Below are 288,358 nucleotides of genomic sequence, written 5' to 3' on the forward strand. Positions count from 1 at the left end.
TAAGGAAAATGGAAGTCAGTATTACCACAGGTACAGTTTTGACAAAGCAAAAATGTACACCAAATTTTGAGAAGAAATTAAGTTTTAAAAAAATGTTTCGCCAGTCACATTTGTTTAGATCTCCAGACAAATGTAGATGGAGGAATCGTCGTTTCTCAAGAAAGGGACAGGTAAAATAAACACAATTTCATCTAGTTTTGACGCATTTTTGCTAATTAATAAACTGGATTAAAAATTGTAAAGAAAAAATCTGATTTCGATTTAGAATACAATCACCAACTATACTGATAAATCATTTTATTTTGGATCGTATGAACTGGAAAAAAGTCTAAGCTTTTGAGTGTTTATCACCACGACTGAACCTCAAGCAGATGACACATGCGTTACCAGGCTAAATATTCTGAAAGCTGTTGACTGTAACCGTAAAAACTTAATGCCCCAGTCAAATATTTCTCACGCTATTTTCAGTCATATTTTTTGCAATATTATTTTGTAAATGAAGGAAAATAGTGAAACAAGCGGTAGTTGGAATAATTATCAAGAAGCCATTGTGACCTCCCCCCCCCTTTTTTAACATAACGTGTTATAATAATGGCTTCAAATAGACAAGTGTCCCATTTGACAACATACATTCAAATTACCAGATTCTGACTGGAACATTGCACACCTGTAATTATCCGGTTTATGTTTTCTTTTCAGCATATGTTAATAATTTAAAAATCCAGGTAAATGGAGGGAAGTAACAATATTGGAAATACCATGCTGGGGGGCAACATGTATCGAAAATTGCAGTATCGAGTTATAAATGTACTGGTTTAACCAGTTTGTACTCCGTTTTTCGCCCAATTGAACTATTAATTTTCTATGCATGAAATTTTGGAAGCCAAATATGTATAATATAAAGTCTACTGTAAGCAGTTACACTACTATGTGAGTTACGGATATCGTAATAGGTATAATTCCAAATATTAAATATAACATAACCATTAATGGATAATTTCAAAGAGAAAAAAACTTAGTCTCAACATATAAAATACGGGATCATACAACAAATGATGTTGAAATCAACCACTGATTAACGCTATAGAACAAAATGCGAATTAAACTCGTTCAGATTCTGTGCTATGCAAATCTTCAGGCATGATTATCGATGAAATTAAGTTTAGTTACTTTAAATGACAAATCTTTTGCTTTACACAAATTAGATGCATATGTTGTTTAAAGTTTCATTTAATCTCCTAGCAACGGTCTCGGGAAAACAATACCATATATTTCTATCATTGTTGAGGAACTTTACTCCAAAGTGCCATCGCACTAAATAAACCGTTTCTTGATGTGACGTAACACACCGTATCTCCGTCTATTTCTGTCAACTCTTTCCTCCTCAGCATGTATCAATCCTTATTATACACAAATATAAACAAATTAACAATCAAATGTCGTGCCCAGGTTGACAACGGAGCAATAAAGTGACATCGAATATGGCCAGAACGTGCAAGCATTTACATGATAAAACCCAGTCGGCTCTAATCAATTTGGAAATCATACAGTGTAGATGGAAAGCAATAAACATAAGCTCATATGTACGTCATCGAACTCCATCTCAACGTAGCTATAAAGACACAAGCAGTCATTTATCTATTTAAAAATAAGGTCGTGACCCAATTGAACAAATATTTGAAGGGTCAACCATTGGTTCAGTGTGAGTTATTGATATGGCAATTGCCGACAGATGAGAAATTGCATAATACCCAGGTACAAGAAGACAAAATAAGGTCCATCTATTTGCTTCTAAGATAATATATAAATTATCAAGTGCAAGGTTATCTTGGCTACAAGGTAAAGGTAAACGTGTTCTTTAGCAGTTCCGTCTACGTAGTAATGAAAATTGAGTAACGAAAATCACAGCTGTACAAATTTGTTTTAAAAAAAATACAAAAGTTAAAGTTCTTTTGCACAAATTCTTCATCCACATCAGTATTATATATATATATATATATATATATATATATATATATATATATATATATATATATATATATATATATATATAAAGAGAGAGAGAGAGAGAGAGAGAGAGAGAGAGAGAGAGAGAGAATGTGTTGGATGCCGTAACTCGGTGACCAGCGTTAAATTCTCAGTATGTGATGAATTTTATTTCCTTAACCCATATGATAATATTCTTTTTCCATCTATAAGTGGGTGCGTCTATAATTCTCGATGATTAATCCACCCAAACTTCCTCCTTTCAAGTCATCGGCAAATTTATCCATCCATCAAAACTTTGTTTTTTTTTTCTCACCCTAATACAGTAGTAGAAAAATAAAAAATTGCCTTCCAGCACGACACGTATGCACGTCTAAATGTAACCTCTTTTACAGTGTCATGACATCTGTGTCGAGCATTTGTGTGGGAAACGGTCAAGCGATGTAACATTAACTTTCGCATTCCAAAAGTGGTGTGTCAGACGTGGTAGTCAGCGGTTGCAAATTATTTTCCCCACCCTTGTTACTGATAATACTTGAGTTGCACTTAGTTATTTTCAATGTAACGGAATCACTGATTTCGATTTTATTTCATAATAGCCAAAATATGTGAAATGAAGATACAAATCTAGCAGCATATTAATTGTATACATTAAAGCACGCATTTCTTTTCATTGTATTTTTTGGGGGACTCCCAATCATGATACCATAAATTCTAATTTAGAATGCGCGTCAAACTGAGACAAATCTGCACACAAATGTACATGGTCACATGTCCTTCTTTGTAAGAACAAGATGTTTCTGTTTCTCTCTCTCTCTCTCTCTCTCTCTCTCTCTCTCTCACACACACACACACACACGCACACGCACACACACAGAGCCAATAATAATAATAATAAATATTATTATTATTATTATTATTATTATTATTATTATTATTATTATTATTATTATTATTAACATGGTCAGAAGTCCTTTTTCGCAAAGGATAGGATACTTTTGATAAAAGCATATAAATCTGCAACGACCAAAAGAAACTTCAGTGGTATTGTTATGAATATATTAGTGTACAAATGTAATACAAGTAATATTACGGCAGAAGTACATTTTCTCATCGCTGATTACAGTGTCTGAAACGAGGTTTGAAATAATGTAGCATTAATTTTGCCTTGTTTGTATATCCTTATTGCATAGACCAATACGTCGAATGTCAAATAGCTCGAGTCCGTCAATCAGAATTTTTTTCCTATCAATCCGCTTACGCGCGCTCATGATATATACGTTTTAATTGCAAATTTGAATTGGTCTCTATTTTCTTGCCATTTTCTTTATTTCTTTCTCTTCGTTTCGAGGTGAAACTCCAATACCATTTGAACACGTCTCCCATTTTTGGCCTACTCTGTCTGAAAGCTACAGGATATAAGGATTATCAATCAAATGATGTTTTGATTATTCAGTGATACTCCATCGGTACTTAAAATCTGTCTGTAGTGCAGGATGTTTCAGTACTGATTAACCTGTACTGTATCAAACCACGATAAGTAGAAAGGGGAGTGAGGGAGTTTCCACAACCCCCACCCCCTACTTCCCGCCTACAATCCAATTTGCTCATTGACTTCTTGACCTTGCCTTCAATATCCAGTCACTACTCCATGTTGCTGTACTGCTGTTGTTAACTGTGCCAGCCGCACACTTAGGCTAATATCGTACTACTATTACTCGCTTTGCAAAACAGAGAAGTCGGAGGCAATATATAAGTCGTAGTAATGTCAGAGCGTCATTCATAAACGTGTTGTAGCCTATAAGTACATTGAACGGTGGGGATTGTCGAACTGAGGAATCAACAACAATTTGAGTCATCTCTTGTAACCGTATATCCCTGGAAAACCACTCACAGGCAGGCATAGGCAGCTATATGGTGGTCCCCCGCTACACAGCATTGCTCCCTTACTGGGGCGTTGGGCTTCTCTTCATAGGGCATGTGTGTACATACGCCTATGAAATGAAGGTATGTTAGTGTTAATATATTTCGTTTCTTTTATTGTCTGTTATCTTCCTCAAAATACTATCTGACTCTAAATTTATTTCACCCTTATCAATATCACACAATTATAATGCTGTTTACGATAAAGGCAACATCGTTCACGATAATACAAATACGACGATATATGTGATAATGATGAGAATGAATGTTATATTGAGACGAGAGTGAAAATGATGAAAATAATAACAATAATGATAATAATAATAATAATAATAATAATAATAATGGCGATAGTTTCATCGTCCTTCAAGTATCTTCATGTTTTTATTACAATCTTTGCTTGTTAAAAATTATCATCATTTTTAATTTTTTCTTATCATATTATCAAGCCATTATTTCCCACTTTTTATCCCCTTAAATTTTTTATCTTTAATATTGTCTACAGTTTTTATCTTCTGCAAATTTTTAATTTTGTCATTGCAAGGGTAAGAGCACAACTAACACAATAAAAAAATTGTTTGATTCTGAAAAACCTTATCAGTTAGACAGAAATATGAATTTATTCGAACTCCGCCAAAATAAAGGAATTATTTTTGACATTTTAGTTCTGATTTATCTCCACGATACTATTATTTAAGTGTTCAGGAAGGGGTTGATAATTCTCAACAGGAAGAATTTAAAGTGATTCCTTTATACAAGCAGTTTTCTTTTAGTTAGAAAACATGTTTGACGTCAGATCTTTGGAACGAGTCTAGTATACATTTGCCTGAGAACAAATGATGACATCTACCCTGAGACCGTTTGGTTATTATCATTAGCGCTTTCATTCGAGCTACTTACATATTTCTTCCGCGTCACATGTTGGTTGCGCTTTCAAATCATCGTAAGCGATAATTTACGGTGTAAAATCACTAATTATTCTCTAGGCGGAGTGGCAGTCTTGTGATAAATTTGTTTAAAGGCTTTTTTTATAACAATAAAAATACAGAGTATTATTTATATACTTGGACTACAAACATTCGACAAACATTCTTTTAATTACATTTATCGACACTAATCAATATTTTAATCGATCAAAAAAAAAAAAAAAAAACCACCCCCTCATGTCGTTCTGAAGAAAATGACCAGTGTCCTAGCAAAATTAATACGTAGCTCCTTTATTCACTGCACGATGTGTGTGTGTGTGTGTGTGTGTGAGAGAGAGAGAGAGAGAGAGATTTTTTTAATAACGTTGTTATCGTTTAGTGTACCACAAGAATCCCGAAATAAAGAATAAGAAACGAGACCTCCCGATATGTCAGCAGTATTATAAAAATCACTCACATTCCCTCGCAAGAATTTAGGCAACGGTAATAACCAGAGATGTAGTGACAAATAAAGAAACGGTAGAACGCAAGCAATCAAGAAAACGCGCAAGACAATAAGGGAGCGTCAGCACTACACCCCTGATTATACTTCATATATATATATATATATATATATATATATATATATATATATATATATATATATATATGGCTTATCTTTAATAACAATTTTCTCAGCAAATGTAACATACTTGACCCCAACTCAGACGTGTCCACTAAGTTGAACACAATGGCAGTGAGTTTCAGTTTGGAAATAATAGATGTATTTCCATGTAATCGCGGGATAAATTACAATATAGTAATGTAAGTTCGTGATACGGAAATATATCACATGTCTTCTCTTAAGCTGTGTCAGGACAATCCACAACGACTTGACTTAAATATCTAAACTCTGAATAAAAAGATACGCCAATATACACTGTGTAGTGGAAATACATACCGAAAGCCAATGTCTGCTTTTCTAATTAGGGACTCTTCTTCTGGCAGGGTCGTACGTGGAAACTCCGTCTACCCTAGAGCATATTGTTGAACTCGGGTACTACACTGGCTACGAACCTAAATTACGCTAAGTAGTAACGACGTGCAAGCTGCTATTAGACAACTCTTCATAAAGATACATCCAAAAGACTAAAAAAATTATATCATTGTTGCAAAATATAAATATCGTGAAAATCGGTACCAGCATATTAAATCACAGATCATAAGATAGAGTGAAATTTGTATGGTAAGGACAAACCCCTTGTATACCGATTTTTCACATTCTTTCATCAACAGAGATTACTTCATAGTGATAGATGCTCAAACCCCTCAAAGCAGAATCCCTGGTCTCCCCAGTGAACAGAATGCCCTCTACTCTGAAAACTGAAACAAATTTTTGGTCATAAGTTTTAAATTTGTACTTCAGAAGAACCCTACAAGACGGAAGCGCATATCAAAACTTGGATTCTAGCTGCTAAATTTCATAACATGTTGATATTTCTGGTCCAGAAATAGCTAGTAGCCATGCATTCAGTAAAACACACTTGCCGCACGCAGTACCGTGTTATTTGCGGTTTGCACATACTGTATTAGTTTCTCGGTGAGTCAATGACCCGTCAATATAACAAGGGCACGCGGGGTAAAAACAAATACTCAACGCGTGCGGCAACACATAAAGGCAAATGATGCGCCAATCTGAGGTCTGTAACCATTTAAAAGTAAAGTGTAAATGCTTCTAAATAATGCAACTGAGAAAGTTTTTGTGTTTATGCTTATTACTGTATAGTGATAGATGCTCATACCCCCATTGAATCCCTTGTATACCGAAATCCCTTTAGTATCGAAATTTTTGTCCGCCTCAGATATGATACTTTTTATTATGTTTTGTCTCCAGTAAACCGAAAACCATCTACTTTGAAAGCCGAAACAAAATTTAGGTTCCAAATTTCCATTTGAAGCTGCTGCTTATCTCCCGAAAGTCACTTCAAAAAACATTCTAGCTGATCTGTTCCATAACACGTTGATATTGATACTGATGGTCCAAAATATCTCGTGGTCATACTTTCGGTAAAATACACACAGGCTGTACCATATTACACACAGACTGTACCATATTGCACACAGGCTGTACCATATTACACACAGGTTGTACCATATTACACACAGACTGTACCATTACACACAGGCTGTACCATATTACACACAGACTGTACCATATTACACACAGACTGTACCAGATTACACACAGACTGTACCATATTACTTACGTTGGCGTATATTGTAGTAGGCTATTCGCAACTTGAGGTAATTTCTTAGGATCCATTTCAAATCTCCAATTTTTGCCAATAGCTGCATTCGCTGCCATTCAAATCACCCCGGTTATTTAATAAGATAGGACTGACCGAGAGGTTGCGAATTCATCGAACTACTTTTTAATTCGCAACTTTCCTGTCAATCATATAGTAATTCAATAAAGAGAAATTTCGAAAAAATTACTTGTAAAAACTAAAATTTTAATGTAAATTACTGCACTTTTATGCATGAAGGCATTCGCAACTACGAGCTCAATCCTACGGATGAAACCTTGACTTACAAGATAAGCATACATACTCTCTCTCTCTCATTATCATCATCATCATCATGATCATCGGATGATAGGGTAACTGAATATCTCGGTACCGGTGTGCAACACTTTGGATGCACACATATGTCCAGTGGTAATAGCAGAATCGGGTACAGGTTCATGGACAACCAGTCTTTTCTTTTATCGAAAAATAATATGCATAAATGTCAGTTGATATTCCGACCATATCAAGTGATTTGTTGTTGTGTCTACTCGTATTCTCGAATCCAACTTTATTATTTTATATTGAATGGGGCCGCAAAGTGAATGTTTCATCATCTGTGACAAACTAATTCGAGCATCTCTGGTCACGCTTTTGATTAGGAGTTTAATGTTTTTCTTCTTCTGAGTTTTTCGTGGTATAAACTGCCAGTTGCCGAATCACATAGCAAATAACGCGCGAATACCTGTCTTTCTTATTCTCCTTCTCGTTCCAAAATCTAATAATATATCAACGAATGACCTTTTTAATAGAAACGAACCTGGGTTAGAATAAACAAAATACGTGGGAAATAGTCTTTACTCCTTCTTCCTAACTTCGCTGCTATATCATTCCCCCACCCCCATCAATCACACCAACTAATTATTGAGGTAAACAAATCGGAGAAAGTCCTAATTAGGATTTATAAAGAATTGTCCCCGTTACATACCATTGCTCTCTTCACAGCAGCAACTTACCGCTCAACAATATGTCAGTCGGAGAATACTCTTGATAGCACTCGGAGAGTACTCCTATGTCAGTCAGAGAGTAGTCTTGATATCACTCGGAGAGTATTCTTGATATCAGTCGGAGAGTACTCTTGATATCAGTCAGAGAGTACTCTTGATATCAGTTGGAGATTGCTCTTAAAGTGCCCGGATTTTGAAGTCTGCTATTTGCTAAGTAGCAGAATTGTTTCCTTCGACATTTTTACGTTACCCACATTTACCTATATTATGTCATTCTCGTATCTGCAGGTGTTCGGGCTGCTATAAAACGTTACTTTGTCTATCAATCGGCATTAAATTTACTGACAGATTCAAAGAAACAATATTTTTTAGGCTTGTATTAAATTATATTAGAGATATATCCGTTCTTTCATTTGCTTTTAGTGTGTAAGCTATTTTCGCTGGTATCAAATCAATATTGATAGATTTTATCAATTCAATTTTATTTAGACCCCTACAGCTGCTACTACTGTTTCCATTATTATTTTTTGTGGATAAGTGGTTTTATCCAGAATAATATTTTCTGAGTGAATTTCAGCATTTCATGTAGATGGCATTGTAACTGATATAAAGCGTTGTTCTGGGTGTGTGGATGACCTTTGCTATGAAGAATAAATACGGATTCATGTCTGGAATCGAGTTTAACCAAAGTCACCACAAGATCGTTTAGGTGATTTCGCTTGAACTATATTTCTTGTCGCAGCCATAAAAACACATCCCAGGATAACGTGTCTTTTTTTAAGTTGGTTCTGAAGTAGTGATATCAGTGGATTCTCTGTATGTTTAATCCAAATTGTTTATTTGTTTTATTTTATTTCTTTTTCATTAGATTTATTCTCATAAAATTGATCATTGTACCGTTAGATTTATTCTCCTAGACTTGATCACTAAACCATAATATTAATTCTCATAGACTTGATCATTGCACTATCAGATTTATTCTCACAGACATGATCACTGTACCATTAGATTTATTCTCACAGACATGATCACTGTACCATTAAATTATTTCTCATAGCCCTGATCCCTGTACCATTAGATTTATTCTCATAGACTTGATCACTGTACCGTTAGAGTTATTCTCAAGGACTTGATCACTGTACCATGAGAATTATTCACATAGACTTGATCATTGTACCATTAGAGTTTGCAGATTAGTGGCACTGTGTATGGCGGCCCAGCTAAAGAGCTTGTTGTTCAGAAATGCATGTAAAAATAATGAGATGTACCAATGAAAACATACAAGAGAATATAAATAATTACATAGCTGATGTATATAGTTTATTTTTAAAGAAACACAGAAACAGCAGGACACAGCTGTCTCATTTCGTACACAATCGACGCAAATAGAATTCCGTTCCATAAAATTTGCAAGATAACAGAATTTGTGTGAGAAAAGGCGGATGAACATCTATCGAGTAAACAGTTTCATTCAGTGAATTCTCGGAGAATCGACACATGGTATATTATTTTTTATTTATATTTCCACAGCTTGAAAATCGTTACCCGTTTAAAAGAATTCGCCTTTAGAAAAAGAATGGTTGGCCATTTATTTAAAAGAACAATATAATTTTTCGGTAGTCGGCGTTCCTAATTATGTCAACTTATATATTGATAACTGTTGGTTGCAGTAGCACTAACCAAATTCGTGTGATTGGCCGTGGGATGAATATTCAATACAAGAGGAATGGATAAGCTGTCCCACGGTATCTTCGTCTTTGTTAGCATTGTATTATGAATATACTTATGGTAGGGCATGTGGATCATCAGTTTATGCAGACAACGTTGCGCCACTTGGTTTTAAGATTAAATTCAAGGTCACAGTTGTAATGGATTTCTGCTTTGATTGGGCTAACTCTGCACGAGTACTTGTTTGAAAATTCGCGATTTCTCAGAGTTAGTAATTTTACTGATTTTCACTCAGTGTTGGAGGATGGGTGGGTTTGAAATTAATCAATGAAGTAACCTCAATAAATGTTTATCTTGTAAATATTTTATTTACAGTTTCTGCATCCTCTTACAAGCATATAATATACGCATATTAATGACTGCATTTGATCACATGACTATTGTGTTAGTAACATTCACATTCCTTTTTAAAAAACATATTTGCTAATGATATATTGAAAAATATCAGTGTGATGAAATTAATATTGCCACAGTGGCGATACCATATTTATTGCCATAGAGCTACGTTCTTTTCCCCATTTAAGAAGTAGATCATCCCTTGTATGTTATTCACACTTTTATTTCCATATTTTAGGTCTGCTTCATTTTTTCTTCTTGCTTTTCTCCTTTCTGTCCCCGTCCCCTCCCTTCTCACTTCTCTCCTCCAAGATGAATATATCTCACGATGTGCAAAGTATGTAGACCCTCTAGTGTACATACGGAGTGTGATCAGACAGGTGCAAAAACTGTTGGCCCTCTGGTGTACATTTATGTATTCAGTGACGAAATGTGAACAGACAGGTGCAAAAAGTGTTGGCCCTCTAGTGTATATTTATGTAATCAGTGACGAAGTGTGATCAAGCAGGTGCAAAAACTGTTGGCCCTCTAGTGTACATTCATGTAATCAGTGACGGAGTGTGATCAGACAGGTGCAAATACTGTTGGCCCTCTAGTGTACATTTATGTAATCAGTGACGAAGTGTGAACAGACAGGTGCGAAAACTGTTGGCCCTATTGTGTACATTTACATAATCAGTGACGGAGTGTGATCAAACAGGTGCAAATAATGTAGGGCCTCTGGTGTACATTCATGTAATCAACGAGGACGTGTAAAAACATACCAGAGAAGGAACTCAAAAGATAAAAAATTTATGTTTCATTTATTAACTTTCTATGTTACACTTCCACAGGAATCATGTAACTTACATGACCTGTCGCTAGTCGATATTTTGTCACCCAATACAGTACCTTATACCAGTTACACTCTTTGACAAACGGACACATTTTTATAAACCAAAACAACAACCCCAACAAACTCTTGAATAAACATAGTAATGCAATTGTTTATGTAGCGATTTCAGTTCTCAACACAATCATAATATTGTTTGAAAACGACGGAGAAATCGGGCATTGATGAAGATTGACTGCAAACGGAAATCAAGTGACAATTGAGGTTTGCGTGCAAGGCCTGTTACAAAGACTGACAAAGCCAAAAACGCACGTTAAAATGCAGAAATAAACAAAATAAAGAAGAAAAGACCATGCAGACTAACTCAGGATCCTTAATTTGATTCGTTTAAAGATGCTATACTCTGAATCTGTCGGACGCGACCGCTCTGTGATGATTCTACAATACCCCAGTCACAATAACGTTCCTTGTGCCAATTCTCGCACGAAAATTGAAAACGCCAAAATGACTCTCTTAATTTTCGGATGAAAACAGTCATTTTTTTAAACAAAATACACAAGTCGAAGCATTATTTGTACTAGCTAACTTTGTTAATCGTCGCTGTCCTAAGTTATTGCAAAGTTTCAGAACTTTCTTTAATCGCTGTAGTAAGGAAGCAGTTCATGGCCTTGACACAAAATGGAGTAAATATCCCAGATAAGACAGTGTTTATCTTAAATATATATACATAAAGAAAATATGTGCATTTGTTGATTTGTTTTTAGTAGATATAAAGAAATATTTACCTCGTGATGTAAAAACATTTTTTATTATAATTAGTGGCTTTGCCACTTGTGCCAATACAATTTTTCCACTTCATTCGATAAATATTTCCTTAAATCTAGAGATCTACTCAAAAACATAGATTCCGTAGATATCATCGATATCGTAATTTTCAGATTGGTAGTAGGTGTAATATTTATAGGTTACTGCATTTGTATGGAAAATAGGAACGAGTTTTCGGAATGAATACTGCACGAACTTGTGAGTGCAGTATATCCTTCCGACAAAACGAGTTCATATTTTCCCATACAAATGCAGTAACCTTTTTATTATATGCTCATTTTTTTATTCTACCTAAGGTTTAATTATATAAACAAAATACACTACAAGAAACATCGTAAATGAATGAATGCCGTATTCCAAACTAAATACACAAGCGCAGATTTGACATTACAAAATGACATCATTATTAATGCGCTCATAGTTTCGCCCAGATAAATTTGAACTTAGTCGCGCGCTCGACATAACCTTCGAAAGAAAATGGCGTGTCTAAGTAGTGAATGGGGGCACTTTACCGTCAAGGGGAATCAGCATTACAAGACCCCTTGGGCAAGATTACCGTCAAGGGAAATTTAACATGGAGAAAAATCGTGGGTTAGATTACCGTCAAGGGAAATTAACATGGAGAAAGAAAAAATCGTGGGGCACTTTAGCGTCAAAGGAAATTAAACAGGGTGGGTCTTTATAGTGTCAAGGGTTTTCACTAAAGTGGGCCTTTATAGCGTCAAGGGGAATGGAACATGGGATTTTTTTTTAAAAAAGGGGTAGGCAATTCAAAGACTATCTCTTTTCGAGAAATATGGCTGGCCCTGAAAAGGGCCTTTGGGTTTATGTTAATGTATTCATAAACATAAATGGCACCGCATTGGTCTTCTTCTTGTCCTTAGGCTGCGTCTTACTGTTGGTCCGTACATCAGCACTCTTTTCAGGCATCCTTGTCTTTCGACGTAGATCCTACGTATCCACAGGCTGGTGTTTGTCCTGTGGACAACGGTCCACTTCGATCGGACATACATAAGCAAGTCTGTCCGAAACATCATGGAAGACACAAGGGTGGATGACTCAACTGTAGTCCACATCTTGAAGCGACGAGAATAGGTGAATCAATGCAGTGAACGGCGCTTATTTATAGGGACAGGAGGGATTGAAACGGATTGAGTTCATTCACCAATCCGAACACGCGTTACAGAATTCAGTCAGCCCGCATCCAATCCGAAGAGAGCAGTCTGTGACGTCACGTAGTCAATATAGATTCGCTAACGCTTGTGTGCAGTCAATCTATGCGACAGTGATTCAACATGACGGAAACTCAGAAAACGATCCATTGGGGTGCACCAGCAGGGGAGACTGCCCAAGGGAACCCGGACTTACTTTCAGAAGAAGTGAACTGGGATTTTGTGGATTTTCTCTCCTCGCAAGAATTTGTTCCGGAACCTTCGTTACCTTCTTCATTACCGCAAGTGGAGAATTTTAGACAGAGACAGAAAGAAGAATTGGAGAAATTTATGCAACGACAAAAGGAAGCGGAACAAGCTTTTCTCCTACAGCAACAGCAACAAGAAGAAGAGGTAAGAAAAAAACAACAGCAGCAACAGCAAGAAGAAGTAGCAGCAAAGAAACAAGAGGGTGAAAATCAAACGGCCACGGTACTGTTGGACATTTTAGCGGAGTTAAGAAGTCTGAAACAAATGTATCAGACTTCTTTATCACGACCTAAGAGAATACGACCTTCCCGAGCTAAACACGTCAACTCTGTGACTAAGCCTACCGTACCACCCTTAGTGATTTCAACCCAATCATCATCAACATTACGCAGTCCAGAAGTAGGCCTTGGCCATGGCAAAGGCATAAGGCAGTTAAAGTTGATTGCTTAAACTCACTCCTACACCATAAAGAAAAAAGGCCCTTTTCAGGGCCACCCACATTTCTCGAAAAGAAATACAATTTCAATTTGCCAATAACTCAAAAAAAAATAAACCCCACCCATTTTACCCTTATACTACGTGTCTGTGTATAAGTGCGTGAGTGTAGCTTCTTATTTTAAAATCATAACTCAAAGACACTTACCTTTTATCATTCATTTATTCTTTTCTCCATTTTTACAATCCAATTCACAATTCACAACACAACACTTTAATATAAAGTTCATTGACTTTTTCTTTCTCCTTGTTTACTCTCTCTGTTTTTTAAATTTCTTCACCGTCTTTTCCTCATTTTCTTCCCTTCTTCTTTTCTTCTTCTCCTGTTTCTTTGCCTCTTGTAAATAGAATTGTCTTTTTTCTTCCTCTTCTTCCAAAGAATCCCTCTCTTCTTCCAAAGAATCCCTCTCTTCTTCTGAAGAATCCATCTTTTCTTCTGACTCCTCTTGTTTCTTTTTTGGGCAATCTGGAGACCAATGTCCTTTTTCTTTACAATAATAACAGGTATCTTGACTTTTGTCTCTTTTAGTCCCTGTTTTTGTTCTTTTTTCACGGTCTGGACACTCTGAAGACCAATGCCCTTTCTTCTGACAGATATAGCAAGTATCTTGACTTTTATCTCTAAAGGAAGGAGAGTAGTCCGTAGGCTGGTCTGAAGAGAATTTTCTAATGACCCCTCGCAAAGCTCTGACGAAACGTTCCATCTGGTTAGTCTCTTCCATTGTTGTACTCGGCTTGAGAGTGAAATGAATAGTGAAAGGACAAGACACGCACCCTTTTATATACGCTGGTCTGCTATGACTATAAAGAAGCTCATGGTGTTTGAACTTGAGTCATTTGACTTTTTGCTTTCAAGATGAAACGATCTAATTCATTCGAGAAGAAAGAAGAAAAAGAAAGTAAGAGGCAGAAACGTGATCTATCGCCTCGTACCAAGGCTGAAATCTTGGCACAAATTCATGCCAGTGATTTTGAAGAGGACATGAGTGAACCAGAATTTGAAACCTCTAAACTAAGTTCACCACCCTTACTCAATCCTGAAAAATACTATTCCATTCGAGAGACGGAAAAGCGCTCCTCTAGAAAATTTAGAACCACGGCTTACAAATACACGGTGAAGTTTAAAGATTTCAAGTCCGACGTACCGTTGGAGAAAGCAGAAGTGTTCATCACTGGGGTGTGGGATTCTTTGCTCACTTCACTCAAGCAACAATGTCAACCCAAAGAAGACGATCGCTTGAGACTTTCCATACAACACGACGGTTTGAAATCCCCTGTTTGGATCGAGTTTAGCACCCCGGCAGAATTGACTGCTTCCAAAGTCATGGACAAGATTCAACACGTGCAACAATCTAATGACCAGTTTGACATCACCGATGGTAAAGCCACACTGGATATGACCCACGTCTCTCCTCCTCAAGGGACTGGACGCAAAAAGATGTTATTGGTGGACGACCTTCGCAACACCAAAAAGAGTCTCGTCCGAATTCGCAACCCTCATGACCAGATGTGTTTAGCCCGTGCCATCGTGGTGGGACGAACCTATGCCAACAAGAACGACACGGTAGAATGGAAAAGAACCTGGAAAACTCTTCAACAATCCGACCGAGCCAAACAACGAAACGAAGCAGAACTCCTGTTGCAACAAGCCGGACTGTCCAAAGACACACCCTGTGGCATTCCTGAAATGCAAAAATTGCAAGATGTCCTAGCTCCACGATACACCTTGAAAGTGCACCCTCAAGAAGTGCGCGGACCTCTATTGTTTCGAGGGCAAGACTTTAAGGACGGAAAATACATTCACGTCTATTATCACGATGACCATTTCGATACGATTACCACCATCACTGGATTCCTGGGATACAGTTATTACTGTGAGAAATGTGACCATGGTTATAACAATCGAGAGCAACACAAGCATTGCGGATCGAAATGCACAGGATGTTTGGCCTCTCAACCCTGTCTGAGCGAAGAACCAGTGCCTTGTTCAACTTGTCTGCGCACGTTTGTCAGCCCTACCTGTTACCAACAACATTTGAAGACGCAAGGTTCACAGAAGAAATGTGCTTGTCAACTCCTGAGATTGTGCCCTACGTGTGGACAAGGCATACGTACCAATAGTACCAAGGCACACGTATGTTCAGGAAAAAAGAAATGTCACATTTGTCATCACATCGTGGACTTGAAACACCAATGCTACGTGCAAAAATACCAACTCCCACCAGAGAAAGAGGATGGTCACAAGAAGAAAAGCAATTTCATCTTTTTCGATTTCGAATGCATGCAAGAGACTGGCATTCACATTCCTAATTTCTGCGTGGCTCATCGAGCGTGCGAGAAGTGCATTCAAGAACCTATCTTCAGTCATTGCCCTCACTGCAGCAAGATTCCTGGAGGACGTGAAAAAATCTTTCGGGGACCGAACACGTTAGCCGATTTCGCTCGATGGGTCTTAGACCCCATCGACAAGACGTGGAGCCAAGAGGACATCGAACGTTACGGAGATTGTCATCGTCATGCCACGGTGATGGCTCACAATTTCTCCGGATACGATGGACAGTTTCTTCTCAGATACTATACGGAATATGGCACCGAACGTCCTAAAGTGACTTTGAACGGAGCCAAAATCATTTTCATGCAAGTGGGACAAGTGCAGTTTAAAGATTCGATGAGCTATTTGGCCATGCCTTTGAGTCGAATGCCTAAAACGTTTGGAATGACAGAAATGGCTAAAGGGTACTTTCCACACTTTTTCAATACGGAAGCCAATCAATACGCCGTTCTACCCCATTTGCCTGAGGCTCACTATTACGACCCCGACAACATGCGTACCGAACAACGAGAAGCTTTCTACGCTTGGTACCAGGCTCACGCCTCGGACCCTTTCGACTTTCAGGAAGAAATGCTAAAGTATTGTCGTTCCGACGTGGACATTTTACGACGTTGCTGTGGAAAATTTCGAGAACTGTTCATGGAACACGGAGGGGTCGATCCTTTGAAAGAAGCTTGCACCATTGCCAAAGCGTGTTCCTTAGTGTATCGACAACGATTCATGCCTGAAAACACCGTGGCTGTCATCAGCCCTCAAACGACCCACTATGTCAAACGTCAATACTCGGTGAAAGCCCTACGCTGGTTACATTACTTGTGCGACAAGGAAGACAAGTGGATTCAGCATGCCCGCAACGGAGGGGGCGAAAAGACCATCGGAACGTATTCGGTCGATGGCTGGGACTTAGAAAACCCCAAGATCGTGTACGAGTTTAACGGTTGCTTATTTCACGGATGTCCCGTCTGTTACCCTGACCGTGGCACTAAAAATCAGTTTTTACAACGAACCATGGAAGACTTGTACCAGGACACTTGTCAGCGACGCCTAAAGTTAGAACAGCAAGGATACCAAGTGGTGGAAATGTGGGAACACGAGTACGATCACCGTATGAAAACCGATCCCGAGTTTAAACGCCTCGTGGAAAGTTACCAGTTCATGGACCCGCTGAACCCGAGGGATAGTTTGTACGGAGGAAGGACCAATGCCACCTGTTTGCTGTACCAAGCCGACGAAGAGAAAGGAGAAGAAATCAAATACTTGGACGTGTGTTCGCTGTATCCCTACGTGTGCAAATATTGTCGCTTTCCTGTAGGGCACCCGCAATTGCTGACGGAACACATCGACCTGAAAAACATTCGACAATACGAAGGCTTGATCAAGTGTAAAGTTTTGCCTCCCACGAACCTATACCATCCCGTCTTACCTCACCATTGTCAAGGCAAACTGATGTTTCCCTTGTGCCGTACTTGTGCCGAAACGTGCAACCAAGACCAACCTTGTCAGCACAGCCAGGAAGAACGGGCCTTGACGGGAACCTGGGTCAGCGTAGAATTGTTCAAAGCTATGGACATGGGATACCAACTGTTAGAAGTGTACGAAATTTGCCACTTTCCCAAGACACAACAATACCACAAGGGTGACCCTACTCAGAAAGGCATTTTCGCAGACTACGTGGATGCCTTTCTGAAACTGAAGCAAGAAGCCAGCGGCTATCCTTCCTGGTGTCACACTCCCGAAGACCAAATAAAATTCAAAGAGAAATACCGGGAACAAGAAGGCATCACTTTAGACCACATCGAGAAAAACGAAGGCAGGCGATCGTTTGCCAAAGTGATGTTAAATTGCTTGTGGGGTAAAATGGCACAACGGCCGTGTTTACCCAAGACGGAATATTTGACAGAACCTTCCCGCTACTTCCAGATGATTCACGACAAAACCAAATACATGAAACACGTGGACGTCGTTCGAGAGAATTTAATCTTGGTCAATTACGAAGAAGATCTGGACTTTGTACAAGACGACCCTTTTGGAAATGTCATCATTGCGGCTTACGTGACAGCCCATGCTCGCTTAAAATTGTACGAAGCTTTAGAACTGTTAGAAGAACGCGTCCTGTACTTTGACACGGACAGTTGCATTTACATCCATCACCCGATTCAACATCACCCTAACATCGAAGGAGACCGTTTAGGAGCCTGGACAGACGAGCATCCCGACGACAAGATTCTAAATTTCGTCAGTGGCGGTCCCAAAAATTACGGCTACGAATACCGTGACAAACAAGGAGAAGTGCACACGACGTGCAAAGTGAAAGGACTGACTCTGAATTATCGTACCAGTCGAGTGGTCAACTTTGGGGTATTGAAAGAAGCCTTGCAATCGGGAGAGGATGAACACTTTAAAGTGACCACCTATCAACCGAACAAGATTGTACGTTTACCCACTCACCACATCGTCAGTCGACCCTTGGAAAAAGTCTATCAAATCGTGTACCAGAAGCGAGTTCGACTTCCCAATCATTTCACCTTACCGTACGGTCACGTCGGTATTGGCCTGTATATAAAAAAGGAACCCTAGGCAAGATCGATAGTTCATCGTGACTACCAAGACCGAGCGAACAAGATGAATACTTTGAAAGAGGCATCGTTCCAGTTTGGGGATTGTAAAAAAGTTGTATCTTCCTCTAGTGTGACTAATATTGGATGGATAAGACCCAGGCATTGCGACGGAAAATGTCCGGAAGGAAACTGCGATTGTCCATGTGGTTACCATTGTAATTGCGTAACGGAGTTTGCAGACGAGTGCGATTGTGAGCCTTGCGATGGATACGATGCTGTACCTTGTGACCTGAGCGATGCCGTAAAGCATCATGGGAACTTTGTTCTCACTGCCCCTATCATGGAAAGTGATGCTGTGCGTGTCAAACCTGAGGGATGCGAAAGCGATGCCGCTCGTCCTCTTAGACATTTTACCGGGTTTAAAGGGGAATGTCGACCTTCACGTTTGCCTCCCTACGGATGTCATCCAGCCCTGAGCAAACTCCTACCCATGTCACTCAACCCTCATCGAAACGAACCTGTGAAAGACGAATATTCGTTTCCTGTGCGTTTGTCGGAATACTGCGACTTTGAAAATCGTCTTCAATCGTTCAAAGGAAAATGGCCTAAGTATCTGGGAGGACCGACCCCCGAAGAATTAGCCAGAGCCGGATTTTTCTACTTGGGCGAAGGAGATAAAGTCAGGTGCTTCAGTTGCGATGTGACACTTCACCACTGGGAACCGCAAGATTCGGCCTACGTAGAACATGCTCGATGGTCACCGAATTGTCATTACTTACCTTTAGTGGGACCGAGACATTGAAGTAACTTCTTACCATAATAATCTGTTCATGGATACTTTACAAGAGAACATTTGTGCTTTGCCTGTGGAGTTGAGAGAACGCATTTATCGAGAACTGGTCAAAATACAAGTGAAACGTAAAGAACAATTGCATCCGTTACGTCACCGGTGTTTGAACCACTGGTACCTGAAAGCTATACAAGGATTGATTCAATTGAAAGTGTTCCATCGGACAGACATTGATCAACGATCCTCTAGTTTTAAAAAGGATTGGTTTGGTATGGACGATTGCAGTTACATCATTGTAAACGTACTGCATCGAATTCCAGAGGAAGAGTTAACAAATTACCAACATCTTGAACACAATGTCAACTTAGTGAAAGAGGAAACTTCTGAACGAATTGTAATGTGTAGATTAGTGACTCAACGATTTAAATTCGACACTGAAGTAAAACCATGTTTGTGCAAAGAGTACATTTCTTGTGTCAGACCAAAGAGAATTTAGTATGACCTATTCATGGATACTTTGCTAGAGAACATTCGTGCTTTGCCTGTGGAGTTGAGAGAACGCATTTATCGAGAACTGGTCAAAATACAAGTGAAACGTAAAGAACAATTGCATCCGTTACGTCACCAGATCTTTAACCACTGGTACCTGAAGGGTATAAGAGAACTGATTCGTCAGAAATTGTTTCAGTGGTCAGACCTTGTTCAATACTTCCAGGCCCCCGATGATTCACGTGTTGATCATTTTGGTTACTTCGAGATTCACCTAGAGCAACCCATTGAGGAAGACGAGGTAAAGGATTACCAACATATTTTACGTGGAATCTACTTAGCGGAAGAGGAAACTTCTAATCGAACTCTGACGTTTCGGTTACAGTATGCAAGATTTACATTACCCACTGGAAAACGAAGATCACTGGCTAGAAAGTACGTGTATTCTTTTCGAAACAAAGAGACTATAAAAACAGGCAGCTATGCCACGACTTATGTCGTATGTCATCCAACAGATTCCGTGGAAGGAACTCAATGACCATATTCAAACCGTGGATCATTACCATCGATTATTGCAAGAACTGTATCCATTCAATTTGGGACGACAAGTGGTGTGTGTCTTAGTGACTTGTTTTCTGGGATTTCGTTTACCAGCCGATTCTTTGTGGACTCTTTACGATCAGTACTTACCACCTCCATGGCCTTAAATGGTCACGAAAAACTCCTTTTGCTCAAAGCCTTGCGGTTTCATCTGGATACTTCTCGACCTCAACAGGAAAAAAAGATTCGTCAACTTTTAGCTACCCAAGACGTGTATGACGATGTGTGTGTAGCTTGTGACTTACACCCTCATTGGACAGATGTTCGTGACTGGAAAAAGGTGGGTTTTGAGGCTTGGACCCAAGAAGTGGCCCAGTATGCACAAGAGTTGTTCAAGGAAAAAAGTTACTTTTCAACCTGTGTTAGTGACGGTGCCAGAAGAACCCGTCACCGAGAACAACCACTCGCTTCAGGACAGGACTGTCATGGACATTCCTGAAAGGTCATTCCGGGAGGACACTTGTGTGACAATACCTCATGTAGAGACTGTAAGAACATTACACACTGTCCCTAGGACATCTTGGTTAACCAAAACATGTTGTACAGACACTTGTTTATATTCCACTTTGATCGCTTTGCTGTGTTTTATATTCCTGTACATCACTATTTGGGTTGTATGTATTTTTGTCTTTCGTGTTCATATTTGAAACATTCAATAAACGTGTTCTGAAAAAAGTATATAAACTCTTGTCTTGTTTGTTTTTCGTGTCACAAGTGACATTTCTCACACCATGGCTACCTCTGCTGTCTCTGCTCCCTCTTCCTCTACTGTCAAAGTCATCGACGAACACTTAGATCGTGCCAGTTGGGAGGCTTTGTATCTTCGCCATCCCTTTAACATGCTCATTGCTGGACCTAGCGGTTCTGGCAAAACCGAATTCGTCAAACGTTTGATCGAACATAAACATCATTTGATCGATCGGCCCCCTCAACGGATCGTGTGGTGTTACAAAGAGTGGCAATCGGCGTACAGCCTCTTGCGAGAAAGTCAAGGCGATTCCATCGTGTTTGTGGAAGGCATTCCTAAAGAAGACGACGGCATCGTCTCTGACTCCCGTCAAACCCATTTGGTCATTTTCGACGACATGTTAGGAGAAGACGAAGAAGAAATTAAATTGTGGTTCACGCGCAAAGGCATCACCGTAATGCCAGTGTCATTTACATCACCCAAAATTTGTTTCAACAAAGTAAAGCCCATCGCACCATCAGTCCCAATGCACATTACGTGGTCTTGTTTAAAAGCCCTCGAGATAAATCGCAAGTGCAAGTCTTAGCCAAACAGTTAGGAACGCCTTGGCTGACTCAGGCGTACGACGATGCCACTCAAACACCACACGCCTATTTACTCGTCGATTTGAAACCTACGACTCCTGAGGATTTGCGATTTCGTACCCACTTGTTTCACCACTGGTGCCAAGACGGAGGGCCTGTCCTGTACACGTCTCCGTCCTCGACTTCATTTCACTCCCCATCAAAAAATCTATAAAAACCTCAGACCCTTTTTCGTCTGTCTCACACTCAGTGCGAACATGACGTCCCTTCAGTCGCATCTTCCCGTCAAATTGATTCGTGCCTTGTATGGCATCAGTCGAGAAAAAGATCCACAAACACGAGCCCGTGTCTTAGAAGCTAGTCTCAAAGAAGTCTTACGATGGTTTACGGTGACGGCACGTCAATTACTCCAAGGAATCATTCAGATTCCTCATCAAACCCAACGCTTTTTCGATCGAAACAAAGTCGCTTTGGTCCAACTGGCCGATCCCCGCATCGACACTCAAACCAAAAAACAAATCATTTTGAAACCTGGAGGGAGCGGTACTCTAGGAGGGGTCATCATTCGCTCACTCTTAAGATGGGATCCTAATGCCCCCAAAGTTATCCCCAAGACAAAAGTCCAACGAAGCCCCAAGAAGAAAAAGACCAGGTCCCCAAAGAGAAGAACTTCTCCAGTGGCGGGACCCTCCTCTTACCAGACACCACCCCGAAAAAAGAAAAGAAGCCCCCAGAAAAAGAAACAGAGAAAAAGTCCCCAGAAAAAGAAAAGTCCACAGAAGAAAACTAGTCGCAAGAGAGGCACTGCGGCCAGGACGCAACCTTACACTCGCAAACCACGACCTGCCACAGCAGTGACTGCGTCTCCGGCATCCTCACGTTCATCCACTTCTCCGTTAATGTCACCCAGAACTGAAGAGTACTTGGAGACGTTGATCACACCAAGAACATCTCCGTTGATGACCCCCAAAAGAACTTCCCCAGTGGCAGGACCCTCCAATTTAGTGGCAGTGGCTGCTGCTCACAAAGTACCTTCTCCCAAAATCAAAGTCCAAGAAAGATCGGGCATGTTACAAAGTTTACTGGATTTGTCCAAGCAAGAACTGACTCGATTTAGTCCGTTGCGTACCCCTGCACGACGTGTCATGCCTGTCCTCAAACTGATAAAACGTAAAGACAATCAGTGGCGACGCGTTCCAGTATAAAAAAGGCCTGTGACCAAGTAGGGTATCAGTGTTCTTTTGGTGCTCCTAAAGACTCAAAGATGTCACCCTCCAGAAAACCCCAAGGAAAGAAAAGGAAAGGACTGCCACCACGTTTAGCCAAACATGGGGACCTGTTATCTGTTCTGTCCAAAGCTTCTCCACCCCTACGAAAAAAACTCATTCAAACGGCCTCCAAAGAGGTCATCGATACCGTGTGCGAATGTTGTTTGAACGTTTTGAAAGGCACGATCCCTTTGTCCAAACACCAGAAACAATGCTTAGGCAAACATCGTCACGTTCTTCGCCAAATGGTTCAAAAGAAAATTCCCATTCGTCAAAAAAAGAAGATGTTGGTTCAACGTGGAGGTATTTTGCCTCTCTTGTTAGGCCCCATACTGAAAGGAGTCTTGGGAACCATGTTGGGAGGACTGATGGGAGCAAGATAAAAAGGCCTTCGAAAGTCCCAAGATCTCAGAATCGACCCCTGACAACCCCATGGAAGGACGAAAACTAGCTTTAGTGCCTTACAAACGATGGATGGAATACCATCGGTGGCAAGAACAACGCACCCCGCATTTACCTCCCAATCCCAATTTGAGCGAGATGTCCCAGTTACAACACGAATTGCAGTCCTTGATGGATCGCCAAGATTTGTCCGAAACAGAAAAATCGCAAAAGTGCAGTCAACTCTTGCAACGACTGCAACTCTTTCACCAGAAAGCTTTAGACGAAACAGCTTTACCCACTCTAAAAGATTTTAAGACCTTGATGAAAAGTCCAGCACCATCATCATCATTACCACCACTACCATCCCCAAGGGTCACCAGAGATGCTACCCCACAAAGACCTGAGGAAGAAGAGATGCGCGAAGTATTTCAAACACCGTCAGCAGCTCCCATTTCGAGTAAGATTGCAGCATCCTTGTTGACCCCGTCCCCTACACCCCAACGAGAAGAAATGAAAGCTTGGGTTAAAAAGATGATGTCCACGCCTCCTTCGACAGAAGTGAAAAAGAAAGAAGGGAAACCAGAAGCGAAAAAAGAAAAGAAGACCAAAGCCATTCCATTGCCACCACCACCACCACTACCTTCGACTTCTACTCCCGTAGCCCATCGGACACGTAAATCCGTTTCCAAACCACCCTTTCGACCCACCCAAAGTAGCATCACCGAAGAGTGGGTGACTTATTAACACGCCAACACAAAATAAAAAATGGAAAAAGTCTTAGCCAGCATTTACTACGATCCCTCACATCCTGCAGGTTACGCAGGAGTTCAAAAATTGTATCGTGCTGCCAAAACTCGACTGAAAAGTCTCCGTTTACCTCAAGTGCAACGATGGTTACAAGAACAAGCTACCTACACTTTACACAAACCCATTCGACGCAAGTTTGCCAGAAGTCGCACCCGAGTGGAAGGCATCGATCATTAATGGCAAGCCGATTTAGCCGATGTCTCTCATTTGGCCAGCTACAATCGCGGCTACAAATATTTGTTTTGTGTCATCGACGTCTTTTCCAAATTTGCCTGGGTCGTGCCTTTGACTTCCAAATCGAGCAGCGAGTTAGTGCGAGCCCTGCAACGGGTGTTGAAACAAAGCGGTCGTCGCCCTCTTCGATGGCAAACGGACAAAGGCACCGAATTTCTGAACCAAGCTTTCCAAAAAGAATTAAAGAAACGTGACATTCATTTTTTACCACCGAGAATCCCGAAACCAAAGCCAGCATCGTGGAACGTTTTCAACGTACTTTGAAAGAACGCATGTGGAAATATTTTACGCATCACCACACTCTGAAGTACATCGACATCTTACCGCACCTGGTGCAAGCGTACAACCAATCTTACCATCGAAGCATCGGACGTGCCCCGCAAGACGTGACTCCCGACAACGAAGTGCTGGTGTTCGAGCGCCTGTTCGGTACGTCCCCGACGAGGGCTGTCCCCGAGAAAAGTGGAGAGTTGACCGTAGGAGATTGGGTGCGCATTGGCAAAACCAAACGCACTTTCGACAAAGGTTACTTACCTAACTGGACGACCGAATTGTTTCGCGTCACTGGACGAGTGCATGGCCGTCATCCTGCCGTCTATAAATTGGAAGACATGAACGGAGAAGTACTCAAAGGAACGTTTTATTTGCCCGAGTTACAACGTGTCACCAAAAAAGAAGACGACGTGTACGACATCGAAAGCATTCTCGAACGCAGAACCCGTAAAGTGGGCAAACGACGTGTCAAAGAAGTCAAAGTACGTTGGAAAGGATATCCACCCAGTTTCGATTCTTGGATCGACGCTTCGCAAGTCATCGACTATAAAAAGAAGAAGTGACCATCATGCCCTTTCACACATCAGACGCAGCTACGTCGACCACTCCTTCTTCCCCTAGTTCTTCTGTGCAAGATTTACAAAAACAACCCTTGTGGGTGTGGTGTGGAGAACGTGTGCCTAAAACGCAAATCGTCTTTTTCTGCCAAATCTTCGTGGTGTATTGTGTCATCGGGGCAGCCATCGCCAATTTGAGTTTGCAACAAGGAGACAAACAATTGTGGACCATTTTATTGAGCAGTTGCATCGGTTACCTGCTTCCTAATCCCTCCCTGAAATTCTCCTCGAACGGGAACGTTGTGTCCAGTGCCAGTGCCAGTCACCACTCCAACCACAATCAGAACCCCATTTTGGGCGGAGACACGCCTCTGACATCCATTAATAACCCCTCGGACAGCCACAGAACTCTAGAATTATGAGTCACCAAAACCAATTTTACTTAACCTTACCCAGTGACAGTTCCATGGAGGTGTTTCCCCACAACACGTTGTGCTGTTACACGGCCAAATTACCTCAGGCCATCCCCTTAGATCACGAAGCCCATTGGGAAGTGGCTTTAGTCGAAATGATTCACCCGACCCAAGTCCTCAATGTCCTTCCCAATGAAAATAAATTTGATGTGGAAGTTCATGACGAGCAAATGCAACAGTGGATGGATACCCATAGCAAATATGACAAGAAAACCCGTACACCAAATCTAAAGTGGACCACCTATCACTTGTTCATTCCCCCAGGCTATTATTTTAGTGGTCAACATTTGGTCAACACCATAGCCACCAGGTTTAATAGTGTGTTTCTGAAAGCTTTGGAAAGTGTCAAAAAAAGTGTCACCCTGGAGTACCACAAAACAGCTCGTCGCTTCCTGATGAAATTTCCTGAGGGGCCCAAAATGATGTCTTTCTTATTTTGTCATGAATTGTTTGACATGTTGGGCGGTGACATGGAGCTAAGGAAGAAAGTAGAAAAAGAAAAAGGTGAATTACCAGTCATTTCTGACAACGATTCTTTTGCCAAGTATTTTCGTACCCCGGTAGAACTGAACCAAGGACTGAATTTGATCTTCGTGTACTCCGATGTGGTGGAGTACAACGTGGTGGGACACACCTCCGTACCGTTACTGCGTGTCATTCCTTTCAAAGTGGATTCTGCCACGCTCGCTGACGAGGAAGGTGGAAACACTTACCACGTCCACCGCGAATTTGTCCATCCTCACTATTTGCCTGTCAGCAAGTCGTATTTGGACACGGTCAACATTACTATAAAAGGAGATTTAGGACAAAATATTCCATTCACCAAAGGAAAAGTCACGGTGAAACTCCATTTTCGAAAACGGTTTTCTCACGACTCGTAAGTAAGTCATGTATCCAGTGTACCGAGGGGTTGCTCGACAGCGAGGACACGGTTTAGGAGACATGTTAAAATCGGCCTTTCGTTCGGTGGCCCCAGTGTTGAAACCGATGGTGACACGCGGATTGCACGCTTTGAAAGATGCGGCACTGACGCAAGGCAAAGAATTTCTCCAAAATGTCATCATCGACAAACAAAACCCTAAAGAAGCCTTCATGAGGGCAGGCAAAAATGTCTTGCTGCAAACGGGTAAAGACATTTTGGGCCGACGAGACACACCTATAAATGCCCTGCACGCTACTGAGTCAGGCATTCAGCAAGGACAAGGCAGAAAGAGACGACGCAGAAAACACCCTTTCACCAGACTTCAAGCGAGAAAGGCCAAGAAAAGAAGAACCGTTCGAGACTTAGACGTTTTCGATTATTGAAACATAGAAAAAATGATGCACCGAGAGTCTTGCGCCTGTTCCAAGACGGAACTGGATCTGTTTGCCATGCCCCCCACCATGATGACGATGCAAGAATCCCAGTGGGTGGAATTTCACCCCGTCTCCTCATTGACTACCTCAGCTCCCATCGAGTTTGAAATCAAAGGACAGCCCGAAGATTACATCGATCTGAATAGCAGTTACTTGTACTTGAAAGTCAAAGTTGTCGATGAGGACAATTCGACCCTAGATGGCGATGAGGTAATAGCTCCCGTCAACAATTTCATGCATTCCTTGTTTAGCGGAGTGGACTTGTACTTGAACAACAAACTGGTCAGCAGCAGCATGGATACTTACCCTTATCGAGCGTACCTGGAAAATCTCTTGACGTACGGAATAGACGCCAAGAACACTCATCTCAATGCCTGTGTGGTATGGGAAGCTGACGAAGCAGGCCAGTTTGAAACATTCGAAACTGATGCAACCAAAACACCAAACAATGACGGATTTGTAGAACGAAGAGACAAAATCAAAAACGGACAAAGTTTAGAACTAATGGATCGTTTACATTTGGACATGTGGTTGCAAGAGAAATATTTGCTAAACGGGGTGAATGTCCGCCTGAGACTGAATCGTAGCAGTGCCGCTTTCCATTTGATAGGTAATACTGCTTGCAAAACTGTCATCGAGGAAGCCAGGCTCTACGTACGACGCGTAGAAGTGTTACCTAAAGTGGGTAACGACATCAGTCAGACGTTGAGCAGAACGACCGCCAAGTATCCCATACGACGCGTGGAAGTGAAAACGTTCACCATTCCCAAGGGACAGCGATCCATGATCGAAGATCATCTGTTCCAAGGACAGCTACCCAAACGTTTAATCGTTGGTATCGTCGAGAATACAGCCTTCAACGGAGCTGTCGAAAAAAATCCTTTCTACTTTCAACACTTTGGTGTGTCAAAGATCGAAGTCAGTCGCGATGGCAAGACCTTGTGTACCCGACCCTTTGAGCCTGACTTTCAGAAGAAGAATTACTTGAGATCGTACTTGTCCCTGTACGAAGCCACCGGCCAGTTAGGAACCAATACCAGTCACGGCATTACGTACGACGATTATGCAGGAGGCTATGCTTTGTGGGCTTTCGATTTCACTCCAGACCAAGGCAGCGACGAAGGACATTTCCACCCTATAAAATCAGGCCAGATTCGTGTGGAAATTCAGTTTGCAAACCGAGACCCTGATGTAACGGTGAACGTCCTCCTGTATGCAGAATTTGATAATACCATAGAAATCAATAGTTTGAGAGAAGTCATTCTAGATTACTAGAAGCCATGGAAGACTGTTATCCCTCTTTACCTAGTGGAGAAACTTTGGACATGGAATGTGAGGAGACTGTGGAAGAAGAAGTGATCATGATGAAATCAAGATGGCCAGAACAAGAAGCCCATTTAGTCTCCTGTTTTGCCAAACACTTGGTCGATAAAATGACGGAATTGATCAAGAAAAATTGTTATGGATGTCAAAACGATCATCCCAGTCAAATTCAACACGATAAATGCCTGATGTTAAGTCAAGAAGAAAAATTGGACGAGTATCTGGACGATGCTTGGAGTCTCATCTCGAACAAAGACGTGTTGCACCAGTGGTATAAAGACTTGCGTGAACATTCTTGTCCACCATTAACCAGTCAAGAGATCCATCGTATCGAAGCTCTCGTGAATCAGAGTGAGGAAACAGAACGAATAACCGTTTATTCGTCAGACATTTTTAAGCAAAAAGTCAGGATCGAATTGACAACTTATTATTACCTGTGAAGAAGAAAACACAAAACAATGGATACCTGGGAACTTTATTACCTTTTGAACCACAGTTCGTATACGGCTTCTTGGAATCCTGTCGTCTGTGCTAAAGATGAACTCCCTCATCGCAAACCTAAAGACCATCAAGCTTACGTGATCAACACGGACGACAGTCATCTCCCAGGAACCCACTGGGTAGCCGTCTACTTTCCTCAAGAAGGATGTGTGGAATATTTCGATTCGTACGGATTGCCCCCTTTGGAAGACGATATCATTGACTTTATGAGAAGAAATGCTCAAACCACCCGATTCAATAATGTGAAATTACAAGGCACAGATTCCTTGGTGTGTGGACAATATTGTGTGTATTTTCTGCATCATCGCAGCCTGGGCTATTCCTTAGAACATTTAGTGACTCATTTCGATCCTCGTTCTTCTGCTAGAAACGATGTGAAAGTAGATCGATGGTTTTGTGACCATTATGCTTATCTTTTGTCTCAAGCTAGGAAACGTAGTGTCCATCAATGGCCTAATGATTTCCAACAGTGGAAATCACAATTTCATTCACAACGTTGTCAGCCCTGTTTAAAGTAGATTGTCCATTGAGAAAAAAATGTTTGTGATTAGAAGAAAATTGTTTGATGTTATAGTGTTGGATTATTGTTAAAAATGTTGTTGTTTAGTGTTAAGTGATTTTTGAATAAAAAATGTTGTGTTTTGAAAAAAATGCCTTTGTCTTTTGTTTAGCTATAAGAATGTTGGATTGATGCTCTTTCATTTCTTACTATCCCTCTCATGAACGTTGCGGCTCGAAAACCGTGTGGGGGATGTTTTCCTTCACGTCCGCGCTTTCACTTTAAGAACCGGTTTGTTCCCAGTCTAACCATCCATTGTCGACTCATCCTCCTAAGAAGATGTGCTCCAAACTAGCTAAGCTCAACGAAGCCTACGTGAATTTGCATAGGGTCAGACACAGTCTGATACCGAAGCCAGAAGAAATAGAAAATGTGAGAATGTTAAAAATCACTGAAGACCTAATAGAAGAGCTCTTCAGAGAAGAAGTGAACAGGGAAAAAGAAGAATGGACAGAGAAGTACAGACTTCAGAGACAGCAGCAACAGCAGCAACAACAGCAACAAGAACAACAACAGCAGCAGCAACCTGAAGCTGACAGAGGCTTTGTCGATTGTCGTATCGACACCAAAGAGTTCTTCTTCTCTTTCCGAAGAAGCAGACCTATTGCCAGAAAGTCTATAATCAGAGGACATCGCATTCTTAGAAACTAAAGAAAGAATGCCATAGCAAACAAAAAAAACAGCCCTTTTCAGGGCTACCCAATACTCTAGAAAAGAAATAACGATTGATTTGCCAATGCGTATAGGTAGAGTAGTGTGAAAATAAACACTAACTCTTTATTACTAGTGGAAGTGTATGTGTTTGTGTGATTGTGTTAGTAAATGTTGAAGTAAGTTTGTGTGTTTGTGTTTGTGTTTGTAAGAGCTCAAGTAAGTTGGTGGAGATAGTAGATTAAAATGATATCTTTTCTTAGTGTTTGAGGTGTATATTAGGGGTTAGATTGGATTGATTTGAGTATGTGGATAGTCTATTGAAGTGATTTATAAAAAAATTTTACAATAGTGATGGGTAGCATAAAAAGTGAGTGAGTGTTTCTTTTAGGTCCGCGCGTTGTTGTTGATTTCGGTCATGATCTAGGTAAGATGAATTTTATGTTATTAGGGGGATGTTTTCCTTCACGTCCGCGCTTTCAGTATAAATTGAAACTCGCTCGGCAGTCCAGCTACCCTTGTTGATTGATCAACACCAAAAAAATGAACACGAGACTTGAGAAACTGTTGGAGCTTCATGTGCATCTGGAATATGCCAGGCGCATATTAAATGAACTGGCCGCGGAAGCCATTGTCGAGGAGGGAAGGATAAGAGAGGAGGAAAGAAGAAACAAAGAAGAGGAGGAGAGAAGATATAAAGAAGAAGAAGAAAGAAGATATAAAGAGGAAAGAAGAAACAAAGAAGAGGAGGAAAAGGAGAGAAGAAATTTCAAAATCCCAGAGAGCGAAAATTGGGATTCTGAAGCGACATATCCTGCCTCTGCTCTCTCCCCCAAAAAGGTAAAAAGTAACTGGGGGATAAGATGCGTATGTGGCGCCAGGCCTGGAAGGTGCCACCATTAACCAGGTGCCCATGAAGTTCCAAACAAAACAGCCCTTTTCAGGGCTACCCAATACTCTAGAAAAGAAATAACGATCGATTTGCCAATGCGTATAGGTAGAGTAGTGTGAAAATAAACACTAACTCTTTATTACTAGTGGAAGTGTATGTGTTTGTGTGATTGTGTTAGTAAATGTTGAAGTAAGTTTGTGTGTTTGTGTTTGTGTTTGTAAGAGCTCAGGTATGTTTGTGTGAATAGTAGATTATGGGTTTCTTTATTGTTTCTTAGCGTATGTGGAGAGTATAGTTTGGGTTATATTATATGAAATGAAAAAGTAGGGGATGTTTTCCTTCACGTCCGCGCGTTGTTGGGTCATGATCTAGGTAAGATCAATTTTATGTTTTTAGGGGGATGTTTTCCATCACGTCCGCACTTTCAGTATAAAACTAACAGTGTTGGCCATTGGAGCTCATTCTACGGAATAAGCAAACAAGAAGATGCCAGCAGCTTCAGCTTTATACAACGATCTTATGGGAAGTTGGTATTGGATGGTAGATGGATTGAGTGTAGCAGAAAGGGTTGAACAGGAATGGAGGTATGAAGTGACAAAAGACTTCGTCACAAGACAAGTAAAGAGCCTGCACTTAGCCGTAAACATCGTGAAAGAAATGATAGAGGATGAGGAGAAGAGAATCAGAGGTTTAATTAACCCACCGTATGTCAAAGTGGGTAAGTTAAAAGAAGCAATAGATCATGTGACAAGTGCAAGGTGCTTTTTAGAAGACGTTGTAGAATGGACAGATTGGTGTTTCGCAAAGTGGGGGTTAGAAAAACTTAAGAAGGCTGAAGAACTAATGAGGAATGTGCTGACCAAAGAGGTCAAGAAGATAAAAGAAAAGTGGTCCAATGAAAGAAAAGACGAAGAAAATAGAAGAAAAAAGGATGAATTCGAAAAACTGAACACAAACTGGATGAAAATCCAAGAGAAGTTCCGGGCCATGGGCCACCCGGACTGGCTGCCGGAAACAGAAAAGAAGAAGAAGAAAGGAATGATGGACAAATTAAGAAGATGTTGGAAAAAGTTAAGAAGATAAAAGAAGAAGAAAAACCCAAAGGCCCTTTTCAGGGCCAGCCATATTTCTCGAAAAGAGATAGTCTTTGAATTGCCTACCCCTTTTTTAAAAAAAAAATCCCATGTTCCATTCCCCTTGACGCTATAAAGGCCCACTTTAGTGAAAACCCTTGACACTATAAAGACCCACCCTGTTTAATTTCCTTTGACGCTAAAGTGCCCCACGATTTTTTCTTTCTCCATGTTAATTTCCCTTGACGGTAATCTAACCCACGATTTTTCTCCATGTTAAATTTCCCTTGACGGTAATCTTGCCCAAGGGGTCTTGTAATGCTAATTCCCCTTGACGGTAAAGTGCCCCCATTCACTACTTGTCTAGTTAAAATTGAAATTTGCAGTCATACTGTAAATGAATGCGCATTGCAACGACTTTTCCATTTGATCTGGAGTGAATATATTTTGGTATTTTGTTTCGATTCGACGAAGGTTTGTGATTTTGGACTGGATTCATCTGTGCAAATTATACATGAAATACATCGGGTTGAAGTGGCGCGGGAGAAGCGTGTTTACGTCTGCAAATGTGTTTCTGTTTCTGTCATTGAATGTTTGAAATCATAACGTGGTAAAATATGAAGTCTTTCAATTGCAATTTTCAAAAAGACGCTATGGAATTTAATGTGCATTTCATTTTGAGTGCAGTATGGAGGATGCAATTGCACTTATCATCGAAATTACAGCACACTTTCGAAATGTGTAATCCAGATTGAAAACTTATGACATGGCTCATGTAATTCGGATTTGCAGAATTAAGAAAAAACATTTTGAGGAAATTCATGATGTAAAACTGTAAGTATATTTTATTTTGCCATTCTTATCATCAGATAAAGAATACAGTATATTCCTTGTCACTTGTATGTTATTTGTAAGGACATAATCGTCCGTCTTTTATATAATGTAGCTAGCCTAAATCCGTAACATTGTATCAACGCGGAATGTGGCAAAACATTTGTTTTGTTTTTTTTTTTGTTTTTTTTTGCAGTCCACGAAACATGTTTTAGTTCATTCAGAAACAAATTTAAATAACCACAACGTAAAGATCCTCTTACGCGAGTGTGTTTGATTTTTCATTTTTTGTTTACAATAGAAAGTAGTTCCTTTATTCACATGAATGCTAATATGTGTATTGTCGCGCGCGTTCAGTATCGGGGAATACTGAACGATTCCGACAATGTAAAGTTAACGGGGAAAAAATGAGCATATAATAACATGTTTCATTATATGCTCATTTTTTTTCTCCTTTAACTTTACATTGTCAGAATCGTTCAGTATTATACGATATTGCACACCTTCATATTACATTCACGTGCATAAAGGAACTACTTTCTATTGTAAACAAACAATGGACGCGACTAAGTTCAAATTTATCTTGGCGGAGTTATGTGCGCAGTAATAATGTTGCTGCAGTGTAATGATGAATCTGCGCTTGTGTATTTAGTTTGGAATACGGCATATATTCAGTTACTTTATTTCTTGTAGTGTATTTTGTTAATATAATTAAGCATTAGGTAGAATAAGAAAATGAGCATATAATAAAAAGTGTACTGCATTTGTATGGGAAAATATGAACTCGTTTTGTCGGATGGATATACTGCAATCCCAAGGTCGTCCATTATTTACATCCGAAAAACGAGTTCATATTTTCCCATACAAATGCAGTAACCTATAATTATTTTATATTTCATGATGAGATATATAAATATATAAGTGGGAGAAGAAAGATATCGCCATAGAGGCGACACCACCTTTATTCGTCGTAAAGACGATATCACTTTTAGAACTACTTTCCTTTTCAATTTAGGAAACATCTGCAATTATGTATACCACTCACCTCTGTATTTCCATATTGAAGACTTTCAATTTTCTTCTTATTTTGTTCCTTCTCCCACCCACCGAATTAGCATGAACAGACCTTGTATGCCAAGACCCTTTATTATGCATATATTTAATAAGTATGGATGCTCCTTAAAAAACCCCGCTTGGTTAAATATAATAATTAGATCGGTTAAATAGCTAATCTAACTCAAGACACAGTCATAATCATGTTTGAAATGGAGTGAACAAATCTGATAAGTGTTGATTGCAAACCAAATTTAAGTGACACTTGATATTTGGGTGCAGCGTTCTGCTACCGAACTAGACTGCAAACTTGCCAGGGCCAAAAATTGAAGTTTGTCTGAAAACTCCTCAGTCAAAATAATTAAACAACATCCATACACAAGTAAACCAACAACCATCAAAATCTTTTGCATAAAGATGTTACACTCTGAAATATATCTTATGCTTTCCTTCTGCAATGTTTCCACAGTACCTAACAATGTTCACTGTACAAAAATACACAATCGGAAGAATTATACAGTCATTAATTTGACAAAGTAGACAATCTGCAACATTACAGAGTCACAAATCTCACATAACACGCAATCAGAAGCATGATACAGCCTTTACGTTAAAAATGTACGCAATCTTAAGTATTATACAAGCATTAATTTGATAAAGTACACACTCTGCGATATTACACAGTTATTAATTTCACAGAACATACGATCGAAAGCATTATGCAGTCACTACTTTGACAAAATACACAGTGTGAAGCATTATACTGTCATTAAATTGACAAAATACACAGTGTGAAGCATTATATTGTCATTAAATTGACAAAATACACAGTGTGAAGCATTATACTGTCATTAAATTGACAAAATACACAGTGTGAAGCATTATGCTGTCATTAAATTGACAAAATACACAGTGTGAAGCATTATACTGTCATTAAATTGACAAAATACACAGTGTGAAGCATTATATAGTCATTTCTTCGACAATTAAAGGCTGAAGCATTACACAGTCATTACTTCGACAATTACGCAGTCTGAAGCAATATACTATCATTAATTTGACACAAATACACAGTCTGAAACATTATACAGTCATTAAATTGGTAAAATACACAATCAAAAGCATTATACAGTCATAACTTTGACAAAGTACACAGTCTGAAGCATTTTTTGTACAAGTCAAATTTGTAGATGATTGCTGTCGAAATAAGAAAATATTTCACTCGTGAAGTGGACACATTTTTTATTGACACTAGTGGCTCGACACTGGTGATAAGATAATGTTACCCAATTCATTTGTTAAATGTTTCCTTAGATCTACCCCCAAAATGTCAATATTCTGTATATGACGTTCCAGTCGACGCTATAACGTTATGCAAAAGAAAGATCGAAGCAACCGGATGTATTTTCAAATTCATTTCACTGCATTATTATTCCTTTGGTCAACGCGAACAGTAATTTTGATTATGCGAGAAACAGAATGTTACATTTGTGCGGGTTACAAATTAAATTTATGCAACTCGTGGAAAAATGTAATCTTTTGTGTTTGCCAAGACTTTCAAAACTAGAAATTATTCGAGTTTCATAGATATAATTTGAATTGCGTACTCATGTAATGTCATCTATGTAGTGCACGACAGTGGGTGGATTTTCATTCTTCATGTTGCACGTAGGTTTTGCCTTATGCTATTGAATGCTACCTTCAACTGTTTGATACGATCGTAACGTCTTCACATAGGATACTCATTACAGATTTGGGTGTTCCATTCATCATTTGAACTAAGCATTATCTATATGTTCTATCTGTTTTTTTTAAAGCCACGTTATTTGCTGAGCAGACGTAAATTCTCTCAGTTAGACAATTATGTTTCTATGCGTCCTTGCGCTTTATAGTTACGTATTGTGCCGCCATAGTTGCCATATTAAACATCGTATGCCATTCTCCCCATTTGTTATAGATTTGTGCATTCCAGCGTTATATTTGCTAATATCCATCTTGTATTTGTGCTGTTAAAGTTGACTTAATAATAATATTGATTTGTGATTAGACCACTTTGATCATTCGGTTATCCCAAAGATAAAGGTATTTATTGATCCAGAAATTGTTATTTCCTTATCATTATGGTACAACTTCCAAAGCATTGCTCATTTAATTATATTTATTACATTATTAGTTTATAATTTTAAATTTTCTAATAGTATTTGTTTTGAATTGAAATGAAGACGCAATGTTTAACGCCATCATCTAGTTTATTAATGCCTCGGGGCGGCTTATCTGTTCATTTTCCTAGCAGCTGCAGAGTACTTAACCCGTGACTGAGCATCCTGAAATCCCCGATATAATAATCTAAGAGGGCTTTAGTTGTAGATAAAAATCCTAGAAATTAACTTGTGGTCAAAAGTCAACCACATGACACTCTTGATTAATTATTAGAAATGTGGATTGTAAGCTGTCATCCAGTCACTTTTAGATATTGTCGTGGCGGGAGAAGGTGCGCTAGATTACATTTCGCGTCAATGAAATTTCTAACACCACAAGCAATATATTGCCAAAAAAAGCTAACCTGACAAACTTTGCACGTTTACTTGCAGTTCCTGGAGGTGAAAGCATAATTTTGGGGTTTTGTATGAAGGGAATGAATTACAAATTTTGATTCAACCCTGTTCGCGGAGTTGGGGTATAATTTTCATGCTATCCTAAAACAGTGTAGAAATTATTGTGTCATCACTTGAGCTATTAATTAATCAAATTCCTTCGATTATTTCCCATTGTCATATTCCCAGGTAGAGATATTTTGTTCCTGTCGTTTTACTTAGATACTTCAACCCTGTCGCATGTGTGATAATGCATGCGTAAATGTTACTTCAATTAATATTTTGCACCCCACTGATCTTGTCTTCGGTTCCACCCTGGCGTTCACATGTCTTAACACTCTTCGTTCCCACCTTGGCGTTCACATGTCTTAACACTCTTCGTTCCCACCTTGGCTTTCAGATGTCTTAACACTCTTCGTTCCCACCTTGGCTTTCAGGTGTCTTAACACTACTTAAATCGCTACGTTGTGACTATGTGTACCTTAAAATGTTTTCACGAGATAAATACAGAGAAAACAAGATGTCTCCGGGATTACCGCATCCCCACCTTACAACTGTAAATGCATATAATTTTCATCAGTAAATAAACATGGGTACACAAAAAAAGGTATGTGCCTTATTAACTTAATGGTTCCTTGTTGTGGCTGTGAAAAAATGTAAATACTTACAATTTGCGTTAGTCAGTATTTAGATGGCTACACAATACATCAGTAGTTGTATGTACATTATGAGTCACTCTGCCACTTACCCCACCCCACTAAAGCTTAGTGTTACCCGGTTACATTAACGTCGACTTAGCGCTATCTGGATACACTATACATTAGTGACTGCGATTATAACACTAAGTGGCACCTGTGAACATTAGGCATTGCAGTCGTAATTGCTAGTGTAGCCTCTAGAATAGGTAACAGTAAGCTGTGATAATGTTCATTCTATGTGCATGTATGTCTCAAATTAGACATTCTAAATATGTTTTCAAAGATGTACTTAATTGTTTCTAACAATATACACACTTCTGTTTTCTGTTTATGTAAAGTAAATTCCCATTATATTTACTTTAAAGTAAAACATTGAAGGGGTGTTAAGTCAAAGAGAAATCCAACGTAGCCCACTCTGTATAATAGTGTCGTAAGCATACTATTATTCAATCAGGTTTGTGCTTTGTTTAACAAATTAGATCTATTGACGATCTTTGGTCAGCTGAAATCTTAACATAAATGTATTCATTAAATCCAGGATAGCCATCACAATCGAACAACAATATAGACATGAACCAAAGTTCTAGTAAATGCTCACTAACACACCGCATTCTATTCGTCTGTGTGTCATGTTCGTGTTATTCATGTCTGACAACCTATATCTGAAGCTGTATTTGTTCTCATAAAAATACAAAGAAGAGTTGCTTCATACAGGAATCTTTATTATGAGTGTTTGTGTTTATTGGATTTTTAACGGAGCTTTAACACTTTTAGTCATATCGCTACGATGTCTGCAGTGTGACATCATGTGGCAGACATGTAGCATGACGTCTCACCCAGTCATATTATCCTGACACCAGGCCAACCAGTCCTAACACTAACCTCTTAATGCTGAGCGTTGAGCGAAGCAACGGCTTGTACCATTTTTATAAGTCTTTGGTGTACTTCGGCTGTGGTGCGAACCTTCTAGATCCGAACTGGACGATCTGACCACTTATGCAACGGGAGCGGTTGTTTAGTATGATGAATCCTCGTCTGGTTGACGTGCATGAAAGCCAGGTCTCCTTCTGTCTGTTTTTCATCAGTGCGCTTGCCTTTAGTCAGCTTGTGCATTATCACAGATAATGGCTTGCTAAATTCGCTAAATAGAAGGCCACATGCAAATACAATCGGAACAAGTCGTGGCTTTTGTACAAAAGTCCATCACAGACATAACCAAACCTCTCTCCAGGCGACAATCTATTTATCTCGAAATTCTGCTTCCACCACACGTCGAAATTAGACACTTTATTTTGCAGAAACGCCTGCAATAGTTTAAAAAAATGCCTGAAAATAATAGAACTTTTACAAACTTTAGTCATAAAATCAAACACTGTGTTTGTTAACTTTTCATTTTGCTTTTGTTGCCAAAATTCAAAGCAAACAAGAGTAGAATAGCAGCTCAAAATGACTGAGACACACCTTCTGCTATGTTAATGGCATTCAACCATATCCCTTAAAAATTTTCATGTTATATTCAACCATATCCCTTAAAAATTTTCATGTTATATTGGTTTGAATGACTGCGGGCAATATGTCTAGGAAAATATGAGATTCTGAGGTATTTCATTAGCTGAATTCCCAGACATTGGTGGAAAAGTCTGAGCTTGTTCTGATTGTCCCAGTTAGCGACAAGAAACGCGGAATGCGTACATTGTCAAAGTCTAGTGTTAGTTGGGTTTTAAAACTAGTGAACAGTAATCACAATAGTTACTGTTACCCAATCTTGCGTTCCTAGGTGACATCGCAGCGGTTGCTATATACTAAGCGATGTTAGAAGTCTTACTATAGAAGTTTATAACTAACCAGAAGTCTTGATTCGCTTTATTTAATATATATATATATATATATATATATATATATATATATATATATATATATATATATATATATATATATATATACCGCCATGTCGGCCAATTCTGCGCGTCGGGAAATTCTGCGCAACGATACGTTATTTTTGTAAACATTGGATCACGTGCTATTTTGGGTCAAAAATCCATTTTGTACCCAGAAAGAACAATCGTATATTAATTAAGAAAAGTGATATTCATAAAGTGTACAAAAATATCCCACATTTAGACTCGAAATGCACATAAAAATGTGATTTCTAAATGGCAACGTGAAGATCCACTCCATGACTTTCTTGAACCTGTAACCCAGAAAATTCGATTTACTATGCATCTTTTAGAATAATACAAATAAATACATTATATAAAAAATGGAAATGTGTACCTTAAAACAAAACTGTATTTTAATCCAAGTTTCCAATTTTGCAAGAAGTTGTCCCACACGTACAAAATCGTCTGCTACCCAACGTGTCTACTTGTCGCTAGAACATAAATTATAACAAATTCCTCGGCGTATAGTCTGTTTCTAAATTCTGTAGTAATTTTTCCCCATCAACAAGACGTTGTAATCACATTACATCATATTAATTGTTGTTTCTCTTCCACGTAAAAGCTTATTTTTCATAAAATGTTGAACTTTACTAACTTTTTTACACGATCGGGTTAGTTTGCTTAATGCCTCTTCCCATTTATTGGCATTTTTACGTTGAATTTTGTAAAACTAGCTATAAACCTGACCTAATTACTCGACTCGTCCAAAGAAATATATTTCATTTCTGTAGCCCAAATGGATAAACATGACATCTTTTCAATACTATGCGCAGAATAGGCCGACATATCGCGAGTCAGGAAAACAGAGGTGTGGTATCCTCTGTGTCCAAAATTAATATTATTTTGAACAGAATATTCTGGTGACCATTGCATCTTTTCAAATAGTAAGCATTGCTGTATTTTATTTTTGTCAATCGCTCGAATTCCGTATGCGTTTTGCTTCAATATTTGAAAAGAAAACCTTAGGTGCGCAGAAATGCCCGACATCAGTGTGTATATATATATATATATATATATATATATATATATATATATATATATATATATATATATATATATATAATTCTTATAACTCCTTTAAATCCAGATGATCAATATAATATCTATACATGGTCGTATGCCAATTAATTATTTTTTAAAGGTACAAGTTATGATAAAACACCAAAAAATTTATTCCTATTGTAAAGATTTATTGGACTAAATTTGCAAATGGTTGAATACAGTTTACTACTGGACTATGAATAAGGTCTGTGTAAATTAAATGTGGTCACCAAACGCACATAGGGCTCTAACTAATATCAGGTCTGTGTAAATTAAATATGGTCGCCAAACGCACATAGGGCTGAAACTCATATCAGGTCTGTGTACATTAAATATGGTCACCAAACGCACATTAGGCTCTAACTCATATCAGGTCTGTGTAAATTAAATGTGGTCACAAACGCACATTAGGCTTTAACTCATATCAGGTCTGTGTACATTAAATGTGGTCACGAAACGCACATAAGGCTCTAATTCATATCAGGTCTGTGTAAATTAAATGTGGTCACCAAACGCACATAGGGCTCAAACTTAAATCAGGTCTGTGTAAATCAAATGTAGTCACCAAACGCACATAAGGCTCTAATTCATATCAAGTCTGTGTAAATTAAATGTGTTCACCAAACCCACATAGGGCTCTAACTCATATCAGGTCTTTGTAAATTAAATGTGATCATCAAACTCACATAGGGTTCAAACTCAAATCAGGTCTGTGTAAATTAAATGTGTTCACCAAACCCACATAGGGCTCTAATTCATATCAGGTCTGTGTAAATTAAATGTGGTCACCAAAGGCACATAGGGCTCTAATTCATATCATGTCTGTGTAAATTAAATGTGGTCACGAAACGCACATAGGGCTCTAATTCATATCAAGTCTGTCTAAATTAAGCGTGGTCACCAAACGCACATAGGGCTCTAATTCATATCAAGTCTATGTAAATTAAGTGTGGTCACCAAAACGCACATAAGGCTCTAATTCATATCAGGTCTGTGTAAATTAAATGTGGTCACCAAACGCACATAGGGCTCAAACTTAAATCAGGTCTGTGTAAATCAAATGTAGTCACCAAACGCACATAAGGCTCTAATTCATATAAAGTCTGTGTAAATTAAATGTGGTCACGAAACGCACATAAGGCTCTAATTCATATCAGGTCTGTGTAAATTAAATGTGGTCACCAAACGCACATAGGGCTCTAACTCATATCAGGTCTGTGTAAACGAAATGTGTCACGAAACGCACATAAGGCTGTAATTCATATCAGGTCTGTGTAAATTAAATGCGGTCACAAAACGCACATAGGGCTCTAATTCATATCAGGTCTGTGTAGATTAAATGTAGTCACCAAACGCACATAGGGCTCTAATTCATATCAAGTATGTGTAGATTAAATGTAGCCACCAAACGCACATAAGGCTCAAATTAATATCAGGTCTGTGTAAATTAAATGTGCTCACGAACGCACGTTAGGCTCTAATTCATATCAGGTCTGTGTAAATTAAATGTGGTCACAAAACGCACATAGGGCTCTAACTCAAATCGGGTCTGTGTAAATTAAATGTGGTCACAAAACGCACATAGGGCTCTAATTCATATCAGGTCTGTGGAAATTAAATGTGGTCACAAAATGCACATAGGGCTCTAATTAATATCAGGTCTGTGTAAATTAAATGTGCTCACGAACGCACGTTAGGCTCTAATTCATATCAGGTCTGTGTAAATTAAATGTGGTCACAAAACGCACATAGGGCTCTAACTCATATCAAGTCTGTGTAAATTAAATGTGGTCACAAAACCCACATAGGGCTCTAACTCATATCAGGTCTTTGTAAATTAAATGTGGTCACCAAACGCACATAAGGCTCTAATTCATATCAAGTCTGTGTAAATTAAATGTGTTCACCAAACCCACATAGGGCTCTAACTCATATCAGGTCTGTGTAAATTAAATGTGTTCACCAAACCCACATAGGGCTCTAATTCATATCAGGTCTGTGTAAATTAAATGTGGTCACCAAACGCACATAGGGCTCTAATTCATATCAGGTCTGTGTGCATTAAATGTGGTCACGAAACGCACATAGGGCTCTAATTCATATCAAGTCTGTCTAAATTAAGCGTGGTCACCAAACGCACATAGGGCTCTAATTCATATCAAGTCTGTGTAAATTAAGTGTGGTCACCAAAACGCACATAAGGCTCTAATTCATATCAGGTCTGTGTAAATTAAATGTGGTCACCAAACGCACATAGGGCTCAAACTTAAATCAGGTCTGTGTAAATCAAATGTAGTCACCAAACGCACATAAGGCTCTAATTCATATCAAGTCTGTGTAAATTAAATGTGTTCACCAAACCCACATAGGGCTCTAACTCATATCAGGTCTTTGTAAATTAAATGTGATCATCAAACTCACATAGGGTTCAAACTCAAATCAGGTCTGTGTAAATTAAATGTGTTCACCAAACCCACATAGGGCTCTAATTCATATCAGGTCTGTGTAAATTAAATGTGGTGACCAAACGCACATAGGGCTCTAATTCATATCAGGTCTGTGTAAATTAAATGTGGTCACGAAACGCACATAGGGCTCTAATTCATATCAAGTCTGTCTAAAATAAGCGTGGTCACCAAACGCACATAGGGCTCTAATTCATATCAGGTCTGTGTAAATTAAATGTGGTCACCAAACGCACATAGGGCTCAAACTTAAATCAGGTCTGTGTAAATCAAATGTAGTCACCAAACGCACATAAGGCTCTAATTCATATCAAGTCTGTGTAAATTAAATGTGGTCACGAAACGCACATAAGGCTCTAATTCATATCAGGTCTGTGTAAATTAAATGTGGTCACCAAACGCACATAGGGCTCTAACTCATATCAGGTCTGTGTAAATTAAGTGTGGTCACCAAACGCACATAAGGCTCTAATTCATATCAGGTCTGTGTAAATTAAATGTGGTCACCAAACGCACATAGGGCTCAAACTTAAATCAGGTCTGTGTAAATCAAATGTAGTCACCAAACGCACATAAGGCTCTAATTCATATCAAGTCTGTGTAAATTAAATGTGTTCACCAAACCCACATAGGGCTCTAACTCATATCAGGTCTTTGTAAATTAAATGTGATCATCAAACTCACATAGGGTTCAAACTCAAATCAGGTCTGTGTAAATTAAATGTGTTCACCAAACCCACATAGGGCTCTAATTCATATCAGGTCTGTGTAAATTAAATGTGGTGACCAAACGCACATAGGGCTCTAATTCATATCAGGTCTGTGTAAATTAAATGTGATCACGAAACGCACATAGGGCTCTAATTCATATCAAGTCTGTCTAAATTAAGCGTGGTCACCAAACGCACATAGGGCTCTAATTCATATCAGGTCTGTGTAAATTAAATGTGGTCACCAAACGCACATAGGGCTCAAACTTAAATCAGGTCTGTGTAAATCAAATGTAGTCACCAAACGCACATAAGGCTCTAATTCATATCAAGTCTGTGTAAATTAAATGTGGTCACGAAACGCACATAAGGCTCTAATTCATATCAGGTCTGTGTAAATTAAATGTGGTCACCAAACGCACATAGGGCTCTAACTCATATCAGGTCTGTGTAAACTAAATGTGTCACGAAACGCACATAAGGCTGTAATTCATATCAGGTCTGTGTAAATTAAATGCGGTCACAAAACGCACATAGGGCTCTAATTCATATCAGGTCTGTGTAGATTAAATGTAGTCACCAAACGCACATAGGGCTCCAATTCATATCAAGTATGTGTAGATTAAATGTAGTCACCAAACGCACATAAGGCTCTAATTAATATCAGGTCTGTGTAAATTAAATGTGGTCACGAACGCACGTTAGGCTCTAATTCATATCAGGTCTGTGTAGGCTCTATTTCATATCAGGTCTATATAAATTAAATGTGGTCATCAAACGCACATAGGGCTCTAACTCAAATCGGGTCTGTGTAAATTAAATGTGGTCACAAAACGCACATAGGGCTCTAATTCATATCAGGTCTGTGGAAATTAAATGTGGTCACAAAATGCACTTAGGGCTCTAATTAATATCAGGTCTGTGTAAATTAAATGTGCTCACGAACGCACGTTAGGCTCTAATTCATATCAGGTCTGTGTAAATTAAATGTGGTCACAAAACGCACATAGGGCTCTAACTCAAATCGGGTCTGTGTAAATTAAATGTGGTCACAAAACGCACATAGGGCTCTAATTCATATCAGGTCTGTGGAAATTAAATGTGGTCACAAAATGCACTTAGGGCTCTAATTAATATCAGGTCTGTGTAAATTAAATGTGCTCACGAACGCACGTTAGGCTCTAATTCATATCAGGTCTGTGTAAATTAAATGTGGTCACAAAACGCACATAGGGCTCTAACTCATATCAAGTCTGTGTAAATTAAATGTGGTCACAAAACCCACATAGGGCTCTAACTCATATCAGGTCTTTGTAAATTAAATGTGGTCACCAAACGCACATAAGGCTCTAATTCATATCAAGTCTGTGTAAATTAAATGTGTTCACCAAACCCACATAGGGCTCTAACTCATATCAGGTCTGTGTAAATTAAATGTGGTCACCAAACCCACATAGGGCTCTAATTCATATCAGGTCTGTGTAAATTAAATGTGGTCACTAAACGCACATAGGGCTCTAATTCATATCAGGTCTGTGTACATTAAATGTGGTCACGAAACGCACATAGGGCTCTAATTCATATCAAGTCTGTCTAAATTAAGCGTGGTCACCAAACGCACATAGGGCTCTAATTCATATCAAGTCTGTGTAAATTAAGTGTGGTCACCAAAACGCACATAAGGCTCTAATTCATATCAGGTCTGTGTAAATTAAATGTGGTCACCAAACGCACATAGGGCTCAAACTTAAATCAGGTCTGTGTAAATCAAATGTAGTCACCAAACGCACATAAGGCTCTAATTCATATCAAGTCTGTGTAAATTAAATGTGTTCACCAAACCCACATAGGGCTCTAACTCATATCAGGTCTTTGTAAATTAAATGTGATCATCAAACTCACATAGGGTTCAAACTCAAATCAGGTCTGTGTAAATTAAATGTGTTCACCAAACCCACATAGGGCTCTAATTCATATCAGGTCTGTGTAAATTAAATGTGGTGACCAAACGCACATAGGGCTCTAATTCATATCAGGTCTGTGTAAATTAAATGTGGTCACGAAACGCACATAGGGCTCTAATTCATATCAAGTCTGTCTAAATTAAGCGTGGTCACCAAACGCACATAGGGCTCTAATTCATATCAGGTCTGTGTAAATTAAATGTGGTCACCAAACGCACATAGGGCTCAAACTTAAATCAGGTCTGTGTAAATCAAATGTAGTCACCAAACGCACATAAGGCTCTAATTCATATCAAGTCTGTGTAAATTAAATGTGGTCACGAAACGCACATAAGGCTCTAATTCATATCAGGTCTGTGTAAATTAAATGTGGTCACCAAACTCACATAGGGCTCTAACTCATATCAGGTCTGTGTAAATTAAGTGTGGTCACCAAAACGCACATAAGGCTCTAATTCATATCAGGTCTGTGTAAATTAAATGTGGTCACCAAACGCACATAGGGCTCAAACTTAAATCAGGTCTGTGTAAATCAAATGTAGTCACCAAACGCACATAAGGCTCTAATTCATATCAAGTCTGTGTAAATTAAATGTGTTCACCAAACCCACATAGGGCTCTAACTCATATCAGGTCTTTGTAAATTAAATGTGATCATCAAACTCACATAGGGTTCAAACTCAAATCAGGTCTGTGTAAATTAAATGTGTTCACCAAACCCACATAGGGCTCTAATTCATATCAGGTCTGTGTAAATTAAATGTGGTCACCAAACGCACATAGGGCTCTAATTCATATCAGGTCTGTGTAAATTAAATGTGGTCACGAAACGCACATAGGGCTCTAATTCATATCAAGTCTGTCTAAATTAAGCGTGGTCACCAAACGCACATAGGGCTCTAATTCATATCAGGTCTGTGTAAATTAAATGTGGTCACCAAACGCACATAGGGCTCAAACTTAAATCAGGTCTGTGTAAATCAAATGTAGTCACCAAACGCACATAAGGCTCTAATTCATATCAAGTCTGTGTAAATTAAATGTGGTCACGAAACGCACATAAGGCTCTAATTCATATCAGGTCTGTGTAAATTAAATGTGGTCACCAAACGCACATAGGGCTCTAACTCATATCAGGTCTGTGTAAACTAAATGTGTCACGAAACGCACATAAGGCTGTAATTCATATCAGGTCTGTGTAAATTAAATGCGGTCACAAAATGCACATAGGGCTCTAATTCATATCAGGTCTGTGTAGATTAAATGTAGTCACCAAACGCACATAGGGCTCCAATTCATATCAAGTATGTGTAGATTAAATGTAGTCACCAAACGCACATAAGGCTCTAATTAATATCAGGTCTGTGTAAATTAAATGTGGTCACGAACGCACGTTAGGCTCTAATTCATATCAGGTCTGTGTAGGCTCTATTTCATATCAGGTCTGTATAAATTAAATGTGGTCATCAAACGCACATAGGGCTCTAACTCAAATCGGGTCTGTGTAAATTAAATGTGGTCACAAAACGCACATAGGGCTCTAATTCATATCAGGTCTGTGGAAATTAAATGTGGTCACAAAATGCACTTAGGGCTCTAATTAATATCAGGTCTGTGTAAATTAAATGTGCTCACGAACGCACGTTAGGCTCTAATTCATATCAGGTCTGTGTAAATTAAATGTGGTCACAAAACGCACATAGGGCTCTAACTCAAATCGGGTCTGTGTAAATTAAATGTGGTCACAAAACGCACATAGGGCTCTAATTCATATCAGGTCTGTGGAAATTAAATGTGGTCACAAAATGCACTTAGGGCTCTAATTAATATCAGGTCTGTGTAAATTAAATGTGCTCACGAACGCACGTTAGGCTCTAATTCATATCAGGTCTGTGTAAATTAAATGTGGTCACAAAACGCACATAGGGCTCTAACTCATATCAAGTCTGTGTAAATTAAATGTGGTCACAAAACCCACATAGGGCTCTAACTCATATCAGGTCTTTGTAAATTAAATGTGGTCACCAAACGCACATAAGGCTCTAATTCATATCAAGTCTGTGTAAATTAAATGTGTTCACCAAACCCACATAGGGCTCTAACTCATATCAGGTCTGTGTAAATTAAATGTGTTCACCAAACCCACATAGGGCTCTAATTCATATCAGGTCTGTGTAAATTAAATGTGGTCACCAAACGCACATAGGGCTCTAATTCATATCAGGTCTGTGTACATTAAATGTGGTCACGAAACGCACATAGGGCTCTAATTCATATCAAGTCTGTCTAAATTAAGCGTGGTCACCAAACGCACATAGGGCTCTAATTCATATCAAGTCTGTGTAAATTAAGTGTGGTCACCAAAACGCACATAAGGCTCTAATTCATATCAGGTCTGTGTAAATTAAATGTGGTCACCAAACGCACATAGGGCTCAAACTTAAATCAGGTCTGTGTAAATCAAATGTAGTCACCAAACGCAGATAAGGCTCTAATTCATATCAAGTATGTGTAAATTAAATGTGTTCACCAAACCCACATAGGGCTCTAACTCATATCAGGTCTTTGTAAATTAAATGTGATCACCAAACTCACATAGGGTTCAAACTCAAATCAGGTCTGTGTAAATTAAATGTGTTCACCAAACCCACATAGGGCTCTAATTCATATCAGGTCTGTGTAAATTAAATGTGGTCAGCAAACGCACATAGGGCTCTAATTCATATCAGGTCTGTGTACATTAAATGTGGTCACGAAACGCACATAGGGCTCAAACTTAAATCAGGTCTGTGTAAATCAAATGTAGTCACCAAACGCACATAAGGCTCTAATTCATATCAAGTCTGTGTAAATAAAATGTGTTCACCAAACCCACATAGGGCTCTAACTCATATCAGGTCTTTGTAAATTAAATGTGATCACCAAACTCACATAGGGTTCAAACTCAAATCAGGTCTGTGTAAATTAATTGTGTTCACCAAACCCACATAGGGCTCTAATTCATATCAGGTCTGTGTAAATTAAATGTGGTCACCAAACGCACATAGCGCTCTAATTCATATCAGGTCTGTGTACATTAAATGTGGTCACGAAACGCACATAAGGCTCTAATTCATAACAGGTCTGTGTAAATTAAATGTGGTCACCAAACGCACATAGGGCTCAAACTTAAATCAGGTCTGTGTAAATCAAATGTAGTCACCAAACGCACATAAGGCTCTGATTCATATCAAGTCTGTGTAAATTAAATGTGTTCACCAAACCCACATAGGGCTCTAACTCATATCATGTCTTTGTAAACTAAATGTGATCACCAAACTCACATAGGGTTCAAACTCAAATCAGGTCTGTGTAAATTAAATGTGTTCACCAAACCCACATAGGGCTCTAATTCATATCAGGTCTGTGTACATTAAATGTGGTCACGAAACGCACATAAGGCTCTAATTCATATCAGGTCTGTGTATATTAAATGTGGTCACCAAACGCACATAGGGCTCTAACTCATATCAGGTCTGTGTAAACTAAATGTGTCACGAAACGCACATAAGGCTGTAATTCATATTAGGTCTGTGTAAATTAAATGCGGTCACAAAACGCACATAGGGCTCTAATTCATATCAGGTCTGTGTAGATTAAATGTAGTCACCAAACGCACATAGGGCTCTAATTCATATCAAGTATGTGTAGATTAAATGTAGTCACCAAACGCACATAAGGGTCTAATTAATATCAGGTCTGTGTAAATTAAATGTGGTCACGAACGCACGTTAGGCTCTAATTCATATCAGGTCTGTGTAGGCTCTATTTCATATCAGGTCTGTGTAAATTAAATGTGGTCATCAAATGCACATAGGGCTCTAACTCAAATCGGGTCTGTGTAAATTAAATGTGGTCACGAACGCACGTTAGGCTCTAGTTCATATCAGGTCTGTGTAGGCTCTAATTCATATCAGGTCTGTGTAGGCTCATTTTCATATCAGGTCTGTGTAAATTAAATGTGGACATCAAACGCACATAGGGCTCTAACTCAAATCGGGTCTGTGTAAATTAAATGTGGTCACAAAACGCACATAGGGCTCTAATTCATATCAGGTCTGTGGAAATTAAATGTGGTCACAAGACGCACATAGGGCTCTAATTAATATCAGGTCTGTGTAAATTAAATGTGGTCACGAACGCACGTTAGGCTCTAATTCATATCAGGTCTGTGTAGGCTCTAATTCATATCAGGTCTGTGTAGGCTCTATTTCATATCAGGTCTGTGTAAATTAAATGTGGTCATCAAACGCACATAGGGCTCAAACTCAAATCAGGTCTGTGTAAATTAAATGTGGTCACAAAACGCATATAGGGCTCTAATTCATATCAGGTCTGTGTAAATTAAATGTGGTCACAAAACACACATAGGGCTCTAACTCATATCAGGTCTGTGTACATTAAATGTGGTCACCAAACGCACATTAGGCTCTAATTCATATCAAGTCTGTGTAAATTAAATGTAGTCACCAAACGCACATAGGGCTCTAACTCATATCAAGTCTGTGTACATTAAATGTAGTCACCAAACGCACATAGGGCTCTAATTCATATCAGGTCTGTGTAAATTAAATGTAGTCACCAAACGCACATAGGGCTCTAATTCATATCAGGTCTTTGTAAATTAAATGTGATCACCAAACTCACATAGGGCTCAAACTCAAATCAGGTCTGTGTACATGAAATGTGGTCACCAAACGCACATAAGGCTCTAATTCATATAAGGTCTGTGTAAATTAAATGTGGTCACAAAACGCACATAGGGCTCTAATTCATATCAGGTCTGTGTAAATTAAATGTGGTCACCAAACGCACATTAGGCTCTAATTCATATCAAGTCTGTGTAAATTAAATGTAGTCACCAAACGCACATAAGGCTCTAATTCATATAAGGTCTGTGTAAATTAAATGTGGTCACAAAACGCACATCGGGCTCTAATTCATATCAGGTCTGTGTACATTAAATGTGGACACCAAACGCACGTTAGGCTCTAATTCATATCAAGTCTGTGTAAATTAAATGTGGTCACCAAACGCACGTTAGGCTCTAATTCATATCAGGTCTGTGTAAATTAAATGTGGTCACCAAACGGACATTATACTCTAATTCATATCAAGTCTGTGTAAATTAAATGTAGTCACCAAACGCACATAAGGCTCTAATTCATATAAGGTCTGTGTAAATTAAATGTGGTCACAAAACGCACATCGGGCTCTAATTCATATCAGGTCTGTGTACATTAGATGTGGACACCAAACGCACGTTAGGCTCTAATTCATATCAAGTCTGTGTAAATTAAATGTGGTCACCAAACGCACGTTAGGCTCTAATTCATATCAGGTCTGTGTAAATTAAATGTGGTCACCAAACGGACATTATACTCTAATTCATATCAAGTCTGTGTAAATTAAATGTAGTCACCAAACGCACATAAGGCTCTAATTCATATAAGGTCTGTGTAAATTAAATGTGGTCACAAAACGCACATAAGGCTCCAATGCATATCACGTCTGTGTAAAATTAAATGTGGACACCAAACGCACATAGGGCTCTTACTCATATCAGGTCTGTGTAAATTAAATGTGGTCACCAAACGCACATTAGGCTCTAATTCACATCAAGTCTGTGTAAATTAAATGTGGACACCAAGCGCACATAGGGCTCTTACTCATATCAGGTCTGTGTAAATTAAATGTGGTCACCAAACGCACATTAGGCTCTAATTCATATCAAGTCTGTGTAAATTAAATGTAGTCACCAAACGCACAATAGGCTCTAATTCATATCAGGTCTATGTAAATTAAATGTGGTCACCAAACGCACAGTAGGCTCTAATTCATATCAAATCTGTGTAAATTAAATGTGGACACCAAACGCACATAGGGCTCTTACTCATATCAGGTCTGTGTAAATTAAATGTGGTCACCAAAGGCACATTAGGCTCTAATTCATATCAGGTCTGTGTAAATTAAATGTGGTCACAAAACGCACATTAGGCTCTAATTCATATCAGGTCTGTGTAAATTAAATGTAGTAACCAAACGCACATAGGGCTCTAACTCATATCAGGTCTCTGTTAATTAAATGTGGCCACCAATCTCATATAGGGCTCTTACTCATATCTGGTATGTGTAAATTGAACGCACAAAGGGCTCTAATTCATATCAGCATTAATCCGATTTTAATTCATTGCGTGTCACGAATGGATCAGGTAGCATCAATATTCCCAATGTTATGTTATGACTTAGATCAATGCATTTCAGCATTACATATATCAATACAATAATAGTAACACAATAGGATTTTACGTACTCAAATCTACACCAATATAACTAACTGGATACTGGAAACTTTTCCTGATTTCAGTATATTGTTACTACTCTATGGTCTTAAACTAAGTAACAGGAAAGAGTGAAAACCAACAAGAAATGTAAAATTCAAGAAATAATTTATTTCCCAGGAAACGTATAAAAGCAAAAAATGAACTTTCAGTATTGTGAATTAAATCCCAAATAGTCCTAACATTTTTATCATTGTATTGTGTCTTAAGTGTTTTGTAAGTTTGTTGTCAAAAAAATTACTTCAATCATGTTTTGAGTTCAGTTTCTGGAATTATTTTCTTTTGTGTTCAGATATAATTTGAGAGGAATCATTTATTTTATAACTGTTAATTGGAATATTGATATTGTTGACAACGTTTACTATTAAAGGGTTCATATGAAATGGTTCAAAGGCATGCTTAATTATATTATCTTAATTTTATTATTGTGATACACTGAGACTATCAGCACACCACCTAATTCAAGACTGCTGGTATTGAAATTCATTTGAAACACTATACTTTTAGACTTGTGATATGACTTTTAGGATTATTTGGGTTTTAATTCATAATACTGTAGGTTTATCTTAAAGTTTTACTTTGTAACTTGGAGAAATAAATTTATTTGTTGATTTTACTAAGCTTGTTGTTTTCGCTTCTTTCTGTTACTTAGTTCAGACCATAAAATGATTATACCGGATGGCATGGAACGCACCATATAATTTCATTTATTTTTAACCTCTCTTCATGGCTGTCTGGGTAATGATATGACTACTTTTGGAATAAACAGATGATGGACATTTCCAGACATTTCTTATAAAATGTTGAAAATTTCAATTTGGATAATTTTGGATTATTCATTGCCTAGGATGCTTCAAATATCTGAAACTGTTTTTCATTAGCCGGGCTGCCCTTAGTTAAACTGCAACTGCCATTGGTGTTTTGTTAACCACATATCTCGAGAGACGAGCAAGCACGAGAATCCCGACTATCTGGGTCACGTAATAATGCCAATAGAAACATCTGGTGTATTATTTATAAACGCCAAAAAATATGGGTCATACTACATTCAGTGCCACTTGAATCCGGAAAAAGGCTGTAATGCGTAAAGACGATATTATCTGCAGTGGCACGTAATCCTGCCCAATTAAACATTTTTGTCGGTGGTAATTCAAAAACTCATGTTTGAATACATGCGTTGAAAAGAGCCATGTGTACGGATGTGTACAGTAAAGTCCTAAATACATTTACATAACGTCACACTGGGATGAGGTAAGGATGACTTAGTTTCAATTCGACTTTATTTAAATTCGTTAAAATCTATGCTTAGGGGAGGAAAATTTATTGCATATGAAATTATACGGGAAACTGTCGCGTAATCTGTTCGGAATTACCCAAAGGTGGATTGTACAGGCGATCGAAAGCATAATTTGTGCATTTTTTTCCAGATAGTTTCCAGAAGACGGCAGAACGGCTATCATGCCATTTTGATTTTTTTTACAAAATTTGAAGTGCTTGGATGCATTGAAATCCGATATGTATTTGTATTCCCGCAAATTGCCGGTACACAACTGACCAAATTACTCTTGCTTGTACCTCCACGATCTCCTCTTTACACGATTATGACTATACAAGTAACTAATATGAAACCGTAAGACGTGTTTTGTTTATGCTTCGATAGAAATGAAAGTTAGGCTTGTGTTCAAAATATGACGTCAGGCGAGCTATACCCTCCGGAAAATAACGACTGATAAAATTATTATCGAAAACTCATCTGAGTATGTTTTTCAATTATTATATCGAATTTTCTATCTTTTTTAAATATAACGCTTCCAAATTTTATTTTCTGTTCAAATTATATTGAATTTCATTTACTATGTGTACCTTGGTATGGCATTTAAACAGTGTTCTCAGAAGAAAACGAATGTTGTAAATCCTGCCGAAGAATCTTTCCAAAGAAATCTGACGGAATAATCATGCTACTTGAAGGTCTTCAAGGTGCATTTGCTGTCTGTTATATTTTATTTCAGATGGAAGTAGAGGGAGACATTTGATTAATTCAGTGCTAGATATGATACAATTGAAGTACTTTATGGACAATTTGCAGACGCTAATAAAATTTCGAAAGTAAAAGCTCTTTTCGTGAACGTCAATTTACTAGGGGGGATCTAGTAGCAGTGAAAAATCGTTTAATTTGCACGAGTTCTACAATATTTAGAATATAGCATCAAGACGTTTGAATAACACTATAGCACTTTAACACTGTATGAAGTCTATTGAAAAGGCTTAAGAAATTAGCATATGGATAAAATCAAATTGCGTCATATTACATAATTATAATAGATGTTTACTATTTTTGTAAGAATTGCCATTTCCTCCGTCGTGTGTAATGTATTTATAAAAGTATACGTTAATCTTGTGCTTTTGTCGTCATGATGACGCTTTTTTTCATCTTTTCTCCAGGTTTAGCGAATGTCTTTTTCATAACAGTACCCGCGGTGTACACCACTGGATCATTCTCAGACTGTGCAACATAGTCTCTCATATCGTGAATTCATCACAGATCATAGAACATATTTTTAGTTTTTAATTTCATTCTAGTTTAAAATCTTATGGTCTGATCGGATGATTCATTTTCAGATCTATTAAATTTTTATGTTTCTTTGAACAATATGTATTTGTATACGTCATCTCGGAAAGTACATAAAAAATCGAACAATATATATATATATATATATATATATATATATATATATATATATATATATATATATATATATATATATATATATATATATATAGGATTTAGCGATAATCCATAAGATCATTTTGAGCTCCCTCCTCATTAACAATAGTAACCGCTATTATAATGTGACTACGATTATTGAAGGCATGCTATGATAGATCATAAACGAAAATTGTATTTGCACCATGTAATAATAGCTGACAGTAAATTGTAAGCATTTACAGCAGAAGCACTTTACTTCATACTTGCAAATCAACAAGTGGAAAAAGAGAAACAAAGAAAATAATAAAAACGATGGCAATAATGGAGTTGGAAGAGGGATGGCCCAGGGATTAGATATAGTAACAAAATACATACCGGAGATATAGAAGTTAAGAATGAAGACATTAGTAGTGATTAATCAAGCAGTTCTTTTAGTTGTAATTATGTATTGAAAGACCGCCTCGAAACTTTTCTCGTTGACCTCAGTCCGTTGCACGGGGTTACTATTAATAAAGAAATTATACGTGTAATATTGGGCAAAATTCCTATTGTTCGGTTTTGAAGGCTCACATATGTTGTACAGTCTGAGAGAATTACTTTGCGGTGTCTGGTTCACCACATATGTTGTACAGTCTGAGAGAAATACTTTGCGGTGTCTGGTTCACCACATATGTTGTACAGCCTGAAAGAATTACTTTGCGGTGTCTGGTTCACCACATATGTTGTACAGCCTGAAAGAATTACTTTGCGGTGTCTGGTTCACCACATATGTTGTACAGCCTGAGAGAAAATACTTTGCTGTGTCTGATTCACCACATGAACCTCTATAGCAAGGTGACAAATGGTTCTTGAAAAGATCTTCTTTCAGTAGATAACAATCAAGTCAAAATGTTGAGCGCATAATTTGTGTTGGTCTTTTTCCAGGATGGTAATAGATTGAGACTTTTCCTGGATTCATATTTAGGGTTGATTTTAAAGAGTAACACAAAAGGATTGTTTTAATTTTCAAAGAAACAAGATTTCATTATGCAACAGACAGTAGTAAAAAAGAACTTTGGAATAGATTTGTGTTGGTGAAGGGTGTTTAGAGGTTTGTTCCATCTGGAAGCTGCTTAATACTTACTTGCTAGACACTTGTCAGAATCATAGCCCGAATGTATCCTGGAGCCATGCCATGACACATATTGTTTATAAAGTTATCATTTTATGTTTGTATCGCCCTAAAATTGTATTATATAATGTAGATTTTTTTTGCAGAAAGAACGATTCTGCCTGCTTAAGTTTGTGTTATTTTATATAAATTTTTCTAATACTGGGTGCACTTGTCCCGTATAATATCCCCCAACTTCTAAAATAGGTCTTCTAAAGGTAAAATAAAGAGGTTCTAATAATTTTCTATCAGTTTAAATTTCAAACTTATTTGTATGTCTAACTTTTTCCATGTTTTTATAGTTATTTCTTGTATATACCAAGACAAGGATTCATTTCAATATAGGCCTACATTGTAATGAGAAGTGACATTTCTAATCACAGTGTATTTCATTAAATTTGTGGATTTGTGGGTGTTGTTTACTTTACTTTTTCTGGATATGGTCATTGATTATGTTTACTTTGGATTAAAATCAGCTAACAATTGATTAATCAACAAACTAATTTAAAGTATGTCTTCGCTCAGAGTACCAGCAGTCTCTCGTAGTATTATTATCGTCCCGTGTTGTATGTGATCCACTTTCAGATCTAGTCCATTTGCATATTTCTTGGTAATTGTCATACTGTTTGATTGAAATATGAGGTTTCTTTATCTTCAAAAACTTCAAAGCACGATAATTAAAATTAATGTCCCACATATCAGTTTTATAACGTTACAACACTTATTTATAGTTAAGGAAGCGAATGATTTAATTGTACAAATGTCTCAATTTTGTTTCACAGATGCCACAAATTCGTTATTTTTAATACATGAAACCTAGGCGGATGACTGCAAAAAAAAGGCGAAATTAAAATAAATGCAGAAATGTATCGATGGTAACTCTTGACTTCATGAATAGTACAAGAAAAGGCAGATACCTCATAATTGTATTAAAAGGCAAATAAATCACACATGTAAAATAAAGGGGACTCACAACAAGATCTTTGAATATATTTTATCTTTGTCCATTCACAAGCGAAGCCCGCACTAAGATGATGGAACGTCTGGTGGCCCAATGATCTAAGGCCCCAAGTAGCCCAGTGGTCTATGGCCCCAAGTAGCCCAGTGGTCTAAGGCCCCAAGTAGCCCAGTGGTCTAAGGCCCCATGTAGTCCAGTGGTCTAAGGCCCCACGTAGCCCAGTGGTCCATGGCGAATGGCTTCATAGATCACTGACATCTCACTCCTGTCTGCGTCGGTATGAGTCCAGGCTCAAAGTGGGTATATGAGAAAGCTTTCAAGTAGCTTTCCATAGGTCGATTGTTCTTCCCAGGGTCTACCTGTGTTCTTTCTTAACCAGATATACAGGCCTCTTTTATGGCCTTTCGTGTATCGAAAAAATGCATGAAACCCAAACCACAAGCATCACCAGGTTGATTGTTCATGGCAACCAGCAGATTATGGATGACCTTCACTTCATTAAGTTATAGCTCAGGTAATAACAAGAATATAAATAGGTTAATGATTTTCTGCTCGACTCAGAGAAGGTAAAATTGAATCTTGATATTGGATCTGCCAATTTGCCATTTGCCAATTTGCTCATCATTTCCTGCTTAGTTCTGGTGACACGAGTCTTTAATAACCCAATTACGACTTCATTACAAAACCGCGATACTACCCAACGGTCTGTTTTGAACAAGGATTCCCGATGGTCAACTTAAAGTTCACCCTATCATTCTCCGTTAAGGTTTAATTGTCTGCCAACGTAACTCTGCCAGATGAAACTGATTGTAGAAAGGTTTTTGCCGATATTGTAATCTTCAATACAAACAACCCGCAAGACGACTCAGTATTGGATAGGAGCTGTAATGCCACTACAGTTAACCTCAGATCTATAAGCAACTTGCAAGCAAACAAAGCAAGGACTAAGCATTTAAATAATTTCAAGTAATCTATATCCTCTTCATATTTTGCATAGTAACATCTGAAAAATGCCGAATATTTAGAGCCATTTATTTAAAGTCTAAAAAATCTTCTATACCGGGCTTGCGTTTCGGGTCTGAACTTAGTCTTCCTCTCGTCAGAGCAAAATTAATTTGGTCCAAGTAGGATACTACAGACAGGTTGAGTTTTGCGAAAATCAGGATACATTTGCCTAAAGCTTTGGCCAGGAGACAGAAATTACCGATCATAGAATTCCATTTTTCACCACTGTGCGTATGTCATATGTAAAAAGAACCTATACCAAAAGTAAACAACTTCTTTTAGACATGTAAGCAACTTCCTTTAGACATGTAAGCAACTAACATTACGAACTTAATGCACAATTATATCTTTTTTATGTACCCAGGAGAAAGGAATGATCGTTTCCGTGTAATCTCATCTCTGGTGCTAACTCATAAAATGTCTCTTAATGATTCAGTGAAGAAAGACATATCTCTTTGATGAATATTATAATTTCTGTGTCGTTCAAATATACAATTATATGTAGCAGAGCTATGTTATAAAATAACTCATATTTAGTGAACCATGTATATCTTAAATGAGTGCTGATTTTAATATTTATCCGTACATTACTTCTTGAAAAGCATTAAAATTTGAAATTTGTTATATACTTCATGACTCTAAAAGCTAAAAATTTATAAAAAGAGGGTAAAATATTTTACGAACTAATTTTTTATACCTAACTTTATATATATCATGACGTGAAGTGGACTCATTACTGCTTCTCTTAGAAATTTCTACACCATTTTTGTTATTGCATCCTATTTTGTAGCCGTTAAGAAAATTAACTATATTGTTCAGTGATTTTTTCCTGGAGAATTTTCAACCATTAAAGTATGTTCCTTGCATTCAGCTTTAGATAGCATTGAATTCGTAACATAAATTAAACTGATTACCGAGTTCAGCTCCGTGTCTCAATAGGGATATTCTCTGCCTAGTGAGTCAAGTCGAGAATGAAACATATAAAGTAATTCTCTACTATTAGAAACTACATTCTGAATTACTTTTGTTCACATGGCACAATGAAGGAGACAACATCTCCATCTAAACATTGTCGGCCTTTCCGTCGTAATATATGTCGTGTTTTCCGCAGGAGGAGAAGCACCAAACTCCTACAACCATATAAGAGGTTAATTGTAAACTTCCCCGAAACGGTTGAGGGATGTTCCGAATGCTCCGTGGCGTTTGCGTAATATAACAAAACTAAACAGACCACATACACTATAATATAGAATCAATCTATTCCAATCAATCTGCGTCAAAAGCATGCGATACAAACTATGCAGATTTTGTATATGTTATGTTCCAGTGAGTGCCTAACAAGAGTACAATAGGCATACATAGATTTAGCACACTATAGCTGCTTGACGACCTTGAGTTTTGGTGCGGAGGAGTCAGTGAGAAGCCACATCGTACGATAATGCCGGAACCTTGCAAGAATAATTTGAAATGTACAGCGGTGCAATAAAAGATGAAAGTCCCATATGTTATTTATGCGGACTTCAAAATTGAAACAAGTATTGGACGCTGAAAAATTGCCATAGCCGGCATCTTGGGAAAAAACACATGAAATTTCGACTGGAACAGCAGCAGTTTATTATCTCGCTGAAGTTCTTTAATTCTAGCCCGAGAACATTTGTGAACAACCTTGCAGCACACGGCGACAGCGGATTTACCGTTACTCATCGATACGATGGAGCTGAGGTATAGCCACTGTGCAGTATTTCTCCTCGCCAGGAATGACTTGGGTTGGGGGGCGGGGCGTTCTAAAGATATTAATGAATTTCTGAGACAGTGGCAGTGTAAGTTGTTTACATTTGCAACATGCACAGTGGAGAGAATGTAGGTACCTCTATGTTACTTTCATATACTGTGGCTGAAATTTCTTTGGATATTGTACTTGTGAAAAATGAACATGATCTAAGCACGCTGTTAACTCAGCCTGAATTGGTCTAGAGTACAATTTCTTTAGCCGTTATCAACAGGGAAAATAGGGAAAATGAATTTTGCCAGACTCGACAATACCAGCTTTTGAAAGTGCAATGAAGGAATTACCAAATATGTAAAATGTAAACAAGTTATCGGCTATTTATTTTTAAATTTTCCTCTGAAGTCCAGGAAGTAAAAATGGCCAAGAAGAGCTAGTATTTTTTCGAAAGGTGCATATCTGAAGCACGGCCAAGCTGTATACTCTATAACCCATATTTTACGAACATCTATCATAGACCAAAATAAAGGGAATTAAAAGTTGTTTGAACAATATAGATGATATACAAGGCCTCTTTAGATAGTTGGCGTAAGGAAAACCGGGCAAATCCCTTATCTTTAAAAATCAAACCCTATGCAAAATGCGATTGTAGAGTGCCACCTTGGAAAGCGTTGCTGTCTAAAATCAAAATCGAGTTGAAACTATTCACTGACATTGACCAACATTTGTGTATTGAACGTGATATCTGCGGCTAGATTTTCATGGCGATCCACCTTTTGCTCGTGAAAACAATCCATGTTTTGACGGATACGACCTCGCTCTTCAAAACAGTCCGATTGATTTGGGCGGTATGTGTCTTGCGGACATACACAAACATATATATACACGGGTACGATAAAAAGTGACCATTTATATTTCTTCGAAGTCTACGTGGAATAAACCGACGAGCTTCATAACACCCACAGCAAGTATCCTCTTGCCCGGAAGCGCTGTCAGGGCCCCGCGAGAGGATGTCACGGTGCTAGTATACGCTTGTATACGAGTTTGGGCAAGTTCGTTGAATGCACCAACCCGGTTGATGCGACCAAGCTAGGCTGAACCAAATTACTGATGTGCAAGTTCTACTACGACTCAATGGCTCCTCGGTAGGTGACAGTATCAATATGATGTATACAGGTACTGATTCATTTGTGAACGAGTGTCAAACCAGTGATTACCCGAAGTGACATCCTCTATTTAGTATTAACAACATAACAGTCGTGAGGAAATTTAAAGATGAATTCGCGGACAAGTCCATCGACGAATACCTTGGAATGCACTCCAAAAGTTACTCGATTGTGATAGGAATATACAGTTTATAGGTTTTTCAAGGTAAAATAGTATGTGTCCTTAGCAACGACGTGAATCTTTTTAGGCCAATGAAACATTGCTTGGGTGTTTATCGTTGCAACAAACTCATTCTGTCTCTGCTGGATACCAAGCGATGGCTTTTCTTTGATGGAATAACTATCTATGAGTACGGGTACGCGTAGTTTCCAAAATAACTTTTGGCGGTAATTTCATATTGGTGGCTTCCCCATTTTGATTGGGTCACCAAATGTTAGCACGTTGACTGTCCCGATTATCGATTCGGTCTGAGATCGTCAATGCATCCTCGGCCCATACCCTGTTAGGAGCACAAAGTTGTCCGCCTTATAGCGTCCCCGGGGGATGCAGATATCAAAACAAATTGTCACTGACTAACTCTAAAGCAGACTGACGCGAATCCGCTTTGTGGTTGGTGGTTAACGTTTTCAAACAAAATGCATTAGTGGTTTTAAACTCGATCGTGCGTGTAGTCTCATTATTAGATACTGCTATTACCGACCGACACCACGTCACTAATCGTCAACAATTCCTGCGCGTACTGATGCCAGAATAATATTCTGCACGTGGACGGTCAAGTCGTCCTACAGTAGATGTACTTTATTGCGACGAATGCTGACATGTCTGCGACGCACTGGCACACGTTGTTTCGTCAACAATGCAGCAACTCCTGCGAGAATTTCTTTTTCTGGATCGTCCTACTGAAACCGAGGCAATGATCGCGGTCCACTTGCGAAAATACGTTTAGGCACTTAATAAATCATTTGACATCAACATCTGGGCTTCCGTGTATCTGATGACAATATCTACGTCGGTTAATACATATTTTTATGTACGCTCACGTACCTGCAAATGTGGGATAAACAAAAATCAGTCTGTTGAACTTTGTTGGAGATCCATCCAAGGGAAATTTCCTTGTGGACCTTTTGCCGCGCTTGCTAAATTTTCAACGACTGCTTCAGCCTTTCAATAACTTAGTGGACTGTGGCATGATAACCGGTTTCTCACACATTATATCATATCCATGTGCTTTACCGCTAATGATAATGCGTGGACTTTTGTTCGTCTCCAAGATCAGTTTTGTCTTATATACTTCCTTTGATAACCCATCCGGCTAGTCTTTCTCTCAGTGGAGGATTAATTGCATATAAATTATTGATGCGATCCACGGCAACACGTTCACTTGCGCTGATATACACGAGATCATTTCGGTAACATATGCAGCATCGGTTTATAAGGTTCTTCTCCGGGCTTCGTTAGGTTATAATGCAGTCGTATAATTGTGTTAATTGAATATAAGAAGATGCTCTTTGCCATCAAAGATATTTACTCCATGTTACCCCAACTTACTTTAAGTAACGCTGCAGTTATATCATCACCATGGACTTTTTTTTACACCTGCGTGTCTTAGGTAGATATAACTGGTAATTATCATAAACGTAAACTTCATTGCACCAAATTTGATGCAAGGTTTAGCGATTGGTGTTCTGTCATTGTGCATTACAACCCAAGTCAGATTTATGGTACGAGTTTTCATGGGGCATCGCACCCAACATGAAAGCATGAAGATAAGTCATACAGCAAGTGACGTTTACCATGGCATCACAAAGAGAAAAATGTTCCGTCATTAACTTCTTTCCTTCGGTAAAGCATCGACCGCCAAAGCAGGGCTTACATGGATCCGGTTCCGTATTTCCGTACTCGGTTCGCGCGCTAATCAATTGCCAGACCTGTTTAGAGAAACCCAATTGTTGCTGAATCTCATCTTGCGACGGTACAGAGGTATCGTTTGTACGTGATTCCATCATCTGTGGACGATCAAGCCTGATATTATGTACTGAAAGACTGAACGGAACCACTTATTTCGTCTACCATTGAGTTCTATTCCTAATATGATGAAGCGACTGCGATTGATGATCTTCACCAGTAGCACAGTAATCTTGTTATATGATGGTTCGATTCTAGACCGGAAAGACCATACCGCGAGACTATTTTCTTGGGGCCGGCACAAAACACTGACATGATCTATGTAACACATCAACACACACATGCCAAAGTTGATACGGTATAAATCCGACATGTTGATGATATTGCGTGGGATTCATGCGCAGTGCCAGTGTTGATATAAGTTTCGAAATATGTTCGCGAAGGTCACCAGGAACCTGTATAATTTTCTCACAATAGACTTAATGTGTATGTGTTTGGGGAAGGGGAAATATCGCGCACGTATGTGCGCTAGTGTCGTGAACGAATATGTAACACAATTTAACAATCACAATAATATATTCAAAGGCACCAATGCATCGGCCAAGGCGTTAGAGAAGCAAATGAGAAAGATTTCACAACTACCACCAGAATACAAGCTGGATATGAAAACACCGGCTCAAATTTTCAATTCATTACTGAAGAAGCTCGCCTGGAGATCGTTAATACTCAGGTTTATAACGCACTTAATAGACCCTTGAAATGGAGAGAATGAACGTTGAACCTACCGTCGAAGACATGTGATGTTTATATGAATCGTGAATGGCATAAAAGAGCATTCAGGAAGTTTACAGTTAAGAAAGCTGCCCCGATGATCAGGAGAAGCATTTTGCAATAGCGGTTAATGCACATATAATGTGGAACATTGGATAGGGTAACGAATTTTTTGCAGAACATATCCGAACGTACATGCATCGAGATCCCAGGTTGTAAACATATACTCCTTAACCCCAACCCGAAACCCTTTCCAGACCTGAATCCAGACTCTCGTATGGATCCGGACCCGAACCTGAATATGTTCGCTTGCAAACAGCACGCATGCCACAACTTAATGAAACTCTGGAAAAGATTATTAAATAAAATGCAGTCTTTTAGCGATGTATTTCAGAAAAAGTTTTGCCCAAATCTGAATATGAAAGCTCACTTGAATAGTCATAAGAACAAACTCGGGATATATCACCATAATTCGAACCCAGGCAGCAAACAAGACTTTAAAATACCCATTTTTGAAAAACTTCACTGAAAGAAAGAAGGAGAAGGCTTTGTTGGACCGTGTGACTATTAACACGGCCTTGTGGATCAGCCGGAAGCACTCGTACCGCCTTCGACAAATTGCCAGAAGTCATCAATGGAAACATCGTCGATATTTAAGCCGTTTGGTACGTTAACGCACGAATGCACTGAAGACATTATTGATGTATGTAACGTACTTTGTTCATACAACTCCTAGGACGAGTTCTGAGATGCCAGAATAAGCCATCGCTGATTTGATGATTGAAAATGCGGCAATGGGAAGCGGATTACGGTTATTGACAGGCCGCAAAAGGTATTAAACAAAGCCGAAAATTGTACAAGTTAAACGTATGGCAAAATTAAAAAAGTACCGTATAGCGCATTTGACATGGACGTGCCAATGATGATAGCTCGAAACAAAAGAGATTTTCAGTATTACTCGTACGATTACAACTCTATGGTCTTAAAAACGTAATAGAAAAGAGTGAGATGTATAAAGCTTTGTAAAATTCAATAAATACTTTATTTCCCTAGAATACAAAGTGAACATGTGCAAATAGCGAACACTATTACGAATTGAATCCCAAATAATCCAAGCATTACTAGCACAAGTCCTAATGAATAAAGTTTTAGTGGTATTCCAAATAATTTCCAGTGCTGAAGGTGTTGTTATGCTTCTAATGTACTAATGTACCAATGACCTCAGTTCTAACGATGTGCTAACAGTTATTTTTTTGAATCACAGTAATATAATCCAAGGTTTCCGTGCTTGAATCCACTATAATTCCTAGTTAATGTCTCTTTCCAAGAATGTTATTGAACACTTTGTATTTCCAGAGAAGAATAATTTAAATAAATAAATTCCAGCCCAAACGAAAAACTGGACACAATAAATGATTCTGCCTGAAGATCTTATAGCACGAGTTTCTAGATAAACAAGATTATACATTTAAAAAACCTAAGGCCCAAACGAAGAGCTTGTATGTTGAACAAACTTTCATTTCCAGAAAAATCTAAGCAATATTTAGACAAGTCTGTAATTAAACTTATAATATAGAATGTAGTAAATATCAGGTAGACCCAGCATTTGATGGGAAATTTCCAAAATTGTTCTGGACTCAGACTGAGATAAACATGTTTACAAAACCAAAATAAGTCATTACGGTCAGGTAGAAAATTAACTTGATTTTTTGACAGGGTCAGCTAAAAGTACACTTTTACATAACACAGTGCACAAAATGAATTAAAAAAATCTTAACAAACAATGCACATTAAATATACATAACAGTACCCAGACAAGAGCCCTAATAAAATTGACCAAAAAGAATCACAAGTGCATACTACAAATTCATATTTTCTTCCGAGTGAGATCTTCATGGAAATTGATCGATAATTTGTACAAAAATAATGCTAATTAACCCTACATTGTCCGAGTTGGATTGTCATGACGTTGTTCAGCAGCAAGCGTTTTCTCAACAATGAAAGGAAAATCGACGCATGTTTGAGCACCATTAACATTGTAACGACGATTATTGGACTCGTCAGATACAGTGGTGATTATTCAAGATCCGCGTACCCGTCTATGATTTTTCACAAAGATGGATCCGATCATGCAGATCCTTTCCCGTATACCATTACAAAAGTCAGAAACGCGGCAAGAGATGATGTAACGCATGCTGTTATTAGTAGCAATTCAAATTACAGCCTTGGATTTTCATAGCTTCGTGAACAACTTCGTGGAGACCCATTATCATTTACGTGTGCAATTCCTCTCATTCATATATTCAGGTTTTGCCGAGTTATCCGCAAGACTGTTTTTTGGAGCCGAACACAGTCACGTTATACCAAAACGGCAACAGCAATGATGCAAATTGGCTTAATGGAGATGTTGATGGCAACGTTGTGTTGCAGAAATTGATAGTATCCATGCCTGTGATAATCCATTTTATAGCTCCAGAAACACTTTTTTGTCATTTGTGAGTTATGGAGGCAATTTCCGCTCTCATTTCTCAAGTTCATCACAAATAACTACTCAACAAGGTGCCAGACACGTGTTAGCAGTGTTTCAGACAGGATAGTAGTGAAAAAAGTAGTAAAGTTCAACATTTTATAAAAAAATAAGCTATTATGCGGAAGAGAAACAACAATGAATATGATGTAATGTGTTTACAACGTCTTGTTTATGGGGAATTATTACTGAAGAATTTAGAAACAGACTACACGCTGGTGAATTTCTTGAGAATCCCGTTCTAGCGGCGAGTTGACACGTTGGGTAGCAGACGATTGCATGTGTGGGACAACTTCTTGTAAAATTGGAAACTTAGATTAAGACGCAGAATTCTTTTAAGGTATACATTTTCATTTTTTAAGTAATGTATTTATTCGCATGATTCTAAAAGATACATATAATAGAAATTCCTGAGTTACAGGACCAAGAAGGTCATGGATTGGGTCTTTATGTTGGCATTTAGAAATCACATTTTCGTATGCATTTTTTTGTCGAAATGTGGTATATTTGTGTACACTTTATGAATATAACTTTTCTTAAAGTACGACTGTTCTTTCTTGATACAAATCGGATTTTTGACCCCAAAATAACACGACAGCCAATGTTTACAGAAATGACGTATCATTGCGCAGAATTAGCCGACGCGCAGAATTGACTGACATGGTGGTATATATATATATATATATATATATATATATATATATATATATATATATATATATATATATTGTTATGTATATTAGTAGTAAATGGGGCCACATTAGGGACAATGGGACTTAGCATTAAAAACACCCCGGGGCCACTTTAGGGACAATGGAAATTTAACATGGAGAAAAACGCTGGGCCACTTTAGGGACAATGGGAATTTAACATAGAGTTTGGGTCTGTCTAGGGACAAGGGAAATTAACATGGGAATAGAGTTTGGGTTTGTCTAGGGACAAGGGGAATTGAATATGGGATTTTTTTTTTTAAAAAGTTTTTTTTAAATTTAAATTTAAATTTAAATCTAAAAAAGGGGTAGGCAATGGAAAGGCTATCTCTTTTCGAGAAATATGGCTGGCCCTGAAAAGGGCCTTTGGGTTTATGTTAATATTAATATCAACATAGATGGCATCTGTCACATCTTCTTCTTCTTCTTAAACTCCTTCTAACTGCCGGTCCATACACAAGTACCCTCTTGAGACATCCTTGTCTTTCTATGTAAACTCTCCTCATCCATTGACTAGTATCTGTCCTATCAACAACAGTCCACTTGGACCTGACATACATGAGCATGTCCGTCCTAAACATCATGGAAGACACAAGGGTGGATGACTCAACTGTGGTCCACATCTTGAAGCGACGAGAATAGGTGAATCAATGCAGCGAACTGCGCTTATTTATAGGTACAGGAAGGATTGAAACGGATTGAATTCATTCACCAATCTGAACACGCGTTACAAAATTCAGTCAGCTCGCATCCAATCCGAAGAGAGCAGTCTGTGACGTCACGTGGTCTATATAGATTCGTTAGCGCTTGTGTGCAGTCAATCTATGCGACAGTGATTCAACATGACGGAAACTCAGAAAACGATCCATTGGGGTGCACCAGCAGGGGAGACTGCCCAAGGGAACCCGGACTTACTTTCAGAAGAGGTACATTGGGATTTTGTGGATTTTCTTACCTCGCAAGAATTTGTTCCGGAACCTTCGTTACCTTCTTCATTACCGCAAGTGGAGAATTTTAGACAGAGACAGAAAGAAGAATTGGAGAAATTTATGCAACGACAAAAGGAAGCGGAACAAGCTTTTCTCCTACAGCAACAGCAACAGCAACAAGAAGAGGTAAGAAAAAAACAACAGCAACAACAGCAAGAAGAAGTAGCAGCAAAGAAACAAGAGGGTGAAAATCAAACGGCTACGGTACTGTTGGACATTTTAGCGGAGTTAAGAAGTCTGAAACAAATGTATCAGACTTCTTTATCACGACCGAAGAGAATACGACCTTCCCGAGCTAAACACGCCAACCCTGTGACTAAGCCTATCGTACCACCCTTAGTGATTTCAACCCAATCATCAGAAGTAGGCCTCGGCCGTGGCAAAGGCTTAAGGCAGTTACAGTTGATTGGTTAAACTCACCCCTACACCAAAATAAAAAGGCCCTTTTCAGGGCCACCCACTTCTCTCGAAAAGAGATAGCCTTTCAATTTGCCAATAACTCAAAAATCAACAAAAAAACAAACCATTTTACCCTTATAGTACATGTCTGTGTATGAGTGCGTGAGTGTAGCTTCTTATTTTAAAATCAAAACTCAAAGACACTTACCTTATATCATTCATGTATTCTTTTCTCCATAGTTACAATCCAATTCACAATTCACCACAGAACACTTTAATTAAAAGTTCAATGAATTCTTCTTTCTCCTTGTTTAGTCTCTCTGTTTTTTGAATTTCTTCACCGTTTTTTCCTCATTTTCTTCCCTTCTTCTTTTCTTCTCCTGTTTCTTTGCTTCTTTTAAATAGAATTGTCTTCTTTCTTCCTCTTCTTCCTCTGAAGAATCCCTCTCTTCTTGCGAAGAATCCCTCTCTTCTTCTGAAGAATCCTTCTTTTCTTCTGACTCCTCTTGTTCCTTTTTTGGGCAATCTGGAGACCAATGTCCCTTTTCTTGACAATAATAACAGGTATCTTGACTTTTGTCTTTTTTAGCCCCTGTTTTTTTTTCTTTTTTGACGGTCTGGACACTCTGAAGACCAATGCCCTTTCTTCTGACAGATATAGCAAGTATCCTGACTTTTATCTCGAAAGGAAGGAGAGTAGTCCGTAGGCTGGTCTGAAGAGAATTTTCTAATGACCCCTCGCAAAGCTCTGACGAAACGTTCCATCTGGGTAGTCTCTTCCATCGTTGTGCTCGGTTTGAGAGTGAAATAGTGAAAGGACAAGACACACACCCTTTTATATACGCTGGTTTGCCATGACTATAAATTAGTCTATGGTGTTTAAACTTGAGTCATTTGACGTTTTGCACTCAAGATGAAACGATCCTATTCATTCGAGAAGAAAGAAGAAGAAGAAGAAAGTAAGAGGCAGAAACGTGATCTATCGCCTCGTACCAGGGCTGAAATCTTGGCACAAATTCATGCCAGTGATTTTGAAGAGGACATGAGTGAACCAGAATCCGAACCCCCTAAACCAAGTTCACCACCCTTAGTCAACCCTGAAAAGTACTATTCCATTCGAGAGACGGAAAAGCGCTCCTCTAGAAAATTTAGAACCACGGCTTACACCTACACGGTGAAGTTTAAAGATTTCAAGGCCGACGTACCCTTGGAGAAAGCAGAAGGGTTTATCACCGAGATGTGGGATTCTTTGCTCACCTCACTCAAGCGACAATGTCAACCCAAAGAAGACGATCGCTTGACACTATCCATAGATCACGACGGTTTGAAATCCCTTGTTTGGATCGAGTTTAGCAGACCCGCAGAACTAACCCCTTCCAAAGTCATGGACAAGATTCAACACGTACAACAATCTAATGACCAGTTTGACATCACCGATGGTAAAGCCACACTGAAAATGGCTCACGTCTCTCTTCCTCAAGGGACAGGACGCAAAAAGATGTTATTGGTGGACGACCTTCGCAACACCAAAAAGAGTCTCGTCTGAATTAACAACCCTCAAGACCAGATGTGCTTAGCCCGTGCCATCGTGGTGGGACGAACCTATGCCAACAAGAACGACACGGTAGAATGGAAAAGAACCTGGGAGAACATTCGAAAATCGAACCGAACCAAACAACGAAACGAAGCAGAACTCCTGTTGCAACAAGCTGGCCTGTCCGAAGACACACCCTGTGGCATTCCTGAGATGCAAAAATTGCAAGATGCCCTAGCTCCACGCTACACCTTGAAAGTACACCCTCAAGAAATGCGCTTACCTCTGTTGTTTCGAGGCCAAGACTTTAAGGAAGGAAAATACATTCATGTTTATTATCACGATGACCATTTCGATACCATTACCACTACCACTGGATTCCTGGGATACAGATATTACTGTGAGAAATGTGATTATGGTTATAACAATCGAGAGCAACACAAGCATTGTGGATGGAAATGCCCAGGATGTTTGGCCTCTCCACCCTGTCTGAGCGAAGAACCAGTGCCTTGTTCGACTTGTCTGCGCACGTTTGTCAGCCCTACCTGTTACCAACAACATTTGAAAACACAAGGTTCACAGAAGAAATGTGCTTGTCAACTCCTGAGATTGTGCCCTACGTGTAGACAAGGCATACGTACCAACAGTACCAAGGCACACGTATGTCGAGGAAAGAAAAAATGTCACATTTGTCACCACATCGTCGACTTGGAACACCAATGCTACGTGCAAAAATACCAGCCCCCACCAGAGAAAGAGGACGGTCACAAGAAGAAAAGCAATTTCATCTTTTTCGATTTCGAATGCATGCAAGAGACCGGCATTCACATTCCTAATTTCTGCGTGGCTCATCGAGCGTGCGAGAAGTGCATTCAAGAACCTATCTTCAGTCATTGCCCTCACTGCAGCAAGATTCCTGGAGGACGTGAAAAAATCTTTCGGGGACCGAACACGTTAGCCGATTTCGCTCGATGGGTCTTAGAACCCATCGACAAGACGTGGAGCCAAGAGGACATCGAACGTTACGGAGATTGTCATCGTCATGCCACGGTGACGGCTCACAATTTCTCCGGATACGATGGGCAGTTTCTTTTGAGGTACTATACGGAACATGGCACCGAACGTCCTAAAGTCACTTTGAACGGAGCCAAAATCATTTTCATGCAATTGGGACAAGTGCAGTTTAAAGATTCGATGAGTTACTTGGCCATGCCTTTGAGTCGAATGCCTAAAACGTTTGGAATGACAGAAATGGCTAAAGGGTACTTTCCACACTTTTTCAATACCGAAGCCAATCAACATGCCGTTCTACCCCATTTACCTGAGGCTCACTATTACGACCCCGACAACATGCGTACCGAACAACGAGAAGATTTCTACGCTTGGTACCAGACTCACGCCTCGGACCCTTTCGACTTTCAGGAAGAAATGTTAAAGTATTGTCGTTCCGACGTGGACATTTTACGACGTTGCTGTGGAAAATTTCGAGAACTGTTCATGGAACACGGAGGGGTCGATCCTTTGAAAGAAGCTTGCACCATTGCCAAAGCGTGTTCCTTAGTGTATCGACAACGATTCATGCCTGAAAATACCGTAGCTGTCATTAGCCCTCAAACGACCCACTTTGTCAAACGTCAATACTCGGTCAAAGCCCTACGTTGGTTACATTACTTGTGCGACAAGGAAGACAAGTGGATTCAGCATGCCCGCAACGGAGGGGGCGAAAAGACCATCGGAACGTATTCGGTCGATGGCTGGGACTTAGAAAACCCAAAGATCGTGTACGAGTTTAACGGTTGCTTATTTCACGGATGTCCCGTCTGCTACCCTGACCGAGACACTAAAAATCAGTTTTTACAACGGACCATGGAAGACCTGTACCAGGACACTTGTCAGCGGCGCCTAAAGTTAGAACAGCAAGGATACCAAGTGGTGGAAATGTGGGAACACGAATACGATCACCGTTTGAAAACCGATCCCGAGTTTAAACGCCTCGTGGAAAGTTACCAGTTCATGGACCCGCTGAACCCGAGGGATAGTTTGTATGGAGGAAGGACCAATGCCACCTGTTTGCTGTACCAAGCCGACGAAGAGAAAGGAGAAGAAATCAAATACTTGGACGTGTGTTCGCTGTATCCCTACGTGTGCAAATATTGTCGCTTTCCTGTAGGGCACCCGCAATTGTTAACGGAACACATCGACCTGAAAAACATTCGACAATACGAAGGCTTGATCAAGTGCAAAGTTTTGCCTCCCACGAACCTATACCATCCCGTCTTACCTCACCATTGTCAAGGCAAACTGATGTTTCCCTTGTGCCGTACTTGTGCCGAAACGTGCAACCAAGATCAGCCTTGTCATCACACCCAGGAACAACGGGCCTTGACGGGAACCTGGGTCAGCGTAGAATTGTTCAAAGCTCTGGACATGGGATACCAACTGTTAGAAGTGTACGAAATTTGCCACTTTCCCAAGACACAACAGTACCACAAGGGTGACCCTACTCAGAAAGGCATTTTCGCCGACTACGTGGATGCCTTTTTGAAACTGAAGCAAGAAGCCAGCGGCTATCCTTCCTGGTGTCACACTCCCGAAGACCAAATAAAATTCAAAGAGAAATACTATGAACAAGAAGGCATCACTTTAGACCACATCGAGAAAAACGAAGGCAGGCGATCGTTTGCCAAAGTGATGTTAAATTGCTTGTGGGGTAAAATGGCACAACGACCGTGTTTACCCAAAACGGAATATTTGACAGAACCTTCCCGCTACTTCCAGAAGATTCACGACAAAACCAAATACATGAAACACGTGGACGTCGTTCGAGAGGATTTGATCTTGGTCAATTACGAAGAAGATCTGGACTTTGTACAAGACGACCCTTTTGGAAATGTCATCATTGCGGCTTACGTGACAGACCATGCTCGCTTAAAATTGTACGAAGCTTTAGAACTGTTAGGGGAACGCGTCCTGTACTTTGACACGGACAGTTGCATTTACATCCATCACCCGATTCAACATCACCCTGACATCGAAGGAGACCGTTTAGGAGCCTGGACAGACGAGCATCCCGACGACAAGATTCTAAGTTTCGTCAGTGGCGGCCCCAAAAATTACGGCTACGAATACCGGGACAAACAAGGAGAAGTGCAAACGACGTGCAAAGTGAAAGGACTGACTCTGAATCATCGTACCAGTCGAGTGGTCAACTTTGGGGTATTGAAAGAAGCCTTGCAATCGGGAGAGGATGGAAACTTTAAAGTGACCACCTATCAACCGAACAAGATTGTACGTTTACCCACTCACCACATCGTCAGTCGACCCTTGGAAAAAGTCTATCAAATTGTATACCAGAAGCGAGTGCGACTTCCCAATCACTTTACGTTGCCGTACGGTCACGTCGGTATTGGTCTGTATATAAAAAGGAACCCTAGGCAAGATCGATAGTTCATTGTTCATTGAAGTAACTTACCATGTCGTTGACGAAGAAGAAACCAGATTGGTTTGGCTTGGACCCAAGAGGTGGCCCAGTATGCACGAGAGTTGTTCAAGGAAAAAAGTTACTTTTCAACCCGTGTTAGTGACAGTGCCAGAAGAACCCGTCACCCAGGACGGGACTGTCATGGACAGGCCTGAAAGACCCTTTCGGGAGGACACTTGTGTGACCTTACCCCCTACTATAGAACTGGTTAGAACTTTACCCAAAACATGTTGTACAGACACTTGTATTTATTCCACGTTCATGGTTATCATGTTCCGTTTATTCTTGTACTTAAGCCTTTGGCTTTTATGTATTTTTGTCTTTCGTATTCATGTTTGAAAAAAAAACATTCAATAAACGTGTTCTGAAGAAAAGTATATAAACTCTTGTCTTGTTTGTTTTCGTGTCACAAGTGACATTTCTCACACTATGGCTACCTCTGCTGTCTCTGCTCCCTCTTCCTCTACTGTCAAAGTCATCGACGAACACTTAGATCGTGCCAGTTGGGAGGCTTTGTATCTTCGCCATCCCTTTAACATGCTCATTGCTGGACCTAGCGGTTCAGGCAAAACCGAATTCGTCAAACGTTTGATCGAACATAAACATCATTTGATCGATCGACCCCCTCAACGAATCGTGTGGTGCTACAAAGAGTGGCAATCGGCGTACAGCCTCTTGCGAGAAAGTCAAGGCGATTCCATCGTGTTTGTGGAAGGCATTCCTAAAGAAGACGACGGCATCGTCTCTGACTCCCGTCAAACCCATTTGGTCATTTTTGACGACATGTTAGGAGAAGACGAAGAAGAAATTAAACTGTGGTTCACGCGCAAAGGGCATCACCGTAATGCCAGTGTCGTTTACATCACCCAAAATTTGTTTCAACAAAGTAAAGCCCATCGCACCATCAGTCTCAATGCGCATTACGTGGTCTTGTTTAAAAGCCCTCGAGATAAATCGCAAGTGCAAGTCTTAGCCAAACAGTTAGGAACGCCTTGGCTGACTCAGGCGTACGACGATGCCACTCAAACTCCACACGCCTATTTACTCGTCGATTTGAAACCTACGACTCCCGAGGATTTGCGATTTCGTACCCACTTGTTTCACCACTGGTGCCAAGACGGAGGGCCTGTCCTGTACACGTCTCCGTCCTCGACTTCATTTCACTCCACATAAAAAAAATCTATAAAAACCTCAGACCCTTTTTCGTCTGTCTCACTCTCAGTGCGAACATGACGTCCCTTCAGTCGCATCTTCCCGTCAAATTGATTCGTGCCTTGTATGGCATCAGTCGAGAAAAAGATCCACAAACACGAGCTCGTGTCTTAGAACCTAGTCTCAAAGAAGTCTTACGATGGTTCACGGTGACGGCACGTCAATTACTCCAAGGAATCATTCAGATTCCTCATTAAACCAAACGCTTTTTTGATCGAAACAAAGTCGCTTTGGTCCAACTGGCCGATCCCCGCATCGACACTCAAACCAAAAAACAAATCATTTTGAAACCTGGAGGGAGCGGTACTCTAGGAGGGGTCATCATTCGCTCACTCTTAATATGGGATCCTAATGCCCCCAAAGTTATACCCAAGACAGAAGTCCAACGAAGCCCCAAGAAGAAAAAGACCAGGTCCCCAAGGAGAACTTCTCCAGTGGCAGGACCCTCCTCTGACCAGACACCACCACCCCGGAAAAAGAAAAGAAGCCCCCAGAAAAAGAAACAGAGAAAAAGTCCCCAGAAAAAGACAAGTCCACAGAAAACTAGTCGCAAGAGAGGCACTTCGGCCATGACGCAACCTTACACTCGCAAACCACGACCTGCCACGGCGGTGACTGCGTCTCCGGCAGCCTCACGTTTGTCCACTTCTCCGTTAATGACACCCAGAACTGAAGAGTACTTGGAGACGTTGATGACACCAAGAACTTCTCCGTTGATGACCCCCAAAAGAACTTCCCCAGTGGCAGGACCTTCCAATTTAGTGGCAGTGGCTGCTGCTCACAAAGTACCTTCTCCCAAATTCAAAATTCAAGAAAGATCGGGCATGTTACAAAGTTTACTGGATTTGTCCAAGCAAGAACTGGCTCGATTTAGTCCATTACGTACCCCTGCACGACGTGTCATGCCTGTCCTCAAACTAATACGACGTCAAGACAATCAGTGGCGACGCGTTCCAGTATAAAAAAGGCCTGTGACCAAGTCGGGGTATCAGTGTTTTTTGGTGCTCCTGAAGACTCAAAGATGTCACCCTCCAGAAAACCCCAAGGAAAGAAAAGGAAAGGACTGCCACCACGTTTAGCCAAACATGGGGACATGTTATCTGTCCTGTCCAAAGCTTCTCCACCTCTACGAAAAAAACTCATTCAAACGGCGTCCAAAGAGGTCATCGATACCGTGTGCGAATGTTGTTTGAACGTTTTGAAAGGCACGATCCCTTTGTCCAAACACCAGAAACAATGCTTAGGCAAACATCGTCACGTTCTTCGCCAAATGGTTCAAAAGAAAATTCCCATTCGTCAAAAAAAGAAGATGTTAGTGCAACGTGGAGGTATTTTACCTCTCTTGTTAGGCCCCATACTGAAAGGAGTCTTGGGAACCATGTTGGGAGGACTGGTGGGAGCAAGATAAAAAGGCCTCGGAAGTTCCAAGATCTCAGAATCGACCCCTGACAACCCCATGGAAGGACGAAAACTAGCTTTAGTGCCTTACAAACGATGGATGGAATACCATCGGTGGCAAGAACAACACACCCCGCATTTACCTCCCAATCCCAATTTGAGCGAGATGTCCCAGTTACAACACGAATTTCAGTCGTTGATGGATCGCCAAGATTTGTCCGAAACAGAAAAATCGCAAAAGTACGGTCAACTCTTGCAACGACTGCAACTCTTTCACCAGAAAGCTTTAGACGAAACAGCTCTACCCACTCTGAAAGATTTTAAGACCTTGATGAAAAGTCCAGCACCATCACCAGTACCAGTACCAGTACTAGTGACCAAGACAGAAAAAGGAAAAGAAGAAGAAGAAGAAGAAGGGTTTCAAACTCCACCAGAAAAAGTACGCAAGTTAACAACACCACCTACCTCCAGAATTGGATGGATTAAAAAGATGATGGCCACCCCTTCTTCATCACAAGAGAAAAAGAAAGTGAAGACAGAAGTGAAGACAGAAGTGAAACAAGAACCGATATCCCCCGCTCAGACATCCTCCTCCTCTTCAACACCTATTGCCGGTCGCACACGCAAAGCATTGCAATCCAAGAAAATACCCCAAGAGAAAAAGAGTAGCATCCTCCAAGAGTGGGTGCCTTATTAACACACCAACCAACACAAAAAAAAAAAAAAAAAAAATGCAAAAAGTCTTAGCCAGCATTTACTACGATCCCTCCCATCCTGCAGGTTACGCGGGAGTTCAAAAATTGTATCGTGCTGCCAAAACGCGACTGAAAAGTCTCCGTTTACCTCAAATGCAACGATGGTTACAAGAACAAGCTACCTACACTTTACACAAACCCATTCGACGCAAGTTTGCCAGAAGTCGCACCCGAGTGGAAGGCATCGATCATCAATGGCAAGCCGATTTAGCCGATGTCTCTCATTTGGCCAGCTACAATCGTGGCTACAAATATTTGTTTTGTGTCATCGACGTCTTTTCCAAATTTGCCTGGGTCGTGCCTTTGACTTCCAAATCGAGCAGCGAGTTAGTGCGAGCCCTGCAACGAGTGTTGAAACAAAGCGGTCGTCACCCTCTTCGATGGCAAACGGACAAAGGCACCGAATTTCTGAACCAAGCTTTCCAAAAAGAATTAAAGAAACGTGACATTCATTTTTTTACCACCGAGAATCCCGAAACCAAAGCCAGCATCGTGGAACGTTTTCAACGCACTTTGAAAGAACGCATGTGGAAATATTTTACGCATCACCACACTCTGAAGTACATCGACATCTTACCGCACCTGGTGCAAGCGTACAACCAATCTTACCATCGAAGCATCGGACGTGCCCCGCAAGACGTGACTCCCGACAACGAAGTGTTGGTGTTTGAGCGCCTGTTTGGTACATCCCCGACGAGGGCTGTCCCCAAGAAAAGTGGAATGTTGGCCGTAGGAGATTGGGTGCGCATTGGCAAAACTAAACGCACTTTCGACAAAGGTTACTTACCTAACTGGACGACCGAATTGTTTCGCGTCACTGGACGAGTGCATGGCCGTCATCCTGCCGTCTATAAATTGGAAGACATGAACGGAGAAGTGCTCAAAGGAACGTTTTATTTGCCCGAGTTACAACGTGTCACCAAAAAAGAAGACGACGTGTACGACATCGAAAGCATTCTCGAACGCAGAACCCGTAAAGTGGGCAAACGACGTGTCAAAGAAGTCAAAGTACGTTGGAAAGGATATCCACCCAGTTTTGATTCTTGGATCGACGCTTCGCAAGACATCGACTATAAAAAGAAGTGACCATCAAGCCCTTTCACACAGCAGACGCAGCTACGTCGACCACTCCTCCTTCACCTAGTTCTTCTGTGCAAGATTTACAAAAACAACCCTTGTGGGTGTGGTGTGGAGAACGTGTGCCTAAAACGCAAATCGTCTTTTTCTGCCAAATCTTCGTGGTGAATCGTGTCATCGGGGCAGCCATCGCCAATTTGAGTTTGCAACAAGGAGACAAACAATTGTGGACCTTTTTATTGAGCAGTTGCATCGGTTACCTGCTTCCTAATCCCTCCCTGAAATTCACCTCGAACGGGAACCCCGGGAACCTTGTGTCCAGTGCCAGTGCCAGTCACCACTTCAACCACATCCAGAACCCCATTTTAGACGGAGACACGCCTCTGACGTCCACTAACCCCTCGGACAGCCACAGAACTCTGGAATTATGAGTCACCAAAGCCAATTTTACTTAACTTTACCCAGTGACAGTTCCATGGAGGTGTTTCCCAAGAACACGTTGTGCTGTTACACGGCCAAATTACCTCAGGCCATCCAGTTAGATCACGAAGCCCATTGGGAAGTGGCTTTAGTAGAAATCATTCACCCGACCCAAGTCCTCAATGTCCTTCCCAATCAAAATTTTTTTGATGTGGAAGATCATGACGAGGAAATGCAACAGTGGATGGATAGCAATGTAAAATATGACAAGAAAACCCGTACACAAAAGTACACCACCTATCACTTGTTCATTCCCCCAGGCTATTATTTTAGTGGTCAACATTTGGTCAGCACCATAGCCTCCAGGTTTAATGTCGTGTTTCTGAAAGCTTTTGAGCATGTCAACAAAAGTGTCACCATGGAGTACCACAAAACAGCTCGTCGCTTCTTGATGAAATTTGAACGAAGTAAAATCATGTCCATTTTATTTTGTCCTGAATTGTTTGACATGTTGGGCGGAGACATGGACATGAGAAAGGCCATGCTCAAGAAAAACGAATTACCCATCGTTTACGACAACGAGTCTTTTAGCAAGTTATTTCGTGCCCCGGTGTATTCCGATGTGGTGGAGTACAACGTGGTGGGACACACCTCCGTACCGTTACTGCGTGTCATTCCTTTCAAAGTGGATTCTGCCACGAACACTGACGAGGAAGGTGTAAACACTTACCACGTCCACCGCGAATTTGTCATTCCTCACTATTTGCCTGTCAGTAAGTCGTATTTGGACACGGTCAACATTGCTATAAAAGGAGATCTGGGACAAAATATTCCATTCACCAAAGGAAAAGTCACGGTGAAACTCCATTTTCGAAAACGGTTCTCTCACGACTCGTAAGTAAGTCATGTATCCAGTGTACCGAGGGGTTGCTCGACAGCGAGGAGACGGCTTAGGAGACATGTTAAAATCGGCCTTTCGTTCGGTGGCCCCAGTGTTGAAACCGATGGTGACACGCGGATTGCACGCCTTGAAAGATGCGGCACTGACGCAAGGCAAAGAATTTCTCCAAAATGTCATCATCGACAAACAAAACCCTAAAGAAGCCTTCATGAGGGCAGGCAAAAATGTCTTGCTGCAAACGGGCAAAGACATTTTAGGCCAACGAGAGACACCTATAAATGCCCTGCACGCTACCGAGTCAGGCATTCAGCAAGGACAAGGCAGAAAGAGACGACGAAGAAAACACCCTTTCACCAGACTTCAAGCGAGAAAGGCCAAGAAAAGAAGAACCGTTCGAGACTTAGACGTTTTCGATTTTTGAGAAAAGAGACAAAAAAAATGATGCACCGAGAATCTTGCGCTTGTTCCAAGACGGAACTGGACCTGTTTGCCATGCCCCCCACGATGATGACGATGCAAGAATCCCAGTGGGTGGAATTTCACCCCGTCTCCTCACTGACCAATTCCGCTCCCATCGAGTTTGAAATCAAAGGACAGCCCGAAGATTACATCGATCTGAATAGCAGTTACTTGTACCTGAAAGTCAAAATTCTAGATAAGACTGGAGGTGCTATAGACGATGAAGCAGTAGCTCCCGTCAACAATTTCATGCATTCCTTGTTCAGTGGAGTGGACTTGTACTTGAATAACAAACTGGTCAGTAGCAGCATGGATACTTACCTTATCGTGCCTACCTGGAAAATCTCTTGACGTACGGAATAGATGACAAGAACACTCATCTCAATGCCTGTGTGGTATGGGAAGCTGACGAACCTACCAAGTTTGAAATATTGGAAACTGATGAAAAGAAAGACAACAATGATGGATTTCTAGAACGAAGAAAGAGAATCACGGGAGCCGACACAAGTTTAGAACTGATGGATCGTTTGCATTTGGACATGTGGTTGCAAGAAAAGTATTTGTTGAACGGGGTGGATGTCCGCCTGAGACTGAATCGTAGCAGTACCGCTTTCCATTTATTGGCTGATAGTGACGGTTACAAAACCAAAATCCAAGAAGCCAGACTCTACGTACGCCGTGTGGAAGTGTTACCTAAAGTGGGAAACGACATCAGTCAGACGTTGAGCAGAACGACCGCCAAGTATCCCATACGACGCGTGGAAGTGAAAACCTTCACCATTCCCAAGGGACAGCGATCCATGATCGAAGATCATCTGTTCCAAGGACAGTTACCCAAACGTTTGATCGTTGGTATCGTCGAGAATACAGCCTTCAACGGAGCTGCCGAAAAAAATCCTTTCTACTTTCAACACTTTGGCGTGTCCAAAATTGAAGTCAGTCGCGATGGCAAGACCTTGTGTACCCGACCTTTCGAACCTGACTTTACCAAGAAGAATTACTTGAGATCGTACTTGTCCCTGTACGAAGCCACCGGACAGTTAGGAACCAATACCAGTCACGGTATTACGTACGAGGATTATGCAGGAGGCTACGCTTTGTGGGCTTTCGATTTCACTCCAGACCAAGGCAGCGACGAGGGACATTTCCACCCTATAAAATCCGGCCAGATTCGTGTGGAAATTCAGTTTAAAGACCGAGACCCTGATGAAACGGTGAACGTCATCCTGTATGCAGAATTCGATAATACCATAGAAATCAACAGTTTGAGAGAAGTCATCCTAGATTACTAGAAACCATGGAAGACTGTTATCCCTCTTTACCTAGTGGAGAAACTTTTAGTGTTGGATTATTGTTAAAAAATGTTAGAGTTGTTGTTGTTTAGTGTTAAGTGATTTTTGAATAAAAAATGTTGTGTTTTGAAAAAATTGTTTGATGTTATAGTGTTGGATTATTGTTAAAAATGTTAGAGTTGTTGTTTAGTGTTAAGTGATTTTTGAATAAAAAATGTTGTGTTTTGAAAAAAATGCCTTTGTCTTTTGTTTAGCTATAAGAATGTTGGATTGATGCTCTTTCATTTCTTACTATCCATCTCATGACACTCACTAAACGTTGTGACTCAAAAACCGTGTGGGGGATGTTTTCCTTCACGTCCGCGCTTTGACTTTAAGAACCGGGGTTGTTTCCAGTCTAACCATCCATTGTCGACTCATCCTCCTACGAAGATGTGCTCCAAACTAGCTAAGCTCAACGAAGCCTACGTGAATTTGCATAGGGTCAGACACAGTCTGATACCGAAGCCAGAAGAAATAGAGAATGTGAGAATGTTAAAAATCACTGAAGACCTGATAGAAGAGCTCTTCAGAGAAGAAATGAACAGGGAAAAAGAAGAATGGACAGAGAAGTACAGACTTCAGAGACAGCAGCAACAACAACAACAGCAGCAGCAACCTGAAGCTGACAGAGGTTTTGTCGATTGTCGTATCGACACCAAAGAGTTCTTCTTCTCTTTTCGAAGAAGCAGACCTATCGCCAGAAAGTCTATCCTCAGAGGACATCGCATTCTTAGAAACTAAAAAGGAATGCCATAGCAAACAAAAAAAACCCCAGCCCTTTTCAGGGCTACCCCAATACTCTAGAAAAGAAATAACGATCGATTTGCCAATGTGTGTAGGTAGAGTAGTGTGAAAATAAACACTAACTCTTTTTTGTAAAAAATGTGAGGGTATGTGTTTGTGTGTTTGTGTTTGTAAGTCCTTAAGTAAGTTGGTATGGATAGTAGATTAAAATGATGTCTTTTTTTTTTGGTGTTTGAGGTGTATATTTGGAGTTAGATTGGATTGCTTTGCGTATGTGGATAGTCTATTGAAGTGATTTATAAAAATTTTTAAAATAGTGATGGGTAGCATAAAAAAGTGAGTGAGTGTTTCTTTTAGGTCCGCGCGTTGTTTCTTTTGGTCATGATCTAGGTAAGATCAATTTTATATTTTTTAGGGGGATGTTTTCCTTCACGTCCGCGCTTTCACTATAAATTGAAACTCGCTGGGCAGTCTAGCTACCCTTGTTGATTGATCAACACCAAAAATGAACACGAGACTGTCTAAACTGTTGGAACTTCATGTGCATCTGGAATATGCCAGGCGCCTGTTGAATGAACTGGCCGCGGAAGCCATTGTGGAAGACGGAAGGATGAGAGAGGAGGAGGAAAGAAGAAATAAAGAAGAGGAGGAGAGAAGATATAAAGAAGAAGAGGAAAGAAGATACAAAGAGGAGGAGAGAAGATACAAAGAAGAGGAGGAGGAAAAGGAGAGAAGAAGAAAAAATTTCAGAATTCCAGAAACCGAAAATTGGGATTCTGAAGCCACATATCCTGCCTCTGCTCTCTCCCCCAAAAAGGTAAAAAGTAACTGGGGGACAAGATGTGTATGTGGCGCCAGGCCAGGAAGGTGTCACCATTAACCAGGTGTCCATGAAGTTCCAAAAAAAACAGCCCTTTTCAGGGCTACCCAATACTCTAGAAAAGAAATAACGATCGATTTGCCAATGTGTGTAGGTAGAGTAGTGTGAATATAAACACTAACTCTTTTTGAAAAAAATGTGAGGGTATGTGTTTGTGTGACGGTGTTTGTAAGAGCTAAGGTATGGTTGTGTGAATAGTAGATTATGGGTTTCTTTATTGTTTATTTTGTGTGTTTGTGTTTGTGTTTGTGTTTGTAACTGCTCACGTAAGTTTGTGTAAATAGTAGATTATGGGTTTGTTTATTGTTTCTTAGCGTATGTGGAGAGTATAGTTTTGGTTTTATTATATGAAATGAGAAAGTAGGGGATGTTTTCCTTCACGTCCGCGCGTTCTTTGGTCATGATCTAGGTAAGATCAATTTTATGTTTTTTAGGGGATGTTTTCCATCACGTCCGCGCTTTCACTATAAGAACCCACAAAGTTTGATGTTGGAACCATTCTAAGGAATAACTGAGACAAAAATGACTCAAGTATGAGTTCTATTTAATTTATTGAGAGACATCTATTTCTGGATAATGGATGTAGAATATGTTTTAGGAAGAATAGAAGAGGAATGGAGGCATGGAGATATGAAAGACTTTGTAACGAGTCAAGTTCAAGGCCTAAAGACAGCAAGAGATATCATAGCAGGGATGATTGAAGAAGAAGTCAGTAAGTCAAGAGGCTTCATTAACCCACCTTACTTCAGAGTGGGAAGTTTGAAGGAAGCACTGGATCATGTCATCCAAGTCCGGTGCTTCCTAGAAAAAATATTGTACTGGACAGAGTGGAGAAATGTAAAATGGGGATTGGAAAATGTGAAGAAAGGGGAAGATCTGATGAGAAAAGTAATGGAGGAAGAAGTAGAGAAGATTAAAGTGAAATGGAGGGAAGAAAGAAAAGATGTGGAAAGCAAAAAGAAACAGACAGAGTTTGAGAGGATGAATGAGAATTGGATCAAAGTCCAGGAAAAGTTTAGAGCCTTGGGCCATCCAGACTGGATGCCAGAGGAGAAAAAGAAGAAGAAAGGAATAATGGAAAAAGTGAGGACTTGGTGGAAGAAGTTAAGGAGTTAGAAGAAGAAGAAGAAGATGTGACAGATGCCATCTATGTTAATATTAATATTAACATAAACCCAAAGGTCCTTTTCAGGGCCAGCCATATTTCTCGAAAAGAGATAGCCTTTCCATTGCCTACCCCTTTTTTAAACTTAAATTTAAATTTAAATTTAAAAAAAACTTTTTTAAAAAAAAAAAAAAATCCCATATTCAATTCCCCTTGTCCCTAGACAAACCCAAACTCTATTTCCATGTTAATTTCCCTTGTCCCTAGACAGACCCAAACTCTATGTTAAATTCCCATTGTCCCTAAAGTGGCCCAGCGTTTTTCTCCATGTTAAATTTCCATTGTCCCTAAAGTGGCCCAGGGGTGTTTTTAATGCTAAGTCCCATTGTCCCTAATGTGGCCCCATTTACTACTTATATTTAATTAGCATTTTTTGTTATTTTTTATATTTCATTATATGCTTAATGCAACGTAATATTTTATGTAGTAAATTGACCTTGTCAAAAATCAATGACAATTTTGTAACCTTTTTTCTTTGGGCAAGGATCATTATCTTAAGCTAACTCAAGAAAATTGTATTTGTATAGCTAGACTACGTGATGATTATCATTTTTCATTATGGTGTTGATGACGGACTTTCTAATTAAAACTAAGCTTCTTCAAGAACAATGTACGATGGACCTTTATCCGGGGTCTCATTTACGTCTTAATTTAAAATATAAATCTTCTTTTATTCGAAAATTAGTCGTCCTTTAAGTTCTTAGCAGAGTCAATTGTATTAGTTTGTGTTCAGAAGTTCTTTGGGATGGAGTTTATGTATTCAAATTATTTAATTAAAGGTATTCGTCTCTGGAAAAACAAAGTACTATTCAAAAATAACATTCTTGGAAATAAGATACGTGAATTTATAGTGAAATTCAAATATAAAAAAATTCTTGGATTCTATTGTTGTGGTCCAACAAAAAAATTGTTTGCGCATTAGCATTATACGGACAACCGCATGCACATCAACTCCAACAGCGTTGGATTTAATGTGAATTTCTACTAAAGGTTATTCAGAACTTTAATTATAATGACTTATGTCTGCATTTCTAGGATTATTTGGGATTTAATTCGCAATGCTGTAAGAACATTTTTTTTACATTTTCACTTTGTATTCTAGATAAATATTTTTGTTGTTGAATTTTACAAAGCTTCTTGTTCTAACTCTTTTCTATTATTTATTTTAAGACCATAAAGTCGTTATACATTGCTGTGATTCTCACTGATAGGATGCTATCGTTGTGGGGCATATGTGAATGTATGAGATCATTAACGTGCTTGTGAAAAACCCATACTTGTTTTCAAAAACTTGTATTTGTTGAACATTATAATTAAAACTATTGTCATTCCAGTTTGATTATATGAGTGCAATAAAAAATAATTGCTGGCTCGAATTGATACTTTCTCTAATGAAATTAACAGAAAATGTCCACGTGCTGCAATCCTAAAGCTGCTTGATCAGCTCAGTGAGACAAAAAATAAAAAAAATAATAAAAATAATAATAATTAAAAAAAATTAAAAAAATAAATAAATAAATAATGGAAATGATAATAACAAATACCCACCACGGTAACATTAAAGCTATTGATGCCAGAGGTGACGTACATGCAAACATATAAATGACCGATGGAATATATTTCCTTTTCTCTCGGCGATGCCAGCGCTGTTGGCATCTACCGGTTCTGCTGTGGCAAAAGTAGATGCGTTAGGGGCGTTGGAAACCGCATCCGAGATAACTCTGAGTAAGACAGTCGCTCGAAAAACCTAAAATTTTTCTAAGAGGCCGCATAGCATCCCGTAGGCAAATAATACAAGGAGAAGGCCTTCGACTAACCGGGACGACTCTCAAAATACTCTCAGGCAAAGGTCTTCGAATTCCCGGGACACTTCTCAGAATGTCTTCTGACCAAGTTCTTCTGTGTATTTATGTGGGATGAACTTGCGGTAGATGATTTACCGGATGTGGGAAACCGGAATCATCAAACTGAATTCATCAGCAGGACCTGGGACTCACTGGGGCGCATACTTAGTAACTCCGCGACATCATCTATATTCTGACTCGTATGGGCTTGCACCCCAACCTCAAATTGTTGTTTATTTACATTGTGGCTTTGCTGCTTGACACCAGCCATCTTCTACTGTTTTGTTCAAAGAATGGGATGGCCTACCAACTATGTGGACATCCTGTTGTCCAAGCACTGTATGCACATGCAAGAAGCAAAGCTTCCATAAGCTTGACCCCGCAAGTAATTGTAGATTTTGTTATAATGACGTCGCGAGGCATTGTCACGAAAAACCTGGCCGAAATAACCAAGAACCAGAGAATCAGAGGCGCTGGTGGTTATCAAAGACTGCGTTGATGTTGCCGATGCTGGGATGAAACAATACTTGGATGTAAAGACCGCCAAGGAACCGTCACCGCCACTCGTAGTCAATACATTTAAAGAATACGTCGGACTGCTGAGAGTTCGGGTAGTATTTCTTATGTCCGGTTGTAATAGTTATCATATCAGATTATTACAACCTTAATAACAATCACCCTGGTACATAAATAATAATACGCAACAATCCTGACGAAATTCCAGTATCGTCTTATTCATATTACATACAATATCGATATAATTTGTCGTCAGAGATTAAATTCAATTTGAAGCATTCCACATCTGTCCATACAGATGCTTGGTCGTCTTTGGTGTTTGTATTTAAGATTTATCATTACATATACGTGATTAATTCTGACCGTTGAAGACACAAAGCTAGGGCGTAATCTATGTAGTTTTTGCTGAACATGATGGAGAGCGCGCAGACTGCACAATCGCCGGAGATGTAAATATTATCCCGAAATGCATTGTCTATGGTTACTTGGCAGTTGTATCATTGAAGACAAATGCTTGGATGTAAGTGCGGGTGTGTGTGCGTGTTGCAGCCGAACAAGGCCATCCGGTCCGTCAATATTGCGGTAACAATATTAATAGAACTATGATAGACCCTCAAAGTTATCGACGCGAGAAAATCATCAAAGTGGAATAATAGCTGAGAGATAAAATCTCCAAGAAAACCATTTTTAATTGAGAAATGCAGACGCACGAATGTTGTTTATGTGCCATCTGCAACATCACCACTGTAGGCCTTGCTGTTGCTGAAAAAATGACAACAACAACCACCAAAGGTAAACAAGTCGGATTTTGCGGAGCCATGTTGATAGTAACCGGTGTTGCGGATGGACCTCGAAAAATAATTTCGTTACGGTTGCGAAATACGCGTCTATTCAGAACTTAGGAAATACGCGTCTATTTAGAAATTCTAGATTCGGAACAAAGTACTCCAAGCAAAGGTTTAAGTATATATTGGTGGCAATCAAAGATAAAATGATTACCATGGTGGAGTTTGAGTTAAAATGGAAAACCACCCAAAACTCCGCGCGCAATACGAAACCAAAAACAAGTAATTAATTTAAAGGCAGTAAAAATCGAGTAAACACCTTGAGTTGTGCTGCATCGATCTGTTGGTATATACAACTATCTGAATACAAACTCACAGAACTACATTGATCTGCAGTAAAAAAAAAAATCTGGGGTATCTTGTGGAAACTTCGCTTGGGGCCCATGCTGGTTAAAATCGTGGATGCACATGTGTGTACAAAATCCCAGTGGGAAACGTCATAGGGAATCTCTGTCTCAAAACGCTGTTATAGTACTACAGCTTGAAAGGTTTCCAAAACCTTTCATTGTTTACTGCGTCATGATTTAAGTCCATATGTCGCAATGCGTTTGACACGAAACACGTGTTAAAAATATGTCACCATGGAATGAATACCCAAACAAAGAACGATGTATCCGACATGCCTGAACCTAGACTTAACATGTACAAATCACTGTTAGGGAATAAACGTTATTTAGCGAGATGTAAAAATGCAAAGTGGAATGGTAATTGAAATCCTTCATTTTGTAATGATCAGCCGATAAATGCAGCGTTTGTTGCAACGTGTACACGTAAAATAATTTTACGGTAGGGCATTACCTGCAAAGTTTGCATCATATTCTTTTCCTACCATGTTAAAAGCGGTGATTTATTTTCTCTTTGTTTCTTTCGGTGATTATACTGCATGTTTTTTAAGACTAAAATTCAGCTTGATAGGACGTTCGATGTTGTATTGAAGTGCCCGATTGCCAAATACACACCAGTCCTAAAGTGTATAACAAACCAAAAGAGATTTGACGCGTCTTGTTGATTTCCTACTGGCTGATGTTTTACAATGCCCGTTCGAGAAGTATTACATATACGTGACTTGTTCATATAGAATATAGAAAATGTCTGAATTATATAATTGATGTGACTATTCAATATATTTAACGTAACTCTCCGACAAAACCTGACGCGACTCTCCAATATACCTTATTAGACTATCCAATATACCTTATTTGATTATCTAGTTTATTGTTGGACTATCCAATACACCTTTTTGGATACTTTAGTTGAATATCCAATATACCTTATTTGACTATCCAATATACTTTATTTGATTATCCAATATTCCTTAGTCAAATAACCAATATACTATATTTGACTATCATTATACTTTATTTGACTGTCCAATATCCAAACGAAACTGAATAACTTGACTCGTGAATTCATGCTAACTATGCTGATTTGGTCCATTGTTGTTTGGGCTAAAATTATTAAAATTATCTCATTTCCTGTTATTTATATGAGGCCAAACCATATTTTACGGTGCTTGCTGAGAATACGTAACTATCCAAACAAACTAAATAACCTGTCTTAGATTGCAGATTCGAATTCCGGTATGTCAACAGAGATCCAAGTATTCGTCCAAAGTACCCCATCTGAAGTGGAAGCGTCGCAAAACGACTGTTTACATTCTTAGTATTGTTCATGATGATAGGAGTAACACCGTTTTGCCAAGAACGAAACAATGTTACTGACACATTCTACATTCAGTGGTTTAAGATTCTTTTCACCGAGGAATAAAAAAAAAAACTTGACAAAGTTACTTTTTAATGAGAGAAACCAGTATACGCTAGTAATCCGATAATTGTGTTTTATGTTTTCTTGTTTTAAAAATGGCCCTGAATCATCCGTATATAGTTAATCAAAATGAATATCATTTCAGTGGAACTATCTGATGTTAGGATTTGTGAATAACCCATATTACCGACATTTACAAGATATATATATATATATATATATATATATATATATATATATATATATATATATATATATATATATATATATATATATATATAGAGAGAGAGAGAGAGAGAGAGACAGAGAGACAGAGACAGACAGACAGGTATTTTTTCTGTTCGTACGTAACTCGGCACTTTGTTACTAGTACGTCGATAGTTTCCATCAGTAAGGACTTTACGGAAATTCCCTAGGAATCTTGTTACGATTTTAATGATATTAACAGCGTGTTGTCATTATTCATGGCAAAATAGTTCAATGGATTATCTTTATTTACAAAACGGTTGTATCTGTCACACATTAATGGTGAATGTTGCAAAATATAACCTACTCCTGATCCTTTAATCACATGTTTGACACGTGTCACGCATGCCAACGCGGTGTCCAAACGGAATGTTCTGAATCATATTTGGCCCAAATCCAACATTTCGGATCAACCGATTACACGCTAAATACATTTTTTTTTTAATGGTTTGTTCCAGTGACTTGCATATACTATCATTCATTTCAATGCTTTGGAAAACAGTGAAGTGACCAGGACGGAATCCTGTTTTATAATTATTAAAGTATCAATTTGCCCTCAATCATGTTAGGACAAGCGACTGGAATAATTTAAATGAATCAGGAAAAAAGTAAAGAACATGAAAAAGTGTGATAACAAGCAAGATATGGATAATATTAATGTACATCTTTTAGATTCTGAGAAAAACGTTCCAAAAACAAGATGCAAAAGTACAAAATCAGTTATAAAATAGATAAATAACTCAAATTACATTCTACCACTTAAAGTTGCAAGAAATAATTCATTTATAATGAAAAGATATCATAAATCTTATTTCCGTCGATAATGCCACAAGCCCGGTGGGATTAGTTGCTGCATGCTTAAAGGTGTCAATAGGAACACCACTAACAATTCTTTGTAATCGATCGTTGAAGGAAAACAAATTTCTAGACAAATGGAAAACATTCGTCTCTTTCCACCCGAGGTTGCCAATTATAAACTAATCTCTCTACTTAACAGTGTAGCGTGTCGCACAAATTTTGCAAGACACATTTTCACTTTAACAAGAACTGTCTCCCTGTGTCTGAACCAACAACGTCTAATCTTCGGCGTTTAAATAATATAGATCATTCTCATATACTGTTTTTAGCTGGCCTAACCTATCTCATAGCCGCATCCGTTACGGTCATGCGCATTTGACTGCAACTCGAGTGACTTACACTTCGTACACGAATAGAACATTTGTCATTATAGATCGCCGCAGATAGTAGTATACAATAATATGCCGGCCCACAAGTATAAGAGTTGAACTGTACGTTTTCATCAAGTATCTTTAACAATAAATGAGTATCTATTGCTTTATATTACTGCATCGTGACTCTCATCTTAACTCCCCCTCCTTTATGACTACATGACAATGAATAATCCGAAAATAAGTTAACTTGTCTAATTGGCAACAAAGAATGAACACCAGAGTGCGAGACATCACATATTAAGCAGATTCCTCGAAGATTTGCCATTTAGTTAATAAATTAAATGGGAATGAATGTAAATCCCAAAACTGCTTATAATGCATTGGATTGGCTACCTGGAATTTCTCTCTCTCTCTCTCTCTCTCTCTCCTTAGTTTGCTAACTCCTTGAACAAATATGGATAAGAATGATGAGTTAACTCATCCTGCGATACATTTGCAACGGCCAGTTGCAACAGTACTATCAGCTATGTGTAACTCGTGTGGCTTCTTGGATTGGATTTGGGATCTGATTACGCTGTCATTGATAATGCTGTGTTCACCTGTATGCATCCATGCACTATGAAATTAATTATATGCAACAAAGAGATTTATAAGTCCTCATTTTTTCGCGAGTATATAGTCTTGAAGAGTCATCTAAATACACATAGATTTGTACAAATTGTAATTCTGGTCACATAGGAAAATCGTCCACCCACCCATTTCCTTTCAGAAATGGATCATCCAACTTTGTAAGTCCTATCCAGGGCCGCGGCTATGATAGGACAAATTAGGGGTAACCACAACGGCCAGGGGGTCCACCGTTGTTTCAATTTGTGATTCATCGGGGCCTACTGGATAATTGTCCTTAGGGCCCACAAATCCTGTCCGCTGTTCTGGTCCTCTCTGATGCTTTTTGTGCTCATATCTACTTTTCTCTTTTAGGCAGATTACTGAACTATTCACTCATGATTTTTAAACACACTATTTCTGTGAAGGGTGTACAGATGTCAAACCTTTACAAATTTGTTTGAAACTTTCTTCACGAAAATACACTATGTTAATGACAATCGCTTTAAAGTTGCCCTACGTTGATTGCGCGTGCGTTAAATATTAGAGTGTAAAAACCCCTAATTCGACTTCCTGAAAAAGGTCTATAGTCATATGCAATGTAAAGTTAAATTCTACCAAGTCATCTTTTATACAGTGGCCGTGTGGAACTACCTTGTACAGGATACTCAATGTAGCATGTCTTATAGTGCTTTGGAAACGTGTTTATTTCCAAATATCTTATTTAGTATAATGCCTAGCTTTATTAAACGAATCCTAGAATATTATTCATACTGGACTACAACATATGTAAGATCGTATTTGACACTCCTTTTTCTTTCTGCAATGGAATCGAAACCACAATGCATTTCTCCATGTTCTGTCGCTAGGACAGTAGACGACGAATTGAATTGATTAGAATATTGCTCTCAGTGCCATATCAAATTGTAACTTAGATTTACTGCTCTGGGGAAAGGGCGATGTAAATAAAAAATATAGAATTGTACAACATGTATTACTGATACCAAACGATTTCAATAGCTAACTAAATTGGTGAAATCTGTCATAGTGCCCCCTCCCCCACCCTTTCCATTCATTTTGCATTTTTAGTCACTATTGTCATGCTGAATATGACTATTGTCATGCTGAATATGACTATTGTCATGCTGAATATGTTATAATACTTGTATTATATAGGGAGATAGCTAGTTATTTAAGTTATTAGAACTTATGCACAAACCCACTGTATCATATTGCAACAATAAAATATGTTTAAATAGATCATCCCACATTAGTTTTAGCTTTGAGATCAGAACAATTAACATACATATAGCAAATTCATTTAATAAAAGGTACTGGTCATATAAATTTCATGGTAGGGGTATTTGTGTTTTTCTTTTGGGCTGAAATATTTTCTTTTCTTTCATCTCAAAATAATTCATATTCCCCTCCCCCAATAATAACAAGTATATAAGATGGTGTTATTTGGCAATAATGAGACTACGATATTTATCCAGCTATTAGCAGGCGGAAATTAAACAAAACGTGTCCAGCCCCTGCCTCAGAACGTCGAATTTGTTGGTCCTGAATGCATTTTCGGTATACCGTGTTACTTATTGTGGTAATTTCAGAAATAACGTGGTACAAATATTTTCGTGGTACCCACCTCTACCGAATTATAATTGTGAAACCAAAATCAGGAAATCGCTCTCACCAATAAAAGTACAATACCATATATTCTGAACTCTTTACAGTGTGGAAAATAAAGAATGTCCATTTCGTCCAAAGACTATTTTGTGTTCAGCTTGTCCTGAAGTGATCCATTTAAGTGCCTGAAATAAAGGATACGAATCATACTGTGGCAATGTCGTCTGTGTATTGCTACCCATACTTCTGTCCTGCATAACCTTTATGATCCCAAACATTTTACGTGCTTCCAAATTTTTTTTTAAAGCTACGTTAACCACCCCCACCCCCCAACACACACACCAATATGCCTTTGCTCTTCACGTTTCGAGGTTCCACTTTTGATTTAAAAAAAAAAACCAGTAAAAATAATATAATTGAAATGGTGGTCACGGGAAGAAAAATGTTCTATAATAGGGCTTTTGACAAATGTTTGGGTTTGCCAGACTCATCCTAATGTTTAGGTTTTCAGCTTTCCTCACGTACTGACTCGAACAAACTTGGGATGTGCTTTACATGTGTACATGCTAATTCCTTGCACAGACCGTGTTAAACGTACACATGTCTTTATCTCAGTTGTAGTTTCATCATCTTTGTGGATCGTTTACGGTATTTCTTCAACATCTGGTGGAAATGTCAGCAGAATATTAACGACATTAGTGCTCAGAAAATAACCCTTGTGTGGGGTGGGCTGGGGTGGGGTGGTGGGGTGTAGGTGCAAATTAGTAACACATTTTTCTTAACAAGAAATACGAAGAAATGTAACTTTAGGAATTGCCATCGATGGCAGCAAGACAAGTCCAATATATAGTGGATATTTTCTAATAACGGGTGAATAACGGATATATTCCATCGAGTGTATGAATAACGGATATATTCCATCAAGTGTATGAATAACGGATATATTCCATCGAGTGTGTGAATGACCGGTATATTTCATCGAGTGTGTGAATAACGGATATATTTCATGGAGTGGGTGAAAATGATTGAGTTTCTCACCCTCTGAATGAAATATATTCGTTATCCACTTGCAGCAAGCAAATATTTTTCTATAAAAAATGTATGCTGAAAAGCAATACGTACAGCAGATTTAAGCAGGAGATTTCGCACGATAGTGTCAAGTGCGGAGCGTTTATGTTTCGCTGTGTTTTATGTTTATTCGCACGGAAAATATCAGTATTAACACTAATCTCTTTCCTAATTCTAGACAAAAAAAAAACATAAACCAAAAATAAATTGAACAAATAAAACTTTAAGCCTGTTATGTTGTGGGATTTGAACTTGATACTCTTGCATGAGGGGTACCATATTTACCACTTTTCTTAGCATTTGTCATAATGTCAGTCAAACTTTCCAGTGTAATCGATATCTATTGAGCTTAGTGAAACAATAATTATCATATTTCACTTTAGTGAATTATCAAAATTATTTCAACTGGAAATTCCAGTAACTCACGGTCTAGGATAAAATAAAATTCGACTGTGAACGCTCTCTCAAAAGGAATGATGTTATAGCTATAGGAAAGTTCATATTTCCTGATGCACGATGTTCATCGAGGTATTGTGTTGCGTGTGATACCGACCTATATAATTTGCGATACTAACCTAGAATGCTTACTTGCACAAGTCCTCTATCTGATGCGATTGCAAGCAGATTTCCGACATGTCAGACACCATTAAGAATGCATTAGACGTCGTCCTTCGTTGTCAGACAGGATATAAATAATGACAGCAACTTGGCTGCCTCGTGTTGTTACCACAGTAACTACCATTAAATTTAAACCTATTATATAACACCTATTATTGGGGAAGATCAGTGTCCGATATAAAATAAAAGCGCAATAACTCGACAGCAATCACTCAGATACTTGGCACCACACGAATCGTGTGTTCAGACCAAGTACTATATTGTTTACGACTTCCATCATGCGAACGACCGAAATATTTGGTACAATGAAAAATAAAACACTTTGGAGAAATTTACATTTTCCAAGTTACGCTTTGTGTGCGCATACACAGACATATACATAGTGAATAAACAACGTACACATACAGTGAATAAACAACGTACACATACATACTGAATAAACAACGTACACATACATACTGAATAAACAACGTACACATACATACTGAATAAACAACGTACACATACATACTGAATAAACAACGTACACATACATACTGAATAAACAACGTACACATACATACTGAATAAACAACGTACATATACATACTGAATAAACAACGTACACATACATACTGAATAAACAACGTACATATACATACTGAATAAACAACGTACACATACATACTGAATAAACAACGTACACATACATACTGAATAAACAACGTACACATACATACTGAATAAACAACGTACATATACATACTGAATAAACAACGTACACATACATACTGAATAAACAACGTACACATACATACTGAATAAACAACGTACACATACGGCCGTAAGAATGATAGTAATCCTGCATGCAGTTATTTTGTCCGGCTTAAAATATAAACCCTTAAGCCAATTAGGTCAACGATCAACAGTCAAAATAGGGTAATAAACTATCACAATGGCAATACTTCTTCCTTACCAACCAGTTCGCCACGGGTTGGAATGTCTGTCAAATAACTACATCCGAAAATATGTATGCCACAACTTAACAATTCCTGTCGAGTGTAATACACGAACGTCATGAAATGCCACTGTATACTATAGAGGAAAGGACGTGTCATGTGAAAAAAAAAAGAAAAGAAAAAAGTGTCAAAGCGTAACAAGAGGGCCAAAAGTTTCACATTGCAAAGAAGTCCTTAATTCTCTCTCTCTCTCTCTCTCTCTCTCTCTCTCTCTCTCTCTCTCTCTCTCTCTCTCTCTCTCTCTATATATATATATATATATATATATATATATATATATATATATATATATATATATATATATATATATATATATATATATATATATAACACGGCAAATAAGTCCTTTGAAATCATCTGATCTAAAAAGGTAGTGTTAGTCAAGGAAATGATTGATAACATTTGTTTGTGTGTATGTGTGTGTTTGTTTGGATTTTTATCGTAGATTTAACAATTTGAGTGATGTCGCTACGATGTTTGCAGTGCGGCTGTTTATGGTGATGTCTAGCATTGGGGCATCATGCCGCAGACATGTGGCGTCATGTCCCACCCAGTAATATTATCCTAACACCAGGACGACCAGTCTTAACAACAACCTCTTAATTTTGAGCGCCAATCGAGGCAGCAGCTTGTACCTTTTCATAAGTCGTTGGTATGGCTGGGCCTTGGTTCGAACCCAAACGACAACATATCAAAACAGAAAGCACAAAATGCAAGTAATATACAAAGTCAACATTGTGTTTGCTGTAAATAGGTACAATTAATTAGAAAATCAAGTTTGAATGATGCAATTAGCAACTTTTATCATTTAACCAGTTCAGCAAAATACTACATACAGGATCAAATATTACATCCAGGATGTAAACTTTTGTAGACGGCGCAAACAATTAATTGCTGACCCACTAACGCCTTAGACTGGAATCATTTGTGTAGCTTCTCTTGCCTTTCTAAAACAAAAAGTAACAACACTCAACATCATTCAGTCTCTATTTTGCATTTGATTGTGCCGCTTTGCAACAAACGCAATGCAGCCTTTGTATAGTGCTCGTGTTGTTGTGTTTTTTTTTTGTTGTTGTTTGGTTGTAGTTTGTGTGATTGTTCTTTCTGTGTCTTTGTGCACTTGATAAAGATATCTGAAGATTCTTAAAGCGCATGAGATGGTTTCGCACCAGTTTTGCACTGTTGTTTGTCAAAACAATATGAAGTTTGGAAAGAGTTATCAAAAGTCAATATGGCAAGCGAATGGTGTAGCGTTACAATAATAATAATAATAATAATAATAATAATAATAAAGTGTTTCGGAAAATTTACTTCGCTAAATATTGTCGCAAAAACTGCGTGCATCTGTTTAACTGACGCTTGGCAGTAAGTCTGATCACATACTGCATTGAGAAGGTTGCATTTTTTTCATGATGAATAGCAGTTCTTGCATGTCGGAAGAAAAATTACATGTTTGGTCATTCTGATTTAGAGTGTGTTTAATTCCTGTAAGGAAACCTTGGACGATTTGGTCTCGGGCATATGCTTGCAGCAGTATGTATCTGAATATGTGGTGTTGTTTGAAGTTACCTTGACACGTACCAGATGGTCCTCCAGACTGCTGGGTTTACGGTACGCAACCATATGAACTTCTTGAAATAATCTTCAGACGTCCGGAGGATTCGATCTGATGTCAATGCTTCCAAATGATCTGCTGTTAGTTAGGGATATCCGTGTGGAAAGTAATCACGAAGAGGACGCGATTGTTGGTCCTCTTGGTTGTGCATGTATTTTAGGTGAGCTCGTCTTATCGAAGAGTATTTTCGTTAACAGCTTCCTCAATGTAATTCCTTCAAGATCCTCTTCTTCTAAGGGGCACCTTAAACTGAACAAGTCTCTTTTCAGAGGTAGCTCCATTAGACCAATACCTTTGGCCTGAACGTACATGCGATATGGAATAAAATTTTTTGTACGTGGTTTGGGGTGGCAGCTCTGACGCTTAATTTCTGTGGAGGACTGTTTCTGAATATAGCAGAAATAGTCTCGCTAAAATAATCCGCAATGCAGTAATATATATATATATATATATATATATATATATATATATATATATATATATATATATATATATATATATATATATATATATATATATATATATATATATAATCATGCCTTTAGAAAATGTGTCCCATCCACGCCTACACCAATAACAATTACTTACATAAATAATAATTCACTATCCGTTTCGAATATATAAAATGAAGGCAAATAAATAAATGATATAACATCTGATTGGCCCATATTGTCACAACTCTGTATTCTTACGTTACGTGTTTAGGCTCGAATAAACAGTACCACAAGAAAGAGTGAAAACAACAATCTTTGACAAATACAATAATTTATTTCCCTGGAAAAATCCTGTAAAAAAGAAAAAATATGAACTTACGTTTTTAAGAATCACATCCAAAACTAATCCAAGAATAATCCACGAATAAAATGTTTGAAGTCCTAATATTAAATGTTCTAATGATTTCAAGTTCGAGTCCCGACGAAGAATCCAACATGGAAGACGATGACGTATGCTGTAATCTGTAGTGTTGAAGTCTACAGTTCCTTGTAGAAACAAGAAATATCACTCCGGTTTTTTGGAAATCTGAATACATTTTTTATAAGATCTGTCTTTGTTCAAGAATTTCACATGAGCACGTATTTTCTAGGAAGAAAAAGAATTAATCCTTTTGAATCCAAGTAATTTGAAATAACTCCAAACAGCACACCATACACCTTCCAGTGTAAAGGAAAAGCCCAACTACTGAGAATATCTCTCCAAACAAAGGTTTTATCGTATTCTAAAACGCAAGAGTGGGTCACGTGATCATGTTCTAGAACCTCGTCGATATTATTTACTTGTTAAAGATCAAGTACACCCAGTTTGCCCCTGACGAAAACCAAGCATTTTACTCGAAATCTTTTTTTTTACAAAAATTGTTTACATCTTAAATCAGTAGTCCAATCATGACCTCGACAGCAACCAATCATTTCAAAATACTAATAGAACTTATTTACGAGGCTTCTTCTAATTTCGAATCAAGGTCAGGTTCTAGGTCAACACCTGGTGTTTACTAAAACGAACAGTCAAGGTCAAAATATTTTCTGGAAAAAGTATCATCTCCAGTGAATAAATTTACATTACAATAGCATGTAATGGAAAATAATTTTTTTTTTAAAAAATTGACAAACAAACAATTAAATTGAAATAAAGATATATTAGATCAGATATTATTAAATCAAGTATACATAACAGTATGCTTTTGTTAGCATATTCTAATGGAGAATAGAACTGATATCTTAGATAAGTATTACAATGACCAACATCCATTTTATGAACAATGTAACAACATATGATTGGTGGAGCTGCAAGCCCTCTTACATTTTTACGTGATTTTGGAGTCCGATTTACCAAAATTGCTGCTTTGTTTTCACTCTAACGGATATGTTTTCGAAGAATGGTTGCGTGAAAAGGTACCCCTGAGAATATACTTAGTATATATTATGTTGCATAAGCCTTCCATGGTAACCTCGATTATTTCAATTGCGAAATTAAAATATTTATCTTGGTCCATTTATATCTTTCTTACATGTTATCGTTTATGACGGATTTGAGGTAAGTTGAACGCTATAATTATTCTCTCCATTGTTACATAGTCGTATAAAAAGGAGTTCAGTGTATATATATATATATATATATATATATATATATATATATATATATATATATATATATATATATATATATATATATATATATATATATATATATATATATCGTATAATTCGACTCAGATTAAAAACAAGAAAGATCATGATCTTCCGTAGCATAATGCTCCTGCAAATTAAAGTCTGTGTGCTTGTTCTATTGATTACTCCTAACAAACTGCACAGACGCAGATCTGTCGCTCATTACGTGACGGCAGATCTGAGACAGTGTAGTTGTCCTTTAAACGAGTATATACGGTACATATCACTGATTGATTGCTCTATTAATTCAGAATATTCATATTGTAATCTTGGTTAGAACCCTCTTTTTTCTAGTGTATAGCTTAGTACCATACGAAAAACATAAAGTAAAACAAATCTAGGTATTATTTTAGTTTTTTCCATCAAAATCATCATTTATTGTATCAAGCCTGTTTTAATTTAATAACTTCTATCGACAGACACAATAATCTTTATACCCATTTCAGTGTTCGATTAAGATTTAAGTGTCAGAATCTTTTTGCAGTTTTTAGTTTAACTGTATCAATTCTTCCTTTGGACGCTAAAGTAGTTTATGTGCTTTTAGCTTGAAATGAATATTTCAATGATAAAGGTTTGTTCCATGCAGGGCCGGAGGTGGGGGGGGGGGGTCCACGGTGTCTCAACCACCCCACTCCACCCCGGCTAGAAAGAAAACACACACGCAAAAGGTGCAGTCACTTGTCATTTGAATTTTGACCATCGTTTTATTATTGCGCACGTGGTTATTATGCACACTTTGAGTAAATAGACACAGACTTTTACTTTGGTGCCCTTTTAATGAAAGTCAGGGGGCTTTTGAAAATTTGGAACCAACCCCCAAAACAAAATTTGACCTTTTTGTCTAATTCGCTTTTGGATCCTTGTATCACACCTTTTTGGCTCATTCGTCAATAAACCCTTGTATCACACCTTTTTGGTTCATTCGTCAATAAATCCTTGTATCACACCTTTTTGGCTCATTCGTCAATAAACCATTGTATCGCACCGATATTTTGTAAGTTTTGTAGCTACATATTCTTTGGCATCTGTTTTAGTTTTTCTATCCCCGCAGTTCTATCATTTCTGATAGTTATACTTTAAGACTTGGTCATTCTTGTCATTTAAGTCAGTGACTGGTAAATCCTAAGACATTCTCAAATACTTGAGTATACTTTAACCACATTTATTCTATTTCTTTTATTATCAATATTTTAATTCATTCGTCTTTTGTAAGTCTGATAACAATACGTATTGCAATAACTTGATAGCGTTAGACGGGTTTTCAAATCACTGCTTAAACTAGTATTTTTGTGTCTTTAATCTTTTCCTGTTTTAATCAGTCCAGTTTTATGACTCTTAATTTAAGTAGCTCTTATGTGGTTCTTTGATCCGTAATTGTTCATGCATTATTAACTTGTTCTCTCCGTGTTTTTGTATCTTGAAATTATTATCCTCTAAAGTCAAAATATTTTTTTAATTTATCATGAATACGTGTTTCGAGAAGTTGCTTAGTAAATGCGTGAGATAATTGTACTTGATGACCTAGACATCTAAGGCTGTAATTCAGGTTTAAGTCATTGGTTATTGATTGATTTAGTCCATTTTCCCTCGCATTCATATCAACCGTGTATAGTTAATACAACTCCAGACCGCGTATAGTCTTATTGCTGCAGTTTTAGAAAGTGTATATGCGTGTTCCTATTCCTACAGTTTTTGACAGTGTATTTGCGTATTCCTATTGCTACAACTTTAGACAGTGTATATGCATGTTCCTTTTGCTGTAACTTTTGACAGTGTAGATGCATGTTCCCATTGCTACAACTTTAGACAGTGTATAAATATGTTCCCATTGATACAGCTTTAGAGAGTGTTCCTTTTGCTATAACTTTAGACAGTGTATGTGCATGTTCCTTTTGCTATAACTTTTGCCAGAGTAGATGAATGTCCCACTGCTACAACTTTAGACAATGTATATGCATGTTCCTATTGCTAGAACTTTAGAGAGTGTATATGCGTGTTCCTATTGCTACAACTTTAGACTTTTAATTATATCACCAATACAGCTATTATCTGTGTAAGTTTCTCCACAACCAATGCACTTGTACTAGTAACAACGAAGGTTCATCTCACATTTTTCAGATCTCTGTGGAATAACAATAGCAATATACCAGTGAAAATGAATGTATAACGAAGACATTATATGACTGAATTTCAAAATTCGGTCATTAAATTGGACTGTTTGTTTGTTTGGATGTTTTTGTCTCTGTGTTATTCTTTGGTAATCGTTTGCAGATGTGTGTCTAGGGCTAGATGCCATAAATTATCTTTCACAGTGGGTGCATATTTCTTCCATCATCATTTAGCAATTTCATTTCCTCTGAAGTCATCCCTGTGCGCTGAGCAAACTCGGGAAAGGTAGATAAGGATCACCAAAACTGATTCTTGAATTATCACCCCACAATAGAATAACAAGGTTTCGCAAAAATATAGCTGGATATCAATATCACACATTTAATTGAATAAAGATCACATATCTAATGGAACACAATGGCTAAATAAATACCTAAAATTTAGAGAAACATGCAAGAGATGAAAACAAATTAGATGACTTTAAAGAGAGAGAGAGAGGTGACATAGTAGCATATCGCTTTGCTGTATATTCTCAAGGTGCCGCTTCCGTGTAAATTTGGAGCCAGATGAAAACTCGACGATTAATTAAATTAAGAAACACGTGTGGACACTTTTCAAAGTCCTCGCATAACAAATAAAGGTCGTGTACTATGCAGCTTGAAATTGACATTCATGAGAAATTCATTCCGAGTCGAGAACAAGTTTCATTTTGATTTTTGTCGGTTGTTAGGTCTGATGTTATTGGTTTAACCAATATACCAACGGGAAACTGATGATTATCGTCGGTTCGACAGAAGCGATATGATGGGCATTGGGTCGTCATATTTATTGCCGTGTTCCTCAGAAGACGCATTAGCCATCATTAACTAGATAATATATACCTCATTCGAGTAAACGCATCGAAACTGTAAAATTAGATTCCCTTCTTTAAATTCGATATGCTAGTTTTTTTATATTATAAGTAATACCCTTTTAGCAAAATGGACCTTCATGGGTACTCTTGTTATAAAACTGAAATGCCTTTTTGATATATAGCAGATTTCTATTAACATTTTTGTTTTATTGCTGTGAAAGAATTATTTTTCTCTTTACTAAACTTTGAAATGATTTAATCCAATTTCTGTAACTTTAATTAAACTTCGGCTCTTGTTACCATGCTGCTGTCTATTGCTAATCAGTTTTCTCTATTTAAAGTTCGGTGTAAGACATATGGGTTAAATTTATGACGTCACAAATGCAATGTTTTGGCGCGTATCCAATCAGAGCAACGCTTTCATATGTACATAACGGATGTACCGACCTGCACAGTAATCCGTACAGACGCTAATCACTAGCAACCAGGATAATTTACCTCCGTACTGCTTGGACGATAGGCTTGACACAATAAAATACTTTCCCTGGTTTAGAAATTTTCATGCAGTGTCGTAGAGTGTAGTGTAAGTACTGCTGTTGCAATGTCTAACATGGCCGATTGGTTGGAAAGCTAACGTCGAAGATCACTTGGAACACGCAGATTGGTCAAAGATCACTTGGAACACGCAGACTGTGGCTGAAATAAGGGTGGATAGCTCACCGGTTTCAATGCCTCCTGATCATTTTGTCCAAGAGGTTGTGAGCTATGCCTCAACGTGATTACCAACATGAGCTTTTACACCAAAGCTAACCGTTTTGCAGTTACACTAGCCAGGTGCCAATAAGTATGTACCTACTGATTTATAATTAATTGATCGTTCTAAGCTTTTTTTTTTCTTTCCGCTATGCGACAGTTAGGCAAAGAACACGTCTTGCCATGGTGACAGTGCAAGAAATATTAAGCGAGCTAGCTTAAGAGCTAGCTAAGCTTTATGTTACATTCCTCACGATTGAGTTTGTCGTACGGCTTCAGATATCTGGGAGCAGCGTAAAATGCATTACACATCCCGCATTCGTAGACTTTGCAATTATTAGCTTTGATCTTGTTTTAAATATTCAAGTGATAAATAAACAGTTGAGAATGCTGTCTCATTTGCTCTCCATCAAACAGTCTTTGCGTCAACTCGGTAGCATATTATTCGGTAGCATATTAAAAATGCTGGAGTCCTGGCAACACATGATAAAACTTAATTAAAAATTGTATAAAGATTCTCCACAATACTTTCTCAGTAACACATAGGGCATTACACCATACATTAATGAGTTTGAAGTTTGAATCCAGTAACCAACTGGTTCAGTTAAAATACAACAAGTTCTTCGAAAATCCATGACCTGGTAATTTTATATGAACCAAAGTAAGATAGCAGAAAGAAGATCGTATTCATTGTACGAACAAATAAATCTGTTTAGAGAAGTTGGATTGGCCCGTCAATCACATGTATGCCCTCAACAAATAGTATTGGTGGTGTTCGTAAACATTGTATGACGTCAACTCATTATAATCTGTCCTAACTGGGCAGAGAGTCTACATCACATGACCAGATGTAACCTTTGTCTTGTCCAATGTTCGCCAATTTTTTCCTAAAATAATTGTCCATTATTCTAAACATTTAGATGGCTTAAAAAGCCAACTCAGGTAGCTTTTAGCAGTAAATCCTCCGAAATTGAATTTCACATTCGCGTTACTGTAATCTGAATTAGATATTTCCGGAGGCTAAACAATGTAAATGATACATATTTTTCTTGTCTTCATCAGTAGTGTAACTTGTATGCTGTTTTCCTCCATAGTTCATCTTGTTATTTTATTTCCAGATTGTAAACCCTGACAAAGCAGACGAGACTGAGTTGTTGGGTTTTGAAGCAGATGACGGTTTGAATGGCACAAACTCTAGTTCACTCCAACTTTCCAGTACATTCCTGTCGGAATTCTACAATGAATGGACATCGTGGTCTAATTGTTCTAGACACTGTGAAGAATCACGCATCCGCCGTTGCAGAATGCATGAAAAATGTGGCCACAGTTGGCTGAAAGAGAAACGAAGGTGTAAAGCAAAAACAAAAGGATGTTCAAATAGATCATTTAAAGTTCTAGGTTTTCGCAGTAAAGACCGTATCATGGAGAAAATTCTATACAAAGTCTTGTATGGTCCCTGGTCGGCATGGGGACCGTGTACGAGAAGTTGTAAGAAAAGAAGGCTTAGAAAGTGCGATGTCGCCAGTATTTGTGGAATAAGTTATATACAGGAGGAGAAACCGTGTCGACCAAAAGGAAATACATGCCAGAAAAAGTACACCTTAAACACGTTAGTTCCTCTTAAAGACGAAATACCTGACGAGGACAAAGATAATATGCACCGAAAGGTTTCTTCAGGTAAGACGTAGCTTCAGCATGGCATGTGTTACGGTCCTCTTATGAGTAGATTATTTGCAATGACAACAATTGCTATTATATGATATTGTCAAATTATATATGAAATTCGAACCAACTGATTAAGCAACCTTACATAAGCAACAAAACATCCGCTACGTTTAAAAAATTAAAGGTTACAAGTTAAACATTTAAAATACTGATTGTCTGGTTCCTGGTTTAATGTATTGATCTGCACACATTTTAAAGGAGAACTGAACTGATCAAGACAGAAAATAAGTCACGTAAACGTATTAAGCTATGGTACTAATGTGTTCATTGTGAACTATCAGTGGCTTATGTCATGACAAAGAGAAACTAAAGGCGATAAAGGCAATTGAAATCAACGGTTCTAGATCCATAAGAAACAAATGTTTCCAGTCACTACTTAATATAACGAGGACAATTTTATGACTCCTACTCTGTGCCAGAAAATGTACTGTTCTTTAAAGTTTGCAATTTCAGACAATCGTCAGCCAACTCATGGATCGGATTTTATTCACGCATGTACAAACTCTTTCTTCTCGAGCGATCCCTACATGTTGTATTTGGGTTATTTGTACAGTTGTAATTAAACCTACGCGAAAATAATATCACAGAGGTGTAGGTCTGGTTTTAATCGATCAGGCAACATGATCGTAAATCACGATAGCCGAAGGTCAATAAGTTGACACACCCTGGCCAGTTTACTATCCCTAGTGTAGCATGCATGTAGCTATCTGAGTCGGGTAACACCTTCTGCATATTTTTGTTTTCTTTTTGAATCAACATTATAATGAATGCATTATAACGAGGCCAACTGGTGGAAACGTTACAATTAAAATGTAAAACAAAATACCAGTTAAACACGCTTGAAATTGACCCTAAAATTTAATGCACGTAAGCTTTAAAACAGTTCAGCTATTTTCTGTAATTGTTAGGTAATTTGGTGGGGGTGGGGGCGAGAGGGCGCGACCAGGGTGCAAAAATGTGATTACACGTCTGTGCAATATTTGGGGTAAGACCTTCTAACATTCGGATACAGGCGACATTTTAAAATAACATGATATTAAAAGTTCCTTAGTAGAAGATCATTGGCGGAATAATATTAGATCTTTGGCCTGGTTTTGAGTTCATGTGCGAAATTAGAGTGTGTCCTTGAGTATACCATAGAGTGATTTGGTGTGGAAATGGCCGGTTGCTAAAGGTATGATATTGCTGGTATTATATTATTCTTCTAGCGGATGGGGTTAGGCCACAGTTCTACAAAAAGATGGACACTCCCACCCTACATGAAGACTTTATCAGATCGTCAAGCATATATTCGAACAAGCTATGAATTTAACTGTATTTGCGCGTATATTGCAGATAAAGAAATATTGGAATTGGTGGAGGCCTGACATCGAGTGTTTATGAGCTTTGTTCATTTGGGTATATACCTACACGTTTTGACCTAGATCAATCCTACAGTGTTAGATGAATTTTAGGAGAGATTTAAAAAAAAAATTAAATAAAAAGGGGTTGAAATTTCATTACCACTATCATATAGTAAACATTATCAGAAAAAAAACCTCACCAACCTATAGTTACCTCTTGCAGCAAAACACATTGATTCACCCATCAATCTAGCACAGTCTCTTAGACAAAACTGGTTGATAATTGACTCATTTAGTATTCCGTGTAGTTCTCAAATAAAAGTGGATTTAAGTGAATTTTAGTTTGAAATTCTTCACGAATTCTCGAATGTCGCTTGAAATCTTGCACCGCATACACAATTTAATTTGCCTTTTTAATGCAATGTGCTCATATTTGTCCTGTCTCCTCACAAGTTTTATGAGAGAGAGAGAGAGAGAGAGAGAGAGAGACTGGATATTACATCTAATGATTTGAAATTGCATGGCTTGATTTAACTTCGACCGCTTTCCAATGCATACACAAGCTGTTTTACATGAGATTGATAAATACATTTCTATAAATACTCTTACAGTCTGTTGTAAACAAGTGCTCTTTGGGCGCTCTTCCAGCTGTCGACCATCGTCTGCTCGTTTCTAGCGCATGATATACCTTTCGCTGATGTCTACAGCATCCAAGTTTCAGGTTAAGACCCATTTAGCGTCGTTTAATGACCCAGTATCCAACAGTTAAAATAGATCACCCCTTTGAAACTAGAAATCAATTTTGGATCGTACGGTGGTACTGTGATTGATAAAACAGAAAACTAGATTAAACCCATGAACAAGTGGAAAGAAATCATGGTCATAAGCTCACAGCTGCAATGAGTATAGAACGGGTCATTAGAAATATTTAGATTTTCATTTTTAATTTTTTTTTGTGGCTAGCCACTATTGTTCAGCGATATGAAGAAAATATTAGCAAAAATATTAATATTAGGAACAAAGCAAAGTTGAATAGATTTGACCAGTGTAAATCACGAAGAGATGCTTCATGACATTATAATGAAATTATTCATTAATTGTGGTTCTCTTGTGGGCGGAACTAAGGTGCGATCTTGGTGGATATATATATATATATATATATATATATATATAAGAATATATATATATATATATATATATATATATATATATATATATATATATATATATATATATATATATATATATATATATATATATATATATATATATATATATATTCTTTTACTTTCTATGGCAGTCAACATTCGTTGCAACAAGCATGAATTAAACTTCGTAGAAAAGACCTGAAGTTATTGAAGGGCGATTCTAGGTAGATGAGTGTTTATTTCTGTAAGCCATGCCTTGTGTAGCGTTACTTTTTTGTTGTTACGGACACGACAGCAGCACGGACGACCGTTCTGGTAGTTTCTTCCCTTGTCATTGCCGTAACACACATTAGACCCTCCCCCCCCCCCCCTTATACTTACTGCAAATCTCTCCCGTTATGCCCAAATCGGTATGGTAGAATGCTGGAAATACTTGCTGCGAGTTTAAAACTGAAAGAAAAATTATAATACGATGTCGTTCCTATGTATGACGGTATTAAGTACCTTGGGGATTTTGTTTAAATTATTCAAGGAGTATGAAGAAACAAAACCCCAACAAAATGTAAATACGCCAAGATTTAGACGAATGGAATTTCCACCCAGATGTTTTAATCAGCGCATTCCACCCGCTGAGGTATCTACCCATATCTCTCGATCTCGACGGATGGATTGATGGATCTATCGAGAGCGGCAGCCTCATTTCATGTAGTTGGACACACTGAGCAGGAAACGAAGTATTTTTGTTCTGATCTACCAAAATATATGCAGAACATTTAATATGTTTTACTTCTTAACCGATAACATTATTAATTCCAAAAATGAACAATCTGATAACTTTCAGAGACAACCAAATACTGCAAGTCAAAATTTTAGCTTCTTAAGGCTAAAATATCGCTTGTGCCTCCTTAATAATTCGTACTACTGAAACATTGTATGTTCGTGTCAACGTGAAAGACTCCTTTGAAATAGCATATTTCGCATTAAATATTAATTCAATCACTGAATCATCGCATGTGTAATCTTGATTAAATGATTTATTGCTACTTTCTTTGCTATCGGTTTGGAGCAGATAACTCCCTCAATTCCTGGTATTTTCTTTACCAGACATTGGATTCTGTTTGAGCAGTCGGCTTCAGCATTACACCATTCATAACCAAATCTTTAAAAGGTTTGTCAGCGTAAAATGTGATATGAGTGATTCCGCTGTTAATAAAGGAGAAATTGCTCTGTTCACGTGTATACGCTAGTTGCCTTATTGCCGAGTGCCAAAGTCTTGAACTTTTGACCTTTCCCATGTTCACCGAAAGTGTGTCTACTTAACATGCACTAGTATAAAAGTCTAATATTATACTACTGTAAAGATTGACTTGCTCAGCATAAACATTCCTTGACGTAAACACTTGGCACTTCTCTTATTATTATTTACTGAGCAGTTACTACTACTTTCGCCTACTGAAAACGCTACAAATGCGTGCATCCATAGTCGACATGATACATAAACATTTGTTTACAGCTCACTGTTGCACCACATTTAAAATTGGTAACTAATTAAAATAAATGACAACAACACCCAAAGACAACTACAACAAAACTATGCAATCACTTACACATCCATCAAAGGTTACTTAGTTTGCAATATTAGGTACTTGAAAAACAATTTAAAAACACCTGTATTTGTCAAGCATGAATTACTTCGGTTAAATAGGGAAATACATACGGGTTGAACAAAAAAAGCGATTTGTTTGTAAATAGAATTTTGGGAAATGAATTGTTAATGTATTTAAAGAATCAAATATTTTCTAATCCAAGTATTTTGAAGGATAATCTGTACAATGTTTTCTTTGCCTTATTATAAAATATCGGTTTTAATTTGTTTTGATAATCAGACAAAAATAACTACGTTTAATATTACATGTATCTTTACGATTTGCTTTGTTGCCGTAGACCAAATTTGTGAATTTTAACTTTTCCCATTTTCAACAGAATCGCACCATCTTTGCATGATTTCCAAATATTGTTCGACATTTCGTCAGAAGAATCTGAAGAATCACCCATGATAATTGTTGACCTTGTCTATGCCTCTATTGCTGAGGCCGGAGGCTAGATTCTAAAATTTACTATTTACCTGATTCTAATTACAAGCTGACCGTAAGTAAATTCTAAAGATTCCCGTAAGATCACTATCAGAAGACGTTAACTTCGAGGATCATATATTTATCACTGTTGAGGACCAGCTGGCAGCTGCAGTAACAAAAGTCGATTGAATTTTGACGTTTCTATGCATCATATTGAGACGAATTCAGCAGAAGTATAAACACTGACAATAATGTACTCGCAGCATTTTTGCTCGCAGAAAATTTTCAAGAGATTAAACTATTTGATTTCACTTATCAAATGCCGTATTATATAACTATTATTATACTCTAACATATGTCCTCCAGTATAGTTTACATCTAAAAAATGATAATTGTATCGGTTAACTTCCTGTCGTACCTAAAACCTTTGGAACTAAAAACTTGAATTTAAACCTTTAGCGTTTTCTTTTATGTCATGAAATATGTTTTGCACCCGAATTTCACCAAAAGTTCATAATATCTAATTTTATTGAATGTCATATTTATGAACTGACTTGCAACTTCAATACCAGTTGTATTTTAATAATTTGTTAATTCATTCGTCGTTTTTTTTTTACAATTGTAAAAAAACATTGAGAGAAAAAGACACGTTCACAGTCACTTAATTAAAATAAAATTAAACTTAATTTTAAAAAAACAAATAAACTTCAAAACTAACCCTAATGTTACATTTCATATGATACAATCCTATTATACAAAACTGGCACTGCAATAATTCGTGAGCATACATTATTTTTTATTTACAGTGCTCTATATCTTAGGTTTTTTCGTTTGCAAATAGTCGCAGGCAGCTAATTAGTTTATCAGCTACGGAACCAGTCTATCTGTGATGGTGTATTAAATGACTGTATTGAAAAGAATGAAGGTCGCTCATTAGCTGAAAATAATTACCGCAAAAATATTAACGCAATTTTTCGTAAGAATCAAGCATATGGGTAAGTACAAGCATATTAGGATTGAATTTAAGACCATTTTTATTTTATTTCTGTCGCTGCAGAGGTACTACGTGATGTAAAAGGGGAAATATCGCCGGCCTGGATTTTTATTTTGCTCACGTACAAGGGAATATTTTTTTAACCAAAAAACCAGTCACGCAGCAGATCATTTTTATCGTTCTAAAATAATTTTATCTCGGGTACATCGTTTGTATAGTGGAAGCATGAGTTGTCGATCTTACCACAAAAGAACAGTAATTTAGTGAAATAATCGCGCTACGGTCCCAAGGGATTTAAATTTGTTGCCTGTGTCCAAAGAATGCCATGATGAAAAGAAATAATGCAGCACAGAAAACTGTCTTATTCAAGTCTTTGGTTGTTGTATGGATGCAGTATGCTTCCGGAGATTCCCCGAATTATTATTTAAAAAATAATACAAATTTGTGCTACGACTTTGATCGATAAAATGCAATCTCCAATGTCCACTTTGTTTGCATAATGAATGGTAATAGGGTATGTTTTAATAAACCATTTTTTTTTATTCCGGTATTTGTAAGAGGGTTTGCATGCGCAAACGCCATTTATTTCAAGCAAGGAAAAAGTAAAATTTATGACAAACAGTATAGGTAAAGGCCACTTTTTTTTTTCCAAGCTGAATGTTGATGAAAGCGATTGTCTCCCATGTCAGCATCGCTAACAGATTTGATGTGTGGTTCATGAACATTTATTTCGTTGACTTAGAATGCCGTGCTTCGCTGTTACCAACCGTACTGACATGTTTTTTGATTTTGCTTTGAATGATGATGCACGTGTGATACATTTTCGCAATATTGTTTTCTCTTTGAATGATGTTCCATGTGTAATAAATCTTCGCAATATTATTTTCATCTTGAATGATGTTGCATGTGTGATACATTTTCGCATTATTGTTTTCATCTTAAATGATGTTGCATGTGCGTGAAACATTTTCGCGATATCCATGGATTCAAAAGTCTGTTGAACACCAAGCAATAGAAAAGCTGTAATCTGTCTGAATTGCTGTTGTTAATTGTAAACGATAAAATACAAAATTTGCAGGTGGCTATGTAAAAACAGGCCTTTGGAAAGTGTACGTGTACTGGTATCTTCGCACCATCTGCACATGAAGTTTGCCAAAACATCTGGCTTCATAAACCGAGTGTATTGTTCCCCCGAACAACGTCCGTTTTATGGAAAATACAGTAGTTTTTCATCACACGAATTATCTTTGCGTTGAATTCCTTGCGCATACATCATTAAAACAATGTACACAGTTGTACGGTAAATCTATAATAACACCGGTGACCTCTAAGATATCTGATATTGATGTAAGAAATAAAATAGGCCAGGATGGGTGTTACTTTAAATTTCAATGTTAAATGTTTGATTTTTTGTTTGAATTTTGATTCATCCGAATTTTAGTAGACCACACCAATTTTAGAACAAAATATCCAGAGTTGAACCTATTGTTTATTCAGACCTCTCGGTATCTAATATTTTTGGATCCTATACTCGTCTGAAAGATGCAAGGAAAATATGAATTATAACAGAATATGAAAAAAGTAGAAAACACTCTTCCAGAGGCGGGGTTAGGAGTACGCGGGGCTTTGTGCCGACCTTGACCGTGCGGGGCCAGAGTGTCGGTATCTCGATTGGTATGCTATTGGAAACACTGACTATGTCTGGACTAGATCAACCTTCGCGATTTGACGCACAAATTTAGTTTTTTCATTATTCATAAAAAAATTCCTATTTGTGAACAACGGGTTTTTTAATCGAAATAATAACATGACGACAATGCCTTTGGCCTAATAAAGTGACTATTATTGTCATTTTTCGAATAACATGGACACGAATTAAGAACAATAATTTGCGTGCATTACGTGCGGCCTGTATCAGCGTTTCCAATTTACCAGAGAATATAGCTTGACAAACTCATAAGGACGACCTTAGGCCTGAAGCGCGATGTCCCCTCAAGAGCGGGGCCTGGGGCGATTGCCCCACTTGCCACCCCCAAACGCCGTTCATGCACTCTTCAATTATCGCATATGATGGAATCCGTACGCCTATGTTTATACGTGCAAGTTTTGTTTCATATTTATTATCGGCATCACGGAGGTTAATGCTTAGCAGCCATTCTTTCTTTCTTTAGCATAATAATTAATTAAATGATTTTCTATTTTCGGACTAACTGTGATTGTGCAGCGTCATAAACTTGCCTTCTATAATTAACATTAATTCCCGTTTATGTTTGACATCCCTGCCACTATGGTATGGATTACGACACTAATTAATACGCATTAGTTATTGCAAAGATGTCAGACGTGCACTTCTTGATATCTCAGTTTTATGGACATATACCATAGCAAGTTTCACTGGTAACAAGAAAGAATGAACGCAAATACTGTTCCGTCTAAAACACATTCAAATCGTTTTCTTATGTGCTTTGCAATGTAATCTTCTCTGAGCTATACGTCAGTTGTGCACTGCAGTATAATGTTTTATGTTTTTGAAAAGCTTATGATGGAATATAAAAAAAAACAATTTTATATTTACATGGTATTCTTGCAAAGGAAGTTTCATTGAACTAACAATAAAAATGCATCTAATGCTATTACAGTTTTCGGGATGGAGTTTTTAAAATACACGTGCTCGTTGCTAGGTGAAGAAAGCTTTACAGCAGTATCAGGTGTTTACCTGACAAGTGCTTCCATCCAAAGGCTAACACTTTCGCCAGACGAATAGTCTGCTAACCGCACAATTTATTGCCAGTACGTCACTAAATCTAAAAGTAGTTTCTAGTAAAGAAAAGATCAAATAATTTAGTTTGCTTGTCTTCTTCACATTAAGTAGATTAGCGCATCATGGTCTTTTCGGAAAACATAAAATTCAGTCCGATGGGTAATAACGTGAAACAATTACTTCTTGAGGACTCTTAAGAAACACCAAACGGTTAACTGTATCAATTTATTTTGATTGATATCGATTAACATCAATAACCCGCTGAATATTTTAAATTTTCCACCGTAAGTATCACAACCGGTATTTTTGTTGGCAACTAGGTACGCATTTGTAACCTAAGGAACACTGTTTAATCGAAGTAATTTGGGGGTATTTGCTAAGGATTGTTTAAATATTTACTTGAATCAAGGAAATAATTATCAAATACGTTTTTAAAATATTTTTCCTAAAGTTAATATTTTAATCATTGACGGCACATCGTTTTCATCCGAGAACAATACTTATTTTTGGGATAACTCGCAATGCTTTTCAAACCATATGAACAGTAAAATAAGCGAAATCTTGTTATGATTTATTCTAATCGGATAAAAATCAGATCTAGGCTGTCCTGTGTGATGATCTGATAGTAACCGCTTAGGGGTAATGTTGCGGTAACCTATGTTATTATTATAATCGCTAATTTTATCAGCTAATCAGATGAAGTCTTTTTTCTTCACTTTTGGAAGACTAAGCAGTATGGCTGAAGAACATCAATGTGTACCGAACGATCTGATTCACTTTTAGAGTTTAGAAAGCTGCATTTGCACTAGCTCAATTATCACCAGAACATGACCTCAAAGCGCTCGCTGTCAGATCCTCACGTGAGACAGTGGAGATGTAATTTTAATCTAATTGGAATTTACTCTTATATTGTATTAAGTAACAGCATTTATCATAATCCTATTGCATATTTCTCAAAATATATAAATGAAAATAAAATGTTAAGATGCCCTTTAGGTTATAAAAATGGAAGGGAAAATTTGACTTCAAAGGCAAGTTTCTTTCATATGGATTTAATTTTTTTTTATTCATACCTGAACAGTATTTCCTGACCACTTGTCGCGAATATGCGAAGTTAAGAAAACGAAATGTTTCAGAAATATTAAAACCTGAAAATGAGTTCAAAATTTCAAATAGATTTTAAAAATTATGCAAAATAAAGATAGAACGATGAGAATTTCAGCATTGGATTCTCACTTCATATAAAATGATGCTTAAAAAATTACTAAATTCATCTGAGTCACATAATAAATACTTGCGACACACGATGGGAATAATTGATGAATATATTATTGTTTGAAAAAGAGAATTTTTAATTGAAATCAATGTGATATTCCTATTTGTTGATATTGACATCAATAAGCTAATTATTTATGTTATATCGGACTAATTTTATTATGCCTCTCAATGGATTAGACAGGGAGATGGTATGTTAAGAATCGGTCGTGGTACATCCATATAAACTGTCATAGTCAACTGATGTATGCATTAAAATTAATTTGTGTTAACCATGGTAAAACAGGATTTGTAGGCATGCGCAACCACCGACAACAGGTTTTCATAATAAATGCATACGTAATATTAATACCTCTGACCAATAGTACTGTGTAATATTTTCGATCTACATTTCATTATGTAAATATCAATTTAACCATAGGAGCGCCAATGCGCAGGATGAAATACACGATTCATTATCTTTATGTCATCGAAAATTATACGGTAATTTCCATACTTGATGAGGTCTAGTGGTATTTATTAAGTCTAATCAATGCGATGCAAATATATATTTTTGTGAGCCAGAGAATTAAGGCTCGTTTATCTTAAAATCAAGTCACCTTGGTTTTTGTGGGATATTAGTGACTATCACTCAAAGCTATTTTGCTCTAGACGGCCTCTGTATCGGCAGTCTTGGACGTGAGCCCCCAACAGAAGCATTACTAGGAAGCATTGCTGCACTTACGTACATTTACATAGTAGTTCCAGCTGATCCCTTAAGAGGCTTTGCTATTTGCAAAATGTATTTCCAGGAATCCATATCAAGTTTGCAACGACCAGAAGGGTAACTTCAGTTAAGTTGTTTAACGTTTCATAAACGCTGCGAGAAACCCATCTGTCTAAACGTTACAATAATGGCCTTTGCTTCATTTCAGCTAAAATGGACCACAAATATGTTTTTTATTTCCTGCTAGCCACAGGTCGTCGATCCACTTCGTTCCACATCAAGTGCATGTGAAATTGGAAAGCAGTATCTCATTTGTCTTTTACAGTTCTTGTTTCTCTTATTTAATGATACCTAAAAAAATATAGTTTGTTCGACGATGTGACTTTCGAAAACTTGAAATTCTCTGCCAAAATCGGATATTAAGACACAATAGTTACGATCGTTTTGTCAATAAAATTAAAGTTAAATCGTAGTGTGATCGATTCTGGATTTATAGCAGCTAAAAAAAATTTAAAACAAATATATTATCCCAGTAAACATTTTCTTACTGTTAGATGTAGATTTTACTTAATGTTGAAGCTAAAATTTTCAGCAAGCCTTAGCAACTTGCACCGAGAACTCTTTAAAATACTGTGGTCCATAATTGTGTACTTGAATACTCGTAGGTATCTACATACTTTGGTTAAAAAGTAAGACCTGCAACGGGCGCGGAAAATAGTCGTTGTGTTGTTTTTTTTTACACATCTGCATTACTGAAATCCATTTCAGTGTGATGTTTTTGTAAAGTGATGTCTCAAGTGTCTGGTACTAAACTATTAATTAGGTCTTCTATGGCATTCTGATGAATCAAGGAAAGGAAACCAAATCGTCCCACGGGAGTTGCACAGACATATCTATCATGATTAGCCCATGGCTTCACGTAGGAAATTGATTTCTGCCATTTTGCTTGGACATAATGCATATAAAGTCCAAAGGTTCTTCGGCAGTTTCATAACGCCATATAAAAAACCTAAATTTTGAACTCGAACAGCATGAGGAAACTAAACTCTTGTAAAATATCAATGCATCTATTATGAGATGTGACAGTTTACTCCAAATGTGTAAGTTCACTGAATATAAGTAAGATACTCATAATAGTAAATTATTATGAACATGTTTGCCTGATAGGTCATCTACCCGAGAAAATAAACAAATCGGGCCTTTGCCCCATATTATTGAAACCTTTGAGTATCAAAACCAAACTCAAAATCAGGGCTAGTTCCATATTCCTGAAATCTTTGAACAACGAGCTCAGCGAAACAAAAAACACAATCACATTTATACTATGTATCCATGTAAATGAGATTTAGCATGCGAGAAGAGGAGATATAATCTTCTGTGACATTTGCTTAAGGTTCTTTAGTTGAGAGATCCAGTGAAGTTTGCTTTAAGTTCGTTAGTTGTGAGTTCCAGTGATGTTTGCATTAGCTACGTTAGTTGGGAGTGCCAAACAAGCAGACGATCAGAATTACAAAGGCATGAATCATACAATCTTTCACAGTTTTCCCATGTCCTATATATTTTTCAGGGAAAGAAAGTTTACCTCAGTCTAAGGTTCTTCAGGAATCGTCAGATATATGCGGGTTCAGACCTCGTGGAAAGAGCGGCAAGTATCGTATTGTAGGTGGCCAGGAAGTGCAGAAAAATAGCTGGCCTTGGCAGGTATGTCCAACTGAAAAGTTCATTAGGTACAAAAGACAAAATCAATACGTTTGAGCTTCTTGACCGATACTTAAAACTGTGATTGATGTTCTCCGTAATGCGAGCTATGAAACCTTGCCGTTTTTTCTCCATGGTTATATGTTTTTGTAGTCATATTTATCACTTGACCTTGTCCAAAATCAAGTTCATTATGAACCTGACAGTAACATTTTGAGTTTGTAAACAACAGATTACATAGCTATATATTTCGCTATGACTTGGGGTTAAATATTCAGATCATTATTAATGTACACATGATTATCTTAATCTGATTCTAGGACATTGGAATTCCCCCACGAAAAACATAATCTCTTCGATGTTTACCGAGTTGTTTCTAAAATTATACTTTTAATAAAAAATTTTTGTCTTCTTGACAACCTATAATTTTTCTAGCATATCCTGCTTCTATAACGTGCCTTACTTTCTTTATATACTTATATTTACTTGAGAAATAACTTATTCTTGCATCAACATCATCATCAGAATCAGACTTATTGTTGTCCTTAATATTTCATTTGGGTTGAATTATTTATTCAAACAATTCGTCACTGGAAATACAACGTGCTCATCTATAACATCTTGGACTGGAACATTAATTTGGAATTATAGTGAATTCACATCAGAAAATTTCTTGATTATACTATTGTGATACATCATAAGAATGTTAGTAAATCATCACAATTCAGGCCATTGGCACATGGCCACATTCGAGAATAGAGGCACATCAGTACATACAATATTGGAATTTAGTTGGAATACCATTAAAATTCAGTTGGACCGTTATACATTTGGACAAATGATAAAACATTTACGACCATATGGGAATGAATTAACAATATTGTAAGTTCTTTTCAAATTTTAAATTTGTACTCTTGGAATTTTTTTTATTGTTATAATTTTACCTAACGTTTTGGTTTTCACTCTTTTCTGATATTTAGTTTAGGAGTTTAAGATGATAAAGTCACTTTTGTTTGTGTTCAAAAGGGGAATTATATATGCATTGTTTTCAAGAGTACAGATGACAACTACACCATGTCAGAAGGATTGCAGAAGTTCATCTATGTGCTCATTCACAACTTCACGTTCCATTGGATATGGGCATATCTTGAATTATTTCAATTAAATAACTGCTACGTTCGAAGACCTAACTGTTTGGGAGTAGCTATTACCGATGCTAACTATCAAGAGTGCACCAAACGAAACTTTTTTCTCTTGGAATTGGCACGTACGCCAACCTTTGATGAAATACTTCTTTTAACCCATTTAACGTTTCTTGCATCATCATTATTTGTTCCTTCATATTCGAGATCACTGATAGTATAACGACATTAACAAAAAATGGACTTAGATGATACTAAGATTGTTACTGTCTTAAATTAAGTAAAAGAGCTGAAAATGAACTCAACAATTCTAACAAATCCGATTCGAATGTTTAGACGGGAATAAATAATTCCCAGGTAAACAAGATCATATGCCCATCTAGTTGACCTAGGTTGCAGTTACCATATTCGGAAAATGCACTCTCACTTAAATGAATTTTCTATTCTAGAAGTTTCTTAAGGTCAGAGTCAAGACTATAAACAAGTTTGCCATAATAATGATCTGAATATTTAATCCACAATTATAGCTAAAATTTTAGCCATGTACTTTGTAGTTTACAAAATAAATTTCATTGGTTAGGTACACAATGAACCTGATTTTTGGACAAGATCATGCATAGATATGGATATACATAAAATACAGTCATTAGGAAAAGCCAACAAATAATGCTAATGCATATACAAAACACCTCCCCTCATAAAGGTAAAGAAAACATTCTACGACAAATATATCATTAGCTATTAGTCAAATGAACAGTTGAATGGTATATTTTATTTGTTTGTATTAGTACACACGGAACCAAGTACTCATAATTAAAATAACAGCTGTTTTAGTGCACTCGTTTCTTTCAGCAGCAGGTATAGACTTACTAATCAAACCCAAAGAACATTTATCCAAAAAGATTATTTTCCACGAAATATTGGACCAAAATATTTGTTATGTCTTGCTTCGTTAAAAAAGCCTTTGCCTGAAAAAAGATAATCTTGTCTGGCAAACTGGAGTAATTAATGCTGTTTCAAGGACTCAACCCCTTCCTACGTAGGATTTAAAATAAAGTGATCCACCTTAGATGACATTTTGAATGCTTGCTTGTTTCACTTTATATTTCTGAAATATGTAAAAATTAAAATAATGGGACTTAGAAAAGTAAAAAACAAAGTGAATTTATTTTTTCAAAAACCCATAGTTTTCTGAAATATTTGTTAGAAATTCGTATCCTAGGACAAGCTTCCAATTTTCTGTTACGACTCTATGGATCTAAACTAAGTAACCGAAAAAAGCGAAAATCCACAAGTTTTGTAAATTCAACAAATAATTTATTTCACTGGAATACCAAATGAATATTTTAAATAAACTTACAGTATTGCGAACTAAGTTACAAATAGTCATAAGAGTTATATCATAAATCCAGACTGATAAAGTTCCAATTGAATTCCAGTAATATTCTAAATAATTAAATAATTTCTGATATTGAAAGTGTTGATATGCATGTAGTCTCGAAAGTGCTAATGTGTCCGTGGCCTAGAGTATGGCTATGTGCAGAGAGACTTCTGATGTATGAAAATAATATAATCCTAAATGTTCTTGTCTGAATTCATTATAATTCAAAATCAACGTTCCAGTCGAATAATATTATTGAGCACTTCGTAAATTCAGTGAATAATATTATGAATAATTGAATGCACTCAAATGAAAAACTGAACACAACAGTAAGGATTATTCTGCTTCCGATGTTAAGCCAATAATGAGAGATTAATCGGTAAATAAAATTACATACCACTCTACTTGACCTCATTTGTCCTTGCCATATTCTGAAAATACCCAGCTTTATAATGGAATTTTCCATGCGAGAAGTTCCTGACGTCAGAATCAAGACTATACACATGTTTATCATTAATAATGATCTGAGCATATAATCCACACTCTTTTAACTGTGTTCTGTTTTTTTAATATAAAATAAACGTCACTGGTCAGGTACACGATTTTTGGATAAGGTCAAGTACGAAATACAGATATACATAACATACATTTATTAAGAAAAGCCAACAATTTATACTATTTAAATATACATCATAATATATTTAAGGCATAATGGCTCCATGAGAGCGTTTCTTTTGTCATCATTATTTGTTCGTTCATGTTAAAGGATACTGACATGATGATAAATGAATAATGACACTCAAGAATACTAAGGTGATTATAACTTTAATGGAAAAGTGATCATATTTTTACCTTCCTCATGAGGATGCTGACATGTTATCATCATCATCATCATTAGCATTTTCATTCTTCGTCTTCAATTAATTAATTACTGAATTACTTAAATAAATAGATTATTTAAATCAATAAATTAATTGACACTTATTAATTATGATATCTGAAACGCTTTCGCCCTGAACGTACTGTCATCTCCTAATTTCAGGTGGCCATCTTAACTCGTTGGAAGGAACAATTTTGTGGTGGGACCCTTATAGCCCCTCAGTGGGTCCTTACGGCGGCACACTGTGTCAGAAAGAAAAAGCACAAGAAGAAAGTGGTTGTCAGGGTGGGTGAACACGACATTGACGCAACGGACGGGGAGATCGATCTACATCTTGAACAAGATTTCCCAAACCCAAAGTTTGACTACTCTACAATCACGCACGACATCGCTTTGCTAAAACTACAGAAACCCGTGGGGCCATCAAATAGAATCGGGTATGCATGTTTACCGGATGAAAATTATGTAGTACCCACAGGAACATTGTGTTATACTATTGGGTGGGGTAAAGAAAAAACAACTCATGTGTTTGGATCAAATGTTCTTCAAGAAGCCGAGGTTCCAATAGTAAATAGACACAAATGCCAGAATGTTTTTAATTATAAAATTCTTGATACTCAGGTATGTGCAGGTTACAGGAAAGGAGGCACAGATTCATGTGCAGGTGATAGTGGTGGACCCCTATTGTGCCCTGTGAGCAGCAATAACACAGTAACCAGGTGGATTGTGTATGGAGTAACTAGTTACGGAGAAGGGTGTGGACAAAGAGGGAAGTACGGAATTTATACAAAGGTTACAAAATATTTGAAATGGATAAAAAGAACTATTGAATCCCACTAAAATAGATTATAATCACAATGGGTCCATACTTTCATTTACCTGGATTTTGCTAATTGAATATTAATAGAAATCCTGTCTTCATAATATGGTTGAAATGATACATAACGGCGTCCATCAAAGTTTCAACCAGCTACTAAAATGGCAATTTACATAACGAAGTGCAATCAGGTCAAAGGAAATCCTACAGTTACCAATTATCAAAATATAGCTGTGCAACGAACATTAGAAAGTGTTGTAAGACTGTTCCTCTTGCAACGGGTTGGATATGAGTGATATTTACAGAAACTCAGGTGCAAATATTTCCTGCTACAGAAAAGCGATGAAATATGAGTGCTAAACCTTACTGAAATGATATTGGTGCCAATGTTAGCCAGTTCTGATTAACATTAGTTACTTTCTATGTATATTTTGTTTTAGACAGACTGGTCCCAGCAGCTAAATATAAACATTTCTAAGGATAGCACTTGACTGACTGGGTCGATCAATTGTTATTGGGTCGTATTGCAAACCCTAATGAAATCTTTCATATTTTCTTTGAATTTTGCTTGATATTTGATGACCAATAAAAATGCTACTTGTTTTCAGTTAAAAGCAGTAATAAAGCCCAAAGCAAAAATAAAATGATTTTTTTCTAGTTCAAGTTCTTTACTTCTTCTTACCAAGACAAGTCATATGGGTGTGGTTGGGCCTATTCCTGCAACAAAAATTCCATTCATTTAACTCAAGTGCAACAATTCAAGAAAATGACACATAATCTTTTTTAAAATCTTGTCTTTAACTCAAAGCGTAACATCAGCAAGATAACGTTGTTACCTTCGAACTTAAACCAATGAACTAAAAACGTCATGGAAAATATAGAAAAAAGGGAAAAAAATAAATGCGGAACATAATTAGTCCAATAATACATGAAGGTGCTTTCGTGTGTCCTCAGATAGGATATCTACTGAGGGTCAACACTGGCAGATCATCGCAAGGTGGGTTTTAGGTATATGGCGTTGGGGGCATTGCCAGACCATTCTTCAATTGCCGACGTAGGAAAACCACTAGTTCGGTCAACGTTATTCAGTGGATGTAATGCAGACGTTGGGTTATATGCGTTGGTGGAAAGTTAGAACATGCTCCCCCCCCCCCCCCATATTAAATATCTTCTGTCTATAAAACAAGTCATATGACTCCCCTTGACGCTCTATTTGTAGATCCCGTACATAAAGCAGATTACTAGCTTGAATAGTTGAGTACTTGATCGTGTTTTATGGGCGCGAAACGTCCGATTCAGTACATTTGTCTTTTTTGGCATCTGGGCGTTTTGGGACTGTTTTATTTCTCGCAGTGGTGGAACACTTACTTATTGAATTGTTTTCTCACGCGTACCCAATAATGTTGATTGTAATAACCGAATACTCTACCCATCATACACCCTGTGAATTGAACAATGGACTACCTATATAAATCGTTTATCTCCCACGGTGTAAAACAACCGTATTCCCTTCAGCTTTCACGCGCAGCACTGCATTTAGTGAACTGAGGTGTTCCGTTGATATTGAGAATAAAACTGTACACGTCAACGGAAGAGATATATGTGGCTACAAGTGCTTATTATTTATTGGATCCCCGGATAAAAAGGCTTGCTTTATATCAGCTGTTTTCCTATTCCTTTCAAGCCATATGGAAAGTTTCTGTTAAGAAATCTCTATAACCGATGTTTCCGTTTATAAGATAAGATATGATGAGATTTATGTATAGTCGACACGATCTAAAACAACAAATCAACATAGCACATACATATAATGGGACACATAGTGCATACATATAATGGGACAAACCACATAACACACCACTTTAAATAGGAACAAGAAACTCCGTTTAGAAGGCAGTAATTAAAAGTGGAATTGGCTTTCAGGTGTAAAATTTAAAAGAAAGTTTTAAAAGAAAATTTTAAATCTTAAAAACAAAAAAGCAGAGGTTATGACGTAAAGGAGGCTAGGAAAGAGTCTAGGAATCTTATCATTAAGGGTTAAAATCGAAACTGAATTAGTTTTTAAAAAAAGCACTAATTTATGACTAAAACATGCTGAGATGCACATTAATCGAATATGAAAATGGAACTAACAGTCACTTGTTGATACATAAGAAACGACAGTACTCTGATGGAATGATTTATATGGATTTTGCAGCACACAAGCACAGTAAGGCTATGCAGTACAAGTGACAAGACTATTTGATACATGACATATATGTGAAAACTGGTTCACGAACAACAAGCGGTAGAAACAAAACACAAACAAAAATAAACACAATAAAAACAAAAACTAAAAAAAGTAACAAAATAATGATATGGTGAGGATAATATATAAAAATTCCCAATAGATAATGTATTGGTATCAATAAGTGACAATGTATTGGTATTTAAAAAGGTAATGTATTGGTATACATAAAGATGACCGTCTTGGTATGTGTATGTATTGGCGCTCACAAACGTAATGAATTGGTATGTATAAAGGGTAACGTATTAGTAAGTATCAAGTATTATATATATATATATATATATATATATATATATATATATATATATATATATATATATATATTGACGTTTTACAATTTTTGGAAGGCGCGTTTGTTTGGTTTTCATTTTGAATGAATATGTTAATGATCTGAATTATGCTGCCAAAATAAAGTATCAGACTATATTGACATTTTAATACATAAACTCATCACCCCTTCGCTATAAATACTCTGTTTTGATAAGCTCGCTTCGAAGACTTGACTTTGCATGTAACGCACGTACATAATAATTGCATCAAAATGATAAAATTCTTCTTGCAATGTACATGGCATGCATTAAACCATACATTTTGCCTTGACAAGTATTTAAAAGCACATAAGATAAAAAAAGTAATAATTAGTTGGGCTAGTTTGGAATTTATGGATTTATAACTGTAAATTTACATGCGTGCCTAGCATGGAAGGGCGTCTGGTATATCTGCCCCCCTCCCCCCAGCAGAAATATTACCTATAGTTTCAATGGAAGCTCATTGAACACTTTGTTATGATTATTATGTACGTCACGACTTTGATGTAGGCATCGACCAATAGGAAAATCACTTAACGCAGGCATTGAACAGTAGGTACAGCACTTTAGGTATACCAGTCAAGGCTTGTTTTGATCAATAGATACATCACTTTATGCAAGCATTGACTTAATCTTCATGCTTTTGACTGGTTTACAAACTACTTGTAACATTCAAAAGTCATTGCTGGGCACACTTTAAGTTATAATAGTGTCAAATAATATCAGCACTTGATTAAATTGAAATGAACTCCATTTTCTCGGCTTGTGAATAACGCCAATATATAAAAATGATCCCTTGTGCTGTATTCAAAAGTAAAACCTCATCACATGGCAACTGCTTCAATCCAGTGGCTGTTTTGTTCCCTGGGTGCTAATCAATGGTCATATCATTCTTTGTTCTTTGCAAGGATTTTACTGCAGGAATGTATATAAATATCGTTTTTAGAAACGTCTGTCATGTCTGCCCAATATTTTTTTAAATAGCAGAACTGTGTACCAGTCACATACAACGAAAATAGAATATGTACCTAACTTGATTGAACCGTCTTTCGCACACTGATACAATAGTGAACCCGTCTCTCACAAAGTACAAAGGAGTAGAGTAAATATATTTTTCATCTATATCATAACCTCTTTCTGCTTCTTGTACGAAGTACATACTGGGGAGGGCTCAGGTGATCGGCAAAAATATAAAAAAGAAGTATTTAGAATACTGTTGGATCGCAAACAAAACTAACAAATATTTTTTCAATATAGATTAATTTTATTTGCTCCATATACATCCTTCTTCAGTCACACATGAATTTTATAGTCTGAGCCAATAGCTCACGTGCATTATATATACGGTCGACTCAATACAGATAATGTTAACGGTTAAAACAGTTCAACTTCATGTTGAACCGTTTTAAAAAATTTCAAAAATTCTTCTTTGAATTTTTGTTTGATGTCTTTGATTAAAAAGTGTTGAAAATCCGTGAAATCAAGAGTGTGCTCAATGTAAAAAGTTATAAAATTGCATTGAAAAAGGATCACGTTTAGATGTGCGCATGAGTTACCCTTATGAAAATATGTCAAGGCTACAAGCAATAGGTCAGATGACGTTCAACTGTGTTGTTTGTAACGCGAATAGCAAGTACACCTCGAGATGCGTTGACGGTAATTTAAGTGGTAATTAAAAAATACCTATTTACTGCAGTTGCCCGTTGGATGAATTCTTGCTGACGTGCAGCAATTTATTCTCCAAGGACTAAAGTAGTTTTTATTACTTAAATCACTCGATAATGCAAGCCGAGTGTTGTCAAATGGGATCGTGAAGGTAGTTCAGAATGTTACCAAGCGTCAGTTTACGCTGTCTGTCTGTCTGTCTGTCTGACTGTCTCTCGCTCTCTCACATATTGAACTTAAATCTCTACGGCAATCATACTTGCTTTGGCAAAGTATGCCAGACACACCGTGGCTCATATTAGTTCAGTGACTTAGAAACTTTTGCATGTATAGTTAAGAAATAGCATGAATACATTCATATTTATCACTTATGTTAAAACTTGTTTAAAGTAAGTTGAGGTTGCAAGGATCTATATTTCTTGAGAAATTGGCTGTGCAAAGATTTTTGAATATGTACTATATTCATCAACATAATTTGCTTTTGGATTATTCTTTGCACATAATTTAAAGCTTATAGCCAATAACACGCTTTAAAAAAGAAAAATGCTTAATTTGGTTTGAATTTATGCTTCATACAATATTTCATCAGCGTTCTCATTCTTCCTTTTCAAAAGTTGCGATTTTATTCTTGTTATTTTCTTCATTGTTCAGTTGAACATTTACTCTACAATTATTAGAGTATATTTCTTTATTTGTTATATTGTGTAATATAATTATATTTGTTATTCATGAATGTTCCGAATGTTATCTTTAAATATATTTGACAATGTCCGTGGAAATCAGATGGCATGGCTTTTATTCAAGCATGACATAGCCGACAAGGTTAAGATAGGCTTTTTATACAATATTTGAGTAATTATATCTAATATAAAAAACAAACACTAATTGTTGTTTTCTTTCAAGGATTAAATTAGCCGGAAGAGAAACTTTATTCAGAAACATTACATTTTAGATGTATTACTGTGCCACGTGGCATCAGGAGTGACTGTCAAATATTATTTGGTTTATTGGCCCTTAGTGGGGTCAATGTTGACCTCATGGATACCACCTTGCCTCCATCATCGACCCTTCTTGGCTAAATGACACTGACTCAACATCATTTTTGCTTATTGGATTTATGTGGCGTCAAAGTGTCGAGCCAATGTTTGCTGAACGGATGATCATAAAATCGTGACGATGGGCCGACTTTGGTTCAACAATGCTCACCGTTGATCCAACTTTGGTCTCACATGTTAGTTAGATAGAAGGTGAGTGAGAAAATTAACGTTGCAGACAAAGTTGGCATAACGTGGGTATGCTTATCTGGTGCATAGCAGTCGATTCACACCAAATAAGCTTTTCCTAGTGTTTGCTTACAATGATGTATGTAGTTACAGTTTCATTTGAATAATACGATAGTGAGGTAAGTATGTACAGAAAAGTTTTCTTCGAGGTACAATGCTTTTAACTACCATAAATACATATTACGTTAAGATGTGAGTCATCGGGAGTACGTTGAAACCTTTGTACCTTAGACTGAGAAAGCGAAATGGAAAATATTTTTTTTTTTATCATAAATTTAAAGCATTTTACATAAGTCCATCACAGAAAGAATGAGAAAAAGTAAGAAATCGTTTAGCGATGGGTACCTAAGCTCCTTGTCTTTATAGTCATGGTGGGGACTTTAGAACTAAGGTCAAATGCATTCATTTCCATCAGAACTGATATTTTATTTGACGTCCCGAAGTAGCTCTTAAGCATTTCATCATTAAGTTTTACCAAATAAAATAATAACATATTCTATAAAAGCATTTAGTTTACTTGATTTCGACTAAATTCAGGTGTGCCAGGGTCTCTTATCAGCAGTTATTAGCCTGTTGGCTGTGATCATCATAGACGCTAAGCTAGTTAATTGCAAATACAAGGTGGAACATTTACAAAATCACGTTAGTTAGCCCTGGTTTAAATGAAATCATAAAAAGCAAACATTACGTCGAAATGGATAGGAAAACGAAGAAATAAAGGGATATATACAGTTCTGGACCCATAAGAGTTTTAGCTAGAAGCACAAGCTAAGGCCGAAAATCCCAAAATCAGACATGAATTTGACAAAATATTTATAGTATAATTACGGTATTGAAGCACTGCAGTCTATTAGAAGAACGCAGGGAAATCTGAAAGTTACGTAACTCTTGATTCAGTCTAATTATAGTTACAGACCGTCAAAACTTTCGGTCTTTCAGCGTGAGGCTGCGTTTCCTCTTCATAAAAGTAACACTTTCGAGAATGCAAGACTAGAAAATGATTTCACTCAAGTTTGAGTTTGAGACTGAAATCTGTGCTTAACTAGTCACAAGGAACTTTAGGTTAAAGTACCATCCTTTTGATGCTGATTGAACGATAATAAAACTCAGATTTAAAATCAAAATTAAAAGTTACCTGACTTCCAGCTTTGATGATTAGAGTGGCTTTAGAATCTGATTAAAGTCGACATATCTATATAATAAGTAGATCTGATAAAACAACGATACAAGTTTATATTCTGGTGCCGTCTGGAATCCGCTGTCAACTTATTTTTTTAGTATATTAGGAAGCATTATAGTTAGAAACGTAATGTTCCGAGTGGAATTTTCCACTTTCATTATAATTTGATAGATACATTAAAGGAGAACAGAACATGGAATTCCCCATTTTACCCAAATTGGCGGCACTCTGATGAGCTTAAGAAGAAAATAATTACCCATTAAAACGACTTGTTCTGGTTGGCGGATAGGAGTAATATCTTCCCAGTAAAATGACTTGTGTTGGTCGGGGTTAGGAGTAGCATTTACCCAGCTCAACGACTTGTGTTGGCTGGTTGATAGGTGGTAATAATTGCCAAATAAATTGACTTGTGTTGGCTGGTAGATAGGTAGTAATAATTACTAAGTAATATGACTTGTGTCGGCTGGTTGATAGGTGGAAGTAATTACCAACTAAAATGACTCGTGATGGCTGGTTGATAGATGGTAATAATTACCAGATAAAAGGACTTGTATTTGCTGGTTGATTAGGTGATAACATTTACCAAGTAAAATGACGTGTTGGCTGGTTGATAGGTGGTAATAATTACCAAGTAAATTGATTTTGTGCTGGCATACGCTGCATGAACAATAATTACCAGTAAAATGACGTCTGCTGGTGATGAAGGTGGATGTGCATCACACAAATGATCACACAAAGTACATGAATAAACTGAGAACCCCATTTTTAAGCGTTGCTGACATATCTAAATCGTTATTACATAAAGCCATTTTTAGGCGTTGCTGACATATCTAGTACGTTATTACATAACCCCATTTGTAAGCGTTGCTGACATATCTAGTACGTTACATAAGCCCATTTTAAGCGTTGCTGACATATCTAGTACATTATTACATAAGCCCATTTTAAGCGTTGCTGACATATCTAGTACTTTATTACATAACCCCATTTGTAAGCGTTGCTGACATATCTAGTACGTTACATAAGCCCATTTTAAGCGTTGCTGACATATCTAGTACATTATTACATAAGCCCATTTTAAGCGTTGCTGACATATCTAGTACTTTATTACATAACCCCATTTGTAAGCGTTGCTGACATATCTAGTACGTTATTACATAACCCCATTTGTAAGCTTTGCTGACATATCTAGTACGTTATTACATAAGCCCATTTTAAGCGTTGCTGACATATCTAGTACTTTATTACATAACCCCATTTGTAAGCGTTGCTGACCTATCTAGTACGTTATTACATAACCCCATTTGTAAGCGTTGCTGACCTATCTAGTACGTTATTACATAACCCCATTTGTAAGCGTTGCTGACCTATCTAGTAGCAGCGGGGGGGGGGGGGGCGAATCGGACATTTTGTCCAATCGTCATTTGGCTTAATTAATACTTTCTGCACTCAGCGGATCCGGTGTCGTCAGCGCCCGGTAAAAAAAAACGACGTCGTCGTCGGGGGGATTGTCCGGAACGTCATTTAGTTTAATATACTTTCTGCACTCAGCGATCCCAGTGTTGTCAGCGTCGGGTAAAAAGCGCGACGACCGCGTCGATGTCATCGCCCCCCCTGCTGCTGAGGGGCTATTTACAATTTAACCGAATATTTGGTCAAGTCCGATACGATATCGTGTCCGAGGATCATGTAAATTTATCGTTACAAATCCATGTGGGGTCGACTGAGCATGACTAAAAAAGTTTCGAAAAACATTAAAGTCCATGTCACCGCCGCACCATGTCTGCCAAATATTTCGTAGCGTGTGTGTATCAACGCCGTTGAATACAGCAAGAATATTGCAGTTGTCCCTGATCACTTTTGGTATTTGGGTATACCGTTGAGTGACATATATCACGTCGGTGTTTTTATGCCTGCCTCTGGAAAATATCCTAGCTGGGTTTTTTTGATTGTCTAACATAACATCATCGTACACGACTAAATTGTTAACGTCGCCATCAATATCATCAATACCTGGTGCATCATTGATATCTGTAATAAACTCAATAACATTTTTTTCAGCGATCGCTGATGCATTCTCGTTAAAATCTTTCAACACCTCGTAGCATCGTTGATCATCTACGCTAGGGGCGATTAAATACAACTTATCCCACTTCATCCATCTCATTATTAAATTAAGTAATAATTGCGTCTTACCGGATCCAGATGGTCCGATGATAATCATCCGGATCGAGTTTGGTAACGCTGCAACATGCTTAACTGGTTCTCTTGTTTTAGTCGCCGAAAAATCAATTATATTCATATCTCTATACATAAATTATGGATCTATATTGTGTGAAGTGTAGAGTGCGTACTGGCACAAATGATATGACAACCGTTACAACAAGAAATAACAGATCGGCACTTACTGGTAAGTGTGTACAATGCGGTACAAAGAAATTTAGATTTATTTCTATTAGACCCGGGAATGTTTTAAAAAAAAAGCGAGGAGGTGATATTGCAGCCAAGTTATCAAAACTCCCCGGAACACCGTGGGCAAAGTATCCAGGAGAAAAGCACCTCCCAGGATATAGCTACTGTGGCCCCGGAACACGATTAGATATCAGACTCGATGATCAAAATCAGCCCAAACCCGGTGAGTATCCAATAAACGCTATCGATAAGGCGTGTCATGCTCATGATGTTGCTTACTACAAAAGTAGCGATCTGCAACAGCGTCATATCGCGGATGTAAAATTAATTCACGCGTTAAATACCATTCCTGATAAATCCCTCAAAGAAAAGTTGGCTTCATGGTTGGTAAAATCGGCTATGAAAGGTAAATTAATGATTGGAAGCGGAGCTTCTCGCGCTGGTAATTGAAAACGCTAGCGTTTATAATAACAACATGGAATCCATCTATTATTCTCCGAGAGGATACTGGAAGGGGAAGGCCGCAATTGGTAAACTCGCAAGCGCTGCAAAGGTAACAAAGGCCGTTGCGGCTAATTGGTTATCCAAACAGGCTATATGGCAAATTTATCTACCACCGCCTAAACAAATCAACTTTTCGCGCTTTGATGTCAGCGTACCTAATGAAGTTCATCAGGCTGATATACTATTTCTGCCGCATGACAACGGTTACAAATACGCGCTAACCGTAGTTGATGTTGCGAGTCGATACAAACAAGCGGAGCCGTTAAAAACAAAGTCAGCAACTGAAGTAGCCGATGCGTTTGAGCGGATTTACCGAAGGGGTCCTCTGCGCTGGCCAAATCTATTACAAGTTGATCCTGGTAGTGAATTTCGCGGCGCTGTTTTATCAACGCTGAAACATCATAGCGTCGCGATACGACGAGGTCATACTGCGCTACATCGTGATCAGGCAATTGTTGAACGATTCAATCGGACTCTTGCTGAACGGTTATTTGGGTATCAATACGCGAAGGAATTCATCCAAGAAAAACGATCTCATGAATGGGTCAAAAGGTTGCCAGGCGTAATTTCAGCGTTAAATAACGAGATTACCCGAGCAATCAACATGAAGCCCAGTATATACCCGGAAGATCAAAAATAGATAGCGTTTCCAAGCCGATTCTCGGCGATGTCACTGTTAGATATCTGTATGAACCAGGAGAGCTTGAAGGCGGTAAAAAAAGAGCTACTGATCCTATTTGGAGTGTTACCACACATAACATATCAACGATAACACGATCAACTGGTAGACCACCGATCTATAGACTGGATTCAACTGCCTCACAGCGCGGATTTACTCGCGAGCAACTACAAGTGATACCTGACAATACTCAATTGCCCCCGCGTGGTCTTAACTAGCGCCGTTGCGTCTATTGCACTCAAGACAGGTCAACCTCACATTGTTTTTGACATGACCGAGACTGTTATCGATCCTGTCCACGGTAAATTGGCGAGCGTCTTTATCCGAATAACGCCAGCGCATTACACAATTGCAACTCGCGCAGTGATTATTCTGTTGTTGTCGTAACGCAATTATTAATTCGGCATCAATATCAAAACGCCGCTGTTTTTTTTATCCTGTTGGCGGTAACCCGAGAGTTTTCTATCAATGACGCTAGCATCAATAATGTCATCGTTGTCACTGGCTTCGTCAATAACAATTCTTCGAAGCTGATTCATTCTCCGTACTCTGGACACTGCAAGATAGACTAGATTTGACCATTCGATGCGATTATCAACCATCCAAACAATTGTATCCGTGATAGTCAATCCCTGCGAGGAATGTATTGTCGTTGCATATCCTAGCGTCCACGGGGATTTATCAGCACGTAGCGCGTCCTCGACGACGCTGATATCAACGAGCACAATATCATTCAGCACAAGAATTTGTTTTTTTGTCCCTGACGCTGTCGGGCCCGGGATTTCAACTTCAATGTTCTGCCGCCGTGTGTCCGCGGGTCTATAACATAACGGCACTGGGCGCGTTGGAAACTTTTCCTTATGCAACGTAAACAACTTCCGCTGAAGTGTGTCTCTGACTATCTTTCTACTCGCTACAATCAAATCGTTTGGTCTCCATGTTTCCCAGAATTCATTTAACGGCGTTTCCGGAATCACCTCGCGGATTATTTCACATTGAACTCTATCCGGCTGTAATCTGATTAATTTTTTAACCTCGCGCAGTTGTTCATCAAGTGCTCGGTAATCAGTATCGGTTTCTTCATAATAGTCCACAAAACCCTTTAACCAATCATGTGGACCCTCGCCGACAAATGGTGGTGGTTGGCCATGATCTCCGCACATTATCACCGCTGTATTCGCGCGCAGCAACCACTCAAGAAACATTTGTAAAACATCTAACGAAACAGTACATATCTCATCCCAGATGATAACCTCAGGAATAAATTTTTCCCCCATTCGATCAGGAGTCCACTCACCGCCGCTGTATCGAAAAAAGCTGTGATAAGTAACGGCGTCAACACTTCGTTGTTTTATCTCTCGCGCTAGTCTATGGGTCGGTGTAAGCACGATTATACTTGCCCGCGTTCGAAATAATTCAATTGCCCGAGTCGTCTTTCCTGACCCGCCACAGCCGCTTAAATAAACTGTTTTATATCTACAAATTGGATCAGAACACGGTGGTGCATTAGACCATTCTGACAATTTATCACCGCGTAAGTAATTATTTTCAACGGTGACATCTGCTGACGGGGAATAATCGCGTCGTATTTCATTTTTAATTCTCCATATACCCCAACTCTCGTCCGGACTAGTAAACTCGGCTATGTTTCCCTTATACTTTACGTCTATGTAAAATGAATCAATCGCAACTCTAACCGCGGTGTCGGGAAATCTATTTATCATCGAGAATAAATTGATAGCGGCGTAACCCAGCATAGACGCCCTCAAATGCGGATACGCGGGGCTGTCTCCATCGCTGTAGGTAACAACTGTACCCAACTTTGTTCCATTGGACAAGAAAGCTGTTTTGCAGTTCACGTATCTATTTTTTGCCACTGCGTCCTTGATTACGAAATCATATTCTGCGTCATCTATAATCGGCCGTGAGCAATATCGTTTGTAGTCGCAGTTTTTTCCACCTTGTGTGAACTTACCAATTATTCTTCTACCGAGATCTTTTGCCTCGCGGTTTCGTTGGTTGAATATCTTTTTGGACCATTCGATGATATATTCCTCGTTGGCATCAATGTGTTTTCTGGACTCGTCAATTATGCTATCTAGACGCTCTGGTTCTGGTAACCAGACTTCAGTCTGCGCCCGGTATGATATAATCGCGTCACTGACAATCAACCATATAAGCATGCTACAATCAATCATAAACCGTAGCAGCGCTATTGGCAACCACTTCTTTTCAGCCATGTGTCTACCGATCCAAATATAACAACAGCGATGAAGTCCTGCTGCGAATTCAAATGATACTATGCGAGCGAATCCGGTTAAATCAAAATCAGGCAGTGGTCCATTAATAGCAACACGAGTCATTTCATGTCTGGGGTGTCCAAATCGTTTAAAGTACTCAGCGGCGGATCCATACCCAAGAAAACTCGCTGGATAACAGGCAACCATATCAACGGAAATCATAGCGTCGCGGTTGTATTCAGTGTTCCATAGTCCACCGTGATAGTATTCCAAACAACTGGATTGTACATCCGGTAGAAATTCCTTGCGCGTTGGTCTCCACGCATTTTTCCTTGCTGCAACATGAGCCGCAACCGATGGAATCGTAAAACAATTTGTTAGCAGTTGTTCATCATGCTCTTCAAATTCCATGGCGGTTTTTTTCATCTTGTTGTGAAACGCTTCAGTGCGATATAATTCACCGTTTGGTCTTACAAACTGATCAAAGGTATCCGCATCGTTTTCAGCGCTGCGAAGTAACCACACTGACACAGGGTCGTTTTTACACAAACAAGCAATAGCATCAAATAGTTTCCTCTCCGCGAGAAATCCATCCTCTCCCAGGAATTCCCCCGGGATATACTTTACTGTTCTATCCCGTGGAAATATTGTGACCGCGGGCGTCCACGCGTGTTCGTTATGATCAATAATTTTGATTGGGGCTCCCTTTGATCTATACTTTGATTCATATAATACTTCACCGGTTATTGTTGTAACGGTTATTGGAAATCTCAACGACGTTTCTAATTTCGCTATGTCGCTGATGGTTGCTCCTCGCTCGCGCACTAACTCCTCCCATTGGTTTATTTTGCTACGTCGTAAATCGGTCAGTTTATTTCCTCGACACGCATTTGTAAAATGCTCTATTACTCGTTCTGCTACACAATTTATCCCCGTTGACTGTTTCATCGGCGCTAGTTTTCCGATATCAGGTTTCTTATTTAACGGGCATATTCCATAGACAACTGCTGTTTCAGGATACGCTCGTTCGTAGTATGGTCTGTCAATTCCGGTTAACAGCCCTGGCTTGGAGTCGCGGCTAACAATGACTGATTTCTTGTCGCTGAGAACCGGTTCAAATTTATCACGTATGATCCAATTACCTGATTCCACCCGGACAATGAATTTTACTCTGAAGAAATACTTTTTACCGTCAAGTTGTGATATTATCGTTGCTGCGCGGTTGTCGTTCATGGTAGCATCAACAACACCATCAATTCGAAATGTTGACCAACTATGAGATGCACCATCACGCTTGAATTCATTGATACAATCGCGTATTTTATTCAACAGGGTTCTATCGTTTATTAACGCTTTTGGTGCGTCCTTGAGGACTCTATCGAGATTAAACCTAATATTTTTCCAGGGCTTAATTGCTGCTAATCTCTCGAACTCCTCCATATAATTAAAACAAGTATTTAAATGAAAGAATATAGTATAATGAATCACTGCAAATGGTTGATGATTGGGTCGACAACCCCGTGCAATAAATCATGTAGAGGTGAATTCTGCGGGTATCATTTACAAAGCGTTCGTAATGGTTCAAATGGCCCCCTCCCGTGCTTGGTTTGCCACGTTGGTGTAAGAGGAAAATCACAGTTGTGTATCAATTGTGGCGGAAAGCGATACAGGGAACTAAAACGCTATTATGACAAGCGAATAAAAAACGCCGTCATTGACTCCGTCCTTGACTCCGTCAAGGACAAAATCATCAAAACTCCTCAGGACTACATTGCAAGGTTTATAATTAAACCAAATAATGAATTAGACAAGTAGTATTATTATACAAATGAACCAAGAATTTCAGCCGCATCCTGTGCTCGTTAATTACGAGGCATCTCGCGACGGCGTTGTTAGAAACCGCAGACTGAAGAAGCCGGTTGGTACCGTAAATAATCACGGGTATTTGGTGTTTGGTGCCGGGGGGAAAATTTATCTTGTTCACAGGGTGGTATATGAAGCGTTTAACGGATTGATCAACGACGGTCTTGTTATTGATCACATTGATGGATGTCCTCAAAATAACAGACTGTGTAATCTGCAAGCCATCTCTCAGAGTCAAAATAATAAAAAAGGCCAAACTGGTAAGTTTTCAAAGCAAGCAAGGGGGGTCAAATCGTTTGATACATCAACGCACGAGGAAAAAATATTTCAGTCGATGAATGAGGCAGGAAAATATTTCGACATTTGTAGGGCCTCAGTACGATTTGTTGCAGAACGAGTATATCAAACAGCGATCTCAAAAAAGACGGGTCACAGAATTCGATTTTCGTATATAAATAAATCCTCCGATTATAAGGTCACCATGACGAATTGTCTGTTTCAACTTCATACTAGATAACACACCTCGGGATTGATACGCAGGGTTCATTTTGTAAAATAATTTTTTTTTATTTAGAAATAAGATGTTTTATAAGAATATGAATATCGAAGACATCAATAATATATTAACCGAGATTTCAAAATTAAAAAATCAAGGAATTGTATTATCTGATAAGCTTGATAACCAAAAAATATTGTCCGATTATGAAATTATTAACGGGCAATCAAAGAAAGGTCGATATACCTTGCCACGTGAGTATTCTTTTATAAAGCGATTACAATATACGATCAATGAAAACCTGTATGGCAATGACGTAAATGCATTTATTGGATTGTTTACTACCGTTGAAAAAATACGACAAAAACTCGGACAGGCTTTTGAACGGCGTCGAGAAATCTCTAATAAAATTAAAAACATTAGAAGGATTATAGACGAAAACTCCATGGAGCCCCCAATTTAATGGCATGTAGCGTACGGAAGTGAATTTTTACGTTGTATACATTCCCCCCCCCCCGATAGGTCGTGGTAACGTGCGTCTGACGCTGCCAAAGGGAAATTAGAAATTACGGAGCAATTTGCAATAATGGTAGGCGAATCACTTACTACTCGGCTAGCCAGAGAGCGGCTAGCAGCTCTTAAAAAGTTCATACCGTTACGAGACAGGGTCCGAAAACAACTTCAAACGCGGCAACAACTACAAACTGATTTTGCTGTTGGAAGTGAACAACTCTTTGCTCCGATAACGAGTGCAACTGTGCCCGTCCTCGGTGCGCTTGAAAAGATAGCGGCTCAGACCGAGCAAACAAAAGAGTCTCTGGAAACACTTCGTGCGAAAATAGCGGTTGCTACAACACACCAACGGAGGGGGAGGCCGCCACCACTCGCTATAACGGACCCACAAGAACCTTATGTTACAATGGCCGATGAAGAAGAACTAGGCGCCACCGCAAGAGAACCAGAAGAAGAAATACCGGAAGAAATACCGGAAGAAATAGAGATAAAGGAGAATATACCCTCTAAAGTACTTACAAAGTCCGCAATAGATAAAATTAGAGCCTTCGACAGCTACGAAGGATTAGTTAATTTTACTGCCATAAATTTTGATAAGGATTCACGAGAGATGTATATCAATAGCGATTACGAGAAAAATATAAAGTCGTTAAAGGATTGGACAAGAATAGTGTATTTGGCAAGTAAACATAAAAATGTATTACCACCGCGTGATAATAATTATATAATATTCCACGAGAAAGTAAAAAGTAAAAGACCAAAGCACGGAAAAGGATACTCCGTTGGTAAAGACGTGTCATGTCCTGGTAATGTTCTCAGTGATATATCACGGCTGGAAGTACTAATCGGAGGAAAACGAGCCGGAAATAACTCTCCGGAAATAATCAATGAGGCCGCTGATATTTGCAGGCGGTTATTTGCCGGTGGTATCATGGACATTAATGTATATCGAACGCTCATAGACGAACTCGTGGACGGTTTTGATGACCACGGTCATTACAGCGATTGACCAATCACTAATTGGAAAACACTGGTGTTTTTATAATAAAGATGATTATACACTACAACCATGATAAACCAGTCAGTGTCTACGTGGTAAACTCACGATTGCCTGTATACCGCGCGTGGTACGGAGACGGTCTCGGTAGCACCATTGCGGGGTTATTTACAAGAATGGCTCCAAAAGTTGCGCCGTTAGCCAAACAATTAGGAATGAAGGCTATTGATGTTATTCGTGATAAGGGAATCGATGTTGCCGGAAAGGCGTTTTCCGCCGCACGAGATAAACTAATGTCGTTGGTGAGAAAAAGAAAACAGAAACCACCGGTGATGCCATCAACGACAGTGATGCCTGCAAATGTCAGTAAAGTAATAAATAACGCCGTGGAAGAAAAACTAGAGTCGTTGGCGGCTCTGGCAAAGCCATCCACCGATGCAACAACCAACGCGCTCATGAACGCGATAGCGGGAAGTGGTCTTAAACAGGATTCAAAGAATTTACGACGAAAACGACGTTGATGAATTGTAATTGAAAACATCAACATGATAATAATAAAATGTTTGCGCGAACCGCTGATCCCGCGTTTGATGGACGCCCCAGTGCGCAGGGATGATTCTGTCCGTGATTATCAATTTTATTCCTATCAACCACCACAAGCCGACCTACGATCGCGAATTGAACTTCAAGTCCAAGATACCAGTAAATACTTTTTGCCGTGTGAAGCGTTTATCGAAATTGAGGGAGAACTTGTAACAAATGTCGCCGATAATGCACCATACGCAAATGACGGTCGTGTTCGAGTTGGTTTTGTCAACAACGGTATCATGGCGTTATTTGAGAGTGCCAGATATCTTATTGACGGGCGAGAAATTGAATCAATAGAACGCGAGGTTGATGTTGCAACGACGATAATTGGGCTAGCGAGATACTCAGATGATTATACAAGATCGGCGGGCCCATCTATGATGTTCGCAAAGGATACCACTAATAACGCTGATCATATTCAGTACATTAACGTGCTGACACCACAAGATACTTCAGTTGCTAATCAAGCTGAAGCAGCCAACCCAGACCGCAGGGCAAGACCAGGTGACAATTTTACTATTATAAAAAGTACTAACGATAATTTTAATCTAGGGTTTGCAACACGAGTAGCAACATTACAAGGACAACGCCGACAGTTTTCATGCGCGATTCCACTCCATCACATATTCGGATTTTGTAGAAATGTCAGAAAAGTTATCTATGGGGCTAAGCATACAATCGCTCTAACGCGAAGGGGCGATGATAACAATGCAATATGGCGTGCTGCTGGTGTCGCTGCCGGTAAAGTCGTTTTAACTAAAATAGCATTGTGGATGCCGGTGTTGACTCCATCAGTTACCACGGAAGCACGATTGTTATAATTTATGGAACAGAGAGGGAAATCGTTGTTGAGTTGGCTAGCGGTAACAACTGATGCTAAAGAGGATAATGTCGCTGATACATTTACATGGCACCTGGCATCAAAACAAGGCGTTTCAGCCCCGCGTCATATATTTATAGCGCTACAGAATAGGGATCGATTGGGTAATCAAGAACGCAGCCATATGATATTTGATCGATTAGGAGTCAGGGAGGTTTTGCTGAGAATAAACGGACAACAGGAACCATCCGAGGATATACAGCTTAATTACGACAACAACCATATTGCTCGCGTGTATCATCGGATGCTGTCATATATGGGTCGTGATCAAAACGTTGACACCGGTTGGCAAATATCACAACTTGATTTTAAAAACCTGTATCCGATTTATTACTTTTCGCTGGAACATCTTGATTTAACGAGACAGTCCGTCGTTGATATACACTTCCGAGCTCGTATAGCCCCGGGTGGTGTTGATTATAGAGCGGTTGCTGTCATTCTCAGCGATAAATCAATGCTGTTGGAAGGTGTTGGTGGACGAATGAGAATCGTTGATGCACCAGTGGAAAACATGTAATTGAAAACATAAACGCGTTTACAATAAAAATGTCGTATAGTGTTGTCGGTGTAGAGTTGACCGATGGTCAAGTCAAGAAATTACGATCAAAGTCCGCTAAACAATGTGGAACCACAATAACGTTAAAGCCGTCACAGATGGCAGGTGGTAATCATAAGATATCGTTGACGGCGCGTCAAATAAAACATTTCAATGATGCGATGAAGAATAAAAAGGGTGTTCAAATAGATTTTTCGGCCGCAGCGATTAAAAACATGGAAAGGACCGGTGGGATATTTCCGCTGTTAGCTGCGATTCCAGCGTTGATTGCCGCGGCGGCCCCAGCAGTGGCGAAGGCGGCGGCGTTAGGAGCCGTTGGTACCGCGGCGGGAATGGCATTGAAGAAGGCAACCGGGAAAGGCTATAAAAAAAAGAAACGAGGACGACCCGTAGCCGGAAAGGGTCTAAGACTACCGCGAACCCCGTATTCATGGTACTCGGGGAAGGGTCTAAGACTACCGGGAACCGTTTATTAACGCAAGAGTCAATGACTCCTATGTCTAATTTTGATTTAATAGATGCCGCAAACGCGTTAGCGATAAAAAACTTCAGAGGTGTTTTTATGAGGGATCAATTACCGACAAAACCAAGGAATATTGAAACCGGTATAATTAAACTCGATAAATCCTCCGGAGCGGGAACTCATTGGGTTGCATACGCGATTGATCCGCGTGCGATCGTCTATTTTGATTCATACGGGTTAGCCCCGCCAAACGAGTTCATGCGGTATATCCGGGCGTGTTCAGCCCCGGTTTTTTATTCCACGCTGCCAACACAGCAATTAAGTGACCCACCGATATGCGGCCGTGAGGTATTGAACGTACTCGCGGCGATTTCATCATTGCGGAAACCACCTCATGTGGTTGTAAACGAATACACTAGTGGGGTCGTAGAGGCCCGGCGGGTTAATTAAAAACACTGTGTTTTTTTACAATAATAATGATTGATATCTGGGGACGACCGGTTTCGGCGCTGAAGGAATCCACGGAAACGCTCGCCACCGATGACATAAAAAACTAATCGAGGATGAAATCGCTGATACGTTAAATCTAACCAGTGTTGACCCGGGCGAAATAGTTGTATTTCAAGACCGCCAGGGTAAATTGAAATCCAGTAATGTGTCGCTGGATGACGTTTTAACACGACAGCGTAATGCCGCCGAGAACACTATCGCGCTATATACCGGCGACGGACGACTTAAATCAGGTGAATCCATCTTGACGATAAATGGAAAAATAAATACACTGGGCGACAATTATATATCCATGTCGAATTCGTTAAAAAATTTCTATGATAAATTTAACGCGCAAGCAAATCAGTTCGAGGGGATACAAAAGTCTGTCACCGGTATACAACTCACTACTGCTAGTTTTTTTGGGACCCCGACGGTGACCGAACCAAATCTTGCAGTGATAAAAAATAGTATTTTGGAGTTTACAACGCTGTCGGGCCAATTTACCTCGTTACGAAAAAAAATTAACAGGGTTGATGACGCCGTTGATAAATTCTTTGGTAGAAAAAATGTCAAACCGGATGAAATTACAATAACTATAAATGATATCACTGCGTATGGACAGGAAATAGAAACAATCAAAACTGATGTTGCAACGAACAAAAGGAGTGTAGACGTGCATGAACGGGAAATAGAAATAATCGGCGTTAATGTTGCAACGATCATAAATAACGTAGACGCGCATGGACGAAGAATAGAAACAATCAAAACTGATGTTGCAACGATCATAAATAATGTAGACGCGCATACACAGGACATAGAAATAATCAAAACTGATATTGAAGCGAACAAAAGGAGTGTAGACGCGCATACACAGGAAATAGGAACAATCAAAACTGATACTGAAGCGAACAAAAAAATGTAGACGCGTATTGGCGGGGAATAGGAATAATCAAAACTGATGTTGCAGCGAACAAAAAAGGTATAGACGTGCATACATATGAAATAGGAACAATCAAACTTGATGTTGCAGCGAACAAAAAAAGTATGACCGAGAATACACAGGAAATAGAAACAATCAAAACTAATGTTGCAGCGATTAAGGGGAATATAGACGCGCATACACAGGAAATAGGAACAATCAGAGCTGATGTTACAGATATCAAAGACAGACTACCGGAAATGACAAAAATAAAAATCCCTCATGAGAACACCATCAACACAGTATACACGATTCGGCATGGATCATTCACTTGGACTCCTACACAGAATATAGTAAATATTACCGCAACTGTTAAGGGCATTTATCGATTGACACTGGTTTCAATGATGCAGTTTAATATATTATCGTCGAGTTCATTCGGGTTTAACAATACAATATCAACAATTATAGACAAGGACGCAACTGAACCGTTTACAATTTATGCCGTTGATAGAAATTTAACCAGGGCAAACATTACATGGTATGTGGAATTTGTAGCGGATCTAAGTAATTAAAAACACTAGCTCTTTTAAAATAAAAATGACCACCAATTAATTGAATCAAGGGTATCACCGACGTCACATCAATATCGATTCAATACCGTAAAAGAATTCTCCGCGAATTTGAAAACGCTTTCCGAACAATACCGTGTAAAAATAAAAAAATACCGTCGAAAAATAACCGCCATCGACGCGGTCGTGTACTCGGTGTCAGGTATAGTAGCCGGTACCGGTGTTATTTTATCCACGGTGACCATGATGGCCCCGATCGCTGTTCCAATCGCTATCTCCGCGGCAACAACAATTGCTGGAGTCGCCAACGCAATCACTAGAAAGATATCATCGTGTTCTCAGAAAAAACTCAACGAGTATACAGTAAAACATCAAATAGTATCCGACGCGTACTCGAAATTATCCGGGTTGATTTCGTTGGCGATAGATAATTCGTTTATGTCCGATGTTGAATTCTCCACGATGGTCCAGTTGTATGACTCCGCGATGTCAAAAATCGAGGATTTTCAACTGGAAGCTGGAAACCACGTCGCTGAAACCACTTCAATGGGCTCAAAACATTCTCCTGAAAACAAGCAGGTTGTTAATATTCGGTGTTGAAATTAAACCCTAGAAACAGCGAATAATAATAATGTCGCTGAACCCCGAAGGGTTTCAATTACTTCAACGGATCGCGGAGAACACCACTCCGGTACAAACAAGTATGATATCGATAACATCAACGAAGCCAGAATTCAGTGTAAACTTCCCTTCTCCGATTCCAGTGAAGGAAATAGCGCTGGCAAAATTGCGAGTATATCACAGTTGGCCTAATATCCGAGCGGAAGCATTTAACGGACAACAACCTAATAACTCGCTGGTTTTTGCATGGACAAATAAACCCAATGGGACCCCAGACTGGAAGGAGGTTACAATACCAACTGGGTCATACCAAGTAGAACAAATCAATAAAGAATTTCAACGCAGGATAAAATCGATCACAGGAAAAGAATCAAAAATCGCTATTACGGTTCATGAACCGACGTTATCGTCGACGATTGAAATAAGCACACCGGGGTATATGGTTGATATTTATAACAGTTCAATAAGAACCATACTAGGTTGGCCTGAGAATCCACCTCATGAAAGTCCGCGGTAATTTCACACGAATGCGCAATCGTATCATGAAATTATTCCCAGTTATCAAGATGATTTGTATATTATGAAAAACACGTTATTACCCAGTAGGTTTATGTTTCAAGACAGGAATACCATTGAATGGTATTTTATGTATAAGAAAACTCCTGAATCGCTCGTCATACTCACAGTTAATTTAAATGATATCGATAGTTTTTTTATCGAGATTAATCGTAATTACCGATTGCAACTAGAACAACTACGGAAAACAAAAGCACAAAAACACGTTGAGGTGTTAAATCAACTTATATCAGACATGGAATATATCAATGAACGAATCGTTCAAATAATAATATCCGATATCAGCGATGATAATAAACAAAAATTCCTAACCGAGTATAATATCACAGAAGCCGATTTACCCGATTTCAAGTTTCCAGGATACAACGCGCCAGAACTAAGAAAGTCTCGTAATGATTTTTTCGGTCCATCAACTATCCTCAAACACGATAACGGAGATGGTGGTAGGCATATTGCTCCATACAACGTAAATATCGCATCGGTGATAGCAATCAATCTAGTGTGTGATGTTATCGAAGGGAGTTACCAGGTAGATACCAAGCAATCAAATCAAGCTCAACAGGGGTATATCCTTTATTCATTTTCACCAACAGCCCCTCCCGGATTCTTAATCGTTGAGAGCCCGATTAATCCGGTCTATATGCGATGCCATAATCGGTTTTTAACGAGAATTAATCTTAGACTTACCGATCAGTCAAATAACCTAATTGATCTACAAGAGGAGGAGTTAGTGATCACTCTGTTTGTAAGATCATTGTAAATAACTTCTTAGCAGCGGGGGGGGGGGGGGGGCGATGACATCGACGCGGTCGTCGCGCTTTTTACCCGACGCTGACAACACTGGGATCGCTGAGTGCAGAAAGTATATTAAACTAAATGACGTTCCGGACAATCCCCCCGACGACGACGTCGTTTTTTTTTTACCGGGCGCTGACGACACCGGATCCGCTGAGTGCAGAAAGTATTAATTAAGCCAAATGACGATTGGACAAAATGTCCGATTCGCCCCCCCCCCCCCCCCCCCGCTGCTCTAGTACGTTATTACATAACCCCATTTGTAAGCGTTGCTGACATATCTAGTACGTTACATAAGCCCATTTTAAGCGTTGCTGACATATCTAGTACATTATTACATAAGCCCATTTTAAGCGTTGCTGACATATCTAGTACTTTATTACATAACCCCATTTGTAAGCGTTGCTGACATATCTAGTACGTTACATAAGCCCATTTTAAGCGTTGCTGACATATCTAGTACATTATTACATAAGCCCATTTTAAGCGTTGCTGACATATCTAGTACTTTATTACATAACCCCATTTGTAAGCGTTGCTGACATATCTAGTACGTTATTACATAACCCCATTTGTAAGCTTTGCTGACATATCTAGTACGTTATTACATAAGCCCATTTTAAGCGTTGCTGACATATCTAGTACTTTATTACATAACCCCATTTGTAAGCGTTGCTGACCTATCTAGTACGTTATTACATAACCCCATTTGTAAGCGTTGCTGACCTATCTAGTACGTTATTACATAACCCCATTTGTAAGCGTTGCTGACATATCTAGTACGTTATTACATAACCCCATTTGTAAGCTTTGCTGACGTATCTAGTACGTTAATACATAACCCCATTTGTAAGCGTTGCTGACCTATCTAGTACGTTACATAAGCCCATTTGAGGCGTTGCTGACATATCTAGTATGTTATTACATAAGCCCATTTTTAAGCGCTGCTGACATATCTAGTATCGATATTACATAAAACATGAATGACATGATCAGTAGATATCTGATATCATATATCATGTCATATATAAATCTTTTTTTTTATATACTTGCCATGCCAAGATAACAGTGATGAGAAATACAGCATAGATTACAACATACGGGCAATATGTTATATATTTATTCACATAAGACATTATTTCAGGACTTACGTTATAAGATCAGGTAAGGGTAAAAATAGCTTATTTTGAAATTTAGTTTAAGAGGTTTTCAAACCATCCTGTGTACTCCATTGAAAGACGCGAAGATATGCAAATAAGATCAAGATTGGACTACATATGCAGGTTGCTTATCCCTTAGTCCTCTCACTTGAAACTATTCCATGTGAAACGAACAAGGTGACAACAGCGAAAAAAATAAGAAAATGCGGACCATGAAGATGGACGCACGGACAATTTCTATTTAAGTCTACTAGAGTAAAATGCACTACGTGAACCTTATATCCTACAATTAATTGTACATAAAGACTATTTGCTGAACGACCAGGGAACACTTGTGATTTCATCAACCTGGTCGACTGTATGAAAACACCTGGAGTCGATAACTTGACTCCTAAAATACTGTGCCTGATGCAGAGGCCCCTGCAAACTTTGATAATTTCTTACGCCATGATAAACATTGCCAACATTTATTTTGGATTTTTAGCTATGTCGATAATGTTTTCACGCAAAGGTCTAATAATGCACAATTGATACAATTATTTATTTAACATCAATGAAATCTGACCAAAACACGTCAATCATAGATAAAAGTCCAGTATATGTTGATCTGACTGTGATATTGTCACAGATTGTATATGAATGCATACAGCGATTCTTTAAGTGAGTTTTTGTATACTTTTGCTTGTTTTTCCACACAAACCGTTGACATTTGCGCTTTCTTACCACGAAGTTGATTTAATTTCCTACTGTGAACATGATTAATAGTTAAGGGCAATTAGGTGGCTTGTGAAATTCGCCCATTAAGAATCAGCAGAACTCTGTAACCAATAGTGTCATGAACTTTGCAGTATAACATATCCAAACATTTCATCCTCAGTTAAGACGAAAGATAAACACGTATAGAGTTTAGAATTGTCAGACATATGGGCTGTTAAAAATTCCTTCCTCTTCTTTTTTATTTAAGAACGTTTCAACGTTGCAGTCATCATGTTTCATACATGTTTGCATTAAAATCAAAAGAAATATTTTGAGAAGGGATCGGTTTATTAATGATATACTGTGCATCTTGTTTACCGTACTGATCCTATGACTGTAGATCAGATACAAATTTCATTAGGTTGTTCTGACGAATTGGCCAGAATGACAAAATATCAAGTCCGACAACATACAATTGTGTATTCCCGACACCATATACTTGTGTATTCCCGACACCATATACTTGTGTATTCCCGACACCACACCATTACATATTCGTTTTATATAGATCTGCTGGTAGAAGTTTTAAAGTTGAGTTTGGTATCTCCTGTGTCAGGTTGCTAATCTATTTCACTGCGCACGATTCCGACCCGGAACTGAGCCTCTACTAACACACATTAACATCTTCGAGTGAATGAAAGTAGGCTCCCGATACGGCAGAGACTAGTAAAAATCCTTGACCCATCTATCTCACTTTGTGAGATGGGATCTATGCATACAAAAGTGATTTGACAGAAGATTGGCTCATTGCTGTTTTAGTACTTAACCTATTTTCCAAATCTTTCAGCTGGTTTGAGACGAGGTAGACAAAAACAAAGCACTTAAAGTACTGTAATGTGTGTGTGTGTGTGTGTGTGTGTGTTTTATGTTTTTAACGTAGCTTTAACAATTTTTCAGTCATATCGCTACGATGTCTGCAGTGTGGCAGTTTATAGTGATGTAATGCAATGAGCATCCGAAACCGGCGCAATACGGTTGACTGACTTTTTATTACCACGCGGTATGTTTAAAATGTTACATATTATATTCAAAATGATTACGATGATTACTCAACTGTTTGAAAAACATATCGCCTTAACCTTAGCTTTGAAATGAGTATACTAACAGCTCTTTCCGATGCCCCCCCCCCCCCCGCAAAAAAAATGAAAAAAATATGAACCCTCCCATACCTTCAACCCCCACCCAAAACCGAACAAGCATAAATGAAACAACAACTTCCCCCACCCCACCCCGAAAAAGTAGACCCCCACATTACACAATTTTTTTCTTTTCTTTTAACCATGACCATGTCTGATTGTTTCAGACACAAATCAGAAAGACCTATCTTTAATCCATTTGGATGGCATTTAAGACCATCACGTGTCACTAGGCAATGCATATCATTGAAGGGTGCATGTAGGTCGAAAAGCCTATATGAAATGTGTATAGCTATCTAAGTACGTCATGCGGTACTACTATAGTTTCAGACCCAGTACAACATCAGCTGCCTCTATTGTGTGTCACAAATAGACAAATATAATCCTTGCCCAGAACAAACTGAGTATAGTATGATGATGATGATGATGATGATGATGATGATGAGAGAGAGAGAGAGAGAGAGAGTACATAATTCTTACAACAAAATGACATATGATGTTCGTGAATAGGATGTGATGAGTTTCCACTCCACGTCTGATATCTGCTTTTTAATTTTGACTTAAATAAGCACGAAAAAAATGCAGCTTTTCATGAAATAGGTACCTACTATAAATGCAGTACTTTTTTATTTTCGCTAGGTTTGGTTTGGAAACAAAGACTACCTAATCTGAGACTACTGTTGATTCAACAGCTACGTTCTGTTATGCTGGACGCGGCAGCGTCATACGCTACCATCATTCGGAATTGTTAGTATAAACACCACTCTTCATCGTTTTGTAATAAAAGTGTTTTCATTTGTAGCATCTGTTTCCACAACAAATAGGTAGCCGAGTGTTCGCCTTTACCGATCACTGCTATCTCACCTGTGTGATTCGAATCTTGGACGCGGCCAATGTGGGTATGTAAGAAAGTTTAAGAAGTAGTTTTCCTTGGGTCGGTGGTCTTCACCGGCCATTTCCAGGGTTGTTCCTCCACCAGATACACTGGTCGCCACGTACATATTAGCTTCCCCTTCCAAAGAAAAACCGAAACCAAAACAACAAATCCAAGTTGTAATGTTTCGTTTTCATTAATATCTCATGTTATATTTAAAATATATAGATGTAGGTTTTGAGTGAAAATCGTTTCAATCAATATCTATTATTTTGGGTTTGTTTTAGTTTTTTTTCCAAACTTAATGAACACAGTAAAAATAAGCTTTCTTTGTAGTTTAATGTCGTCGTTCAACATTTCAAAATGGAATAGATATTGGCATGCCACGCAGCAATAACAACTTTCCAATAATGCAAATAATAATTGCGAAAAGTACGAATAACTTAACCATTATCCAGTGTTAATGCAAAATTACTATGATAATGGTAACATTTGGAAAGTTCAATCATTGTAATATTTATTCTGAAACAAGTCTTTAAATTAAATGTTTTAATTACTCTGAAAGGTTATGAATTAGGCTTTTGGCGTTTTTGTGAAAGATATTGCACAACCGTCATGTACTTAAGTATATACTGTGCAGTTCCGCCATGGGTTTGTCGGCGTTCCAGATACGGATTTACTCATTAGCTTTAAATTTAAGAAAAAAATGTTGTATGAGGCATACGAATGGATTTAATCTGCAGTCACAGGAAACGGGATTCTTTTTTCTTTCTTCTCAAATTGAACATGGGTTTTCGGACCAGTAAGTGACCCTTTATCTTTCACTCTACTTACTGAAAAGACAATACACTTTCAAACATAGGTCATGTCATAGGTCATGTCATTTGTCATGGCAGAGGTCAGGGCATATTTCATACAGCAAAGGTAGTTAAATACATTCAATTTTATACAGAAAGCTCATTAATAAACTTTACATTGAAACTCTCAGTTTGTGTGTTTTAATTTAGTACAAGACATTGTTGATGAATTGAACTTATAGTGATAAATTAAACAGATATTTTGTAAGAAATCGATGAACCTGTCTCTTTCTAACATGCGAACTAAATTTTCAATATTCATTTGGATATAGTTTTAAAAACAAGTTCCAAACAATATTGTACTATTGTTCTGCTTCTTCTCTTTATTATCTGGCTGAACAGGAGTCTAAAATGTAAACATACGGTACCTTCGTGCGTACCAGTGTATACAAAGTTACATTAACATTGAAAGATGTAAAATGGCATTCTTATAAATGTGCGTCACAATCAAAACAGATGCTGTTCGTTGTGATACGTCAACCATTATCTGGCAAAATGTCTAACTTTTATCTTCATAATTACTTAACAAATTTGATCCTCGATAATTTTAATACACACATTTTAAATCCCTCCACCTAATCTTGCTCCTTAAATGCTACAACTTTGCAAACATTATTTTTGAAATTATGAAGCTGAAATGGACTTAGCTAAGTTTGGTATTTGGGATGATTTACTTTGTGGAATGTCTCTGGGAATTAAACATGGGGTAAAGTTGTCTCCAAAAGTAGTCATTTCTAACCATGCCTTGAATCTTTACATGTCTCCCTGAACGAGTTTCTTACATTGTCTAGATTTAAAAAAAAAATTCAATACGAAATTTCAGCGGCAAGGTACCACTCCATATCTCTCTCTCTCTCTCTCTCTCTCTCTCTGTGAATTAATTAAATTCATGTTTCACACCAGCTTCATCTGAGAACTCACTGTCAATCTTTAACTTTTAACTTCTCGGCCTAGGTTCTGAGAAATGCATATAAAATGCTCGCCGCTTCTTACTGTACTCTGCCATTTTTCCAGGCGGCAAAATCGACCGTTTTAACAAAGAAATGATTGCTTTTCTTAAAGCTACAACCGTGACATCTTTTTAATAATTTTAAAATGTATAGCAATAAATCATTCCCGTTATTTGAAAATGGAATATTATTAATTATTTCAAGTTGTAAAAGCAGTTCCTTGCTGTGTAGGAGATACGGACATTTTATGTGTGCGATACAAAATGTGCTATGCTGAATCACATAGTGAACATCGAACGCCAGATCAGCCACGTAAGATTAAATGGGTTTGTAATAAATCAGCCTTAGCAAACGCGGGGCCCGGTTTGGATCACTTTGGCGTGGACCCTTGGATTTTCGCGCCCCCAGTGAGCACGGCATTTGGAAGTAAACTTTTAAACAAGTTTTATATGGTATTGAACTTATAATTTTCTTCCATCTCCTTAAGATTACTTTCTCTCTATAGATATATTTGTAAAAGTTACTAACGCGCAGAGCCCCTGTGAGCGCCGTGCCCGATTAGGCCAAATCGGTCCAATCGGTCTAAGGCCGACCCTGCAATACATGTTGCATATTCTTTTTCATAACGTATGCTCATACGCTTTGACAGCGAAGTCGAATTTTCCAACTTCGCGCTCAGAACGCAATTAACAATGTGCCAGGAGCTACCTACTATGCTGATGTCGATATATATAGTTCTAGTAACGTCTAGTTCATCCGTTTCTGCGCACTGTTTCTGTACCGTTTTCGATTATCGTTTCAATCGCCTATCGTACTGTTCCCGGATTTAACCGATTATGAATATCCATATTCGTCTCCGTACCGGATCGTTCAGAAACGTCCCTAGGATGTGCGGGCCCAAAGCAGCAAGCGAAGAGCTGGTCCCCAAGCAAAAATATTGCATTGCATAGTTCATTTCCGTCAGCCGCGCGGGACCCCTGAAAGCGAGGAGCTTAAGGCGTTTCCCTGGGATCGTTGGTACCATTTCAGGATAGCTTCCCGGCATTTCGCTATCTCAAGTTATTGAAATTTTTGCTTCTACTTTAATTCAACTTTTATTCCCTGTAAATTTTGTCAAACAAGCATAAGTTCTAAACATTAAAAACAACGGTTCTATTGTTTCTCTGTTACAGTTCTGTTTCGTACCGTTCTAATCCGTCTTCAAAATTGTACCGTTTCGTCTTCGTACCGGTTCCAATCGTTTTCGTACCGTCTTCTTAGCTTTACCAATATTTCAGAAACATATTACGTACTGTCTCGTTTTGTTTTCGTTCGGTCTCGGTCGGTGGAGGGTTCTGGTCATTTTAAAGCTAAGACAGCTTGAAAGGAGTAGCAAAAATAACCAATTAAAAAGCATTACATTTTATTTTATAAAAAAAAGTCTTTAGTCCAATATGACCATTTTGACGCCCTGTCACCCATCCCTCTGCTGATCTTAAATACAATATTTATACACAGTGCCGGATTAAACCCTATTATTTTCCACTGAGAGAATGAATTAACAAAGATCTATCTGAAGTGACCACGGCAAAGGGATGATAAGTTGCGGGCACACTGGTGCAATGGTCCACTTCATCTAGATATCTGCCATATAATTTTTGTTCGTTCCAGGTTTTCAATTGTAAAAGTGAAATATAGGATAGAATGAACAAATTCCTCCAACGATATTTGTTTTCCATTGTCTACATCATTATATTTTTGCATGGCCTCTTGTAGCATAAAGAACTTTCGCAAATGAATTATGTCAAGTGGCGCAAAGTTACACTCGAGATTATGTCTGCTTGACTGTTGCAATGCATGTCAGTCCCTAGTTCATATCGGCCTACTTTACTCCTGCTCTTCATCTCGTACGATACCTGGAAGTGCAACGAAAACATGCATTGGCAATTTGCTATCAGGAAATGTGGAAACACTCTTCTATCACAAGTCCAAAAGTATCGTGTAATCCAAACGTGTTCCAGTAGTATTCCGAATGAAGTGCACTATATGCTGATGCCCCAATAGTCTTCATGAATCACAATGATATAATCCCAAATGTATTTAAATGAATTCACAGTAACTCCAATACAGATACTAAATACGAAAGACTCAGCACTTTGTAATATTCAACTTGGATGATCGTTTGAGTCGAGCTGTTCAATGGATTCCTCTCTCTCTCTCTCTCTCTCTCTCACACACACACACACACACACACACATGCACACACACAAACACAAACTCACAACCACACACAGAACGAGGTTCCAGCCACACGTCAAGTACGTCAAGTATTCGTCGTCAAAGTAGTCATATACACGCTTGTACAGATCTTAAATGAAACATCAATTGTGGATCTAAAATCTAATGCGAAAGTACTATTACCAATTTGTTCATTCTTATTGTTGAGAAATCTGCATCTTAGCTGTCATGACAAAACCTTCAGAAGAAACTTATGGACTTTTACAATGTCAAACTGGAACTAAAGTGTGTGATGAAAAGCCGATGATACTTCCGCTCCTTCGCTCGTTTGAAAGCTTTTGTGATAAAATCCAGGGACACTCAAGTCGAGTCACATGACTAAATCAACGGAAACTTTCAAATGAGAGAAAGTGTGGATGTAGTATAAGATAGATTTATGCATCTGATGAAACTGCTGTATGTGGCCACGAACCTGCAAATAGCCATAGGAGGTAGGGTTTGAGTTAATCCAGGCAGATGCACAAGCTGACCAACATAGAATTTGACCTGTAAATATTTTGTACAGATAGCCGAATCGACCCTTCAGCCGTCCGTAACTCAAGAGCTACAATAAATAGTGGTTTGTGTCTAAGTTGTACCCAGATGTGTTGCGGGCACATATGTTTGCATCAATGGCGCGATTTCATAGGTGACATCTGACCTGAAAACGGTCCATTGGTATCAGAACATGTTTGGGGTGTTGATTTATCGGACTAGACCTGTGTTACTTGTACTTTAGACATAAACGCATAAGGTTAGAAGGCGTGCTTAGATCATGTACTATCCACAGCCTCGGCATTTATGTTATAAAAAGGTTATGGTACGATTGCATTGACAACCGGAAAACGTTGTTTGAATTCTGATTACAGCTAGCAGGGAATAATTTAGTCGGTCACAAGTCATAACATTAAATGGCATCGGAGTGAAGTGGACAAATGCAATATTAGTTTGTCCTGCTACCAGCTGAAGTGATGGATTCTTTGCGCAAAGAGCTTAAACAAAAAAGTTTACGAAATCGAATAACAGAAACACACGTGTATACTTCTGAACCGTACACCTGCTGATTCCGTTCCCAGCTGCACCACTGATGACACACAGAGAAGAGAATTTACACAATGTAAATTATCTAAAGGTTCAACACAAACCAGAAGACCATTTCAACATCAGATTTTTTAAATATGACTTGCATATTTTATGCAGCAAGTATAGTAGAGTAACTTTCAACTTGTCTCTGAATTTTACAGAGTAAATTAGTGCTAAACTTTTGAAACATTTGCAGACGTATCATAGATAGGAGCCGCTCCAATGACTCCTATTGAAATATAGAAGAAACACATCCTGCTACAATGTTGTGAAACCGTTTCCATCAGTGTTGTGTAGCCGTTTCCATCAATGTTGTGTAGCCGTTTCCATCAGTGTTGTGCAGCCGTTTCCATCAGTGTTGTGTTGCCGTTTCCATCAGTGTTGTGTTGCCGTTTCCATCAGTGTTGTGTAGCCGTTTCCATCTGTGAGGCTGAAACAGCTGTTCCATATTTCCATATTTCATTTTAAATTCTTGCGACGTTTCAAGCAGAAAAAAGGACAAGAAGACAGAACAATATAGTTTAGAATGTTCTTGTTTAAAACATATCGAAATAATTAACAAAATAAATTTATTCGGCAAGTTAGAAAGAGAGTAGGTCTTCGCTTCATGAAGATATAATCTTAAAAATGTGTCTTTTTAAGATCAAAAGTAATTTCTTGCAATGAAGACTTTCAAAATACAGAGTTAGCAATATTGCAAATTAATGCACTTCCTGTATTATTGAATGTATTTAATTACTTAAGTCTATTCAATTTTCCTGAAATGTGATTGTAAGTGAAGTTTGTGTGCATTCAGTCAGTTTATTTTAACATGAAAGCTTTCTTGATACAAGAAATTTGAGTACTCTGATACCGTAATAAATTCAAGAATATTTATCACTCACAGCAGACTAACACAATTATTTTTCCCAAAACTCTTCCGTTCTTACTCATGTTGACTATGATCTACCTGTGTACTTTTTCTTAAAGAAGGTTTTCAGTTGCACAAAAGTACATTCTCAATAATGGTATTTATTTTCGTTATGAATCAGAGTCGATCTATGTCAGTAGGTGATGACAACACTTGTTAATGTCTTGACATGAACTTCTATATAAAATTCCCACCTACCCCCAAACAAATAGCAATCTGAAACTGGCAGATGCTTCAAAAAAAATGTTGTGTTGCTTACATAAAATTTAATTTTTCTCTATCGCAACCGACGCAATAAAATATGCGTTAAGTATGTAAAGTAAAAGTGACCATGCACACATTAAAGACAAAACGATGCATGTATGTATGCATCATTTGGTGCGAACAACGCATCCTTCTAATCCGAAATTACAACCGTTTCAACTTTGTAAACCTAAACGAAGGAATAGAAAACGCCTCACGAACTATTTAACTGAATTTTATAATTTGGCGAGAGAGAGAGAGAGAGAGAGAGAGAGTAGTTTAGTTACGACGAGTTACGATTCGAATTTTCATCACAATAGAAATCTTAATAGTTTCAACAAGGAAAGTGAATAAATTATTTGTTAAAAGAAGTATTCTGATAAGCGTTATGACTGGTTTCTACATAATCTGCAGTTGTTTCTTGCCCTTCAAAGACTTCATCTGCTATAGAGAAAAAACTTTATATTTCACAGGAAGAAAGAAATCTTTTCAGAAACAAAGTATATCGGAAACCGAGTATTTTGTTTGAATCTAAAAAGCTTATAATTTACACGTGTTTTTACATCCTTTATCACTGTCTTGTTAAAAATGTTTTATAAAATAACCTGAGTTTGTGGTCTAGATATGAAACTGACTCTTATCCGAGAATTAAAATAAAACTCAACAATTCTGCAAAGGCCCATTTCTATTCGGTGAGAAAATAAAAAGCACAAAATTCCTTGACGTAACTAGAATTTTACACTGGCTTTCGAAAAGTATTTTGATGTCGAACATTTATGCAGCCTAGTCCTGGCTAGGCTGTATCAGCATCTACATCAAGCAAATTTGCAGTTTTCAGTCTGGGAAAAATACAACAAAGTGTACACCATTTGCGGATTGTTTACATCGAAGAGGATAAATTTGGATGACATGTGCTGAAAATATGCTGCCAGCAAACATAACGTCAACAACTAAGCTAGGCTTATATCCAACTAATTCATCTTAAATAATTCTTCCTGCTAAGTTCAAATTGTATTTCTGTTGACCATAAAGGTGTGACATATCGTGCTTTCTTTCTATTTTTGTACTGAACATATTTTCGTCAATGCTCACATTATTACCTGGCACCGCACGTTTTAGGGTGTCTCTTTTCCGTTTTATTTCGCATTTTCACCAGGCCCTGCATCGGGTGTCCGTGGATTTCATTCTTGGATACCTGCTAATGATGTCATACAATAACAACGACCTGAATGGGACCGTTACGCTGTTACGCCAGGTTCCCTGTAAAGTTTTCACGGCGACGAAAATAATATTTCCAAAAGAAACGACGCATACTGAAGAAATGGTGGCCATTTTTATCATCTCCTAAGTCCATGGTTGTTATAATATAATAATAACGTTATTGTCCTCATGACGAATTGATGCCGTGTCTCCAGTAATAGTGTTAGAACACTGAGACTGAATAATTCTCCTTCTTTGCTAATCATTAAAACTTACTCGATTATTAGTTCAAACCCTTATTTTTCACCTGGATATCTATTTTGCTTTGTTGTATATCTAGCCTATGTTCGTCTGCCAAAAACTTACCAGTTTGGGAACTATCATTTCGATTACTCCCGAGTCTCCTTCAGAAGATGAAGTCATTTGATTCCAACCGGAAGCAGACTGGTTTAGCGCGTGACACTATATATATGTCTAATGGCGCCCAGGTGAGCATACCTAGCCTAAGGAAACGAAAATATACTACATTGCACTATATATCTTTACTTAGTGCAGTTATTGTTCATTTTTATTCGTTAAAAATTGTTTTGTTTACTCAAAAATTATGTGACGAGCTGCACAGTATTACTTTGGTAACGAGCAGAGATCGAAATAAGTCTAATTCAACAAGAATCACTCTAATTCACATAGATCGAAAAAAGTCTAATTTAACGAGAATCACTCCAATTCACATATATCGAAATAAGTATAATTCAACGAGAATCACACCAATTCACATAAGATCTATCAGGTTGCTTCGATTTCACGACAAACTGCTGGTTGACAAATATGTTTTAAACATACGCTATAGAAAATCTATATTTTGATATACATATTACCAAACGAGCTGACTTAATTCACGAGCGCTGCGCCCACTAAATGGGTATTTTTTAAAACCATAGCTTGAACAGTCTCTTCAGCGCTTAAGGTATATGTTATGATATTGTGTATATCGATATGTTTTTAATATGACTGTTATCTATTATTATGCATAACATTGTCCATGAGTGAAAATTATAGTGATTATCTATTAAAAAAAATGATATTACATAGCTAATTTTGTAGACGGGTATAGCTTCTATTTTAAGAAAGTACAGTGCCTGAGATTGTATATGATCTATAAATAGATGTTGTCAAGTTTCCACTAATAACACTTGACAAAAGTGAGGTAATTCGCACAGGGTGGTGGGGTCAGGTTGTTTCTTAGAAGAATTAAATTATATTACATTAGATGGGTTACGCTAATTTTTTCCAACGATACCTCAAACATTCTCGATGAGCATAAACTGCCCAAGAAACGAGTAACACAAGATCAGGAAATTAATACAGCTTGCAAAATTTGGATTAAAGTATGTAAAGCTAATAATCGCAGTATATATTATATATTGAATGGAATATGTGGTGACAATACAAATTTTGCTTCTACAATTTTCCGACATGCATCTGTTATTGGCCATTCTGTTGTTCCTAGCAGCGCACTGAAACATGTAATGTCTGCATGCACGAACTTGTCATATATTTTACATTTGGTCCTTCTTTATTTTCAACATAAACTAAGCAAATTTTACTTTTCTGACAATTATACATGATCACAAAAACCGAGCTGGCAAGATAATAGAAAGGTTGCTTGGACTAAAAGTAATGTTACCGACCAAGAAGAACAGATATCAAAGAAGATTCAGGATGTTCATAATAGTCCACACATCGGAATGACAGCAATGGTCAATCTCATAATTATTAATGACACTGATTCAAAATAGTTTGTAAAATGGTAATCGAATTTGTAATAAAAATAATAAGAGATGGTTTGGAACTAAAAATAACACCACGAAAAAATTCGACGTAACACTACCAAACAGGATATATCTTATCCATTCCAATTTGTGTTTATAAGGCTCAAACTGTCCCTTTTATTCTTTAATGCCATTTAACTGTTGTATATAGCAAGCACGCGCTTCATTTTTGGGAGTACATTTGCGTAACGTGAGATTTTCTTTCTTCGTTCCTTACCGCTCCTGTGGCCTAGTTGTTAGAGCTTCCGCTTCGGATGCGGGAGGTCGTGGGTTCAATCCCCGGCCGAGTCATACCAAAGACTAACAAAAATGGTACTAACAATCCAGTGTTAGGACTGGTCGGCCTGGTGTCAGGGTAATGTGACTGGGTGGGACATCAGTAGTGAAGTGGGATACCCTAGCGACAATGGAAATTAGCATTACAGACCCCCTTGGGACAATCTGGCGACAATGGAAAATTAACATGGAGAAAAATCGTGGGACAATCTGGCGACAAGGGAAATTAACATGGAGAAAAATCGTGGGACAATCTGGCGACAAGGGAAATTAACATGGAGAAAAATCGTGGGACTGTTGAGCGACAAGGGAAATTGAACATAGGATTTTTGTTTTAAAAAAAAATAAAAAAATTTTTTAAAAAGGGGTAGGCAATTCAAAGACTATCTCTTTTCGAGAAATATGGCTGGCCCTGAAAAGGGCCTTTGGTTTATGTTAATATGCCCTTAACATAGAGGGCATTTGCGACATCTTCTTTTCCTCAAACTTCGTCTTACAGCAGGGCCATACATCAGAGTCCTCTTGAGGCAACCTTGTCTCTCTATATAGACTCTTCTTATCCACAGACTGCTGTTGGTCCTGTAGACAACGGTCCACTTGGATCGGACATACATGAGCATATCCGTCCTGAACATCATTGTTGACACAAGGGTTGAAGATTCAACGTCGGTCCACATGTTGAGGCTCCGAGAATAGGTGAATCAATGTAGTGAACGGCGCTTATTTATAGGGACAGAAAGGATTGAAACGGATTGAGTTCATTCACCAATCCGAACACGCGTTACAGAATTCAGTCAGCCCGCATCCAATCCGAAGAGAGCAGTCTGTGACGTCACGTAGTCAATATAGATTCGCTAACGCTTGTGTGCAGTCAATCTATGCGATAGTGATTCAACATGACGGAAACTCAGAAAACGATCCAGTGGGGTGCACCAGCAGGGGAGACCGCCCAAGGGAACCCGGACTTACTTTCAGAAGAGGTGAATTGGGATTTTGTGGATTTTCTCTCCTCGCAAGAATTTGTTCCGGAACCTTCGTTACCTTCTTCATTACCGCAAGTGGAGAATTTTAGACAGAGACAGAAAGAAGAATTGGAGAAATTTATACAACGACAAAAGGAAGCGGAACAGGCTTTTCTCCTACAGCAACAGCAACAAGAAGAAGAGGTAAGAAAAAAACAACAGCAAGAAGAAGTAGCAGCAAAGAAACAAGAGGGTGAAAATCAAACGGTCACGGTACTGTTGGACATTTTAGCGGAGTTAAGAAGTCTGAAACAAATGTATCAGACTTCTTTATCACGACCGAAGAGAATACGACCTTCCCGAGCCAAACATGTCAACCCTGTGGCTAAGCCTACCGTACCACCCTTAGTGATTTCAACCCAATCATTATCATCATTACGCAGTCCAGAAGTAGGCCTTGGCCGTGGCAAAGGCTTAAGGCAGTTAAAATTGATTGCTTAAACTCACCCCTGCACCATAAAGAAAAAAAGGCCCTTTTCAGGGCCACCCACATTTCTCGAAAAGAAATACAATTTCAATTTGCCAATAACTCAAAAAAAACTCCACCCATTTTACCCTTATAGTACGTGTCTGTGTATGAGTGCGTGAGTGTAGCTTCTTATTTTAAAATCAAAACTCAAAGACTCTTACCTTATATCATTCATTTATTCTTTTCTCCATTTTTTACAATCCAATTCACAATTCACAATTCACAACACAACACTTTAATAAAAAGTTCATTGATTTCTTCTTTTCTCCTTGTTTAGTCTCTCTGTTTTTTGAATTTCTTCACTGTCACACTCTTTTCTTCTTCTTCCTCCTCACTTTCTTCCCTTCTTCTTTTCTTCTCCTGTTTCTTTTTCTTCACCTGTCTGCTTTCTTCCTCAGAAAAATCCCTCTCTTCCTCTGAAGAACCCCTCTCTTCTTCTGAAGAATTCCTCTTTTCTTCTGACTCCTCTTGTTTCTTTTTTGGGCAATCTGGAGACCAATGTCCTTTTTCTTTACAATAATAACAGGTATCTTGACTTTTGTCTTTTTTATCCCCTGTTTTTTTTCTTTTTTGACGGTCTGGACACTCTGAAGACCAATGCCCTTTCTTCTGACAGATATAGCAAGTATCTTGACTTTTATCTCTAAAGGAAGGAGAGTAGTCCGTAGGCTGGTCTGAAGAGAATTTTCTAATGACCCCTCGCAAAGCTCTGACGAAACGTTCCATCTGGTTAGTCTCTTCCATCGTTGTGCTCGGCTTGAGAATGAAATGAATAGTGAAAGGACAAGACACACACCCTTTTATATACGCTGGTCTGCTATGACTATAAAGTAGTTTATGGTGTTTGAACTTAAGTCATTTGACTTTTTGCTTTCAAGATGAAACGATCTAATTCATTCGAGAAGAAAGAAGAAGAAAGTAAGAGGCAGAAACGTGATCTATCGCCTCGTACCAGGGCTGAAATCTTGGCACAAATTCATGCCAGTGATTTTGAAGAGGACATGAGTGAACCAGAATCCGAACCCTCTAAACCAAGTTCACCACCCTTAGTCAACCCTGAAAAGTACTATTCCATTCGAGAGACGGAAAAGCGCTCCTCTAGAAAATTTAGAACCACGGCTTACAAATACACAGTGAAGTTTAAAGATTTCAAGGCTGAAGTGCCGTTAGAGAAAGCAGAAGTGTTCATCACCGAGGTGTGGGATTCTTTGCTCACTGCACTCAAGCAACAATGTCAACCCAAAGAAGACGATCGCTTGAGACTTTCCATACAACACGACGGTTTGAAATCCCCTGTTTGGATCGAGTTTAGCACCCCGGCAGAATTGACCGCTTCCAAAGTCATGGACAAGATTCAACACGTACAACAATCTAATGACCAGTTTGACATCACCGATGGAAAAGCCACACTGGACATGACCCACGTCTCTCCTCCTCAAGGGACAGGACGCAAAAAGATGTTATTGGTGGACGACCTTCGCAACACCAAAACAAGTCTCGTCCGAATTAACAACTCTCATGACCAGATGTGTTTAGCCCGTGCCATCGTGGTGGGACGAACCTATGCCAACAAGAACGACACGGTAGAATGGAAAAGAACCTGGAAAACTATTCAACGATCCGACCGAGCCAAACAACGAAACGAAGCAGAACTCCTGTTACAACAAGCCGGACTGTCCAAAGACACACCCTGTGGCATTCCTGAAATGCAAAAATTGCAAGATGTCCTAGCTCCACGCTACACTTTGAAAGTGCACCCTCAAGAAATGCGCGGGTCTCTGTTGTTTCGAGGCCAAGAATTTAAGGACGGAAAATACATTCATGTCTATTATAACGATGGCCATTTCGATACCATTACCAGTATCACTGGATTCCTAGGATACGGTTATTATTGTGAGAAATGTGATTATGGTTATAACAATCGAGAGCAACACAAGCATTGTGGATCGAAATGCCCAGGATGTTTGGCCTCTCCACCCTGTCTGAGCGAAGAACCAGTGCCTTGTTCAACTTGTCTGCGCACGTTTGTCAGCCCTACCTGTTACCAACAACATTTGAAAACACAAGGTTCACAGAAGAAATGTGCTTGTCAACTCCTGAGATTGTGCTCTACGTGTGGACAAGGCATACTTACCAACAATGCCAAGGCACATGTATGTCGAGGAAAGAAAAAATGTCACATTTGTCACCACATCGTGGACTTGGAACACCAATGTTACGTGCAAAAATACCAACCCCCACCAGAGAAAGAGGACGGTCACAAGAAGAAAGGCAATTTCATCTTTTTCGATTTCGAATGCATGCAAGAGACTGGCATTCACATCCCTAATTTCTGCGTGGCTCATCGAGCGTGCGAGAAGTGCATTCAAGAACCTATCTTCAGTCATTGCCCTCACTGCAGCAAGATTCCTGGAGGACGTGAAAAAATCTTTCGGGGACCGAACACGTTAGCCGATTTTGCCCAATGGGTCTTAGACCCCGTCGACAAGACGTGGAGCCAAGAGGACATCGAACGTTACGGAGATTGTCATCGTCATGCCACGGTGATGGCTCACAATTTTTCCGGATACGATGGACAGTTTCTTCTCAGATACTATACGGAACAAGGCACCGAGCGTCCTAAAGTGACTTTGAACGGAGCCAAAATCATTTTCATGCAAGTGGGACAAGTACAGTTTAAAGATTCGATGAGTTACTTGGCCATGCCTTTGAGTCGAATGCCTAAAACGTTTGGAATGACAGAAATGGCTAAAGGGTACTTTCCACACTTTTTCAATACGGAAGCCAATCAACACGCCGTTCTACCCCATTTACCCGAGGCTCACTATTACGACCCCGACAACATGCGTACCGAACAACGAGAAGCTTTCTACGCTTGGTACCAGGCTCACGCCTCGGACCCTTTCGACTTTCAGGAAGAAATGCTAAAGTATTGTCGTTCCGACGTGGACATTTTACGGCGTTGCTGTGGAAAATTTCGAGAACTGTTCATGGAACACGGAGGGGTCGATCCTTTGAAAGAAGCTTGCACCATTGCCAAAGCGTGTTCCTTAGTGTATCGACAACGATTCATGCCTGAAAACACCGTGGCTGTCATCAGCCCTCAAACGACCCACTTTGTCAAATGTCAATACTCGGTCAAAGCCCTACGTTGGTTACATTACTTGTGCGACAAGGAAGACAAGTGGATTCAGCATGCCCGCAACGGAGGGGGCGAAAAGACCATCGGAACGTATTCGGTCGATGGCTGGGACTTAGAAAACCCCAAGATCGTGTACGAGTTTAACGGTTGCTTATTTCACGGATGTCCTGTTTGTTACCCTGACCGTGGCACTAAAAATCAGTTTTTGCAACGAACCATGGAAGACTTGTACCAGGACACTTGTCAGCGACGCCTAAAGTTAGAACAGCAAGGATACCAAGTGGTGGAAATGTGGGAACACGAGTACGATCACCGTATGAAAACCGATCCCGAGTTTAAACGCCTCGTGGAAAGTTACCAGTTCATGGACCCGCTGAACCCGAGGGATAGTTTGTACGGAGGAAGGACCAATGCCACCTGTTTGCTGTACCAAGCCGACGAAGAGAAAGGAGAAGAAATCAAATACTTGGACGTGTGTTCGCTGTATCCCTACGTGTGCAAATATTGTCGCTTTCCTGTAGGGCACCCGCAATTGCTGACGGAACACATCGACCTGAAAAACATTCGACAATACGAAGGCTTGATCAAGTGCAAAGTTTTGCCTCCCACGAACCTCTACCATCCCGTCTTACCTCACCATTGTCAAGGCAAACTGATGTTTCCCTTGTGCCGTACTTGTGCCGAAACGTGCAACCAAGACCAACCTTGCCATCACAGCCAGGAAGAACGGGCCTTGACGGGAACCTGGGTCAGCGTAGAATTGTTCAAAGCTCTGGACATGGGATACCAACTGTTAGAAGTGTACGAAATTTGCCACTTTCCCAAGACACAACAGTACCGCAAGGGTGATCCCAGTCAGAAAGGCATTTTCGCCGACTACGTGGATGCCTTTTTGAAACTGAAGCAAGAAGCCAGCGGCTATCCTTCCTGGTGTCACACTCCCGAAGACCAAATACAATTCAAAGAGAAATACTACGAACAAGAAGGCATCACTTTAGACCACATCGAGAAAAACGAAGGCAGGCGATCGTTTGCCAAAGTGATGTTAAATTGCTTGTGGGGTAAAATGGCACAACGACCGTGTTTACCAAAGACGGAATATTTGACAGAACCTTCCCGCTACTTCCAGATGATTCACGACAAAACCAAATACATGAAACACGTGGACGTCGTTCGAGAGAATTTGATCTTGGTCAATTACGAAGAAGATCTGGACTTTGTGCAAGACGACCCTTTTGGAAATGTCATCATTGCGGCTTACGTGACAGCCCATGCTCGCTTAAAATTGTACGAAGCTTTAGAACTGTTAGGGGAACGCGTCCTGTACTTTGACACGGACAGTTGCATTTACATCCATCACCCGATTCAACATCACCCTGACATCGAAGGAGACCGTTTAGGAGCCTGGACAGACGAGCATCCCGACGACAAGATTCTAAGTTTCGTCAGTGGCGGTCCCAAAAATTACGGCTACGAATACCGGGACAAACAAGGAGAAGTGCACACGACGTGCAAAGTGAAAGGACTGACTCTGAATTATCGTACCAGTCGAGTGGTCAACTTTGGGGTATTGAAAGAAGCCTTGCAATCGGGAGAGGATGGAAACTTTAAAGTGACCACTCACCAACCGAACAAGATTGTACGTTTACCCACTCACCACATCGTCAGTCGACCCCTGGAAAAAGTCTATCAAATCGTGTACCAGAAGCGAGTTCGACTTCCCAATCATTTCACCTTACCGTACGGTCACGTCGGTATTGGTCTGTATATAAAAAAGGAACCCTAGGCAAGATCGATAGTTCATTGTGACTACCAAGACCGAGCGAACAAGATGAATACTTTGAAAGAGACATCGTTCCAGTTTGGGGATTGTAAAAAAGCTGTATCTTTCTCTAGTGTGACTAATACTGGATGGATAAGACCCAGACATTGCGACGGAAAATGTCCGGAAGGAAACTGCGATTGTCCATGTGGTTACCATTGTAATTGCGTAACGGAGTTTGCAGACGAGTGCGATTGTGAGCCTTGCGATGGGACCGATGCTGTACCTTGTGACCTGAGCGATGCCGTAAAGCATCATGGGAACTTTAGTCCCCCTACCCCTGTCATGGAAAGTGATGCTGTGCGTGTCAAACCTGTGGGATGCGAAAGCGATGCTGCTCGTCCTCTTGGACATTTTACTGGGTTTCGTTTTAAAGGGGAATGTCGACCTTCACGTTTACCTCCCTACGGATGTCATCCAGCCCTGAGCAAACTCCTGCCCATTTCACTCAACCCTCATCGAAACGAACCTGTGAAAAACGAATATTCGTTTCCTGTGCGTTTGTCGGAATACTGCGACTTTGAAAATCGTCTTCAAACGTTCAAAGGAAAATGGCCAAAGTATCTGGGAGGACCGACCCCCGAAGAATTAGCCAGAGCCGGATTTTTCTACTTGGGCGAAGGAGATAAAGTCAAGTGCTTCAGTTGCAGTGTGTCACTTCACCACTGGGAACCGCAAGATTCGGCCTACGTAGAACATGCTCGATGGTCACCGCATTGTCATTACTTACCCTTAGTGGGACCGAGACATTGAAGTAACTTCTTACCATAATAATTTGTTCATGGATACTTTACAAGAGAACATTCGTGCTTTGCCTGTGGAGTTGAGAGAACGCATTTATCGAGAACTGGTCAAAATACAAGTGAAACGTAAAGAACAATTGCATCCGATACGTCACCGGTGTTTGAACCAATGGTACCTGAAGGCTATACAAGGACTGATTCAATTGAAAGTGTTCCATTGGACAGACATTGATCAACGACCTCCTGGTTATAAAAAGGAATGGTTTGGTATGGACGATTTTATCTACTACATTGTAAACGTACTGCATCGAATTCCAGAGGAAGAGTTAACGAATTACCAACATCTTGAACACAATGTCAACTTGGTGAAAGAGGAAACTTCTGAACGAATTGTAATGTGTAGATTAGTGACTCAACGATTTAAATTCGACACTGAAGTGAAACCATGTTTGTGCAAAGAGTACATTTCTTGTGTCAGACCAAAGAGGATTTAGTATGACCTATTCATGGATACTTTACAAGAGAACATTCGTGCTTTGCCTGTGGAGTTGAGAGAACGCATTTACCGAGAGCTGGTCAAAATACAAGTCAAACGTAAAGAACAATTGCATCCGATACGTCACCAGATCTTTAACCACTGGTACCTGAAGGGTATAAGAGAACTGATTCGTCAGAAATTCTTTCAATGGTCAGACATTGTTCAAAACTTTGAGGTCGCTAATGATCGACATGTTCATGATTATGGTTACTTCGAGATTCACCTAGTGCAACGCATTGAGGAAGACAAGTTAAAGGATTACAAACATATTTTACGTGGAATCTGCTTAGCGGAAGAGGAAACACCTAAACGAACTCTGACGTTTCGGTTACAGTATGCAAGATTTAGATTCCCTACTGGAGAACGAAGATCTCTGGCTAGAAAGTACGTGTATTGCATCCAAAAAAAAGAGAATATAAAAACAGGCTGCCATGCCACGGTTTATGTCACATGTCATCCAACAGATTCCGTGGAAGGAACTCAATGACCATATTCAAACCGTGGATCATTACCATCGATTATTACAAGAACTGTATCCATTCAATTTGGGACGACAAGTGGTGTGTGTCTTAGTGACTTGTTTTCTGGGATTTCGTTTACCAGCCGATTCTTTGTGGACTCTTTACGATCAGTACTTACCACCTCCATGGCCTTAAATGGTCACGAAAAACTCCTTTTGCTCAAAGCCTTGCGTTTTCATCTGGATACTTCTCGACCTCAACAGGAAAAAAAGATTCGTCAACTTTTAGCGACCCAAGACGTGTATGACGATGTGTGTGTAGCTTGTGACTTACACCCTCATTGGACAGATGTTCGTGACTGGAAAAAGGGGGGTTTTGAGGCTTGGACCCAAGAAGTGGCCCAGTATGCACAAGAGTTGTTCAAGGAAAAAAGTTACTTTTCAACCTGTGTTAGTGACGGTGCCAGAAGAACCCGTCACCGAGAACAACCACTCGCTTCAGGACAGGACTGTCATGGACATTCCTGAAAGGTCATTCCGGGAGGACACTTGTGTGACAATACCTCATGTAGAGACTGTAAGAACATTACACACTGTCCCTAGGACATCTTGGTTACCCAAAACATGTTGTACAGACACTTGTTTATATTCCACTTTGATCGCTTTGCTGTGTTTTATATTCCTGTACATCACTATTTGGGTTGTATGTATTTATGTCTTTCGTGTTCATATTTGAAACATTCAATAAACGTGTTCTGAAAAAGTATATAAACTCTTGTCTTGTTTGTTTTTCGTGTCACAAGTGACATTTCTCACACCATGGCTACCTCTGCTGTCTCTGCTCCCTCTTCCTCTACTGTCAAAGTCATCGACGAACACTTAGATCGTGCCAGTTGGGAGGCTTTGTATCTTCGCCATCCCTTTAACATGCTCATTGCTGGACCTAGCGGTTCTGGCAAAACCGAATTCGTCAAACGTTTGATCGAACATAAACATCATTTGATCGATCGGCCCCCTCAACGGATCGTGTGGTGTTACAAAGAGTGGCAATCGGCGTACAGCCTCTTGCGAGAAAGTCAAGGCGATTCCATCGTGTTTGTGGAAGGCATTCCTAAAGAAGACGACGGCATCGTCTCTGACTCCCGTCAAACCCATTTGGTCATTTTCGACGACATGTTAGGAGAAGACGAAGAAGAAATTAAATTGTGGTTCACGCGCAAAGGGCATCACCGTAATGCCAGTGTCGTTTACATCACCCAAAATTTGTTTCAACAAAGTAAAGCCCATCGCACCATCAGTCTCAATGCGCATTACGTGGTCTTGTTTAAAAGCCCTCGAGATAAATCGCAAGTGCAAGTCTTAGCCAAACAGTTAGGAACGCCTTGGCTGACTCAGGCGTACGACGATGCCACTCAAACGCCACACGCCTATTTACTCGTCGATTTGAAACCTACGACTCCCGAGGATTTGCGATTTCGTACCCACTTGTTTCACCACTGGTGCCAAGACGGAGGGCCTGTCCTGTACACGTCTCCGTCCTCGACTTCATTTCACTCCCCATGAAAAAAATCTATAAAAACCTCAGACCCTTTTTCGTCTGTCTCACACAGTGTGAACATGACGTCCCTTCAGTCGCATCTTCCCGTCAAATTGATTCGTGCCTTGTATGGCATCAGTCGAGAAAAAGATCCACAAACACGAGCTCGTGTCTTAGAAGCTAGCCTCAAAGAAGTCTTACGATGGTTCACGGTGACGGCACGTCAATTACTCCAAGGAATCATTCAGATTCCTCATCAAACCAAACGCTTTTTCGATCGAAACAAAGTCGCTTTGGTCCAACTGGCCGATCCCCGCATCGACACTCAAACCAAAAAACAAATCATTTTGAAACCTGGAGGGAGCGGTACTCTAGGAGGGGTCATCATTCGCTCACTCTTAAGATGGGATCCTAATGCCCCCAAAGTTATCCCCAAGACAAAAGTTCAACGAAGCCCCAAGAAGAAAAAGAAAAAGACCAAGTCCCCAAGAAGAATAACTTCTCCAGTGGCAGGACCCTCCTCTTACCAGACACCACCACCACCATCACCCCGGAAAAAGAAAAGAAGCCCCCAGAAAAAGAAACAGAGAAAAAGTCCTCAAAAAAAGAAAAGTCCACAGAAGAAAACTAGTCGCAAGAGAGGCACTTCGGCCAGGACGCAACCTTACACTCGCAAGCCACGACCTGCCACAGCGTCTCCGGCAGCCTCACGTTTGTCCACTTCTCCGTTGATGTCACCAGGAACTGAAGAGTACTTGGAGACGTTGATCACACCAAGAACTTCTCCGTTGATGACCCCCAAAAGAACTTCCCCAGTGGCAGGACCTTCCCATTTAGCGGCAGTGGCTGCTGCTCACAAAGTACCTTCTCCCAAAATCAAAGTCCATGAAAGATCGGGCATGTTACAAAGTTTACTGGATTTGTCCAAGCAAGAACTGGCTCGATTTAGTCCGTTACGTACCCCTGCACGACGTGTCATGCCTGTCCTCAAACTGATACGACGTAAAGACAATCAATGGCGACGCGTTCCAGTATAAAAAAGGCCTGTGACCGAGTAGGGTATCAGTGTTTTTTCGGTGCTCCTAAAGACTCAAAGATGTCACCCTCCAGAAAACCCCAAGGAAAGAAAAGGAAAGGACTGCCACCACGTTTAGCCAAACATGGGGACATGTTATCTGTCCTGTCCAAAGCTTCTCCACCCCTACGAAAAAAACTCATTCAAACGGCCTCCAAAGAGGTCATCGATACCGTGTGCGAATGTTGTTTGAACGTTTTGAAAGGCACGATCCCTTTGTCCAAACACCAGAAACAATGCTTAGGCAAACATCATCACGTTCTTCGCCAAATGGTTCGAAAGAAAATTCCCATTCGTCAAAAAAAGAAGATGTTAGTGCAACGTGGAGGCATTTTGCCCCTCTTGTTAGGCCCCATACTGAAAGGAGTCTTGGGAACCATGTTGGGAGGACTAGTGGGAGCAAGATAAAAAGGCCCTCGAAAGTCCCAAGATCTCAGAATTCACCCCTGACAACCCCATGGAAGGACGAAAACTAGCTTTAGTGCCTTACAAACGATGGATGGAATACCATCGGTGGCAAGAACAACGCACCCCGCATTTACCTCCCAATCCCAATTTGAGCGAGATGTCCCAGTTACAACACGAATTGCAGTCCTTGATGGATCGCCAAGATTTGTCCGAAACAGAAAAATCGCAAAAGTACGGTCAACTCTTGCAACGACTGCAACTCTTTCACCAGAAAGCTTTAGACGAAACAGCTCTACCCACTTTGAAAGATTTTAAGACCTTGATGAAAAGTCCAGCACCATCACCAGTACCAGTACCAGTACCGGTACCAGTGGTCAAGAAAGAAAAAGGAAAAGAAGAAGAAGAAGAAGGGTTTCAAACTCCACCAGAAAAAGTACGCAAGTTAACAACACCACCTACCTCCAGAATTGGATGGATTAAAAAGATGATGGCCACCCCTTCTTCATCACAAGAGAAAAAGAAAGTGAAGACAGAAGTGAAACAAGAACCGATATCCCCTGCTCAGACATCCTCCTCTTCGACACCTATTGCCGGTCGCACACGCAAAGCCTTGCAATCCAAGAAAATACCCCAAGAGAAAAAGAGTAGCCTCTTCCAAGAGTGGGTGCCTTATTAAGACACCAATCAACACAAAAAAATGGAAAAAGTCTTAGCTAGCATTTACTACGATCCCTCCCATCCTGCAGGTTACGCAGGAGTTCAAAAATTGTATCGTGCTGCCAAAACGCGACTGAAAAGTCTCTGTTTAAATCAAGTGCAACGATGGTTACAAGAACAAGCTACCTACACTTTGCACAAACCCATTCGACGCAAGTTTGCCAGAAGTCGCACCCGAGTGGAAGGCATCGATCATCAATGGCAAGCCGATTTAGCCGATGTCTCTCATTTGGCCAGCTACAATCGTGGTTACAAATATTTGTTTTGTGTCATCGACGTCTTTTCCAAATTTGCCTGGGTCGTACCCTTGACTTCCAAATCCAGCAGCGAGTTAGTGCGAGCCCTGCAACGGGTGTTGAAACAAAGCGGTCGTCGCCCTCTTCGATGGCAAACGGACAAAGGCACCGAATTTCTGAACCAAGCTTTCCAAAAAGAATTAAAGAAACGTGACATTCATTTTTTTACCACCGAGAATCCCGAAACCAAAGCCAGCATCGTGGAACGTTTTCAACGCACTTTGAAAGAACGCATGTGGAAATATTTTACGCATCACCACACTCTGAAGTACATCGACATCTTACCGCACCTGGTGCAAGCGTACAACCAATCTTACCATCGAAGCATCGGACGTGCCCCGCAAGACGTGACTCCCGACAACGAAGTGCTGGTGTTTGAGCGTCTGTTCGGTACGTCCCCGACGAGGGCTGTCCCCAAGAAAAGTGGAGAGTTGACCGTAGGAGATTGGGTGCGCATTGGCAAAACCAAACGCACTTTTGACAAAGGTTACTTACCTAACTGGACGACCGAATTGTTTCGCGTCACTGGACGAGTGCATGGCCGTCATCCTGCCGTCTATAAATTGGAAGACATGAACGGAGAAGTACTCAAAGGAACGTTTTATTTGCCCGAGTTACAACGTGTCACCAAAAAAGAAGACGACGTGTACGACATCGAAAGCATTCTCGAACGCAGAACCCGTAAAGTGGGCAAACGACGTGTCAAAGAAGTCAAAGTACGTTGGAAAGGATATCCACCCAGTTTCGATTCTTGGATCGACGCTTCGCAAGTCATCGACTATAAAAAGAAGAAGTGACCATCATGCCCTTTCACACATCAGACGCAGCTACGTCGACCAGTCCTTCTTCCCCTAGTTCTTCTGTGCAAGATTTACAAAAACAACCCTTGTGGGTGTGGTGTGGAGAACGTGTGCCTAAAACGCAAATCGTCTTTTTCTGCCAAATCTTCGTGGTGTATTGTGTCATCGGGGCAGCCATTGCCAATTTGAGTTTGCAACAAGGAGACAAACAATTGTGGACCATTTTATTGAGCAGTTGCATCGGTTACCTGCTTCCTAATCCTTCCCTGAAATTCTCCTCGAACGGGAACGTTGTGTCTAGTGCCAGTGCCAGTCACCACTCCAACCACAACCAGAACCCCATTTTGGGCGGAGACACGCCTCTGACGTCCAGTAATATCCCCTCGGACAGCCACAGAACTCTAGAATTATGAGTCACCAAAACCAATTTTACTTAACCTTACCCAGTGACAGTTCCATGGAGGTGTTTCCCAACAACACGTTGTGCTGTTACACGGCCAAATTACCTCAAGCCATCCCCTTAGATCACGAAGCCCATTGGGAAGTGGCTTTGGTAGAAATGATTCACCCTACACAAATCCAAAACATCACCGAAAAGCAAAACACTTTTGAGGTGGAAATCCTGAACCAACAATTACAAGAAGCCATGACTGACATCGGGTTTTCAGGGATCACAAGACCAGCCAGCAAACCAGCCTTCAATATCTACACCGTGAAAATTCCAGCAGGGTTTTATTTTAGTGGCCAACATTTGGTGGACACTATTGCGGACAGGTTCGAGTTCGCCTTTGGCAAAGCCCTGATCAGAATAAAAAAAAGTGTCACCCTGGAGTACCATAAAGTGGCTCGTCGCTTACTGATGAAATTTCCAGATACGGACACATTGTCCTTCAGGTTCAATGGTAGTTTGTTTGAAATTTTGGGTGGATATTCAACAATGGTCACAAACAATATGAGCCCCAAGATCAACAGTAATATGGATTTTTACAAAGCTTTTGGAAAACCGGTAGAACTGAACCAAGGACTGAATTTAATGTTTGTGTACTCCGATGTGGTGGAGTATAACGTGGTGGGACACACCTCTGTGCCATTACTGCGTGTCATTCCTTTCAAAGTGGATAGTACCGCGACCAGTGACCAGGAAGGTGGAAACACTTACCACGTTCACCGCGAATTTGTACATCCTCATTATTTACCCGTCAGCAAGTCGTATTTGGACACGGTCAACATTGCTATAAAAGGAGATTTGGGACAAAATATTCCATTCACCAAAGGAAAAGTCACGGTGAAACTCCATTTTCGAAAACGGTTTTCTCACGACTCGTAAGTAAGTAAGTCATGTATCCAGTGTACCGAGGGGTTGCACGACAGCGAGGACACGGTTTAGGAGACATGTTAAAATCGGCCTTTCGTTCGGTGGCTCCGGTGTTGAAACCGATGGTGACACGCGGATTGCACGCCTTGAAAGATGCGGCACTGACGCAAGGCAAAGAATTTCTCCAAAATGTCATCATCGACAAACAAAACCCTAAAGAAGCCTTCATGAGGGCTGGCAAAAATGTCTTGCTGCAAACGGGCAAAGACATTTTGGGCCGACGAGACACACCTATAAATGCCCTGCACGCTACCGAGTCAGGCATTCAGCAAGGACAAGGCAGAAAGAGACGACGAAGAAGAAAACACCCTTTCACTAGACTTCAAGCTAGAAAGGCCAAGAAAAGAAGAACCGTTCGAGACTTAGACGTTTTCGATTATTGAAACACAGAAAAAAAATGATGCACCGAGAGTCTTGCGCTTGTTCCAAGACGGAACTGGACCTGTTTGCCATGCCCCCCACCATGATGACGATGCAAGAATCCCAGTGGGTAGAATTTCACCCCGTCTCCTCATTGACAACCTCAGCTCCCATCGAGTTTGAAATCAAAGGACAGCCCGAAGATTACATCGATCTGAATAGCAGTTACTTGTACCTGAAAGTCAAAGTTCTAGATAAGGATGGAAATGCTATAGACACTGAGCCAGTAGCTCCCGTCAACAATTTCATGCATTCCTTGTTCAGCTCAGTGGACTTGTACTTGAACAACAAACTGGTCAGCAGCAGCATGGATACTTACCCTTACCGTGCCTACCTGGAAAATCTCTTGACGTACGGAATAGACGCCAAGAACACTCATCTCAATGCCTGTGTGCTATGGGAAGCTGACGATGCAGACGAGTTTGAAAATTTCGAAATTGATACAAAGGATAAAACTAAATCAAGAAATGATGGATTTATAGAACGAAGAAACAGAATCATAGAAAACAAAAGTTTAGAACTGATGGATCGTTTGCATTTGGACATGTGGTTGCAAGAGAAGTATTTGCTGAACGGGGTGGATGTCCGCCTGAGACTGAATCGTAGCAGTGCCGCTTTCCATTTGATAGGTGATGACGCTTGCAAAACTGTCATCGAGGTAGCCAGGCTCTACGTACGACGCGTGGAAGTGTTACCTAAAGTAGGTAACGACATCAGTCAAACATTGAGCAGAACGACCGCTAAGTATCCCATACGACGCGTGGAAGTGAAAACCTTCACCATTCCCAAGGGACAGCGATCCATGATCGAAGATCATCTGTTCCAAGGACAGTTACCCAAACGTTTGATCGTTGGTATCGTCGAGAATGAAGCCTTCAACGGAGCTTCGGGTAAAAATCCTTTCTACTTTAAACACTTTGGCGTGACCAAGATCGAAGTCAGTCGCGATGGTAAGACCTTGTGTACCCGACCTTTCGAACCTAACTTTAAAGAGAAGAATTACTTGAGGTCGTACTTGTCCCTGTACGAAGCCACGGGACAGTTAGGGACCAACACCAGTCACGGCATTACGTACGACGATTACGCAGGAGGCTACGCTTTGTGGGCTTTCGATTTCACTCCAGACCAAGGCAGCGACGAAGGACATTTCCACCCTATAAAATCCGGTCAGATTCGTGTGGAAATTCAGTTTGCAAGCCAATCAGACCCCGCTACTGCTAATCCAACGTTGAACGTCATCCTGTATGCAGAATTCGATAACACCATAGAAATCAACAGTTTGAGAGAAGTCATTCTAGATTACTAGAAACCATGGAAGACTGTTATCCCTCTTTACCTAGTGGAGAAACTTTGGACATGGAATGTGAGGAGACCCTGGAAAAAGAAGAAGTAATCATGATGAAGTCGAGATGGCCAGAACAAGAAGCCCATTTAGTCTCCTGTTTTGCCAAACACTTGGTCGACAAAATGACGGAATTGATCAAGAAAAATTGCTATGGATGTCAAAACGATCATCCCAGTCAAATTCAACACGATAAATGCATGATGTTAAGTCAAGAAGAAAAATTGGACGAGTATCTGGACGATGCTTGGAGTCTCATCTCGAACAAAGACGTGTTGCACCAGTGGTATAAAGACTTGCGTGAACATTCTTGTCCAGCATTAACCACTCAAGAGATCCATCGTATCGAAGCTCTCCTGAATCAGAGTGAGGAAACAGAACGAATAACCGTTTATTCGTCAGACATTTTCAAGCAAAAAGTCAGGATCGAATTGACGACGTATTATTACCTGTGAAGAAAAAACAAAACAATGGATACCTGGGAACTTTATTACCTTTTGAACCACAGTTCGTATACGTCTTCTTGGAATCCTGTCGTCTGTGCTAAAGATGAACTCCCTCATCGCAAACCTAAAGACCATCAAGCTTACGTGATCAACACGGACGACAGTCATCTCCCAGGAACCCACTGGGTAGCCGTCTACTTTCCTCAAGAAGGATGTGTGGAATATTTCGATTCGTACGGATTGCCCCCTTTGGAAGACGATATCATCGACTTTATGAGAAGAAATGCTCAAACCACCCGATTCAATAACGTGAAATTACAAGGCACAGATTCCTTGGTGTGTGGACAGTACTGTGTGTATTTTCTGCATCATCGCAGCCTGGGCTATTCCTTAGAACATTTAGTGACTCATTTCGATCCTCGTTCTTCTGCTAGAAATGATGTGAAAGTAGATCGATGGTTTTGTGACCATTATGCTTATCTTTTGTCTCAAGCTAGGAAACGTAGTGTCAATCAATGGCCTAATGATTTCCAACAATGGAAATCACAATTTCATTCACAACGTTGTCAGCCTTGTTCAAAGTAGTTAGTAATTGAAGAAAAAAATGTTTGTCATTTGAAAAAAATTGTTTGATGTTATCATGTTGGATTATTGTTAGAGTTGATGTTAGTTAGTGTTAAGTGATTTTTGAATAAAAATGTTGTGTTTTGAAAAAAAATGCCTTTGTGGTTTGTTTAGCTATAAGAATGTTGGATTGATGCTCTTTCATTTCTTACTATCCCTCTCATGAACGTTGCGGCTCGAAAACCGTGTGGGGGATGTTTTCCTTCACGTCCGCGCTTTAACTTTAAGAACCGGGTTGTTCCCAGTCTAACCATCCATTGTCGACTCATCCTCCTAAGAAGATGTGCTCCAAACTAGCTAAGCTCAACGAAGCCTACGTGAATTTACATAGGGTCAGACACAGTCTGATACCGAAACCAGAAGAAATAGAGAATGTGAGAATGTTAAAAATCACTGAAGACCTGATAGAAGAGCTCTTCAGAGAAGAAATGAACAGGGAGAAAGAAGAATGGACAGAGAAGTACAGACTTCAGAGACAGCAGCAACAGCAGCAACAACAGCAGCAGCAGCAGCAACCTGAAGCTGACAGAGGCTTTGTCGATTGTCGTATCGACACCAAAGAATTCTTCTTCTCTTTCCGAAGAAGCAGACCTATCGCCAGAAAGTCTATCCTCAGAGGACATCGCATTCTTAGAAACTAAAAAAGAATGCCATAGCAAAACAAAAAAACAGCCCTTTTCAGGGCTACCCAATACTCTAGAAAAGAAATAACGATCGATTTGCCAATGTGTGTAGGTAGAGTAGTGAGAAAATAAACACTAACTGTTTTATAAAAAATGTGAGGGTATGTGTTTGTGTGTTTGTGTTAGTAAGAGCTAACGTAAGTTGGTAGGGGTAGTAGATTAAAATGATGTTTGTTTTTTTGGCTGTTAGAGGTGTATATTTGGAGTTAGATTGGATTGCTTTGCGTATGTGGATAGTCTATTGAAGTGATTTATAAAAAATTTTACAATAGTGATGGGTAGCATAAAAAAGTGAGTGAGTGTTTCTTTTAGGTCTGCGCGTTGTTGTTTTTTTTTTGGTTCATGATCTAGGTAAGATGAATTTTATGTTATTAGGGGATGTTTTCCTTCACGTCCGCGCTTTCAGTATAAATTGAAAGTCGTTCGGCAGTCCAGCTACCCTTGTTGATTGATCAACACCAAAAAATGAACACGAGACTTGAGAAACTGTTGGAACTTCATGTGCATCTGGAATATGCCAGGCGCATATTAAATGAACTGGCCGCGGAAGCCATTGTCGAGGAGGGAAGGATAAGAGAGGAGGAAAGAAGAAACAAAGAAGAGGAGGGGAGAAGATATAAAGAAGAAGAAAGAAGATATAAAGAGGAAAGAAGAAACAAAGAAGAGGAGGAGGAAAAGGAGAGAAGAAATTTCAAAATCCCAGAGAGCGAAAATTGGGATTCTGAAGCGACATATCCTGCCTCTGCTCTCTCCCCCCAAAAGGTAAAAAGTAACTGGGGGATAAGATGCGTATGTGGCGCCAGGCCTGGAAGGTGCCACCATTAACCAGGTGCCCATGAAGTTCCAAACAAAACAGCCCTTTTCAGGGCTACCCAATACTCTAGAAAAGAAATAACGATCGATTTGCCAATGTGTGTAGGTAGAGTAGTGTGAATATAAACACTAACTCTTTTTAAAAGATGTGAGGGTATGTGTTTGTGTGTTTGAGTGTTTGTAAGAGCTGAGGTATGTTTGTGTGAATAGTAGATTATGGGTTTCTTAGCGTATGTGAAGAGTATGGTTTGGGTTATATTATATGAAATGAAAAAGTAAGGGGATGTTTTCCTTCACGTAAGCGCGTTGTTGGGTCATGATCTAGGTAAGATCCATTTTATGTTTTTAGGGGGATGTTTTCCTTCACGTACGCGCTTTAAGTATAAGAACCCACAGTATTCGTCGTTCAAACCATTCTTCATAGAAGATGGCTTCAAACCACCTGGATAAATTTCAATCATTGCAAGACGTCCTTGACAATTTGGGAATGATAGAACAAATGCTCGTACGACTAGTTGAAGATCACTATTCTTATAGTCCGCATAGAGTAAAAATGGAAATTAATAATTTAAGAAAAGCAAAGGATATGATAAGTGGTGTAATGAAGGAAATAAAGGAGGAGAAGGAGGATGAAGAAGAAAGGACAAGGATGAGAGCATGGAATGAAAAAATTGAAAAAGAAGAAGAAAATGAGAAGAGGAAGAAAGAAGAAGAGGAGGAAGAGAAGAAAGAAGAGGAGGAGAAAAAAAAGAAGAAAAAGAGTGTAGGTGAGAAAATAAGAAGTTGGTGGAGGAAAAGAAGAAATTAGAAGCAGAAGAAGAAGAAGAAAACCCAAAGGCCCTTTTCAGGGCCAGCCATATTTCTCGAAAAGAGATAGTCTTTGAATTGCCTACCCCTTTTTAAAAAATTTTTTTATTTTTTTTTAAAACAAAAATCCTATGTTCAATTTCCCTTGTCGCTCAACAGTCCCACGATTTTTCTCCATGTTAATTTCCCTTGTCGCCAGATTGTCCCACGATTTTTCTCCATGTTAATTTCCCTTGTCGCCAGATTGTCCCACGATTTTTCTCCATGTTAATTTTCCATTGTCGCCAGATTGTCCCAAGGGGGTCTGTAATGCTAATTTCCATTGTCGCTAGGGTATCCCACTTCACTACTGACATCATGCTACATGTCTGCGGCATGATGCCCCAGTGCTAGACATCATTACAGACTGCCACATTGCAGACATCGTAGCGATATGACTGAAAAATTGTTAAAGCTACGTTAAAAATCCAAATCACATCACATCACATCACATTCCTTCGCTGCAATATTGATTCTACCAACTATGACTCTGAACATGTGACGCAAAAAGGGGATTAGCGTATGGTGTCGAGGGGAACAAAGTACATGTATATCATCTTTACGTGTGGGATCAACTACTGCGGTATGCAGGCATAGATCTATGGAATAATGGACACACTGTCGTTGAGAGAGAGAGAGAGAGATGCTTGTTCATACGTAGAAGATTTTTTATCAGAAACAACATGTCTTAGGATGTGAGGGGCTCAAGGCAGCATGCTGGGCCCCAAGACACCAAGTGATGAGTGGGGCCCGAAGCAAAAATTGGCATTGCGGAGTTGATTTCCTGAAAGCGGGGTTGCCTTGCTTGCCTTTCCCTGGGACCAGGCCTGTCTCCATACTCTTTTAATGAATATGATACAAGAAAATATCACTTCTTACTCCACACTTTTTTTTTAACGTGTGACTAACTTTTTCTCTATTTTTCGATTCAAGAGCATGCGAAACCTATGCGGCATTATTTTGCCTTCAGTTCTATGAGTCAACATCATGTAATACCTATACAGCGTCACCTTGCCCTCATTTCGGCAAACCAAGATCATGCATAAAATATGCGGTATCACTTTGTCTTCATTTCCACGAATCAAGATAATGCAGTACCTATGTGGCATCGCTTTGTCCCATTTCGAAAATTCAAGATAATGTAATACTTTTGCGGCTTCGCTATGTCCCATTTCGACAAATCAATATAATGCAGTACCAATGTGGCGTCGCTATGTCCCATTTCGACAAATCAAAATAATGCAGTACCTATGTGGTGTCACTTTGTCCTCGTTTCGTCAAGTCAAGATAATTCGATGCGATTGAAGTAATTGGAACGTTAGCAAACATTGAAACTCTAGCACCTTGTTGTAAAAGAAGATAAAAATATTTTGGTGAGTGAAATATAATCGTTAGAAGTAATTAATTTATTGACTCCCTTAAGATAGATTATTTCATATTATTTGGATTCTTTCAATTCAGTTTGTTAAAACAAAACAAAAAGTTCTAACTTGTGGTTTCTTAGTTTTGTCCAGGGAATCTATTGTCTTATTGATTGGAAGATAAAGAACATTTCTAGATATAACCCATAATAAACTTCTCAATACACAACAGCAAAATAGCATTCCATTTACGCGTATATATTCTGTAATGTTTCTCATTGTGCTTAGGAATGTTCTATCTGAAATACTAATAATTGTGCTTAAGAGTGTTCTATCTGTACTATTAGTCATTACGCATAGGCGTGTACTATAATTAATATTAAACATTGTGCTTAAGAGTGTTTTATCTGTAATATTAGTCATTTTACTTAGCCGTATTCTGTCTGTAATATTAGACATTTTGCTTAGACTTATTCTATCTGTAAGATTAATCATTATCCGCAGGTGTGTAGAATCTACGTCATTACATATCGGCGTGTTATATCTGCAATTTTAGTCATGAAGCGCAGGCGTGTTCTATTTGAAACATTTGCCCTTGCGAGTAGGCTCGTCTTATGTGTAATATTAGTAACTGCACGTAGGCATGTTGTTGTTGTAGTTGTTGTTGTAGGGTTTAACGCCATTTTTCAGCACACGACAGGCTATGCATGGCGACCAGTATTAATGGTTTAGACCACTCGGCCACTCGGGGCCCCACGTAGGCATGTACAATCTGTGAAATTGCTCATTATGTTTAGGAGTATTTTGTCTGTAATATTAGTCATTCTGCTTAGGCGTGCTCTATCTGTAATATTAAACATTATGCTAAGGCGTGTTCTAATTGTAGCATTAGCCATTATCCACAGGCACGTACAATGTGTAATGTTAATCATTTCGCATAAATGTGCTCTATCAGCAGTTTTAGTCATTGTTCTCATGCGTGTACTAATATTACGGGTCGGCTCCTTTTGCGTCGATATATGACACGTACTTCCAGAGTTTCTGTATCTGCAGTTGTATGATACGTACTTCTAGATTTTTGTATCTGCAGTTGTATGATAGGTACTTCTAGAGTTTTTGTATCTGCAGTTGTATGGTACGTACTCGCACTTCTAGAGTTTCTGTGTCTGCAGTTGATACGCATGAGCGCATGATTCAGTTTTTCTATTCCGGAATGATACATTCCGGAATAGAAAAACTGAATCATGCGCTCATTATCAATTTTTCAGTGGAAAAAATCATCCAGGCTAAGTAACTATTCAAAGGCTCCTAAGGTGTATGGTGCAATGAGTGTGCGTGTGTGTGTGTGTGTGTGTGTGTGTGTGTGTGTGTGCAAAATACATATACGTATTCTCTCAGTAATAAATTTAAAAAGTGTTGAATTGCTTCAAATTTTAAAGAGGTCATTATACTTGCTTCAGTGCAAGAATATTGATTTTTGATTAAATCAATTTAACTACAAGTCATATCTTCCTACAATTTGCAGATATTCTTTTTTCAATACGAGTGTAACGTCTCCCTCTTAGTATTACAGCCCGGTGGGAGTGGGAAAAAAATTTCAACAGAGAAATGTGCAAGAAAAAATGCAATATGAGCCCCCTTAGGCGAGAAAAAATACAAATTTAATCGAAACAAATGAATAGCGGCTATTCCAATTCAATATAAATTATGTCAACAGAAGTGTCTAATTTGGATTAATTTCATCATAATAACGAATGGTGAAAAGAGCGCAATGTCCACGACTGATTGCACCACCTTCCTCCCGTGACCATGTGTCAACGTCTTTCTGTTTACTCGAGCCTTCCTATTCTCTACACCTTCCTGGACTTCCTAGTCCTTTATTCTGAACTCGTCACTCCTTTTTACGACTTCCGTCTTCGGACCGTCCCGTCTCTCCCCAGAAAGCTATTCCTTAAAGGACAAAATTACCCCCTAAATCTCTGTATATACCACTTTCTACACGTACATAAGTTCCTTCATTTACTTTACAATGAAGCATACTAGCTATCCACACTTCATAAATTCTGAACTCATCCGATAGAACATCACCCTCGCTTCACAGCGACAGGTCATAAATAACACATTAGCGGTATATTGAACGTTACCGTATTTCTTTACCTATGCTACCACATGCTCGATTACTATTGCATAAAATTCAAATTTTTCTAGCTCACAGCAATTCCTAACTTTCATGATTATTTAAATATTACAAAATCAAGTATAAAAATGCGATAATCGTTAACTCGCGATAATCAAAATCGTCAGAACAGACCAAGAAAATGATTTCATATAAACCCTATGAAATACTACACATAGGAAAACTTGGATAGCACGCAATAGTCAGTTCTATCAATAAACTACTAACTATAAAATTCAGCAGATAAATTGCATAATAACTCTAGTATCAACAGATTTCCATATAAACCCTGTATTTTCTTACAAGACAGCCACATGGCCCCCTTTTCAAGTTTAACGAGGAAAGCATTATTCTTTTTAGGTGTCCTTGGAGTTAAACTTCTCTTCTCAGGAATTTTAAGACTAGAGAATTTCAGCTAAGGTCGTCGCTTTAAATTCACATTAAATTCACCTTCATTTCCTCTGGTCAATCGTAAGCAGCGGTTCCTTTATTTCTCCTGCCAGATGTCAGACAGCATAAAATCTGTGAAGTTTGGGGCATATCAATTTCGCTTTGAAAAAGATAAAATGACATGGGTTCCTATCAAGTGGTTATGGTAGCTCAAATATTTACTATCTCAGGACATAGTAGCTATGCCCTGATCTATCTCACTAAGACAAACATTATAGCCTTTCAAGTTTTAACACTGACACGGGGGAGTAAAGAAGTAAAGCCGAAGTGACTCTTCACAAAAACTTTTCTGGCTTAAATGTGATACAATTTTAATGCTCAATGCATTCAACCTTAACGATCAAACAATTCAAAATTTGACACTTTACTCCGAGTTATCCAATTACGATATAAAAAAATAATCAAAGTCTTATTGCATCATAATTATATACTACGAAACACAAGGGGGATCACTACCGGGAGAACAAAACAAGTTCCGCGTTAGTCTGGTCGATGATTATTTCCAAGGACAACGATACAACCGAAAGGCTGTAACATACGCTTGAAAATACATTAAACTAATTTTATAATTTCCTAATGAACACACGTCATGTAGTTCTAATTTCACATGGTTGTTCTTGCTTCACATTTGTATGACTCATACACAAGCATTTCCAAGCGTAATATAACTACTTTACGCCATGCATCAAAAACATAACCCAAAAAACTAAATACAAATAATTACTCAGATCTCAAATTACTAAACACTTATACGTTAGAATATCTAGCCAATTCCTTAAGTTAAGACATTAGGGAGAGCCATTTCGGGAGACTGATCCACGATGCCATAAATATCTCGTGAAAACTGTACTTGTTGACGTATCCTTCTACAAAACATCTAATTATTCGGTTTGACATATGTCTTCCCAACACTGACTCAATAATTAACACAAATTAGATTTTTGTAGAGAGTAATGAATATATATAAGGTATGTGTGTATATATATTAAATATGGAAATGCTTTAAAAGTCTTATCTTTTTTAACATATGAGATAATTTCAACGTAGCACTGTAAGCATTGAGAATTTTACCATCCACATCGTTAATGAATTAGGAAGGATTATTAATACAATTTACTTCAACTGCAATTTTAGCAACACATATGATGTAACACAAATCATATAGCGAAGAGAGGGGGGGATTTCTTGTACAGCTTGACTCAAGTGATCATATAATTTGGATATTGTGTGTGCGAGAAGAAGATAAGCTCAATGAGAAGGAAGTAAAAAACGTTGAATAAAAATGCTCATCAATAGTTCTAACAACAATCTATTTATTTATTTATTTATCTATCTATCTATCTATCTATCTATCTATCTCCCTCTATATATATATATATATATATATATATATATATATATATATATATATATAACCTCTCCTTGATACACGTATATATTTTTTAGGATTTTGGCAAAGCTATATATTAAAGGATTCCTTGAGAAAACGGTTTCGATTGTTACCATCGGAATTGCGAAATTCACTGCACCACTGATGGCATTGTGTCACTGCAAGCGAAATTGGGAAGGGGTGTTGTAGAGAAGGAATTCGCTATTTTTCTCACTCCACATGACCACAACGTTCTCAGATAATCTGGCTTAAAGTCGAGAAAAATTGCAGAAACAGCTTCTTTTTCAAGTAAAGCGTGTTTGCTTTATCAAAGTAAATCTTTATTACGTGATGAAACCTATATGAGACGGCAATAACGGGACCCTCGAATGGTCTAAGGTTTCCGTATTGGTTCAAGTCTCGGCTCGGCTAATGTGGGTCTTTGAGAAAGCTTGTCACCATTAAAGATGATGGTTAACATTTATAGCCAGTCATGTGCTGAAAAATGACGTTAATCCCATAACCACACAAATAGATAGTAATGTCAGTTCTGACTACAGCTTTGATACCTTAGCATTGGTTATGTATATGTTGGGTCATAATATATCCATATGTTAATAAAAATGCCATGCATATAGTCCTAGATGTAGCCAAAACTCGATATATTTGTTAAACGGTCTCTTAAAGATATTAGTTATGGAAACATGATTTCTTTATAGATATTATATCTGTAATATTTGCACCACCTTTCAGCGGTTTTAACTTCATAGATGTTTGCTTAGAATAAACCTTCTGGACAAGTAGCTTTTTAATCCAGGGCGATTTTTTATTTCATCTATTTGAGAAAGAAACAAAGAAAAATCCTACACTTCAAAAATATCGTTCCGCGTAAGCGTATACTTGTAGTCACACAACAAATTGGCGCTTTACGCCAAATGTCTGGCACTCTGAGAAATCCACGCTGCGTCTTTCATCAGAAAATATGCTTAGATACAGAGTTTGGTACAACCTTTCACCACAACAGGATTTGACATTAAAATGTGCGAGTTCTTCGAGTGTGTAATATTATGCCTCTCCAAGTTTACCTTTTGCTGTGTAAGAAAACATCCATGGCCTGCTTGATTCACTGAATGACCTCCAGCTGCTGCCATTGTTCTTTATTTTCATGCTCGTAAATTTAAGGAAAATCAACATGTTTTCGAAAATGGTTCTTCAGCCGTACCAGCTCTCCTTAGGCTCAAACTTCACAATACTGCATATACAGTGCCCAGAATCCTTCAAATATCACCCTTTGTTTTAATTTTTCTCATTCGTTCAGTCTTAAAACTGGAATCCCTCAAATATCAGCCTCTATTTCGCCCCCCCCCCCCGCATATATTTAATATTACAATCGGCAGTGGGATTATAATTTATTATTACTATTGTACACATATAGTTTTTGATGAATTTGTCAAAGTCACACCAGAAGATTTTACTAATCCCTATTTACCCAATAAAATTATATGTCTGTATGTCTGTCTTATTCGTCTTCTTCGGTGTTTATTTACGTGTCATGAATATTCCACTAAACATTCCACTAAGTGTGCCCTTTGGAAGCTTTATCTAACATGCCTAAGAATTAAATTATCTAAACCGCTTTATGCACTGGGAACATGGCTTTGTACAGGAATGGAAATCCTACACACACACACACACACACACACACACACACACCGTTAATCCTATATCTAAACATCTCTAATTTATTTTTTCACGTGCAACTGTCTTTTGCGCAATAATTCTGAAACATAACTACATACATACATACATACATACATACATACATACATACACATACATACACACACATACACACACACGTACGTACGTACGTACATACATACATACATACATAGATACATAGATACATACATACATACATACATACATACATACATACATACATGCATGCATGCATACATACATACATACATACAAACATACAGTACGTACGTACGTACATACATACATACATAATTACATACGTACGTACGTACATACATACATACATACATACATACATACATACATACATACATACATACATACATGCATGCATGCATACATACATACATACATACATACATACATACATACATAAATACATACATACATACATACATACATACATACGTACGTACGTACGTACGTACGTACATGCATACATACATACATGCATACGATCATAAGTTACTGTTCATAGACTGTATATCTTTATTTTTGTGACTATTGCACAGACAGTCAAGAGGTGGTGGGGGTAAGACATGACGACCTTTTCTTCTAGTTGATGTATCCAGACTCAATGACAAATACAAACCTAAAAGAAACAGACAACACTAATGTTCATGCTTATGAGACAGGCATCAGCCTAATTACAAAAACACTATTTGACTTGAATGCGTTTATCTGCAAACAATGAACATCATATTCTAGATATACCAGAGAATGTAAACAACACATATTCTACGTTGTCGATTGTGCAGGAAATGCCTCCAGTCCTTGACCAAAATGAAACGAACGTAAAAAGCAAGATTGTAGGACATATATGTAAGAGTTTCGTACAAAAACATGGCTTGCTATTGTAAGATTTACAATAAAATCTCAAAACGTAGGATCAAAATTTCATTATGATAATGTCGTATTCGGCGGTTTATCGCCTATACGACAAGTATTTTATTGATTTGCAAGACATGGATAAATCCAACTACGGTTGGTAGGTAAAGAGTGCCTTCAAATGTAACTGTAAACTTCGTTCTTTTAATAATCATTTATCAGCAGCCGATGATATGACAAGAAAATAAAATTTTCAAATTGTAACAGTCACTAAACACCAAAAATTACTGATCACTAGTAAATAATTTTACCATTTAGTCAAATATTATATAATATTGTCGTCTGATAACATTTAAATATTATGTTGCAAAACTGGCCGGATATGTATGGAGGCTAAAGACAGAAGTGAATACGATTTTGATCGAATCATAAAAATTACAAATAAACCTAAATCGAAGACATTGAGTCTTGTCGCGACAAAGTAAATACTATTACATAAACAAATCTTGTAAAAAACAACATTAAAAACAAAAAGGAAATTTTCTTTATTTTTTTCGGAAATCTGTAATGTGGTATTGTAGGATCATTTTCGTTTTTCGAGCAGACGCACTATTTCTTATATTTTCAGTCAGACTTTTTTTGTGTTTGATATTTTCTAGTTTGATTTTTTGGCCACCATCACGAACTTCAAATGGATAAAATTATAAAGATGAATGAATTTTCCTGCCATATTAGCCATGCAAACCTACACGTATTTTCCCAGTATATTAGTTAATGGTAGAGAATACAAAGGGAGGTAAATTGGAGAATTATTACGTTGCTCAAGATAAAAATAACTGGTTTTAACAGAAATTGTACATTTGTGGACCTTACCATATATGCATGTATGTATGTATGTATGTATGTATGTGTGTGTGTGTGTGTGTGTGTGTGTGTGTGTGTGCATGCATCGATGTATGTATGTACATGGACTAGCCGACCTTTTTGCTTCTAAACAGAAACAACATCAGGTTTAACAGACTCGAGATAATGCTTGACCCTGCAACACCAAATAACATTACAAAGTACAAAAAGAATATTGCCTCAACTATCATGTTTACAAAGTTTAGTATCCAATTATGTATGGCCATGCCACTATGTCTTGAGATATATATAAACTGTTTTTACAAAGTTAATATAACACTAATGGTTCTGTACACATATACCTAGTGGAAGTAATAGTATCAGCAATACGATGTGTACACCTGGTGTGTATTGATAAACATGGAAAAGCTACGCCGTATGCTTGGAGTATAATTTATATAATATTTAATATTCCCACTGAGACTTTTAAGATCATTTTGAGTAGAATCAAAATATATAAAGATTGTAGCAGGGGGTGTCTGATTTCCTGATATGCTATAAATGTGGTTAATTATCGGCGAGATATAGTTTCTAATATAAACCCTTTTCTTGAATAATACATACCTTAAAGTAAGCGGATGACTCTTGCGACAAAATATACCTGTAATATTAAAGGAAGACTAGAGTGACTGAAATCTTCCAACGTAGGTTATGATGTATGTATCAAAGGATGATTTACGAATATTGTTGTGCAGTAAACGCTGAGATTTTTAATAAGAAAACGATATTCTAATCAACGTTGGAATAACAGGTAACAAGCCCCATGCAGATAAAGAGGGCGATATGACAATATGTGGCAATAATTACTATATATTAACCAAATGGCACTACATCTCCATGGACTTTACTTTTTCCTCTGTTATATTTGGACATGTTCGTTGCAAGTAGGTCATATATTTTACTGTATGAAGAAGATTTACTGCCGACGTCAGCAGCATTAATCTATTCCATACATAGTCATCAATAGAGGACAAACAGACAACCCTGCTTCCAAGAAGTGTCTCTAACATTATGCCATCTACCTGATTGAGTTAGTCAATCCCGTCTCTCACCTCTAAAGTGTCAAACACTCTGTTAAAGAAACATTTTGTTCTGCATGTAGCATATCACAAACTAAAAAAAGACGTCCCCAGTCTCTTTATCCACAGAGTTTAAATATTCTAGGTTTAACAACAGGCATGACACAGAGATTCACTATGTCATACATAGGCTATAACATCGTTGGAAATTTACGTCCAAGAAACCATATGTTATTCCGTTTTAAATTTAAATGAATATTTCTGGAGTTATAAGTCACAACTCAATTCCTTGACATGTATGTATGTATGCATGTATGCATATATGTATGTATGTATGTATGTATGTATGTATGTATGTATGTATGTATGTATGTATGTATGTATGTATGTGTGTGTATGTATGTATGTGTGTATGTATGTATGTATGTATGTGTGTGCGTGCGTGCGTGCGTGTGCGTGTGTGTGTGTGTGCGCGTGCGTGCGTGCGTGCGTGTGTATGTATGTATGTATGTATGTGCAAGTGTTGAAATTTGAACTGTATTGAACCTTAAAGTTGAATGCATTGAGCATTAAAATTTTATCACATTTAAGCCAGAAAAGTCTTTGTGAAGGGTCACTTCGACATTTCCTCTTTTCTCCCCCATGTCAGGGTTAAAACTTGAAAGGCTAGAATTTATGACTCAGTGAGATTTCCAAGGCATAGCTAAGCTGTCCTGAGAAAGAAAACATCTGAGCTACCCATCATGAGCGCTTGACAGGAACCCATGTCAAATTATCAATTTTCAAAGAGAAATTGATATGCACCGTACATCTCAGACTTTACTCTTATGTTGTCTGAAATCTGACGGAAGAAATGATTGTCTTGGGATAATTTAGGAACCGCTGCTTACGATTGGCAGAGGAAACTGAGGCGTACACTTTGAAAATAATGTGAATTGAAAGTGACGGCCTTAGTAAAAATTCTTTAGTCTTAAAATTCCTGAGAGAAGTTCAACTCTGAGGACACCTAAAAAGAATAGCGCTTTCCTCGTTAAACAAGAAAAGGGGACCAGGTGGCTGTCTTGTTAGAAAATAAAGGATTTAGTGCTAGGACGCACACTTTATGAAATAAAACAGCATTAAGGTACGCAATTTAATTTTCCCACGTAATTTTCTATTTTTGAAAGTTTGTTCTATGCGAATGTGTTTGATATGACTAAGATTCATATTATGTATGGTTTATTAACTTTCTTGAAAATCTATTGCTGCTAGAGTTGTTATACAATTTATCTCTTTAATTTTACAGTTAGTAGTTTATTGATAGAATTGACGATTGCATAATATCAAAGTTTTCATATGTGTAGGATTTCATAGGGTTTATTTGAAATAATTTTCTTGGTCTGTTAGGATGATTTTGATTATATTATTATGAGTTAAAGATAATTGCATATTTAAATCTGATTTTGTAATGTTTGAATAATCTTGTGAGTTATGGATTGCTGTGAGCTGGAATTTTGTGAATTTTGAACATGTGGTAGGGTAGGTAAAGAGATACGGTAATGTTCGATATACCGCTAATGTGTTATTTATGGCCTGTAGCTGTTAAATTATCGAATTTTTTAGAATTTATGCAGTGTGGATAGCTAGTATGCTCTGAGTAACGTAAATGAGGCAATTGTATGTACATGTAGAAAGTGGTAGATGCAGAGAGTATGGGGTAATTTTTTCCTTTAAGGAACAACTTTCTGGAGAGAGACGGGACAGTCCGAAGACGGAAGTCCGAAAAAGGAGTGACGAGTTCAGAACAAAGGATTAGGAAGTCCAGGAATGGGTGAAGCATAGAGAATAGAAATCTCGAGGAAACAGGAAGACGTCGATACACGGTCACGGGATGATGGTGATGCAATCAGTCGTGGACATTGCGCTCTTTTCAACATTCGTTATTATGATGAAATTTTGACTTATGTCGACATAATTTGGATTGAATTGGAATAGCCGCTATTCGTTTGTTTTGATTAAATTTGTTATTTGTCTTGTGTAAGGGGGCTCGTATTACACTATTTCTTCCTAATGCTCTTGCTCATTTCCCTGCTGAAATTCTATCTTCCACTCCAACCGGGCTATAATATCGAGGGAGGTCATCCTCTAGATAACGCCAGCCAGGTCCAATTAACCACCCCTCTTACAAAGAGGGCGATGTTATAATATGTATGTATGTACGTATGTATGTATGTATGTATGTATGTATGTATGTATGTATGTATGCATGCATGCATGCGCACGGTACAATACAATATAAATTATTGACGATTCCTTGTCAGTCATTGATATAATGATAATCTGCATTAGGGTTCCCATGTAGATGAGGCCGGCAACATGGTGTTGATTCAGATTATATTTTTAGCGTTCAAATAATTTTGCAGCAAATAATTTCACGGTACAAGAGAGAGAGAGAGAGAGAGAGAGAGAGAGAGAGAGAGAGAGAGAGAGATAACGTTATGTAAACATGTTTCGCGATTAATCTTCATTTTATACATTGCAAAGCGTTAAAAAGAAGATTGCTTCCTTACGTAAACCTAAAATGCTACAGGCTAAGTTTATTAGTGCATTGCTATAAATTCATGATATCCGCGTATAATAGGATGCTATCTGTTTATCTCACTCCAGTTTGCTTATTTCTGGTGTCTGGAAACGACCAAATATTTAAAAACATGTTTTCAAGTTTTTCGGCTGAAGTTCAAGGACAGGTGATTTTCCAGGACGCAAGCCAGACCTAAACATATTCTATGCAATAAACACTAATAATGAAAAAAATGGATACCTCCCGACAATACAGGTGATAAAGTAAACATATTTCTAAGGCAGAAGAAACCCGAATAAAGCCACGTTTTTGTGAAGGAATCGGCTGTTTCGTTCAGACAAAGGAAAGAGGAATTCAGAAGAACATGTGCGATGTAAGATTTCATTTCTCAATTTCATTGTGAGTGAAATGAAAGTCTTTGATATGATTATTAATGCGACAGATTGGATATTGTTTTCAATACTGGGTTCTAAGCATTTGGATATTGCTTTAAATACTGGGTTCTAAGCATTTGGATATTGTTTTCAATACTGGGTTCTAAACATTTGGATATTGTTTTCAATACTGGGTTCTAAGCATTTGGATATTTTTCTTGCTCTCGTACACTTTTAATTATTCTTTGTTTTTCTCTGAAGAAATGCCGATAAGACACTGAGATGAAAACAAGAAGTCAGAGAAAATTTTACTTTGCCGTCTGACAATAAATGACAATCTTATTTTAAGTAAAATGAATAACATTTTGAGAAATTTCATCAAGATGATTTCGATAACAGAGACTTCCTATAAACGGCCTTTCCCCGTGTTATTTTCCTAGACCTTAGTTTTTGCTCTTAGTTGTTTGCTTATAATGAGAATCGCCGAATTAAACGCTGAACTTTTGATAATCTTGAATCCGGCTTGAGTTATGTCCTCAATGTTTCCGTTTGATTCTTCAAGATGCCTTTGTTAATTTTAAAGGTCCTGGGTCTCGGTCAAATCAAACACAATTTTACCTATTCTTGCTCTCTTTGTCTCGCTTGTTTTTGGTAGTCTGAATCAACGCTACTGATTAATGTCAGCGCTTTCTTCAATTGCGTTAGCGTCATAAAATAATTTGGCATATGAAAGTACGGGACATCATCATCAACGTTTAGCTATAATGCAAGTGTCATTTTGATTTTCCTTTCCACACAGTTTTATAGTCTCTGAGTTCACTACAGGCTATTCAAACGTTCAGTGTAAGCACTGGGTGCACATAACAAACTTGTTCAATATTTCCTCGCGTATACAGAGCATCACACGAAACCAAGTGTTCGTTCGGAATGGCAATATCGAAAGAACGAACATTTAGCCAGCTTCGTCCTTTTCCAATCGTTGGACTGTTTCCTGAGATGGAAAATGCTAGCCGCCACTTTAACGATAGGTTATTATTTCTGATTTTTGATAGAAGAGTATCTGTATTTTCCAGCTTTCAACAGCCGTATTTTCATTTTTTTTTTCAAAACGCCCTCCATACTAATGTCACTAAATAACCATTTTTTCCCAAAGCAAACTAACAGTTGAACAACGGATATATACGCCAGTTGTTGTAACACATTTAATGTTTACAAACAACGAAATAAAACCCCAAATCAGGATGGACTTGCTTTTTATACAAGAATGCATCTGACTAACATATTAAGTCAAGAAGCGATACATAGATTAAATCAGTGTAAGGTCTTATGCAATACTAGTATGTAATTTAGGTTGTCATGTGTACAAGACTAAACATCTTTTATGCAGTCGGTGTCTGTACAAGACACTGGTAAACAGTTTGGGTGACCAAGGACATGACTCAGGCTAAACAATACGGAAAGATTTTAGTAATCTATTTAAGATTAAATAGTACGCAAAATTATACAATTAACGATGGTATATTTCTGTTAGCTCGTGATATGGTGACGGAAATATGTAGTATAATAGGTTAAGATAAAGAATGCGAGTAACAGTTATACAAACAAGAAGGATACAAAGTGAAAATCAGGACGGTTGGATATAATCTTCATTATTTTAAAGATTTCTGTCTTGAGACAGATAAAGAAGCCAATTAGGTTGCATGAACTGGTTTAATTTACTTTTCAAAAAGGTAGAATATTAACTAGCTAGTTAAATTATTGGTTTAAGTTTGCATAATCTTTTTGCCTGTCTTGGTTTGGTTACCAAACATAACCTTTTAGTTAACATGCAAAGAACAATCTAGTTAATGCAAACATAAAAAAATGGAATTTTCAGCAAGTAAAGAAATAACTTTTAAAGTCGTACGAAGCTAGCTTCATAGTATTACACTGCTAATAATGTCAGGTGCCGATGTTAATTGTTTTTAATATTAGTTTTATAGCTAAGTCAAAAATATTTGTCATAATTTTTTAAATTCTCAGTACACGTATCTAAACTACTGGTGTCTCATATACCACCGGCACCGGTTCCATCGCATACTCTTTTTAAAATCTTTTATACCACTTGCAATGGTTATTCCAAGAGTTGTTGTTATCGCATCCTCTTTTTAAAATCTTTTATACCACTTGCAATGGTTATTCCAAGAGTTGTAGCTATCGTATCTCAAGCTGTAAAATAACAGCAATTGTTACACATATATATACCTATGCTAAAATCTAAGCTTAGTAAGGAGAGGAAAACAAACCAATATAGAACAGAAGCCAGAAAAAATATATTCTAATTAAAAAAATCATAAGATAAAGTTTAGAAAGCTGCGTAAAGAATATACAAAGGCTATCTTTGTAAAGACTAATAGAAAGAGTATTTATTTCTTACATCAATATGCTAGAGAAAATGCCAAGAGTACTACCAATGTTTCTAGTATTACCACCTACTAACAACTACATTATTATTATACTGATAGCAGAGCAACGAAATTAATCATGGCCTTGTTAAAAAGATGGAATATTATATTAAGTGTTAATATACAGTACAAGCAGCATAAAATATCAAGCAGGATAGATATTAGTAACGTCATCATGATAGAGATTAGTAACTTCATCAGGATAGAGATTAGTAACGTCATCAGGACAGATATTAGTAACTTCATCAGGATAGATATTAGTAACGTCATCAGGATAGATATTAGTAACGTCATCAGGATAGATATTAGTAACGTCATCAGGACAGATATTAGTAACTTCATCAGGATAGATATTAGTAACGTCATCAGGATAGATATTAGTAACGTCATCAGGACAGATATTAGTAACGTCATCAGGATAGATATTAGTAACGTCATCAGGATAGATATTAGTAACGTCATCAGGAGGAATATGTTATAGCTATTGCTATAGCTGTTGCAGGAATAATAGTAAAACTACCATTAACCCTTGTAATTGTGTTAGTTTGGTGAAATTTTAGTTTTGTGGCAAAAGCTATTAAAACAAACCAATATATAGTAAACTATTTAAAATACTATCAGATTGTGACCACTGCTATATGGCGAGTAAAACAATAAACAGGAATTAAATAATTTAATCAAAGATAATGGGGTCTCCAAAAAAAGAATAAACGAAACAAACAAGACCCCCAAATAATCTTTTCGGAAATTGTAGTTGGGTATTATAATATTGTAAATGATGAAAAACAAAAACAAACATTAGAGTTTCATTCTATTACATCGATGACAAGAACAAAACAAAGCGTATATTCTATGAATCGACGACAAAAGAAACAAAAAGTAGATTCAAGAATGAAACAAACAGTAGACTCTGTAATATAAACGTCAAGAATTGAACAACCAATAGATTCTATTACATCAACGAAAAGAAAGAGACAAACAGTAGATTCCATTACATCAACATCAAGAATGAAACAAACAGTATATTAATTACATCAACATCAAGAATGAAACAAACAGTAGATTCTATTACATCAACGTCAAGAACAAAACAAACAGCAGATTCTATTACATCAACGTCAAGAACAAAACAAACAGGAGATTGTAGTACATCAACGTCAAGAATAAAACAAACAGTAGATTCTATTACATCAATGTCAAGAATAAAACAAACAGTAGATTCTATTACATCAACGTCAAGAATAAAACAAACAGTATATTCTATTACATCAACGTCAAGAACAAAACAAACAGTAGATTCTATTACATCAACGTCAAGAATAAAACAAACAGTAGATTCTATTACATCAACGTCAAGAACGAGACAAACAGTAGATTGTAGTACATCGATGACAAGAACGAAACAAACAGTTGAGTCTATTACATCAACGTCAAGAACAAAACAAACAGTAGATTCTATTACATCAACGTCAAGAAGAAAACAAACAGTGGATTCCATGACATCGACGACAAGAAAGAAACAAACAGATGATTATATTACATCAACGTCAAGAATGAAACAAACAGTTTTACATTGAAATGTGCACATAACACTTAATTCCGAAAACGTTTCAAATTAGAGGCGGAAAACTGTCGATTAATTTATGATTTATCATGGCATGTTGGAGCTTGTGAATATTTATGGAGACTTTTTTGTACTCTTTGGTGATTTTGGCGGTGGAGTGTTGTTGAATGTTGTCTGAGTCGATATTGAGTTTTTCGGAGGTTTGTAAAGAGGAATGTTTGAGCTGGAAGGGGATTCAGGTGGGTTTGTTCGGGTTTGGGTGTCTTTCGTTGATTTTGGGGTGTTGTTCACTACAGTTGAAAAGTTTGGGCCGAGGAGGGAAGGTCTAGCTTGTACAAGCTTCCTGGCCTCTGGATAAGGAATGTTGGAGGTGTACTTAACCTTCTGTATTTTCTTCTCCTGTTTCCAGGTGTCAAAATCCTTTGAATTAGCATGGTGCTCCTTTCCACAGTTGACGCAATGCGGAGTGGCTCTGCACTCGGATTCCCGAAGGGAAAGGTCTCAGCATCGGCCACATACTTGGCTTCTCGAGCATCGGTCTTCATGATGGCCGTATTTTTTACATTTGAAGCATCGAAGGGGATTTGTATATATATTTCAACCTTTACCTGTAAAAAACCAACTTTGACTTATTTAGGTACTGTAAGTTTGTTGAAGGTGAGTAAAATGGGGTTGGTGTCCCGCAGATTGTTGTTTCATTTGATACAAATTCTACGGAATGCAATGACACCTTCATTTTACATCCCTTCGATGATTTCATTTTCTCTGAATCCAGCCAAGTCGCAGCAACAAATAATGCCTTTTAATGTGTTAACTGATGTGAGTGCGAAACAAGTTATTGGAATGTAATGAAACGTCTTAATGTTTAGGATGTTCTCAGTATGTCCTTTACGTTCGCACTCCACAAGCAGACCACCTGATTTATTTTTTTAAAAACAATTTTGGGTTTGCCTACTAATCCAAGTATAGTCTTGTCAACTATAAATGGCGATAGTGCCGCAAGTGGTTTTACTTCATCTTTGGACTGGATGACCATGCAGCTAGAAAAAGATTCCACGCCACATGGCTCATCTTCAGAGTCTGAAACAGTTTTTGTTCTCTTGTGTTGACTTTGTTTGATTTTCCATATTTTTTTGTTATTTCGCCAACCGTGCTCGCCCACCTGCCACAGAGTCCAACAAGGAGACACTTTCAAAGTGCTAGGAATACACAGGTGATATACTCAGTAGGTAAGATTACCTACAGATTTATCCGTTGAGCCACCGCCTTCTACGAAGTCTTATGAGAGCAGAAGAAAGGAAAATTAAAAGGGTAGAAAGTAGTGGCAACGTGGTAACAAGAGAGATACATGAAGAAAAAAAGGAGAAAGTGAGCAAGTAAATTAATTCCTCCTAGGTTTTTTGCGTGACAAGTCGCTTTGTCGAAACCGGACCCTCCCGACCACCCATCTAGAGGAAGTAGAGGCCAAAGTAGTGGATTGCATCGGAAAGCCTCTGCTCAACTACCAGGATCCTTTCCTCCCCCGACACGGGACGCAACCCACGGCAAACAGGTTGCCTCTACTTAGTCGCCTCTTGCGACACGTAGTGAGGACAATTCGGGCCGCATTCTACAACCCCGAACCCGCAAGGGGGGGGGGGAATATATGTAAGCCACCTGTGCAATTAGATCGAATCGAACGAGTCTTATAAGGTTTCCTACATCCTAACAAATCTAATTCTAGTACATAGTGTACATTGTAAGTGCACTACAATTTACTAATGTCTAAGCAACATAAAAAAGAGTTTGGCTACTATTAGGTTAAATAAAGTTTAAATCTGAAGTGGTGAATGAAAGGATCAAGTCAGTTTAGTGGTTTTATCGAATTGGGATACCAATCCAAAATGGTTTCCTGGACAAGAGGCAATTTGGAGCCCTAAAAAGGGCTGTTATTTTCCAGCAGGTTTGAAGGTATCTCGGCTGCTTCTTGGTCACATAACTTCGCCGTCCTGGACTCATTGTACCGCCAATTTGGGGGTGCCTCTACCTTATGATGTTCAGCATCGGGTCTTGCAAATAGGCTTCATTGCATTGGTGGTAAAGGGTGCATCTACCAATGTGCCATTGTTGTGGCCAGGGTTTCCTGGTCCTGAGGGATCTCCTCACCAAATGAGACTGCCTAAATGTATTCTCCTGCTTGATGTGGGTCCACTACATCTTCATTTAATCCGAGTGAGTGAATTCTCATGATATCAGGGTCGCTATCTTCTTTTATCTGATACATGTGCTGTATTTTGTCACAAATGTACATCTTGGAATACTCTTTCGTTGTTAACCTGCTGTATTCTAGCTGGAGTAGATGTTGTACATTTTGGTGGTGACCTACTTTTTGTGGACTAGCAACTACGCTGGCAAAAGTGGCGTTTTGTTGCTGTTGAGGTTGTAGAGATTTATCCAGAACGTGGTCTGATCTAACCTGGACAGTCGAATCGTTGTATCAATAGTTGTTATAACTGGCTCAGTCGTCTGATGAGGTTTGTTTATTCCTTGGGTCGAAGTGGAAGTCCGAGATTAATGGGTATGCATAATTTGCTCTCATGGTTTCTCCGTATTCCCTCCTTTTTGACTCCTGGGCCAATTTGGTAATTCGTTTTCTTTATTCTCCAATATTAAGATTAGAGTGATTCGTTCTTCCTGTGCTCTTAGGCTCCAACCGGTAGATACTCAATGACCAAGGCCTCTTACTACATTTAACACCTGGACGGGAATTATTTTCCGTCGCTAGCTCCATTTTATGACTTACTTCTTATCTGTTTGCTGCAGACTTACGACAGCGTACCGGGTACACTGAACCCCACAGTTCCACGACTCCTCGACATAAAACAGCTCTACAGCTGAAGACCGCTCCAGTCATACCAAATACATTACATTGTACCAGCAGCTGCCTCGCTCAGCATTAAGAGGTTAGTGTTAGGACTGGTCGGCCTGGTGTCAGGATAATGTGACTGGGTGGGACATGATTCTAAATGTCTGCAGCATGATTCGCCAGTGCTAAACATCACTATAAACTGCAGACATCGTAGCGAAATGGCTGAAAAATTGTTGAAACTGCCATCAAAATCCAAATTACACGCACATACACACATACACACATTCAACAGCTGATGATTCAACCAATAATGTGGACAGCTTAAAATAAATCTCGTCGAATTGTGATAACATAGTCAGACTTTATATATGCCCAGACTGTGGTGGAGATTCAACGTTTGCAGCTATTGGACTGAACTCTCTATTTTGAACCAACGACTGGTAGCTACGGTAAAAATTAACCACCCTCGGGCAACGCTGTAAGCAGCATTGAAACCCGAATACATTTTGGTTCATATATAATGCATACAGATTTTACTCCACACAATTCTGCGTCAATAATCGGCTTGAAACTAATTTTGCTTAATCAGCTGACTTTCCCATTATAATTTTAACAAAATGTCTTTATTTTCAACGTATTATTTTATATATCCTCCAGCTCTTTATCAGATGCACAACAGTGACACGCCTCTCCAAAACGTTAACAATTTAGTTTGGTTTAAATTTCGTCGGAATAGGCAAGAAAGTAAACTGGTTATATTGGTTTAGGATAGATTTTGTTTTTGTTTGATAGTCATTTGGGATTTTCAAATTTTAATAACTTCATTATTATTATCTTTTAAAACAATTTATTCAAACTATTTCCTGCTTAATAGTTATATCTGATTGTTCTATTGCTTTAGAAAATATTTTTTTATCTTCTAATTTCTTGCATGATAATTCGTATGATTGGAATATATTTCCTCATAAATCATCCCATAACCATTAATTTAAATCCGTGGCATCAATTTTGTAGGTGTAAAATAAAATACTATTCAGACAAGTATTTCTGAAACCTTATCAAACCATATACTTCGGCCGATTAAAACAAAAATCTTATAGATTACTATCTTTATTGCGTAGGGAATTTTCAATTTTTATCTTGTCGCTCATCTATTCTATTATATTATATGGTTGATTTACACGCTGATTTATATTCATTTTCTAACAAAGGCCAGCCTTAGTAATCGAGAATTTAGAGCGTCGTAAATAGTATTTTTTGATAGAATTGGTTTTATTGCATTCTTCATCTCTCCAAGGAGGTTGCCTTGCCTCTGGTCTGAAAAATGGAACATAGAATCTAATATAGTTTAGTTAATTTTCTGAGGAAGAAGTCTGTATCAGTTTCATGATATCTGAAAAGATTATTCCTTATGGCTTGATAAGCTGTACTAAACATTGTTACAAATGATATTTTATTATGTTCAATGAGACGAAAGTATTCCCATTTGATGCGAATACAAATATAAATTTCCTCTCCGTCTAAATGAATGTGATGATCACTGGGATTGTGGCTTGGGATGTTCTAGTTAGTCAAATGCACCGGATCATCATGAGTCTCAGCTCCAAAGCTGATTATATAAATAAATATTTCAGAGGAATAAATATAATTACCTACACTGCAACCATTATGAGTTCTGCGTGTGAACTGAGCATTTTTATCATCAAAGAGTATTGCATTCATAATATGAATGTTACAGTTTCTTCATCAGTCTATTTATCCACATTAACGTCTTTTGTATGTCTCTGCAATGACAAGTTTTCCTCATCATTATGTGCATCCATGCACAAACTCAAGTGTATAACATGGATAAAATCTTCGAAATTCTTAATTATAAAATTGAAATATCCCGATTCGAGAATATAAGAATCTCGACATTAAGTGTTTGATTTGAGATAACGAATATATATATATATATATATATATATATATATATATATATATATATATATATATATATATATATATATATATATATATATATATATATATATATATATATATATATATATATATATATATATATATATGTGTGTGTGTGTGTGTGTGTGTGTGTGTGTGTGTGTGTGAATATTTAGGGTAAAAACAAAACTATTTTTTATCAATATCGAAAGTTGAAGATATCAATAGTAAAACAACTTAATTATCAAATGCATGTAAGACCAGTTCACAAAGTATTTTACTGCGACGGATTTACGCAGAAAAACATTTTCTCTTCCAGAAATCCTACCTTTACCCATTCTTTTAAAAAAAAATGAAAACCACTTTAAGAGTCATAATCTTCAAGAAAAGTGATTAAATTCCTCTGATCATTTTCACCAAGTTTCTTATAAACGCAAATCTCATATTGTATGCATTATGGAAGAAAACAATTATGGTCTTTATTTTTTGCTATGCTCTGTATATTCTACAACAGAATGCTTAGTTCAACTTGCGTTTGATGGGTATTTTGTAGAGCATAGAGGTTTGGCTTGATGATGTTGATGAAAGTTATATAACTGAATATGATTTACAATATCCATATGATTGTTTTGATGCTATATGATGCCACCAGCGCACCTGCAATAGACGTGGACATCCCTTTCCTAAATTAAGCATCATTTGATTCTCATAACACTTATTCATTGGCGCTAGAAAATACATTTGTTGGCTAGGGCGATATGTCTGAACACCAATGAGAGCTTGTAGAAAAATAGGTTTTGATTTTACCAAATCTTTCAACTGAAGAAAATAATGTGTTACATCACCATAATTTTAAAATTTATACTTGCAATTGCTGTATGAAATTAACCAGAATATATCGGGTACTAAATTTTAGCTAAACGACTTTGATGACACGTTATATTAAATTAAACGCAAAAGTTAGAAATTTGGCAAAAATGATTTTGACAAGATGTTTAAACAACATTAATTAATAAGTTTATTTTTAGATAATCTATTGAAAATAACTGAAAAACTAAAAGTTGAGATAGTTAGAACAGCTGAAACGGATAGGATTCTAAAAATTGTGGCCTACCCTGGGAATTATTTTAATGAATATTTAGAACTTTTTCATTGAACAAAAACAAATTATATCTTGACCAACCTAATAAAATATGTATGTGCGTGTTTGATTTAGTAATCGGTTCATTATGACTGTATTATAGCTAGCTGAAAATACTTATGACCATAATATTGTATTCGTTTATGCTGACACTGGTCTTTTGATAACATTAATTTAAACACAAAATGTTCATGAAGACGTAACAATGTGAATTGTATTATGCAGCTGATTATCCGAAGGATCCTTATATATAGTGAAAAAATAACAAAGATCCTGGAAATTTTAAAGTTGAGTTGAAAGAAAAGCTGTTTGTTCCAATGGTTATATTAGGATACATTAACTGGAAGAATTAAAAGTTTCAAAGAAATATAAATGACATCTTATATTAAGAAAACTCAAGAGTTGGCATAAAGAAATATAAAGCCGGAATATAACATAATGTGTCACTCATAAATTACACTATAAATGATTGTTAAATACTAATCAACTGACGCATAAAATGTATCAAATAAAAAGTGAAACTCATCAACTGGGGATGTATATATTAAATAAATTTGTTTAACCTCCACAAAATATATATACTTGATGATGGTATAAATGTATACGCGTACATATATTAAGGCACTGCAATAAAGGAATTGGAAAATAACACCTAACAGCCCACCCACCCAATACCTTCATCAGTTTTTTTAATATTTAAATTATTATTTGTACAGCCTATAAAGTTAATTATATAAAATCCTTTAAAAATACTCATTAACGTATTAAAGAGTGGACATATCAGATATAAAATTTGGAGAATAAAGTCTTGATAATAGCCATCTGATATCTACCCCACTTATTTTATTGAATGGCTGTTTTTTGTTAAACACTTTTATATTTAGCAGAAAAATTTATGTAGCAAGTAACATTTATTTCCCATTTCATATTTATTTGAATATGTTACGTAAGCAGCTTTATATTTATTGTGATAATATACTTAATAGTATATTTTTTTCTATTTCTTTTAATAATGTATGTAATGGAATGGATGTTATCTATTTAGCTTGATAATTTATTTATTTGATACATATTTATTTCTGATTAAGATAACATTTGAGTAACATTATAGTGTAATCCTTTATTATGTATTGAATTAGAATCCTCGTTTTCTTATTGAAATATTAATAAAAGTAACATTTGAACTACAATCCATTATTTCTTATTGGAATAAAATGTAGAGAGATGAATCCTTTATTACTTATTGAACTACTATTTGGAATAATATTTGAAATACCAATCATTTTTACTTATTGCAATATCACTTGAATAAGTATACTTTTGTATTCACTGACATATCATTTAGAGTAACATTTAAAATATAATCTTTCATCCCTTATTATAATACCATTTGATAAAGAACTTATCAAAACGAAACATTTGAAATAAAAATCTTTATAAATGTTTTGATAAATAACATTTTAAATTTTTTTCATTTGAAATGATCTTCCTTTATTACTTATTAAAAAGCCATTCGGTAAATTATTTAAAACAGGATTTATTTATAACTTTTTGAAATACTTTTAGGTTACTACATTTGTGTGGGAAAATATGATTATTATTTTCTGAGTAATACTGCACAATCTTAGTTCGAAAAAAAAGAGTCATATTTTCCTATAAAAGTGTAGTAACCTTATTATATACACATTTCGTTTTCCTACCTAAGGCCTAATAATAAAAGAATATACTACAAGATACATAGTATTATAATTTATACCAGTTTTTAAAATAAATAAATAAATACACACTTGTAACAACATTAATGTTTACATAGCATCTTGCAGTGACCTTTGAACTTCGTCGAGCGTTGGAGATTAGTTTAAATAATCCGCATTTTGTCTACTTAAAATTGAAATATGAAGTCATATTTTAAATGAATTTGTGTTGAAACAACTTTTCCAGTCTGGAATGGGTAATTATGTTTTTCTGTTGATCCAGCTCAATTCTGCTTTTCCGTTTATGATGGAAAGGATTTATTGGGTCTGTTCATTGCAGTAAGGAGAATGTTATTTCAGTTGGAAATGTAGTCGAAATTATAGCACATTTTCGATGTGTATCAGATTTTCCATGACGTGGGTAATTATTTTTCCAATTTTGTAGAACTAACAAGGAAAGTACATTTTGAGAAAATTCAAGATTCACTAATGTATGTATATTTATTACCATTCCTATTACCAGCTTCAAAGACATTTATTTATGTCCTGTCACTTGTATGCTCGCTGTTTCAGTGACCCCAGGTATGACCTGTATCATACAGTGTGTGTCTTCTATAGCTAGAAGGTATGTTAAACAATTTTGAAAGACCTCTCTTCAAAATATGCAAAGCCGTTTCAACTCTTACAAATATACAGTTGTCTAACGTACATTATTACGACTCTATGGTCATAAACTAACAGAGAGAAACAAAACCTACAAGTTTTGTAAAACTTAAACAAATAATCTAATTATCAATGTTATAAAATAAAAATGGAAGATGAACATACAGTAGTATGAATTGAATCCAAAATAATCCTAAAAGGTTCTCTTAAATTCCAAGAGAAACAAAATTTCTAAATGAATTTTAGATCCTCGAATGTGCTGGTCTACAAACAGTCCTGATGTATCAAAATGGCATTGTCCAGAACTTCTTTGAATTATTCACATGAGTCTCAGAATAATATTTTAGTGAACGAGAACTTTGTAATTACAATGAATAATACTAACAAATATTTCTTCTCAAAGTATCTAAAGACAAAATTAAACACATCAGTAAACTAACTGTAACATATGAACCAATAATCCAAAATGTGAATGAATTAATTGCTCTGTTCTCTCCTTATATACATCCCTAAGTGTCAAATACGACTATATGTCGAAATATACCCCACGTGACAATACCTACTTATGTATCCTAACACATCCAATGGGAAATACCTTGATTCTTATCGGAATCCATATGAATCTATCAGCCAATGAGAAATTTCCCCATATATAGGTTGGATTTAGTTTTTCAACACCTATTTATATAGCTTAATATCTTTAAAAATAGAAACAAAAATTAACTAAGCATTATTTGTTTACCGAAGCCCAAACAATTTACAGCCATGAACAAATATTATGCACAATGCAGGTATAGTTGTGAATAAAAGGTTCCCAAAAATATCGATATCCATAACAATATTCCAGGAGTCATTTTTAGGTTCATAGTATCACTTTCATAACTTCTGATATAGCCACCTCTGCGAAATACGATCTCGCTTGTTTTTGTTTTTAAAAGAACGTTCACTTTAAATTTCCACTCAGCATTGTGCAACTGGTGGGCAGTGTATTAAAGGGTATTAAATCATCGGCGTACAACAATAGAAACATTTCTAAGGTTTCAAAGTAAACTCTGTTTCTTTCAACTAAGACGGTTTTCAGATCCTTCAAAAATAAAAAAGAGTAAAGAGTTAAGACAATAACATACAGGCCTCGCAGGACAACGAAGCATATCGGTAATGACATTTTTGTACATAACACTTGCCTTTATATCATTATAAATTGCCTTAATAATTCTTAACATTTTTTAATTAATATTTTCTCGACTCATCTGTTAGAGCAATACATTCCACTCCGCCTTATCGAAAAGCATTTTCATTTAAAGTTTTCAAAACTGTCAAAAGGTCATAGTCATATAAAGTTTTGCAAACACAACAGTTTTTCTGTTTTATTTGTTTGTCTTGTCTATGTTTTGTATTTATCTTCGAAAAATACTCATAAAGAGTCGAGAACGCTCAGGATATTTAAATACTAGCTTTGCACTGTTCGTAGTCATTAATAAGCATTTATCTTAACCAATCCCTGACAAACGTGATCCAGTGATTTGTAGTCTTTATATATGTAAATTATTTACTAGATCGCCATGCGAGTGTGTCTGCTACACAAAGTGCATATAACACCGATTAAGTAACATCGTTTTTGGTGATGTGTGCTTTGATGTGATGGAATAAAGGCTCGTGTATGCAGGCAAGGCGATAGCTGCCGTTTATCCGCGAATCTCCGTAGGGTACGAATTAAAAATTATCTAACCTGTATGATTGTATGATTGTATTTTTTGCTTTACTTATCAAATATGCCTACTATTACACACACACGTATGTAAACATATCTACTTTAGAATAACCAGATCTATAACCGACTCGATCTTCGCCAAATAATTTATTTTCTACATTCATTCAGTTATGCTTTTATTTAAAATCGATGTAGAAATTTCGCTTAAAACAAGCCGCAAATAATAATAATTCTTTATGGTTCATTTGCGTCTCCTTGTTCGGAACTCGTATTATAATATCCGTTGACCAATATTCTGGATTATATCCAATATCAATCGGTTTGTTTAATAATATTGTTAATTCTGGTACGGTTATGTTGCCCGTACATAGCAAGCAGTGGCTAGATAAGTATCTTTTACCGAAAATTTGTAATGCTTCAGTTCACTCAGTGCTAGGCGGGCCTCCGCTGCAGTAATTGCTCTGTGCAGGGTATCATCAAATATAGGTATATTTTCAAGTCAAGAGAAAAACGAATAATCAAATAATTCTGAAATATATTCATATCAAGTTGTAGATGTGAAACTGTTTTGTGTACGAGTACTCCGATCCTTTACTAGGCGCCAGCAAAGTACTTTTGGAGTATAAGAGATAAAAAGCAATTATTTTTTCTTATTCGTTTTACTTTTGATTGCTTCCTGTTAGAAATTTTGCATAATGCTATACAATTTATAAGTTTCAAGTGATTCTTTTGTGCCTTGTATTTTGATCCGACTTTTTTATATCTTGGGGCTTTCTTGTAGAGGCCGTACTATCTCTGCCAAGATTGACTTTCGGAAGTTTTCTTGGAAATATCGCAACTAGGTTTTATCTTCTGATAACCGTTGTCATTGGGTTTGTTGAATCATATTATATTTATTTGAAATAACATTTTTAATTTTCAGATGAAAAATCATTATTGACAGACACGGTATTATACCATCTTCTGTTAGATCCCATTATGTTATCTCCGACCATAGATATTCTCCCTTCTAATGGTATCGTTGTTGATGCAAATGTAAGTGATCGCATGGCCTTCTGTTTAATTACACGTCTTAATTATGGGTCCTCAACCTGTAATAACAGGGAAGACAAGCTTTGTAATAAAGTGGATTTTGACAAATTTGAGAATCGTTTGACAGGTATGGTCCACACAACTAAGTTAAAGGTGTGTGATGATGTAACAACTTTTAGTTCCATTTACTGAAGACTGTACACCATTGTTTACAGTAATCGTTAGGCTGAGAGAGAAACGTTGGTATTTCAGCACAATACGTAGAGCAAGCAGGAAGCGCGACCTCATGAAAGATATATGTTTATAGTAAATATTCCAATTTACTGGAAGAAATACATAAAGTGTGGAGTAAACTCAGTGATCAAAAGAAAAATTGGCAAAGGAAAAGATTATTTGTAGCTTGTAGAATCAAGATTATATTGGTGCAGACTCAAAAGACTATTGAGAACTTGTGTCATTTTGATAAAGTAAAGTTTACACTCATAATACCGCCACTCGGGACTATTGCTATGAATCTGGTTTTCCGGCAATAATTCTAAAATGTTCCAGCTTGTAAATATTTACCATAATATAGCAATAAATGTGCTTGATAATTAGGATGATGTGTGTGATATTCTATGATGTCTCTAAGTAATTTGTGCGTGGCATAAATGATTAATAATCATATATTAATTGCTTTCCTATTTACCTATCAGTCTCCAATCTGTTTTTGTAAGTACTGCCGAATCAAGTAAACCAAATGTTACCACAGGGGTTATTGTAAGGTTGTTTTCTGGGTAATGAGACAATATCATAATTAAACTCACAGGTTTATTTACAAAAGGTCACTAGCAAAACTAACTATTGAACACATATTTACAAACAATTAATGATTGATCAGTGTAATTGTTGGTTACCTTTAATCAAAATAAACTGAATCAACATTTTACTTTTATCAATTTATAAGGGCTTTTCACCTTTTTATCTTACCGATCTTCTACTGTCACTGGTCGGTGAGACAATCATGTATAATTTTAGAATCATTACAAGTTTATTTCGAACGAATCACGACTCGAAATAAGTAGAAAGTCATTATTACACTCGAAATATTTATATTAAAGACTTGAAATGCTTTATATATTTAAGGGGAATTCAAATGTTCATTTCTCCATTCGACAGCTCTGGTGGCCTAGCTGTTTAGAGCTTCCGCCTCGGATGCAGCAGGCTGGGTCATATCAAACTCTAAAAATAATGGTACTTACAGCTGCCTCGCTAGGCGCTCAGCATTAAGAGGTTAGTGTTAGGACTGGTCGGCCTGTTGTCAGGATACTGTGAATGGGTGGAACATGATGTTATACGTCTGCGGCCTGATGCCTCAGTGCTAGACATCACTATAAACTGCCACACTTCAGACTTTATGACTGCAAAATTATGAAAGCTAATTTAAAATATATATACATACATACTAGGAGAATGGAAAACCCTAGACGCAATTTCTATAAAGAACATTATACTCAACAAAATCTTTTTTTTTAAAATCAATAATGGCATGTACCCTTACGGCCTCCTGTGCATGCGTAGTTAATGTGTGAGGTGAGGTGAATGATTGTCTAAATCGTACACAAAGCATTTTTAAAACAAGGTATGCTGTCCTAATAGAAAACGGTAATAATTTTGTTTAATAGAACATGGTAATAACATTGTTTACTAGAAAGTGGTAATAATTTTGTTTAATTGAAAATGGTAATAATTTTGTCTCAAACAATAGAGTTTACCTGTTCCGTACGCATCATTCTTACCTTAGGATGATATAGTGTTTGCCCAGCTACGTCAGATATTTTATAGGTTTCACTGGATGGGGTGAGGTTGCGTGTTTCTGTGTGAGTGCTAGTAAGATGTGCATGTTAACACAAGGGGCTTAGTTTTGAAGATAATGCTATAAATTTAACGCAATGAACAAGTTTTAAGATTACCACAAAAGAAAAATGTCGCTAAAGGATGTATGGCCCATATTTATCACATAGTTGATACGCTTTACATATTGCATTTGCATTGTATATTTGCGGTTTATTATTTTTTATATGCCAACACTTGAGCATATCACTTTTTTAAAATCAGTCCAAATTAGTCCATGGAATCCTTGCGCATTATCCTCATACGTGGATTGGCTGCGACCTGGAATGTTATTTGCTCCACGTTCAGGAGCCAATTTATTATTGTTGTCAACAATATGGCGGTCGTCTTTACACTCGGTAGCGGAATGGATATTGGAGGAAAAACAAAAGAGGTGACTATCAGGACACGCACAATAGCAGGTACGCTGGTTGAATATAGGCCCATTTATTCTACATACGCTTCCGAAAGTGTAAACGTTCGAATAGTTAAAGAGAACATATGGAAAACCCAAGAAAACTCATCACGCTGTTTAATGTGAAGATGCTGAATATATCAAGAGAAAGGACTACCAGCCTATTTTATTGCCAACTGTCACCTTTACATTACTGCTACCACGCGGTACAGCTGTTGCACCTCATCCCAAGACAGACATGATTTCAATGTAAAGTGAATGTCGACAAATGCCAATCTCTTAACTGCCATCATATTTATCCAACCACGGCATTCTTCCAAACAAAATGATGCCAATAGTTCGATCACAAAACACAAAATTCCACGAAAGTCATTTGAATTCGAATCAACATACTGATGATCCTCTACATCGACACCTTCTAATTTAGTGCACGTTTCTGCTTGCAATAATCATCCTTTCACACAAATATCAAACGTCTGGAATTTTGTCTCTTCTGCCATATCTAATACTGCATCTGTGGTGAATGACCTTGGCGGAATCGATACACCTGTCGGTGGAAACGTTGTAAACAATTTCATTAAAATCCAAATATAAGGCTCCAGAAATGCTTGAGCTGACCTAATCGAGTGCACTTTGTGACGCTTTGATTGCTAATTGAATTATAATTTATAAAGAGAAATCCACGTTTAAATGTTTTTTGTTATCGAATTGTACAATATTACCTTAGCTCGCGTTTGGGACTATTTGTTTACACGCAAGGATTGAAAGCTGCAGTTTCGCAGTCAGACTTAAATGAGATACTGAAAACGATCTGCTCTTGTTCTACGTAGACTCTTTCACCTCTGAATGAAGGTACTTGAGAAACTATCTCAAATGGCTACAAATTTAATACTAAAGTTATGAAGTTAGTTAAATAGATTTTAGCATTCGCTTTCCAAGGCTCACAAAATCTGGAAAATAATGAACTAATGTCATGAAGACGGTACTAAATCATCAACTATTTGAGATATTTGTATGTCTTTTTTTCACATTGAGAAATAGTTCCATACTGTGAAGCAATATGAGATCAATACTTTTGGATAATAATTCGCGCATATGAAAATTCATCGTATTACTACGGTATTTGTCCACCTGAGTATCATTTTATAGTTCTAAATACACACCGTGGTGATATTTACAAGAGTTTCTTAATGGGATCCTCTTTTTGGTTTTATATTTTGTAGCCCAGTAGCTCCAGGGACATTAATTTAACTTGATTCTTCTCATTTTATGTTGAAAATGGCGAGGATAACAATTTAATTCATTGTTCCAGACACCCTTCTCTACACTACATGACAAACATGCCTTGGGCTTGAACATACTGCTGTGAAATCTTACATCAGTAAAATGGCTTTGACTAATTCCAAGATTTTTGAAAAGTATAACTATTGATAGCTATAGCTAGGTTCTGTTTAAAGTACTAACAGGTCTGTTCAGAGCGGCAGTTTTTGCTAATTCGCAAGGTTTGAAAATGCTAACGGGAATCCGTTGTCTGATATTGAAAATACATAGCCGTGTGTAAATTGCCCTTCAAGTGGATCGAAAAGATATCCTTCAGGCTTTCAAAATTATGGCATAGGAAGTAGTTCTAAAGAAATTATAGGACCATGAAGCAGCGTAGCTTTCATGTTTTCTTTCAACATTACTGCGTAATTGCAAGCCATTTATGTTTTTCAGTTTGATTATCGAATTCCATTAGGTCACTCGTCATTAATTAATTTAAATGCACATAAAATACGAAATTTTATTTATAGTTTTCCTCTTTGCTGTCTTGGAGCTGTTTTTGTCCATCTAATACTAATTCATGTCGTTGCTTCCATTATAGCTGGAACTTCTGGTTTTGGACAGAATGCTATTGATTGTTGGAAATAATATTGGAGAAAACTTTAGCAGTGGTGCTGTTTCCTACATCTGAAGAGAAAATCTAATAAAAATCTTCATGATAATGATGCATATATAACATTTTAAAGGTCTCAATTTATTTAAATTTGATTGTCATCTAGGTTTAAGTGTTACTGATTGCACCTGATGCCAGAACCTTCTTGTGGCGGAGCAGGAAACTCGAAGAAAACTGCCCACTTCATACAGATGATTTAATAACTTTTTATTTTGCAGCAGTTATACTTGAACCATGAATATCAGCACTACCTTAATCAGTTTCATGTATATTCTTTCGTCTAGTGTGTGTGTATGTGTGTGTGTGTGTGTATTTGTGTGTGTATGTGTGTGTGTGTGATTAGGATTTTTAACGTAGCTTTAAAAATATTTCAGTCATTTCGCTACGATGTCTTCAGGGTGGCAGTTTATAGTGATGTCCAGCACTGGGGCATCATGCGCAGACATGAAGCATGATGTCCCATCGTCACATTATCCTGACACCAGGCCGACCAGTCCAAACACTAACCTTTCATTGCTGAGCGCCTTGCGAGACTGTTGTTAGTACCATTTTTGTAAGTCTTTGGTATGACTGGGCCAGGGTTCGTTTACTACCATAATGAATCTGTTCATTGCAAAAGATTATAATTGATCTTTCAACGTAAATATGATCAGATTATCATAATGTATAGATATAATTAAAAGTGGGTAAATAATGTTGCAATCGAACACGGATGACTCTGTCCATATAAAATGGGTCATGGGGAATGTTTTCTTTAATAATGGCTTATCAAGCATCAGATAAATGCTTTAAGACTCAGCAGGACTCCGCTGAATGCATTACGATTATGATGTCTAATTACAGATATATTACGTTCGGTGCAGTACCCACGTTTGTAGTCTAAGACTATTTTTAGAGCATTATTCATCATTCATTTTGTTGGTGATAGAAGAGTTCGATTAAGTCATTCATGATAATTGTTTATACTTACAAATTTGATCATTATGTTGTGGTTGCCTGTGTGTATTTCGGCAACACTCACAATGAGACATTGATGCTGACCCAGAAGTTAAATCTGTGATCCATTGCAGGATGCTTTGTTTACAGTCAAATTATCAAAGAAATGCGGATAACCTATGACAAGACCTTGACCATGAATTTAACTTTGAAGGTGTTTTAGATTAACATATGACTTATTCGAATTTGGACACGGTGGAAAGCTCAGTATTGTGAAACAATGTACAGGCTCTATAGGATCAATAATCGTGACTTAAGTTCATCTGCAAACATTACCAAACTACGCATGGCTATATCTTGAAAAAGGTACCGATCAAAATGTTGGCTTATGATGATATAAAAGTGTAGGTAGGTAGTAAATAGAAATGTCATGTCACTATTTTGCAAATGTGCAGGTCTGGGCGCTGCCTTCGCTAGTGAAAATATATGGGAGAATAGAGACATTGATAAAGCCAAAACAGACACTTAACACAAATTCAGAAGAAATTACAAATTATAAACTTTAAAAGACAACTAATCTGCATATAAAAACAGGTAAAGAAACAGAAATTAAAGAAGAGAAGAAAAACACTTCATAAATATGTACTACATTTCTACATCTATCAAGGAAGACAAAAAATCGAAATACTCATGTTAGATAGAATTACTCAACGAGATGGAAATATATACAGCAACCAGAGAGTGAGAGATCAGTGCCAGATGGAGAGAAATAATTCAGGGACGCAGTGATGAAAAATGCCATGTAGCCGCCTACAGTGTGAAATAATTGTATCATTACAAACCATTACAATGTGACCTAATTGCCATTACAATGTGACCTAGTTGTATCATTACTAGCCATTACAGTGTGACCTAATTGTATTATTACAACCCACTACAGTGAGACCTAGTTGTATCATCACAAGCCATTACAGTGTGAAATAATTGCCATTACAGTGTGACCTAGTTGTATCATTACAAGCCATTACAGTGTGACCTAGCTGTATCATTACAAGCCAGTACAGTGTGACCTAGTTGTCTCATTACAAGCCATTACAATGTGACCTAATTGCCATTAAAGTGTGACCTAGTTATATCATTACAAGCCAGTACAGTGTGACCTAATTGCATTACGGTATGAACTAGTTTTATAATTACAAGCCATTGCAGTGTGACCTCATTGCCATTACAATGTGACCTTGTTGTATCATTACAAGCCATTACAATCTGACCTAACTGCCATTACAATGTGACCTAGTTGTATCATTACAAACCATTACAGTGTGACCTAATTGTATTATCACAACCCACTACAGTGGGACCTAGTTGTACCATCAAAAGCCATTACAGTGTGAACTACTTGCCATTACATTGTGACATAGTTATATCATTACAAGCCATTACAGTGTGACCTAGTTGTATCATTACAAGCCAGTACAGTGTGACCTAGTTGTCTCATTACAAGCCATTACAACGTGACCTAATTGCCATTAAAGTGTGACATAGTTATATCATTACAAGCCAGTACAGTGTGACCTAATTGCCATTACGGTATGACCTAGTTTTATAATTACAAGCCATTACAGCGTGACCTCATTGCCATTACACTGTGACCTAGTTGTATCATTACAAGCCATTACAGTGTGACCTAATTACCATTACAGAGTGACCTAGTTGTATCATTACATTACAAGCCATTACAGTATGACCTAATTGCATCAAATGGTATCCCTAAGAACTATATCATGGTATTTTTTATTGTTGTGCAGAGAAAGCTAACACTGCAAACTGTCATTATTGGTATTCAAAGGAGAACATTTAAAAAACGGATGAGACATTAAATAATAATAATAATAATAATAATAATAATGGAAATTAGACGAAAAAGATGCACATAAAGGATGGCGATTATATGTCTGTTAGTGAATACCGAGAAAGGGTAGTGGGCAAGTTATGTTTGCTCATTTGAACAAATTTCTGTACGAGTTATCAACTGTACAATTCTATATTTCTCTTTGCGTACTGGGTGAAGGTCTTTCCAGCAGAGGATTGACTCGGTATGTGGCATCTCAAGAGATTACACGGAATTTCCTGTTTAGTGGTAGTGGTTTTCGAGCCTTGCATTAACTGCACTGCTGATGTAGTTTTTGTAGTTGGTGATCTTTTTCCTCAAGTCATCAGTTTTGCACACACAATGAACGTCACATTTCAGGAGGCAGATTACATTATTGATAAATTTGTCTTGATGTTGCATATTACGTCTGTCGTCAAATGTCTTTATGTGTTTGTGTGAAGCACATGAACAACGTTTGTGGTTATAGGTTACATGTGTCTATTTTCGAGGTACAGTACCACTTGGATTAATTTCGGATCGTATCAGTTGATCAGACTATTATTTGGTAAACGGTACGCAACCATTCGTACATCCTTGAACATCCAATTAAGACTGTCTGAAGATTGATTTGTTCTAGCCAAGGACGAACAGCTCATATGTTACCATGAAGGGGATAAGTGTATTGGCTGATTTGGTTTTGTACCATAGGAGAGTGTTTCGGTCGAGGACCCTTGTTAATATTTGTCCTCGTGCATCTTCACCATCTAAGGTACCAAATGAGTTCTCCGACTCTTTTTTCAGAACAATTTGGGTCCGAGTAGATGTGTTTGACTTGAATGAAAATGGCGCAGTAGGACTCATAATTATGTCATTCGTGTGGCAGTTGATACAGGTTTTATCTTTTCGTTACGGAGGGCGGATAGGCTATCAACAAATCACGTTATCTTTATAACGTTTCTTATGTGAATTTAAGTTTGGTTGAAATCGTAAATATTTTGAAGGATTATTCAAATTTATCTCCTGATTAAACCCAATTTGATTTAAAGTCATCAATGAATCTACACCAACTTAAAGGTCTATAGGGTTTCTAATAGTAAATTCTTTATTCGAGACTCCCCATCAGACTATTGGCACATACTGGTACAATATTTGTGGAGACTGCAGCTGCATTCATTTTAAGGAAATAGCTGTTCAGCTTGAAAAACCTGACGAGGTTTTCAGTTGGAGGCAAAAACATCCGGGTAACTATACCATGTTTCCTTGGAATCTTGAGCACGCTCGTCATCAGGGCTTGTTGTTACAACGATATCAGACATCCGTAGTTTCTTGGATACAGTTTCCGGGAAAATTAATTTCTGGTGTTTTATTGAGGTAGTCGATGGTATCGTGGAGGACAGATTGTATTTTCCACGAGAGGTCGAAGATAATTTTTAAGAAATTCAGATTGTTCTTCTACTGTGTGATTGTTACTAGAAATGACTGGCCTTTATGGGTTCTTATCTTTGTGGGTTTTCGTTAGTAAGTATAACATCCCTGACCCAAGACTAGCAGCACAGAGACATGCCATTACAATTTGCCGTCAATAGGGCCTGCACGGTACATATCTTTCTTTTTCTGATATACGATTTTACAGTTTATTATTTTCGGGTTTCGCCACGTTTTCTGCTAAGTCTCTTGTCAGATAAATGTCTTTAGATTTCAGACATGTAGTCGATTTCATTAATTAACGCGCTGCATGACCCATTGTGGGTCGGTCTGATGACAGTATCACTTATTGCCCCCTGTATTTTAGATATTGCCTTTGTTTAGATTCTAACTTTTTTTATTGGCGTTCACTCTTTGCAAATAGGTCATTTTTCACCGCGGAATGGACTCTTCCCAATGCTGGAGGTTTTACCAGGTTAGTGAACATATATCTTTAAGTCTTTAGTCGGAACCTTTGTGGTTCAATGTTGTTTGAACTTGATTCATGAGTCACTGAATAGTTTATAGAGCCTTATTCCTTAAATGAGAAAGTAGGGCAAGATCTCAAGTAAAGATTAGTAGTTTCATCACAACAAATAACATAAAATCATTCACTAATTAGTTGAAATTACTGTTCTCAGTTTCTTCGCTTTCTTAAATAAAGTATACAGCCTTGCGTCGATTTGCAGTCTCATAGAGAAATTGATGTTTGATGCAAGTGTATTCACCATTTAGTTTAAAAGAATATTTTCAGACCTATACGTTCTGTTAGTAAGAAATACATTTGGCAACGATTGGTCGCGATTTACAAGAGTCTTTATCTTTGGATCCAATTATGTGAGTACGATATGAATGTTTGTTGTGAACATAGCAACTGTGAGTTTCTCCTCGAAGAGACACGTCATATTGGATGCACCATCCTCTGTTACCACTTCTTTAATTCAGAAAATACAGATTATTTTATGTAATTAATATCAAGCAGGTTTCCATCTTCTACTTGGTTATACTTCTAATTATACATTGCTCTATCTCACTTTGTCTAAATCAGGTAAAGGATTCTTGGTTTTTCATTTGAACTTTTTCAGTTTGTTTTTCGTCATTACTTGCATTCATGATATCAAACTTTGCCCAAGATCACTGCTGCAAAAGTATAAACAATTTCAAGAATAATTGGGTATGACATTATGTATCAGCAGTTGACTAATTATTTAACCTTGGCACCATCTCTTGTGTACTAACTAATCTGCCATAATTGGTATCGTCTCCGTAATTTGTGGCCTCTCTGTATTAATTGATGTGCCATAATTTGCAATGTCTCTGTTCTAGCTGATCTGTCATAATTTTTACAATGTCTTCGTACTAATTTGACATAATTTCCAATGTCTTCGTACTAATTTGACATAATTTCCAATGTCGAGCAAAGGCATACGCAAAACAGTGTGCATCAAATAGTGAAACAATGTTTAAATTCCACCTGGGTTTTGTCAATGATTGGTAAATATATGGGTCGAAAGATTCCCTAACACACTTTAAAATTCAAAAATCAAATTAAATTCATATTCGATATTGTTCTAAGAGCATTATTATATTATTGCATTGTAAATTCATTCAGTCTGGATATTCAGTTACTACGGACTTACGATTGCAAATCTCTATGTGTTTTAGCTCTGTGTTATTAGATCTTATAAAAGGTTAGTCTGGGTATAGAGTTCTAATAGATTCATATAAATATTGATTCATCTACGTGTCCATCCATTTATCTCTCTTACATATATGTGTATATATCTCTGTATCTCTCGAGGATTCCGATAATCCAAATTGTTGCAAAACAAGATCACAAAACCGCTGGTCGTTTTATAGCATGTTCTTATGCATCCAGGAAACTAACTATACTAATTAAAACGTTTTAGAGAAAAGCAATGTCGAAATTGGCGAAATATTTCATTTTTAGGCAAAGTTGGCGTAACGACACGATACCTCTCTCATGTAACTCTAATGCCTGAATACTGGAAAAGATGTTATCACTGATGCTAAGTTTTCCTACTTGAAGTTTTTAATCAGTCAGTTTGTACCATTTTTAATTATTTGGTCCTTGAAACATTGGTAAAGTTCCTAACTGAAGGTGAATAATATGACAGAAAATATATCATGCCTTTTACTTAAGTGGTTCTTCTAATTTCTTGCAAATTGGAGAAAACATCTTTCATATGTTCCAAAAGCATATAATATTATCAGATAATTCGGCGATTGGCATTTGACTGAAGCTTTGTTTTGCCGAGATGCACCAAGGAAATAAACAAGGTATCCTGTATGTCGATGACGATAGACATTCTTGCACATTTGTCAGGTGATACGGCATCTGACTGATTAAGCTTCATTCCGCGTTATGGTCTATATTTTAATAACACATATTGATTCAACATGGTACTAAAGCTAACATCTATACGATCTCAGTCGATATTTAAAATTAGTCATATTCTTGAGTATTGGGTGATTTGCTGTCTGATTTTCTGAGACCTTTGAATGCAGTGTAGGCGTATTTAAGAAAGATTTCAGATAGTGATTTAAAAATGAGACGAAGGTTTTTTTAGCATCTTCTGGACCTTGTTAAGTTTGGCTCCTTGATAGATTAAACTCCATAACGCCGTTAATGATTCGATATGCAGATAAAAGCAAAGGGTTTGCACATTTAATGCAGATAATGGCTATTACATGCACATGCAAAATTATAGTGCATCATATACATTATTTTGAAACGGTATTACGTCCGAAGGAGGCTATTCTTTATAAAAACGTTAAAAGGGCTGTACATCAAGAAAATAAACATGAAAATATGATGCTATGGTTAGCTTTAAGGCATAAACTCTGATGTGGCATTTCATAAAAAGCTTCAGTTTCTTTATTATTATGAGACATCTTAATAACTGTTTGTATTTATATTGTATGTCACACGTTAACATATTACACATCTTCGTATGCATGTATGTATTCTGTGTCACACATGCATATACAACAAATCTTCGTCTATATGTATGTACTATGTGTCAAGGTGTGTCACACGTGCACGTGACGAATATTGTGTGCATTATGTGTGTCACACGAGCATATGTTACAAATCTTGGGATGTATGCATGTTTTCTCTATGTCGTACGTGCATACATACATGCATATATATATATATATATATATATATATATATATATATATATATATATATATATATATGTGTGTGTGTGTGTGTGTGTGTGTGTGTGTATGTGTGGAATGTCTGTCATAGACAGTCACGTCGCGCTGGCATACAAGAGGGATGTGAGCACTGCAGCATGGTTCGCTTTAAGATTGGTGGTAATTCTGGTACCTATGCCGTATTACTCATTCCCGTGTGATCTCCCGAAGGATGAGCTGGCCTTCACAATACTACTGTCATGTTGACTGTTCTTGAAATTTCTGCTCAGATACGTGATGCTATAGACCGCCTGGAGTTTCTGACCCTTCTATATGACGTTCGGTTTACAACACAGCTTACCTGGGACAGGCTGGTACATGATTTCAATCTTTTTGGTGCTGATCGTGAGGCTCAGGTTGTCGCATGCCGCTACAGACCCGTCCATCATGGTCTGCATGTCTTGCTCTGAACGAGCATTGAGGGCGCAGTCGTGAGCAAAGAGGAAAGCCATAATGACATTTTCTTTCACCTTCGTGAATGCCTGCTAAACAGAGTTCCGTCAGTCCGGAATCTGACGTGGACGCGCACATTACTGTTTTGGTGCACATCTGTGAGCTTGGCAATGAACACCATGCTGAATAGAGCGTTGGCCAGAACGCAACCTTGTTTAACGCAATTCATGACTGAAAAGGCACCTGACAGTTCGCTGTCATCCATTAAGTAGGTCATCAATCCGCTGTGGAACTGGCGATCGAATGTCATCAACTTATTCGGGCAGTCGAGTTTTGCAACTGTCTTCCAAAGTCCATCTCTGCTGACTGTGTCAAACGCGTTGGTCAGGTCAACAAAGTTTGTTAAGAGATCTATGTGTTGCTCCTGGCATTTCTCCCGGAGTTGTTATGCAGCAATTATCATGTCGAGTGTCTCTTGGCTTACGCCGAAACCACATTGGCTTTCTGGGAGTAAACCCTGCTAAAGATGGTGAATGAAGCTATTGAACAGGACGCGAGAAACTGTCTTGGCAGCAGGTGACTGGAGGGAGGTTTCTCTGTGCACTGAGAGTTTACATTTTGCTGGCAGAGGTGGACTATAGAGGCGGCTTTAATTTATTGTGGGACCACTCATTTTGTATGGGTTGGAAGAGGTCTGTGAGCTTCTTCAGCAGTATAGCCCCACCCCCACCCCCCACCCCGTTTTGTACATCTCGGTATGTATGGATTCCTGATGCTGGTGCTTTTCCACATGGCAGCTGACTGACGGCTTTCTTAACATCTTGCACAATGGATGGACTGTCCATCTCAGCATTAGTTTCCACTTGAGGCAAGCGTTATAGGACTTGGTCATGGATGGATGATGAACAGTTAAGGACAGCACTGAAATATTCTGCCGATCGCTCAGGATCTGGGTCTTGTCAGTGAGCACTGTTGTCCCATTGGCACTGAGGTGGGGAGATGACCCAGTGGACTAGGGGCCGTAGACATCTCTCAGAGTGTCGTAGAAGCGCTTTGATTCGTTTCTAGCTATATAGGTATATACCGTGACAAGCAGACTTTAACCATTGTGTTAATGTAATCCTCTACTGACTTGTCGCAATCGTCTCAGAGGAAATGATACCTGAATCACATCATGGATTCCGTCCAGGTCGCAATTCAGTCAACATGATCTTTACTGTGAAGCAAATACAAAAGAAATAAAAACAACATATTATTATATTTACAGTGTTCATCGACATCACCATGCTTTCGACTCTGTAAATAAAGAATCCCCGTGGTTAGTCTTCGGAAAACATGTCTGCCCCAGAAGTTCACAGCCTTATACAGTTGTTCTATGACGACATAACAGGATAGGTCTTGGCCAATGCCAAGTACTCAGAGCACTTTGGCGTCTGGACGGAGTGGAGTAAGGCTGTATGCTAAGATCTGTGCTGTTCAACTTCTTCTTCACCGAAGTCCTACTCCATGAAGTGTCGGAACTAGACATTGCAGTCTACATCAAGTATCGCCCTGATGGATCTTTGTTTGACTTTCTTTGGCCTTCTATAAGAACAAAGACACTGGAAAGACTACTTCTCGGTGCTTTGCTTGTAGATGACTGATCACTTATAGCACACAAGGAAAATCACCTACAGACCATTGTGAATACGTTCTCTGATGCATCCAGGCTATTTGGTCTGACAATAAGTCTGGATAAAATAGGGGTACTACTTCATCCAGATCTTTACACAAGCCTACCAAAACCCACCATTAAGATCGAAGGGATACAGTTGGAGAACGTGGAGGCCTTTACATACCTAGGAAGCACAATATCTTCAGATGGTTTTGTGGGCAACGAAATTACATCCTGGATCAGGAAAGCAGGCCAAACACTAGGAAGGCTTCATGTCAGAGTCATGCAGCAAAAATACATGTTGATGCCTATCAAAATAAAGGTCTATAAAACTGTCGATCTCATCTCCCTGCTCTATAGCTGTGAAACCGGTACCGTATACCGCTGGCATGTGAAGCAACTCGAGCAGTTCTACGTGCGCTCACTACTATCAATCATGCACATCCGATGGCAAGACAGGTTGTTCAACTTCGGGCCTGTGTTTCTACCATTTAGGCACTGCGGCTGAAAGCACATTTCAGATGGTCTGGCCAAGTCATTTGTGTTAGACAAAGCTTACACTTGATTTATTTTCCAGTTAAAATATGTCCAAATCGTTTTGTCCTTATGACGAACATTTTCTAAGGAACTAGTCCATGTTAACCAGGTGCATGCGTGCAAATATAAGCACTAATTCAATATTTAAACCTCATTTTCTGTTTTCGAAAACCCACTAGAAAGGACTATGATGAATGCTATCTTTAAATGCCTTCAATAAGTATCCAAACAGCTGATATTAACTGAATGCCACTTACTCCTAATGTTAGTAATTCATCAAACAAATTTGGTTAGATGTAAATTAATATTTAAGCTGTCAGTGGTAATCATACGTTGAATGACAAAAGTGTGAAAATAAATTAACATAAGGAAGAAATATTTTCATTGATTTACTTTGTTCTTAGTTTAATTTGAGCTTTTACTGGTATTCTTCACTTGGGTATCAATTTGTAACTCGTTTCCTAACTATGAGCTCCTGTCGATTTCACAATTATGCAAGTATCGCATCAAATAATATAGGCCACGTCTGCATATAAAAACGCACTGACTTAATTTTGGTCCGTTCTTAGGTACGGACCAAAGTTTATAGGCAAACTAATTCGGTATGGAAAACATTGACTAGCCTGTGATTTGCTCGAGGATAGTACAAAAAATCTGGTCCTGACAAAATGTATTGCTTAGTTAACAACAGAACATATAAGGATCTAAGACGCTGTAAGATGATACCAGAACATATACATACCATTGCGGGTTTAGGATGGTACACAGAACATACGAGCATTTAATTGCATGTTTTAGATGACAATAGTACGTATATCACATATAATTAAGTCTTTAAGATGACAGTAGAATATATGTACATATATCACATATAATTACATCTTTAAGATGACAGTAGAATGTATGTACATAATAGCACTATAATTACATCTTTAAGATGACAGTAGAATATATGTACATATATCACATATAATTACATCTTTAAGATGACAGTAGAATGTATGTACATAATAGCACTATAATTACATCTTTAAGATGACAGTAGAATATATGTACATATAGAACTTATAATTACATCTTTAAGATGACAGTATAATATATGTACATACAGTACATATGATTACATCTTTTATCTTTTATAATTACATATTTGAGATGATTGTCACAGGATAAAGCCGGGTTGGGACTGGATTAGTGAAGACACCCAAAGCAACTGCGTTAATAAGATGTTTATTTATAAACGCAAATTAAATATTAACAAATCTGACACCATTATAAACGAAAAGATTAGGAAAATTATAAAGTTCCTAACATGGAACTATCAACAACAAGTAACTAACGAGAAAACTCAAACATGAATTTAACGAATGGAATTTTAAACAAACGTGAATTAAAATCCTATCACCGATGAACAAAATAAAAGTATATGATCTACACCCCAATATAAACAAGGTCTTAATAAACACCAAGGGAAATAGGGATATGTAAAATATATGAATCTATCGCTCATATAACGATATTGAAATGGGAAAGCGTGTAATTATGAATGTATCGTTCATGTAACGATACTGAAATGGGAATGCACGTAAATTTGAATGTATCGTTCATATAACGATATTGAAATGGGAATGCATGTAAATTTGCTCAGATAGCAATAGTGAAAATAACAACATGGAACCCATAATATATATAACTATAGTGGCGCGCATTTGACGTCCAAGATGTATTTCCGGTTCCACTCGCTCTAGTCAATGGTAAGAGAAGCGCCCTCGCATGGTCCGCTCCTCTCAGTCTGTTGAAGGATCCCTCGAGAGTCCTCACATTCAACAGACCCGATGGTCGCGAAGCCTTGGTCCCTTGCATCGAGAACACCAGTATACTCTTCCGAACCAACGTCACCAGCCACAGCGCACAAGTCACAAGAAACCACACAGAGTTCTGTGACTCCACATCAAACCATGTATAAGGCAGCTAAAATTATAACAACTAAACCGTGTAGTTCATATGACACGGTTAAGTACTTCTGCATTGCATTAAGCGTATAAAATTAAATTCAATTTGTCTGCTCAGTTAAAACAAATAGTTAACTCGAACAAGACTATAGTATTTCTAATATGGCGTTGTATAACCTAGGTATTGACTCTCTGTAGAATTTAGAATAAATTCTAAAACATCTAAAGTATGAAACAATTATGTCATATAAAACGAATAGTAATAAAGAATACTTAAATTTCATTACCTCTACAGCTGGAGATTTGCTCCCGTAAAGGGCTAAGCTTCCTGACAAGACTCGTCGTAATGTAATTTGGTTATAGAGAATTTGCTCTATATGTATATTAGCTGTAACAGATATGCGCAACTAGGTACTTAGGTTTTCGCTGCAGGCAATTTGCACATGCAGCATGAGTTGCGTTTCGCTCAGTATTTCGAAATAACTAGAGCCGAAAAAATATACTATCCTCGGGTGACGCTGTACGCGGCAACGAAACCCGAGTACATTTTTGATCACATATACATATTGATATAACTCAAACACAATTCCGTGACAATGATAGTAGAACAAATGTGCATTTAACTATGTGTTTTAGATGACAGTGGAATATATGTACATGTAGTACATATAATTGCTTGTTTTAGATGACAATATAACATATGAGCATATAATTGCATGTTTGAGATGATATTAGAACAAATATTCATATAACTGCATCTATACGATGACATATGTGAATATAATTGCTTCTTTAAGATGACAGTGGAACATATGCGCATGTAATTGCTTCTTTAAGATGACTGTGGACCATATATGCATATTATTACATGTTTTAGATAATTATCCGTATTAAGTATGTAGATGTTCTATTATCTTTATTTATGACAGTTTGGTACGAATCCAACTTGCATAATGTAACAGTATCGGTACCTATTTGACTACGGGACCAAATTTATCAAACAAAATATTTGGGTCTGAGCCTAATTTGGTCCGTAATGTTTTTTAAATGTTAATGGTCCCATAATAACTTTGTTGTACTAACTAATGTAAGTAACAATAGTTTTCGCTAAAAAAAACCACAAATACGTTTTGAATTAATTGTGTAACATACGCTTCATGTATCAGGTCAGAGTCACTAAGATTTTCACGAAAAGCTGATTTAGGTCTAGTCTCCAAGGTGAAATAATGAATAACATTAACGATTTCTTAAAAATGGCTTCATGCATGGCAATGACTAATTTCCTAAAATAAAACAGGGAATGTCCGTAATATAGAGGTACTAGCAGAGTCTTCAATAAAAGGTGCTCATGCATTCCTAAAAAATGGTCAAAACTCGCATTTCATTTTCTCAGTAAAAATATACGTATGTATCTAACCGTGTAAGCAAGAGATGGCATTACCAATTGGTTGCTGCCGATCGTATTCATACTGTAGTTTCCGGTTTGTCGGCCATTATGAAAAACCCAATCTAGGTTGGCTTATCTTCTCGGATGTATGTGCACAAATAAATTGGTTTTGAAAGTGACGGATGGCTCTTCTCCAGTTTTTCACATTTACGTTGCTATCTTCAATCTTAACGTTATCTAATCAGATTCTGTCATGTTAAATTTGTTTTGGACACGGATATAATTGTAATGAGAGATGAGAACTTGGCAACTTCAAGTTTTGTTTAGGCCAGCCACAATAATATTTGTTTCCTATTGCACTGGTTGCAACATTAGCGTGGCTAGAATATTGTTTAAACATTATATATATATATATATATATATATATATATATATATATATATATATATATATATATATATATATATATATATATATATATATATATATATATATATATATATATATATATATATATATATATATATATATATATATATATATATATATATATATATATATATATATATATATAGTAAGAGCTTCAAGTACTTGGCTAAAGTAGCCAAATTAGCTGCACAAATCGATTTCCTTTTTACCCTAGGATAAAAAGTGCTAGGGTCGGCAACGAAAAAAACAGTGTTTCTAATCGGCCGACCGGAAACATATGTTTTGGCCTTGTTACAAAGAACGTTATGATGACTTAGACTACATGGACTATTTCAGGAATACCTGAGACAACCACTTCGGAATCAACAATAATCTCCATAAAATTATCGCTTTGTCAACCATCGATTTCGCACTGATTTGTCAAGAGAAAGCCAGTCAAGTACTTCCAGCTTAAGAATTCCTTGTTGCAGTAATCGTTTCAGATCTAATTTTCTTTCGATTTCGATTAACAAACGTGTGCGAATAGTGGAGCTAAAATATACCTATTAAAATAAAAAGAAATGCTTGTGATAAACCGTTTTTTTTAAAATGTAAAATATGTAGATGCTTTGTATTTCCAAAGTTTTGCTTTTCAACACTTGTCTATAATTTCTCGCTTTTTTTGCTTCAGTCGACTTTTCCGACGCTTTGGATGCCACCATAGGTGTACGATTCTCGCCTGCATGTATGGTTTGGGGTTAACAGCACGTCAGCACAGTCATTGCAATATGTTGCCAATTATGAGTTAAATTATTCATCGTTTCTGAAAGCAATGATAGTCCGTGCAATATGCTGACTGTCGGTTGAAAATAACTCTTTGATTCGGTAGATCTTAGTCAATTTCAATTTAATTTGGGGATACTTTTGACTTGATATTAACAATATATATCAATAATCAATATCTGAGATAACTTTGATACAGTTTATAGTTTATTGAACAAATCAATAACATTTAACGTGCCGCAGTGAAAGCAGCAATTAAATAAAACTGGTTCATTGTGTCCAAATATCTCCATAGTCAGCATTCATCTTCATTTATTCTGTTTCAATACCGTTGTTTAGAAGTTTTTGTTCAATATTCAAGATTTCCAAATGAACTTCACATCACCAACGCGTCGTGATAAAACAGATGTAGCCTGGTTCCATTATAGCTATATCCATCACAGCAATATGATTAGTACATGTGACACCAGACTTTCTGAAGAAAAGTATACCACGAACCTTTCCTCAAAAGGCAAAAAAAAAAAAAAAAAAAAAAAAAATAAAGGGTGGTGGGGTGGTGGGGCAGAAACATTCTTTAATAAACAGTTTATATTTTGAAATATCATTGTGACGTTCATAATTAGCAAATCTGTCTTATTTATATTAGACTATAAATTTGTGGAACAATCTACGTCGCAATAAAAAAAACTTCAATTCTACTTATGTTTTCCATAAAGCATTGAGTATGAATAAGTATGTGTTGTCTTGCCACTCCAGAGGTGAAAGTTATATATCTTTTATACATGGTTTATACCAAAGACTTATGAAAATGGAATACGCATATGCCTCGCTTGGCGCTCAACATTAAGAGGTTCGTGTTAAGACTGGTAGGCCTGGTGTCAGGATATTGTGACTGGGTGGGAGGGACATTATGCTTGATGTCTGCGGCATGATGCCCCAGTGCTAGACATCACTATTAACTGTCACACGGCAGACATTGTAATGACATGACTGAAAACTTATTAAAGCTACGTTTAAAATTCAAATCACACACACACACACACACACACACACACCTTTTTTCACGTTTTTTGGTAATTAAGGCGGATCAATATTTTTGAGTCATATTGCTTTCAAATATGTGCGTAGTAGCTCACTCCGACGAAACAGCATATCACTGCCTCTCTTAATGTCATATCACTACCTCTTCGCATGTTAATCATCCAGTCTTTGCGTTGAATAACCTACTTACACGTCTTAATCATATTGAATTAGACATGCTTTTGTTTGGCAATGCTATTTTTAATGACACAATTAATACTGAATTTTTTAACACGGCACACCAGTGTCTTTGACGTACTAACAGTTCATGTGTCTTTCTATTTAGTTGCAGAGTTCAAGAAAGTTTAAGCCTTTCCTTAATATCTTTTTTGCAATTCCTTTTCTTCGTTTAATTTTCACCCTTAAACACGAATTACAAAGCAGTTTTCTTTTAATTGTTTCAATGCATAAGTATCCGGAAGCCGTAATTTCGACTCACTGCCTTAAATCGATATGATGTGAGATAAGTAAAATAAGACAAAAACGGGAACAAAGCATAAGGGTTTCATATAGTGAAAAAGAAAGAATACAAATGATACTATAAATGAATATTGTATTTAATACTTATTCAAAATCAATTCTTCATTCGAGTACGATCGCTGTCAAAATATTTAAATCCTTGTGAAAGCACTTCTTAATTTATCCATGCATGCTTAGTACCAATGAACAACGTCGCTGTAAAACATATTAAAACTATTGCTTGTTGCACACTTACTAATGAAACGTGTATATGAACAAATTACAGTAGAGTATTGAAACTCAACACTTAACAGATTTTCTGATTAACCAATAAATCAACATCGCGTCACCCAAGTCGACAAGTACACCAAAATGTTTCTCGGTTAAATAACCCTGCAATTGGTGACTTAAATAAGTCCAGTATTCTGAAAGCGAAGGATAATTACGTTCGATCTTTGATATATTTCGTGGAAGCCGCAATTGTGCATTAAACTTCAATCGGCTTTATTGACAATATTTTTTAAATGCGGTCTAGTTGTTAAAGTTTGTTCGTACAATGAGGCATGCTCTAATAAAAGGGTGGTTCGATTATTTTTCAGTTTAATTAACATTTTCGTACTTTGATAGCATTTGGACGTATCAGATCTTGGCACTGTTTGGTAACTGCATTGAGTAAGGGGCAGATGATCACGTGTTTTTTGCACACGCCCAATGATGACATCGAAACGGGTATCTAAGCTGATTTTTAACACCTTTAAACCACTGTGTTATGGCCATGGTTTTCAAAATGTAATTGATAAGAAAACTTTGTGAACAGTGGCTTCATCATCTGAATTTCGAAGTAAATCAAACAATTAAAAGCTACAATATAGAAACTTCAAAAGTCAAACCACGCATATGGTACCCCAAATCCCCCGACAATCACGAAAATTGAGACCGACAAATACAAATGATACTACAACAAAATGTTGTTCGTTTTAGGTTAAATTACATTTTTCAGCGCATAACTAAACATGGTGGCCAGCATAAGCCCTGGTAAGAACCACCGACCCACGGGAAACTACTGGCAAGCTTTCCCACATTGGCCGCGCTCGAGACTCGAACCCATGTAGACACAGATGAGATGGCAATGATCGGTAAAGGAGAGCGCCACTCCGGGCCCCATATGATGATGATTATTATTAATATTATTAATTATTAATTGATGTAACTAGAAGAGTGTGGGACTGAACAAACTGACAGGGAAAAAGAAACGAAAGGGTTGAACCACTTTCGGACGAGTTTTTTCGTTTAGACCAAATTTGCCATGTGTTCGAAACTACAGTATCCAATGTTTCACAATGTTGCCACGTTTAGCTGTCAGTCTATCTATTATCTAACTCAGTAGGAAGCATTTCGAGGGACTGAATCGAGGGTCAGGTTGAGCTGAAACAGTTGGCGAGTTTTATGTTACCATTTTTTAAATGGCATTTCAATCGTTCACCGCCAGCATATCATGTCATAAATATCGCAAACAGCACATCAGTACGTAAATGACGTCTTTACTGGCACATCATAACCATTGGTTGATATTTTAAAAAACTCCAGTTGATGAACTATTGAATGCAGTTTTCCTACCGATTAGACAACGTCTGGGTTTAAATCTGTAGTGTTCTTGCTTCCATAACATGACTAGAGTTCAACTGGGCTTGCAATAGGTGGTCTTTAAAAGGCCAAAAGGGAGATTTTTGATTACGTATTTGAGATAAGAGCTGGTAGTTGAAATTTATTAATAGAAAGTGATTGTTTTGCCAAAAAAATAACAACTATATTTATGTTTCCATCTTTTTCTATGAACGGGTATTCATGAATGAGTTTTCTGGTGACTCCACGTAAATATCATGGTGGGAGAGAAATGGTTGACAAATTCAGGAATCTTGTCGAGTTGTTTTTGTGTTCATTCCCATTTACAGCCACATCATAGATAAATCTTCACCATCTTAGACGTTTTCGTAGTGCTTGATTCAGAAGTCATTGTTCTAGGTTTCCAATAATGCGCGTTCGAAGATTTGAACATAAGACTACTTTTTCTTGTCATCATATATCACATGACGTGTCTTAATGGAAACTTACTCCAAGATGCAATCACATTCGTGCAAGAACCTTCAAAGGTCATAATCAATGCTAGGTCTTGAACTCAAACCCAGAAAACATCTGTTTATAACTTACACATAGGTCAAAATGTATATACACACCGTAACTGTATTCTTAATCATGGACATACGTCAAACACACTATAAAAAGTACAAATACATAACTCAAAACTCTATCCTCAATGGTCAAACACACAAAATAAATTAAATATACATAACAGCGTGCAGTATGGTTAATATTGGAAAGTGATCACTACCTCTTGTCCTAGATTCATCTACTGCCCAATCGGCAACTTCCGCAATCTTCGGTGAGCATCAGGTTAAATCATTTGCTATCATTGTCCCGTTTTCAGGGTTAACAATAGGACAGCCATTATTAAACAGTGCCAGGTCGCACACCATATTCTACCTCTCAGTATTACCACCGCCGCTGTTAAAACGGGTTTCACCTCATCATTTGCAATGGGCATTAAAATCTCCAGAGATCATTATGTTTACTCTTATTTCACTCATCATATTGGCATGTTTTGGGTTTTAAGACTGCCCCTTCCCCATCCCCACCCTGCCTTCAACAAATCTGTTTAACACCAGCTCGGGTTTGTTGCCTGTGCCTAGCTTGATGATTTGGAATTCCGAAAATGGTTCGGAATTTATAGGTTGACTGGGTGCCTTCAGTAGACTCACTTGATAGAGCGTTGCTGACAAAACGTTGCCACTCATCCTCCCTAATTTTCATTAGGCCTGTGTTTGAATAAGCAAGTGGTATATCCTGGTAGTTTTGGAAGATTTGTTATTCGCTCGTTAAATCGGTCTCTTGAAGACGAATCACATCGGAATTATTATTTTCAGTTTCAACTTTTAGAATCAGTTCCGGGACGTTGGCACGTATCTCCCTGCAGCTCTACTGTCGAATACGGATTATATTTGTTGCACCCACGTTGTGTTTATCCTAGTTATCTCTATATAGTGTATGTCGGTAGCATTTCTTGCAGTAGGTATCCCGGTTTTAAGGGCTATTGGTAATGTACAATTCAGTACAGGTGGTTGGGTGTGGTTGTCTGATTGTTAAGAAATGGTTACAAATTATGGTCAAAGTGATGTCTCAATAATTTCAGTTAACTATCATGCACTATTTAGCAGTAAGTATGTGATAAAATAACTTACATTAAAAAACATTTTCATACGTTTTCGTCCACAAACTTTGATGCAGTGTACAACAGTATGGAGTATGAGGTGAAAAAAGCCACTGACACTTATGAATAATCCATTTAGTGGCAAGGAGATGTGGATTTTGAATAAAACTTTGAGAAATTGTACATGATCTCTTTGTCTCCAAAACTGTTTACAAATAAAATGGATTTTGATCAGTTCTTAACAACCTTGACGATAGTTCAGAAAAAGGTAAGAAAGTCTGTATTGACCATAGGCAGCATTGTATGATACAGATAATAACACAATTCTCCATGCATTTCGGCAATAATAATAATAATAATAATAGTCATTTCTACTTACACAACGCCCGGCTCACAATGGCGTCCACTGTAAAGTCACGACAGGATATAAAATAGCATCAATTGGATAAACAGACCGAAGTGCTGCTACCATTGGAGTCCTCATTGAAGAGTGCCACAATAGCAATACAGATAACGGTTTTCCTGGTGAGTTAAATGTTTCTTCCGGGCCCGAACATGAAAATAAGACATTTTACTTCATAGTGTTTATCGTGAGAAGAAAAACGAAATCTGATTGCGGTGGGATGACATCATAGCTGATGGACATTGCAAAACGTATTTATAGAACTCGGAGTAATATGTTATTTGTGTTATGTATTACGTTAGGGTTATGTATTTTAGGAAGGAAGGATTCTTGATATAAAGATACTGTAATTTATATTTGTCATCTATTCTCGGTCGGCTTATTCGGTATCGTTAGCCATTTTATTGTAACTTTTATATATTTGCGCTAATCGTAACCGTTAAACAGTTCATAAAATTGTCTTTACTAAATCCAAGAACTTTAATGAAATTGTTTTTACTAAATCCAAGGTCTGATATTCTGTGTCTCCCTCTAATACGGTCGGGCTTGGACTGACCTTTCGGTAGACATCTTTGGATAACAGAACTGAGTGCTCTCGTGCGAGGCATGAGAGGGAGTAGAAAAAGTTGTTGGTTCATTTAAACAATTGTGTGACAATAAGACCCAAGTATGACATGTTTCATAACTGAAGTCCCAATGGTTGACCACTTAGCTTTTGATTTTTGCCAGCATGTCCGAGAACAGCGAACATTTTCCACTGGAAGATCTGAAGGTGAAAACCGGCATTGAAAGTCTGACCCAAGTCCAGCTGGATAGACTCAGGCAAGTATTGGGCAAATGGGACTGCATATTTTCGAAGGGTCCCACAGACTTGGGAAAAACTGATATTATCAAACGATAGAGAGTGCATGACGATGATAAACCTTTATAACAGCCATACAGAAGAATACCTCAGGCATGTTTGAATAGGCGCGTCATCATATTAAGGAAATGTTATATGCTGGTGTAATCAGGGAATCTGATAGTACGGACTCCTCTAATGTTGCGTTAGTCCAGAAACGAGATAACAGCCTTCCTGTATGTATTGACTACAAGACCCTTAATGCAAAGACCGGGAAGAATGCTTACATGCTTCCGTGGTTTGATGATACCGTCAATATCTTGCCATGAGCCAACATCATTTCCAAGCTGGACCTACCATCAGGCTATTGGCAAGACGAGATGGAGGAAGACCACTAGAGATACACAACCTTCTCGGTCGGTTAACTTGGCCTTGATGAGGCGAACCGCATGAGTTTTGGTTTGTGCCACGCAGCAGCTACGTTTCAGCGTCTTATGGAGAAGTACATAGGAGAAAATCGCATCAAAGAGTGCTTCATATTCATAGACGACATTCTCATTTTTCTAAAAGACGTTCGATGAGCACATGGACCATTTAGACGCAACGTTCGCACAAATACGTCAGCACGGTCGTAAGCTGCAACTTTTTAAGAGTGAGTTGCTCATGTCCTCATTTGTTTATTTGATCACGTTATATCTGAGGAAGGTATAAAGACTGGCCCAGAGCAAACATATGCTATTAAGACTTGGCATAAATTTAGAAACACTGAGGAGCTTACGTCAGGTTTTAAGGTTCGTGGGGTACTATCGCCACTTTGTCGAGAACTTCTCGCAGAGAGCACAATCAATCATTAAGCTCTCTTTTAGATGGTCACGGCACGATCAAGGTGTCTGGAGAGAATTAGTCCAAAAAGAAACAGGCGCTGACCAAGAAATCGCCTTCGCGACAAGTTGCCCTCTAATACGATCTGAGCATTTTCAGACGATGCTAAACCATTTATCATTCATCAAGATGCTAGTAGTTTAGGTGCACTCCTATGCCTAAAATAAGATGGTATGAAAAGGGTCATTGCCTGTGCGAGTCGCGGATTGAGACCCAGTGAACGGTGTTATCCGGCCCATACGCTAGAGTTTTGGCGTTGAAATGGACTGTGACGAATAAATTCCATGACTAAGTCTTAGGTTCCTCTTTCGAGGTGGTCTCGGACAGCAACTCGTTGACATACGTCCTTTCGGCGGCAAAGTTTGACGCTGAAGGACATTGATGGGTTTCAGCTCTAGCAAACTACGATTTCTCGCTCAGGTATAGAGCTGGCAAAACTAACATTGACGCCTACACTTTCTCTCGCTCATATCGCAAATGTTCCTAGACGTAGCAGAAGCCAGTTGCCATTCAGCAATTTCATCTGTACCTTTGATTGAGTGTGTTTCCGATTATTCGGAGCCTAATTCGGACGATGAGGTGTTTGCGTCCGAACATTGTAAAAAACATTAAGTGGATGACTGAACAGTTGACCGATAAAACACTAGAAAAATGTATTGTCCACAAGAGTATGGGTTTTCGACCAAAAGAGGAGGGTCGCCGGAGAGAAAATGCGTCTGTCCATAAATGTCTTCGTGAATGGAACCTTCTTGTAGTTGAAAACGGCGTTCTCTACAGAACCATTTCTCTTGATGGTCAATCAATCAGATATGCTTATGATAGCAGTCATACCAGAGTCTAGAAATGAACGGTATCCGTAACGATATGGGCCAACAAAGCAAGGGGAAGACACTTTGGTTAGCTAGGTAAAGCTTTTATTGGTCTAGTCTGGAGAAGGACGTCAAGTTGGAGTCTTGCAAACGGTGTTATACGCAGACCAAGCCAGTTAGGGCAATGGCTGAATTAACCCCAATTAACACCACTCGCCCCACTGAGTTCGTCTGCATAGACTTTTGTCACTAACCGGTTTAAGAAGGGGTTTGAGAGTGTCTTGGTGATCGCTCATCATTTCAACACGGATACTCAGGCCGTTCCTTGCCAAAACAGACAGCTCAGATAACCGCTAAAGCACTTTATGAGCACTTCTATCGATATTACAGGTTCCCGGAAAGACCTTACATCGATCAGGGGCGTAGTGTCGAGGGAAGGGTTATAAAGAAGCTATGCAAATTAGTGAACATACAGACGGCTCGCTCCTCCTCGTTTCACCGAAAGAAAAAATGGTGCATGTGAACGCTTCAAAGGGACGCTCTTAAAAATGCTAGGGACACTAGAGGAAGAGCAAAATAAAAAATTAAAAAAACAACATGATTCGACGTACATTGCTCCAATTGTCCATGCATATAATGCGACTAAGAATGATTCCACTGGATTTTACCCCATTTTCTCACACGTAGGCGGAAAACTGAAAGACCACCTCCAATTCGCTTACACAGGCTCGGCGAGGCATTCGAATAATAGACATGCTAAGAACAAGGACCGTATTAGAGAGAGACACATACTCTCAGACCGTGAGATTAGTCCTAAGCACACCGACTCCACATGTGTCACGGGAAGACTCAGGCCAGCAACCGGTAAGTTGTTCTAGCAGGGACTGAAAACCACTCGAACCACTAGGCCAGTTTGTGCATTCGCAGACAATTTCCTACGTATACGATATGTTTATCGTATTTGTCTCGTATGTATTATTGTATATTAAGTAAACTTTCTGTTTTGTTTTAGGTTTATCCAGTATGTTTCATGATTGTTAATAAACCCCTCTACCAGCGAGTGTTATAGTAATTAATACCTGTACAATACCCGGGTCACATTAATAACCTCGTCGATCATATTACCAGATAAATCTAAGCAATTTGGATGCTGGGATGGTTTTATCTTTTGTTAATTGATTTTATTTGTTCGAGTTCGAATATTGTCAGCGTGGATGTTTGTTGTTACATTTTTGTGTATAATCATTCTTTTGTTTTATGTCTATGTGTACTTTATTTCAGCGTGTGGACTGATTTGGGTCTTATGTAATATTTGTTGTCTATCCTTTCGGTCCCAAGTTTTGTTTCTGATAATGTTTGGAGGAATGTGTCTTGACCCGATGTGCGGCAGTTGCTGAAGTGTATAGTCATAATACTGATTTGCTCTTACTAGCGGTGAAGTATGACAGATTATGTTGTTCTATGTAATTTATTACTTTTCTTAATGGGGCCCCGAGTGGCCGAGTGGTCGAAAGAGCTCTCCGTTACAGATCACTGCCATCTCACCTCTGTTTGCGTGGGTTCGAGTCTAGGATTCAGCCACTGTGAGTATGTGATAAAGCTTCCAATAGCTTCACGTGGGTCGGTGGTTCTTTCCGGGGTTTTTCCGGGTTCTTCCTCCACCATTAATACTGGCCTTCATGCATAGCCTATCGTGTGCTGAAAAATGGCGTTTAACCATAAAGCAATAACTTTTTTCAATAATGGTGAAATGGCTTTGTTATGAATGAGGATGACGAGGGCTCCGTCAGTTGCATATTTTCGCTTTTTATATTGCACTTTCCTGCGTGTGATCCCTAACATCTATCATATTTTGTGTTTTAATATACATCCGGAGAAAAAGTGTCCCGATTTTTTGCATTTTAGCAAAACTCAGCTGGAATTTTATTCACAGAGGAGGGAAAGAGAGAATCCCAATTTGACGCGTTTGTGCATTCATAGCATTCTGTTTAATTAAAATGTATTCGCCTTAATAATTGCCTCCGTGTGAGAGTTTAGCCCACTCAAAGGGCTACCACTACTAGACAATCTGCTCATTGGGGGATTAAAAATTAATTAAAATTAGTTGTTCCGTGTGAGAAATGGCCAACCATCTGACGATACCCAGTCCAGTATACATAAATGCTCGGGTCTTGTGTGCGTATGTGTCTCACATTACAGGAATAATTCATGTCTGGCGGAGTAAACGGAGGAAATGGTGCGGAAGAAGGCCCCAAATGTGTGTCGGAAATTTTCTGCAACATCAAAATTCGCAGTATTAATAAAATCATGTCTTGTTTTACCTACTTCGGGCGTTCCATAGCAACCAATAATGTGTTAGCGATATATTTATTTATGTCAATTCAATAAGTTATTAAAGCTTTTCCTACCCACGTTATTTTAGAAATTTTGTGTGCAAAATGTACTTAATATTTTACGATGTAATAGAAAAATCAGGTCTAGGTGACCCATTGTAATATTTCCGGGTTTAAACTCCACTCGACAAAATCGTAAACTGTTCGATAGAATCGAAAGATCTTTTTGAGTCATTCTAAAATTCGGACAATGAAAAACTAAAGGTTCTTTATATTGTATCATGCATAGTGATATTTATGTCTTATAATTGTGACCGTTTTTATACGGGAGACTGGATGCCATTTGTGGTAAATAACATTTTCTCCAAGCATCGAGTCATACAATTTTGCGAAGATCCAAAGTTATGACGAGAAAGTCTTGAACCTGACCGAACTTTAAATCATCTTTTAAGACGTCAAAGCTGACCTTTTAGACGAACGAGAGTTCAGTCAGTCTTATCTCTTTACATTTGATATGAAGTTGTCTTTCTTTGTGTTGGTGCTAGAGAGTATAATTGTTAGATCAACCTCAGACAGAACTAAAAATAGTGTCTTCGGGATGCTCATAGGTCCAAGATCATGAACGCTTGTGGTACCTACTTGGGTGGTCAATGTACCTGCATCAACTCTCCTTACAAGCAAGTCATCATGACTTTGCAAACGATCTTTATCCTTCGTTCTGTTCGCAGTGTTCAAGGGCGATTACACATATGGAATTGGTACAGTTCTTTGAATTCCGCTTTGTCTTCTGGAGTCAGACAAGAAAAAGGAATCGCCGCTAGCTTACTTGTCTGATTTCGATTTCAGCCATTTGTTGATTTAGCCTGAAAAATCCATAGAATCGAGTCTCTGTCCAGTAGTGTGCCACATGTTTTTAAAAAGCGGTATCAGCAATCGAGAGCAAGAAACAATTATACGTTCACCCACATTCCTGTCAAGGTATGTTCTTGTTCATCGTGTCATCAAGGCTGATATCGAGTACATGCTTCAAAACATGTGCGGCATAAAGGAAACAGCAGTGTTCGTGGCAATCATGAGGCAATATTGTATGATACAAATTTGTCGGCGGCAAAACCTTGCATTTGATCAAGGCATGACTGGCATATGGACTTCAGTTCCCGTAACCAAGTGCCGCCCATCCGCTTCAACTGTTGTCTTTGGGGTTTAAACTCCACATGAGAAAATCGTAAACTGTACGATAGAATCGAAAAATCTTTTCGATAAAATTCAGACAATCACAAAATAAATGTTCTTTAATGCATTTGTCTCATGCATGATAAGCTACACAGAATATAAAATCACATGGTTATTATTATTAATCTAGTTTTGATCATCAATGGATACTTCCTCGAGTTTTATTTTGAATGTAATACGGATGCATAAAGACACGCATAAAGACATTGTCTTGGTCACTAAAAGGACTTATCATTTCTTTCCTGGACAAATGTGTAACTTTTGGTAATTTGTTCCAACATGGTGTGACCCACTCTGATGCACTCGAAACGACTTTTCTGTTGTTAGAATTGATTCATGCTACGTTTGCTCGTAACTTGTTGGACAGGCGAATATCAGCTTGCAAGTATGTGAACAAGGATTTAGCGATCGGGAGCAACGTATTTATTTTGGAGATGTCATTTCTGGTATGTATTTTAATTCTGCTAAAATGTATTGTAGTAACACACTAACCGTTTGAAATCATTCTCTTCCTGTTTCGCATTGTTCACGGTTTTCCCCTTCTTCCCTTCTTGATTTCTCTGTTCTTATTCTTGTTGCTGTTGTGGAGCAAATGCTTTCTCGTTCTGATGTTGCAAGCAATGTTTACATCTTTTTTTTTTCGTATATTCTGAAATCATCATGTGCTAGTAATCAAGTAATGACGGAAAAGAAAGTACGGCTGTACTACCGCAGGACAAAAAGCCTTGTAAAGAAGATGACTCGCAAAAAGCAAAATCCATATTCAAGTCATTCTCTCTCTCTCTTTCTCTCTCTCTCTCTCTCTCTCTCTCTCTCTCTCTCTCTCTCTCTCTCTCTCTCTCTCTGTGTACTTGAATACTTAATATAACTTTAATTTTTTTTAGCCTTATTGCTACGATGTCTGCAGTGTCGCAGGTTATAGCGATGTCTAGCACGGGGGCATTATGCTGCAGACATGTAGCATCTTGTCCCACACTGTCACATCATCCTGACACCAGACCAACCAGTCCTAACATTAACATCTTAATTCTGAGCGCCAAGCTAGGCATCTGCTTATTCCATTTTTATAAGTCTTTTTTATGACCAGGTCAGGGTTCGAACCCGCGATCTCCCTCATCCTAACCACTTAGGCCATCGCCCATATATAAATATTTTGTTGTTAACTATAGTACATAAATTGAAAATTAGAAAATGTGTAAATGGACGAAAATTAAATAGATTTATTAGCCATTGGGTAGAACTCAAAATATCCACTACTCTATTTTTATTCCCCAACCAGTAAAATATGTTGTGATGGACCAGCACTAAAGAGAAGCTTAAAGAAGCCGTATAGCTGTGCTACTTGTGTTAACCATCATTGGTTAAGGTACCCTGGCGACCCTTTTCAGGGTCACCCATATCTCTTCGATACCACACAAATTCAGTGCCACTTTATGTATCGTGTGTAATGTATGTCTACGTCTGTTCACAACGAATTTAAACTTAAAATCCCTTTTGTATGATAGTAGCATGTATGGTGTGGTCTGAGAGCATGTTTGTGTGTAATTATAGTTTGTGCATAACACGCCTTTCCTCTGCTGTTTCATAGTATATTACGAAGCATTGGATAATAAATCATATATGAACATGTCCGTGGACACATTTTCTAATTGGAGGCGTAATGTTAAATTCCTAAGAGCCCCAGAAAGGCTCCATATGTAAACCTACGGCGTAGTATTCATTCCCTCTGCGTCTCTGATCGCCACATATTATTGCTCTCACTCCAGTGAAATCTTTAGGTCACATTAACCTACTTTTGGTATGGCAGGGTCTCCATTTTTAAGATCAATACACGTATCATTTTTCATGAGTGCAGGTGAAATAGGGTTCAGACCACGTAACAAGGAAATTAATGAAAATTCCAAAGTTACTCAAATGTGAATGAGATCACTCTGACTTATTTTCGAAATGTTTATATAACTCACCTTCAGATGCATTCACGTACAACAGTTTTAAGGTGTAGATGAAATAGGTTTAAGATACTGGAATTAACGAACGAATATATGAAAACATAAAATTTACTATAGCGTAAATTTTAGGTCACAGTGAGCTACCTTTTCCATCGCTAAGTTATTCTATTTCAATAACACCTACATGTCAATCTTCATAAATGTAAATGAAATAGACCTGATTAAACCGACTGGTCTTGAACGAATATTGCCAAAATGAAGACTTCATGTGTAGCTTCACCGATCTACTAGACTATCGGCAAGCAACATCAACCCTCAACTCTATTCTCATACGCAAATATAAGCAGTGGTCTTATGACAATTGTAGTTAAATGTTACCGCCAAATAGGCTACTTGCTGACTACAGACGACAAACGATGAGTGGATGAAAATATATCACGAACATAATACTTTTTGCAAAGTTCGATGTAGGTGATCTACATAAATCCACCAGCAAGCCCTCCACTCTGGTTTTCACGAACAAATCTCTAACAATAATCCGGAATCCAGCCATCTGATTGTACAAAATGTAAATGACTTCTCAATGCTAGGTTTTATTCTAGACTTATATGTTCTTTAGAAAATGATTTAGAAAATGATTTAGAAAATGATTATATCTCTGTATTCAACATGCTCAGCTTATAATGGCTTCAATCCAAAGATTTTGATATAATCATCTGTTTTTTGGTACAGAATGTGCGCTTGTGCCATCAACCAAATGGCATGAAAGATACTTGATGCACACTTGTGCTAAGGTAATAGATTGCTTCAAACGAACTTCAACACCACAATTCGGTCAATGAAATCCATTAAGAACATGCCTGGAGGCTATCAATCATTATTTTACAAACACTATTCTTCACTCGAAATAATTACATCATGGAGGTAGTACTTTTCTTATTGGCTCTTGTTGTTAGGTAACAATGTTACATGCTAGTATTTGCTATGGAGGTATCGGTCAGGAACTTTGACTCTTCATCCTTTCATGAAAATATGAGAATTTTGTTTTATTAATCTTCTGAACTTCAATGGATTTATGGAAGAAAATTTAGTTATTAAAACAAGATTTCAGCCGCATTAAATGACTAATAGGAAGTTAATACATCAACTATCATAGGTTTGCTTCATAAATCGTTCATTTCAACAGGGTGCACAGTGAATTAAGTCCATATAGTCTTTCTAAAATAGCAACTATATTATACAATTTGCTCTGAGATTCAAAGGGTTGTCATTACATAGGAAATGAAGGCCCTAATGGCCAAGAAATTATTCCACAAGATCAAGATTATCTTGAGGCTAAACTCTACTCATGTGTTGCGCCTTTCTCGGTCTTTTCACTTGTAATCTGATTAATGAAGCCAGTGACAGTTTCCTCAATACGACTTTCCCTAGCTTTTCATAAAATTTATATCTTTGCATGCTATAACGCTACGTCAATAGTCAATTCAGTGCATGTTGTCATTTTCGCAAGAAAACCATGTCCAGAAAAGCACACCATATACAAAACGTTATGTGAAATATATTATAAGTTATCACTGTATACTGAATTACATCAATTGTGACTAAATAACACGTAAGAACGTTGACATAACGAAAGGACCACATGAGCGGGGTTTACGGGCTTGAGTATCACGTACTGTTTTGTTTTAGTTTGCTATTATTGGTCTGTTAGGCTTTTTTGAAGGGTTTAGATATTTCAGCGAGGAAAATAACAAAGTTAACATACATTTCCTTCTAAGCATAATTTATATACAATGAGAAATAGTTAGTTACTTTCTTTTGATGAAAAGATTGCAGCTGATTGTCGCAAATTAAACGTATTTCAATGCGCAAACAAAAGGTGGTACAAATTAATAAGATATAACTCGGAAACCCGACGGATGAAAATTACCTTGTACTTTAAGAGATGTAAATAGTGTTGAAGGTAAAGCTCAGTTTGTATTAGTTTACTCAGACCTGCGGAATGGTGTATAGACAGTTTTTCTGCGCAATTAACATACTTTCTAACTGATTAAAATCTAATTAGGAGCTGTGCATTATATTAATAAATACATAAGATGGGGATTTGGATTATATGATGGCGGTAATTATACTCAAGAAACTTCGTCACTCACTTATTCGGCTACTATTGCACAAATTTATGCAAAAAAACATATGCAAAACTTGTTTTTTTTTAGAAAGGCTTGAGAACTACATATTCAAACTATGGTGCTTACATAGAGGGATTTTCCATAATCCTTTGGAATGGAATGCTATAAAATAGAGACGAAAGTAGGTGCCAAGTCTTACTCATTCATGGAATGTACTTAATTCCGCCCTCATTGGCTTTAACATTCCTGTTTCCATATTGGCATGACATAACCTTCTGAATAAAAAATCGCACTCTAATCTATAAGGTGAAAATATTTATCCAATAATACTAATGTTACTATTAATAAGAACAATATAATCTCTGTGGATCTCAAAGATGTTTCAAATTATATATATATATTGATTTAATTGCGTTCAAACAATTGTGGGAAAACTTTAAATAAATGTTACGCTTATTACGCCAAATAATTCATCTTTAGATTGATATGTATTTTAAAAATAGCATTATCATAGTAATTCGATCTTGATAGCTAAATCACGTATTGTTGTCAGCATGAGAAAATCCAGATCATGAACCGATGCTTCGCGTCTCGTAAGAATCCACATTTCCTGATGCTGACAACTCGACGTGATCAAGATTGAATTATCGTGATAATAATATCATATCATTTTAAACGCAATATTTTCAATTAGTTTGCGCCAGGGACATTAATTCAAATACCTGTATTACACTGGACTGAGATTTTTTTTAAATAAACGTGCTATGCTTTAATTTTACTCAATTATTGTAGTGCATCATTTACATGCAATAATTTTATTCATTTAGGACAAAAAATTCTCCAGTGAAAGTGTTTGTGCAATTGGGGCAAATTTCGTTGGTCTAGTGAAATTTGTCGTTGTCTTCAACTGGTGTGTCAGTGTTCTTTCTACTGGTAAAATGGAATTGTGGGATAATAAGAATTATATCACTGAATTGTTATATTCTATTAGTCAGTATTACCAACATAATGAGACCAAAATACCAAATGCATACAATTATAATTAGTACCAGTTAAATGAAAATTTACTATAATTACATACAGGTTACTGCAGTTGCATCATTGTTTTTCAAATCAATCAAAATCTTGCATATATATATATATATATATATATATATATATATATATATATATATATATATATATATATATATATATAATAATAATAATAATAATAAAGTGAATAAAAAACGTAGGAAATATATAAAATCATCTTCAATATAAATAACAAACATTTCAGACGAATCAAGTCTGGTGGAAATGAATGGAAACTAGAGCACGAGTATGAAAGAAATATAAAATATAAAATATTGTTTACAAGTAAAGTGAATCTAGAGCGTGCATTTACGTGAATTATTAAATATACAGAGGTTTACTTTTTGCATATTGATGCTTATTATAGCAGTTAAATGTAATGTCTGTTGAATACCAAAACAAGATATATTCCCCATATGTAGAACCATTATACCAAATACAAATCAGAACAATCACATATGAAGTAAATAAATATTATATTTAAATATTGTTTGTAGACTGATGCCTCTGCCCTCCCACACATTTGCACCTAGTCTGCCAAAGGGCATGCTTTCTTTAGAAATTCTCTCTTTGGTTTCATCATCGATGTGGACTGTTCCTGAGAGTGTGCTACCGCCGAGATAGGTGCTCATGTCCACTGACCTGAATGTCAGATCAGCACCAGTTTTTATTTAGGACCAATCACACATTATAAGTCTTCTGGTGAAACCCTTTGCAGTTATGAATTTCTGTTTCGGAGGAATAGCGATAAACACGATTGGTAAGTTGGCCGCCACGATGGCCATACTGGAAGTAAGATCGGAATCATTTAATTTAGGACCAGTTAGGCATCATAAAAAGTCTTTTAGTGACAACCCCACTCTTATGTCACGTGTTCATGCTAGAATAAACAGTAACAGAAGAAAGAGTGAGAACAACAAGCATTGAAAAATACACAATAATGTATTCTGTGACAATGAAAAAATATGAACTTACGGTTTTATAGAATCAAATCTAAAAATAATCCAAAAGCAATCCGAGAATACAATTTTAGTAGTCCTAATAACAAAATGTTCTACTGATTTCACGTTCGAATCCCGACGAAGAATCCAAGATGGAAGACGATGACGTTTGCTGCATTCTGTAGTATCTACAGTTCCCTGTAGAAATAAGAAACAAGTTCAGGATTTAGATCAACACCTGGTGTTTATAAACTAACAGTCAAGATCAAACTATTTTCTGAAAAAAGTATGATCTCTAGTGAATAAATTTACATTACAATATCATGTAATGAAAAATATTTTTTTTTACAAACTGACAAACAATTAAATTGAAATAAATATATATTAAATCAGATATAATTAAATCAAATATTCATAACACCCATGTTGATATGACCATTCACTTATGAGGAGTAGCGGTAAGATTTCAAAGATGACCGCTAAGGCGATAATATTGCATGTCCTGAAGGCAACAGTTTCATTAAGGACCAATTAGGCCTTGAGATAAATGTGTGTGTGTGTGTGTGTGTGTGTGTGTGTGTGTGTGTGTGTGTGTGTTTAATGGTAATGCTACAATGAGTTAAGGAGGACGATGAACAACATGACATCCCCTTAGATATTCTGGTCTTTGACCAACTGAGCTAAAAAAAAACATTCATCTGAATCAATATTGCTCTTGGACAAGTAATCAATCTATATGAAACAATAATATTACATTTAGTAATCTTTGACATGACATTGATTGTTATCGAACGCTCGAATCCATATTATGAATTCCTTATGAAGACTCTAAAAATACAGTCTTCTTGTTTATTTGTTATTTGTTGAGAGGTGGTACCCTGGAAGATATCAGGTTTAACGTCAAGTTTTAAGGTTCTATTGAATTAACTGTAATAAAACCCATTCAATAAAACAATTAAACGCTTATAAAGCGAATATAAAGGAAAACGAATGCATATTATTTGGAGTTAAATGCAGTATGGGAGGAAATTTTGTAAAATCCTGTTATATGTTCTACAAATGTGAGGTTAATATAATACTTGATACTGTTAGATGCACAATGCTGGTAAAAAAATTCTCACTAAATTTAGATACAGACGTAAATATTTTGAGACATTAGGACACATAGATAAATTGATTACATACAAAAATTGTACGACTACGTGCGATGACATATGATCGTCGCTTGGATTACTGAAATATGCTTATTTGACAGAGTCAAGACACAATAAATGTTTAGTTACAGTTTCTAAATAACAAACTTTTTTGGCATAAATCGCCGTAGTATCTACCTTCTATGTACATACATGTGTAGCCGTGCATCCACCACTTCGCTGAACTGGAAATGACCAGCGAGCGTGGTCGGCTTTGACACAGAAAACTTCCGTTTCGTATGAAATGCACAGATCATAACGATGTTAGCCTCCCCCAGTTCATAATCAGGTTTGAAATTATAAACCAATCAATGAATTGACTAAGTTCTATGCATTTTTAAATCTCATGCGTTTCGATTTTTACATCGGTGGGGGTACAAACAAAAGAGGAAGTATAGTCAGACTATAGAGCCACTTCTCCAGCCTCAAAAGTGTACAAATTCAAAGAACCTGTATCAGTAATCCACAAATATATAAGATTGATGTTACGTGTTGGTGTTCGTCCATTGATTTCGAAAATGATTATGACATCACTGACGGGTTTGGTTTCTATGAGTACGCGAGTGGCTGATCAGGCCAATTTGTGCCCTGAACTATCTGTGGCACGCTACCCTGGTCAATAGAGGGTGTACTGCTTTTCTGAGATTTAAACTGCTCACGCTTCTGCGCTGGGTCTGTAGTTATCTGTTCGAAATATGTAGTTCCAGTATGGGTGAGACTCTGCCAGGTGGATCAATCCTATGCGTGATCTTCCAAAGAACCAGAGTCGATGTTGAAGTGTTCCATGGAAAACTTGAGGGAACTGAAGCTATTCTTTTGATTAGTCCTCATTGATTTTAAGGTTTTTGTTAGTTTCTGTGCCATGTGCAAGACTATTGTTTTGTAGACTTCTGTTGATATATCATCTGCACAGTTGTTCTGACAGCAGGTGGATTGCTGTTACAGTTTCAGTCAGCTCTGAAGGATCAGCAAGCGATATGTTCATTTCCACCTGGGAGAGTCGATGATTTTCCTCCTGGCTAGTAGATGACGGTTGATTGATGATGCTGTTAGAGTGTTGTTCCCATCTTTGAAGTAACCTTTTTTTGTCAATGGGCAGCGTAGCGCTGTCAGCACTCAGTATTGGTGATGGTCCCTATGACTGAACTCCGTAATTTGTCTCCAGAGCTTCATATAAGTTATTCATATTATTCTTGTTTCTGTATGAATGGATCTCATCTGCCTTATTGTTCAGCCATGAGTCTTGCAACTCTGAGTCCCCTAGATATTGTTGAAGTGCTATCTTCAGGATATGCCATCTTTAGCCGATGTTTCTCATTCAGAAATATCTGTAAGGCAGTATCATTCTTATCAATCTAATCTTGATGTTTACCTGTGGTTAGACTGAGGGTCTTCGGTGCAGTTGAGTACATAGAATCTCTTTAGGATGCCCAGTTTTCCTCGACATTCGCAGGGTTAGTTTCTATTGTATCCAGTTGGCTTCACGGTTCTTTGACAAATGCATTTTCACATTCTCTTGTTTCAATTTGGAGACATGAAGCTTCTTGGGCACTTTTTTGCTTTGTGGTTGACTGCTAGGCTGAATTAGTATATTCAGCTTGGCGACTATAAACCTGTGATCAGTCTAGCATTCTGCTTTCTCATGGCCTTCGTCTCAATCGGACATCCGGCCTGTCTCTTCTTCTGACGATGACGTAGTCAATACGATGCTAGTGTTTGGAACATGGTGGCATCCAAAGACATCTGGCACGCGGAATACTGTATTAGTGATTATGGGTCTTGTTCAGAAATGTTCCAATTTGGAAGAATCCGTTGCTGTTGCACTGGCAAAATCCATTTTGACACTTTCTGAATATCATTGATGCATGTATTGCACATCATTAACAAACGGCATGCATAATGTTTGAGTGACTCTTTTAACATGGTATACTTGCATGTTACCTTATAAAGTAACACACTGAGGTTGATAAAAACATCGACGCAAAACAATGCTAGATTATCAAAATATACACTTCGTTAATTGTGTATGATATAAATTAAAAATTTGAAATTGAAAAAGACTAATATTGAGACTGCCAACTGAAGTGCATATATTTCATGCTGGAAGTGATGACATATTTACGATACAGGTCAACATTTAAACTTTTTACGTCAAGTGTACAAAAGATCTCACATGTTACATTAAGCATTCTCGCTCTCGACGGCTCAAATTATGGCGCTGATTTACAAAGTTAATATTGCTACGGGAAAATGAAAAACCGTATAATAGTCGACAAAGAGAGTATGAACCGAACAGAAATAAGTGACACTTTCTGGGCTTTCACTTTCAAATTCGAATAGAATAAAATTAATTTCTCATATTGATTTTAACTTGATATAAAATTTTCTGGTACTATTAAGTACTATTTGGTCTTTCCATATAATTTACTTCCTTAGGCCATTATGCATCATTATGGTATTTTTTGCATCGGATTATGCAAACGTAATTTGAAAAAAAATGAAAAAAAAAGACATTGTGCGGCAAAAGGACATTATGCTTTAAGATATAAAACAATCTACATTTTTCAGCTAGATAACAATTGGAGAAAATATCATCAAGTTAATGGATCTTCACATTCATTACAGACTGCATTTTCAGAGATTAGCAAATAGATAATGCTTTATGGCGGAAAACACGACAAAACAAGCATTTAATTAAATTGTCAATTTTCTCTCTAATTCCTCTGAATTCCAGTATCTTAAATTGCCAACAAAGTTCATAAATATTATTTTGAGTTTTTCCCAAACGTTTCAGCCTAAGGATCATATTCACAGAATCTACACTAAAAGGTTTGAGGATATTTTGTTTCGTGTCAACTAAAACTGTGTTGTGCAATCGTCAATCGCGACTGTCGCATGCGCCTTGACAAAGATATTTGCTTCGTGATAACGTGTTATTGAAGAGAGATTCAAACTGAAAAACTAAACAGACACAACATAGGAAATACCTATTCTAGGATTTAAGTATATTAGTTATAAGCCGGTTCCATTCGTCCCATGGTAGACCTTTAAGAGAGTCATAACTTTTGTCGTAGGCGGAATGAAATTTACGAAACATTCCGAATGAAATACGCCATTGGCTTGAATGATACCTTGGGGAAACACTTAGTGACGTAAAAAACTCTCAAAGTCTGCTTATGTGGATAGTTTGGAACCGTGCTGAGAAACGTTTAAACACCTTCAAATCAATATTGAAAAATAGAAGATAGGTGTGCAAGATTGAAACTTCAATTTCGTTAAAGGAGTTTGCCATGTCAAAATTATGCGACATTGTGTTCCAGAGCAGATGCAACTAAATTTTCAAAGAAAGTTCCATCTACATATTTTTTTAATAGCATGGCTCATCTAGTTGAAATATTTACATTTTATTATTTTCAGTGAAAATAACACCGTTATTCGGGCGCAGTACCAGTGTCGTTTTGAAGAAAAACCCAAATCCACAACTATGATTAGATTTTTCGGTTAGTGTGTCTTCGAAAGGGGTAATAAAGTGATATCGTTCATTGTTATTATTATTATTATTATTATTGTTATTATCATTATTGTTATTAATCATTATTATTATTATAAATGATAATATGCCATATAATCATCGTAGTAATACCCATTCATTCCTTGTCGTAAAAGTACACCAATTATGGTACTAAGACATTCTATGGAAACCTTTGAGTATGCGATTGTCCGTACATGATGGTACTGAGACATTCTATGGAAATCTTTGAGTATGCGATTGTCCGTACATGATGGTACTGAGACATTCTATGGAAACCTTTGAGTATGCGATTGTCCGTACATGATGGTACTGAAACATTCTATGGAAACCTTTGAGTATGCGATTGTCCGTACATGATGGTACTGAGACATTCTATGGAAACCTTTGAGTATGCGATTGTCCGTACATGATGGTACTGAGACATTCTATGGAAACCTTTGAGTATGCGATTGTCCGTACATGATGGTACTGAGACATTCTATGGAAATCTTTGAGTATGCGATTGTCCGTACATGATGGTACTGAGACATTCTATGGAAACCTTTGAGTATGCGATTGTCCGTACATGATGGTACTGAGACATGATTTGGAAACTTTTACAGCATGTGATAATCCGTACATGGTAGTACTGAGACATTCTATGGAAACCTTTGAGTATGCAATTTTCCTTATATAGAGATATTGAGGCATCTATGGAAACGTTTGTTCTGTTGGTTCAAAACGAAGAAAAAGGTTACTATTTAGTACAACGATAGCTAATCCCCACCCCCCGCGATTTTCTGCCATTTCAGGTTTCTTCATTTAATTTGCAATGAAGACATATATTCTGCATCATAAAGATTTATAACACATTGTAATTGAAATATGCGATAACTTCCCATTTTTGGAAAGTTAGGATTATTCAACTCCGACAGCAGCCGAGTCTCATACGGTTTTGAATTCTGTACATTTGGAAATGATTTACTACGGTCCCATTCTCATGTTTAATAATTTTATCATGATTTAATTTTTATTTGTTTTGCTGTAAATATCTTCGAGTACTTTAGAAATAACAAAACATACGTAGAATACATCTGCTGGATACAACAAATGTTAAGACCTATTCAATTGATTACAACCTTTTATAACAGTTGCAAGCTTGTACTGCGGTTTCGTTACAGCCGGGTACCAGTAAATGTGTTAGGTTGAACTGGGTTCAAGGGACTAAATCAATTCATAACAGCGAAAATTAGCATGCACGGGTCTCCATGATCTATTGGAATTATTTTCCGTTTAAACAAATTAAATTAATCTTTTACCATTCATGATTCAGGTAATGATTTTTTGTCCTGTAATTACCAAACACAGATGGTTGAGCCATGATAATCAGTGAATAAAAATATTACCAATGACTTTTATTATTTTAACTATTTACCCTTGTACCACCCATTGAACAAGAAATTTGATTATAACCTTGAAACACCAGTTATATTTTCAACAGTCTAAAACCCACATGTTTAATATTTTTAAATATTCATATGTGATATGACCAATGTTCACAGTAAAACTACATAATTTGTCATTCGTACTCTAGTATTCCAGCCGCAATTCATTTTCACTCATTAATGTAATATTAAAATTGTTAACAACGCACACAGCTTCTTGATCGTATTCCCATGCATTCTTAAATGCATGATGTAGGCAATCCAGCTAAACTTCTACCATATCCATGAAGGAGTTAGAGAGGGAAAACTTTATGCGTTAGATCATCTTTGATTTTTCAATAAATCTTATTTTTTTCCAATTTAAACATTTGTTACTTTGTTATATCTTTACTCCGAGCCATTTTACACTTGCAGAAGATCCGTTTTGTTTGTTATTGACACATCTGCAATAAGTTGGGTTCAATTAGCGTAGTGGTAGAGAACTCACTTGCATGTAATGCGATTCGGATTCGAACTCGACCTGGGATGTATGGTACCGTGGTTTCCAAATCGGACAGGCGGAGTTTCTATCGGCACCCCGGTTTCTTTTTACAGTAAGGACCACAAATATGTCTCAAAACACATTCATGACCAAATTCTTAAACTTAAAAATAAAATAAAAAACCGCATTAAACGAAAACCTCGACTGTCACTGAACGTTTACATATCAAAGTTGCATATATGCAAAATTTTATTCAGATACACTGACGAAGTCTGTCCATTAAGTCCAGCACAAATGTCAGTGAGAGTGGAGTATGTCAAGTGTTGCAAATACATTTTTTTCTGTCACGAGCTTGTTTCTTCTTGTATTGAACTGCAATTACACACGTATAAAGTTAATATGTATGAAAGTTAGGCCACATTGGAGCTTTTCAGTAAGAAATTCTGTTTTGAACGTTTTCTGAATTTTTAAAATGTGGTCACAAATGACGTCCTTTGCAAGTTCGGCGCTGTGTTATTGAACAATTAAATAAGTTTGTGGAAATAAATCGTCGCAGTCGTCGACTCGTTAAGATTCGCAACAAATAATTCGAGATAGATTTGTTGTTCAGTGCATATAACTTGTTACCGATATTAAATTCTAATCGCTGCTAGGCCAGGTCAAGCCAATTAAATGTCTCTATCGTAAGGGACGACCAATGAATCTTCAGGAATGAACGTGTGGGGGTAGGGTCTTCCCGAAAAGGTAAATAAATGATAGAGTTTTAGCTATAACGTAAGCAAATAACCAAGCCCTTACTTCAGAATAAATAAACGAATAAGCCCTCACTTTTGAGCAAATAAACAACCAAGCCCACACTAAAGAGTAAATAAACGATCAAGCCCTCACTAGAGAGTAAATAAACGACCAAGAGCTCACTCCAGGGTAAATAAATGATCATGCCCACATTTCAGAGTAAATAAATGTTCCAGCCATCACTTAAGAGTAAATAAATGATTAAGCCCTCATTAGAGAGTAAATAAACGACCAAGCACTTACTTCAGAGTAAATAAACGACCATGCCCTCACTAGAGAGTAAATAAACGATTAAGCCCTCACTTAAGAGTAAATAAATGATCATGCCCCCACTTCAGAGTAAATAAATGATCAAGCCCTCACTAGAGAGTAGTAGTAAATGGGGATGCATTAGGGACAATGGGACTTAGCATTAAAAACACCCCTGGGACCGATTAAGGACAATGGAAATTTAACATGGAGAAAAATCGTGGGTCACTTTAGGGACAATGGGAATTGAACATAGAGTTTGGGTTTGTCTAGGGACAAGGGGAATTGTACATGGGATTTTTTTTTTAAAATTTTTTTTAAAATTTAAATTTAAATTTAAATTTAAAAAAGGGGTAGGCAATTGAAAGGTTATCTCTTTTCGAGAAATATGGCTGGCCCTGAAAAGGGCCTTTGGGTTTATGTTAATGTATTCATTAACATAAAGGGCACCGCATTGGTCTTCTTCTTGTCCTTAGGCTGCGTCTCACTGTTGGCCCGTAAATCAGGACTCTTTTGAGGCATCCTTGCCTCTCCACGTAAATCCTACGTATCCACAGACTGGTGTTTGTCCTGTGGACAACGGTCCACTTGGATCGGACATACATGAGCATGTCCGTCCTAAACATCATGGAAGACACAAGGGTGGATGACTCAGCTGTGGTCCACATCTTGAAGCGACGAGAACAGGTGAATCAATGCAGTGAACTGCGCTTATTTATAGGTAGAGGTAGGATTGAAACGGATTGAGTTCATTCACCAATCCGAACACGCGTTACAAAATTCAGTCAGCTCGCATCCAATCCGAAGAGAACAGTTTGTGACGTCACGTGGTCTATATAGATTCGCTAGCGCTTGTGTGCAGTCAATCTATGCGACAGTGATTCAACATGACGGAAATTCAGAAAACGATCCATTAGGGTGCACCAGCAGGGGGGACTGCCCAAGGGAACCCGGACTTACTTTCAGAAGAGGTGAATTGGGATTTTGTGGATTTTCTCTCCTCGCAAGAATTTGTTCCGTAACCTTCGTTACCTTCTTCATTACCGCAAGTGGAGAATTTTAGACAGAGACAGAAAGAAGAATTGGAGAAATTTATACAACGACAAAAGGAAACGGAAAAAGCTTTTCTCCTACAGCAACAGCAGCAAGAAGAAGAGGTAAGAAAAAAAACAACAGCAACAACAGCAAGAAGAAGTAGCAGCAAAGAAACAAGAGGGTGAAAATCAAACGGTCACGGTACTGTTGGACATTTTAGCGGAGTTAAGAAGTCTGAAACAAATGTATCAGACTTCTTTATTACGACCGAAGAGAATACGACCTTCCCGAGCTAAACATTACGCAGTCCAGAAGTAGGCCTTGGCCGTGGCAAAGGCTTAAGGCAGTTAAAGCTGATTGCTTAAACTCACCCCTACACCATAAAGAAAAAAAGGCCCTTTTCAGGGCCAGCTACATTTCTCGAAAAGAAATACAATTTCAATTTGCCAATAACTCAAAAAAAAATATTAAACAGCCCATTTTACCCTTATAGTACGTGTCTTTGTATGAGTGCGTGAGTGTAGCTTCTTATTTTAAAATCACAACTCAAAGACACTTACCTTGTATCATTAATTTATTCTTTTATCCATTTTTTACAATCCAATTCACAATTCACAACACAACACTTTAATTAAAAGTTCATTGACTTCTTCTTTCTCCTTGTTTAGTCTCTCTGTTTTTTCAATTTCTTCACCGTTTTTTCCTCATTTTCTTCCCTTCTTCTTATCTTCTCCTGTTTCTTTGCCTCTTTTAAATAGAATTGTCTTCTTTCTTCCTCTTCTTCCTCTGAAGAATCCCTCTCTTCTTCCGAAGAATCCCTCTCTTCTTCTGAAGAATTCCTCTTTTCTTCTGATTCCTCTTGTTTCTTTTTTGGGCAATCTGGAGACCAATGTCCTTTTTCTTTACAATAATAACAGGTATCTTGACTTTTGTCTTTTTTACCCCCTGTTTTTTTTTTCTTTTTTGACGGTCTGGACATTCTGAAGACCAATGCCCTTTCTTCTGACAGATATAGCAAGTATCTTGACTTTTATCTCGAAAGGAAGGAGAGTAGTCCGTCGGCTGGTCTGAAGAGAATTTTCTAATGACCCCTCGCAAAGCTCTGACGAAACGTTCGATTTGGTTAGTCTCTTCCATCGTTGTACTCGGCGTGAGAGTGAAATGAATAGTGAAAAGGACACGACACGCACCCTTTTATATACGCTGGTCTGCCATGACTATAAATTAGTCTATGGTGTTTACACTTGAGTCATTTGACGTTTTGCACTCAAGATGAAACGATCCTATTCATTCGAGAAGAAAGATGAAGAAGAAAGTAAGAGGCAGAAACGTGATCTATCGCCTCGTACCAGGGATGAAATCTTGGCACAAATTCATGTCAGTGATTTTGAAGAGGACATGAGTGAACCAGAATTAGAAACCTCTAAATCAAGTTCACCACCCTTAGTCAACCCTGAAAAATACTATTCCATTTGAGAGACTGAAAAGCGCTCCTCTAGCAAATTTAGAACCACGGCTTACACCTACACGGTGAAGTCTAAAGATTTCAAGGCCGACGTACCCTTGGAGAAAGCAGAAGGGTTCATCACCGAGATGTGGGATTCTTTGCTTACCGCACTCAAGCGACAATGTCAAGCCAAAGAAGACGATCGCTTGACACTATCCATAGATCACGACGGTTTGAAATCCCCTGTTTGGATCGAGTTTAGCAGACCCGCAGAACTAACCCCTTCCAAAGTCATGGACAAGATTCAACACGTACAACAATCTAATGACCAGTTTGACATCACCGATGGTAAAGCCACACTGAAAATGGCCCACGTCTCTCCTCCTCAAGGGACCGGACAACACAAAAAGATGTTATTGGTGGACGACCTTCGCAACACCAAAAAGAGTCTCGTCCGAATTCACAACCCTCAAGACCAGATGTGTTTAGCCCGTGCCATTGTGGTGGGACGAACCTATGCCAACAAGAACGACACGGTAGAATGGAAAAGAACCTGGGAGAACATTCGAAAATCGAACCGAACCAAACAACGAAACGAAGTAGAACTCCTGTTGCAACAAGCTGGCCTGTCCAAAGACACACCCTGTGGCATTCCTGAGATGCAAAAATTGCAAGATGCCCTAGCTCCACGCTACACCTTGAAAGTGCACCCTCAAGAAGTGCGTGGGCCTCTGTTGTTTCGAGGCCAAGATTTTAAGGATGGAAAATACATTCACCTTTATCATCACGATGAACATTTCGATACCATTACCAGGATCACTGGATTCCTGGGATACGGTTATTATTGTGAGAAATGTGACTATGGTTATAATAATCGAGAGCAACACAAACATTGTGGATGGAAATGCTCAGGATGTTTGGCCTCTCCACCCTGTCTGAGCGAAGAACCAGTGCCTTGTTCAACTTGTCTGCGCACGTTTGTCAGCCCTACCTGTTACCAACAACACTTGAAGACGCAAGGTTCACAGAAGAAATGCGCTTGTCAACTGCTGAGATTGTGCCCTGCTGTAGACAAGGCATACGTACCAATAGTATTAAGGCACACGTATGTTCAGGAAAGAAAAAATGTCACATTTGTCACCACATCGTGGACTTGGAACACCAATGCTACGTGCAAAAATACCAACCCCCACCAGAGAAAGAGGACGGTCACAAGAAGAAAGGCAATTTCATCTTTTTCGATTTCGAATGCATGCAAGAGACCGGCATTCACATTCCTAATTTCTGCGTGGCTCATCGAGCGTGCGAGAAGTGCATTCAAGAACCTATCTTCAGTCATTGCCCTCACTGCAGCAAGATTCCTGGAGGGCGTGAAAAAATCTTTCGGGGACCGAACACGTTAGCCGATTTTGCACAATGGGTCTTAGACCCCGTCGACAAGACGTGGAGCCAAGAGGACTTCGAACGTTACGGAGATTGTCATCGTCATGCCACGGTGGTGGCTCACAATTTCTCCGGATACGATGGACAGTTTCTTTTGAGATACTATACGGAACAAGGCACCGAGCGTCCTAAAGTGACTTTGAACGGAGCCAAAATCATTTTCATGCAAGTGGGACAAGTACAGTTTAAAGATTCGATGAGCTATTTGGCCATGCCTTTGAGCCGAATGCCTCAAACGTTTGGAATGACAGAAATGGCTAAAGGGTACTTTCCACACTTTTTCAATACGGAAGCCAATCAACATGCCGTTCTACCCCATTTACCTGAGGCTCCCTATTACGACCCCGACAACATGCGTACCGAATAACGAGAAGCTTTCTACGCTTGGTACCAGGCTCATGCCTCGGACCCTTTCGACTTTCAGGAAGAAATGCTACAGTATTGTCGTTCCGACGTGGACATTTTACGGCGTTGCTGTGGAAAATTTCGAGAACTGTTCATGGAACACGGAGGGGTCGATCCTTTGAAAGAAGCTTGCACCATTGCCAAAGCGTGTTCCTTAGTGTATCGACAACGATTCATGCCTGAAAAGACCGTGGCTGTCATCAGTCCTCAAACGACCAACTATGTCAAGCGTCAATGCTCGGTCAAAGCCCTACGTTGGTTACATTACTTGTGTGACAAGGAAGATAAATGGATTCAGCGTGCCCGCAACGGAGGAGGCGAAAAGACCATAGGAACGTATTCGGTCGATGGCTGGGACTTAGAAAACCCCAAGATCGTGTACGAGTTTAACGGTTGCTTATTTCACGGATGTCCCGTCTGCTACCCTGACCGTGACACTAAAAATCGGTTTTTACAACGGACCATGGAAGACTTGTACCAGGACACTTGTCAGCGACGCCTAAAGTTAGAACAGCAAGGATACCAAGTGGTGGAAATGTGGGAACACGAGTACGATCACCGTATGAAAACCGATCCCGAGTTTAAACGCCTCGTGGAAAGTTACCAGTTCATGGACCCGCTGAACCCGAGGGATAGTTTGTACGGAGGAAGGACCAATGCCACCTGTTTGCTGTACCAAGCCGACGAAGAGAAAGGAGAAGAAATCAAATACTTGGACGTGTGTTCGCTGTATCCCTACGTGTGCAAATATTGTCGCTTTCCTGTAGGGCACCCGCAATTGCTGACGGAACACATCGACCTGAAAAACATTCGACAATACGAAGGCTTAATCAAGTGCAAAGTTTTGCCTCCCACGAACCTATACCATCCCGTCTTACCTCACCATTGTCAAGGCAAACTGATGTTTCCCTTGTGCCGTACTTGTGCCGAAACGTGCAACCAAGACCAACCTTGTCAGCACAGCCAGGAAGAACGGGCCTTGACGGGAACCTGGGTCAGCGTAGAATTGTTCAAAGCTTTGGACATGGGATACCAACTGTTAGAAGTGTACGAAATTTGTCACTTTCCTAAGACACAACAATACCACAAGGGTGACCCTACTCAGAAAGGCATTTTCGCCGACTACGTGGATGCCTTTTTGAAACTGAAGCAAGAAGCCAGCGGCTATCCTTCCTGGTGTCACACTCCCGAAGACCAAATAAAATTCAAAGAGAAATACTACGAACAAGAAGGCATCACTTTAGACCACATCGAGAAAAACGAAGGCAGGCGATCGTTTGCCAAAGTGATGTTAAATTGCTTGTGGGGTAAAATGGCACAACGACCATGTTTACCCAAGACGGAATATTTGACACAACCTTCCCGCTACTTCCAGATGATTCACGACAAAACCAAATACATGAAACACGTGGACGTCGTTCGAGAGGATTTGATCTTGGTCAATTACGAAGAAGATCTGGACTTTGTACAAGACGACCCTTTTGGAAATGTCATCATTGCGGCTTACGTGACAGCCCATGCTCGCTTAACATTGTACGAAGCTTTAGAACTGTTAGAAGAACGCGTCCTGTACTTTGACACGGACAGTTGCAGCTACATCCATCACCCGATTCAACATCACCCTGACATCGAAGGAGACCGTTTAGGAGCCTGGACAGACGAGCATCCCGACGACAAGATTCTAAGTTTCGTCAGTGGTGGTCCCAAAAATTACGGCTACGAATACCGTGACAAACAAGGAGAAGTGCATACGACGTGTAATGTGAAAGGACTGACTCTGAATCATCGTACCAGTCGAATGGTCAACTTTGGGGTATTGAAAGAAGCCTTGCAATCGGGAGAGGATGGAAACTTTAAAGTGACCACCTATCAACCGAACAAGATTGTACGTTTACCCACTCACCACATCGTCAGTCGACCCTTGGAAAAAGTCTATCAAATCGTGTACCAGAAGCGAGTGCGACTTCCCAGTCATTTCACCTTACCGTATGGACACGTTGGTATAAAACATTGGTTGTAAGAGGATAGTTACCCCACCAGAAAGATGACTTCGCCACAGCAAGAATCGAGTGAGAACCCCGATGAGAACTCCAAGTTCAAACCCTACCATTTTCCAGTCTTCTTACCTGACTATTGTGATTGTGCCCGTCGATTGGACACGTTTCAGAAATGGCCTACGGATAGGGAAGGATTACCTTCTTCGCATGTTTTAGCTAGAACAGGATTTGTCTACTTGGGACCTGAGTCAGGATTGGGATACGAGGTACAGTGTTTCGCTTGCGGACTGAAGTTACGAATGGATCTATGTATCTATAAAGATTCAGCTATTCTGGAACATACTCAATGGTCTCCGCACTGCCCTTACCTTTCTATGGCCTTTCCACCCATCACACTACGGTACAATGTTGACGGTACCTTAGAGACGGTACCGTCCAGAACAAGACATAAAAAACGTAAAAAAGGAAAGATGTACAAGCTGGAGACTGCATTGCGACTAGTATAAAAAGGGATAGTTCATTGTGACTACCAAGACCGAGCGAACAAGATGAATACTTTGAAAGAGACATCGTTCCAGTTTGGGGATTGTAAAAAAGTTGTATCTTCCTCTAGTGTGACTAATATTGGATGGATAAGACCCAGGCATTGCGACGGAAAATGTCCGGAAGGAAACTGCGATTGTCCATGTGGTTACCATTGTAATTGCGTAACGGAGTTTGCAGACGAGTGCGATTGTGAGCCTTGCGATGGGTACGATGCTGTACGTTGTGACCTTAGCGATGCCGTAAAGCATCATGGGAACTTTAGTGTCCCTACCCCTATCATGGAAAGTGATGCTGTGCGTGTCAAACCTGAGGGACGCGAAAGCGATGCCGCTCGTCCTCTTAGACATTTTACCGGGTTTAAAGGGGAATGTTCACCTTCACGTCTACCCCCCTACGGGTGTCATCCAGCCCTGAGCAAACTCCTACCCATGTCACCCAACCCTCATCGAAACGAACCTGTGAAAGACGAATATTCGTTTCCTGTGCGTTTGTCGGAATACTGCGACTTTGAAAATCGTCTTCAATCGTTCAAAGGAAAATGGCCTAAGTATCTGGGAGAACCGACCCCCGAAGAATTAGCCAGAGCCGGATTTTTCTACTTGGGCGAAGGAGATAAAGTCAAGTGCTTCAGTTGCGGTGTGTCACTTCACCACTGGGAACCGCAAGATTCGGCCTACGTAGAACATGCTCGATGGTCACCGAATTGTCATTACTTACCCTTAGTGGGACCGAGACATTGAAGTAACTTCTTACCATAATAATCTGTTCATGGATACTTTACAAGAGAACATGTGTGCTTTGCCTGTGGAGTTGAGAGAACGCATTTACCGAGAGCTGGTCAAAATAGAAGTGAAACGTAAAGAACGATTGCATCCGTTACGTCACCGGTGTTTGAACCACTGGTACCTGAAGGCTATACAAGGACTGATTCAATTGAAAGTGTTCCATCGGACAGACATTGATCAACGATCCTCTAGTTTTAAAAAGGATTGGTTCGGTATGGACGATTGTAGGTACATCATTGTAAACGTACTGCATCGAATTCCAGAGGAAGAGTTAAGGAATTACCAACATCTTGAACACAATGTCAACTTAGTGAAAGAGGAAACTTCTGAACGAATTGTAATGTGTAGAAACATCTAGACAAACTCTGACGTTTCAGTTACAGTATGTAACATTTAAATTCCCTACTGGAGAACGAACGTGTTTGGTTAGAAATTACCTTTATTGCTTCCGAAACAAAGACACTCTAAAATCAAGTTGCCATGCCACGGATTATGTCACATATCATTCAACAGATTCCGTGGAAGGAACTCAATGACCATATTCAAACCGTGGATCATTGCCATCAATTATTACAAGAATTTTATCCATTCAATTTGGGACGACAAGTGGTGTGTGTCTTTGTGACTTGTTTTCTGGGATTTCGTTTACCAGCCGATTCTTTGTGGACTCTTTACGATCAGTACTTACCACCTCAATGGCCTTAACTGGTCACGAAAAACTCCTTTTGCTCAGAGCCTTGCGTTTTCATCTGGATACTTCTCGACCTCAACAGGAAAAAAAGATTCGTCAACTTTTAGCTACCCAAGACGTGTATGACGATGTGTGTGTAGCTTGTGACTTACATCCCCATTGGACAGATGTCCGTGCCTGGAAAGAATGGGGTTTTGAGGCTTGGACCCAAGAAGTGGCCCAGTATGCACGAGAGTTGTTCAAGGAAAAAAGTTACTTTTCAACACGTGTTAGTGACGGTGCCAGAAGAACCCGTCACCCAGGACAGGACTGTCATGGACATGCCTGAAAGGTCATTCCAGGAGGACACTTGTGTGACCTTACCCCCTACAGAACTGGTTAGAACATTACCCAAAACATGTTGTTGTACAGACACTTGTGTTTATTCCATGTTAATAGTTATCATGTGCCTTTTATCCTTGTACTTAAGCCTTTGGGTTTTGTGTATTTTTGTCTTTCGTATTCATGTTTGAAAAAAAACATTCAATAAACGTGTTCTGAAAAAGTATATAAACTCTTGTCTTGTTTGTTTTCGTGTCACAAGTGACATTTCTCACACAATGGCTACCTCTACTGTCTCTGCTCCCTCTTCCTCCACTGTCAAAGTCATCGACGAACACTTAGATCGTGCCAGTTGGGAGGCTTTGTATCATCGCCATCCCTTTAACATGCTCATTGCTGGACCTAGCGGTTCAGGCAAAACCGAATTCGTCAAACGTTTGATCGAACATAAACATCATTTGATCGATCGGCCACCTCAGCGGATCGTGTGGTGTTACAAAGAGTGGCAATCGGCCTACAGCCTCTTGCGAGAAAGTCAAGGCGATTCCATCGTGTTTGTGGAAGGCATTCCTAAAGAAGACGACGGCATCGTCTCTGACTCCCGTCAAACCCATTTGGTCATTTTCGACGACATGTTAGGAGAAGACGAAGAAGAAATTAAACTGTGGTTCACGCGCAAAGGGCATCATCGTAATGCCAGTGTCGTTTACATCACCCAAAATTTGTTTCAAGAAAGTAAAGCCTATCGCACCATCAGTCTCAATGCGCATTACGTGGTCTTGTTTAAAAGCCCTCGAGATAAATCGCAAGTACAAGTCTTAGGCAAACAGTTAGGAACGCCTTGGCTGACTCAGGTGTACGACGATGCCACTCAAACACCACACGCCTATTTACTCGTCGATTTGAAACCTACGACCCCCGAGGATTTGCGATTTCGTACCCACTTGTTTCACCACTGGTGCCAAGACGGAGGGCCTGTCCTGTACACGTCTCCGTCCTCGACTTCATTTCACGCCACATAAAAAAATCTATAAAAACCTCAAACCCTTTTCGTCTGTCTCACACACAGTGTGAACATGACGTCCCTTCAGTCGCATCTTCCCGTCAAATTGATTCGTGCCTTGTATGGCATCAGTCGAGAAAAAAATCCACAAACACGAGCTCGTGTCTTAGAAGCTAGTCTCAAAGAAGTCTTACGATGGTTCACGGTGACGTCACGTCAAATGTTCCAAGGAATCATTCAGATTCCTCATCAAACCAAACGCTTTTTCGATCGAAACAAAGTCGCTTTGGTCCAATTGGCCGATCCCCGCATCGACACTCAAACCAAAAAACAAATCATTTTGAAACCTGGAGGGAGCGGTACTCTAGGAGGGGTCATCATTCGCTCACTCTTAAGATGGGATCCTAATGCCCCCAAAGTTATACCCAAGACAAAAGTCCAACGAAGTCCCAAGAAGAAAAAGAAAAAGACCAGGTCCCCAAGGAGAACTTCTCCAGTGGCAGGACCCTCCTCTTACCAGACACCATCACCCCGGAAAAAGAAAAGAAGCCCCCAGAAAAAGAAACAGAAAGAAGTCCCCAGAAAAAGAAAAGTCTACAGAAGAAAACTGGTCGCAAGAGAGGCACTTCGGCCAGGACGCAACCCTACACTCGCAAACCACGACCTGCCACGGCAGTGACTGCGTCTCCGGCATCCTCACGTTCATCCACTTCTCCGTTGATGACACCCAGAACTGAAGAGTACTTGGAGACGTTGATTACACCAAGAACTTCTCCGTTGATGACCCCCAAAAGAACTTCCCCAGTGGCAGGACCCTCCAATTTAGCGGCAGTGGCTGCTGCTCACAAAGTACCTTCTCCCAAAATCAAAGTCCATGAAAGATCGGGCATGTTACAAAGTTTACTGGATTTGTCCAAGCAAGAACTGGCTCGATTTAGTCCGTTGCGTACCCCTGCACGACGTGTCATGCCTGTCCTCAAACTGATACGACGTAAAGACAATCAGTGGCAACGCGTTCCAGTATAAAAAAGGCCTGTGACCAAGTAGGGTATCAGTGTTTTTTTGGTGCTCCTGAAGATTGAAAGATGTCACCCTCCAGAAAACCCCAAGGAAAGAAAAGGAAAGGACTGCCACCACGTTTAGCCAAACATGGGGACATGTTATCTGTCCTGTCCAAAGCTTCTCCACCCCTACGAAAAAAACTCATTCAAACAGAGGTCATCGATACCGTGTGCGAATGTTGTTTGAACGTCTTGAAAGGCACGATCCCTTTGTCCAAACACCAGAAACAATGCTTAAGCAAACATCGTCACGTTCTTCGCCAAATGGTTCGAAAGAAAATTCCCATTCGTCAAAAAAAGAAGATGTTAGTGCAACGTGGAGGCATTTTACCTCTCTTGTTAGGCCCCATACTGAAAGGAGTCTTGGGAACCATGTTGGGAGGACTAGTGGGAGCAAGATAAAAAGGCCTTCGGAAGTCCCAAGATCTCAGAATCGACCCCTGACAACCCATGGAAGGACGAAAACTAGCTTTAGTGCCTTACAAACGATGGATGGAATACCATCGGTGGCAAGAACAACGCACCCCGCATTTACCTCCCAATCCCCATTTGAGCGAAATGTCCCAGTTACAACACGAATTGCAGTCGTTGATGGATCGCCAAGATTTGTCCGAAACAGAAAAATCGCAAAAGTACGGTCAACTCTTGCAACGACTGCAACTCTTTCACCAAAAAGCTTTAGACGAAACAGCTCTACCCACTTTGAAAGATTTTAAGACCTTGATGAAAAGTCCAGCACCATCACCAGTACCAGTACCACCAGTACCCGTGACCAAGACAGAAAAAGGAAAAGAAGAAGAAGAAGGGTTTCAAACTCCACCAGAAAAAGTACGCAAGTTAACAACACCACCTACCTCCAGAATTGGATGGATTAAAAAGATGATGGCCACCCCTTCTTCATCACAAGAGAAAAAGAAAGTGAAGACAGAAGTGAAGACAGAAGTGAAACAAGAACCGATATCCCCCGCTCAGACATCCTCCTCTTCAACACCTATTGCCGGTCGCACACGCAAAGTATTGCAATCCAAGAAAATACCCCAAGAGAAAAAGAGTAGCCTCTTCCAAGAGTGGGTGTCTTATTAACACACAAACACAAAAAAATGGAAAAAGTCTTAGCCAGCATTTACTACGATCCCTCGCATCCTGCAGGTTACGCAGGAGTTCGAAAATTGTATCGTGCTGCCAAAACGCGACTGAAAAGTCTCCGTTTACCTCAATCGCAGCGATGGTTACAAGAACAAGCTACCTACACTTTACACAAACCCATTCGACGCAAGTTTGCCAGAAGTCGCACCCGAGTGGAAGGCATCGATCATCAATGGCAAGCCGATTTAGCCGATGTCTCTCATTTAGCCAGCTACAATCGTGGCTACAAATATTTGTTTTGTGTCATCGACGTCTTTTCCAAATTTGCCTGGGTCGTGCCCTTGACTTCCAAATCGAGCAGCGAGTTAGTGCGAGCCCTGCAACGAGTGCTGAAACAAAGCGGTCGTCACCCTCTTCGATGGCAAACGGACAAAGGCACCGAATTTCTGAACCAAGCTTTCCAAAAAGAATTAAAGAAACGTGACATTCATTTTTTTACCACCGAGAATCCCGAAACCAAAGCCAGCATCGTGGAGCGTTTTCAACGCACTTTGAAAGAACGCATGTGGAAATATTTTACGCATCACCACACTCTGAAGTACATCGACATCTTACCGCACCTGGTGCAAGCGTACAACCAATCTTACCATCGAGGCATCGGACGTGCCCCGCAAGAGGTGACTCCCGAGAACGAAGTGCTGGTGTTTGAGCGCCTGTTTGGTACGTCCCCGACGAGGGCTGTCCCCAAGAAAAGGGGAGAGTTGGTCGTAGGAGACTGGGTGCGCATTGGCAAAACCAAACGCACTTTTGACAAAGGTTACTTACCTAACTGGACGACCGAATTGTTTCGCGTCACTGGACGAGTGCATGGCCGTCATCCTGCCGCCTATAAATTGGAAGACATGAATGGAGAAGTGCTCAAAGGAACGTTTTATTTGCCCGAGTTACAACGTGTCACCAAAAAAGAAGACGACGTGTACGACATCGAAAGCATTCTCGAACGCAGAACCCGTAAAGTGGGCAAACGACGTGTCAAAGAAGTCAAAGTACGTTGGAAAGGATATCCACCCAGTTTTGATTCTTGGATCGACGCTTCGCAAGTCATCGACTATAAAAAGAAGTGATCATCATGCCTTTTCACACAGACGCAGCTACGTCGACCACTCCTCCTTCACCTAGTTCTTCTGTGCAAGATTTACAAAAACAACCCTTGTGGGTGTGGTGCGGAGAACGTGTGCCTAAAACGCAAATCGACTTTTTCTGCCAAATCTTTGTGGTGTATTGTGTCATCGGGGCAGCCATTGCCAATTTGAGTTTGCAACAAGGAGACAAACAATTGTGGACCATTTTATTGAGCAGTTGCATCGGTTACCTATTTCCCAATCCCTGTCTGAAATTCTCCTCGAACGGGAACCACGGGAACTTTGTGTCCAGTGCCAGTGCCAGTCACCAGTCACCAGTCCAACCACAACCAGAACCCCATTTTGGGCGGAGACACACCTCTGGCGTCCAGTAACCCCTCGGACAGCCACAGAACTCTGGAATTATGAGTCACCAAAACCAATTTTACTTAACCTTACCCAGTGAAAGTTCCATGGAGGTGTTTCCCAACAACACGTTGTGCTGTTACACGGCCAAATTACCTCAAGCCATCCCCTTAGATCACGAAGCCCATTGGGAAGTGGCTTTAGTAGAAATGATTCACCCTACACAAATCCAAAACATCACCGAAAAGCAAAACTTTTTTGAGGTCGAAATCCTGAACGAACAATTACAAAAGACCATGAATGACATCAACGAGTTTTCAGGGATCACAAAACCATCCACCAACAATCCAGCCTTCAAAATCTACACCTTGAAAATTCCGGCAGGGTTTTATTTTAGTGGCCAACATTTGGTGGACACTATTGCGGACAGGTTCGAGTTAGCCTTTGGCAGAGCCCTGAACAGACTAACTAAACGTGTCACCCTGGACTACCATAAAGTGGCTCGTCGCTTACTGATGAAATGTCCGGATACCCAAACGATGTCCATCAGTTTCAATCGTGACTTGTTTGACATTTTAGGTGGAGACACAAAAATGGCTCCAAATTTTAATCCGAAGATCAAGTATTTTCGTTTCCCGGTAGAACTGAACCAAGGACTGAATTTGATGTTTGTGTACTCCGATGTGGTGGAGTAGAACGTGGTGGGACACACCTCCGTACCGTTACTGTGTGTCATTCCTTTCAAAGTGGATAGTACCACAACCAATGACGAGGAAGGTGGAAACACTTATCACGTCCACCGCGAATTTGTACATCCTCATTATTTGCCCGTCAGCAAATCTTATTTGGACACTGTCAACATTGCTATAAAAGGAGATTTGGGACAAGATATTCCATTCACCAAAGGAAAAGTCACGGTGAAACTCCATTTTCGAAAACGGTTCTCTCACGACTCGTAAGTAAGTCATGTATCCAGTGTACCGAGGGGTTGCTCGACAGCGAGGACACGGTTTAGGAGATATGTTAAAATCGGCCTTTCGTTCGGTGGCCCCGGTGTTGAAACCGATGGTGACACGCGGATTGCACGCCTTGAAAGATGCAGCACTGACGCAAGGCAAAGAATTTCTCCAAAATGTCATCATCGACAAACAAAACCCTAAAGAAGCCTTCATGAGGTCAGGCAAAAATGTCTTGCTGCAAACGGGCAAAGACATTTTGGGTCGACGAGACACACCTATAAATGCCCTGCACGCTACCGAATCAGGCATTCAGCAAGGACAAGGCAGAAAGAGACGACGAAGAAAACACCCTTTCACCAGACTTCAAGCGAGAAAGATCAAGAGAAGAAGAAGATCCGTTCGAGACTTAGACGTTTTCGATTATTGAAACACAGAGAAAAAATGATGCACCGAGAGTCTTGCGCTTGTTCCAAGACGGAACTGGATCTGTTTGCCATGCCCCCCACCATGATGACGATGCAAGAATCCCAGTGGGTGGAATTTCACCCCGTCTCCTCATTGACAGCCTCAGCTCCCATCGAGTTTGAAATCAAAGGACAGCCCGAAGATTACATCGATCTGAATAGCAGTTACTTGTACTTGAAAGTCAATGCTGTCGATGAGGACAATTCGCCCCTAGATGGCGATGAGGCAGTAGCTCCCATCAACAATTTCATGCACTCCTTGTTTAGCGGAGTGGACTTGTACTTGTACAACAAACTGGTCAGCAGCAGCATGGATACTTACCCTTATCGAGCGTACCTGGAAAATCTCTTGACGTACGGAATAGACGCCAAGAACACTCGTCTCAATGCCTGCGTGCTATGGGAAGCTGACGTTGCAGGCCAGTTTGAAAATTTCGAAATTGATACAAAGGATAAAACTAAAAAATACAATGATGGATTTCTAGAACGAAGAAACAGAATCAAAGATGGACAGAGTTTAGAACTAATGGATCGTTTGCATTTGGACATGTGGTTGCAAGAGAAATATTTGCTGAACGGGGTGGATGTCCGCCTGAGACTGAATCGTAGCAGTGCCGCTTTCCATTTGATAGGTACTGTCGCTTGCAAAACTGTCATCGAGGAAGCCAGGCTCTACGTACGACGCGTAGAAGTGTTACCTAAAGTGGGAAACGACATCAGTCAGACGTTGAGTAGAACGACCGCCAAGTATCCCATACGACGCGTGGAAGTGAAAACTTTCACCATTCCCAAGGGACAGCGATCCATGATCGAAGATCATCTGTTCCAAGGACAACTACCCAAACGTTTGATCCTTGGTATGGTCTCGAATGAAGCCTTCAACGGAGCCTTAAAAAAATCCTTTCCACTTTCATCACTTCAATGTGTCCAAGATCGAAGTCAGTCGCGATGGCAAGACCTTGTGTACCCGACCTTTCGAACCTAACTTTGACAAGAAGAATTACTTGAGATCGTACTTGTCCCTGTACGAAGCCACGGGACAGTTAGGAACCAACACCAGTCACGGCAATACGTAAGACGATTATGACGGAGGCTACGCTTTGTGGTCTTTTGATTTCACTCCAGACCAAGGCAGCGACGAGGGACATTTCCACCCTATGAAATCTGGCCAGATTCGTGTGGAAATTCAGTTTGGAAACCGAATCCCTGAAGATGATGTAACGTTGAACGTCATCCTGTATGCAGAATTCGACAATACGATAGAAATCAACAGTTTGAGAGAAGTCATTCTAGATTACTAGAAGCCATGGAAGACTGTTATCCCTCTTTACCTAGTGGAGAAACTTTGGACATGAAATGTGAGGAAACTGTGGAAGAAGAAGTGATCATGATGAAGTCGAGATGGCCAGAACAAGAAGCTCATTTAGTCTCCTGTTTTGCCAAACACTTGGTCGAAAAAATGACGGAATTGATCAAGAAAAATTGCTATGGATGTCAAAACGATCATCCCAGTCAAATTCAACACGATAAATGCCTAATGTTGAGTCAAGAAGAAAAATTGGACGAGTATCTGGACGAAGCTTGGAGTCTCATCTCGGACAAAGACGTGTTGCACCAGTGGTATAAAGACTTGCGTGAACATTCTTGTCCACCATTAACCACTCAAGAGATCCATCGTATCGAAGCTCTCCTGAATCAGAGTGAGGAAACAGAACGAATAACCGTTTATTCGTCAGACATTTTCAAGCAAAAAGTCAGGATCGAATTGACGACTTATTATTACCTGTGAAGAAGAAAACAACACACAAATCAATGGATACCTGGGAACTTTATTACCTTTTGAACCACAGTTCGTATACGTCTTCTTGGAATCCTGTCGTCTGTGCTAAAGATGAACTCCCTCATCGCAAACCTAAAGACCGTCAAGCATACGTGATCAACACGGACGACAGTCATCTTCCAGGAACCCACTGGGTAGCCGTCTACTTTCCTCAAGAAGGATGTGTGGAATATTTCGATTCGTACGGATTGCCCCCTTTGGAAGACGATATCATTGACTTTATGAGAAGAAATGCTCAGACCACCCGATTCAATAATGTGAAATTACAAGGCACAGACTCCTTGATGTGTTGACAGTACTGTGTGTATTTTCTGCATCATCGCAGCCTGGGCTATTCCTTAGAACATTTAGTAACTCATTTTGATCCTCGTTCTTCTACTAGAAACGATGTGAAAGTAGATCGATGGTTTTGTGACCATTATGCTTATCTTTTGTCTCAAGCTAGGAAACGTAGTGTCCATCAATGGCCTAATGATTTCCAACAGTGGAAATCACAATGTTGTCAGCCCTGTTTAAAGTAGACTGTCAATTGAGAAAAAAATGTTAGTGATTTGAAAAAAAATGTTTGATGTTATAGTGTTGGATTATTGTTAAAAATGTTAGAGTTGTTGTTTAGTGTTAAGTGATTTTTGAATAAAAAAATGTTGTGTTTTGAAAAAATGCCTTTGTCCTTTGTTTAGCTAGAAGAATGGTGGATTGATGCTCTTTCATTTCTTACTATCCCTCTCATGACACTCACTGAACGTTGCGACTCGAAAACCGTGTGGGGGATGTTTTCCTTCACGTCCGCGCTTTGACTTTAAGAACCGGGGTTGTTTCCAGTCTAACCATCCATTGTCGACTCATCCTCCTAAGAAGATGTGCTCCAAACTAGCTAAGCTCAACGAAGCCTACGTGAATTTGCATAGGGTCAGACACAGTCTGATACCGAAGCCAGAAGAAATAGAGAATGTGAGAATGTTAAAAGTCACTGAAGACGTGATAGAAGAGCTCTTCAGAGAAGAAATGAACAGGGAAAAAGAAGAATGGACAGAGAAGTACAGACTTCAGAGACAGCAGCAACAACAACAACAACAGCAGCAGCAACCTGAAGCTGACAGAGGCTTTGTCGATTGTCGTATCGACACCAAAGAGTTCTTCTCTTTCCGAAGAAGCAGACCTATCGCCAGAAAGTCTATCCTCAGAGGATATCGCATTCTTAGAAACTAAAAAAGAATGCCATAGCAAACAAAAAAACAGCCCTTTTCAGGGCTACCCAATACTCTAGAAAAGAAATAACGATAAATTTGCCAATGTGTGTAGGTAGAGTAGTGAAAATAAACACTAACTCTTCTTTAAAAAAATGTGAGGGTATGTGTTTGTGAGTTTGTGTGTTTGTGTTTGTAAGCGCTCACGTAAGTTGGTGTGGATAGTAGATTAAAATCATGTTTTTTTGGTGTTTGAGGTGTAGATTTGGGGTTAGATTGGATTGCTTTGCGTATGTGGATAGTCTATTGAAGTGATTTATGAAAAAATTTTAAAATAGTGATGGGTAGCATAAAAAGTGAGTGAGTGTTTCTTTTAGGTCCGCGCGTTGTTGTTTTTTTGGTCATGATCTAGGTAAGATCAATTTTATGTTTTTAGGGGGATGTTTTCCATCACGTCCGCGCTTTCAGTATAAATTGAAACTCGCTCGGCAGTCTAGCTACCCTTGTTGATTGATCAACACCGCCAGAAGAATGAACACCAGAATTGTGAAACTGTTAGAACTCCAGATGCACCTGGAATATGCCAGGCGCATAGTAAATGAACTATCAGCGGAGGCAATCGTAGAAGAAGCAAGAATAAAGAAGGAAGAGGAGGAGAGAAGAGAGAGGGGAGAAGAGGAAAAGAAAATAGGAGAGAGGATGTCGTACAATATTCCCGAGACAGAGGATTGGGGTGCTGAAGCGAATCATCCCGCCTCTGCACTCTCAAGACAAAAAGTAAAAAGAGACTGGAGTCAAAGATGTGTGTGTGGCGCCAGGCCTGGAAGGTGCAACCATTAGATAGGTGCATCTGGAGTTCAAAAAAAAACCAACAGCCCTTTTCAGGGCTACCCCAATACTCTATAAAAGAAATAACGATCCATTTGCCAATGTGTGTAGGTAGAGTAGTGTGAATATAAACACTAACTCTTTATTCATAGTGCGAGTGAATGTGTTTGTGTGTTTGTGTTAGTAACTGTTCAAGTAAGTTGGCGTGAATAGTAGATTATGGGTTTCTTTATTGTTTCTTAGCATATGTGGAGAGTATAGTTTGGGTTATATTATATGAAATGAGAAAAGTGGGGATGTTTTCCTTCACGTCCGCGCGTTGTTCGGTCATGATCTAGGTAAGATCAATTTTACGTTTTTAGGGGATGTTTTCCTTCACGTCCGCGCTTTCACTATAAGAACCCACCACGTTCGTCATTCGAACCATTCTACAAAGAAGATGGCTTCTAACCAAATGGACAAGATGCAAACATTGCAAGACGTTGTAGACAATTTAGGAATGATGGAGCAGATGTTAATAAGACTAGTTGAAGACCACTATTCCTATAGTCCCCATCGTGTAAAGATGGAAATTCATAATTTAGGAAAGATAAAGGATAAGATATGTAGTGTCATGAAAGAGATAAAGGAGGAGAAGGAGGATGAAGAGGAAAGGATAAGAATACGCAAATGGAACGAAAAAATTGAAAAAGAAGAAGAAAATGAGAAGAGGAAGAAAGAAGAGGAGGAAGACAAGAAGAAAGAAGAGGAGGAGAAAAAAAGAAAGAAAAGAAGAGAAAGAGTGTAGGAGAGAAAATAAGAAGTTGGTGGAGGAAAAGAAGAAATTAGAAGCAGAAGAAGAAGAAAACCCAAAGGCCCTTTTCAGGGCCAGCCATATTTCTCGAAAAAAGATAGCCTTTCAATTGCCTACCCCTTTTTATAAATTTAAATTTAAATTTAAATTTTAAAAAAATTTTAAAAAAAAAATCCCATGTACAATTCCCCTTGTCCCTAGACAAACCCAAACTCTATGTTTAATTCCCATTGTCCCTAAAGTGACCCACGATTTTTCTCCATGTTAAATTTCCATTGTCCTTAATCGGTCCCAGGGGTGTTTTTAATGCTAAGTCCCATTGTCCCTAATGCATCCCCATTTACTACTGAGAGTAAATAAACGATCAAGCCCTCACCAGAGAGTAAATCTATGATCAAGCCCTCACTTAAGAGTAAATAAATGATCATGCCCCCGCTTCAGAGTAAATAAATGATCAAGCCCTCACTAGAGAATAAATAAATGATCAAGACCTCATTTCAGAGTAAATAATGATCAAGGCCTAACTACAAAGTAAATAAACGACCAAGCCCTTACTTCAGAGTAAATAAACGACCAGAGAGTAAATAAACGATCAAGCCCTCACTATATAGTAAACAAACGACCATGCCCTGACTTCAGACCAAATAAACGATAACGCCCTCACTAGACAGTAAATAAATGATCAAGCCCTCAATAGAAAAAAAATAAATGATTAAGCCTTCACTAGAGAGTAAATAAATTTTCAAGCCCTCACTTCAGAGTAAATAAATGATCATGCCCTCCCTTCACAGTAATTAAATGGTATGCGCTCTGTGAATTCCTTACTTTAAACGGTTTCTATTCCCTCAAGTGTTTTTTAATCACTTTTGCGCCTTTTAGATTGTTTCAGAGACAAGACGATAAAACTCCTCTGAAAGGTATTGTCTAAATCTTAATGGAACAAAATCCTTTATGAATACATAAGATGATACTATGAAGTACGATGAAGTACAACTGAAATTCTTGTTACGCTGTGTAAATTAGCACTTGTGGATTGCATGTGATGTGTTCCGCTCCTCTGTCCACGCAAGTGATGTGACAGTACTCAGGAAGGTCGGAGCTTACTGCTCTACAGGAGGTTTCAATACCTTCGGTGTCAAAGGGACCATCGCAGATCCAACAATAGGTAGCAGCAGAAATCTCGCAAAATGTCATCGCGAGTCATAATTATGTCTGCGGGCGAGGAAAGCTGTTGTTGAATTAATTTGGCTGTAACCCCAACAATTTGATAAACACGTCATCCAGGCGCTTCCCACAGTATAACGTTGGCGGCTCAGTGGATCAGTCGCATCTGACAACAAAAGTAGAGCAAATCTCGCAACAAACTTGTTCAGCGACTTGAGTCGTAGTTGCCAAAACCGTGGGAACGTTTGGAAGAGAACTTTCCACGGGAACGTTTAGATATTCAAATTACACGAAAATGACATATTAGTAGTGAAGGGGGGGGGGCTGTTTACGGACAATGGGAAAATACACAGACCCCCCTTGGGGCTGTTTACAGACAAGGTTTTTCAGATCACCCTGGGGCTGTTTACGGACAAACGAAATTAACCTGGGGAATATTGGGCCTGTTTACGGACAAGGGAAATTAGGGTTTAATAGGAATGGAACAGGTGACCTAGCGTCACGGTACTGGACATTGGCAACAATGTGGCAAGGGTCTGACCTGAATACGCGCTAATCTAGGGAGAGATAAATACAGTAGAGATATAGACATGGACATATATAACACATAGACATAGACTGATAAGCATCAATCTATCACACCTAAACTATAAAATCGACTAAAAATATTTTAGGCTAGAAAGCAAATTTTTTGAGGCATATGAATGTTCCGGAAAAGGGCCCTCGGTTATTTTTGTTAACACCATTTCGTTAACATAGAGGGCATCGCATACGTCTTCTTCTCTTCCTCAAACTTCTTCTGACTTCTGGACCGTAGATGAGGACTTTCTTCAAACAGCCTTGTTTTTCTACATAGATCCTTCTTTTCCTAACGCTCGTATCGGTGATCTGAATGATTACCCATGATGATTTTGCATACATGTGTAAGTCCATACGGAACAGCACTGACGATACGAGAATAAATAATTCAACGTTAGTCCACATCTTGTGACGAGAACAGGTGAAGGGAAAGAAGTGAACCGAAGTTATTTATAGTAAAAGAGCGGATCGAAACAGACTGAGTTTTTTTCCTCACCAATCCCAACGCGCGTTACAAATTCAATCACAGTTCGGAGTCTGTCTTTCAATCCGAAGAGAGGTGTCTGTGACGTCACATTCCCTATATAGATGCGCTTGCGTCTCTGCGGACTGAATAAATGACGGAAACTAAGAACAACAGCAAGAAGAAGAGGCAAGAATAAGGAAACGACAGGAAGAAGAAGCAGCAGAGAAGAAACAAGGTCTAGGAGAGAAGGAGGACAGTGAAAGTCAAGCGGTGACAGTACTCTTAGACACTTTGTCAGAATTTAGGAGTCTGAAACAAATGTATCAGACTTCTTTCTTACGGCCCAAGAGAGAAAGACCTTCCCGAGCCAAACAGCCCAACCCTGTTACTACGCCTGAGATAACACCCTTAGTGTTTTCTACCAAATCATTGACAGGGGCAGGTCCAGAAGTAGACCTTGGCCTAGCAAAGGTTTAAGGCAGTTAAAGCTGATTGTTTCCAGTTCCTGAGTTTGTATTTCAAACAAAAAACAAACAACCAATAGTCCTTTTCAGGGCCACCCACTTCTCTTGGAAAGAGATAGTATTCATTTTGCCAAAATCAATTAAGACTCAAAATCCGTTTTTTCTGCTCCATGATGTACGTGTGTGGGTGCGTCAGTGTAGGTCCTTATTCTAAAAATAAGAACCAATAGACACTTACGTTTTCTGTCTGGTCTATTCTAGTACAAATATTACAATCTAATTCACAACACAACACTTTTAAAAGTTCATAGGCTTCTTCTGTGTCTTTGTTCACACTATCTCTGTTGTTTGAATTTCTTCACTTTTACAGTTTTTCCTTCTTTTCTTCGTCAATTTTTCCTCGTCTTCTTTTCGTCTCTTTTTTTCTCTTTCTGGACGTTTCTGGGTTTTTCCTTTTGGGTGGGTACCTCTTCTTCTTCCTGTTCTGAACCCCTCTCTTCCTCTTGCTCCTGTTGTTTCATAGGGTAGCCTGGGGACCAATGTCTTTTCTCTTGACAATGATAAAGGGTATCTCGACTTTTGTATCTTCTGACACCTGTCTTGCGTTTTGACGGTCTGGACATTCTGTAGCCCAATGCCCATTCTTCTTACAGGTATAGCAAGTCGAAAGGCGGGTGAGTAGTCCGTAACTTGTCTGAAGAAAGCTTTCGTATGACACCTAGCTAATCTCTGAGCAGAAATTCGATCTGTTTTGACTCTTTCGTCATTCAAGTACGTTTGACAGAGAAATGAATACTGGGTTGAAAGACACTGGCCTGACATTGATATAGGGACCGATAGAATATAAAATGTTGTCATGTGACTTTTCCCAGTCAAAATGAAACCCTCTCATCATTTCGTGGAGAAAGGAGAAGAAAGTAAGAGGAAGAAACGTGATTTATCGCCTCGCACAGTAGCTGAAGTCTTGACTTAAATTCATCCCAGCGATGTTGAAGACGACATGAGTGAGCAAAAATCCAGACCCGAAGACTCTACACCCAGCCAAAGTTCACCACCATTAGTAAACCCTGAAAAGTACTACCACTTTCAAGAGACCGAAAAGCGCTCCTCTAGAAACTTTAGAACTACGGCTTACACGTACGCAATAAAGTTTAAAGATTTCAAGTCCGACTTACCGCTGGAGAAGACAGTTCGAGGTTTATCACCGAAGTGTGGGATTCTTTGTTAACCACACTGAAACGACAATGTGAAGCCTAAGAAGACGACCGTTTGAGACTTTCCATTCATCAGAACAGTTTGAGATCACCCGATTGGATTGAATTTTAGCAGCCCGACAGAATTGACACCTTCCAAAGTCATCGATAAGATTCAACACGTACAACAATCCAAAGACAAGTTTCACATTACATCACCAAAAAGAGTCTCGTCCGAATTAACAACTCTCGAGACAAGATCTGTTTATCCTGTGCCATCTTGGTGGGACGAACGTATGCCGCCAAGAACGACGAGGGAAAGTGGAAAAGAGCTTAGCAACTATTCAAAAATCGAACCGAGCCAAATAACAAAGAGAAGCAGAACTCTTGTTACAGTAAGCGGGGCTATCTAAAGACACACCCTGTGGCATTCTTGAAATGTAAAAATTGCAAGATGTCCTGGTTCCACGCTACACCTTGAAAGTGCACCCTCAAGAAGTGTTCGGACCTCTGTTGTTTCAAGGGAAAGATTTCAAAGACGGAAAATATATTCACGTCTATCATCACGATTAACATTCTGATGCCATCACCAGTATCGCCCCATTCCTGGAATAAAGTTATTATTTTGAGAAATGTGACTATGGCTAGAACAATCGAGAGCAACACAAGAATTGTGCATTGGGATGCTCAGGATGTTTGACCTCTAAACCCTGTCTTGATGACGGTCAAGTGCACTGCCCTGCTTGTCAGCGAACTTTTGTCAGCTCTGCCTGTTACCAAGAGACGCAAGGTTCACAGCAGAAAAGTGCTTGTCAATTGATTAGATTGTGCCCTACTTGTGAACAAGTGATACGTATCAATAATGCCAAGGCTCACGTATGTTCAAGAAAGAAGCAATGTCACATTTGTCACCAAACTGTAGACTTAGAACACGAACGCTACATTAAAAAATACCATTCCAGACATGAAGAAGAAGATGACCAGAAGAACGGAATTTCATCTTTTTCGATTTCGAATGCATGCAAGAGACCGACTATCACATTCCTAATTTCTGCGTGGCTCACCAAGCGTGCGAGAAGTGCATCCTAGAGCATATTTACTGCATATGCCCTCACTGCAGCAAGATTCATGGAGGACTTGAAAAATCTTTCGGGGACCGAACACGCTGGCCGATTTCATCCAGTGGATCTTAGATCCCATTCACGAAACGTGAAGCCAAGAGGACATCGAACATTACGGAGATTGTCATCGCCATTTCTCGGTGAACGAATGTCAGTTTCTTTTGAGATACTATACGGAACAAAGTACCCAACTTCCTAAAGTCACTTTGAACGGGGCCGAAATCATTTCCATGCAAGTGGGACGAGTGTAGTTTAAAGATGCCATTGACCATGCCATTGCGTCGAATGCCTAAAACTCTTGGTATGACAGAAATGGACAAAAGCTATTTCCGCACTTGTTCAATACCGAACCAATCAACACGCCGTTCTACCCCATTTGCCTCATTAATACGACCACGACAACATGCTTACCGAACAACGGGAAGCTTTCTACGCTTGGTATCAGACTCATGCCTCGGACCCCTTCGACTTTCAGGAAGAAATGTTAAAGTATTGTCGTTCCGAACATTTTATGGCACTGCTGTGGAAAATTTCGAGAATTGTTCATGGAGCACGGAGGGATCGATCCTTTGAACGTCAATACTCGGTCAAAGCCATTTGCTGGCTACATTACTTGTGCGACAAGGAAGACAAATGGATCCAACACGCCCTCAACGGAGGAGGCGAAAATAGCATCGGAACGTATAAGGTGTATTTCTGGGATTTAGAAAACCCCAAGACCGTGTACAGGTTTAACATATGCTTATTTCACGGATATCCCATCTGCTACCCTCAACGTGACACTATCAATCAATTTTCACAATAGACCATGGAAGACGTGTACCAGGCAACTTGTCAGCGGCGCTTGAGGTTAGAACAGCAAGGATTCCAAGTGGTGTAAATGCTGGAACACGAGTACGATCACGGTTTGAAAAATTATCACGAGTTTAAACGCATCGTGGAAAGGTACGAATTAGTAGACCGACTGAACCCGCGGACTAGCTTGTACGGATAACGGACGAATGCCACCTGTTTGCTGTACCACGCCGACGAAGAGAAAGGAGCAGAAATCAAATACTTGGACGTGTGTTTGGCGTATTCTTACGTGTACAAATATTGTCACTTTTCCGCAGGGCACACGCAATTGCTGACTGAACACACCGACCTGGACATCATTTGATAATACGAAGGAGTGATTAAATATAAAGTCTTGCCCCGACTTGTACCATCCTGTTTTACCTAATCATTGAAAAGAAAAACTGATAGTTACCTTGTACCGTACTTGTGCCGAAACGTGGAACCAAGACCGACCTTGTCAGCACATCCATGAAAAACGCGCCTTGACAGGAACGTGGGTTAGCGTGGAGTTGTTGAAAGCTCTGTACCTGAGATACCATCTCTTAGAAGTGTACGAAATTTACCACTTTCCCAAGACAAAAAATATACCACTAGGGTGACCAAAGTCAGAAAGGCACTTTCGCAGACTACGTGGATGCCGTTTTGAAACTGAAACAAGAAGCCAGTGGCTATCCTTCCTGGTGCCACACTCCCGAAGACCAAAATAAATTCAAAGAGAAATATTGGGAGTAGGAATGCATCACTTTAGACCACGTGGAGAAAAACGAAGAAAGGCGTTCATTTGTCAAAGTGATGTTAAATTGCTTGCGGGGCAAAATGTCACACCGACCGTGTTTACCCAAGACGGAGTATTTGACAGAACCTTCCCGCAAATTTCAGATGATTCAAGAAAAAACCAAATACATGAAACACGTGGACGTCCTTCGTGAAAATTGTATATTAGACAATTACGAAGAAGAACTGGACATTGTAGAAGCCGACGAATTTGGAAATGTCATCATTGCGGCTTGCGTGACAGCCCATGCTATCTTAAAACTGTACGAATTTTTCAAACTGTTAGGAGATCGCGTGCTGTATTTTTCACACGGACAGTTGCATCTACATCAATCGCCTGGGTCACTGTTACCCTGACATCGAAGGAGACCGTTTAGGTGCCTGGACGGACGAGCACCCCGACGACAAGATTATAAGTTTTGCTAGTGGATGTTCCTATTAATTACGGTTACGAATACCGGGACAAACAAGGAGAAGTGCACACCGTTTGTAAAATGAAAGGATTGACTCCTAATTATCACACCAGTCGACTGGTGAACTTTCGTGTGCTGAAAGAAGCTTTGCAGTCTGGACAGGATAGAAGCTTTAAAGTGACCACCTACGAACCGAACAAGATTGTACGTTTACCCATATATTAAATTTTCAGTTCGCCTTTCGACAAAGTCAGTGAAATCGTGTGCTAGAAGCGAGTGCGGCTTTCCAATCACTTATCGTCGATAGTAGTTAAGTGGGATACATTAGGGACAATGGGACTTAGCATTAAAAAGACCCCTGGGACACTTTAGGGACAATGGAAATTTAACATGGAGAAAAATCGTGGGTCACTTTAGGGACAATGGGAATTTAACATAGAGTTTGGGTCTGTCTAGGGACAAGGGAAATTAACATGGGAATAGAGTTTGGGTTTGTCTAGAGACAAGGGGAATTGAATATGGGATTTTTTTTTTTAAAAGTTTTTTTTAAATTTAAATTTAAATTTAAATTTAGAAAAGGGGTAGGCAATGGAAAGGCTATCTCTTTTCGAGAAATATGGCTGGCCCTGAAAAGGGCCTTTGGGTTTTTTCTTCTTCTTCTTTTAACTTCTTAACTTTTTCCACCATCCTCTTATTTTGTCCATCATTCCTTTCTTCTTTTTCTTTTCTGTTTCTGGTATCCAGTCCGGGTGACCCATGGCTCAGAACTTGGCCTGTATTTTCATCCAGTTGTTATTCAGTTGGTCGAATTCTAATTTCTTCTTCTTATTCTGTTCTTCCTTTCTTTCTTTAGTCCACCTTTCCTTTATGTTTTCTACTTCTTGGGTCATCACTTGTTTCATTATTTCTTCTCCTTTTTTCAACCTGTTCAGTCCCCTCTTCATATATGACAACTCCGTCCAATACACTATATGTTCTAGGAAGCACCGGACTTGGATGACATAATCCAGTGCTTCCTTCAAACTCCCCACTCTTACATAAGGTGGGTCAATAAATCCTCTTGATTTGTTGACTTCATCTTCTATCATTCCTTCTATTATATGTCTGGCGGCCTTTATACGTTCGACTTGACTGGTTACCAAGTGTTCTTTATCTTCATACTCCCATTCCTTTTGTATCCTTTCTATAGCATATTCTGCATCTATTATCCAGAAATAGATATGCCTCAATTGATTAAATAAATCAGTCACTTGCGTCATCTTGTCTAGATTATTCTTTGTAGAATGGTTTGAACTACTTTTTCATTTCATATAATAAAACCCAAACTATACTCTCCACATACGCTAAGAAACAATAAACAAATCCATAATCTACTATCCACACAATCGTACGTGAGCGGGTACAAACACAAACACACAAACACAAACACACAAACACATACGCTAAGAAACAATAAACAAATCCATAATCTACTATCCACACAATCGTACGTGAGCGGGTACAAACACAAACACACAAACACAAACACACAAACAAATACGCTAAGAAACAATAAACAAATCCATAATCTACTATCCACACAATCGTACGTGAGCGGGTACAAATACAAACACACAAACACATACCCTCACACTATCTTAAAAAAGAGTTAGTGTTTATATTCACACTACTCTACCTACACATTGGCAAATTGATGGTTATTTCTTTTCTAGAGTATTGGGTAGCCCTGAAAAGGGCTGTTTTTTTGGAACTTCATGGACACCTGGTTAATGGTGGCACCTTCCAGGCCTGGCGCCACATACACATCTTATCCCCCAGTTACTTTTTACTTTTTTGGGGGAGAGAGCAGAGGCAGGATATGTCGCTTCAGAATCCCAATTTTCGCTCTCTGGGATTCTGAAATTTATTCTTCTTCTCTTCTTTTCCTTCTCCTCCTCTTCTTTGTTTCTTCTCTCCTCCTCTTTGTATCTTCTTTCCTCTTCTTCTTCTTCTTTATATCTTCTCTCCTCCTCTTCTTTTTTTCTTCTTTCCTCCTCCTCTCTTATCTTTCCCTCCTCCACAATGGCTTCCGCGGCCAGTTCATTTAATATGCGCCTGGCATATTCCAGATGCACATGAAGTTCCAACAGTTTAGACAGTCTCGTGTTCATTTTTGGTGTTGATCAATCAACAAGGGTAGCTAGACTGCCCAGCGAGTTTCAATTTATAGTGAAAGCGCGGACGTGAAGGAAAACATCCCCCTAAAAAGACATAAAATTGATGTTACCTACATCATGACCAAAAACAACAACGCGCGGACCTAAAAGAAACACTCACTCACTTTTGTATGCTACCCATCACTATTTTAAAATTTTTTATAAATCACTTCATTAGACTATCCACATACGCAAAGCAATCCAATCTAACTCCAAATATACACCTCAAACACCAAAAAAACATGATTTTAATCTACTATTCATACCAACTTACTTAAGCACTTACTAACACACAAACACATACCCTCACATTTTTTTAAAAAGAGTTAGTGTTTATTTTCACACTACTCTACCTACACACATTGGCAAATCGATCGTTATTTCTTTTCTAGAGTATTGGGGTAGCTCTGAAAAGGGCTGTTTTTTTTTGTTTGCTATGGCATTCTTTTTTTAGTTTCTAAGAATGCGATGTCCTCTGAGGATAGACTTTCTGGCGATAGGTCTGCTTCTTCGGAAAGAAAAGAAGAACTCTTTGGTGTCGATACGGCAATCGACAAAGCCTCTGTCAGGTTCAGGTTGCTGCTGCTGCTGTTGTTGTTGTTGTTGTTTTTGCTGCTGTTGCTGCTGTCTCTGAAGTCTGTACTTCTCTGTCCATTCTTCTTTCTCCCTGTTCATTTCTTCTCTGAAGAGCTCTTCTATCAGGTCTTCAGTGACTTTTAACATTCTCACATTCTCTATTTCTTCTGGCTTTGGTATCAGACTGTGTCTGACCCTATGCAAATTCACGTAGGCTTCGTTGAGTTTAGCTAGTTTGGAGCACATCTTCTTAGGAGGATGAGTCGACAATGGATGGTTAGACTGGAAACAATCCCGGTTCTTAAAGTCAAAGCGCGGACGTGAAGGAAAACATCCCCCACACGGTTTTTGAGTCGCAACGTTTAGTGAGTGTCATAAGAGGGATAGTAAGAAATGAAAGAGCATCAATCCAACATTCTTATAGCTAAACAAAAGACAAAGGCATTTTTTTCAAAACACAACATTTTTTATTCAAAAATCACTTAACACTAAACAACAACTCTAACATTTTTAACAATAATCCAACATCATAACATCAAACAATGTTTTTCAAAACACAACATTTTTTCCACAGTCTCATCACATTCCATCTTTAAAGTTTCTCCACTAGGTAAAGAGGGATAACAGTCTTCCATGGTTTCTAGTAATCTAGGATGACTTCTCTCAAACTGTTGATTTCTAAGGTATTATCGAATTCTGCATACAGGATGACGTTCACCGTTTCATCAGGGTCTCGGTCTTTAAACTGAATTTCCACACGAATCTGGCCGGATTTTATAGGGTGGAAATGTCCCTCGTCGCTGCCTTGGTCTGGAGTGAAATCGAAAGCCCACAAAGCGTAGCCTCCTGCATAATCCTCGTACGTAATGCCGTGACTGGTATTGGTTCCTAACTGTCCGGTGGCTTCGTACAGGGACAAGTACGATCTCAAGTAATTCTTCTTGGTAAAGTCAGGTTCGAAAGGTCGGGTACACAAGGTCTTGCCATCGCGACTGACTTCGATTTTGGACACGCCAAAGTGTTGAAAGTAGAAAGGATTTTTTTCGGCAGCTCCGTTGAAGGCTGTATTCTCGACGATGCCAACGATCAAACGTTTGGGTAACTGTCCTTGGAACAGATGATCTTCGATCATGGATCGCTGTCCCTTGGGAATGGTGACGGTTTTCACTTCCACGCGTCGTATGGGATACTTGGCGGTCGTTCTGCTCAACGTCTGACTGATGTCGTTTCCCACTTTAGGTAACACTTCCACACGGCGTACGTAGAGTCTGGCTTCTAGGATTTTGGTTTTGTAACCGTCACTATCAGCCATCAAATGGAAAGCGGCACTGCTACGATTCAGTCTCAGGCGGACATCCACCCCGTTCAGCAAATACTTTTCTTGCAACTACATGTCCAAATGCAAACGATCCATCAGTTCTAAACTTGTGTCGGCTCCCGTGATTCTCTTTCTTCGTTCTACAAATCCATCATTGTTGTCTTTCTTTTCATCAGTTTCCAATATTTCAAACTTGGTAGGTTCGTCAGCTTCCCATACCACACAGGCATTGAGATGAGTGTTCTTGGCATCTATTCCGTACGTCAAGAGATTTTCCAGGTAGGCACGATAAGGGTAAGTATCCATGCTGCTACTGACCAGTTTGTTATTCAAGTACAAGTCCACTCCACTGAACAAGGAATGCATGAAATTGTTGACGGGAGCTATTGCTTCATCGTCTATAGCACCTCCAGTCTTATCTAGAATTTTGACTTTCAGGTACAAGTAACTGCTATTCAGATCGATGTAATCTTCGGGCTGTCCTTTGATTTCAAACTCGATGGGAGCGGAATCGGTCAGTGAGGAGACGGGGTGAAATTCCACCCACTGGGATTCTTGCATGGCCATCATGGTGGGGGACATGGCAAACAGATCCAGTTCCGTCTTGGAACAAGCGCAAGATTCTCGGTGCATCATTTTTTTTGTCTCTTTTCTCAATAATCGAAAACGTCTAAGTCTCGAACGGTTCTTCTTTTCTTGACCTTTCTCGCTTGAAGTCTGGTGAAAGGGTGTTTTCTTCGTCGTCTCTTTCTGCCTTGTCCTTGCTGAATGCCTGACTCGGTAGCGTGCAGGGCATTTATAGGTGTTTCTCGTTGGCCTAAAATGTCTTTGCCCGTTTGCAGCAAGACATTTTTGCCTGCCCTCATGAAGGCTTCTTTAGGGTTTTGTTTGTCGATGATGACATTTTGGAGAAATTCTTTGCCTTGCGTCAGTGCCGCATCTTTCAAGGCGTGCAATCCGCGTGTCACCATCGGTTTCAACACTGGGGCCACCGAACGAAAGGCCGATTTTAACATATCTCCTAAGCCGTGTCCTCGCTGTCGAGCAACCCCTCGGTACACTGGATACATGACTTAAGAGTCGTGAGAGAACCGTTTTCGAAAATGGAGTTTCACCGTGACTTTTCCTTTGGTGAATGGAATATTTTGTCCCAGATCTCCTTTTATAGTAATGTTGACCGTGTCCAAATACGACTTACTGACAGGCAAATAGTGAGGATGGACAAATTCGCGGTGGACGTGGTAAGTGTTTCCACCTTCCTCGTCAGTGTTCGTGGCAGAATCCACTTTGAAAGGAATGACACGCAGTAACAGTACGGAGGTGTGTCCCACCACGTTGTACTCCACCACATCGGAGTACACAAACATCAAATTCAATCCTTGGTTCAGTTCTACCGGGGCACGAAATAACTTGCTAAAAGACTCGTTGTCGTAAACGATGGGTAATTCGCTTTTCTTCATCATGCTCATTCTCAGGTTCATGTCTCCGCCCAACATGTCATACAATTCAGGACAAAATAAAATGGACAGGATTTTACTCCGTTCAAATTTCATTAAGAAGCGACGAGCTGTTTTGTGGAACTCCATCGTGACACTTTTGTTAACATGCTCCAAAGCTTTCAGAAACACGGCATTAAACCTGGAGGCTATGGTGCTGACCAAATGTTGACCACTAAAATAATAGCCTGGGGAAATGAACAAGTGATAGGTGGTGTACTTTTGTGTACGGGTTTTCTTGTCATATTTGACATTGCTATCCATCCACTGTTGCAATTGTTCGTCATGAACTTCCACATCAAAAAAATTTTGATTCGGAAGGACATTGAGGACTTGGGTCGGGTGAATCATTACTACTAAAGCCACTTCCCAATGGGCTTCGTGATCTAAGGGGATGGCTTGAGGTAATTTGGCCGTGTAACAGCACAACGTGTTCTTGGGAAACACCTCCATGGAACTGTCACTGGGTAAGGTTAAGTAAAATTGGTTTTGGTGACTCATAATTCCAGAGTTCTGTGGCTGTCCGAGGGGTTACTGGACGTCAGAGGCGTGTCTCCGCCCAAAATGGGGTTCTGGTTGTGGTTGGAGTGGTGACTGGCACTGGCACTGGACACAAAGTTCCCGTGGTTCCCGTTCGAGGTGAATTTCAGGGAGGGATTAGGAAGCAGGTAACCGATGCAACTGCTCAATAAAATGGTCCACAATTGTTTGTCTCCTTGTTGCAAACTCAAATTGGCGATGGCTGCCCCGATGACACAATACACCACGAAGATTTGGCAGAAAAAGACGATTTGCGTTTTAGGCACACGTTCTCCACACCACACCCACAAGGGTTGTTTTTGTAAATCTTGCACAGAAGAACTAGGGGAAGGAGGAGTGGTCGACGTAGCTGCGTCTGTGTGAAAAGGCATGATGATCACTTCTTTTTATAGTCGATGACTTGCGAAGCGTCGATCCAAGAATCAAAACTGGGTGGATATCCTTTCCAACGTACTTTGACTTCTTTGACACGTCGTTTGCCCACTTTACGGGTTCTGCGTTCGAGAATGCTTTCGATGTCGTACACGTCGTCTTCTTTTTTGGTGACACGTTGTAACTCGGGCAAATAAAACGTTCCTTTGAGCACTTCTCCGTTCATGTCTTCCAATTTATAGACGGCAGGATGACGGCCATGCACTCGTCCAGTGACGCGAAACAATTCGGTCGTCCAGTTAGGTAAGTAACCTTTGTCAAAAGTGCGTTTGGTTTTGCCAATGCGCACGCAATCTCCTACGGCCAACTCTCCACTTTTCTTGGGGACAGCCCTCGTCGGGGACGTACCAAACAGGCGCTCAAACACCAACACTTCGTTCTCGGGAGTCACGTCTTGCGGAGCACGTCCAATGCTTCGATGGTAAGATTGGTTGTACGCTTGCACCAGGTGTGGTAAGATGTCGATGTACTTCAGAGTGTGGTGATGCGTAAAATATTTCCACATGCGTTCTTTCAAAGTGCGTTGAAAACGTTCCACGATGCTGGCTTTGGTTTCGGGATTCTCGGTGGTAAAAAAATGAATGTCACGTTTCTTTAATTCTTTTTGGAAAGCTTGGTTCAGAAATTCGGTGCCTTTGTCCGTTTGCCATCGAAGAGGGTGACGACCGCTTTGTTTCAGCACTCGTTGCAGGGCTCGCACTAACTCGCTGCTCGATTTGGAAGTCAAGGGTACGACCCAAGCAAATTTGGAAAAGACGTCGATGACACAAAACAAATATTTGTAGCCACGATTGTAGCTGGCCAAATGAGAGACATCGGCTAAATCGGCTTGCCATTGATGATCGATGCCTTCCACTCGGGTGTGACTTCTGGCAAACTTGCGTCGAATGGGTTTGTGTAAAGTGTAGGTAGCTTGTTCTTGTAACCATCGTTGCACTTGAGGTAAACGGAGACTTTTCAGTCGAGTTTTGGCAGCACGATACAATTTTTGAACTCCCGCGTAACCTGCAGGATGGGAGGGGTCGTAGTAAATGCTGGCTAAGACTTTTTCCATTTTTCTGTGTTGGTTGGTGTGTTAATAAGGCACCCACTCTGGGAGGATGCTACTCTTTTTCTCTTGGGGTATTTTCTTGGATTGCAATGCTTTGCGTGTGCGACCGGCAATAGGTGTTGAAGAGGAGGAGGATGTCTGAGCGGGGGATATCGGTTCTTGTTTCACTTCTGTCTTCACTTCTGTCTTCACTTTCTTTTTCTCTTGTGATGAAGAAGGGGTGGTCATCATCTTTTTAATCCATCCAATTCTGGAGGTAGGTGGTGTTGTTAACTTGCGTACTTTTTCTGGTGGAGTTTGAAACCCTTCTTCTTCTTCTTTTCCTTTTTCTGTCTTGGTCACTGGTACTGGTACTGGTGATGGTGCTGGACTTTTCATCAAGGTCTTAAAATCTTTCAGAGTGGGTACAGCTGTTTCGTCTAAAGCTTTCTGGTGAAAGAGTTGCAGTCGTTGCAAGAGTTGACCGTACTTTTGCGATTTTTCTGTTTCGGACAAATCTTGGCGATCCATCAAGGACTGCAGTTCATGTTGTAACTGGGACATCTCGCTCAAATGGGGATTGGGAGGTAAATGCGGGGTGTGTTGTTCTTGCCACCGATGGTATTCCATCCATCGTTTGTAAGGCACTAAAGCTAGTTTTCGTCCTTCCATGGGGTTGTCAGGGGTCGATTCTGAGATCTTGGAACTTCCGAGGCCTTTTTATCTTGCTCCCACCAGTACTCCCAACATGGTTCCCAAGACTCCTTTCAGTATGGGGCCTAACAAGAGAGGTAAAATGCCTCCACGTTGCACTAACATCTTCTTTTTTTGACGAATGGGAATTTTCTTTTGAACCATTTGGCGAAGAACGTGACGATGTTTGCCTAAGCATTGTTTCTGGTGTTTGGACAAAGGGATCGTGCCTTTCAAAACGTTCAAACAACATTCGCACACGGTATCGATGACCTCTTTGGAGGCTCTTTGAATGAGTTTTTTTCGTAGGGGTGGAGAAGCTTTGGACAGGACAGATAACATGTCCCCATGTTTGGCTAAACGTGGTGGCAGTCCTTTCCTTTTCTTTCCTTGGGGTTTTCTGGAGGGTGACATCTTTGAGTCATCAGGAGCACCAAAAAAACAGTGATACCCGACTTGGTCACAGGCCTTTTTAATACTGGAACGCGTCGCCACTGATTGTCTTTACGTCGTATCAGTTTGAGGACAGGCATGACACGTCGTGCAGGGGTACGTAACGGACTAAATCGAGCCAGTTCTTGCTTGGACAAATCCAGTAAACTTTGTAACATGCCCGATCTTTCTTGAACTTCGATTTTGGGAGAAGGTACTTTGTGAGCAGCAGCCACTGCCACTAAATTGGAAGGTCCTGCCACTGGGGAAGTTCTTTTGGGGGTCATCAACGGAGAAGTTCTTGGTGTGATCAACGTCTCCAAGTACTCTTCAGTTCTGGGTGTCATTAACGGAGAAGAGGACAAACGTGAATCTGCCGAAGACGCAGTCACCGCCGTAGCAGGTCGTGGTTTGCGAGTGTAAGGTTGCGTCCTGGCCGAAGTGCCTCTCTTGCGACTAGTTTTCTGTGGACTTTTCTTTTTCTGGGGGCTTCTTTTCTTTTTCCGGGGTGGTGGTGGTGTCTGGGCAGAGGAGGGTCCTGCCACTGGAGAAGTTCTCCTTGGGGACCTGGTCTTTTTCTTCTTGGGGCTTCGTTGGACTTTTGTCTTGGGGATAACTTTGGTGGCATTAGGATCCCATCTTAAGAGTGAGCGAATGATGACCCCTCCTAGAGTACCGCTCCCTCCAGGTTTCAAAATGATTTGTTTTTTGGTTTGAGTGTCGATGCGGGGATCGGCCAGTTGGACCAAAGCGACTTTGTTTCGATCGAAAAAGCGTTTGGTTTGATGAGGAATCTGAATGAATCCTTGGAGTATTTGACGTGCCGTCACCGTGAACCATCGTAAGACTTCTTTGAGACTAGCTTCTAAGACACGAGCTCGTGTTTGTGGATCTTTTTCTCGACTGATGCCATACAAGGCACGAATCAATTTGACGGGAAGATGCCACTGAAGGGACGTCATGTTCGCACTGAGAGTGAGACAGACGAAAAAGGGTCTGAGGTTTTTATAGATTTTTTTTATGGGGAGTAAAATGAAGTCGAGGACGGAGACGTGTACAGGACAGGCCCTCCGTCTTGGCACCAGTGGTGAAACAAGTGGGTACGAAATCGCAAATCCTCGGGAGTCGTAGGTTTCAAATCGACGAGTAAATAGGCGTGTGGAGTTTGAGTGGCATCGTCGTACACCTGAGTCACCAAAGGCGTTCCTAACTGTTTGGCTAAGACTTGCACTTGCGATTTATCTCGAGGGCTTTTAAACAAGACCACGTAATGCGCATTGAGACTGATGGTGCGATGGGCTTTACTTTGTTGAAACAAATTTTGGGTGATGTAAACGACACTGGCATTACGGTGATGCCCTTTGCGCGTGAACCACAGTTTAATTTCTTCTTCGTCTTCTCCTAACATGTCGTCGAAAATGACCAAATGGGTTAGACGGGAGTCAGAGACGATGCCATCGTCTTCTTTAGGAATGCTTTCCACAAACACGATGGAATCGCCTTGACTTTCTCGCAAGAGGCTGTACGCCGATTGCCACTCTTTGTAACACCACACGATTCATTGAGGGGGTCGATCGATCAAATGATGTTTATGTTCGATCAAACGTTTGACGAATTCGGTTTTGCCTGAACCGCTAGGTCCAGCAATGAGCATGTTAAAGGGATGGCGAAGATACAAAGCCTCCCAACTGGCACGATCTAAGTGTTCGTCGATGACTTTGACAGTAGAGGAAGAGGGAGCAGAGACAGCAGAGGTAGCCATGGTGTGAGAAATGTCACTTGTGACACGAAAAACAAACAAGACAAGAGTTTATATACTTTTTCAGAACACGTTTATTGAATGTTTTTTTCAAACATGAATACGAAAGACAAAAATACATAAAAGCCAAAGGCTTAAGTACAAGGATAAAAGGCACATGATAACCATGAACGTGGAATAAACACAAGTGTCTGTACAACATGTTTTGGGTAAAGTTCTAACCAGTTCTATACTAGGGTAAGGTCACACAAGTGTCCTCCCGAAAGGGTCTTTCAGGCCTGTCCACGACAGTCCTGTCCTGGGTGACGGGTTCTTCTGGCACCGTCACTAACACAGGTTGAAAAGTAACGTTTTTCCTTGAATAACTCTCGTGCATACTGGGCCACCTCTTGTGTCCAAGCCTCAAAACCCTGGTCTCGGTGATGTCCAACATTTGACTCCTAACCAATCTGGTTTCTTCTTCGTCAACGACATAGTAAGTTACTTCAATGAACAATGAACTATCGATCTTGCCTAGGGTTCCTTTTTATATACAGACCAATACCGACGTGACCGTACGGTAAGGTGAAGTGATTGGGAAGTCGCACTCGCTTCTGGTATACAATTTGATAGACTTTTTCCAAGGGTCGACTGACGATGTGGTGAGTGGGTAAACGTACAAGCTTGTTCGGTTGATAGGTGGTCACTTTAAAGTTTTCATCCTCTCCCGATTGCAAGGCTTCTTTCAATACCCCAAAGTTGACCACTCGACTGGTACGATGATTCAGAGTCAGTCCTTTTACTTTGCACGTCGTGTGCACTTCTCCTTGTTTGTCCCGGTATTCGTAGGCATAATTTTTGTGACCACCACTGACGAAACTTAGAATCTTGTCGTCGGGATGCTCGTCTGTCCAGGCTCCTAAACGGTCTCCTTCGATGTCAGGGTGCTGTTGAATCGGGTGATGGATGTAAATGCAACTGTCCGTGTCAAAGTACAGGACGCCTTCTTCTAACAGTTCTAAAGCTTCGTACAATTTTAAGCGAGCATGAGCTGTCACGTAAGCTGCAATGATGACGTTTCCAAAAGGGTCGTCTTGTACAAAGTCCAGATCTTCTTCGTAATTGACCAAGATCAAATCCTCTCGAACGACGTCCACGTGTTTCATGTATTTGGTTTTGTCGTGAATCATCTGGAAGTAGCGGGAAGGTTCTGTCAAATATTCCGTCTTGGGTAAACATGGTCGTTGTGCCATTTTACCCCACAAGCAATTTAACATCACTTTGGCAAACGATCGCCTGCCTTCGTTTTTTTCGATGTGGTCTAAAGAGATGCCTTCTTGTGCATAGTATTTCTCTTTGAATTGTATTTGGTCTTCGGGAGTGTGACACCAGGAAGGATAGCCGCTGGCTTCTTGTTTCAGTTTCAAAAAGGCATCCACGTAGTCGGCGAAAATGCCTTTCTGAGTAGGGTCACCCTTGTGGTACTGTTGTGTCTTGGGAAAGTGGCAAATTTCGTACACTTCTAACAGTTGGTATCCCATGTCCAGAGCTTTGAACAATTCCACGCTGACCCAGGTTCCCGTCAAGGCACGTTCTTCCTGGCTGTGATGGCAAGGTTGGTCTTGGTTGCACGTTTCGGCACAAGTACGGCACAATGGAAACATCAGTTTGCCTTGACAATGGTGAGGTAAGACGGGATGGTATAGGTTCGTGGGAGGCAAAACTTTACACTTGATCAAGCCTTCGTATTGTCGAATGTTTTTCAGGTCGATGTGTTCCGTCAACATTGTGGGTGCCCTACAGGAAAGCGACAATATTTGCACACGTAGGGATACAGCGAACACACGTCCAAGTATTTGATTTCTTCTCCTTTCTCTTCGTCGGCTTGGTACAGTAAACAGGTGGCATTGGTCCTACAAACTATCCCTCGGGTTCAGCGGGTCCATGAACTGGTAACTTTCCACGAGGCGTTTAAACTCGGGATCGGTTTTCATACGGTGATCGTACTCGTGTTCCCACATTTCCACCACTTGGTATCCTTGCTGTTCTAACTTTAGGCGTCGCTGACAAGTGTCCTGGTACAAGTCTTCCATGGTTCGTTGCAAAAACTGATTTTTAGTGTCACGGTCAGGGTAGCAGACGGGACATCCGTGAAATAAGCAACCGTTAAACTCGTACACGATCTTGGGGTTTTCTAAGTCCCAGCCATTGACCGAATACGTTCCGATGGTCTTTTCGCCTCCTCCGTTGCGGGCATGCTGAATCCATTTGGCTTCCTTGTCGCACAAGTAATGTAACCAACGTAGGGCTTTGACCGAGTATTGACGCTTGACATAGTGGGTCGTTTGAGGACTGATGACAGCCACGGTGTTTTCAGGCATGAATCGTTGGCGGTACACTAAGGAACACACTTTGGCAATGGTGCAAGCTTCTTTCAAAGGATCGACCCCTCCGTGTTCCATGAACAGTTCTCGAAATTTTCCACAGCAACGCCGTAAAATGTCCACGTCGGAACGACAATACTTTAACATTTCTTCCTGAAGGTCGAAGGGGTCCGAGGCATGAGCCTGGTACCAAGCGTAGAAAGCTTCTCGTTGTTCGGTACGCATGTTGTCGGGGTCGTAATAGTGAGCCTCAGGCAAATGGGGTAGAACGGCATGTTGATTGGCTTCCGTATTGAAAAAGTGTGGAAAGTACCCTTTAGCCATTTCTGTCATTCCAAACGTTTTAGGCATTCGACTCAAAGGCATGGCCAAGTAACTCATCGAATCTTTAAACTGCACTTGTCCCACTTGCATGAAAAGTGATTTTGGCTCCGTTCAAAATCACTTTAGGACGTTCGGTGCCATGTTCCGTATAGTACCTCAAAAGAAACTGTCCATCGTATCCGGAGAAATTGTGAGCCATCACCGTGGCATGACGATGACAATCTCCGTAACGTTCGATGTCCTCTTGGCTCCACGTCTTGTCGATGGGGTCTAAGACCCATCGGGCAAAATCGGCTAACGTGTTCGGTCCCCGAAAGATTTTTTCACGTCCTCCAGGAATCTTGCTGCAGTGAGGGCAATGACTGAAGATAGGTTCTTGAATGCACTTCTCGCACGCTCGATGAGCCACGCAGAAATTAGGGATGTGAATGCCAGTCTCTTGCATGCATTCGAAATCGATAAAGATGAAATTGCCTTTCTTCTTGTGACCGTCCTCTTTCTCTGGTGGGGGTTGGTATTTTTGCACGTAGCATTCGTGTTCCAAGTCCACGATGTGGTGACAAATGTGACATTTTTTCTTTCCTCGACATACGTGTGCCTTGGCATTGTTGGTAAGTATGCCTTGTCCACAGCTAGGGCACAATCTCAAGAGTTGACAAGCACATTTCTGCTGTGAACCTTGCGTCTTCAGATGTTGCTGGTAACAGGCAGGGCTGACAAACGTACGCAGACAAGTTGAACAAGGCACTGGTTCTTCGCTCAGACAGGGTGGAGAGGCCAAACATCCTGGGCAGTTCAATCCACAATGCTTGTGTTGCTCTCGATTGTTATAACCATAATCACATTTCTCACAATAATAACCGTATCCCAGGAATCCAGTGATACTGGTAATGGTATCGAAATGGTCATCGTGATGATAGACATGAATGTATTTTCCGTCCTTAAAGTCTTGGCCTCGAAACAACAGAGACCCGCGCATTTCTTGAGGGTGCACTTTCAAGGTGTAGCGTGGAGCTAGGGCATCTTGCAATTTTTGCATCTCAGGAATGCCACAGGGTGTGTCTTTGGACAGGCCAGCTTGTTGCAACAGGAGTTCTGCTTCGTTTCGTTGTTTGGTTCGGTTCGATTTTCGAA

General features: G+C 38.7%; 1 protein-coding gene across 1 annotated transcript; it reads left to right on the plus strand.

The window, feature by feature from the left end:
• The first annotated feature begins 3,642 nt into the window (after nucleotides 1-3,642).
• LOC149802510 (serine protease 27-like) lies at nucleotides 3,643-120,575 on the plus strand. Its single transcript, XM_089951754.1, has 4 exons — nucleotides 3,643-3,993; nucleotides 103,102-103,660; nucleotides 115,578-115,711; nucleotides 119,274-120,575. Exons 1-4 carry the CDS (start codon nucleotides 3,901-3,903, stop codon nucleotides 119,949-119,951), a joined length of 1,464 nt encoding a protein of 487 aa, XP_089807880.1. The 5' UTR covers nucleotides 3,643-3,900; the 3' UTR covers nucleotides 119,952-120,575.
• Nucleotides 120,576-288,358: the final 167,783 nt, after the last annotated feature.

Source organism: Sinohyriopsis cumingii, chromosome 3 (genome assembly GCF_028554795.1).
Source record: "Sinohyriopsis cumingii isolate HCF-2022 chromosome 3, ASM2855479v2, whole genome shotgun sequence".
Classification (NCBI taxonomy): domain Eukaryota; kingdom Metazoa; phylum Mollusca; class Bivalvia; order Unionida; family Unionidae; genus Sinohyriopsis; species Sinohyriopsis cumingii.

What these genes read in the sequence shown, in the direction of transcription:
- LOC149802510 (XM_089951754.1), top strand. Translation starts at nt 3,901, where the DNA reads ATGGTGGTCCCCCGCTACACAGCATTGCTCCCTTACTGGGGCGTTGGG. An exon ending in CATACGCCTATGAAATGAAG is followed by an intron (nt 3,994 to 103,101) that starts GTATGTTAGTGT and finishes TTTTATTTCCAG; the next exon opens with ATTGTAAACCCTGACAAAGC. An exon ending in AAAATAGCTGGCCTTGGCAG is followed by an intron (nt 115,712 to 119,273) that starts GTATGTCCAACT and finishes TCCTAATTTCAG; the next exon opens with GTGGCCATCTTAACTCGTTG.